Genomic DNA, 243,278 nt, shown 5'->3' with positions numbered 1-243,278 from the left:
CTAATTAGCTGTGGCAGACCCCTGTGCTAACACAGTGATGCTCCAGCCAGCTCAGTTCTCCCCATCAGTGCTGCTCCATGCTGAGCAGAGACACCAGGAGATGGGAGAGGGAAAGCTGCTCTGAGCTGCCAGTTCTGGATCTGTTCCGTGGCTAAAGAGAGAATTTCATTTTGGGTGCTGTCAGCCTCCCAACGTACATAAGCTCTGAACTAACTTGGAGAGAAGGGAGGGGTAAAAAGTATCAATCCAGCCTGGCATGGCATGCAGCAAGTTCAGTTCCCTTCTGAAGCAGAAGCTTGGCTGGGGGAGTGTGTAATTAAGATGAACATTTCACAGCAAAGCATGTTACTCAAATTGCAGCTACTAAGAACCACGTGGGCTGTAATTAATCAGCAACATCAAAGCAAAGGGATGACTTCAGAATCCTTGCAGAGGTACTGTAAACAATTTCTTAGGGAAGAAAGTGTCCAATTAGAAATGCATTCTCATTTAAGAGAAATTAATTTTGTTGTCAGGAGAGACAATTAATGGCCACTATTGAGTTTCAAGGCAAGTGCAGATAATCTCTCACAAAACGTCCGAACAGGGCTCAATATTTGAAATAACTTAGAACATAAGAAATTATCTTTATCCTCCTCTGACAGAGATAAATGCTGATATTTATTCCATGGCAAGCTGGACAGATATTCATCACCAGAACCTCTTCATTTCTTTATACTTCATTGCTACATTCTTGACAGCACTTCAGATAAATATAATAAACTGATTTTGTTGTTGTTGTTGTTGTTGAAATAATTGTGATGCTCAATAATGCAATTGGCAAGATTGTTCTTGCTATTTTTACATTCCTATTAATTTCTTTCAGGTTTTCAGTCTTCAGTTAGCCACAGAGTTTACTACACAATGCATTATTGAAACAGAAGAGGAGCTGGGGGGTTATTGACTCAGGTTTGAGGCTTCTGCCAAGAGAAGGGAATGAGTCCTGCCTCTCTTTAGAGAAGACTGGAATGGCAAGATATTTTCAGATGTGGAGGAGATTTGCTCTTCAGTGCTATTTCTTTCCTATTGTTCTCTGAATCAGAATCCCCCACTATACCCAACAATAGTGAGCAAAAAATCTTATCTGAACACTCCTGCCAGAAGAAACAGTGAAATAATGAACTGAGCTGACAATGATGCAGTTATCATCAGATTTCCTGTGGGATGAATAGAGTTAGCTTCCTATTGTTTCATGATCTCAGGCGACCAAGCTCACATTCAAAAGGGTCTTCTCCCACATCATGGTGGATGGAAAACAGACCTGGAGGCCTCCCTGTCCCCTTAGGGGGTCTCTGTAACTGTAGGAACTACAATTTTTGGGTGGCTGTTCAGTATTCCAGAGTGTTTTCTTTCAGTTTATGGCTATAAAGTGTTCCCATGACACACAGAGAAACCAGATTTGTCTGCAGAACCACCAAGGGCTGGCTGGATTATGACTCTTCCATTCCCTCTTGCCTGATGAAACTGGCACTCTTGATATCAGTTTTAAGAAAATTGAGAGAGATCTGCTGTTGTGTTGTGCTGCTTCTGGAACTTGATTCCTTGGAGACATCAGCCTAACACCTTATCCCAGCACCGAATTTACATGAGAAGTGTAAAGCAAAATACAAAAAGTAAACCATATCCAGCAAAACTCCTGGTGTTATTTTATGCATGAGGAGTTCTGTCCCAAAATATGTCAAATTTTACTTGCAAAAATAAAAGGCTGCTGTTTTATTCTGTATGTGTACAATCTGCAGAGAACTCAGTTATTTCTTTTCTTTAAACATTCAGTGATCAAATGGGGAATCTGCTGTAAAATCGAATGGGAAGAAAGTACCATTATTTAAAGGCTACAGAACTGCTTAAAATTAGAGCTGTGAAGGCACCAAAAAATACCAGAAATCACAGATGGTTTGCAGATAAATTCACATTGCATTTAGTCCACTCAACATCTAAAAAAAACCCCCTATGCTTTTGCCTTGCTTTTCAGTCTATCTGTTGATGCCTGCTCAAAACACAGTTTCTTTAAATTGGGCTTTGACTCATGTTCTGTTGCCCTACACATTCAGATTCCAGTCATTTTGAAAAATCTGCACAAATATGTATTTTTTAATTATGTCAATAAACTTCAATATATTCTGCATATTTGCAAAACCACAACTATCCTGAGCAGGTTAAATAAGACATTAGCAGGGATGACTTGGTAGCAAGAACAGACAAGTAGTTCTGCAATATGCAAGTGGCTGAGACAGAATGACCCAGTTGTTTCTTCTTGTCTATAGTGATGATTCTGCAGTATTAGAATCAGTTAAACACTGTTTTCCCCACCCAAAAACTGCAGGATCAGGCTCTTACATAATTCTGGGATATTTGTTTATTCTGTAATTTAACTAGTTAAAGCCTATTTGTTTGGTTTTATTTTAATGCCTGGGCTGTATTTTCAAATGCCTTCTCTTGTCCCCTGGGTTTTCTCTCTGATACTGGCTTGCTTTGGGGAAAATTCCACTTCCATTATCAGGAAAGATCAGAATTTGGCACAATCATTCCAGCCTCACTGCCTAGCAGCAGTCAGCAGAATTTGTTGAATACATAATGCTCCATTCTCCTCCTTACCAAGTTCTTGCGGAGGGAATTTGCAGCAGGCAAGGGGAAGCTCAGAGAGTGATGGTTGTTCAAAACCTGCTTGAGACATCCAGGAGCTCTTGCTCTTCATTGCACAGGCACAGGGAAGTTTTAGGTGGCACTGTACCCACTGTTAAAAGAGTAAACATGATGAAGTTCATGGTGCAGTATATGGCATTTCTTCTTGCCAGGAGCAAACTCTCACCTGCAGCCTGGAATAGCCGAGGCTGCTTTTCCCCCGGCTCGTTAAAAAACCTGACACAGTAAAAATCCCTGGGACAAGTTCAGAGAGATCTCAAGTCCATCATTAATAAATATTATTTGTGCAAAGTGTAATGTCAGGACAATAAGGCCTGACATGAGCCAGATTCAGGCATTTGTTTGTCAATCCTCAGCTTTATTCCTTCTAAATACAAATGCAGCATGCCAAGCTGCAATCCTCTAACTCCTGAGCTTAGCTTTCCCCATTCCACCAGCCACTTGCCAAGAGTCATTTGCTCCAGTACTTCTCACAAAAGCCAAGCTACTTCCTATAACTCTCCATCCTAATTAAGCTACTTGCTGGCTTTTATAATCACCTCTCCATACACCAATCAATCTCAGCAGGATTTTTAACAGATGAAACTTGGCTGATTTCCCCTTAAAGCACCAACCATCCTGAAACAATATGTTTCACTCTTTTTTACTCTTTACTGCTGTTCTTGCAGACCCTTTTTCTTCTCCACCTGTCAAAAGGGGAGGCCAACAACAAAATAAATATAGTCAAGTATGCTTGAGGCTGAATGAGGGCATGGAAACCTGTTGTTTTCCAGTCAAGTCAAGCAGTTCTAGCAACTGCACAGACCAGTATTTTCTCCAAGCTATTCCACACTCACTATTGTTCAACAACCCATCGAAGAGGACAGACTGCCAAACTTTTAAACAGATATCCAGACAAAACAGGAAGAATAAAGCCAAGTTCTAGAATATTCAGAACTTTAGCTTTTCAAAAATTCAGTACTTCATCTTGATCTTTACTCAGGAAAGCAGCTTGAACTAAACTTGGAGTACATACAAAGGGAGTTTTCAATCAATAAGCCCTTCCACAGCACTGCTGCCTGCTTCACGACCCTACTCTGGAATCTGCAGGGCATCTAAACAGAGCTCAGTTCACAGAGTCTACAACCAAGAGGGAATTGCCTCTGGAAGGGGTTTTGTATGGAACACACAGAACCAAAAAGTGCACAGAGCATCCCCGAGCCACTGCAGCACTTGACATGTCACCAGGACCCAACTGACACTGCTCAAATTGCCACTGGGCTGGATTTACCCAGAATTTTCTAACCCCTCAGACACCCTTATGGAAATCATCCTACATGAAGGGAAAATAAAACTCAACCAGTTTGATGTCAAAGGCAGCAGAGTGTTCCTTGCTGTCTCTTAATGAAAGGGACATCAACACTTGGAGATAGTGGATGCACCAGATGATGTAGAAACAAATTGGCTTCAAATAAAAACCCAGCTTTATTTTGTCAGGACAGAACCAGAACAGATACCCTCACCGTGGGGCCACAGAGCTTCCAGCACCCGCAGCCAAGGTCAGCCCCTTTGGGTCTTGCCCCACTGAGAGCAGCAAGCCCAAAAGCCACACACAGGACTGTGCCCTGTCAGTGTGTGCCCACTGCCACACCTCTGTGCCAGCTGACAGTGTCCACAGGGTTGGGATGTGTGGTGTGGGCAGCAGACACAGAATGGGTTGGATTGTTTCCAAAGGCTATTATCTGAAAAAGACTTTGCTTTATGCTTGGGCCAATATGGTAAACTGCATCCAGTTAGCTCAGGGAAAGGTCAGACATATTTTAAAGCAAAGAAAGGCCATCTCTGGCAGGTGTATCCAATTCAGAGAGATATATTATCCCCAAAGGAACATGAGAAAAAATATCCTTATTTATTTTATTTCTGCATATTCCACTTAGAGTTACTCTGGTGCATTCATGATATGGAATTGAGCAATGTTTTCAAGCAGAATCCAGCCAGTCTTTCCTGAAATGAGACATAGTTTATCTAAACAGACAATCACTTCCTGGAATTTGCAGATCTAATTCTGTACTTCAGTATTTAAGGCCTCCAAAAAAAGTGACATCCATCTTCCTTTTTATAAATAAAAAAAAAGAAAAAAAGAAAAAAGAAAGATTTTCCTTCTATCTAGAGATTATTTAGTGCTCTGTTATTGACACTGCTTATATTGAAAGATTTAAAGATAAAAATGCAGTGTATTCAAGTAGTGATCATTTTTCATCGTCACTTAGTGACAGAACAGCCTGTAGTCAATTCCAACAGATTTATCTTTTCTGCTATTGATCCTGTGTGGGGCTGAGCTGTGCACAGGGACTTGGCTGTGGCACTTCAGAACTGCAGCAATAAATGCAAAAGGAGTGGACAAGAGAGGTGCCAAGCAGTCTTGTTTTCATTCTCAAGATGTTTAATTATTTCCCTCTAAGTGGGAAGACAGGTTGCTAGAAGATAACTTGTGTGTGTAGACACATGGCACTTCCTGGTGGACAAAGAGAACAGCCCATAAATGATATTTCCCCTTGTAGCTCAGTCTACAAGGTGTTCCAGAGCTGGGTTCAAGTCACTGGATGCAAATCAAAACTTCAGGTACCGGAGGGACAGATGTTTTGTGAAAAGTAAGAACTTCCAGTCAGGTCCCTAAAGCAAAGCTCCCATGACCTTCTGTGGTGAAGATGCTCTCTTGTGCTCTCATGAGGATTCCCATCACATCATGGAGAGAATCTTTCTGCTTTTTGAAGCCCAAAGAGAATGGAAAGTATTATCCTGAGACCCTGGACTGCTCCAGCCTCCAAAGTTCCATGACCAATTTTTAAACTTAAGACACAGAGATTAATTCTGGTCACCTTCTGAGTCTAGAGTGAAGCTGAATGGGTAAAAAAACAACAAAACATTTAGATGCAAGGTAGAACCTGCATCTTCCCAAACAGTTCAATACTGGATCCCTGACTATCTACTATTTTAAACAGAGCCAGACTTCTAGATATGCTATTCTTCACTTAAGCCAAATACCTCTATAAATGCTGATACAGAGGCTGTGAATTTGATGGCTGAATAATGTTTGAATCCTTCAGAGACCAAGAAAGCTTTCTCCAGAAGCTGTCATGCACCTCCTGATGGATCACTGCTCACAAACAATAAAGGCACTTAATGTTGGGAGCAGGCAGGACCAGATCTCCAGCTTCCCACAGCAGCTGCTCTGTTATGGAGCTAAAAGATGCTTTTGGGCTTGTTTCCCTTACCAGGTACTGGCTGAAATGTGACCCAGACACCTTTAAAGATCCTATACAACAGGTATAAGTTTTAAATATAAGCTAGAAAAGAGACACACAAAGAATTTAAGTGAATGAACAGACAATGCTGCCTCTGTGCTATTTGCAGCTTTCTCATCCTGCTGATACAATTTATCCACAGCTCCCACCATGGCTTTGAGTCTGTTTTTTAGATATTTCCCACATGGGTTAGGAAACAGAGACACAAGCACTGGCTTGAACAAGGAGAGCTGTTCTCGTCCTTAAGGCTGGGGACATCCAGCAGATTAATTCTGACAACAGCAAAAGCCCCAAACATTAAACTGCAAGAACACATCAATATGAAAATCACTGACTGTATTCTGCAGGCAGTGACTTAACCAAAGCCAAGAAAACTATACAAATAAAACACATATATAGCTTCACCTCATGTATGAGCTTGACAGTGTTCTAACCTCCTCCCTTGTTAATCATGTGCTTCTGAGGTTTGTTTTCTAATCACTTCTGTAAAAGACCTTCTTCTACAGAGACCTAATCTTGCACTCCCCTGCAGCTCTGGCTGCCTTGTCATTTCCTGATCCAAACCCTTTTGATTAATCATCTCTGAACAGGTTTATCAGTCTGTTCTGAATCCTGCATGCAGGAACATACATGTTCAGTAGCTATTTCCTCCATCACTTTCTCTGCTACACTATTTTGGAGAACTGTTCCAAACTGTGCCAGCTGACTCTTGCTATTTGCAGACATGGGAGATGGGATTCTAAGCCATGAGCATTTGCCAAGGTAGCTATATGGGTATACTAGCAACAGGATATTTCTCCTACTGTACAGCAAATTCCTGCTCTTCAAATAAACTGTACAAGTAGAAAGACTTCCACTGCCTCAGCAGAAGGGTTTTGTTGATAATTTCACTACAAACCAATGTAGCAGTGATGATGCAGCTTTTGACCAGAGTGAGTTGCTTTCTCCTCAGAGTTCACAGCTGCCAGAGAAGGCATATGATCACAGTCTTAAAGAATAACAAGTGGCTTCATTTTGTCCCCCAAAATAGCCTTAGATCCATTCTGAATTCTTTCTCTTGCAAGGCTTTCCTGCGCAGAGAACAACGTTAAACAAATTAGCAAATTACTCTCTCTGCAAGAGCGAGGTCATATTTCATCATTAGAGAAGGAGTCTGATTTTGGCTGGGTGAAAATAAATCCACAGTAACACCATTTGCTATCATTCATGTCTCAACATTTCCCCTCAAAATAGTTTCATTTTGTTATATTTAATGCTTCAGCATTACATCTTAAAATAATGCCAATAATTACAAATCTCACTGTTTTATTTTAGGCACTGTTCTCCTGAAGTGACAGAAGCACACAGATTGAAAATGTTGCTGAAAGATTGCTGGAAGAGAGGAAAAACACATCCAAGCTTTGCCTAAGTGGTAAAAAGGAAAGAGATGCTCTTTGGACACAGTAAAAGGAGATTAAAAAGTTTGTAATATTTGTCATTTGCTTAGAGGCTGAAGAGGATTTTGGGACAGCAAACGGAAGCACTGCAGTATCGTGGGTCGTGGTGCAATATTTTGGTCCTTGTGGGATGTTACACTGCAATATTGAAATGAAGGATCATCCTCTGAAGTCTGCAATCTGGTGCCCCTCTCTGGCTGTCATACCCAACTCTAGGCAGAAGAAACCCAATAAGGGATATCGATCAAACTGTCTGATGTGTCAGTTAAAAAATAGCCCTTCATGTGTAAACAAAAAACTATGCAGAGCAAAAAAGAAATAAATTCAAAAACCTCCTCTTCTTCAAGTTATTAAAGCTCTTTCTGTTGCTATACAATGAGAATCTTTGTATAAGTTTTATGAGCTCTATCGCTGATCTATTCATTTTCTAATGCCTGAAAAATTACAGATCTTCTGCCTATTGAATGAGAAAGCAAAGCCCTTTACAAGCCTATTAGGAAAACAATATTTACAACAAAGCACCAAGGCAAACTCTCCCGTTAAATTTTACAGCAATTTCCTTGGAAGAGTCCTTTCCACTGAGAACAGCTGGACTTAATTGCAGATGAGCTGACTGAAGGAAGTACATCTGATTGCAGATGTAATAAAATTCATGCTTGACACCTTAATTTTTTTTTAATATATATTGGCCACCATCAAATTACTGCATTTGCTGGTTTGCAGGCTGAATCTATCAAAGTTTTGGCAGGAGAATAGACAGGGAACGGAAAAGCTTGTAGAGGCCTTCAAAGCTTGGTGCTTAAGACACAGCTTTTTAATGTTATTGATTCCTAACAATCAATATTTTTTTCAATAAGAAGGTCTCATATTACCCCTTTTCCCAACCACCCTTCACAATGAAGTTAGGATGAAAAAGCACTTAATGGCTTTCTTTTGAGATTTTTTTCCCCTATTTTAATTGCAGTTCCCTCTCCCTTACAAAGTTCACCTTGCTCAGCCCTTCTGATTGGTGCTACCTGGTTGTAGAGTGGTTGACCAGATGTTTTCCAGCATAACAATGTGCCATGAGGTTAAGCTTTAATCCAGAAGAGCTAATTTCTTTCAAATAAAATACATTGCAACAACATCAGCCTTTAAGGTTATTTGCTTAGAATCTACCATTAAATCAAAGATCTTGTTCTCCTTCCTCATCCCTGTTGAAATTCTGTGGATAATTTAATTCTCGATGAGTATCACAAACAAGGTTTTTAAAGTACCTTTTTACCATTAAATTTGAACCAAAACAGTTATTTCTGTTAGGAGTTTTTTACAGTGGCTTTTCAAACAGTAGGGTTGGTCATCTTTTGTTGTGCATCATGACTGTGTGGAAATTGTTTAGAGAGAGAACAAGGGGAGTAGAAGCTGTGCTTGCTGCCACCTGAGATTGCCCAGGAACTGAGTTGCATTGCTGTCTAATTGCAGGCAAATTGCTTCTGTAGGAATATATTGAGTGAACAGCAGCAGCAGTGCTTGCCTGGAGAGCAGCAACTTGAACAGGGATGGAATAAACACTAAATGCTGCCTGAATCCTCCTGCACTGGGAGTATATAACCTGTTCCCTCTTCAGTCTGTGATGTGGGAGTGTGGGATCCCCTTCCCATTTGCCCAGCTATTCCATTTTCTGCTGAAGAAAATATTGGGATACTCCTCCAATTCTTTCCTGTCTCCTGACCTAACAGGATTGTTCCTGGATAGAAACATACATTCCTGTGAAAGGAAAATAGTTCTATTTCATCCCTGTGTTGCGAGCTGAAGCTGATAATCAGGACTCATTACAGAGGCTGCTTCTCATGCCTGGGGTTTCTTTTGTTTGCAGAGTAACACTGCATGGGCATCCCAACACTTCAAAACCAACCTGCTGCTCCTCAGCTACATAGCATGCCACTAATAAGAGCTTCATGAATGTTGCAGAATTTATAATAAGAAACTTATTTTTTTTTTAAAAAAAGGAGTAGCATTCACTGCTTGTTTCTGTAAGTGGCTGTTTAACCAGGCCTGCCAAACATTGCAGATGTGCACATAACTGCATTTTAATCAATCACAAAAACACTCTGCAGCATAAATAGTTAGGCAGCTATGCCCACAAGAGCACAGGTAAGTGGCCTAGTAAATATTTAATCAACTATTGTTACATGGGATAGTAAACATGAATATTTAGTATAATATTTACTTACATTTATATCCTATGTTTAGAATAATATTATGTTTAAGGACAAGTATACATTCAGATGTTTGGTCTGGTAATACTACTTGTAGACACCTGCTTAGGTAAGTTATTTAGACACTGTCATGATGCAGGCAAGAAAAGGAAAGGATTAGTTTATATGATATACAGGCACACAGTTATACACATATTTATTTTCTTTGCGGAGTAATTTCTCTGTGAGAAACAAATGCAATGTACACATCAGAACCTCTTTGCAAGGTGGTAGATGTTGGGCTTTTAACATCAGACTTGTCACCTGGCAGGGAATGACCTTGGGGGTTGCATTACAAAACGCTGGAGTGGCACGAGCAGTTTTCCAATGAACACAGCATGAAGTGCAAATATCACTGCCCCAAGGCACAGCCCCAAGCACAGACAGAGCTCGTGCCTTTCTTAGAGAGTGAAACAGAGGGGTTGGTGATGAGAAATGCAGGATCCAGTTACTCCAAAGAAAAGAATTCCTTGCCAAAATCCCTGGGAATGCACCAGCTCCCTGGCAGGACTACAACTCATCCTCCATCAGGCTGGCTTTTGCCTCCATCCTGAAATAGAGGTGGCATCCAGCTTCACACATTAATATTTACTGCAGCTTGCAGTGCAGCAATAGTCCTATGTCAGAGCTATTTTCTCTATTATAGAAAAGACCTGCATTATAGCAAGAGGTGGCCCTTTACAGGGATTTGGGTTTTCTGCCTGACAACACATTTTGGACTACAGAGTCTCTATATACATTGACAATTTCCTGTTACAGCCACCTTGCATTCATGATGACAGTCAGCCTTTCTCTTCAGCTGGGGGCTTTCTGAAAGACTTCCTTAAGGTCTTTTTTTATTTATGAACTAAATGAGACTTCTGGTAAAATATATATCTGCATGTGGATGTACAGGCTTGGGTACTGGTTAGTGCCATTTATACTGGACCCCTGACCAAAGCCACATCATCAGCTTGACCAGAATATTTTGTGCCAAAGTAGAGAAGTCATTTGAGGACCTACTGAGTAAAGCAGTAAAAAGCATTTAATCACTATTTCATGGGCTTACAGATGGTCCACGTTATTCAGGACTGGTTTCACAACCATGACCTCAGCGAGATGTGGCATGGCAGTGGGTCTGCTCTTAGGGGATACAAGTTGTCTGTTGTACAAACAACATTGTCACTGCTGATATCTCTGCCAGAAGGACCTGTGTGCAGCACTGGGGGTTGTTGCTTTTTTCCCTAGCATGCACTGCCTTTTTAGCAATATGCCTGCTGAATATTAACCACCCTAACGATCCCAGCGCAGCTCCACAGCACTGCTGCTGCCTTTAGTTCTGGCTGAAGTGATTTTCTGCTTTTGTAGCAGTTTCAGTAGAGGGGCCAAGGACTGGCAGAACTACAGCAGCTGAGCAACCTTCCTCCTCTTCACAGGCAGCTCACAGCCAGGCACCAGTGCTGACGCACAGGGCAAAGAGATGCTCTGTCCTCTCAGGCTGTTTTGACAAGGGCACGTGGTGGTCGGACAAAGGGGAATGGCTTTAAACTGGAAGAGAATAGGTTTAGATTAGATATTAGGAGGAAATTCTTCCCTGTCATGGGGCTTAGGCCCTGGCACAGAGTGCCCAGAGAAGCTGTGGCTGCCCCAACCCTGGAAGTGTTCAAGACCAGGTTGGAGCAGCCTGGTTGAGTGGAAGGTGTCCTTGCCCATGGCAGGGGGTTGGCATGAGATTATCTTTAATGTCTCTTCCAACCCAAAGCACCCTGTGACTGTGATTCTGTGACTCACACAGCCTGCTCTGGTTGCAGCTGGACTGGCTGATGTGGTGGCTGTGCTGGATGCCCATCACTGCTCTCTCCTCTCTCTACCAGCCTGGCTGGGTTACTGGGGCTGAGGGCATCCAGGGGAACTGACCCAGCCAAGACCCTCCCAAAACAGGAGCTGCTTTCTCTCTGACCTACCCCCAGCCTCTCTGCAGGCACGCTTCATTTTTCATTGACTGCCTGGTAACATTGTGCCTGACTTCATTGAGAGGCTTTTAAAATCCTCAGCTTTGCTATTAGTATTGATTAGCTTTGTCCCCTTAGCAGGCTGGGGGTTTTTTTTGTTGTTTTGTTTTTTTTGTTTTTTTTTTTTTTCCTGTGTCTCCTGGCTTGTTGCATCATCAGGTTCTGCATTGCTCTTTAGGGTGTGTTCCATGGATTTTTAAGTGTGAATACAGCTGGGGGCAGTTATGGGAAGAGATCATAATCCTCTGAACAAACCTTCCAGGCCATCTTTCAGTGTTTAGGAGACAATTCCCAATGAGAAAGAGGACAAACAATCTGGTCGTTGCATCTGGGCTAAAAGTAGAAAAAAAGAAGAAAAAGAGAAAGAAGGGACAGCGAGTTGCTCTTCCAAAGGGAGAGAATGAGTATTCAGTAACTTAGTGAGCCAATGCACCAGCTTCATTCCTGCAGCTACACGTTCTGAGCTTAAAAATACAGGAGTAGTAGTTAATAGTTTGCACTTACATAGCATTTTTCAGATTAACCTCTCCACCAAAATTTCACCTAAATCTAAATGCAGCCATTTCTGGAGTGGAAAGAAGTGGGAGTTAAATAATGCATAGAAACACCATGCAAGAAATCAAGTCAGGAATACTACACAGACACAGAAATGCAGGGGCAACGTTCATAGTGAGAGAATCCAGCTACTCAGGCTGAAATTGCTTTGTTCTGTCCAGCTAATAACCTGCCTTACAAAGTTGTTGCTGAATTGTTAAAATATTACAAGTAGGTGTTACAAGTACCCTTCAGTTCCATATCTCATTTTACAGCCAGCATCTCCCAGGGTGTGGTGCCTCCAATCAAATCCCGCTGCATTAATCTGATATTTATTCTGAGGAAACAGAGCTTCTGAGCCACCCAAACAACATTTTGCAGCACAGAAGGTTTCCACTGACACCTGTCCTCCAGCCACTGACCCAGCACTCCTGTAAGTTGTGAGAACAGCAAATATCACTTTGCAAGGTGATGTGGGTGCAGCCCATCGTTTCGCTGGTCTCATCCTCCTCCACAGGGAATGCACCCATTGCACAATTCAGCTTGGATGTTGGAGAGGTACTGCAGGCAAGAGAGCTGCCTCAGAAACCGATGGTAGTTATTCTGCTCTGCCTATTGCTAGAAAGTCTTCTTTGCCATCTCTATTCTTCATTCAGTGTCCCCAGCCCTCAGCATTGCTTGGCACTGGTTGCTTGTCCAATGGAATGGGGATCAGGAGTAATTTTAGCCTCTTCCTTGGGTTTGATGTTGAGCTGCCTCCTCCCCACCAGCTGAGCTCATCCCCTGTTACTGCAGACCATGAGTTCTCCAGCAGCACCCACCTCATCCTCCTGCTGCATGGAGAAGTCCTGTGACATCTGGATCTGCAGATGTTGCTGATGTACAGCGAGTTCAGCTCATGGAAGAGGGAGAAAATACTCCTTAGGGGGGTGTTCACTTGTTAGCTGACCCCAGGTATTCCTTAATTGGACTCTGCTTCCCTCAAAATTCTCTCTTGAGGGTTGAGCTCTAATCAAATTAATTTGTCTCTTGGCCAGTGAGGAATAACAGTAAATCTGAAGTCCCTGAAGGCATATGGAAATTGGCCCACATGAACCATATAATTTTTAAATATGAAGGAGAAAATGGATTTGCAAAGGAAGTTTCTTAACTGGCAAAATCAGCTATAACAGAGAGCACAGCGAAAGGAAGAAAGTAGTCAGAGAATACTGCAACACAGCTGGAACACAAGGTTTTGTTTGAGAAAAAACTCTTTCTTGTATTTTACCAGAAAGGCATTTCACTCTGAAAATGAAATCCAGACAGGATGTTACTGAAGGTCCACATCTTATTTTCAATAAATGATGAACCTTCATGTCCCATGAAATATGAAAGTATAAAGCTGCATTTCTATTATATTCACCAAAGGTAGGGGGTTTTTGTTCCCTTTTGTTTAAATATATTCATTATCAAAGGTGTAGTGCCCTTGAGAAGCTGAGACAGTTACTTGTATTGCTGTGCAAGGAATTTGAGAGACTTGGTAAAGTTTTTATGAACAGTGATGCAGAGATGTGTAGTGTGTCTTTCAAGACCCCTGATCCATCCATCCAGAGCTGACACTTGAGCTGTAAAGAGACATACTTGTCAAACCACTTACACATTGCATATACAATGAGCTAGCCCTTCATTTCTAGCACACCAGTTGCAGCAGGTAGAATTTAAAGCAGAAAGGCTCCAGACCTCTTGTATTTCAGATTCTTTTGGCTCCAAATGTGGAAATCACATTGGCAATAATGAAAGGTCGGTATCTGAATGCACAGTTCATGAAGAGGGCATGAAAATATTTTGATGAAAAAGAACCTGTGCTTCAGAAATTGTCAGTGTGCTACAAATCTGAGGGGTATGGAGGAACAATGCTTGTTTGGGATGCAAGTTATCCCTGTACATCCTTTGTTTTGTCCTGCAGTTAGGGATGACACTATGGAAAACAAACCCACCTGCATGTACCTTATAGACCTACAGTACAAAAGAGAGGGAAAACTATCTCAAATGGCTGGTTTCTGAAAGTCAGTGAGAAAAATAAGCTCCAGTTCAGCCCTTAGATACACATCAGTGGCCTTATCTTATGATTCCTCTGTACCTCTTACTTTCACTATTACTTTATTTTAATAACAATTTTCTACCTTCTCCCTGTCCTTTAGACATACTGGTTATTTCATATAATACTTCCATTTTTAATCGGTGTGACACCCTCACACACAGTTCAGAATCAGGGAGAATTACCTATCTTCTCAAAAATTAACAATAGTTGCTATTTAACAGATTTTGGTCTCTGCAGTGCCATGGGGAAAAGGTGCCTTGAGTAGTTGCAACCCAGGATCTGAAGCAACCAGAAGTGAATGCCTAAGATGCCAGGAAGGTTCCTCCTCTGGCTGTGTGCTCCCAAGGACAGTGCAGGCACTGTCATGCTGGGTGTTAAAGGAGATCCATTTTATGCCAGTTTTTGTCCATGACAATCTCATCAGCAGCCACAGAAAATGATATGAAAACTCTGAAGATGGATGTTAACAATTCATTTCCTAAATTTCCATAGTTAATGTAAACTTAATAACTTCCACATCCTAACAGCTTGATTGTGCCTGCTGGAGTTCACTGCCTTAATAGTTCTCCCTGTAAGGAAAATGTACCAGGGGCATCATCTGGACCAGCTCATTCACTGCCAGGAACTCAGATGATTTCTTAGAAAAATTATCTAGGCAACTTTTTTACAAATCACTGCAAGTTCAGCTCCTGTGAAAAGCGTTTTCCAAGGAAGAACTTGTGAGCACAGCATGTTTGGAGGCAAGGAGGAGTTGAAGATTCCCCTCTGCCTCCATGGGAGTGGTGCCTTTCCCAAGGCACCTCTGAGAGCAGCAGAAATCCTGCACAACATCAGCTCAGTCTTACCCAGGGAGGCTCCAAAGGCTGCTCCAGCAGCTGGAAATCCTTGGAGGTGCTCTATAAATATGCCCAGTCTTACAGCAGGTGCCACATCCTGGTCCACCAAGGAATTTTCCTGCATCTGCTCCATGGAGAGATCTATCCAAGGCTGAAGGTCACAGCTCTGAGAAGTCCTCAGGTTAAGTGACCTCAGCTGGCTGGGATGTGGTCCTGGGTAATGTCTAATGGATTTCATATGACTCAGGTTTTTCTCCTTTGTCCTTCCTTCTCCTTGCCCAGCATTTTGCTAGTTAGTGGTTATGCAGCAACAGCTGCAAAGTACCCTTTCAAGGCAAATTATTATTAACATCGCTTTGCCAAATTGGCACAAGCTATTGAACAAGGAGTCACAGAGTGGTTTGGGCTGGGGAGGACCTTAATGATCATTGAGTTCCAAACCCCCTGCCATGGGCAGGAACATATTCTTCCAAGCATCATTCTTCCAAGCAGCCTGCAACCCTCTAAGCAGAGCACGCATTTTTAACTCCTCACTTTTTTTTTTTTTTTTTTTATTAATGCTAGGAAAGGCTCAAAGGCAGGACTTTGGCTGGCTGCAGCCCCGCTCCGCTCTCCCAGCGCTGCGGCTCCGCTGCGAAAGGAGAACGGCGCTAAGAGAGCGATGCTCTGCGATGTGGCAGCTCCGGAGGTGCCAGGCAAAGCTAATGCTCCAGAGCGATACTAGAGGGCACTGTAAACCTGGCAGTTTTGGCTTTCGGATGGGACGGAGCAAAAATTGAAGTGTTTGCTATTTGCGGTCGTTAAAGCTCTCCTGGTATTTAGTGCAAAATTAGCGCTAACCCCCGGGTCCTGAGCAAATTAATTAGTGGAATTACATTCTGCTGTCGTAGATCCCCCTTTACAGACCGGGATCCTTATCCATTGCCCGGCTCTGAACTGTTGCATCCACTGCTGGAGGGGCTCCTCTCCCAGTGGATGGGCAGGCTTGGAGGAAAGGGGAGCAAGAACCATTATGAGAACTCAGCAACTTTTTTTTTTTTTTTTGAAGCTATCACTTAGCAGTAATGTGTTCATTAATTGGCAGCCAGACCACTGCCTGGCTTAATTTAAAACCTGATGGTTTCCTTTCATAGTGGCAGCAAAGGTTTCATCCTGCGTCTTCCCTAAATGCCAACTTCATTTTTTTTCACGTGCCTGATTAAGGATACACTCCTATCAGAGAGAAGAAGAGTTCCTGCACTGCGATCAAACAAAATTGTTTTTAAAGGAGTCTTTTAAAACATATTTAAAACTAGGAACATGTTATTCTAAATTAAAAACTCCAATCAATACCATCGATAGATTAATAGATTTCAGTATCTGTCTCCTCAGACAGTCCTCATACACCCATCACTGTAATTTATAATTCATTGTTCAACTTAAATTAGTAAAATTTAAACTGGAACAACAACGGACTAACGAGTAAACAAGACTTAGCAATTTAAATGTAAAATGTTCACCCAATATGCAGAATCAAGCTCTCCGCCCTCGCAATATCACTGCCACTCAAAATAAACACAGAGCCACAGGGAATAAGAGGAAAAGGCATCTTGAGAGGTCACCTAGTCCATCTCCTTCCCCCAGGGTAGGATCAACCCTGCCTAAATTGGTCTTGACCAGAGAGTTTCTCTAACCTGTTCCTCCCTGGAGGTTTTAGAGGAAACTCCACAGGTTCCTCAAATGGTCTATTCTGGGTGCCAGCTATTCTTATAGATGCAACATTTTCCCCAAAGTCTGACCCAAATTACTTTCACTGCAGTCTAATCCCACTAATTCTGTCTGTGAGCAACAGTTCATTACTTTTGTAGCATCTTTTATATTTGGGGAGATGATTCTTCTATCTTCATCAGCCTTAGGCAATGGAGCACAGTTTTTTCACTCTTGGGAGGTTTATTTTCTAGACTGTTATTTTAATTTTCTGTATTTCTCTGGAAGTCTGATGACAAAACTGCTCTTCCCCAGCACTCAGCAGAGATGGGTGCAATGTACCAATGTACCACACCAAACTCTTTATGTACAGCGGTGTCAGCTTTGCTTTGCTCACACCAGGGCACCACAGTTGGCTCAGGGTTCATTTCTAGCCCATGGTATTATCCCTTTCTCTTAGAAATACTGCCTATGCAGCCATTTCTGGATACACATTTCAATCATTTTCATACACTCATGCACATCAATCTCTTCTTTCCAGCCTGTTTCTACAGTTTGTTAAGATTTTTGAATCTTTCTCTTGCTATCTGAGAGCACTTACAGCCCCTCTCAGCTTGGTATTGTCCACAGCTGCAATATGCCTCCTCCATATTCCACTACCCAAGTCACTAATGAAAACATTGAGTAATGCCAGAGCTACACAGACCCCTCCAGCACTGTATTCAAGCCATCCTTCCACTTGGACAGCAAACAGTTTTTCAGTGTGTTTCCCAGCTGGTTTGGTACCTTACAGCATTTCTCCCCATCCATATTCCCCCACCTCACTCCTGGAACACCCCATGAGTGAGAGTCAAAAGCCTGACTGCAGCCAAGCTGCAGCTCCTCCCCTCTCAGAGACCTGCTGCCCTGCCACAGGAAAATTAGATGGGTTTGACATGATTTGTCCTTGGCAAAGGATAACTATAGCTTGTGGGGCTACTGCATCCCTCATGCCAGTGCCATGCCTTTGGATCTAGAGAGCAAAATTCTGTCCCCTTTGAAGTAAGGGACAAAACTCCCACAGTATAAGAACTTTACCATATCCAGACTGCACCCTGCCCCAGAAGCAGTGGAAATACCATCACATCACTGCTCATTTTGGTAAGCAAGGGTTTATTACCACTGAGAGGTGCAGAGGCAGAACATAATCAGGGATATCACAGCTGGCTTTGAGCCCTTGAACCCCCTGGGTACCACCACGTTGTGGACGCACAGCCCCTCCCCAAAACTGGGGCTACCTCATTTCCTTGGGACAGTTCAATAGAGATGGGAGCAGGTATATTTTATACTCTAAAGGGAGCTGCAAGGAGGTATAAATTACTCAAGCACAAGCTACCTAAGATTCACTTAAAATTCACTCTGAATTTGGCACCAGAAATGTAGGAGATAATCAAGTTTTCCTTTTTGAGATCTTGTGTATTTAAAACCTGCTGTGTTTAATTTTTGCAGTCAAAACAATGCTCATTCATAAATATTTTCTAATGTTTGATCCTATTAGTATGTACAGCGCAGTGTTTGATTAATGGACTAGAACAATGCGATCAAATATATTTTGGGCTCCAGAATACCACTTTGCAATGCCTAATATTTGATGAGATATTACAGATAGGCTTGTCTTCTGACTAGAAGCGATTGCACTTGAATTCTGAGAAACCCAGATACAGATCTTGGATAAGATCTGAATTTCAAGCGAGTCCTAATTACACAGCACACCGGACCAAAGCTCAAGGTCTGCAAGCGTTGGATTCTTCACAGCTCAGATGCAAATGTTGTTTCTTAGCCTTCTCTCTCAGGAATTCATAACATATTCATCAACTTGTAGTACCTAAGAGCCCTGCCTGACTGTATTTGGAAGACCTTAATTTGACTCCGGTAGGAGTTTAACAATATTAATAACTAATATTAAACTGGATTCCTAACGGAGATGCTGGGACAATACTCTTTGATCACTGCATTAATCTGGTGCAATTGTGTTTATATCAGCCTCGTTCATCCCATGTGAGCTCGGTACCATCTTGGCATGAATATGAAATATGCAAATCTGGGGGATACACGTTAATAGTGGGTCCATCTGCTTGGATCTTTTATTAAAGGGAAGTGTGAAAGCAGTTGCCATGCAATACACTCTTACACACAAAGACCACGAGTTACGAAAACAAGAGAAAACATCTCGTGCTTTGGCCTTATTGGTATTTCACATTTGTCGTTTTGGCGTCCGGTTTTCATTTTAATTTAGGAATTTTCCCCAAAACGAAATTTGAGTGAAAAAGCTCAGCAGTTAGCAGTGACTGTGCGTATACATGCACGCACATCTCTTCCTCTCTAGTGACAGACAGGATATTACTTTTCCACTGCATATGAAATTAATACCAGAAGCACAAGAAAAAACATGTAAATGCCATCCCTTAAAGCCTGATCTGGATCTCACTGCTCAAGACATATATAACATCGAGAAAAACTATTTATTGGAGTGAAAAAGAAGGTAATCCAGAGCTGGTTTGGGAGAGCCAAGCCCAAACATGAGCCCAGCCTTGTCTATGGAGTCATAGCCCAGTGCCTCCACAGGATATGGATGAGCTGCTGTGTTCTGCTATCCCACTTTCTCTGTAATAAACAGCTCTCTCAGCTCCATCCAAAAGGAAAAAGCTTCTATGGCTCATTGTTCCCGGGCACTGCTGTGTCCTTAGCTCGTCTCCCTGGGGTGTGTGCTGTTCCATGCTAATGGTTTGGGGGCAGAGTGCTGGGATTTATTTAACAGCTGGCAGGTCAAACCTCCCTGCCCCAGATATGCAAGTGCTGATTCGCATGTGGAGGGGAGAAGGTGCCCTGATGACATAAAGGCAAAGTATTCACCTTGCTGAGCATTCTTAATGCAGGAAGGGTCCTTCATGCACCACCCTGCAGAAATGGAGAGCTCCTGGCACCACAGTTGGTTCTGAGCCTCACACTCATCCCAGAAGGCTGGATTGAGCAATCATTTTATTCAAGGACACTGGGAATCTGATGTACAAAAGGGCCCATATTCTCCTCCTTGATTCACAGATATTTGAGTAGGCAGCAGAGTAAGCAAGAGGAGCTTTTTCCATATCTTCAATATGCAAATAGATGAGTGAGCTCAGCTCTCTATTCATTGCTTCCAACATACATGACACAGATGATGCTGTTCCCATTGTCACGCTAAAACTGGGGGCTTGATGACAAGAAATTCACTGAGCTTCCATCTGCATAGAGCTGAGATGGTTGGGTAGGGAAAGTCACTGCATTGGATTATGTCAGCTCAACTGTCTGCATGCACAATTTATTAGTGTGCTTGGGATCTGAAAAACCAGTTGCAATCACAGTTATTCCTGCATGATCAGCTCTTGATGCCACCTGGGGTGGGCCTCATTTGTCACTACTCAGGACTAGCACCTTTCTCTCTAGCAGGGGCACAGGGACCATGATCTGGGAGCCAGCAAAACAACTGGAGGGAGTGTTCAACCAGCACGTGACCCAAGAAAAAAGTTAAGTGCTGAGATATATTACACATGTATTTCTTAATAGCATCTTAGCAGAACTGGGTCAATTATCTGGGAATCAGCACGTGTGCCCGGGAGGGGGACATGTGCATGGGTCTGCTGGTTCTGTGCTGCTGAACACATCACCTGCCTGGGAGAGAATGAATGTGTGTTTATCCCAGTGCTAAGGAAAGAGGGAAAAAAAAAACACAAGTCAACCTTCCACAGTGAGCTGATTATGCATTTTCCACACCAAATTGTCAGCATTTATTCAATTACTTCACTTATTACAAGTGTGTTCTTCAGCCACTAACCTAAAACCCCTCCCCGCTGCTGTCAGCTCCATTAGAAGTGACATGCTCCTTCCTCAGGTTTAAAAGGTTTTGTGGAAGGCATCTCCTCCCAGGATAGGGCTCAAGGCTGCTGGGGGAACACAGCCCTGCCCTGGGAAGGGAGCTCCTCTCCCTCTGCTGCCCTCCTCGAGCACAGGAATCCACCAAGGATTGAGGTGAGTCCTCCCTGGGGTAGCAGGAGTCGCTTTTAAAGCCAGACACTCTCTGAGACAGGAATTAGAGGAATTCACAGGGCTCAGCCAAGGATACAGAGGAGATCCCCGGAGCCAAAACTGTATATTCTCTAAACAGTTTCACTTTAATAGTAAGTTAAAAGGAAAGTTCCCCTTCTGATGGGTTGTTAATTATAGATCCCTCCTTTAAACAGTCCTCCTGTTTTTATCCATGCTTACACCCCCACAGCTGGTAGAGATGAGGAAAGCTCTACCTTCCCCAAAAAATCAAATACATCCGAAATACTTCCTGAGCTGATTCACTTGGCTGGGCTCCTGTTTGATATATGAAACAAAAGACAAGGCAGCAGAAAGCAACATATTTTCCCTGAGTCAAGGTGAAACACTTCCCATCACCCAGCCCATCTCTGCTGGGGTTAATGCGCATCAATAATATTTAAATGATCAAAGTTTTTCAGCAGAGACAGTGATGGGTTGTTTTTTTTCTGACTTGTCATGCTTGTTTTCCTTAAAGAGGCAATGACCTGCTGTAGTCAAGGCTTGCAGTTTGGCACGCAGGAGCATTTTGAGAGGCGTTATCTCCCGAACAGAACAGCAGCCTCATGTTTCCCTGCACAACAACCTTTCTTAGCCTAAAATGCTTTGCATCCCATTTCCTTGATCTGGCTAAGTGCTTGCATGCTGAAAATCCCACCCTCCCTCCAGCTGTCCTTCTGGCAGGAAAGAGACAGCATCTTCTCTCTGGAGAGTACAGTCACTGCTCCTTTGGTTATCTAATCAGGGAGGGCAAAATTCACTCAGGGCCCTGTGAAACCGGCTGAGCTGCAGAAAATGCATCCCGAGGTCTTGTGCGGGAGGGTGGGAGGAGGCAGCAGGGGAAGCCTCCCCTCCCAGAGCAGATGCTCTCTGCCATTTCCCCAGTAGCTTTCACAAAGGAAGAAAAATGTGGAGTACTCCAGGGACTGAAGCTTTCGGCTCTTCCCTCTCCTGCTCCCCGGGTGTGTGTGTGCCCCGGAGCAGGGCAGGGTCGGCCAGAGCAGCCTGGGCAGGAGGGCAAGGAAATAAAGAAATGTCCCCCACCCACCCACTCTCCCGGCCTGCGTGTGCCAGAGCTGGTGGTGCTCGGTTTCTCAGGCTTTGTGTGGGTTTTTCAGCATTTCTCCTAACTACAAATCATGATGCCTCTCCGCTTTCCAAAACTCCGTGATCTTGTCTTTGCACCAAGGGCTGTAAGGAACTGAGAAGCACAAACCTTCCCATCCTGATCAAGTTGGGAGCTTTCTTCACATACAGCTTGCTGAGAACAAAAGGGCAGTACAAGGGTGGTGAGAGGAGACAAATCCCCCCTGGAAGTGCGAGGTTCAAACAGCCTTTGCCTCCAATCATCTGTAACATCCCAAACAAAAACACCTTTAAGTCACTTCCTCCCTTTTCCTGGCAAACTTCTCCCCAGAGGTCCTGGTGGGCTGAAGAAATCCACTACTGGAACAAGGGTTAGGTAGAGCTGCTTGGCAGATATCACCTCTAACAAAAGGGTCTCTCGCCTGCTCCTGGGCTCGGAGCACATTTTCCAAGCCATGTGCTCCCACCTAATAAAATACTTACTCACTTGCAGGAGGCACTTTGACATCCTTGGCCGCACACTGCTAGATAAGGAGCATAAAAAGAATGTATTGCTGTTATAGGGGATACAGCAATGTGTATCCTCAAATGAAATATCCTTTATAAGCCTGGATATTATTCTGGCAGTGATCTCGGACCGCTCTCAGCAGGCTCAGCCCAGCTGAGGTGTTAGCGAGCGGGGACTGCGAGGTGTCACGTTTACCTTCTGTTCTTTCAGTACAGCCTCTATCATCCCAAAGCGGGAAAACACTTCCCTCTTCCTCCACGCATGACAAAAGCACCATTTGCCATTTAGATTTAGGGAGCCAGATACAGCGTGGGTATAAACAGGTGCGAGCCCGCACATGTCAATAGAATTACACCTGATTTTAATGGGCTTGCATTTGGCCCTTGAGCCCTGGGGATCCCTCTGGGAGCAGAGGCTGTATTAAATATTAAGGGCCTTATTCTCCACCCCTGCCTGCGCTGGAGTAATTAAATCTCCATGCAGACCCATTGATTTTCAACGGCGTTCTCTTCGTGTGAGGAGGCAGCGCTCGGCACGAGGGAGGGAGCAGAGATGTCCCCTCGAGGAAAAACACATCCATTTTCCCTCCCCGCAGAAATTTCATCCAGAAGAAAACTATACCCAACATTAAGTATTTGCAAAAACATTTTGCTCGGGCAAAAGAATGCAAGTGGTCTAAAATGAGATAATGACTCCAACTCTTGCCCATCTCCTCCAGGCTGTGACAGCAGCGCTGCCTCTGCTTGGTCTGTGAGTGCCACGGACAATCCCTCTCCTTCCCAGCAGCAGGACCTTCAGCCAGACCTGCGAGGAGCTGGGTGATTTCCCATCCTCCAAGCCTGCTCCTGGATCTCCGTGCAGCCTTGGACAAGCCCCAGAGCTGTTGCCAGCCTCTCCAGGGAGGGTAATTCCTGTGCTTTGCCTGGAGCCAGCGCCTTTCACCTGTGTCTATACAAGTATTATTGCCAGCTTGTGATCTTTTGAGCTTGCGGGGCTGTGAAAAACGACTTTGGTTTTTCCTTAAATGCCACGGAGTTTAGAAGTGTGACGACTCACACTGTGCTGTTATTCTTTCCAATTGAAACCTAATGATGCATGCATATCGCTTAACTCTGATGTCAATAATCAGCACACCACTTGGTCTTTGCCGTGGCTATTAGAGGGAATGAAAATGAAATACCAACTCCTTTTTATCCTGTTACTGTACCATAATAACTAATAAAGAAGTAATAAGTGAGATGTGGGGAATTTCCAGGGGAGTCATTACTACAGAGCAGACCTAAAGGCACAAAGTGAAATCCAGGAATATTAGCCAGCCCTGGATTCCCAGCCAGTGCTTCTCACTTAAGCTACACCGTTGCTGTAAAATAAGTGTTTACAGAGGAAATTATCATGTGGAAAGTGATCAGACCGTGTCCTGGAGTGGAAACTGAGCCAGAATCAAAGACATCCTTGCAGGTGAAGACCACCCAGTGCATCAGCGTCGTGTTTAGGCTGGGCCACAGTCAAGACACAATGCCAGCATTTCATAAATCTCACTTATGCTCCAGAATATGGGAAACATTTCCCAGAAGAGCTCTAAATCACCTCTGTCTGGTTGCAGGATGAATTGTGTGTTTTCCCAGTACTCTTATATGGGAGATGGCACCCAGAGACCTCAGGGCAATGGGTCAAAGGAAACCATATAACAAAACACTGAGTGCATGAGGTTCAAACCACGTGTAAGATGGACAACGTGTTTTCTGGCTTAGAAATTACTGAATTCTTGGTCAGAAAGGAGCAGTCATTTTTTGGTGGTTGTATACATAGGAGGCAGTGGTGACTCTGGTTTTCCTCCCCATAAACGAACTGTCGTTTATCCCTGAACTGTCATTTATCCACGTGTCAAAAACCTGTCGCTGCTCAGGAGTTCTGTCTCCAGCAGCTGCCTGGTGCAGGGAAAACTTGGACCTTCACCTACCACAATTTTATCCACCTTGCCCACAGCTGGAGCCTCCTCTGCCCCTCAGCATGGACACAACGGAGCAGACCTAAGCAACCCCAGCTGCTTCTCCAGCCCCGTGCTGGAAGGTGCTGTTCACACCTTACAGTCCAGCATGTTCATCCCCCACCTTTCCAAAGCAAAACCTGGTTCGGTTGAATCTCACAGCACATTCCCACCAGTATCAAGCATTTCCCAGCCATCTGATTTCCCCATCCCCGAGTTCCTGCTTTGTTTATCCTATTAATTCCAACCACCCCCTCTTCCCCCAACACACACGCACGCAGCCTCATTTACAGCATCTCCGCCAGCAGAAGCCTCCCCAAAATATTCAGGGCACACCAAGCGAGGACTTACACGTGTGGGGAAACCCTCGTGACTGGAGATTTTTTTTTTTTTCCTCTCTCGAGCAAACATGAGCTCATTATTTTAATTTTTTTTTTTAAGCTCTTAAAGGAAAAAAAAATTAAAAGAGAAGCCTCGAGGAGCGGCATTCCCGGCTGCCGTTATCCAGCCGGGGGTACCGGGACGGCGCGGATGCTGCACCGGGAGCAGCGGGGCCGCCGGGGCTGAAGGCTCCCGCTCGCAGCCTCCTCTTCCTCGGGTGGTTTTCCCTCCCTCCTCCTCCTCCCCCCCTGCATTTCCTCCTGCACCTTTAAGAAGCCCATTGCCGCCGGTGGGATGGTGTGTGCTAAAGCTGCACAGAGGAAGTTACGCAGCCGGGATCAGGCACGGAGATAAAAGCTCCGATTGTGATTGAAAGTGAGAGCAAAAGGGATTTCATCCTCGGCATTAACTTGCGAGGGGAGCCGGGATTGCACAAAGCTTCCCCCGGCCATCTGCCCTTGGGGGCCGGCGGCGCAGCGCCTGCCCGGCTGGGCTGGGCAGGGCAGGGCAGGGCTGGGCTGGGCTGGGCTGGGCTGGAGGGTGTGTTTTGGGGGTTCCCCCGGCCCCGAAGTTCGCTGTTCCGCCGGGAGCCCCGCGCCGCAGAGCTCCCTCCCGGTAAGGACCCGCAGCGCCGGGGATGGGGAAAAGCGGGGGTGGTGGATGGGGGGTGGGGGGGGGCAGCGCCGGCATCTGCCCCAGCCCCGAACGCTGCGGGTCCCCCCGAGCCTCCCAAGTTGTTCCCACGCTTTCCTGGGGTGTCCCGCTCTCTGTCCCCCTCCCCGCTACATCCCCGTTTCCCCGCCGCCGGGATGGGGTTTTATTTTCCCACTTGGGAGTTTGGGAAACCGGGGGGCTCCCCCAGCCCCGCCGATCCCTCCCCCAGCGAGTGCAGCCCCCCGAAAGTCCTTTAGTGGGAAAGAAACCGGGGAGGATGGGGCGGAGCGGGAGCGGCATCGGGTTTTGCCGGGAACCGCGAATCCATCAGGGAGAGCGGCGGGATGCGAGTGGGATTTTCGGGTTTGCACCGGGAGCCGCGCAGCGTTATCGCGGGGTTCGGGCTCCCGTCCCCCCGCGGGTGTCCCCAACTTCGTTGTCCAGAGCCCGGGCAAGGGATGGGCGGCGTGGGAAGGAGGAGAACAACTCCGGCTCCGTGAGCGCGGGGGGAGAGCGGAGAGTTCATGGGGAGAGCAACACTTCTGAGAGAAAATTAAAAACTCCTTCATTGAGTTTACTTTCTGCTCTTAATCCGAGAGCAGCTCAGTTGTTGCTCAGCGTTGTCCCTTTATTTCAATAAGGTGTTAATCCAATAATAATAAAAAAAATAACCGGAGCCAGCTAAGTCAAGACAAAATCTAATTTTGTGTTTTTTAATACTCTGGCTATCAGTCCCCAGCGAGTGCTGAGTACTCTTCAAAGAGAACAAAGAGCATTGATTCTATTTGTTCCCATGAACTGCAGTTTCTTAATAATACCAGGTGAAGATATATTTTCTAACAACCAAACCAAATCAAGCAGGGTGAAACCTTTAATTTGGGGAGCCTCTCTGCCCCGTTTGCAGTATGTTGTCTCATTCCAGAGCAGCACTTAAACTATTTCTGCAAAAGGACTGGACTGGCTATGTGAGTGTTGAGCCTCAGGCTTCACCCCAAACCCGCTTGCCTGCCTGATGGACTGACAGTAAATGCATTCTTTTCCAGCAAATTTTCATTTCCCTGGGAATCTGTGACATTTAGCCAGCGTAACAAGACACTAATAGATATTATAGATCCTTTCTACCTGGGTTTTTCCCTGACAGCCATTCAAGTGCAAAATGTAATTGTTGAGGCTGTGAAAATAGATCCATAAACTTAACAGCACTGGAGTCCTCATTAAAACTACTCTGTTTCCTACCCGGTACCGGAGTCTCTCACTCTCTGCTGTTATCAGGCACTTGGCAGTGACCAGTTTGATGTAATAATTAGGAACTGACTTGTTAGAACTGAAAAGACAGCTCTGATGTAAGTAGGACTTATAAACACTGTGTCACACTGGCTTATTATTTTTACTACATTTACTCATAATATAAAAATAGCAGCCAGTCTATTCTTTTTCTGGGAGTTTATTCAGGTCCAACGTAGCTATAACAGGCTCTTCGTTGAGAGCTGGCAATGGAGCATGAGAGACAGCTTCTCTTTTCTGAGCTCATTCATCTCAATCAGCAATCTTCCAAGCAAAAAGGGGGGAAAGGGAGATGGTAGCAGAGCAGTGTGAAGCCCCTGAACACCGATCAATGCATGTGTTAACCTGGAGTTTCTGAGCTTTAGGAACTGAGCTTCATGAGAAAGCAAATGCTAAGCGTGCTGTTGAAGCTGATATGCCTCAATTGTGAAAGAAAAGTTGGGGAAAGAAATAGAAAGGGAATTATCCAAAGGTGAATTTTTGTTCTGGATATGTGCCTCCCACCTTCTTGGATGAGATCGCCCTCCTGAATCTAATACTGAGAGAGGGTTTGACTTTTTCCCCCTCCCCGCTTTGGTTCTTTGTAATTTTGTTTTGTAATTACTTACAATTTTTATAGCTCTACTGGAAAGACAACAAAATTGCAGAAATGTTGTTCTAACCTGAAATGAATACTGGGAAGGTCATTGCTCTTTGTAGTAGGTGAACCTAAATGTTATTAGGACTTCAAATTGTTTTTTATTAAATGTTATTGTTCAGATAAATCATGTGTGGGGATGCTGGACAATGTATCTGTCTCCCCAGCTGTCTTATTTATTTGCTTATCTTTTTTAGGACTATCAATTTGTCTGTCTATCCTTACCCTGTCTGCATATTCTTCATCTTCTAATGACCCATAGCTGCTTCTTGATATTATTTGGAGACCCATTAGGGCTCCTGTTGTCCAGCTGCTATTGCAAAGCAGATACCTTCAATTGGGCATCACTCCTTCCCTTCTCCCAGACAGCAGAAAAGCCATAAGCATCTTACTATGGATTGCTTTTTATTAAAGTTGTATATCTCCCTGTTACAAAAACCTGTCTGGTGGCTTGGCCAGCCCAGCTGAGGGCTCTGCCTCCTGAGGGACTCCTGTTCTTCCTCTTGCTCCAACTGTCTCCCCTTGCTCCCACCTAATTTGTCTTCCAATTTCTTGCAGGTCCCTCCTGCTGATGAGCTCTGCCTTTGCCCTGACCATGAAAGAGAGAGGAGATCTCAGGTAGCCCCATGGCTTGCAGCTGAAGGCTTTGGGAACTTGGTGCTCCGTTGCCAAAAGGCAGAATTGGACAGGAATCCTTGCCACCACCACAGGACACAGCAGGAGAAGCCAAGGCCAGCCCTGTCCCAGTCACCCCAGTGACCACCCAGCACCTGCTGCGACCACCACGGATCTGGGCACCCGACCTGTTCACACTGACACAGCCCTCCTGTGGGAAAAAGGAATTTTAGCCCCAAGCAGTCACTCCTGTCAGAGTTGTACTGATGCCCAGACGCTCTGTTTATTTTATGTGATAATGTCCAAACACCCTAATAATTAAGGCAGACACAGTTTAAGGCACTTTCCACAGTGACGCATGTGGAGCAGACCAGAAGGTTGAGGAAAACCTGATCCAGCACCATCTCACGGCCTCTCCAATTTACTCCTATCAAATTTCATCAGCAGCTCAGAACTTGAGCTTTGTATTGATTGACTGGAGTCACCTCTAGATATTTTCATGCTGATTTGGAAGACCTTTCGTACAATAAAAGGGGGAAAAATGAGGTTAAGGAAGACTTTTGACCACTGATCAGCAAATCTGGCCAAAACTTTCCCAATCAAGTGAATTGCAAAGTTGGCTTCTGTGCCGAGAGAGGAACTTTCCACGTCCAGATACAGCGTGCAGAGTGGGATCACCCCTGATACTGTCTGGATCTCCTTCGACTGGAGCATTTTTTTTAGATGAGGAGTTTCCATGCTGATCCTGAGAGCCACCCCTAGCCCAGTAGCCGCCTTCCTCGGGACTCTCGGCACTGCCCTCGCCCAGGGACCCCGCGCCTGGCCGCAGCTGCCATGCTCTACCTGGCTGCTCTCCTCGTGCACTGCGTCCCCCTGGCCATGGGACAGTATGACATTTGCAAGTCCTGGGTGACCACGGACGATGGCCCATCATGGGAGTTTTATGCTTGCCAGCCCAAGGCCATGAGGATGAAGGATTACGTGACCGTGCGGGTGGACCCGGCAGGAATCACCTGTGGGGACCCTCCGGAGAGGTTCTGCACCCATGTAAGTGTTTCCCTCCTTGTTTGCTGGCTTAGAACAGACTCTGCTGGTGGCTGCAGGCAGTGTCCAGCCCAGGTGCCACTGTAAGGACGTTCTAGGTCAGGGTGGCCATGGTGGCCACTGCCTGGAGCTGTCAGTCTGCAGAGCGGGGAGAAGGCACCCTGCCCATCCCGGTGCTGTGCCAGTCCTGCAGCAGGGATGGGGCTGGCATGCCAAGGGGAGGGTGAGAAGGAGCCAGGAGGGGCTGAGCAAGCCCGGGGTGAGGTCTGGATTTTGGAAAAGCTCTTCCCCTCCAAGCACATAACTTGAGCTGCTCCTCTACTTGCCAAAGTAAGTGGGGTGTGCTCACCAGTCCCATCCCAAAGGGCTGCTCCAGCACTGGTGGGATTTTATAGGATGTGGGCAGATGGTCTGAGTTTGAGGCAGAGTGAAGGGCAGGGCAGTGGGGTGGTTTGGCCCCTGCACACCCACAGCTCTGGCAGTTGGTCTGACAGCCACAAATTTCACTAAAGCCCCTGAAAATGTGGTTCTCCCTCTCTTCTAGCCTCCACATGAAAGGGCTCTGTGGAAAGACATTTGCCCTTGTAGTTAAAATCTTTAACTTATTTTCTCTTAAATATTAATCATCGCATTTCATTCCGTGCACCACAAAGCTCAGCAGGAACATTTGATTTATAATTCACAAGGCTTTACATTGTTAAAGAGTTCAGAGGTCAAAGCAAAGAGCAAAACAGTAATGCCCCCTCCCAAAGGTCCCCCAGGAGTGGTCCAGGCACACATTTAAGGGACAGACTCCAACCCAGCCCATGCTGGCAGGGTTTCCACTGGGCTGAGCCCTGGACAAGGAGTGTCTTCTAAAAGAGTATATTATTCTTTTATTATAGTAAGAAAGGGAATTCTGCCTCTAAATCAGTGCAGGGAGTCCCATTTTCTATTGCCAGTGCTACCCTGTGCCTCAGTTTGCCACCAAGGAAATGCCCTGGGCCCAGCCAGTCAGGGCACCTCTTGAAAATCCAAGAGACAAATGCTCCTTCAACGCCAAGGAATGCCAAACATTTATGATCATCAGAACATGCTGCCAGTAGTTACCCAGTTTCCTTTAGCCTAAGGGCTGTCATTAGTACCAGGGAAGACATTTCCACTAATTCCAGATAAGTAGCAGCTTTTCCTTTTAAAAGATCATTTGAAAAGAAAGATTAAGTCCAAGGCTGCAAATAAAACCGTTAACTATTGATGGGCCAGTCTGTATTTCCATTTATCTGACTGACTGCAGAGGGATTAAAAGGAGAACATCGGACTGCTTCCCACTACACTCACTGCAGCTCTTTGCAAACCCTCTCTGCTTAAGGCTGCTCCAGACTTCAGCTCCACTGACCTCCAAGGAAGCAGAAGGCACAAACTGCAATCAGCTCTGTGCATCTCTTGATTCAGTCAATACTGAGCTGAAATCTCTCTATTCTGGGCACCAGCAGTATTTCCTTGTAGCGTACGCCTGCCATGTGCTGTAACACTTGCAGACACCGTGTACAGCCGTGAATGAGAGCTACACAAATGCAAAACATGGATTTGCCTTCCTGTCCCTGCCTCACCCCAGCCTGGCCCAGCTCTCGCCTCCCAAAACAGAAACCAGCATTCACAGCAATGTCCCTGAGCAATTCCCTGGTGAAGAATCAAGCTAAGAACAGGAATAGTATATTGCAAGGTGTTTTTCAGATTTTTTGGGATGGGTTTGTGAAATAACAATGGATTCATGGCCCTTTTCCCCCATCTTACACCAGTGCTGTTCTCTCCAGAGGACAAAAGAGTTGTAAAAACAAAGCAGGGGAAGGCCAGCCCTGCTGAGGTGAGCAAGGAGCCCACCCAGCACTCAGTGCACAGAGCGGGAGGTGGCCGCAGGAGAGATCCAGGCTCCAATCCAGCCTTAGGAATGGAGTGCTGTGGGCTGGGAGGCCATCAAGGTAAATTTTCACGGCCTCTGTCACCGAGAATGACATGTGGCCATTTACTGCTGAGCATCCCCTTAAGGTCAGCGGGAAGCGGGATCAGCAAGAAATGGTCCTTCCATCGCCGGAGCTGGGTGGTGACTTGACACCTATCGATGGGCAGGGAGAGGGAGCCGAGCCCGCAGAGGATGTGAGCGGAGTTTGCTCCCCCTGCACTAAGGATGTGCTGGACAAAAATCGATGTTTCTGCCCACGGATCGTTACAGCCTCCGAGGAGAGCGAGCAGCTCGCACAAAGCCGGGGCAGCTCCTCGCTGCCAACCCGCTCAGGTGCCTTTTGGTGTCCTGCTATCCTTTCTCTTCAGGTTTTAATTATTTCCTTGTAACAGGTGGGTTCTCATAGGAGCCTGGCTTTCCAGCAGAGAAGTTCTTACGGTGACTGTATTGCTTTCTTAGGTGTCTTTCAAACCAGCAGGGGACTGTCCGTGCAGTTAAACTCGCCTTACTCAGAATTAAGCGCAGCCCAGCGGGGCTCCTGCCCTGCTCAGACAGCTGCAATCAAAACTAAAGACACACAAACAGCCGTCCATGCTCAAAGCAGCCGGACAGGAATGAGCTGCCCCGTGTCCCCGTGCAGGGCAGGTGAGGAGCAGAGTCCTGGTGGCAGTCAGGACCTTGTCAGACTGCCAGTGTGTCCTGCCAGGCTGCACAGCCCAGGCATCACACACTGCCCTGCCACAGCTCCAGCAGTGCTCGCAAGACTTCTGCATGAGGAGGCTTCAAGAGATGGCAGGAATTATTTGGAGGACGGTCCTTTGTGTTTTATAGCAATTCTGGTCACATCTGGCTGCTTCCTTCTGATTGGGAAGCATTTTGCTGCTTATTAAAGTCAAGGGTTTTGCTTTTTCCACAGTTTCTGAACCCGTTCCTATTCATGTCAATGCTTTCCTGGCAGGGTCACCTGAAAAATGAATTGTACTTTGCCTCCTGACAGGGCAGGGGGAGTGGTGGGAGCAGGAAGACAGATGGATAAGTAAATAAAAGCCTGAATGAAACGGAAAGTGTGACTGAAGACTAATAGGGAACAGATCTTTTAAACGAAGGATGTCGAGGGAGGGTTGAGACTTCAAAGATGACAGGCAGGGCATGGCACGGAGCAGCTAAATGTGGGTTTCAAAGGAGAGGGGTCTGCAGGACAGGCACAGCTGGGAAATGGCCAAGCTGCACATCCCATGGGGCAGAGGGGAGATGTGGTGTTCCTTCACCTTCCCACCCTCCTGGGCAGGAGGAGGAGGAGGAGGAGGGTGGCACAGCTGGCAGGCTGCTCCCAGGTGTTGAGATGCTCTGAGAGGCTGAAGCACTTCTTTGATACCGAGCAGGGACCTTTGGGAGTTTCACTTTCAAGCGTCAGCATTTTGCACACAGGATAAAAATTCCTCAGGTTTTGTGGGGAATTCACACAGGGGGCTTGCAGTGGGGAGCAAGCAAACACCAAAGCTCAGCCTCAGCTCCTTGCAGCTCAGGGGGTTTCCAAATCGTTCCAGCAGAAACAAGGAGAGGTGTCCATACCAGACAGTCATTATGGGATGGTTTTGCTGCTCCTTGACATCCCAGTGAGAGCACAGGAAACCCACCTTGCTGCAGGAATGGGAGCCTTTTTCTCCCCCCCCAGAGGTGTTGAGACAGTGTTTCTTGTTCTGACAACACTCTTTGATGCAGGGCCGAGCTCTCAGCCCATATTGATGGGTCAGGGGTATTTTTATTTGGCGTCAGCATTGTTTCATCAGCTAATAGAGCTTGTTGACTTTGGCACAAGTACATGAAAGGGAAAGGCTTTATTTATTCATTACACATGCAGCCAAATTGGATGTTTAGTTTAATTCTTAGCTAAACTTTTCTGAATGATATGTGGTTATAAGGCTTGTACTAAAGGACTGTTTCTCCTGTGGACTGGGTGCTAAAATTGGTAAAAGCAGAGAAACATTTGGGCTAAGAAATCCTTTTCCCTGCATTTTTAGCTCATCTCATACAACGCTACCAATCTATATCTTTGTACACCTGTTCAGATGCAAACAAGCGATTGTGGGTTTAGGGATGATTAAAAGCCAAAAGTTTTTAAAATAAGAAAGGAAAAGCCAAAGTTTTTAGAGTAAGAATGGAAAAATAATTGGTTCAGCAATGCTCTTCCAAAAGCACTTATAAGATGCAGCATGCTCTGGTGGTTGAAGGATGGATTCATCCCTTCTGGTATCCTGAGCAGAGACCCACAGCCCTTTCCCAGCCCACTAGAGTTCTGCCTTGTTTTGAGTAGAACCAGTGGGCAAAGCACAAGTTATTTGCAGCTTTTTGACTGCCCTAGGGTTCAAGGACATCCTCTGGGCTAAGCAGAGCCTGTATACAAGTCCAGTGGAAAATCCTTTCCAAGAAAAGCGGATATTCTCCCTCCTCCTTGAATAAATCAGCACTACTACTGCTGGTTGCAAACCCATCCTTGGCTGTAGCAGAGGGAGTTGGAAATCCCCTTTGCCCTTCACTGTGGAACCGTGTGGCCCTGGGGACGACCACTTTATGCCAAAATCCAGCAGCACAGGAAATTCACTCTCTGCTGCCAGATCACCTGTGACACCCCTGGCAGGACAGAAAGACCCGACTTTCTTTTCACAGCTGCAAAGTGCTAGCAGCCCCTCTTCCCCCTTGAAGCCTCCAGCCCATTAAATTAACACCTGGAAAATGCTCCCCTTTCCGTTGAGAAGAGCCTGGAAAAGACAACATGCTGCCATTTCCACCCAGAGGAAGGTTTCCCAATCCACCCCTTGCACCCATAGTGGCACTGCTTTTGAGTGTGGGAGAAAGGGCTGGAGCCTTTTGGTTCTGTTCCCACCCTTAATCACTCCTCAGCATCAGGGTTGCTGCAGAGGACACTGTTTGAAGTCAGCTTCAGTGGCTCCTTGCCCTTGGGGCCAGACCCTTGGGTTGTGCATTATTAGCTGCTCAGCAAATTACACACTGCTCTTCTCCTGCCACTGAGGCTTCCTCAGAGTGCAGCAGGATCTTGGAGTTTTAAAAGGAAAGACCTCGCAGAAAAATGAAAGAATACGATTCAGCTTCAAATTAAGAGAGTGCTGAGCAAACGGGATTTTCCCTCAACGGCCTGTAACAATTTCCTTAAATGCCCAGTTCGGGATTCATCTTGTTGTAAAGTGGGATGCTACTCCCCTAACAAGGATCATTTCCACTTGCTGATGGAAAAGACACAGGGATAAAAATGAAGCTGTCAAGTACATTTAATTGGTAGGGTGAGCAGAAAGTTTTCACCTACCTTGAAGGTGTTCAGGAAGAGTAAACTACTTTTAAGAAAAGCTTTGCTCTTCAAAGGGAACAGTGTCCAGATGGGAAAAACAGAAGAGAATGGACTGAAGCCTTGCTGGGAAGTGTGGCCAGAGCTGGGAGAGCAGTTCTTACAGCAGCCCTTACACTCGTACAGCAGCTCCAGGCACCACAGCTTTCCATAGCCAACTTTTGAAGCCAAAGGTATTCAGGGAAATCCTTCCTATTTATTTCTTTTAAAAGCTGCATATCCACATATAAATGATTTTCCAATAAACTTTAAAAGGATTTCTCCCTACAGAAAATCCTGCCTGAGTGGGAAGGAGTGCTCTCCTACCTGCTCTGCTTTCCCTGAGTGAAAATCCAGTTTTGAGCTCAGTTTCAGATCCAAACCACTCTTTTACCATCAGCCTTTTGAGGTGTGAAGCTTTGGCTGACACAGTTAGGCAGTTCAACACAGAGCGCAGGTTTCTGTGTTGGAAAACACCAAAGAGTTTTTTTCATCCCCAAACCACAGAGCACTGCTGGGTGCCCATTCTGGAGATGTCTTTGGGCAGAAGCTGCTGCCTGCAAAGCCCTGGAGAACAACAACTTGGGCTTCCAGCCTTCACCCCAGGTAGATGAGCCATGCCCTGCAGACTCAGACATGTCCCATGAGGTTCCCACTTGTCCCCCCTGTTCCAGGCAGGGCCAGCAGCACACCCAGAGGGGACAATTGCAGCACTGACCCTGCTCCTGCCCTGCTCCACTGCCCTGCCCTGCCCTTGCTCCAGTGTTTGGCACCCGTGCCTCTGCACATCTGCTCAGTCTGCCCATGGCCAGGCTTAGGGGAACCTCTCCTCTTGGCTCTGGGGTGGATTTCTGCATTGCTCAGCTGTCCCCAGGCAGGCTCCAGCCACAGGAGGAGCCTGTCCAGGGCTGCTGACCCAGGAGCTCAGCGCTGCAGAGTCACGGGGCTGGGTCTCATCTCTGCTGGCTCCCACCTCTCCTGCTGGCTCCCACCCATGCAGGAGCCTCTCAGGAGCAGCCTTCCCTCAGCTCCACACACAGTGACACCACTCCAGCCTCTGCCAGGATGCTGCACACCCCAGAGCAGTGGGTCTGTGCTGCCCTGGTGCTCAGCTCCAGGGGGATGCTGCCACCACCGTGTCCAGTCCTGCCTTGACATTTCCATGTCCCAAAGGGAGAATTAGCACAGATTCAACTGGTTTCTACTCCAGCCAAAGGGTTTGTAACTCCCCATCTGCTGGCTGAGTCAGCTGCTTCAGCTCTGTAGTGCTGCCAGTCAGGAGGTTTGGGGAGCCCTGGATCACTGTCACGGTCTCAGGGACAGCCAGGACATGTTTTAGGCTGACACAACTCAATCCAAACCTTTGACAGGCACCTGCTGAATTGTTCCCCTGAAACAGAGCATAAAGCAGACAAATGCTTTACACACACCAGCAAAGGCAGAGCCCTTGATGCAGCAGACAGACCCAGGGGCCCTGATCAGAGGCTGGCGTGGGTGCAGGGGTATCCATCACCCAGCTGTGCCCCCTCCACAGAGCCTCTGGGGAACATCTGCACCTCCATTCGAGGAGCACAGCAGAGCCACCATTCCCTCCCCTTTCCCACCCCCAGGCTCTGCATCCTGCCCTCCCCCATTCAAACTATCAGGGCCTCTCTTACAGAATAAATTATTAATAGCGGCGTAGCGAGCCTCTCTGCAAAGGCTGCATGTATTGAGCTTACAAGGCACACAGGCTTTTAGAGAGCAGGACACTTTTCCTACTTCCTAAGCATTTTCTTAGTCCTGAATCAATAATGCACTCGCAGCCCTGCACACAGGTCGCTGCTGCTGTGCTCCTGCTGCTAGGGGCTGCGGACACGAATACATCTCTGTAGCAAGATGCAAGGGTTTAATAATCTGGCAGGGAAGGGACGGGGCGGAATCCAAGCAGCTTAATTTGTAAACAAGCTTCAGGGAAGTGCCCTGGGAAGAGCAAAGCTTGCAAGTCCCCAGTACAGAACACCCATGTTTGGAGGCAAGCTAAAAAGCAGTCAATGGGCTTAATCTGCTGTGTTTTTGAACGTGTGCCCAAGGCTGTCAGCTGAGGGGTGTCTGGTTTATCTGATCCCAGGCTTTAGGTCACCCCACAGCCCCCAGTGCCAAAGGGGGAGGTTGAGGGGTGCAGCCCTGTCAGGGAGGTGGGGGTGGAGGTGAGCCCAGGGCGGCAGGAGGGATGGGGTTAGAGCGGCTCACCGGGGGATTAGCAGTTCACAAAGAAAGAGCTGCTCAAAAATGATTCCATGGGAGGCCGGGCTGCTGCGGGTGATGTGTGTGTATCCCCAGCACAGATGAGATTATCTGCTTAGGAGTGGAATTTTCCGGGCGGCGTTAACCCCTGTGCTGTCCCCAAATCAGCTGCAGACGCCTCTAGGGACAGGGGATCCAGAGCTGCTGTCAGGACATCCTGGGGCTTTGGAAATGGCAGTGCTGCTTCCAGGCCACTCTGCAAACACCATGCTTGGAGCCCTTCTTGGAGAGGTCACCCACGGACTGGGCTGGTCTGAGGCTAGAGGCTGAAATTCCTCGTGTAACCAGATTTTCTGTTCCTGGCTTAGCCAGAGTGGGCGTGAGGGGATTTGTGTCGGTGCAGGAGCGGGGCAGGCTGCACTGCGAGGGTGGACAGGTGACTTGGGTCAGCCCTTGTGCGTGACAAGCTGCATCTCCCTCTGGGTCCTCCCTCTGTGGAGAGGATGCTTCTCCCGCCTCTGTCACCCTTTGGCCGAGGTTGTGTCATTTACGGTGCAAAGACCAGTTCAGACCCACAGGGAGAGTTTCAGAGGCAGCGTGGGATGAGAGCAGAGATTTCCTTGAGCCTCACATCAAGGTTGGGCGAGGGAGCCACTACCTTTGCCCTGCTGCAGGTGCCTGGGGGATTTCAGTGCTCAGAAAGGTGGAGCCCTCAATGCCCAGAGAAGCCCAGACCTGCTCCTGAAATCCCTTCCTGCCTCCATTTCCCCATCTGGAGACAAGACACTGCCCTGCCACCAGCCCACCCTGTCTAGCACGGTGATGTCTCCCCAGGGCTGGTGGAGAGAAGGGCACAGTGCTGAGCCTGGATGAAATACGAACGAGATGCTTCTCGAATTCAGAGCAGGCTGGAGGGGGAAGGGGAAGAGCAGCCACGAGTAGGGCTTGAATCTCTTCTCTGGCGGAGAGACGGGCCCAAGGGAGCCCGAGAGCCTTGAACGAGCGGCGCTGCTCGGTGAATGAGTATCTGCTTCAGGCCAAAGGGAAGAGGCAAAACAGCAAAAAATGTCTCGCTGAGCGCGTCCTGGTGTCTCGCCCCGAGCCAGCAGGGTCGGTTCTGCTGACTCACGCTCTCCCAAAGCCTGCACGCAGGCAAAGCCTGTCCTAACACCCCGGCCAGGGGTGACCTTGTGCTCGGACAGCCTCGGATCTGGCAGGAAGGGGAAGGAAGCCGAGGAGCAATCAATCCCCCAAACCACGGCCAGGGAGGAGATGGAGGGTGTGACATTCGGCTGAGCCAGAATTAGCAGCAGATCTGTGGAGGGACCCCATTTCCACCCTATTAATAATTCATTCCAGCTCTGCCTTTACCTGCTCATAAACAGCAAACAGCTTGTTAGCGAGGACAGTTTTCTCCCCTTTTGCTGTCTCTGCCTTAATAAGAGCCCCTTGCAGATGGCTAGGGGAGGGAGGGGGCAGGTGAAGGACACATGAGTGAGCACAGCGCCCCAGCATCCCTCCCTAAGCTTCAAATCCCATCCCATCCCATCCCATCCCATCCCATCCCATCCCATCCCATCCCATCCCATCCCATCCCATCCCATCCCATCCCATCCCATCCCATCCCATCCCATCCCAAGCTGCCCTTCCCCTGCAGAGGTGAAGCTGTGAAATAACTCCTCACTGACACCCGGGTGCCTTGCCAGAACCTTCCTGTCCACATGGTCCACTTCAAAATGTCCCTTTGGAGGGGCATCAGGACGAGGAGAGTGATACCTGGAGGATGTGCAGATGAAGGCTTTGCTGGAGCATTCCTAAGTGGCTCTCAGGCTGCAGCCGCTCAGGCAGCCCAGGGGAAAACTGCATTTTCCATCTTCTACCTTATGAGACAGCTTCTGTCTTATCTAAAATATAGAGAGCTTGACCAAAGAGGTAAATTTTCAAAACGACAACAACAAAAGTAGAAAATATAGCATCTTGAAGGAAGACTCCCCAGAGTCTCCACAGTCCAATTAGGGACCTCTCCCTGCACACTGACAGGCATCCCAAAGCTGTTCCTGAGATGTTTTCCAGGTTCAAGTCACAGCTGTACAGTGGGGAAAGCCCATGGCCCACTTGGGGGACAGGGAAATCAGTGCAAGAAGGGTGGACCTGGCCAGGCAGATCCCAGTATCCACCCATGTCCCTCAGAGGAGGGCACAGACCTTCACCTGGGCACACAGGGAAGGGATTTTTAGGGCTCTTTGGCATAAGAGAAGCCTTGTATTTCTCCTGATCCCTCTCTGCAGTGAGTTATGCCACTTGCCAGCTGTTGGAAATAATCGCTGTAAATTAATTACGGTTGTTTCACCCCTCTGATCCCTCCCAGCCCATGAATAGAGTGAAAATTAATTGTCAGAGAGTATTTCCAGCTCTCTTAGAGTCCCACCTTGGCCACTGGCAGGTTATGGTTTATGCCCTAAAGCCTGAGATTTAATTACTCACAAATGTTATTTTTGATCATAAAAACACCTTGTCTTGTCATAAATCCAAATAGAGCAGTTGAACCCTCAGATCAGGAGCAGCAAGAGTGAAAACACCCTGAAATATCGTTAGGATGAGCCTGTGTTTTCTCCTGGGAAAATTCAATTCTGTTTGGGAAGCAGCATCACGTCCTGGAGTGATTATTGGAAGAAAAGCCAAGGAAGTCTCCCAAAGCACACATCACTCAGGGTGGCCCTTGTGAGGAATTTGTGCTGCAGAAAATAGGTTGAACTCAGTGTCACTGGGGAGGTTAAGGGTGCTTGGCACTGGAGCTGGGTCAGGCACTTTCCCTGCCCACTGGGTGATTTCCCTGTGCTGACCAACACCAGAGCAAACCCCCAGCCCAGCCTGCAGGGGAACTGAGATCCCTGGGAAGCCCTGGCAGAGTCAGGAAAGCCAAGGGAGGGGATGGAAGGGAAGTGAAGCCCCACAGCTCAATCTCAGCGTGAGCTGGGGGCACTCAGCCGAGTGTAAATCAGGAAAGAAAATTGCTGGGAAGGTCATTTCAGCTTCATCCCACAGCCTGAGCAGCCAATGGATCCAGCGTGGTGCTGGACAGGGGAAGGGAGAGGGGAAAATAAAACTTTGGGAGGAAATGTGCTCCAGAACATCCATGTGCTCCAGGCAGGGATGGAGTGGGGGTGGCGGAGTGGGGGTGGTCCTGCTCCCCTCTGCAGGTTGGGGACCCCCATATCCCGTGGCCACCAGCCCTCCCCGTGGGCTGTTCAGGGAAGGGGAGGCTGCAGGACACCTGCAGTGGCTGTGCTCCACAGCGGGGACATTATCAGGGCAGGAGGGATCAGGTGCACGTGGAAATTCTGCTGATCACTTTTTTTTTGCAGGATTTGGAGGAAATTTGATTCCAGTTTCAGGACTCGGTTGCGGCACGAGGAAACGCAGGGACTTTGTGAACCTCATCTGCTGCCCTTTGAGCAGAAACTCAAAGGCAGCATCATAGGTGTCCTGAGGGAGGCAGAAGGACTTTGGGTGTCCCAAGGAAAGCAGAAGGGCTTTGGGATGCTCCTGAGAGCTCCTCAAGCATCAGTAGGATGGGGTGGGGGCTAAGGAGGAAATTATCCCCTCCTGGGTGCAGGTGGAGGTTCAGAGCAAGGTTTCCTTGGACATGAGCAGTCCCAAGAAGAAGGGAAGGAGGTTCCTGGTCTTCCTGGCTCTGCAGGCTCTTTGGGGGTTTATCAAACAGCCTCCAGTCCCAACCAGTGCCAGATCTTGCAGGAGAGCTTGAAGACGCCCCAGGTCTGAGAGGTCTCTGGTTGGGTTTGAGAGCCAGTTCTTAGAGGAAAAAGCCATTCCAGAAGAAAGTACCCAAGAGAAACCCACACAGCAGCAATGATCTTTGTGCTTTAACCTTTTCCCTTTTAATAAAAAACTTCCTATAAAACACCAAGGATTTCCACCCCCCACTCCCAACTAAAAAAATACAAAGTTTTGTTTTCTAAAACTCATCCAAGTTGATGAGACCTTGTCATTACTCTTGACTTGGAGACTGTAATTAAAAACAAGTATTCCCGGGGTGCTCTAGGTTTTGGCAGAGGCCTTGGCTAAAAACCAAGTCCGTCAAGAGACCTCCCAAAATCAAAGGAAGTCCAGGGGGGTTCCCCAGACACCACTAAACAAATCACACCAGGTATGAGAGCTGTGATTGAGCATCCTTGGCTGAGCAGCGCAAACTCTCACATCATCTACTCATTTTTCCTTGCTCAAATCTTGTTGGTTTTTTCCCCCTTTTAATATTGTTATTATTATTTTTCTTATTTTTCTTCACTGTGCAGCTAGTGGTTGCAATTGCTTTCCAGCTTCCCTTTGGCATGGGGATCTAAAAGCTGCAGTCTTATTTCTGTAAGCTTTCACCATTCACAACAGATGTCTAGTTTGTTTAAAATATTCAATAGCCTAATGATTAATCAAGCAATTGCACCTACAAAAATATATAATTTTATGCTATGAGGCTTAAAAATGGTATTCTCTGCTAGGAGAAAAAAAAAAAAAAAGAAACTTTTGCACTCATTAAGAGCCCTAAAATCCATCTGGGCTTTGTAAAACTGAGGCCTTTTGTTGTGGCTGGTTTCCCCCATTCCCCCCCTTCCCAGCAAGGTGGGGAGCAGCTTCTCTGCAGCATCCTGGGTTCCTGTCATCCTGCTTTGTCAGACCAATATCTTGTTTCTTAAGAAATCCTCCTTCTCAAGGAGCAAGTCTCTGCTGTCACCTTCAGAAAGTTCCTTTTGCAGCATTTCTGTCCAGAACCGACTCCAGGCACAAAGAGGAGGCAAAACCAAGGGCTGGGTCAGCAGTCACCTGGGCTGGGACACATTGCAAGGTCAAGGACTGAGCCCACGGGGACCTCCTGGGTGCACCTGGACCAGGACAACCCCCAGGATCACTCCAGGCTCAGGATGAAGGATGGAGGGCAGCCCTACCAAGGAGGATTCAGAGTCCCAGGAACCGAAGAGGGTCTAGAGGAAAGACAGGGAGAGCTCTTTATTGTGAACTGTAGTGTTAGGAAAAGGGATAATGGTTTTAAATGAAAAGAGAGCAGATTCAGATTAGCTGTAGGGAAAAAAAACTTATTATAATGAGTGTGATAAAATACTGGCATGGTAAAACCTCAAAGGTGAAGGGTGTCTCATCTGTGGAAGCATTCAAGGTCAGCTGGATGGGGCTTTGAGCAGCCTGACTTAGCTGAAGGTGCTCTTGCCCATGGCAGGGGGGTTGGACTAGATGACCTTTAAAGGTCCCTTCCAACCCAAACCATTCCATAATTTGGCTCACAGAGGCACAACCTTACCAGGATGTCATTTTTTAGGACACTGTATCCTCAGCAAGGCTCTCACACTTTGTCCCCTGGAGATTTGCCCTTTTGGGCTGAGCTGGGGCTAAGCAAGGCTGCAACAATCTTTGGTACAACCCCAAAAAGTGCACAACCAGAAGAGCTGGAGAGCTTGAAATCTGCAATGTTTAGTTGCTGTGAGGACACTCACGACTGATTTAATAGCGTGAGACTCAAAGTGAACTGGTTTATTTTAAGCTCCCTGAGACCAAGTTTGCCTGGCTAATGCATCCTGACTTTTAGATTGAAGACTTAAATATCTCAAGACTTTGGACAGATTCTTTGGAGGACACATGCTTGGAGGAGGAAACCAGATTCAAAAATAATACCTGGAATTGTTTCAATAGCACTATATCTGATCTTACCAGGACCAACGGAGCAGCCAAAATGTGGCCATCTGTTTCCTCTCCCCCCTGCCCTCCTGGCTGACTCCAAACCACCCCTCCAGCACAAAAGGCATCGAGCATCCCGCAGAGGAAGGACAGTTCAATAAAGCTAACCCCAAAAAGGAACACTTCATTTTAGCAGAGGAAGCCGTAGTGATGTGACTCACTCGTGGCTTTTGAGGCTCTCCCCCACCTTGCTGCCACTTGGAGGTTATTTTTGAGTTTTCCCTGTTACAACCATGCAGCTCTTGAGCCATTTGCTTCCCCAGAGCATCAGGGTGGTTAAAAGAGATCTTTGGGGGTGCTGCCTGCTGAGCTGAACACGCTCCCAGGTTGGGGTACACCAGAGGTTGTGCACCTCTACTCCCTGGGATGAGCATATGGCACACAGGCAGGGTTTTCTCTCTGCTTCTCCCTGCTCCTGACCCTGCCAGGGACGTGCCTGGCCAGCCCTGCTCCTCCAGACGGGACATGGTGAGGGGGATCATGCTTGATCAGACTCAGCTGCTTCCCTCACTGCTCCAGGGAAATCTGTCCCGCCTCCCATCCTGGCCAGCCTTTTCTGGTCTGGGTAATGTTTCCAGAGTCCTTCATTTGTTTGATTTGGCCACTCCAAAGAAAACACTGTTAGGAGCATCATCCACAGCCCTGGAGGTGGCCACTGTGGCCATACTGGGGACAGCTCAAGTGGCAAACACTTGAGAATTATCTCACACCAGCTCAAGGGCTGTGGCTGCTGCAAACAAGGAAAGGAGGGCTCATGGCAGGAGCTGTCTTGCCAGGACAAGTCTGAGACACAGACTCTGCTCAGACAGAGCCACTGAGCAGCAAGGCAAGTTTGTCAGGGGCTTTTCTGCTGCCATCCCAAGATAATTCTCCACCTGCTGCTTCCTCCTTCAGGCAAGTGGCAAAAATGGACCTCTGGGATGGTCTTTTCAGGACTGTCCTATTAAGCCATCTGTATGGCCACATTGACAGGAGGACCATACTGCAACACAATATGTTGCCTCAGCACAGGAAACACACTCCGAACCCCCAGCACTTCAGCTGAGGGGGATTTTTCTGCCTTTTCCCTCAGCCACCACTGAAAAGCTGTGCTGAGAGTCAGCTCCATCCCCCAGCAGGAAGCTGTGTCTCATTAGCAGAGGTAAACAATTCCTCCGAACGTGAGGAGTCAGGAGAGCATATTAAATATGTCAATATCTCAGGGTTTTTTAATCCCTACTCCAGAACAGCTTGTTGTGGCAGGAGAGGACCCAGCATGGCTCAGAGCCCCACCACAGCCCAGCAGGCATCTCCCCTTCTTTGAGGGGGTTGTGGGGTGCCCTCACCCCTTGACATCACCCACCCAAGGAAGCCTGAGCACTCCACTGATTTCCCTTGCTCTGTTATCACAGCTGCAAACAAAATAAATAAAAAACCACAGCTCTTTGCTTTTAAAACATCAACCCAAGCATCCATTTGTGAGTAACCTCTCTGCTGCAGTGTGGGCACCAGCAGCTCTGCTCCCAGCCCTTCCTTCCAGCACACACAGAAGTGGCAAAAGCCACACATGGTCCAAGCTGAGGCTGTGACAGGAGGAACAAACCCCAGCACGGATTTTCAGCTTCACTGCCAGACAAGGGTGTGCCAGAGCAAGACTGGGTTGAAAACAGTTTGAGTTCTGACCTGCTTTACCATGTGCTGCTTTGCCTGGCAGCCTCGTGCACACAAACACAACCACAACGTGTGCTGTGTTTCCAGGAGTCCCCTCGTGCCCCCAAGGCTGCCTGCCCTGCACAGGAGCCTGGTTCTCACGTACAGATCAGACACTCTGCTTTGTTTCCCCCCTGTGCTGACAGAGCAGCCTCCTGCCTTATTTACACTGTGCTACTCACATGCTGCTCCAGACACAGAATTCTTCATGTCCTCAGGAGTTTTTCAGGGCTCCTGGGTGCCGTGGTCTCCACTGACTTTGTAAACAGTTGCTCCCCTTCAGTGCACGTCTGAGCTCTGAGGAGGCACCAAAGGTCCATTTTACAAACATGCAGTAGAGAAACTCTTAAGTAGTTCCCAAGATTTTTGGTTGCCTGGCTGGAGGTGGCAAAGCCCAGATTAACCAAACACGTTGTGTTACTCTGAGGTTTCCACGTTCAAAGCACAGCCCCACTTTGCACCACTTGTACAAGGCAGATCCCCTCCTCTGCTGTGCCTGGGTATGCACAGGGCACCCTAAAAGCAGCTCACAGGCACTCAGACTCCAACAGCTCCCTAGGTCAAAGCAAGCTATGGACACAGGAGCAGCCCCTTCCCACACCTGCCACAGCCAGAGACACAACCAATCTGCTCAGATCCAGCTCTACACCTCATTTTTTGGAGCTTCCAGATACCAGTATCATCTCCCCACACCCTGGCGCAGCCCTGGTGCTGCAGGAAGTCCCCAGGACCAGGCAGGAGCATGCTGATCCTCACAGCACCTCCCCATGGCTCCCAACCACGCACAAAGCACCCACGAACCAAAGCACCGCACCCAGCCCCGTCTTACCTTGAAAGCTGCTGTGCTCATGAGAGCCAGACCTCACACCCCAGCAGGCTCCTCACCTCCAGCCAGCAGCTCTGAGCAGCTCCAGCTGCTTTATCACCTCCTCCTCCTCCTCCTCTGCCTTCCTGAGAAGGGTCCCACAGCAGCAGAGCCCACTGTCATAACTATCCCTCTCCGTCCTCAATCTTTTGGATTTTGATTCTGAGAGGGAGGCACAGTGACAGCAGATAGCTGCTTCAAATGAAAAAAAATTTTAAAAAAGGATTTGCAGTGTGTTGCAGAGGTTTTTGTGGTCTGAACCCACTAGAACACAGCCCTACACAATCCTCAAGGCAGGTGTGACCCACATGCTCACTCCTGGGGGCAAAGGCTGCAGGGCAGTGATGCAGGGCTTTAACAAACATATGGGTGAGCAATAAATGCATTGGCACAGCTGCCCACCCCCAAAAATTCAACACATGGTGTGTGCCCTTGACACTGTCCCAGTGCAGCTCAGCACGTGTGGATGTGGAGGTGTGTCCCTGCAAAACACACCAGCCTGGCTATGCACCAGCACTTGTGGGCAAAATGGGATGGCTGGAGGTTCTCTGCCACTGCTCAGGCCTGGAGGCAGTGGACATTGTCACCTGAGTGGGATAAGCCATCCTTCCCACCCTGTTTCCTGTGGGTAGCTGAGGACCAAGGCACCACGAGCACAAATCTCTGCTCTCTCTGCTACTGCTCAGTTCTATCCCAGCTTAGAGCTGGAGAAATTGGGTTTCCCTCCTCTATTTGTGCTCAGAAGCACTGGGGGGATGGTGTGTCCCCAGCCTTTTCAGCAACAGGAGCTGTGGGAGGCAGGGGTGTGCCTGGGGGATTTTAGCCATTCAGTTCCTCCGAGGCAGCAGGGATGAGCACAGCTTTCCACAGGCTTGTAAATCGGCCAAGCTTAACCCAAGTTTCTCAGAGACCATCTCAGGGAAGGAGCTTTCTATGAAAATTGCCCCCGTGCCAAATTGAAAAGCCCTTTCCCGCAGGGCCTTTCAAAGGAAGCAGCTCAGCCGTTCTTACAGCTGAGGCAAAGCCGCATCTTTCTGCCTTAAAGTCATTCTCAGAAACAGCATCCTCCAGAGCCAGACCCCTTCCAGCTCAGCCCAACTCTTGACACAAGCAGCCCAACCCAGGCCCCACGTGTGCCCACGCCACGCCCAGGCTTTGCTTTCCTCTCTGGTGACCGCTGTTGTTGTTCCAGGAGAACCCGTACCTGTGCAGCGACGAGTGCGACGCCTCCAACCCCGACCTGGCCCACCCACCCAAGCTGATGTTCGACAGCGAGGACGAGGGGCTGGCCACGTACTGGCAGAGCGTGACGTGGCGCCGGTACCCGGAGCCGCTGCTGGCCAACATCACCCTGTCCTGGAACAAGAGCATCGAGCTGACCGACGACATCGTGATCACCTTCGAGTACGGGCGCCCCACCATCATGATGCTGGAGAAGTCGCTGGACAACGGGAGGACTTGGCACCCGTACCAGTATTATGCAGATGACTGTATGGAGGCCTTCAGCATGCCAGCACGGAGGGTCCGGGACCTCTCCACCACCAGTGCCAACAGGGTCCTCTGCACGGAGGAGTATTCCCGCTGGGCGGGCTCCAAAAAGGAGAAGACGGTCCGGTTTGAGGTGCGGGACCGCTTTGCCATCTTCGCCGGCCCCGACCTCAAGAACATGGACAACTTGTACACCCGGCTGGAGAGCGCCAAAGGGCTCAAGGACTTCTTCACCGTGACCGACCTGCGCATGAGGCTGCTGAGACCCGCCCTGGGGGGCACCTACGTGCAGAGGGAGAACTTGTACAAGTACTTCTACGCCGTCTCCAACATCGAAGTCACCGGCAGGTAACGGCTGCTGCGTTTCTTTGGGCGTCTCTCCTCAGAGGGATGAGAAGAGGGTTCTTGCTAGAAAACTGAGCCATCAGCGTTCCTGCCGACCGAGAGAGAACCGTTTCTCCCTCTAACACCCCTTCTCCCCAGGCAGGGCAGCAGATGTGTCCTTGCAGAGGAAGGCTAGGGCACCTCCAAGGCTGTGTCCTCCTGCAGCTGGTGCTGGGGCAGCTGGGACACGGCTTGGATGGATGCTCAGGGTCTGAGTTCCCTGCAATGCCCTGTCCCAGCTGTACAAACACAGCCAGCCTTTGCCCAGATGTCTCAGGGGTGATGCTGGTGAACATGGGGAGTGGAATGAGGCTCACCCCACTAAACTCCAGCTCACTGCCAGTACAAGCAGGGTTGGTCATTCCCAGTCAGTCCTGCATACCCTGAGCAGCCCCAGCCCTGGCAGATGAAGTTTGGGGTGAGGGTAAACCCCCCGACAGATCTGGGGCAGAGGAAGCAGGAGGGGGTTTGTTTCTCCTGGGCTTTGTTTTTCATTTCTCTGTACGATGCCATATGTTACATTATGACATCAACCGAAAAAGCAAAGTAAGGTGGAAAAGTGCCGAGATGGCTGATTTCCCATCCAGCTTGTGCGAGACTTACAGGCTAGAGGGGAAAAATCTCCCCATCACCCACCCCATGCTAACAAGCATCACCACAGCGACAGAGGAGCCATTTGTATCGGTTCCAAACTGTTTGCTTCTGAGACTGCAAGTGGAAATGTTTGCAGGTGCCACCGAGGCTGGCTTTGAACAGGCTCCAAGGGGAAGGAAGCTGCAGTGAGTGATGGGAGAACCCTTTCCACCCGCCAGGGCAGGCAGGAGGCCGCAGTGAGGATCTTTCTCAGGGCGTGGTGCCTGTCTGGGACAAGCAGCTGTGGCTCTCAGCTGGGGTTGGGAGCATTTTGGGGTGCCCACGGTGGGGATTGCTCAGGGAGGAGCCCTGGGGGGCTCAGGTATGTTGGCAGAGGAGAGGGAGAGCACCTCCACATGTGTCTGGTGAATTAGGACTAAATGTTTGATGTCAGTGCTTGTGCAATGAGCTTTGGCTTCCGAGTGTGGAGACCAGCACAGATAACCCAGGACTTGTCACTGCTCCTGCAGCAGCCTGGGGATAGTTGATGCTTCAAAGAGTTAAAATACTCTTGGTGTCCAGTGGACCCCTTCCTCCTCTGAGCCATTTACCTTTCCTGGCTGCCTTGGGCAGGATTTGTTGCTTCAGTACTTTGGACTTCAGGCCATGCTGGTGGGATTCTCCCCAAACCAGCAGCTTGCTCTCAGTTGTGCTCCTCCCCCAGCCCCCCATCAACTTTAGAATTCGCTGGCCAAACTGAATACCATTAAACAGCAGCTGAGATTGGTTCAAGACAAAAAAAAAAAAAATCCCTAAAAATTCTATGAAAACCGGCAGCTAGTGAAGGGGAGGAAAAACATTTACAAACACACCCAGGGCTGGAGTAGTCACAACCTCTATGAGACATCCAAAATGCCCCAATCACCCCGAGGGCAGCTGCAGGTGGGGATGGACACCCTGTGGAAGCTGCAGTGCTGCTTTTTAGCCGGGGCCAACCCGAGACAGGTCGGGGTTTGTTGCTGATCCCGATCCCGATCCCGGTGCTGGCGTGGCCGCCTGCCCGCGGCTGCTGCAGCGCAGCGGCTCCGGCTCCATCCCAAAAACCTTTCTCTTCCAGGGCTGCGGGGCCGCTGGCAGGAGAGGGCTTTTCCTTGGCTTTGTCAGGAAAATTAAACCACAAACACCAGAGGTTTGCGTCCAAAAAGGAGACAGAGGGGTTCTTTTTGCTTTATTCAAATAAAGGGAGAGCCCATGGGGCATTCCCCCGGGGTCTCTCGATTTTTTGGAGGATGCAGCCTCCTTTATATCCCAATTTCCCGGCCGCATTTCCCTCTCTCTTTCCTCATTGGCTGAGGTACCTGAGAGGCACAGACTTCCCAGAACGCCTGATGCCTGAGATTCCCCTCTAATGTACAATCCTTACTTTTAATTTTTAGTTCTTAGGGAATTTATGTTTTCCCCCATTGTTTCTTTCGTCTTTCAATATCCAATTTAATTTATCAGCAAACCCTACAGTTTGTTCATAAAGGCAAATATATTTTTTTTCCATTCATCAATCCGTGGAATCCTTCTCATTGTTTCTTTTTTCTCTCAGTGCTAGTTTTATCTACCAGCAGACCCACAGCTTGCTTGTAAAGACAAACCCATCATTCCACTCAGCTGGGAGCAGGGGAAACTGAAATCTGCTTTTATCAGCCCAAACTCCAAGTTCTGAGCTACAGTGAGATGTAGATTTGAACAGCTCCATCTTGCTGGGCTGGTTCCCAGGAGAGAGGGACACTCATCCTGGGCAGGGAAGAGGTCAGTGCCTGTCCTGTGCTGACTCTTCCAGCCCCCATGGGCACAGGGCAGGGAAGGTGAGCAGCTGAGGAGCTGTGGATAAGTGGTGGATAAGATGGAGAAGCTCCCTGTGAATTAACTCTGCTTCTGTGATTATTCCAGTCCCAGCAAGCAGGTTTTTGCACTGAAGAGCAATCTAATTCCAGCTGTAAGCAAAGCCAGTTACAGTGCAGGGACTAAAACCAAATTAAATCTAGTGTATGTCTCAACAAGGGATGGGTTATTGAGAGGAAGAGAGGAGAAATCAATGTGTGAGCCTGACAGGAACACGGTGCAGGGAAGGGGGAGGAAGGTGGGCAGGAATGGGCATGGACACACACTGCCTCTTCCAGGACGTGTTGGAGGGACAGCAAGAAAGTGCCTAGATAAAAGTGGGGTGGTGTTAGGGATCCACTCCAAGGGGCACGGAAACGAGGGGAGATGACTGCAAAGATATGAGGGGTCAAGGGAAGAATTCCACCTGGAGAGCAGAGTGAGAGAAAATTCCAGCTGGAGAAAAGAGTGAGCAGCCCTGAGAGGCTGAAGGAGCTGTGCCTGGCCACAGTGTGTGGCAGTGCAGGAGCAGTGCGTGCCCTCACTCTGTGCCATTGCCTGTGTCCCTGTGCCACACCATTTTTGGTGGTGATTGGTGAATTGGCAGCTCATTTCCAGTTGACTTTCATGGTCAAGGGAAGAGCAAAACACTTTTCCCTCAGAGCAGACCATGAGCCCAGGGGGTTTCTTGTGCTGCAGCCTTAGCTGGTGGGTTCAGAGAGTTTTCTGTGATCCCCTCCTGGCCCCCATCCAAGCACACCCCATCCCTCACCACAAACTCACAGAGCTTTTGGGAAAAGCAGAAAGAGACAGAATCAAGGACACGGGGAAAGAGTTTTCTGCCTTCTCTTGTCCTGTAGACCAGAGGATCTGGGGAATCCTGGGGGGTCACTGCTTCATTCCTGGGTGTTGGTACAGTGGGCTGGTCCCTCAGGGTCTCCTCTGCATCCTCTCCTCCCACAGATGTTCTCCGTTCATGCCTGACAATTTATTTTTACTCTCTTTCTTGTTGGTATCTTTTAATTTTCTTTCCTTCTTTTTCTTCCCTCTTACTTCTTCCATCCTGTCCCTATTGATCTGCAGCATAACCGGAGATGCAGAAGAGTCAGGACAGGAATAGACACAAGCAAGCCCTTGGGCTGGGTGTTGTGTGTGTGCCAGGCAGGGTGTGGAAGGGAAGTGGAAGGACTTTTCCCCACAGATCTCTGTATTCACTGCTTAATTTTCTCCTCAGTGCAGCAGTGAGCTCAGGCATGGGTGAATGAGCTTTCCCTGGCTGCCAGGGCTGTGGTGAGAGCCACTGGCTCTGCTTCCATTCCACACTGGGTCTCTCTGGAGTAATTTCTTCCCCTTCATAACGTCAGTCACTGCCGCGCTCAGCAGGGCACGCTCCATCACAGAGACATTAATAAGCTGTAATTGAAGTTAATGTGCCATGGCCAGGACATGTGGATCCAGTTAGGAGAAATCAGATTGAGCAGAAGTGAATCAATTTTAGGCTGGTTATTAGGATTTCTCCCCCTCTGTCCTGCCCTGCCCCAGTGCATGTGCATGAACTGTCTGTCTGTCTGTCCATCCTGCTGGCGATGAGCAGTCCCTGGAGGAAGGCAGGAGGAGGGAGCACCCCTCACCATCCCTGAGCAGCTCCATGGAACAGACCCTCCTCTCAGGCTGTGCTCAGGCCAAAAAGGCACCAAGAAGATGAGGTTTCTAGTTCTGAAGTGACATTTCCTTTCCTCACTTCACCAATTGTTTTTCTTAGGCTTTCCTTGGCTGCTGCTTTGCTTACACCAAAAAGTTGAAGGTAAAGGCCCTCTGTGCTCCCCTGCCTCTTTCCCTGGTGTGTTCTTGGTGCCATGCGTGGATGCTGTCCAGGAGGATTTTCTCTCCACATGACTTGGAGAGTTTGTGCTAGTGGAGCAGAACAACTTTGGCCAGCCTGTTATCCTGGTGCCAGCAGCCAGGCACTCCAGACCTGGAGGACCGAGGCCACCCCCAAAAACACCTCCTACAATAAATGGAGCTTGAAATGGTCAGTGGTACCCACATGCAGGGGGCATATTTTTCTGCATTTGTGGTGAGTTTTGAGATGTGGAAATGATTGATGCTGCATTGCTGTTAAAGAGGAATGAATTCCTGGTCACTGCCTCCTTCTCTCAGTGAAGGCAGCTCAGTGCACTTCCCCTGTGGCTGTAGCTCAGCTCGAACCAGGGGTCCCAGCACAAAGCACATCCTGGCTGCCCCTGAACTACTTTGCCCTGGTTGGACATTCCTTCTTCTGGCTCTGGTGTGGGAGACCTTCCAGCTGATCTTGACTTCTCCAGCAAAGCTGTCTTTAAATCGGAGAAAAGGTTTGGTCCGTGGAAGAGTCTATTGTTGAGGGTCTTAGATTTTGTGTGGTGGCTGGTGAACATCTCTCCCTGAGGAGCAAGGTGGGGCCTACACCAAAGGGCAACAGGCAGGACCTGGGGTGAATGATCTGTGAGAGCAGGAGCTTCCTCAATCCCAGTGCTGGGGCATCACTCCCAAAACAGCCACAGGCTCACCCAAACATCCCCCAAGAGCAAGCCCAACACCCCTACAGCACTCAGCCCACACTTGGCAGCTTGAGATGACCACAAAAACCAGGACAAGCATTGCCTGTGCCCGTCCCTGCTCCTTCCCCTGCAGCTCCTGGCAGACAGAACTCGGGTCCCAGGAGGCAGCAGCATCCTCGTGTCAAGGACAGCCAAGTCTGTGCCAGCCACGCTCCTCGGCCCGTCCTCGCCTCCATGCTGGGCAGCCCCCAAGAGCTGGATGCCTGAGCTTCCCTGGCATTCCTCCAGGCTGGAATTAGCTCGAGTTCAAGCAAAATCTTACTCTTGGTCATATAGTTAAGTTAATGTGCAGCAACTGTTTGTGGAAGTCCTGCAAAGGTTTCTGCTCCCACTGCAGCAAGGTGGGGAGGAAATTCTGAGAGGGAGGAAGGGAGGGCAGGAGGGAGAAACCCAGAGAGCTCCTCCCTCCCCCAGACACTGCTGACACTTTGTCGATAGCAAGAGACAGATGCCCAAGGTCCTATTACCTGCTCCTGGCTTTGGTTTGTGAAGGGTTTTATTCCCCCTCCGATTTTGTTGCAGAGTTGTGTCCGGCCCTGAGCGGATAATAGAATTTCATCAATAGACTGAGAAGGTGATGTATGTTAAAGCACTTAATATAAAGAGACTTCTACAGGAGCCCAAATTCAATTTGGCCAATGAACTCAATTGCAGGCATTATTGCATTCCAGGAGAAAGACCAAGAGCATTTATACACATTACTCTGCAAATATTTATGTTCACATATTCCATGTGATGTCCTCTTCACCCTTCCTCCCCTTCTGCTGGCCGACCCCCTAATGAGGAAGTTTGGTTTTGTGTTTGCTTTTTAAGACAGCTTTGAATATAAATAATGTTCCACCAGTCAGCAGGATCTTGACAGCTGGTGAGTGTCAACTTATTTAAAATAAATAGCCTTTCTGATGGGAACAGCCAGCTAGCGTGCTCTCCACTTTGGCATCTTTTAAATCGTCTCATCTTTGTAACCCAAACCTCAAAACATTTTGGAGGGCTGCGAGGAGGGTTCCTTCCTGCTGGGAGGACTCACCCATCCCTACCATACAAACAAAAGTAAAAACCCACAAGAAAAACAACCCGATCACAACCCTCTGACCTAACTCAGGGTTTCTTCAGTTCTCTGGCTCTGCACAAAGCAATGAAAGCCAGAAGCCTCTCACCCTGGTTCAAGCTGAAAGCAACATGTTAAAATGGCTTTTCCTCTCCATCAGTCCCTGGACCACGGGCTCAGGGAAGTTCCCAGCCCTGCTCCTGGGATGAGCCACTGTTGCCTTCTTCATCCTCTTGAGCCCTGCTCCAGGACTGGCAACAGCAAACCCTTGCCAGAGCCATCTCCCAGCCAGGCAAATCCTGATATAAATGCTCTCCACAAAGGGTCTGTGCTTCTTCCATGGCCCAGCCATTAGAAGTTATTTTTACCTGCTTCCACATGCACAGATGGGCCAGAAACAATCCAAGCTCAGCACCCGTTATGCTTTGCCCAAAAGATTTGCTCCCTGCTTTTGCTGAGCTGCCAAAACAGTTGCGAAAGAGCAGGTAGAAGTGGGTAAGTGATGGCCAGGCAGCTGCCGGAGCGTGCTGCTGCTGCGAGCAGGGATGGGGATGACAATAGAGAGATGGAGAAGAGTTATTCATGTTTCCCCGAGAGCCCAGATCAGTTGAAACATCGTTTTCCTTGGGGACAGAGAGGAAAGAGCTCCCTTCAAACACATCGTCCCGTGAGACTCATTAAAGGCTCATCAATTACAGTGAGAGCAAACAATTCAGGGGAAAGCTCCGATAAGCTTTCCTCCGGCCAGCAGTCATTAGTGGCTCTCTGAGCTGCCTCGCCCCAGCACCAGCAGAAAGGGAACAGGGGGGCAAAGCCAAGCCCGTGGGGGAAAAGGCAGGAGTGGGATGGCTTGGATCCCAGCAGGATGGGACCAGCAGTCTCCAGAGGATCCTTCTGGCCGTGCAGAACATCCTCGTGGAGAGGAGTGTGCAGGCTGGGCTGGGAAGAGGCTTGCAGGGGAGTTTTTAAGGAGTTCAGGGCAGTCAATGTTATTTCCTGGGAGCTGGGCAAAAGGCACAAGGGGATGGAGCAGCTCTCTAGGTCCCCACCCAGCATCTCCTCCAGCAGAGTCACTGCATCAGCCCCGAGGGCGTGCCAGCACTGCCAAGGCTGCCCCATTCCTGCAGGAAGGGAGAGGAAGGATGAGGAGATGCTCTTTGCCTTTCTCTGCCTCACTTCCCTGCTCTGCAAGTGGGGCTGAGGACAGAAAAGGGGTTGTAAAACAAGTAAGAATCCTTGGAAAGAAAACAAAGGGCTGGGATGGTTTTGGAAAATTACTTCAAAAGTCATTATTAATGAAAGCTCAGGGAAAGGGGCTGTTTTCTCACTCCCAGCACAGAGGGAGGTTTGCTGCACTCACCCCCTTCCTGTGTGTGGGCATCTCCTTCCCTCACACGTGGGCTTGGCACCAGACACTCTCCAGCAGCTCGCTGCTGTGACCTCCAGGATGCTGACATGGAGAGTTGCAGAAAAGTGTTCTTTATGGCTGAAAAAAAAAATAAAAGAAAGAAGAAGAAAGGGGGAGGGAAACAAAAGGACACTTTCCTGTAAACTTTCCTTGGCGCTCCAAGCTCTGTGATGTTCCCTGGTGGAGGAATTGGCAGCATCAGAACCACACTGCACCACTGAATGACCTGCACTGAAATAAACTCATAAATACCCCTTTGTGCAAACTGTAACATCTTGGGGCACGCACTGCTCTAACCACTCCTGCTGGGAGCAGTGAGAGCCGGTTTTTGTTGAATGCCAAGTGCAGTGGTGTGACCTCCTGCCAGCCTGGGGCAGGATGGGTGTCCCCAGTGCCCAAGGGTCCTGCTGGGGCTGCTCCCCACCACTGCTGACCCTCCACAGGCTCTGAATGCCCACTGAGAAACACCACTGTCATCACAGCCTCGACCCACGGGCCAGAGAGGAGAAATACTCCCAGCTCCCCAGATCTCTTCCAGAGCCAGATAGACCATATTGCAACCAGCACTTTGCTGGAGCAGCCCCGGGGCTGGAGCAGGGCCATGGCTGCCTTCTGCAGGACACAGCACAGGTGTCTGCCCCGCTGCTGATTTTTAAGCCTCATTGCTAAGTAGCTCCTAACCTTTCCCTTCATCCTCTCCTTCCTGCCATGGCTGGGTGCCGAGGAGGATGAGCAGGAGGAGCAGTTCCCACCCAGGGGACTGGGCTAATGCCATTTACTCCAGTCTCCACCAGCTGAGTCTTGGCTGGGGAAAGGCAGGCACAGACCATCGACGTGTCCTTGGGCTGTGGGCCCAGAGAAGGAGGCACAGAAGCCTGAGGAAGGGGTTGAAGCTGATCCGCAGAGCCTGAGCTGCAGGAAGGCCAGGATGCTCTGCCCAAAACGTGGCTGGCTGAGGGTGCTCGGCTGTTCCCCATTAAACAATGCAGCCTGGTTGATTGGGCTGGAAAGTGCTGTGCTGCGGGGTCAGCCTGCTGGGGTTACAGTTCCCTGCTTAGATTGATGATCCTCAAAGGTCGAATTCAGAAAGCAATACCCTGGTAAAATTGATCCTTGGGATAACAAAACTTTTGCACAGTAGCAAAGTGCCTAGCAGTGAGAAAAATCAGTGACCTGGGCGCAGGCAGGCAAGGTGAACACCTGCCTCTGCTTCCTCTTGACTTAATTTTCCTTGTTTACACCGATTAAGAAGTGAGGGTCTCCCCCGGGAAGAGCAGTGCTCTATCACACCTGGCTGGGGGACATCCATGAGCTCCCTCCCTGTCCCCATCCCACTGGGCAGGAGGCAGCTGGGGCTGTCCCAGGAGCTGGTGCTGGGCTCCCAGCCCTTCCCAGCAGCAAGTGAGCAGTGTGTGTGTAGAGCAGGCACTCCTGGCTGCCTCCTGCACACACCCGTGCCTTGCCAAGGCTGGGTCCCACTGTGTGGAGGAGGATTTGTAGCTCGAGCCAAATTAATGGTGAACGGGTCTCACCCTCCTGTCCTGGGTGCCAGAAGCACCCCAAAAGTCTGCCTGGCTCCTGCCAAGGATGTACCACATGTGGAAGGGGTTGGTCAAGGCTGCCTCAGCCATCACGGGGACCAGGTGGTGGCCACCCAGGGTTGATGTCCCCACTGTGACTGGTCCGTGACTCACAGGGTCAAACACTGGAGCCAAGCACCACGCTCCACCTCATCCCAAACTTCAGGGAAAACAAGGGGTGTGACAGTGCCTTCCTTCCTTGTCCCCACTTTCCTGGAGCTCCTAACCCCCACACCCCTAGGCTGGATGCTGGAGCTGTGCCCCATCCCCTCACCCCATCAGAGGAGGAGGGATGAGAGCTGCAGCTCCCAAAGCTGTTGCTCTGCTCAGGCAGGGCCCAGAGCAGCAGTGGTGAGGCTTTGACCTGCTTTAACCTGCTTTAACCCACTATCCTGCCTGCTTTGCTCTCGTCTGCTCGTTTTGAAGCGAGAGAAGGAGGCCACGCTGTGTGGACGCTGAATAATTCAGAGCCAGGCTCTGCAGCACCCTGGGGCTGGGCAGCACCTCTGCCAAAGGCTGGGACAGCTCACCCCAAACCTTTCCTCACCAGACCTGCAGCATCTGAAATTCAGCACCCCTGCTGGCTGTAGGTACCAGCCAAAGCCACTTCCTTCCCCTGGATGCTGGGACTCATGGCTCACTCCCAGAGCAGCAGTGCTTGGAGGCTGCTCGTGCTTTCAGCCGTGACGCTGCATCTCCAGCCCTCACTCACACACAGTTTCAAGTGGAGCATGCTGAGTGCGTCTGCCTCTGCTCCCTGGGCCATGTTTTCTTCTTTCCTCTCTTTTAGAGGCTGCAAAATTCCCTCCTCTGCTTGGTCAGGAACAAGGCAGGGTTGTAAAATGGGGAGAGATTGTTCATCCAGCTTATGCTTAGCCTCTGAGTAGGGTTTGGTAGAATTAAGGGCAGGGAGGGGAGGGAGGGGAAAATAAAGAAATCATACATGAGGTCAATTTATCCAGCCATGCGTGAGGAGAGCACAGCAAAGGCGGCCTCAGAGGGTCAGGCAGGCAGCTGAGGAGCTTCTTTGGGGCTCCAAGGCAGAGGGGGAGAGGCACCAGGAGCTGGGGGCACGCGAAGCATGCAGGCACCCAGACTCCCAGCTCCCAGCCTAATCCAGGCTGTTTATCCCAGTGCAGACAGGGCACAAGGAGCAGCAGGCCATGTTTCCTCTGTCTTCTCTGCAGGCAGTTCATTCCCTCAGCTCTGCATCTCCTGAGCCCTGTAAAAGGAAGTGCTGCCCCATCAGATTTCTCCACCCTGCACAGAAGGCACAGCATTACTGTTTTCTAATGCTTCTGCTTCTGAGAGTGTAAATTATTGCACAAAGCAGGGAAAGCCATCGGGCTGTGCTAGGGATCGGCTGTCTGGAATGAAATGAGATGTTTTGGTCCCCAAAGTCTCTTGTCTGATGGCCTCAGCTCTGGCCCAGGAGTCACCAGAGCCACGTGTGAGTTATGGGCTCAGCCTCTGCACTCTGCGCAAGTCACCTCCGGAGTCTGAGCAACAGGAATTACTGTGCACAGAGATAATTATTCCCTGCACACTGCACTACAGCTCATTAAAAGTTTCTTAATGTTTGCAAATTGCTGAATAGCGTTTTTAGTTGTTGCCTTCTCTGATAAGGCAGGGACTGACTGGTGGATTCTGGTGGTGGCTTGTTGTCTGTGTTATTTTGGTCACAGCAGGCTGGGGCTGTGCTGCACGTAGGGAAAAGGGTTTGTGCTGGGCAGCCTCCCACCACGGGAGAAAATGCTGTTGGCTTTGGCACAGTGCACAGGGGGCAAAGGCTAAGTGCCACCAGGGTTAGCCCAGTTCCTCCAGCCAAAGCCAGAGATTGCCTCCAAGTAAAAGGAGGTTACTCCATCTGAGGTAATCACCCAGATTCCTGTAACAGCCTGACATGTGAGTGACTCCTTCCCGGTGTCTCAGCTGCAGATGTTGACCTGCCATTAAACAATCTGTGCTCCTCAGTCAGTGGGAGTGAAGTGTTTAATCTTGGACAAGAGGCTGCACATCTGCCCTGGGTGAGGAGGTGGACATTGAATCCCAGCACCAGATACTTGGGGAACACTGCAGAGTTCAGTGAGAATAACCTGCAGGAGGAGCAGGGAAGGGGTGACCAGCCTGGCCTCAGCACATTTACAACACTTCCCTGGGGACAAGGAGGAGCAGCAGTAACACCTGACAGGTCTTCCCTGTCTTCTTCCTCCAGGTGTAAATGCAACCTCCACGCCAACCTGTGCACCTTCAAAGAGGGCAGCCTCCAGTGTGAGTGTGAGCACAACACCACGGGCCAGGACTGTGGCAAGTGCAAGAAGAGCTTTCGCTCCAGGTCCTGGCGAGCAGGGTCCTACCTGCCCCTCCCCAATGGGTCCCCCAATGCATGTAAGTAACCTGCAGGGAGCCAGCCCTGCCCTGGGCTGCACCACATCCATGGATGGGAGCGGGTGCTCATCTTGTCCTTCTCCAGCTCCAATCAGCGCAGGATGCTCAGCTTTCCAAAGGGAAATTGGTCCTTACCCCTGTCTTGGTGCACAGAGAAATGAAAGAGGATCTGGTGGATGAAGAGGTGAGGTGTTGGCCGCTGGCAGAGGAGTGACGAATCTAAATGATGGTCAAGAAAAGGGATGATGACCTTAGGCCAAGATATAACCACAGCTCCAGGGTAATGCCAATTGTTGTTCTTTGACAAAGGTGTCATTCAGAACAGCAGAGCTCTGGCTGCAGAGCAGCCCACGGGCTCAGGGCTGGCTCTGCTCAGCTGCAGGAGTGCTGGCTGCTCTCTGGATCCTGCCCGTGCTTGCCGGTGTTCCCGGGAAGAGCTGCGAGCTGCGGTCCCCGTGCACAGCCCCAGCCTCCTCCAACTGCTGCTGGCACACGGCTCTGACAGCAGTGAAGGATGCATTCCCACCATCCTCCAGGCAGGGAATTGGGGCAGGAGACATCACAGATGGGCCAGTTCCTCCTGGCTTCATGTCCACTCCACGTTAGCAAACTTGTTTAAATGTCACAAAGCCACAGTAGCCACTCCAGCCTTTCAAGCAGCAGCTTTGAGCATTACCAAAGAGAATCTTTTCTCTCCCTCCCTCCAAATTTTTTGAAAGATTTATGTGCTTTAAGATGATCAAAGCTGAAATCCAGGCTCCGAAGGCCGTGATGGGAATGTTTTGTGTGTGCCAGGGCTGGTAGATGAGCAGATTCTTTGAAAGGGAGCGAGCTTGTCAGCTCCCACCAAGCGGCTGCATTGCTTCAAAGGAGCCTGGGAGAGTTTCTGGTGTTGACAGGCACAGACATGCTGTTCTCTCTCTTTCCCTCCCCTCCATTCCTTGTGTCTCTTCCTATTTCTCTTTCTCCTCTGCTCTTCTCCTATTTGTCTCTCTTCCCATCATTCAGTCTTCTTCCCCCTCCCCACCCCAGCTCTCTCAGCTGGTTCCTCCTCCCCACATCATCCTCTTCCTCTGCCCCAGAGGCAGCTCTCTGAAGCCCTCTGCTCTTGGTAGTCTTACCTCTTTTGTGCTTTATATTCATGCAGAGCTGAGACTTTCCATGATTCACCCATGTGTTACAGCAGGGAGGCCCATGAACATGTTGAAAAAAAGACTGGACATGGCACTCAGTGCCACGGTTTCATTGATGAGGTGTTAGGTCATAGGTTGGACTACATGATCTTAAACATCTTTTTCAACCGAGTTCATTCTGTGATTCAGTGATTCTTTAGTCCCCTGTTCAGACCCTACAGCTTGTCCTTAGCCCAGTGCTCCTTTGCTGGGCTTCCACAGCAGCCCAAGGAAATGGTTAACAGAAAAACCCATCAGCAAGGACCTCACTGGTTTTCCTTCCCCAGGTGAAAGGAGATGCCAGGAGCCCAGACAGCGTTGTCTGACTGTTTCTGTGCTTTGACAAAATCAGCTTTTAATCTGTAGCAGCAAACTGATGTGGCTGTGAGCAAGCCCCCACTAATTAGCTGCTGTTCAATCCCATGTTGTGTGTCTGTGTGATCTTCTGATGGTGTCCTGCTTCCAGTGACTGGGCTTCCTCTTGTTTTTTCCAGGTGCAGCTGCTGGCTCAGCCTCTGGCAGTAAGTAAAACCCTGACTGAAATGCTGGCATTTAACACCTCCATGCATGATCCTTGTGGATGTCACTAGGAAAAAAAAATATGGTTATTTTCTATCCATTATCATTTTCCAGGCAATAAGTCTTCCCTAATTGTGTCTCATTTGCTGTCCTGTCAAAGAGTCTTATATTTTCTTCCTCTGACTTCAGCAGCCTCATTTTGCCTCTTCCTCTGGCATGGTTTCCCCCCATGAGGTTCATTAGTATGGCAGCTGGAAAGGAAATAATAAAAGACTCTTCAAAATCACCAGTGCTGGCTTTGAACTCCCCCCTTAGCCCCCCAGTACTGCAGAATTCTGCTCTGAGAAGGAGCTGGGTGTGAATTATTTGGCGTAGAACCCAGTCTGGGTCACCTTGGGCTATCAATAAAAAAAGCATATAGAGTGTGTGTACATCTGTATGTACACGTGTATGAATATGAACAAATCTGTGAGGTGTCAGCAGCAAAGAGAGAGCTCAGCGGGGATTTCTGCTGCAAGATTGATGGCAGGAGAGGGCTCCTAATTTAACAAAGCTGGAGGTATTTTGATATCAAAGAGCCTGGTATTTTGGTTAAGCAGAAGTCTGGGTTTGAATGTTGTGGCACAGAGTGCCCCTTCAGAAGAAACAAATCAGGGAGCTGAATGAATAATGAATTCTTTGGTTTGCAGGCAAGTGGGAAGACTTGGAGGAGTAATCATTTCAGGGAAATGCAAATGCAATTAGGAAAAACACACCTAATAGAAAAGTGGAGGACAGGTTTTCTGGGTAAATGAACCATACCTAGATTTTTATCAGTTGAGTGCTTGAAATTCTCAAATAAAAATTAAAAGTTTCCCTTAAGTAATTTAGGATTTCAAAAAAATAAATGTTTCAACAGTTCAAAATATTCACCTTTCTCTTCAAAACCATTTTGATAACTTTTTTTCCTCCCATTTACAAAGCTTGGCATCATCAGCACTACTTTTGTTTCCCTGGAAAACATTCCCCATCAAGATTTCCTGCGGGGCAGAAGCCGGGAGGGTGCTGAGAGTGATGTGCAGGAGGTGGACAGGAGGGATTTATGTGCAAGGCCAGTTAAGGAGAGATTATTTAGCCCACATAGGAGACTAGAAGTGACCTAAATTAAGTATTTAAACTAGCTCAGGGCTATTATGAAATTAAGCACGATAATCTGCATGAAGCAGCGGGACAAACAAGGACAGGAGGGCAGCAGGTGTGAGTTAAGCAGGAATTTGTGTCCTGGTGTTATTTTAGTTGGGGGCAGTGGGGTAGGATCACTCCTGCCCGGCTCCATGGGGGAGGCTGACCCATGCTGACCCCCAGCCATCCCAAAATTTGGAGGGCGTCACTGGAAACGAACACGTGCCAATGGTCCTGGTTGGCTTTGATGGTGCCAGGGAGCTGGGTGAGGGGTGGCAGCAGGGAATGTGCACAGCTGGGCACATGGGAGCACAGCTTGGCTTGGGGGCTCCTTGGCACCTCCTGGCCGCTCCTCACCCCGTCCCTGCCCAGACGTGCCTTCATCTCCCTTTTTCAGCTTAATTGGCAATTAGTTTATGATCGAGCTGTAAGTATTTAAGCCAATATCTGCACCAACACAGTAAGCTGATACAGCCCCAGGCTGCAGCCCCTGCTCACACACACACATGCAGCGTCATGGAGCCGCCGTAGCCTTAATCCTGCCGGTGCCCCAGTTGTGACCATGCTGAGAAATCAGTCACCAGTTCAGCCCAGCAGCAGCAGTCTCATGGGTGTGCGGGCTGGAATGGAAACCCAGCACTCCCCCCAGTAAGTGCATCCCAACTCTTCTCTTTGCTTGTCAGCGTACGAGCGACCGCAGCGAGTAAACACCGCAAAAACCACCACCGCAAAAACCACCACCACCACCTCAACCACCACCTCAACCACCACCACAACCACCACAACCACCAGCAGCACCCCATTACCAGCCACCACCACCCAGCCAGGTGGGTGCCACGCTCCCTGCCCTGCTCAGAAGCCAGGACTCCGCTCCCAGGCTCCTCTTTCAGTGGCTGTGTTGGTAGTTGTGGATCCCTGCTCTGTAGGATGATAAAGGGACATGGATAAAAATCACCCTGACCTGGTACACTTCCCCCAGCCTCCAGGCAGCCCTGGTTTGCTGCTGTCTCTGGCACAGAGATGTTCTCACAGCTCCATGGCAAGGCAGGGCAGGAAAGCAATGAAGACTTTTCTGATCCATAATAAATTCAAACCACATTTTTCATTCAAAGGAGAGGGGAACTGTACCCTATCCTGCCCTATCCCTGACCTCCTGCCACTTGCCACCAGACTCAGAGCAGCCCACAGGCTTTGCTCTGTCCTTGCTGGTTGCACCAAATCCCTGTGGCCAAACCCATGGATGTACTGCAGGTGCAGTTTTCCTAGGGCAGAATTCCAGCATTCCCCAGGTGGCTGCTGTCCAAGCAGCCCAGGAGCGTGCAGGGCTGGAGCTCACACACGTGCCAGAAACATCCTTCTCTAATTTCTGAAATCACCCAGTGGAGGAAAACTTTTGTCCTTTTCTGGGGGTTCCTCATTCCCTCCCCTGGTGAACAAGGAGACAGTGTTTTTCCTTGTCTTTTGGAAATGAGAAGATAAAACTTAACAGCAGGACATTTTTTTGAGCTGCTCATGGGGGAATTAGACACGCATTCCTCCCTTTGCCATGCTTTCAGGGTCTGATATTTCCCAGGAGGACGTTTTACACCCACAGCATGTTAGTAACAGTCTGTCTGGGGGAGCTGCCAGAAGCCAGTCAAAGGGATGAGGAAACTTGATTGCATGTTTATGCAAATATAGATATATTCATGGAAGTACCCTGCTTGAGGAATTAATCAGGGAGCTGAGGGTTTAAGTCCAACTTCCATGGAGTTGGAGTGACCCTGGAAAAAGAGTTCAAGGCTCAGCTCTGTTAGGAGGAGCTCCTTATCCAGATCCATGCTGTACCTGTGCAGGAGGAGGTCCATCTACCCCCACCCTGGAGCCCCAGCAGGGCCAGGTGATCACATCTACATCCACACAATGCACTTGGGGTCATCTGATTTCTATCCATGCTCACCTGTAGTGACATTTTAGGGCTGTATTTTTGCTGTATCCATGTGAGTAGCTGCTTGGTGTATCTCTCATATGACTTGCAGTGCTCTGCCTTTGTGGCAGGACAGTGTTTCTGAGGGATTGGGGTGCTGGGGGTAACCTCTCCTGCCAGGCTGCTCTGAGGGACCTGAGAGACATCACAGGGTTTATGCCTTCTCCAAAACCTGCTTCCTGGGCAGAGAAAATGTTTTCCTAATGCTTTCATTAACTGATGGCAAGGGACAAAAATTTATAAATCGCAGCTCAGCTGCCAGGTCCTTGGCTTGATACAGCCAGACCTGAGCTCCTCACTCCTCACTCCTCACCCCCATCCAGATCCCCATCTGTGCTTCTGCAGGGCCAGGTCCCACCCCAGGATGGTGTGCCTGGGAGTGGTGACAGTCCCTAGAGGGGCTGCTCCACAGAAGAGGGCAGCCAGGGCCACCCAGCAGCTCAGGGACCTGCTCTTACCTGGGCAGCATGAAGGGTTTGATGCCAAAGGTCCACTGTGTGTCCTTGACTAGCAAGAGTGAATCAAGGCACTGCTTAATTCTGATCTGGTTTTGGCCAGAGATGTTCCTCCTCCATGCAAAACATGAAGTATTTCATTTAAAGCCATGACATTCCCAAGGGCCTGAAGAGGTAATTCACCTGGGCCCCAAGGGAAACACTTTGTGAAAGAGGTGACCCTTGAACTCATGGTAGGACATTTTTGCAAGAGAGACAATAACCTCAATCAGAGTCAGAATCCCAAAGTGAGATACTCTGTTCTCAATTTTAGAAGCATTAAAATCTCTCCCTGCTTTAAAGCCAGCCATTTAAACCAATCCTGCCAGAGCCCTGCTCTGTTTCACCCTCTAACTGACACACTCTTCTGCCCTCTCAATTTCTGCTTCCCACCATAAGCAAGCATCATCAGACCAGCCTCTGAGTTTGCTGCCTCTGTGCCCGTGACAGAAACACAGAAAAAATCAGGTATTTAAAGCCAGCCCGATGTGTTTTTCCCTTCTCCTCAGTGCCTCCGCACACCAGTGGGTAGCAGCTCGGCAGAAGCAGCGTGGCACGTAGGCTAGAGGAGTAGATTAGATTTGGGTTGTCTCTGGATTGCAAGGAGCTGCTAGACATCTGCTTCCTTTGGCTGCTCGTGGTGTTTTCGTGGTCAAGGTGGAGCTGTGGTCGTGCTCGTAGGATGCTTTCTGTGCCTGGTTGTGTGGTGAGAGGGGAGATGGGGTGAGTTCACGGGCAAGGGCTGTGGTCTGAAGGCAGTGGAAGCTGCCAAAGTGGGTAGAAGGAAGAGAAATCACAGAGTTACCCTTAGGAGGATGACTGAAGTGCTGTTCTCCTTTGCCTTCTGCAGTTCTGTTGTTTCAAAGCCTTCCTTGAAGCCTGTCAGTTCCTTCCTTGCCATTTGTTACATTTTTCCCCATGTTCAAAATTAGCAAAAAAAAAACAAAAAAAACCCCACCAAAAACCCCAAACTTTTTCTTTTTATTTTTTTTTCCTGCTTCAATTTTCCTCTTTCTGGCTCATGGCAGTCTCAGCAGTGCCAGTTCACCTCTGGGAAAAACAGGACCAGCCTGAGCCCTGCTGGGTGGTCACAAACTCCAGCAGAAAATGAGCAAGGACAGCCTGGCTTTGGGGAGCGCCTGCAGTAAAGGGATCCCGTGTTTACGTTTTGAGAAAGACTTTTCCAGGCTTCTCCCCCACTCCTCCAGTCCTGTTTGCCCCAATGGTTTTTTCTAAGAAATGTGACTTCTTGGTTCAATTTATTTCACTTCCTCAGAAGCCCACCAAGAACAGCAATTTCCATCAGAGCCACCCATCGTCTCCCATTTTTATAAAGTGGCTCTGGGGCAAAATGTGTCTCTCCCCATCTCAAAATGTAAAACTGTCCATTATGGCCCAGAGCTACAAAAGGAAAGGTTCTCAGGATAATGAGCATTAATAATTTTCTTGGCTCTGTAAATGCGATTGAGTGGAGGTGTATGTGAATGACTAAAAAGCAAAATGCCTCCAGGGCTGTTTTTTATTGTGACTCTAATTAAACCCTTGCCAATTTGCACAGGGATTTTTTCATATTCTCTTTAACACCATATTAATATCAATTGGTTTCCACTTTCCAGCTGAAAAGGACAATGTCTATCACCTTCTCTTACAGCTTGTCATTAAAAAAATGATCTTTTTTTTTCTTTTTTTATTCTGTATTGTTTATCATCCCCTTGACGAAGCTGGGAAATCACATTTCTCTCCTACTCGGGTTTGTCCTTTGAAACTTGGCAAGGATCAAGAGATTTTTTTTTTTTTTCCTCCTCCTCCTTATGTTACCCAACTGGAGCTTGAAATTAATAATATGGCTTTTCAAATTTTTAGTCCCTGGTTTGTTTTCTAGCAAACCTGAAGATTGTTACCAATATTGAGAAGCAGGGGAGGGGGATGGAGCCAGTGGGGGTGAGGGTTTGCAGGGAAACCAAACAAGTGAGCTATAACATTTCTCGCTGGTTCAACTTCTCTGCGGTGCTTGGAAATTCTTTGATTTGTATTTCTGAGGGAACAGAAGAGCCTGAAGGAGGGCGTGGAGGTTGGGATTGGAAACAGGGCTTGGTGCTTCCATCCCAGGTGTGTGTGCTGTTCCTCAGCTGTTATTTCAAAGCAGAGAGTGCAGGGCAGTGGCTCAGCTCAGCACACACCACCCCTCACAATTCAAGGGCTCTGGTACCTGAAGACCCCCGTGGCACAGGGTTGGGTGTTGCATTTGAGCCTCTGATTCCCTGTGGAAATGCTGCAGGGCTCCCGGTGGGATACCAGCTGCCCCAGTAACACAACTTTCCCTTTGATCACCCCAAGACTACCCCGACTTGTCAGCTGCTGCCCCGCTGCAGGTGGGCTCTCCTCCGGCCAAGGCTGGCCCAGGAGCACGAGGTAGGAGCCACGGGGCTGAGCTGGGTCCAGCCAGCAAGGACCAGCTCAGAGAACGCTTTAGTTTGTAGCTCTGGATCTGTGTTTTCCATGCCTCTCTTCTCCTCCTGCCCAGGAAAGAACTCGGGGCTTGTGTGTGCCCTGCACGCAGCTGGGAATGAGGCTGGGCTGAGCCTGGGGGCTCTGTCGTGTAGTGGAAGATGAGGATGGTGAGGGGCAGAAGGGATTTTTCACAGCTCGCTGCTGGGGTGAAGGGAGAGGATCATGGAAATCCTGTCATCTGAGGCTGGAGCCTGTCTGTAGAGCAGAATCTCCCTGGCAGTGGGTAGGCCTGTGTTGTTTAGAGCACAGATCCTTCTAAGGCATCTCCTCGCTCAGGTCTCCTACGTGGCTGCTTGGGGGGAGCCTTGGGAGGTTTCTCCTCTGCTGAAACTGCTCCTCCTCAGGGTTCCCACCACACACAGCTTTGGTGGCTGCCCTTGGTGCCCAGCTCCCATTTCCCACCCCAGATTCCTGTAGCTCGCTCCAGCTGTAGATTTTAGCATCCCTCCTGTGCAGATCACGGCATCCTGGGCCTGGCTGGCCTCACACAGAGACAAAGCTGCTTTTGATGCAGTAACAAGAGACAGAGCTACACACAGGGGCCAGGAGTGCTGGCAGCCCTGATGGTGCTCTGCAGACCTGGCTTCTCTCCGTGCCTGGGCAGTGTCAGGACCACATGCCAACACTCAGCCATCCAGCAGCTCCCACACCTTCCCCTTAGGAGTATTTTTCCTGCCTCTCTTCACACTTATAGATGCTAACTTTGAGGAGACTTTGTCTCTCCTTCCTGCTTCAGCACATCCTCAACCAGATACAGCTCCACCGACCTGGCCTAGACACCTGCCTAGAGCTTCCAGGGTCCCTTTGCCACCCTGTTAAGCAAAGCAGGGGGGATCTGTTTTAAATCTGATGTTCTCTCTGATGCCACCAAACACAGCAGCACTTGGACAGAAGCCTAAGCCACCAGACCCTCCTGAGAGCATTCGAGGTAAGGTCGGACCTGTCCCCAAGGCTGGGACAGGGCAGGTTTCTCCCTCAGTGCCACAGGCCAGGACATGTTGTCCTCAGCCCAACCCCTCATTGTACAGTCTCCTACTCAGAGGGTCCAGCTCTGCTCATCCAGCCCCAGGGAGGTGTTTTTGGGGATGTTTGGGGCCAAAGAAAGCCACGGAGACCAGCAGGGCTATGCTACCGCAGGGATGGTGTTGGAAGCAGGAGCGGGTGCACTGTGACCATGGCTGAGCCCATGGGGAGCAGGGCCACCTCCTGCCACCACTGTCACTTGTGACAGTGTCACTTGTGACTCTTGTGTCACATCTGGGAGGATGTGACTGACACAGCTGGCTGGAGCTGGCAATGCCCACCCAGGGCCTCCCTGAGCACCACAGCACTTGCAAATGGAGGCCCAAGCTCCACAAAATAAAAAAAAAAACAATGGAACCAGGACCTATTTCCAAACACCCTGTGGGACCTCAGTGCTGCCCAACCTTGCTCTTTGCTGGGCTTACAGAAACACAAAACCTCCCAAGGCTTGGTGGCCTTTACCCCCAGTGCTGGGTCATTCTGTGTGGGACAGGGGTCTGGCTGGCAGGTCTGGCTCCCCAGGGAGCCCCAGTGCAGCTGGGACAGCCCTTTACCTTGAGGAAACACGGGAAACATGGCCCTGGGAGCCCCCTCCCCAGCGCAGCTCTCAGACCTATTCTATCCTCTGGTGTAGCGGCTCCGAAGAGCAAACCAGGGCGCACAGCACACTCTGCAGGCAAGAAGCACGGGAAAAAAACAGGTACGTGCTGCTGGGGACAGGCCAGGCTGGAGCAGCACCTGCTCTGCAGAACCCTGTAGCAACCCCTGCCAGATGCCACCTCCGTGGCCCTCGCCCTCCTCGCAGATTTTTGGGTGCCAGCTGGCGTGACCTCCATCAGCCCGAGTGAGTGGCCAGTAGATCTGGTTTGTAAGATGCAGATCCTTATCCCAAAATCCCAAACTACGCCACCAAACACCCGTGAAGGGGGCACGTGTGAGCAGCTCCTCCCAGCTCTGCAGTAGTGCTGTGCATTGAGTTATTCATGCATTGAGTTTTTCATGCATCCAACTTTGAGGAGGGGAGGGGAGGGGAAGAGGAGCAATGTAGCAGCTCCCAGCTGTCTGGTGCAGAAATAGATTCCAGTGCTGCCAGCACGGTGCTCTTGGCATTGTTCTTGGGGCAGGGGAGGACATGGGGTGGTGCTAAGAAGTGAGAAAAAGCCTTTTTCTGATTTTTCTCAAGCAACCTCAAAGAGCTCAAAACTCATCCGGCTCAGACCAAACTCTGGCCCAGTGGCTCCCATTGAAACATATAAAGGTAAGCAGAGGGAGGGTGGCTCTCCAGGGCTCCTTGACCTTGCTCAGATGATGTGATCCTGCAGACTCAGGCATGGAGAAGGTGGAGAGGGCCTGTCCGAGCTGTGGTTAGCTGTTGGCTGTGTGTAGCAGTGCTTCCTTAGTTTGAAACTACCCGGGATTCGCAGCAGGCAGTATTTGAGCTGAAATTCTTTGGGTATCAGTTGATGAGGCAGAAGTTCTTTCACAGGGAGTCAAGATTACAAGAGACTCTCAGCTCCTCCTCAGGCAGCTGTGAACTATGGGGAAACCTCTGCCCTGCTCTTTCTTCCCTGGTCATCACATCATTGATCTCATCTCCTCCTCCAATCACATGTGCATGCCAACCCACACCATTCCCTGCCATCCCTCTGCCATCCTCGAATGTTTAATGCTCTGCTGGGAACAAAGCTCCAGTTCCAAACCTCTCTCTGAAGGCTCTGAAAGCTCAGACCTGTCTGAGACTGTTTCTGCTCACATTATCAGCTGCCCTTGCTGGCTGGGAACCTCCTGACTGGGCCAGCTGGGCCACAAATCACCTCCTTTTTTCCTGAGTTGCACATCTCACTATATAAACACACACACACACACATATATATATATACATATATATATATATATACACAAACTCCCAGTAAGATCCAGCACCTGGATCTGACACTGCAAGGCTGTCACCATCCCAAGTCATGATTAAAAAAAAGCAAACACAAGAAGCACAAAATCCAATCCCCCTGACTACAGATTCACCCACAGATGGTTGTTTTCTAACACGTGCCCACAGCTGAGAGAGGTCAGCCCTGGGGACAGGAGCACTTGGCCAAGTGATGGTGGCATCTCCCACCCCACCAGCAGCCTGTGCCAGGCAAGCCCTGGTTCAAACCTTCACACACCTGTCCACCAGCTGTTGAAGGCTCTCACGCTGCCTTGCATAAGCTTACTTTAAACACTTCACCTGAGAGCCACCAGCCTTCAGAACAGAAAGGTACAACAGGAAGGTACAACTCTCCCTGCTGAGAAGGAATACAGTGGGGAAAAGGAAAGGCTGTGAGGTTTTATCTGGACATGCAGCAGCTCCATCTCTGCTTGAGCACCCTCTGCCAGCCCCATCCCACGGGCCAGTCCCCTCTGTCCCCAGTAAGGCAGAGCCTTTGCCAGGGCTCTGCCCCCCAGCCTAGCTCCTCACAGGTCCTGCAGCCTCCCCAGAGCCAAACCCAGGCACAGAGCTCTGCTCATTAACAAGGCTGCTCCGAAACATCTGACTCCCCTCCACTGTCTGCTCCCCTATTACACACATTCTGAAAGAAATCATGTCCTGGGATTGCAAGGGGCTGGCTCCTGCCCATCCCCATCTCAAGATTACAGAGACCCTGACCTGACTCTGATGATTTCCAGCTCGATTCCCCCCCGGTGGTGAACTCTGTGCTCTCCTCCTGCCCAGCACACCCCAGCCCTGCTCTGGCAGGGGCCATGGCATTCCCTCCAGCAGGACCTTCCTCCGCAGTGGCTCCTCTCCTCCTCCCAGCACGAGGAAAGGTGCTCCAGGCCCAATGTCCCCAGCTGTCCCCTTCTCTCCTCCCCAGACTGCGAGTGCTACGGCCACTCCAACCGCTGCAGCTACATCGACTTCCTGAACGTGGTGACCTGTGTGAGCTGCAAGCACAACACGCGGGGCCAGCACTGCCAGCACTGCCGCCTGGGCTTCTACCGCAACAGCTCTGCTGAGCTGGACGACGAGAATGTCTGCATAGGTGAGCACAGAATGTCTGCATAGGTGAGCACAGAGAATGTCTGCATAGGTGAGCACAGAATGTCTGCATAGGTGAGCACAGAGAATGTCTGCATAGGTGAGCACAGAAGGTCTGCATAGGTGAGCACAGAGAATGTCTGCATAGGTGAGCACAGAGAATGTCTGCATAGGTGAGAACAGAGAATGTCTGCATAGGTGAGCACAGAATGTCTGCATAGGTGAGAACAGAGAATGTCTGCATAGGTGAGCACAGAGAATGTCTGCATAGGTGAGAACAGAATGCAGAGGTGAGCAGAGAATGTTTGCATAGGTGAGCACGGAATACATAGGTGAACAGAGAAAATGCATAGGTGAGCACAGAATACAGAAGTGAGCAGAGAATGTTTGCATAGGTGAGCACAGAGAATGTCTGCATAGGTGAACATGGCCCTGGGAAGTGCCTCACTCTGTGAGTGGGCTTTATTCAGCCCCTCTCTGGAGGGTGTGGGGCCCACCTGCATGCTCTGCAAGGATGGCAGCTGGTACCGTCTCTGCAGCTTGCCAAGGCATCTCTTCCCTGAAAACAAAGCCTAAAAATTATCATAGAATCACAGAACTGTTTGGGTTGAAAACTGTCTAGTTCCACTCCTTGGCATGGGCAGGAACACCTTCTACTAGATGAGGTTGCCCCAAGCCCTAGCCAGTCTGGCTTTGGACACTTCCAGGGATCCAGGGGCAGCCACAGCTTCTCTGGGCAACCTGTGTCACGGCCTCCCCACCATCACAGTAAGTTTTTCTGACTGAATTCAGGTGCTTTGCTTGGCCAGGAAGGGCTGAGGTCCAAAGAGGGTTGGCCTTTACACCCATGGCTTTTTTCACTGTTGGGGCCTCTTAGGCCAACGAGTCCTCCCAGCCCCTTGGTCTCTAAGCTCTCTTCCACAGCACATCTCAGACTTTTCTAAATCCCCCAGCCCCTCCCTCAGGGAGCTGCATGCACAGAACCCCAGGCAGGACCTCCCAGGCTCTGACCTCCCTGTCTTTGGCCAGAATGTAACTGCAACCAGATCGGCTCCATGCACGACCGCTGCAACGAGACCGGCTACTGTGAGTGCAGGGAAGGTGCCACGGGGCCCAAGTGTGACGACTGCCTGCCCAACTACTACTGGAGACAGGGCTGCTTCCGTGAGTACCCGGCTGCAGGGCCACGGGGAGCTGTGAGATGGCTCCAAACAGGAGCTGGATCTCCAGCACTCTTGGCTTGGGTGCCCCATGATGCTCGGGGTGCAGGGTGAGCAGATTCCAGCCATTCCTCCCAAGCCCAAAAATTACTTTATGGCTTTGGCTACAGAGTTTGCACTCCTCCACTGTGTTCTGCTGGCCTTGGAACTGCTCTAGTGCTGGGGGAGGGGGCTGGATAATTTAACCCCTAAGAGCTAAAATCTAGTTCTTGCTGCAGCAAGGGTAACACAGTGCAGGGTAACTCCCAGAGCTCTCCCTCTCACCCTGCAGCCAACGTCTGCGATGACGAGCTCCTGCTCTGCCAGAACGGCGGCACCTGCTACCAGAACCAGCGCTGCATCTGCCCCGTGGGCTTCAAGGGCGTCCTGTGCCAGCAGTCCAGGTGTGAAGTGGACAAAAAGGACTGTGACGGTGCTCCAGGTGCCGGTGGCAGCCTGGCCACCGTGGCCCTGGGCGTGCTGGCCCTGCAGCTGCGAGGCTGGGTGGATCTCTGAGGCTGCACAGGGAGCCCAGCCCGGGCTGGGAGCTGGGGACACCGAGGTGACGGGTGGCCATCCCCACCGCCTCCTCCGCCTTCCTTCACGCTAGGACTTGCGCAATGTCTTTCGGTCCACTTTCCAAGCAGAGAGGTACGCAGGGAGCCCGGCGCTGGTGCTGCCCGCGGGGCCAGCCCGCTGTCCCGTCGTGGTGACACCGCGGCGGCCGCTGTGGGGTCCGCTCTCCCTGCACTCAGTGACTCTGTCCTGCTCCACACAGGGCAGCCCAGGGCCACCAGGGCTCTGGGCAAACAGTGCCGCCACCCAAGGGATGTTTTTTTTATTATTACTTGATTTACTTTGGTATAGGCTGGGGTGTTGTTTTTATTTTCCCTCCTCTTAGCGTCCTGTTTTGGAAGAGCCCCAGCACACAACAGGCAGGGACAGGAGGGAGGGGAGAGGGGACTCTGGTCCATCCCTGCTGCATTAGTCCCACATCCCACCACGGGCCTGGCCTGGCCACGCACATACCGTTGCCTACGACTGTAGTTGCTGCATTGATTTTGTATTTTCATGGCTGGGTTTTGTTTTCTTGCACTTATGGAGAACACGGGGGCCGTGAGGCATTTGGAACATGAGGAGTGCAGTGTCTTATCCACACATGTCCGTATGGTGTACGGGTCAAATACTTCTTTTGGTAGAGACTTATTTTTGTTTGGATTAAATGTTAAAACAGAACCACACCCTAAAGGGACATTTTATCATGAGCATCTGATTCTGGTGTATCCTCCTCCAGTAAAGCAACTATTAATGGCTGCTTGATCACCACGTTTTCCTTTTTGTGTGCACAGTTAATTACAGGTAAAGACTTATTTTTTAATTCATAATGTCCTCTTGTGTTTTCTGAGTCACTACCAAGGTGCACCACATGGTGAGGGAGAGGGGAGGGAGAGAGAGGTTGCCTCATCACTGAGAGCTGTTAATTATTTCTCCTAATTACTTTGCTGAGCCTAGATTAGACTACTAACTGTAGACAATGAGCAAAGTCTGAGTGATATATTAAGCACTGGTCTTGTGTGAAAAGGCCATTTCCAAATGAGCCTGCAGCAGGAAAAGGCTGGCTAGTGCAGGGATGCTTTTCCACAGGGACCTTAGACGTCCCAACCCCACTGCAGCCCCCTCCAGCTGGTGCCATGATGCACCTTTGCAGAAAATGCTTTTTAAGCAACCACAGCCAGTATTTTTAAGCAGCAATATAGAGCTCACAAGAATTATATAAACTCATTAAGGCTCGTGCTCCTGTCTGAGGAGGCATTTACAGTCAAGCACATAAATGAAGGCAGAAGAAACCAGAGACAAAAGAGGTAACTCAGATCAACCAGAATGTCATAAACACAAGAGCTCTAGTGCTGTCAAACCCATAAATACTTACCAAACCAGGAGATGACCGAGTGCAGATTTAGAAGATGGGGACACCCCCAACTCCAGCTTGTTCAGTTCTAGGCTGGTTTCTTTGACAGGTGAGCAGCCTTGGTCCCAGTCCCAATTCTGTGACACTCCCAGAGCCAGCCCAGGAGCCCCACATAATCCAGGCTTCAGCTCCACTGGCATTTCCAGGTCTGGTGTCCTTGCCTGAGTGGGGCTTTTCTCTGAGAGCTTCTCTGTCAACATCTGTTCTGTTCCAACACCTTCTCTCCATGGCACTGTCCCTGAAGCCCATCCTGCTCAGGATGGGCATGTTTCAGCCCATGTTTCAAAAGTGCAAGAACCTGCAGCATCTTCCAGCTTAACTCTGGACACTGAGCACTCAGTGCCACCAAAACCCAGCCACCTCCAGGGAGAGGGGACAGCAAGTCCATGCTTTGGAAAAGCAGAGGAAACCACGAGTGAAGGTACAGGATGGATACTGTCACTTCAAAGAGCAACATACATTCTGAGCAGGATTTAACAGGACAAGAGACAGAGCACAGGGCATAGTTAATCTGCCAGAAAGTAAAAGAGGGTCCAACTCACCCTGATTTGATCCTTGAGGCAGCAGGCTGGCCCCAGCATTGCCTCCCTGCCTTCAGCACAGTTGGTTGCTCTTTGTTGCTATTGACACTCACTCTGTGCTTTCTGACTGCAGCAGACTTTAAATCCTCATATGTTACTGCTCCTACAAGTAATAGCAAAGACTGCAACAAGATCAGGGTCTCTTACGGCACTTCTGGAGGGTGAAGCAACATTCTCCTTTCCCTGCACTACTGTTTTTCTTTAGAATATTAGATTAAGCAACAGAAAATTTATTACTTCATAAAGCCAGATAAACTCTGCAGCCAGCAGATTCCCTGCAAATACAGACTTTTATTGCAGGAACGTGCCAAGTAGCAGCACCAAATTTCTGTAGAAAGTAACCTCAGAAGGGCACAGCAAAACTCAGACCAATCCAGGAATGAAGGCTACTGAAAACTACACTCGACTTTTCTAGGTCTGGGGCTTTGCTTCGGTTGGTTGGGTGTTGGCTGTTTGGCTTCGGGGTTTTAAAGTCGCAGAATAGTCACAGCGCTGTAGAACTTGGAATCATACAGTGTAAACCACTGCAAGGTAGAAAAGAAAGCCTCTCACACAAAACTTACGCTTAGTATTCAACAAAACAATTTAAAGCTTCTGAAAGCTTCAGCACTGAAGACCCGTTAAGTGCAGGCATTTGCTAGCACGGGTGTCTGCACAAAGAGAACAAAGCATTATTGAAATAACACAGAGAAACCATCACTGCAAGTACCCACAGATCCCAAAGTTCATCTTCTTTAAGGCAGAAGTTTCGTACATCAGTTAATGCCAAATGGGAGACGTTGTCCAATGAGCTTGATACTTCACTTGTGAAAAGGTTACCCAAAAGGTACTTGTCTTTCTGAGAAAAGCTACTTATGCTCTTTCAAGAGGTTCCACGTGCATCCTGTCAACCATTCGATTCGTTTGGAAAAGTTTTTAAATTACAGTTCTGTCTGCAAAATGTGACCTCTCCAAACAGCACAAGTAGAGCTTTTGATTTTTCTTGTTTACCTCAAATTCTATTCTGATTTTAACTATTTAGAGTTCTGAGAAATCTAAACAACCAAAATCCCCAAGGCAACAAAAACCTTCCTGATGCACACTTGTTCACTTGCCAGGTAAAATGTTAAAACTGCAGTTCCTGGAAGCTGGAGACAGGAGGGGGGGAAAGAATTCCATTGGCAGTTCCCAGATATGTTATTTTTTAAAGAGGAGATAGCAGACATCTCATCTGCAAGAGATGCATGAGGAGCCCTGCAGAGGCTGGAGGAGTGAGAGAACCAACACTTTTTAATGGGAATAAAATGGTCTCACTGCCCTGTTATTGGCTTTCACGAGAAGCCTCAACTGTAAATAAAACAAAGAATAAAGCTGAGTGTTCTTGCTCAGAAATAAGAGCAGAGCTGGGTTTTGAAGAGCTTTATATCCACATCGTCTCAGCCCTTCTGGCTGGGAGCTGGAGAGTTTGGCCTTGATCACACAGAAAATGGCTAAAAACCACAGCCTAATTTGAGATGCAGAGAAAAGCTTCAGACGCTCCAGAAGACTCCTTTGGCATTTTGATACTTATACCAAGTTTCACCGCAGGGTGAAATGTGTGAGGAAAGCCTAAACCCACCCATTTTCACCACCTAACTGCTAGCAACAATACCAGGCTCCAAAAGCTCCATCCTGCCCCTATTCTGTGTCACTCCAGGGGCTAAAACAGAGAAACTGATGGGGTTTCGCCTTAGCAAAGGGAGTTCTTGCTTCATGCAACAGTAAAATCACTGGCAGCATTGCACAGCTCCACCAGACTATAAAATCAGGTTTTCTGTGTTTCCCCAATAGCAGCTGTAATGTGCTCTCAGACCACCTTCATTTCTATCAGGCTTTTCCTGGGAGTTGGTGGCAAATTAGCCAAGGGCTGAGCAGCAGACAGGTACATATGGCCAGGAGGTCTCATGTCAGAGATATTCGATGCACAAGGCTGCTTAGCTTACATTTATTTGCACTAAAGAATAAGGCACTGGGCTCCTTTCCAAGCAGCTTAAAAAGACAAGAAAGGAGACCCAGTTGTGGCAAGAGCTTGTATTATATCATTAACATTATAAATTCCATTTACAATCCAGCAGTCATTTCATCCATCATTTATTCATGCACAATGGAGAGAGCTCTTGCATTTTTAGGACCGTGGTTCTGCTCATCCACTGGACTGCTGTGAATGAAGAGCCCAGCTCGAGTTTTGGCTACTTCAGAGACTGCCAAAAAGTAAGTCAGCTCTGGAATTACTGGGGGTCCATGTTATTTTTCAGGTGCTCACTTGGGAGTGTTGTTTAGCCCCAGTTGATGCATTTAGTCAGAAGTTCTGTGTGCTCTGGCAGCCCAGGTTGCTCTGTGCTCCAGGTGAGTGTAGCAGGCATGGGGGGCTATTCCCATTCCATGGATTAGCAAGGGGAAGAGAAGTGCCTTGCCAGCCTGCACCGCTGGTGGTGCCACCACTCATTAGGCCCAGCTGCTAATTACTTGCTGCCCCAGGAGACAGCACTGAAAGAACTCACGGTCCCACCAGCACTAGGAGTGAGTGGAAGAGAGCTGCAGGAAGGAGAGGATGATGTCCCTCAAGTCCCCACAGCAGCCTGGCACAGCTCTTGAGAAAGCCAAGCACAATCCAGTGGCAGCTCCAGCTTTCAGCACCCCTTGGTCCACCCACCAAGGAGCCAAAACCTCCCTCCTGCACTTCCCAGAGTGGATAATAGTGCTGGAAAACTGCTGGTTTCCCTCTGGTGCCCCACAGACAGCCCAGGATAGCTGGGAAGGCAGCACAGCACAGGGCACAGTGACCCAGAGCTAAGGAACATAGACTAGACAAGCACCTGCCCTGCTCTCACATCACCATGACTGGGAGTAAGGAAGGACGTGGAAAACAACTACAGCAGACCTTAAAAAAGGATTAGGCACAGTTATACACCACCTTTACTGCAAAGCTGATTTTGCAGACACAGAATAAATTTAAAACCCTCCACACTCTGAAAACCCCTGAACAAAACAGTTCAACACTTAGAAGAAGCAGCACTTTTCCCTCCTTCCCAAGAACACACAAACTGACTTTGCACTGAGAATTAAGCTCCAAGCTTGGAAGCAGCATGGAAGCCTCTCTATAAAAACCTGGATACTGCTTCTTCCAAAGGGTTGAGTATGTTTCTTTACTGACTCTTCCAACTTTAACACTCAGTAACCACTGAAAAGCCTTCTCCAAGGGCCACCAGCTCTGAGGAGTTACAAATGACTACAGAGTCTACTCACAGCTTACACACTGACTGCCCCTCACAACTCAGCACTTTGTACCACACAGTGGGAACAGCAAATTTATGGAAATCGTATGTGATCTGTTCGTTCCTCATTGCAGATTTGAGAAGTATGCTTTGGCTTGGATTTTGCTTGGTATAAACAACAGGAGAAAAAGCTAAAGCTACAAACCTACTCTGAGTGGCTTGTGAAGAGGGGAAGTGTTTTAAGTGCAATAACCCAAACATTTTATTGACAAATACAGGACTAATGATACAGACTGACACAGCAGCAATAATCTGCTGCTGAAGACTGACAACTTAAGTCAGATAAATCTAGTATTAAACCAGCAAAAAGGTCTGAGCTACTGTACACACCTCAAAGATGATTTATGGAAAAACACAGGTTTATAGAGTACAACAAAAACAAAATGTTAAACCAAAATTCCTTCTAGTACATGGTAAGTACTGCTCTCAGAACATGTTCTGAAATGCAGACGAAGGATAAAGAAAAATTAGAAGTTTCACAGAAACATTCTTGTGACCAAATTGCATTTAAGAACCAGAAAAGCATTCCCTCATTCATTTTGTTGCCAGCTTCACTTTATTTACACCAAGACAGTCCAAACGGCTTCCACAGCCGTGGGGTTTGCAGAGCAGCAGCCTCTTGATGTGCTAAGTACAAACAGCAGGCAGGGCAGCACAGCCCTGCCAACAAGAGCCAAGGGGCTTGGAAGATGACAGTTTTTAAATATTTCCCTGTATGTGAATAGGAATAACACACAGTTTATGGAGCCTGTGATGAGGAGTGACTGAAATGTCCAGTTTGTTAAGGTCAGAGTCACTCAGCAGCCTCACGAGAGTCACAGCAGCTGGAGAAGAGCACACAGGGCTGCCAGGAGGAGACAGGGGTCATTGAAGGATTCAGAATGCAACATAGCAAATAACTAAAGCTGAACAATGCACAGATGCTGATCTCAACTCACAGGGATCTCCCACATTCTCCACGTGACATTAAAACACTCAGTCCTGCACAGCACAATGACCTGGACAGGCCCAGCCTGCAATAAAAGCCTCCCCACACACCTCCAAGGCAGCTCCTACCAGTAAAGCTCCCACGTTTGTTCTGGGCGTGGATGCATTAGGGATGAGAGTTTTCCTGGCACTTACAGGCTGAACTAGCACCTGGTGCTTGGCAGAGTAAGGCACTGGTGCCTCCCTGAGCTGGACCACTCTGCCCTGCCTGGCAGCAGGTTCAAAGGACAGAGCTGGAATTGTCCCTGCAATAATGAACACGGAACTGAAGATTATGGCTAAACTGGGACTCCAGCAAAGCCACAGGGCTGTGACAAGGGACAGCAGGACACTCCCTGCTTCAGGCTGTCCCTGAGCACACACCTGGAGATGGCACAGCCTGGCCCACTCCGTGCACCCAACTGGTACCAACCCTGCAGCTCCTCGAGTCACCGAGCCCTGCACTCTCAGGTAATCCCCAGACAAAACTCACTGCCTGTGAAATGCTGCTCTTCACCTCCTGAGACACACACAAGCTCCACAAAACAAAAAGTGATACTTCACAGTGACTCAAAGGAATTCTTAGTAGAAATAATTCGACTTTTACTGTGAAATGTTATAATGTGAGGAAGGTTTTCTTAAAAATAATTTGTTCGCCATCCTCTTTTAGTGGCTGCAGTCTTCATCAGCACAAAGGAAAAAAAACAGCAGTAACACCTAGAAAGAAAAGGTAGAAAGATCTACCTGCCCTTTTTATCCCTGTAGATCTCCAAAAGCTCCATACAAAGTCAAGTGATATTACCAATAACTGTTACCTGGATCTCAGATCAAGATTCCACAGTGCTGTTGATTCCTCCTCACAAGGATACAGTGGGACCAAACAAACCTCACTGGTTTTAATCTGCAGATTGTGTTGCCACTGCAACACGAAAGTATTCCAACTGATAGAGCAGCAGCAAGAGCAAAACTCAAGGCATGTTTGTATAAACAAAAACTCTTGTCTTCCTATAAAAACAGGCAATAAAATATAGAAAAAAAGTAGAATTGTCTCCATTCAACCAATGTACATCTGCCTCACTCTTCCCCCCTGAGGCAGTAGTGGAGCATGAGCAAGAACCACTGCTACCATATTTTCAACATTCAGTTCTGCTATGAAATAAATTAGACATATTAGTGCAAAGGGAAGTCTGTCTTTTAGATTCTGGGGTTGGGTTCTTGGGTTTTGTTTTTGCTTTACTCTGGTTCTTCATAAAAATTTTCACCTCTAAGAAATTAGCATTTACACAAGGAAACAAGAAGCTATGTATTTGCCAAATATCTTAAAATAATTCTGTATACTGTACAAATATACACCATTAAACATTTACAACCTCAGCTTCCCAGATGACTAAACCCACTGCTCTTCCCAAGCAATGCAGCTACCCAAGTTCTCTTTTCAAACCCTCAAAGGTACCATCTGTCAGGTATTGAATCCCTTCACAATTAGGGACAAGATGGGAAAGACATCTACTGATAGCAGTGGTACCAATATAAAGGAGTTCCAGCTGCGCTAAATAATTTAAAATACAGTCCTTGCTAGACAGAAATCTGGGAACAGATTTTCAGTAATGAACCGATAGTAAAGTCAGGAAAAGATCTTTCTTCTCTTGGCAGAGCCTGTTGCTGTGTCCTCTGGTGCTTCTTGGGATGGTCTCCTTGATAAACCACGAGAGTCTTTGTTCCACCCACTGCTACTGCTCTGACCTCCTTCACCAGGGGCTTTGGAACTGCTTTTGGACACAGCTGCTCTCCGGTCGCCCTCGTGTTGAGCTGTGTGAGGGGCTGTGGGAAGCACATTGTACTGTCCTGCTGTCTGCTGGGCCTTCCTGGCATTTTCTGTTCTGTAAATCTGATCCCTGGCAGCTGAGGACACATCCAGGCCGTGCTGTGGTGTCAATCCTGGGATGCTCTGGGCTGACTGATGGCCGTCCTTCAAGGGCTGCTCCTTGCCTTTGGCTTCAGTTCGACTGGCCAGGCTTGCCAGCCTTGGGTCCCGTGGTTTCTCTGGAATGGCAGCAAGGGCTGCAGCCCCCATGGATGCAGGAGCACTGCCCCTTCTGGAATCTGCAGCTGGAGTTCCCAAGGGTGCAGGAACATTGCTCCTCCTGGAATCTGCAGCTGGAGTTCCCAAGGGTGCAGGAGCACTGCCCCTCCTGGAATCTGCAGCTGGAGTTCCCAAGGGTGCAGGAGCACTGCCCCTCCTGGAATCTGCAGGTGAAGCCCCCATGGATGCAGGAGCACTGCCCCTGTTGCAATCTGCAGCTGGAGTCCCTGCAGGCTGTGTGGGCCCTTGGCTTCCTTGGGGCACTGCATGGCCAGGGCCAACAGCAAGTTCCCGTGGGCTGTTCCCAGAATTTCCAGGCTCACTTCTCTTTCCACTGGAAGAACCAGCCTGCACCACAGGAGATGTCATCATCCCTCCTTTGGCTGGGGCCTGTCCTGGTGGCCTCAGCTTCAAAATCCTCAGAGCCTCTTTCTTGTAACTTTTTTCTGTTGTCCTGATAATGGCGCCTCTTTTCTGAGCATCCTGAATCAAGTGATTCCAGTTTTCATCTTCCTTTTAAAAAAAAAAAAAAAAAAGAAAGACAAAGAAACAAAAAAAATCCTGTTATCAGCAAGAAATCAACACAAATGGACAGAGGTGTCAGAGGATGCACAACCTCTTTAATCAAGGTACCTGACACAACTGTCATGGAAACCACTGTTATGTCCCTTCTGGAATGGAATAATTTTATGTTTCAGGTGTGAAACAGCAACAGACACTCTGGCTGCTGTAACACAGGGAACGAGGCGCTTTGAACCATCAGAACTTCCAAAAATGACAAATTCCTCAATTTCCGGGAGCTTCACTCACAGCCGCGAGGCTTCAGCGCTCCCTAACGGCAGACTAACACAACCACCACACCCCCCCTCCCCGCCCTTGGAAAAGCACAAAAAAAAAAATAAAAATAAAAATAATAATAATAAAAAAAAATCAAATAACTCCCCAAAACACAAAGTTGTTCCACTGTCACTGCACCTACCATGAGTGTCTGCAGCCGGCCCAGGATGAAGAGGCTGAAGCGGGCTCGGGTGATGGTGACGTTCAATCGCTGCAGGCTCGCCAGAAACCTGAGCAACGAGACAAAAACTGAGCTCCTAAACTACTTCTTCCCCACGAGAAGGTTTAAAGGGTTAGGAGAAAAAGACATCAAACTAAATGTTACTGAAATTAACGGCAGCAGTTCCCCCCCCTCTCATTCCCTGAGGCCACCATGAAAGGCTGAGCATGAATTTTGTTTTCTTTCTTTCACCACTGATTCCTTGCAGGGAATTCCAGCTCTTTCCAGCTCTTGCCGTTGATGTTTCCTTTCTTAGAGAAAATCCCCTCTTAATGCCAACCACTGCTTCCTTAAGTGTTCCTCAAAGTACTGAGGACATCAACCTCGCTTCACCTATCAAGACTTTAAGCTTCTTTTTGACTTGAACTGAAACCGATTAATATTTGGCATGATTAATGGGAAAACACCCTACTGAAATACTGAACACTGCACATTAATATTTTATTTTAAAGGTGACCTGCACTAGAAGCACTTTTGCTTTGTCATGCTTCAAGAGGGGAGAGTAGATCCTTGCAAAAGTCTGGTTTCCCAGTGCAATTTTTCACACTAGGAAAATTGCCTAGTTTTGTTTTCAGGGATCACAAACCACAGTACTGAAACCTAAAGAAATGCTTAGTGTATTCTTAAAGGGTGATTTCTGTTAGTACTCATTTACCAGAAGTCAAGAAAAGGTTTGTGATACTAATATCAACTATTTCTACTTCCAAAATACACAGCTTATTCGTTACTAACAAAATCCACAATTCAAAAGTCCAACCTAATTTGAGCAGGTTCACTATCAATGCCTCCCTCTGTGGCCACTGCACTGAGAGCTCATGTGCAGCAAATTCACAACCCTGCACTTGCTGCCCGATCCCAAAGAGGAAAACACAAATCAACAAAGTTGTTTTGTGCGGTGCTTTATTCAGGGCCCGGGGACCTGAGGACTCGCGTCCAAAGTCAGAGTCCCAACCCGTTAGTGAATCTTACACAGTTTTATACCCTTTTACAAGTCTTGCTTCACTAGGCCTACATGCTATGGTCCACATACTTTACATCAAAGGCAGCATTCATCTTCGAGATAACATTTCTAAAGGTTATAACTCTTGCATGCCTGCCTAAGTTAAGACAATGAGATACCTTTCTAATGGTTGTAAATCCTACATGCTTGTCTAAACTAAACCTATAGATTAATCCCACACCTGTTTATTACACTTCATCAGTAAATTCCCTACTGTTTCTACAAACAATCAGTTGGTCCTTCTTTGCTCCACTGGCCCTTAACTCATTATTTTGTAGTTCAGCACATTCCCAGGCTTAGTTCCCAGGGCCTACCTTGTACTAGCTACAAACTGCAGCCTTAGCATTACTACCACTAGCTATTAAATCTATACGTATATGCTAACACACTGAAGACTGCAAAAACCAGAGAGTCACCCTAAAAAAATTTGGGACAGTGCAGGAAATAAGAGAAGCAGGAAGCAGACAGGGGAGTGGATCCAGCAGCACAGATAGAGTTCTCTAGGTCTTGAGAAATGAACAACGATGGACCTTGAAAGATTACTAAATATTCCTGACAACTTTTACAACTGAAAGACAAGAAGGTTATTTTCTCAGGAAGAAGGACAAAAAAAAATCCATTGCCATCCCTTGGAGTTTTCTTCTCCCAGTTACTTTCTCTGAGTAAATTTAATGCTAAACCAGCAACCCTGGAGGGCAAAATACTTTACTTGGGCTACAAGATCATAAGTAAGGGTGTGGCAAGTATCCCATCACACCTTGCCAAGGACACCTGACCCTGAAACAGATGTCCAAGCCATCAGCACTGTACACTTGCTAAGGCACTGCACTGGCACAGCTTGAATATATAAGCCTTTATATATTAATGTATGAACACAGTGAGCTGGAAAGTTCCTGCTGAAAGAGGAGACAGAGGTTGTCTCGTGTCAGCCAAAAGAATTGGCAGGTTCCAGCTGCCTTCCATTCCCAAACTCAATAAATCTGATTAAGAAATCTTCAAAAGGTGTTATTGTTGTTCACCATCAGATTTGGATTCTTTCTCTTCCCAAAGTGGTTCAGCACAATTAAAAGCCATTTTCTCTTGCAGAGAATGAGTATCAAAGAAACATAAGCAGCTTATGGAAACTTGTGTGCAGAAAGAAATATTTTTGTTTATGTGACCAGATTTTTTCTAGTTTAACTTACAAGGCAGTGAACTCCAAGAAGGCATATTTCATATTTTCACTACCATTTTTTAAACTAAATGATCCCCAAGTTACAGAAATCAACAGCTCTGGAGGTAAAGCTGCACCCTCAGTTTAGTTCCTTCTGTTTCAGACAGAAAAAAGATACAGAGGTTTACATATAATAAAATTAAGAAATCTGCAATCCTGAGTTAAGACTTCTGCTAATCTGCCCCAAGCTTAGAAGTCAAGCACATTCATCTACAAATCCCAGATCCAAATCTCCTACACATTCCAAGTGACATACGCAACTAATTAACAAGACTTTTACAGACATTAACAGGACAGCAACAGCCACAGAAAATGGGTTTCACTTTGAGAACAGCATGCAGGAAGTTACAAAGTGTACCAAAAGCCACAAGAACAGTAACTGCTGCAGTAATAACACCAAGAGCCAAGATCCCAAGGCCAATCCTGCCAAATCCAAGCAGTGGCAGGATAAGGGAGCTGCGCTAAGGGATCAGCACATAATACAGAGCACACCACCAGCATTTCCCTGTCCCTCTTGCTCAGACATCTCAGACCAGGAACACCAATTCCTGCACTGAGACACCCTTTAATTCACTGACTGGTAGAAGCCACTCGTTCTCTGTAACTTTCTAACCACTCCTATTAAAAACATGACTTTCTCTGCAGAGTCCCTGGAAGTGAGACTGCAAATCCCTGCAGGACACATACCCAATGGATCCTTTGCTGCTGCTTGCCTGCACATGTGGCAGAGTGGAGCCCTCGGAGCTGTTTGCCCGCACACAGGACACGATGATGCAATCCTTCTCTCGGCCCTGGAACGCATCCACCGTGTCCACTTCTGGGCTGCTGAAGAAATGTCATTGAGCAGCTTGCTAATTCTGACTTGTTGGGTTTTTTGCTGATTCTGAGTTGGGGTTTTTGCTAATTCTGAGTTGTTGGGTTTTTAAGCAACGCACTGCAGCGAACAGCATAAACGCTATCCTTAATGCTCACGTGTCAAACCACCCAGGGCAAGTTTCTCCTTCAGTACATGAGCCTAAAGCTGAATTTACTTTTCTGAGATCAGCACCATTACTGAAAATCTGTTTGGGTCCACATAGCATGGAATTTTAGGTTCTTTTAAATCTGCTTCATTCAGAACAGCACGATAATCAAACACATGGGTATTAACTAAGAATGGCTAAGAAGACCATGCCTCTTTTCAGCAAAAGGGTTACATGTCTCCTTTAAAGGCACAACCAAGTAGAAATTTTAGCAGAACAGAAAGAAGTTGGAGACTTTTTGCCATTATTTAAGAGTATAAACAAAGGATTAATATCCAAGAGCCAAGGCCCATTTGAAAGCTCATGATTTCTTTACCTGTTATTCTTAAACACACTGTCCAATTGTTCCTGAATTTTCTTTTTCTGGGCACTGTAAGGGGTAATTATTCCAATGCGACGAAGGCCCAGATCCTTCCTTTTTTCTTTAATTGTTCTAATTAACTCCATCACCAGCTTGACTTCCCGAGGATTGCTGTAAGAGCTGCACAGGACAAAATGGAAACATCACAGGAACACCTCTGAGAGATCTTTCCCATTCGATGTTCTGACCAAGTTTGTTGGGGGATTTTGAGTCACAACCCCTGTTTTGAACTTCTACAGCTTTTTTCACACAGAGGCTCAAAGAACTTGGCATGCAGACCCTGAGGAGGGGCCACCAAGCCTGGGAAGAGCAGGCAGGGAAAGGCTGCACTTCCACATTCTCTCAGCACCTCCCAGCTGTGCTCTCCTTACAGAACAGGCAAAGGGGAGGACTGAGCCTGCCACCTCCTGGCATGTCCTCAGTGTGCACCTGAAAGGGAAGTCACTGATAAAATCAGGAATTCAAACTCTTATTGAAGCTAAAAGAGACTGCAGGCACACACTGAGTCCAACCAGGATTAAAACCAGTTTCAGATTTAAGAAAACCTCTGTTTTTTGTGGAATTAAATCTCATCAGATGGAAAAATGCAGTTCTAGCTGCTTGATGTATATTGGAACAACAAAGGAAAGAGCACAACTCTTTTGTAGGCAATTATTTCTCAAAAAAGCTAGACTTTGGCTGAGTTAGAATGCAGGACTTACTCATTGTCTCGCTCCTCACGACCATCGGCTACATCAAAAATCAGGTAGGGCTGGAATGGCCACTCTGAAGAACATCTGTTCTCCTCTATTGCCCTGGAAATAACATTTTTATCACTAGGCAACCATACAGGGAAGAAATTCTAAGAACTTATACTTCATTAATTTACATCATGGTTATCACACACAAGGAACTCTCCAGGAAGAGAGGAACCGGCCTCAGGTTTCACCAAAGGAGGGTTGGATTAGATATAAGGAATTTTTTTTCACAGAAAGGGTTGTAAAGCATTGGAACAGACTGCCCAGGGAAGTGAGAACCACCATTCCTGGAAGTGGTGAAAAATCATGTGGATGTGGCATGTGAGGACATGATTTAATGGTAAAAATGGTTGACACTTGAGGCTGATAGCACTAAAGGTCTTTTCCAACCTTAACCACTTCATGATTTTAACTTCCAGCTCTTTTCCTCCCCAGAATCCTTAATTTTCCCTGCTACCCAAACAGATCAAGGTAATCCTGAAAATGAACTCTCAGCACTCTGTACGGATAATTGTAAGGGATCTTACCTCATCTATCACACCCAGCACTAACAGAGATGGAATGCACATCTTCTCCCATTAACCATCTTTCCCACAGCCTCAGGCATTTTTAGACTCTGAAATACCCTCTGCTCAGAAAGGAGAATAGAGAGCTACTCACTTGGCAGTTTTTAGAGTCCTGCCATAAACATAGTTGGATGGGAAGAGGCAGATGTCTGGGTGCATCCTGTACTGCACGGTCAGCTGCACCACAGGCAGGCTGTGCAGCATGTTCCTCTGCACTTGCTTCTCCAGGTGCCTCTGCAGACGGGCCATCAAAGACTGGTCATAGCCATACTGCTGAGCTTTCTGCCACAGGGAGAACAGGAGATTTCATATGGGATCTCATTCCCCACCAGTTAAACTATTTGGTGTTTTAAACTTTAAATCGCTGACAAAATGACAACTACTCGCACTTCAGTGTTCTATGTGTGTTGGTCTTATTTCAGTAAAGGCCACCTGCACAAATGACAATTGTTATGTGTAGTCTTTGGTAAGACAACTTCTCTTTGAGACTCACAATACAGTAAAATTTTAAGAACATCAACCATAATGAAAAGCAAGACTTTCCAGGTGGGATCTTGTTAAATACACTACCTCTAAAGAAGCCAGCCTAGCTTTCCTCCTTTCTTTTCCAGGTGTTTAAAAAAACCCTTACTGTTGGACACAAGGATATGCTCCTATATATTTACCCTTAAACACCTGTAGGGTCAGGAAGCCCCATATACAAACAGGAAGTCTTCATCCTCCTTAAGGAGTGGGGTAGTGACTGAAGGTCCACTGCCACAACACAACATCTCTCAGAAACCAAGTGCCCATCTTAAAGCTTGGATTCCCCACTGAAGCGTGTCTTTTCCCCCCCTCTTTAAATATTTTCTATAACTATTGTTCTTTAACCATACACATTCCATGGCAAGAAAAAAGCAAAGAGCTGGAACACTTACTACTGATTTGACAGTAGGAGGGAGCTGTTTGGGATCTCCAACAAGGACAAGTTTATTACAGCGATGGATCAGTGGAATTAGAGTTTCCACCTCACAGGACTGTCCTGCCTTTTGGATATGCAAACAGGACAAAAGTAGAAGTTGTAAGCAAAGTAGGAAAGTACATTAAATTTCTTGCAACACAGTCAGAATAACTCAAATGCTTTAAGTCTTCTAAAAAATAAGATCAAAAAAAAAAAAAGAGGAAAAAGAAGGATTTTGCTCTAGTAAAAAACTACAAACAGATTTATTTTATTATTATATATGCAAAGTTCTCCAAACAGATATAAATATAACCAAACCATCTGGAAATCTCTAAAGCAAACAACCATGGCTGAAGCGTGGCTCTAAATAAAGGCTGTCTGCCATTACAGCACCAAACAAGTCAGGAAAATAATCCATTAAAACTTATTCTTTCTCCTCGTGGTTCTACCGGGGACAGGGCAGACAACCCACAAAATATTTCAGCAGCAGCCAGAGAGCCCCAAGCTGCCCAACCAGAGCACTGGGCAGGTGTGGAGCTGGCAGAGGCTGCAGTTCCCCCAGCTGCACTGACCTCATCCACGATGACACAGCTGAAGGGATCGAGCCCCTGCCGGGAGAAAGCCGATTCCAGCAGGCTCCCCCCGCTGGTGCTCAGCGTGCAGCAGATGATGTCAGACTCCAGGATGATGTCTGCCTGCACCTTCTGGGAGTGCCCCCGAGCCTGCAAGCACAACAGGACACCCTGGTTAAAATTCAGCCTGAACTGCTACAGTGAGTGCTCCTGTTTGGGTTTTTTCCTAATATGCAGCCAGAGCTCACCCAGATTTCACAGCTGCCTGCTCATAACTTATTCAGCTTATGGCCTTGATCCATTTACCCACTACTTTATAAATGCTCCCAGCTACATCAAAAACAAATTTCATCACAATTAAAGGACACCAAGTACAAAAATGCATCAGCTGAAGTTTTTTAGAGACAAATTCTCTTACCTCCTTTAGCTGAGAAGCAAGTTGCTGTCTCTCCTTTGCAAGTCTGCCAATTTCATCATTTAACATTTGACTCTAGATGGGGAAAAAATTAAAGAGGAACCACCTTCAGCACCACCCATTTCCCATATAACTTTTTTCTTCTCGTGCTCTAATTAGTTTCCTAAACATGTAGACTTGCTCAGACTGTCTTTTAGTATCAAATGTGTCTGAAGAAGCCAATCAGTTTCTTGGAAAGTTGTCACCATATTTTAGGCGCTGCAACACATGATACCAAATCTTACATATTTGTGCAACTGAGAAATGTTTTACCACCAGAAATCTCTCATTTGGCATAAATGCTAAATCCTTAGACAAAAAAATGGAAAATTTCAAGTGCAACACACATTCCAAGATCTCAGATCATGAGGTATCTAGCTGTATTGTCAATGAAGCAAAAACAGAGGTTTGAAAAATATAATTAATTTAAACCATGAAAATTTATAAACATAGTTACATTAAGATGTAACTAGTGACAGCACCAGGTGAAGACTACTCAATGATAAAGCAACATGTGGCAAGATCAACCAGTTATAAATACTGGCATAAATAAATACAAAAAATCTTGATGTAAAGTTCTCCATTCCCTTTCACGGTGCTATCAACTTTTCCAATAGTTGAAAAAGTAGGTGAAGAGACAGTGACATCAAAAATCAGAGTTATGAATAAAAAAAACCACAAAAAGGATTGAAAATTGTCTTGCTACCTCTCTCTTCTCACATCTGTGCATGGCACGCTCTCGAGAGAGCATGTCCAGCTTCTGATCCAGAGCTTGCTTCTTCTTCTGAATGTCCTGGTCACAGTCACCTGGTTTTCGTTCTGTAATAAACCAAAGGAGGAATAGAAAAACTGTTACAGTAACTCCAAATTAGAAAAAAATCAGCTTTTTGCTGCATCTTCCCATTTTCTATTGAAGTTTTCTCTTGTACAATGAAGACAATGAGAACTGTTTCCAACTGCAGCTTTCAAATGCTGCATTGCTTTAAAAATTGTGGCTTCAACATGTATGCAATGTAATTTCTTAAAGAAAAGTCACCTTGCTTATTTCTTTCCTTTCCCTTAGATTCTGGCCCATATATAAACTGCCACTACCCCACTAGGACTGAGAAAAACAACGTTTTAGAAAATACTATTGTAGAAAAATCTTCTTTCTTACAAGACACATAATCCCATGTGGAAAACATCACAAACTCTTACAGAAGACTGAAGAAAAGTCTAATTTCCATGTTACTCACTCATTCTGTGTTCAACCTGCTTATCCAGGCTGAATCCCCGGACTTCACTGTTGATTGATTTTTCAGCGCCAAGTCGTACTAATTTGATATCACCACAATTTCCTGTTTACAAAATCAGAGTCAAAATTCTCTTAAATTACTCCACCTGTCTCTATGCTTTGCTATGACAGTTTAAAAAAATGTAAACATCATGGATATCAAACAAGATTTTTCTACTTAGCTGGAGTTTTCAACACTTGACTTGTACTTAAATGCAGTCAGAAAAAATTCAGTAATTCCAAACTCTAAAAAATAAAGATGTTGCCCATGTTTTAGTGTTGGCTAACATTAAGAATGTGATCTGAATTAATGAAACAACCTCTTATTCTCAGGTTTAGCTGAAACTTCCAGAACTCCTAACCTGGACAATGCTGAGTCCCACCAATTAATGCAATTGGTAAATCAATACCAAAATAACATTTGGTTACAATGCAGGTATTTTCCCCCTTGCCACAAACTAGACGTCTTATACAGAATTCATCTACTTTGTATTAGCAACAAACTGGGAGGAGGAAAAACAAGAGGCTTTGACACATCAAAATTTTCACCAGTTTGTTTCCCATAGCCTACAAAGTCCAATTTTATTCAAAATAAAGGCAAGGGACTTGTGTTCAAATCCCTAAGGAGTACTTAAAAACTGATGAACTTAAACTAACAGCATGAGGAAAGGGTCAATGTCTGTATTTTAAAAAGTGTTATTTATTAAAAAAAATGCCACAATACACTTTTCAGACAAGCACATTAAAGTTAGCAATAGGATGTACCAGTCATGCTCTGCAAGAGGAAGAAGCTGCTCAGAGGAGAGTGCAGGTACACTACATGATCAACTGCATCAGTTCTTCCTGCAGGTTTTGCCCATTTAACCTTAAAACAGAATTTAAAAACAAACCATACCCAAAGGTTCCTGTTTGTTTTGGCATTTTTCCTTAAATGCAATGATGATCTTTTTCATGAGCTCATCAACAGCAGCATTTGATGGTGCACAAACTAGAAAACGGTTTGGCTTAATCTTGGAATTTTTTTTCCGAGCTGTTTTCTCATTCCTAGTGTTCTGTAGATTAATTAACAACAAACCAAAACAAGCTCTTTAGACCGTTTTCACTTGAGATTGAAAAGCCAGACTCTACTTTCATCTAAACAAAACCCCAGCTCATGACGTGTTCACTTACTTCTCTCAAAACACGGGACAGGAGTCCTACAATAGTTTTTGATTTCCCTGTCCCAGGTGGTCCATGGATAAGGCAGATCTTGGGAAGTCCCGGGTGCTGCTTTACCATAGCATAAGCTGTCTCAATGGCTCTCTTTTGATCTTCATTGTATTCATTCATATATGAAGCCTGAAAGAATAGACAGGGCAAAAAATAATGAGTCTATGTTGATCACACCTTCCACATCAATTTTCTGTACTTTCAGACTGTCTTCACTTCTTCAGCTAGAACTCAAAAGCTGGAAGGGCAGGGAAGCTTTTGATTCTAGGTTAGCTCTAGATGCACACCCAATTCTCACTCGAAGTTGTAACAAAGGTTTTGTTCACTCCCAATAACTACCTTTATTTTACACTATCTTTTCCATCTTATGTTTTATTTCCTGAACACTTCCCCAGTAAAGGGAAAGAAAACTGAAAGCAGTTTGATGTTCACTATAACAACAGAGCACAAACACCTGAGCAAGTTCAGACTCCTCTCCCCACCCCAGCAGCCAACTCTGAAGAGGGCAATGTCTCACAGTGCTTTTGAAACTTGGCTATTTTCTCTTGGTCATCTCAAAAGCCAGCATGAAAAACCAAATCTGCAGAACTCATGAGGCCCAAATGCTTGTTCTGTTAACCCTGGCACCCCAAGCTGCAGGACTTACAGCACTTCCTGAGGCAACAGGCAGATCTCTGGGACAGAAGTCATTGTAACTTGGATTTATGATGGGTTTAGCCAGGGGACTCCTGCTCAGCAGCAGCAGACCTTTGAACTTTCTGTGTGTGGTCACCAGGGAGCCAACCACCACACACTGCACTTGCTTATGGATGAAGAATGACAAATTGCCACGGGTTTGCACAGTAAGATAACAGGCACTTCGCTGCTCTTTTTGTCCTGTTAAAGAATAATAAAACCCCAAGTTGTTAATTCAAAAACTATCCAAATCATTAACTGAAAGATACTGCAGCAAGTTACTCAATGAATTCACCAGAAAAAAGATGCTGTCTTTTTCTAGGGAATCAGCAATGAATTGTTGCAAAATCCCAACATTTCCCCACCCCTACCAAAAAACAAAGACCAAACAAAACCCCAGTGCTCTGGGTATAACTACTCAGATCACTGCTTTAATAAGGAAGGTTCTGGGTACATGGTAATCCTGGTAATTCACAGTTTCAATTCCCAAAGACAGGGATAATTTTAGGCAGTGAGATCACAGAAGTTCAGGGCACTTCATATCTCCTGGTAATAACATCCTAAAGATGCCTGCAGAGCATTTGCTCATCACTAGTTTCTGTTTTTACATGAAGTCCTAGAAAAATGATGGACAGCAGGGCTGCAGCTTCAGTTCCTGATTTTTACAAAGCTTCTAGCATGGAACAGACCTGTTATAGAGGAAAAACAATCCATTCCCTCTGAGGCTAGTGGTACATTACAACTACTAACAGCCAGCTATGAAGAAGCACTTTTTTTTTTCCAGTCCTGTTACTCACTATTTGCATAGCCAGATGGACGAGAAAATCGTGTCACAAGGCCAACATGATTCACTATGTGGCTCTCCATCCCACTTTCTACCCCAAAAGTTTCCTTCTCCTTGTGGACCACCAAAAGGATTAAGTCATCCTCCTTCGGATGAAGCTGTCTCGCCAAATCACTCTCTCGTAGATGAGCTACCCAAAAGATAAATTAAAATCACAACACTGAAATGAAAGTGGTTACAATTATTTTCTGACTGTAGAAGTACTGTTAACTTTTAAAGCTGTTAAAGGCTATAGCAAAAGATTATTGTACAAATTTTAATTCCACCCTAGACTCTTAAGCCTGAGCACAGCATTGTATAAAAACAGAGCAAGTCAACGACAACTCTATCAAAACAAGCTGAAAAAAGATTCCAGATGAGAGAGATGGAAGGCCCAAATTCCCTCCAAAATACCTATTTCTCTTACATGCATTCTGTAGAAGATAAAGTTGAAATCCTTTCTATATTTACATCAATCACAAAAAACTCCACCTCTAAATGCCAGCTCATTATAATGCATCAGCTACTTGAAAATCAGATTTTATTTTTAAAAAACCCTCACCTGTAAAATGTGCTGTATTCATGTCAGCAGAAAAGTTCTCTAAGTAGAAGTAATAACTTTTCTCTCTTACTTTCTGGTTTTCTACCCATTCTTGTGCCAGCTACATGTTGAAAAGGAAACAATAATACTTTGAAGGGTTTAGTGTATCAGAAGAAAAGCTTATCATGACTCAAAGGGCAAATAAGACATTAAATAAAATCACCAGACTGTCAAGTAAATATATCAAGAGTCTTATCCACTTCTTTTCTTTCACATAAGCATACCCATTACGTATAAACACACAGGGCAAACAAAAGTTCTTCCTAGCCACTCACCCATCTCTTCTAAAAGAACTTTCTTAAAACTACTTTATTAAAGCTTTTCACAACTACTCTGAGTTTTCCCTGACTGCATTTTTACCTTAAAATATCAGTATTAACCTGGCATTGGCTTAATTTTCTGTCTTACCTCTATAGAAGAAGTGATAAAATGACTGAACTTGAAAGCATTCAGACATTAACTGAAGGAACACTGGAGTTTTGTCACTATTCAACTATAAGCCAACAACGACTGGGAAAAAATACTTTCTGGATTAACCCACTCTCTCATTTAAATTCTCAACAGAAACCAAAACATTAAGTTGTTATCCTGTGTCACTGAAAGACCTCAGCTTCTTAAAAAATTCTGTTTTGAACTTTATATGCTAGAGAGGGAAGAACCACATCCTTGACTACTCCTTTTACTGTGGATGTGCACGCAGGAAAAAGGAAACACTTCACTGAGGTAACTCTGGTAGTCCCCAGTCTTAAACACAGCTGGTTGGATTACCTACCCCAAATCATTCCTCTATTCTGATCTGTATCTGAATGTTTTCAAAGGTAAATATAAACCAGGTTTTAATCTCTTAGTAAAAATTATCAGTGTTGACAAAACCAAACCAGAAAGAAGAAGGCTACTTACTGTTTCAAAGGCGTTGAGCATCATCAAGGGAAAAAACGTATTAAAATATTCGTTGTAGCCCTGAAAATTAACAGGAACAGAGGCTACTATGGAATGCAGAAGATCATCCGGAGTCCCAAAGAGGCTGAAGTTTGCAAACATTTCATAAGTCCACTTTAGGACATGGTTAACAAAAATGCTGTAATCGCGCTGCTGAGCGCCAAGAAAAGAGGAGTAGGTTTCTTGGCCAGGCCCTCTGGAAATATTTGAAGTGTTCTCATAGTGTCTATTTTGTAACTGGAGAACATTTTTGGAACTAAGGGGTTGAGGTACATTACTGGAACTTGAAGATCTGCACGTTGGATTTCCTGCTGGTGCAGGTTTTGGATATGGTGGTGGCCTGACCACCACCGCTTTGGCCGCGTTCAGTTTGCTTTTTGAAGGTGGGGGCAACTTTCTGCCATCTTCGAGATCTTTGCTGAAGGCTGCGTTCCGTGAAGAACTTTTTGAGCTGAAAATTTTGGTAGTGGAAGGTTTTCTTATTTTAGGTGGTGGTAGAGAAGGCTTGGCAAACACGTGATCAGCCCCTGGGCTGGTGGTTGGGTGTTTACTGCAGTATTCTCCAGGTTTTTCCACCTGTTCCGTACAGTCTTTGTCCTTACACTTCACAACAGCTGAGGGTTCATTCTGCTGAAGGCTTTCATCAACATCCATTTCCTCTGGGGTCTTACTACCTGTCGCAGCATCTTGAACACATTCTTCCTGAGAACATAACTCCATATCCACAGGATCTAACTGGGTTAAAAACAGATTATCATCACCTTCGTCACTGCTCTCATCTGATTTACACCCGTTTTGCTTTGAGGTTTTCATCTCACACTCAGGCAGGACAGTGCAACCTTTTCCTGAAGACTCATCTTTATCATCTCCAAGTGCAGTGAGACTTGAATCCATAGGGACAGGAGGAACCACCACACTGTTACCTTCCCATTTTCTGTTCCAGTCTGAGCAATAAGGCATTTTAGAGGCACTTGCCACCTCCTCCACAGAGAGGTTCTCAAATTTTCTCTCACTGGTGGAAGGACAAGCAATCTCTTCTCTTTTTATCTCCCTCTGGTTTTCAACAGATTCTTTAATAGCTGTCAGTTCAAAATGTTGAGGCTTTTGTTCCACAGGTTTTGCACACACTTTGGTAACCTTGTTTCTGCTCTCCCAACTTCCCGCAGAATTTTTCACACTTCTTTTGGGCCTTATCTGCCTTAGATACTGTCGGTCCTGGCAGACGAGCAGCTTTTTATTACGTTTTACAGACAAACATTGAGCCTCAATCTGTTTGGTTCTCCTTTTCTGTGCAACTCCAATTCTGCCTGCAGCTTTGCCGTGGCTGCGCAGCTGAGCCAGGCTCTCCAGGGAGGGCTGGGACAAGTCAAATGCCTTGCGGGGGCCTTTCTTCAGGCCAAGCTTTTCCACAGTTGAAGCTGGAGCAGGACTCTGCCGAACCTTCCTTGGAGGAACCACAGCAGGCATCGACCTGCCAGGCTGAGAACGTTCTGCCGTGCTTTGGAGAGTTGTTTTATTTTTGGCTGTTTTAACAAGGGGAGGTTTTTTAGGACTTCTCTGAACAGACAGTGCTGATTTACATTTTGCCGTGGTCTTCCGTGGGATTGTGCTGTTTTTCTTAAGGGCCAACTTTGAAGCTAATGAGATGGGAGATGTAGATGCTCTGGGTTCAGGCAATTTTGAATCCGGGGTGAAGCCTTTAGCACCACCTTTGTCTGCACATTTCTCCAGCTGACCTTTTGCATCTTCCTTGCCAACTGATTCTTCCAAGGTTGAATTAGTCGCTTCCTTTGTACCATCAGCTTCTTTCTGATAAGAAGTATCTTCTGCCTGCTTTTCTATTGAGCTTGCTGCTTCTTCTACGGAGTCATCACTAAAGTAATGCAGGTCATAGCCCCAGTCATTTAAGTCATCATTCAGGCAGTCATCTGAATTACTCATCTCAGCTGCTGGTGAAACACGATCTTGTTTACACTCCTGAGTTGTTTCCACAGCATATGCTTGAGTATCCTGCCAAGCTGAAAAAACATCAGCTTCTGTTTCAAACTCAAAGTACTGAGAATCACATTCATCCACTAATAGGGGAGAGCCTGGAGGATTTGATTCTCTTTTAGTGTCACTATCAGAAATACTGCTGGAAGTTGAAGATTCCTCTGCACACACATTTTCATTCTTGGTTTTTGTTTCCTCCTTGTCGGCCACACCTTTTTCTTCATCAGAAGAGTCTGAAATTATAATGACTTGATTGCTAGGGCCATCTGCACCACTGGGACACTTGGTACTTTGGCCCTCATTGGAAGATCTTACAGAACCTTTCACTTTCCTTTTAATATCAGACACATTGTGGCATACTGAGCTTTCCTGGAGGGATTCAACAGGAAAATTGACGCTTCTGGCATAAGCAGCTAAAGATAATTTACTGAGTTCTCTATCAATCTGGGAGTCCAACAAAGCATCATCTTTAGAAACCGTCTCCACAAAATCCTCCTCTTTCTTCCCCACTGAACTGTTTTCCCTCTTGAAATATTCTGAAAACTCAAACAACCTGTCACTTGACTCACGCTTCACTGACAGTGGCCTGATCATATCCCTCTTGTTTTCTGAGCTAAATGGAAAATAACCACAGGCCGAAATGTTATCCCTCCTACAAAATGTCTCCGAAAATTGATTTTTGCAGTCACGTTTACCCAGATCATTTAAATTAGGCTGCTCCTGATTTGAAGTTTGCACATTGGTCTTTTTCTTAAAGAAAGACATCAACGATGAACCTGATTTTTCTTCTGTTGATACTTTTTTCAGTGAGGTGTCATTATACCCTAAAAGCGAGGTACTGTCATCTTCCTTCCCCTGCATACCAGATTCATTTCTAGAGGAGTTAGAGGAATCTTCCTTGAAGACCTGTTTAGTGGGCATCAGTCTGGACTGGAACACACTGTTTGTACTCATCTCTTGCGTACTTTTGCAATTCCTTGAAGATAGAGAATCAACATGCGTTTGAGCAGACAGACATGGTGGCGTTTTGTGTTCTGCCTTCTGTTTCATGTCTAATTCTCTGCCTCTCCTGAAATCTGAATGCTGGGTGTTTGAATTGAAGCACTCATCATCTGTATTGTATTTCCCTGCCGCAAGATCAGAGTTGTTATTTTCATGAAGTTTCCCACATACTTTTGTTGCCAAAGCGTTCTGTGGGAAGATAAACTCCTGAGCTGCCAAGTCATCAGGTTCCTTTTTAATATTCATCAAGAGGCTTTCTGTGGATGTGCAAGATGTTGAACTCCTACATGCATCCCTACATTCCTCTTCCCAGGCATTCTTTCTCCTGTGGAAAGGGCTCTCTTGACAATCTCTGCCTTCCTTTGATGTGACAAATGGTGAATAAAGATCCCTCCTCTCGTGTCCGCTCATCTTGTATCCATCATCACAAGCATTCCTTTCATGCTTTATAAAGACAGTTGGCAAAGCTGTTGAGTTGGAACTGTTTCCTCCAGCCAAAGAGGTGCTCAGCGCTTTGCCCTTTATATTTCTTATAACCTGCTTTAAACACATTTGCAGCTCCTGGGTTTCCTGGCTGCTCAGCTGCCAGCCCACAGCTCGATTTCCCCGCAGGAGGAGGTTCAGTTTGTCCAGGTACTGCTTGCACAGGGCATGCTGGCCTATCTGGTAGCCCTCCTTGAGCAGGCTGCGGATGAGCTGCACGCAGGCGTGCTGCACCGAGCTGGGGGTCTGGAAAGAGCCCACAGCCGAGCCCTTGGCACACAGCCCTGGGGCCTTCTCGCTGCACCGAGTGAAGGCTCTGCTTGGCAGCGTGGCACACTTCACCACTGCCTCCACCCACTCCTGGGAGCTGATCCACAGCAAATGCAAGCACTTCTTACTTCTGTGTAGCTCAACAATGCACACCAAGATGAGGAGGAAGAACTCGGAGATTTTGTCGCACTGCTGGATTCTTTCGATGAGGATATCTTTGATTTCTGAGCAGAGGTAGTGGATGACCTCCACTATGTAGGCTACACCCAAGTCCTTGAGATCCATAAGGGACTGAACAAAAGGGATGAACCAGAGGAATGTGCTGTGATGGACACGCAGGTCTCTGCCAATGTCAGACTGCAGCATGTTAGCCAGGGTCTGCATATCTTCATACATGTTGGGGCAGTACTCTGGGCAAATGGCAGCTTTCCAGCCAGTGTCCTGAAAAATACATTCACCACACAACAGCCTCACTGATATGCACAGTTTAATATAGCAGCTCTTTTTAACTTTCTTTCATATATTTCTTCATTAAACAGTAATGTCTCTTATATCCCAATGTAAGTCACGAGGAAAGGCAAAAAATTAAGAGCACACGGATGTATAAGGAACTAATTTCCTAAAATGTTATCTATGAAACTGGTGTGAAGTAGGAGTTCATTCAAAAATCATTGTGAACTATTCACTTAACCTCAGATAATCAAAAACACAAGGAAAGCCTTTAAAAGACATCTCATAAATGTAACACACTGACATCAAGAGATGACCACACTTGGAAACGTCTATTCTTGACTATGTCATTCAGTGACTCCAGTTCAAAGAAAAGGAATATAAAATACTGGTTTAATACCTTTTGAGGCTTTTCTGTGTTATAATTATACACAATCTGGCTGCAAGAAATCATGTCATCACTGTAGTCTGACTCTGGCTCAGATTTTGTCCTGAAAAGAAATACAAATCACTACAAACTCACATAATTAAAACCCTAAGAAAGTCAGGACAGATGTCGCTTTCCAGATACCACATGACCATTAGAACTTGTCAGTGATAAAACACACCAATGAAAAGGTACCATATTTCAAAGTCTGGAGTTTGTTTTATCCAGCCTGTAAGAGGGGGGGGGGGGGGGAAGTGACTGTCTCAATTGAGTCATGGATTTGCCTACATAGAACAAATGCCCAGAATGCCATCTACTAAAAATTCAGGAATTCCCATAATTTACCAAACCTTGAACATGGCCATTTCCCAAGTTGGCTGTAGCACTAAATAACCACAGCACAGTTAACAGTCTTCCCAGTTCAGGGAAAAAAAATCCTAACAAGTTTCACACAGACACCAGAGTTGCCAAAAAGAAGTGAGCATGTATCTTTTTGAAGGAACCTCACAATTTTAGGGGACCTACTTCAACTTTTCCTTGCTTGAAGTTGGAAACATGAATAGATTTTAATTGCCATCTCCCTCCCCCAGCACAAATTACATCAGCACTGACAAGAACTGACCTCCTAAAGCTACTGCGAATATTTTTGATTTCATTGTTGTAGCTCACACTGTTGATTATGGTTTGAAAGGCTTGGACAGGATCAATCAGCTGACCCCAAACTTTAGATCCAAGCTGATCCAAAATAACCATGAAACAGTGCAGGGCAGGCCAGAAGGGGTCAGTGGAATCATCTGAAACACAACAGCAACAGTGGAGAGGGTTGAAATGCAAATACTGGACATTTTTAGGCTAAGCAGAAATTGAAAGAGCTGGCTCTCATGGGCTTTTTAAAACTCAATAGAAAAGTATTCTAGTAAGTTGCAACTGTACTTTTTAACATGGGAAAAAAATGAAAAAAGTCAAGCCCCCCTCATTTGTACATGCTGCTCCTAATACAGTCTTAAATCAACAGCAGCCAGAATGCCCATTACTAGTATTAAATAATACTGGTATTTCCCAACTCAAACTGATTCTTTCACACTGATTTGTGCAGGGGTGTGCCAACAGTGACACAATTTACACAGTTATTTATACTAGAAGCAATTGGCTCTTTCAAGTGTGTTCTTACTCCTTCATGTAAGAGAATATCATACCCTCAATAAACACAAAGTTTATGAAGATCTGCTCATTTAAGAGGCAATCCTGGTCTCGAGTTCACAGGCCATTCCCAGATTACGCCATGGTAACCCATGGGGTTACAAAACCTAAATTCTAAAGTCTAAATTTGCAGGTGCAAAAGGGGGTCCCCTCAAATGGACAGATGGAAGAGTCAAATTTTAAGGCAAGATGCAGCAATTCAGGAGTTTCTTTGCTTTAGGACTCAAAATTCAAACTTCATGCCACCATGAAACAAGCACTCTGCATGCACATGCAGCCAGTACGTTAAATGAAAACAGTGACAGAAATTGCAGATTTGTCCTCTCAAAACCTCTAAGCCAGATTTAGCAAAAACACTGCCATCCCTTCTCCACTCCAAACTCTGGATGCCATCTTTCACTATTTGTCAGCATTGCCCAAATATTGCACCTTTCAGATGATAACAGGCCTCAGGTAAAACCATCTCTCATTACACTACTAAGAGCTTAACAAGGAATTTGATAAAGATGAAAAACGGGTTATAAACTGTCTTAATCTCAGTATCAAAACTAGTTACCAGCTGCTTCTTTCTCCATAGTGTGAAGTATAGACTGCATGAAATCATTCTGTTTGTCTGGGCCCAGTAATAAAGAGTCCATAGCTTGTTCTTCCAGCACTGACAGCAACATGCAAATTCCTACAGTAGGGGGAAAAAAAAAAAAAAAAAAAAAGCAACCTGTCTATGTATTTGAAAAAATACACAGCACCTATGAACTGTAGAGCTCTAAATTGAAAAAAATAAGTGCTTACAAATGGGAGATTACACAAATTAATTTCTGATCATAAATACGCACCCAGCCAATAGTTCTTGTAGTTGGCTGTATCATACAAATGAGCTGGCAGAAGGATGAGTTTACCCTTTTCAAACATTGAAGAGCTGTAAATATCTGGATTCTCAAAAAGTCCCAATTCAATAACTTTGAACAAACAAGTCAGTACTTCCTCTAAGTCGTAATAATCATCCCTGTCAACCTTCCCTAAATTCCTTGCTGTTAGGATGGCCCATCGACGAATCTAAGGATTGAAACAAAAAGTTATATATTGATAAAAAGAACAAAAAAAAAAAAATCACAATTCTGTAAGAGGAAGCACTGCTGTTACAAATGGGGCAAAAGGTATATTTTTACTAATAGAATAATTAAAAATAAGTCTTCAAAATAACCTTAGAAACAGGCCTGCTGTACCTACAAGATGATGTTGGTGATAAGGAAGCTAAAATTCAGGGTAATACCTATAAAGAAAATTCCTCGGGAGTTACAAACCAACAGTAGCAGTTGGTTTGTACTAATTTTATGTTATTTACATGCTACTGACCAAGATATTTTAATGAGAGAACTGCATACTGTAAGAGATGCCTGGTTTTATTTACAGATAAATGCACCACACAGATTTTCTAAAATCATGCAAAGACAGCACTCAACCCCTTCAGTATTAACATGATGCACAAAACCAGGATTCAGCAGAACACAAATATGGAACTTACCATCTCATTTGGGTGTACCAAAAAGAGATAAATTCCTGGGTATTTCTCAAAGACCTGAAAGGAGTCTTGACTCAGTTCCATTCTACAGAGCACTTCTACACACAGCTCACCTAAAAGGGTAACACACAGTTACAGCAAGGACTAATCTACAGGCTCACAAAAAAGCACATTTAGTATCAAAACCAATATATACATTGAACCTCTGGTTTAACTACTGTTTATTTGCACCTCCTGCACTAGAACAACACCCTTTCCCTTCCTCAGGGATACAATGAGATACCTACTGATTTTCTTATGCAGCAGCAGATATGGGTATTTCAGTATTTCCAGCAGGGGCACTCGCACATTGTTCTCAAAATTTGGGCCCACATAACCAGACAGAGGTGTCTCCCCATGCTCATCAATCAGAAACAACTCATCCTCTCCTGTTTCTTCATTCATGGACTTCTCCATGTGGGCAATGAGGCGGGAGGTTTCCAAGTCCCACAGGTCCTGTTTGGCGGGGGGGGAACAATCAAAGTTGTGAAGAAAGTGATTAAGGACATTTATTACTACATACAGGAATCTTAATTACACTTGCAAAAACTGAAATCTCATTCTGAAAAGTTTCTTTCTACGCATGGTCCAAAACACTAAAGCTTTGAAATGGAATTCAATTATGCAAAGCACAGATCTCTCACTTTAAAGTTAAGACTACAAAGTCATTTTTAAAAGAACAGCCTTCAAACCAGATGCAACTTTGTAATTCTGTTAAATATTCATATTCATTTCAGTACTTACTTTAGGTTAGTCACAAAACTTTGTTCCACTGGCAAATACACAGAAATACAGGAAAATATCATATTTAGGAAGATAGGAAAAGCAATTACAAAATCTTGCCTTCCTACAGATTTTGCAATTAGTGGAAGGAAAAGAATATAAATAATGCAGAGTTTGACTGACTTGCTGGATATCTGTAGGGATTTCACTCACTTAACTTACTCATCTTAAGTAACTGCTCCAAACCTCAAACAGACACCAAGTTTATTTCACTGTAATAAATGGATACAAAAAGGAACTTGCAGTAGGTCCAGACACTTCTCTTATTTCCAGTCTATAGGACTTCCAGTCACACAGAATTGCATTCCAGAGCAATCTAGCTGACTTTTAGACACCTGTGTTACGATCAATTAGCTAAAAACACATACTTTACATACACAGAAGGGCAAACAAGCTTTCCAAAAATATTAAGCTGCATACTAGTAAGGGAGGACTACAAAAAGGTTTAAATTTTTGTGCTTAATTGCACAGTCCTGCAAAGTCTGATCTCCAAAATTCAAACACAGGAGAAAACTACATATGAGAAGTGAAAGCAAACAAAAACAGGAACGAACCAATACCGGAAGAGAAACCAGGGGAAAAGAGAAAATGCATTAAAGAAATGAGCTGTTAGTCTGGCAGATGGTCCTTGTTTCAATGACAAACCACCAACAGCATGAAAGAAATCCAAGCTATGGTGTCTGGTCAGCAACTTACAAGTACTGGTTTAGTTCTTGCCAGTTTCAGTATATGCAAAACAAGAGGATGTCTGTTTTACAATCAGCAATTTGCAACTCCATGTGAAAGAAACCCGACAGTTAAAAAGCAATACAACTTACTCCCAAAATCACAACCCCTCTCCCTACACTGAGGCTGGACCACAGATGACTCTTAATTAATCAAGAGATTAATTACCTCATGCAATCTTGGACATTCTTCCCTTGCTTTGTGATATTCAACCACACACTCCAGGCAGTAACAGAGGTCGTCATTGGATCCTTCAAAATCTTCCTGGGACAGCCTTTGAGCAGCATAGTGCTTCAGGAACTCAGTGGTGTCAGCACCACTCTGTGTGCACCATCGGCATGTGCTCATTCTGGGGGGGATCAAAGGAGCAGGAATTAAAAGTCAAAGCCTTCAAGTGGCAAAATATTCCCTTTCAGCCACAACAGGACCAAATTTTCAAGTGTGGTGAGCATCAGGATTTCAGTTACTCATTAGCAGCCCCATGCAGGTGTTCTTACAACATCCAGGTGTATGCAGTTAAACAGATTAAAGCATTAAAGGGACATCACACAAAAAAATGCCTGCGGAATAGCAGAAAGTGAAAGTAAAGCACTGTAGTCAATGAGGAAAAAATTCAATGTCAAAACGTCAGTGAGGGTGAAAACTCCTTTTACATTAAAAAAAAAAAAAAACTCCTTACCCACACAGCTCACAATTTCCAGAACCACAATGCAACGCTCTATATATTATTTTACTGGTGTCTCTGGAATCTAGGTCTACTAGCACAAAGTTCATTTAGCTTTTTTCCTTAATCTCCTGCTAAAATTTATAGGTCGACAAATCCCTGTTGTCACAAGCAAAGGATATTTATGCAGAACTTTCCTGCCTTCGTTATTTTTATAGAAAGAGAGCTAAAATTCTCAGCACAGATTGCTTTCCTCTAAAAACAAAAATCCTTCACTAAGCAGCAATGGAGTCATCTCAGATCCTGCTAGTCTGAAAAATTCTACAGAACACTGAAATCACAGAATGGTTTGGGTTGGAAGAGACCTTAAGGCATCATTTCATTCCATCCCCTGCCATGGGCTGGGACACCTTCCACTATCCCAGGTTGCTCCAAGCACCATCAAGGCCTGGCCTTGGACACTTCCAGGGATCCAGGGGCTGCCACAGCTTCTCTGGGCACCCTGTGCCAGGGCCTCCCCACCCTCATAGGGAAAAACTTTCTCCTAATCTCAATCTAACCCTGTCCTCTCACAGTTTGAATCCCTTCTCCCTTGTCCTATCACTACAGCTCCTGATGAAGTGTCCCTCTCCAGCTTCCTTGAAGGCCCCTTCACATAATGGAAGTATGAACTCTTGAACTAACTATACAAAAAGAAAGATGGCAACTAGTTCTTTTATTGAACATAACAAAAGTAGATAATGCCAAGCCGTTAAGTTCCTCCTACACGCACATATACTGGGAAAACCCAACATTTGTGGCATTTACCTTTGAAAAAAGGAGCTATTTGCTGTGCAGGTGTACCAGGTCACATGGTGGGAAGGAGAACAGCGCTGCCCTGCAGCCAGGGAAGGGGCTGAGCCCTTCAGCCATACATGTCCTGAGTGCAGAGGGCAGAGCAGTACCCTCAGCAATCCACCCCCTGGTGACCAAGTCTCGGTGGTATTTCAAAGATCTGGAGCAAAAGAGAAATCAAACCACTGAATCACGGAATCAGTCCGGCTGGAAAAGACCTCTGAGATCACCGAATCCAACCTGTGACCAAACACCACCTTGTCACCCAGGCCACAGCACTGAGTGCCACATCCAGCTGAACACCTCCAGGGATGGTGACCCCACATCTGCCTTGGGCAGCCCATTCCAACACTCAAATATTTAACAACTCCTCCAGTGAAGGAATTTCTCCTGATGCCCAGCCTGAACATTCCCTGGCACTGCTTGAGGCTCTGCCCTCTCCTGCCACTCACTCCGGGAAAAGAGGCAAATTCTCACCAACTATAATCTTCCTCCAGGTAGTAGAACAGCAGAAATCTGTTCAGCTCACACTCAAGAACTACTTTGGTGTTTAGGCTAACAGCTGCATTAACGCATTTCACCAAGCACGTATGGTTTGCAAGAGAATCCCTTCTGTCATTCAAACGCGGACGAGACAATGTTTGTTTCGCTTTTCACTCAGAAAAGGCGTAAATATTGACCTATGCCCCTTAAGCGAGAAAATCGCTTAAAGGAGCGTGGGCGGGCTCACGAACGAACCCCAGCGGCGAGCAGCACCGTGCCCTGTAATGCTGCTACCGACACCCCGCACCGGCTGCGGAGCCTCGGCACCCGCGCACGGAACGCCCGAGCACCCAAAACTTTCGATTTCGCGGTTGGAGCCACGGTAGCCGCGCCGGTGCCGGCCCCACCGCAACCCCAACACGAACCCCAAGCCCTGGAGCACCCCGACAGCTCCACCCGAGCGCCCCGCTCGCCTCAGCCGCCCTGCCCGGTGCCCTCCGTCCCTTCCCGCCAAGCGGGACCGGGCCTGGCGGGGCAGCACCTGCCCTGAGGCGGCGTGAGGAACCGACACAAAGGGAGCCCGCGGTAGGAGCGCGGGCTCCGCAGGGTGCAGCACAAGCTCCAGCGCGGTGCCGGGCGAACGGGCGGTCCCTCCGCTCGTCGCTCACCTCACGCCGCTCCCGCAGGTCCCTCGGTCCGCCCGGTCCGGTCCGGTCCGGCCCTCCCGGCGCTGCCGCCCTGAGGCCGCGGCGCTGCCCGCGCTTCCGGACGCGGCCGGAAGTGGGCGCTCGCTGCCTCCCGCGGGAGGAGCCTTAAAGGGCCAGCACAGCCCCCGGGTAGGGGAAACTGAGGCACGGGGCTGGGCCTGCAGCTTGGGCGGCGACGCTCGAAAAGATTGGCTGGAAATAAAACCCCATGGACCGGTGTCTGTGGAGCAGGTATTTGTTTATTGCAGTGCTGGAGGTAGGGGGGATTTCTCCACATCACTTACCCACCTTTGTCAAGTGCTGTGGGGTTTTTTTTTATGCAGTAAGTATTCCTTGATGTTGCTGTGTCATTAGAGCATCATCATATATGTGCTGGAGATATTTTGCATAATGTTATCTCATGGTTATAAATAGTTCTGTATTGTTCTTGTGCCTCCCCAATTTAGGTGGTCTTGGGGGTCTTCTTCGCATCTGAACTTTTCAACTTTGTTCTCAGAGTATGCACAGTTATTGTGTTCCTCAGTCTTTCTGGATCTAACCAGTCTAAATTCTTCATTTTGTGGCTAATTTGCTTTACATTTGCTAATTTCTCATTAGTACATCCTGCTGCTTCCCAGTGAAAATATTTTCACTATAATAAGTGTAAATGCTTTCACTTGATACAGTCCTTTTGGCTTCTGAGTTTGTACTTGATATTTATCTTCAAATCCATAGTTGTTACAACCATTGTCGTGGATGCTGTCACAAACCAAGGAACCTGAAGATGATGGGTGTGGATTTCTGTCCCGTGTCTGTGCCTTCATTACCTTTTGGTTCCAGGACGTCCTTTTCCGTATTTCTCTTTTCAGGATGCTGTAGACTAACCAAATCACTAAGAACATAATTAGTAAGATTATCAAACTCTCATGATAGATTTAATCCATGAACTCACATTCCATCCTAACCCTTTGAAGATTTTGTCTAACCAGCTCATAGTCAAGTCCTTTTGTTCTTCTTGTGCCTCATACTCTATTTGTTTCAACTGATTGATATAATATTCTACATCTGCAGTTACATTTGGGATGTGGGTGCAGCAATGATCAATTTGTCCTTTTAAAAATCTTCACACCCCGTGCTCTTTCAGGAGTAACATATCTAAGGCCAATCAATTTTGTGAAGTCATTTTTGTGGTGGCTTGTAATTGCATGTTTAGTTCTTTAAATCCTTCCTGGCTGACTCTTGCTAAGTCTATCTACTTGACCTGTCTAGTTTATACATCATTTCTCTTTTTCACTAGTTTGCTACAGGACCCACCCAAATTTCACTCCAGTAGAGGGCTCTTGCCAAGGTTCATCTTGATTTAGAACTTCTTGTCTCGTTCTTATCTGCAGAAGTTCGTGTTTTCCATTAAATGGGAATTTTTTTCCAAATTGGACATAAAGTAGGAAGGCTCAGGGTAATTTCTTTTGCTTTTCTGTCTACAGGCAGATGTATTGTCCAGGTACCATCACTTGTTGCCCATAAAAATTGTCCTGGACTTCCTTGGGTAGTTTCTGGGAGGCAGTAACAGGAGGAGGTCATGGCCTGAGGTGACCCTTCAAGCTGGAATGCTCCTGGCTCACAGACAAGGGAGTGAAAGTGCCTTGGACAATCATTTTTGAAAGGTGATTTTGAAACCCAAACATGCCAGATAATGAGAGCAGAGAACAAGATAGCAGAGCTAAAACAAAGGCACCTATCTTGTCTGTACTGCTGATTAAAGGCACCAATTTCACCCTAATAACTCTGAATTGCAGCTGGACTGCAGGCCATGTAAACAGGGAGCCTCTCAAGGTTTGGGATCCCCTACCTGAGCCCCACCCTGCCCCAGGGCAAGAGATCCCTTGCTCACACCCGACCCTTGCTCAGTGACTGAGAGCAGCTGAATTAGTAATGAAATAATGAAATACCTCTGATTCATGGGGCTACTCATTCTTAATGATGAACTTCACATACATAAAGCACTGATCAGGTCTGGCACTAAGCCTGGATCCTGGAGGAAGGGGGGCCATATTCTGAACTTCAGAAGCCAACTGGAGGGCCTTTCTCACCCTTTGGGTCTCCAAAACTCTTTGTGAATCACTAACTTGATTTTAACTCAGTTTTCCTTTGTATGTTTCTTCCATGCAGTCATTAATAAGGTGAACTTCACCATCAAACTTACTGAACCTTAGTAAACTACTGTTCAAACTTTATTAAATTCCATCAAGTTTATTGAACTCTGTCAAATTATTCTTTTTGCTCAATAAAACAGTGCTGTTTCTCTCTTTAGAGCAAGGTGCATTCTACTGAGCCACAAGAGTTTTCTTTTAAAGCAAAAAATAATATAAGTTTCATCATGGAGGTAGAAGTTTATTTCTGCAAGATCTACTCTACAAATTCTACAACCAGGCATCATTTCAGAATCTCCATTTTCCAGGGAAAAAAATACCCTTGAAAAACACAAACTTCTTAGGTTCAGCAATTCAAGTTTTTCAGCTTTTAACCTTCAAACCCAGGAAACAAACACAAAGATCTAAATAGAAGTGGTGTTTCCATCTCTTGGCTGGAAAACTTTACACTCAAAGCAGTGGCTGATTGCAGGGGAGGTCCTGCCTGTCTCACAAAAATCCCAGTCACTAAAGCCAGACAGTTAAACATGGAAAGTTCTCCTTTAAAATCCCTTGCTATGAGTCAACTTCCAGACCCTCCAACAAAGCCTTTAGTTCAAGCTATTGAAATTTCTGAATTTTCAGTGATGATTACTAAAACTGAAAAGGGAAATTGTCACTTATCATAATGACCCTCAAAGATCAGGGACTGAGTCTTCTTCCATTACTGTCTAGTACAGAATATGGGAAATATATAAAAGCCATACAAAGACTTAACACTGTAAGATATTTTACATTCATTCAGTTAATTTACAAATAATCACTTCAGGCAGAGAGTCAAAAGTATAATACAAAACATGAGTACAACCTCCATCTTATTGCTTTATTTTCTTACTAAAATGTAGAAATTCTCCTTGGCAAAATAAAAATATAAATGTATGCATATGTATATATATACACTTTTTTGTCTCTGTATTCCAAATATTAATTATAACATTTAAAATTATTTGTTTTAGCTTGCATGAAATGATGAATAGTAATGGAGAAAAGTCGTTTTTCTCTAGAAGGATTGACAAAGTGTAAGTCTACATCAAAAATAAAATCAGTTGCTTTTAAGAATAAGCTACCTGTTTAAAAAAAAAAAACCAACTCAAACGTTGTGCTGTTTTCATCAACACAGTCTCAAGATTGGCCTATTACAGAGATTTAAAAGCAAACTGAAAACCTTTTCCCAATACCAGGAATTTAAAAAAATAAAGTTCTGAAAACCAAGTTCACTCATAGAGGGAAAAGAGAAGCTTTCAGCTCCACAGGAAAAAATGGTAATTTGAGACATTTAGAGAGCAACTTGGATGCTTACATGAGAACTTTTAAAACCAGAGCTAAATTAAATAAAAGGTGGCATAAAAGCTGAGTATAACTCAATCTTCAAGATGAAACAAGACAATCAGAGGTGCCTATCCCGACTTTTCCCATTATCAACACCCTGGGTACTTGCAGGTGGTGAGGTACACCTACTTTGAACCAGACCCATTTCCAGTTAAATATGCAAATTAGGCATTGCTTTTAGGACAATCAATTAATCACTCTCCTCACAAATGCCTTTTGACTCGTCACTGGAGTCAAAAATGTCACTGAATCTGAAAACCTGCTGCTGCTGACTGGCTGCTGACTTGCCAAAACTGTGGCGTTTCCCCTCTTCTTTTCTTAACTTTTCTTCAAGTTCTGGGAGCTTCTTTTCATACAGATACTCAATAATTTCTATGAGAAAAAAAAAAAAAGAAGTAGTTTTAACTGGATCTGTAAAGGAACAGCATCTCACAGACAGAAATTATGCTGTCAGTGTTGAAGGCACCAAATTTCTGTGTTGTTCTGATCACAGGGGCTGCAGGGAGATCAAACATAACGCAAGCACGCAAAGAAAAATTTAAGTCCACAGTCTTAAATCTTCTCAAGCCAAGGTATTAAAAAGAACAGGTTCATAAGCACTTGCACAAAGAGGACATTGAAAGTTATTAAAAAAAAAAAAAGTTTAGTAAAGTAAGTATAAAGCCTAAGATTTTAGCCAGTTAGGAAAAAACTGAACCAGAATATGTATCCTCTGAGATTCAAGCCAAAGCCTTAAGGAGTACATACAAACAGCTGGAATACTGACCAGAAAAAGTCTTTCTTTTCCATAAAGGGACAGAGGACACTTTTAGCCTATAAAACTTTGATTGAACATAGGCTCTAGGAACATCTCTGCAAAGAGAAGAGTTCAAAGAATTAGTGGTGCAAGGAACTACCATAAAGCTTCATTGTTATTGACCTATCCATTCCTGACAGTGATGCCAGTCAAACCCTAGATTAGATTTAGGCAAAAAGAGGGAATTCAAATAATAATTAACCCACAATATCAAGTCATATTTTTTCCCAGTAGCTGATTAACATCTGAAAGCACAAATACACAACACTCCAGTATTTGGAATGCTAAGGGTTTCAGATCTTGGCTTCCTGCTCAGTGCTATGCCAGGGTATGCAACTGTAATGTTTCCAAACTGAACATTTCCTACAGTTCTAAAGGTATCAGAACTTTGATTCATCTGCTTTAACTATCCTTTGTATCCCAGAAAAGAGGGAAAGGTTTACCCAATAGCACTACTGAGTTCATCCCAGTTTACTTCAGTGGCATCCTCTGCTTTTGTTTCATACAACCTGTGAATGTAAGACAGAAACAGTTTGCAGGCAGAACTTAAGATATAATTCAGTGCTCCCAGCTACCCCAGTCAGAAATTACAGGACATCTTGTCCAGAGAAAGAATGATTACAAAACATTTATCAAGCTGCAAGCAGGCTGTTGTCACCCTGCAAACTTTTATAAACACAGCTCAAACAATGGGAGATACAAAAACATCCCAGTGCTCAGAACTGTACCTTTTAATCAGATTGATCTTGGCCCGTAATCCATTGGTCCCTCTGTACAACTGCTGCCCTCTGGTCAACTTGCTTGTTAAAATTGAATTCCTTTGAAAACACACAAAAAGAGGCTTCTGTAATTTCAAGAAATTCCAAGCATCGAGATGCTGCTGCTGTCCCAGAGAGGCAGTGTTCTGCCAAGTGACAGGGGGGGTTGAAAGGACAGAATCATCAATGGAAAGAATTGTCCTATTTTACTATGAATATCAAGGCAACAAAAAAGTAAAATGATACATTCAATAAAACTACACACATGGCTTTAGCAACAAGCAAAAATAAGCAAGGGAATGCACTAAGCATTACTACATGAGAGAAAGGATAGTGATTGAGAAAGCTGCATCACCAATTGCCTCAGTATTTTACCATCATCCAGATCCTGTTGCTGGGGAGCCCCATTTCACAGCCAGGACTGGAGAACCCTTCCCAGCAACTGGGAAATGCTACACAGTGTGTCCACCCCTAGGTGAGCTCTCCAAATTCTCCCCAGAAGTGGGTCCAGCTTTTAAAGGCCCCAGATCAGCAAATCAAAGTGACTTGATTATATTTTTAGCACAGAAACACCTGGATCTGATGCCACACTTCCCAACCAGCAGGGGCCAGGGCTTGGCCAGGGCCCAGGCCTTGCCTGGGAGGGTTTCCCCTAAAATACCTACAAACAAGCTGCTATTCCTGTTGGATGGGAAAGTTCCTTAAAATCATACATTTCTTCCAGATAACTACACAAGGTTATGTGAAAGTTTCTGAAGCGGCTGGTTTGGTGTTAAACAGCATTAAGAGTCTCAATCATCTATTTTAGCTAAATAATACTGCTGGGGTTAGTCACAAGGCCCAGAGTTCATCATGTAAATCAACTCAGATGCTCAGCACACCAGGCAGAAATCAGGCTTTGCTATCACAGCAAACAGAAAACCTGCCACAGCTAGCAAAGAGTTACTTGTCTCAGACATGTCTGCAATGCCTTTCCTGTGCTCTCCAATCTCTTACCTATCCTATCAAAGCATCACCACGGCACAAAACACAGGTTTTGCAGAATAAATTCACCCCAGAACACATGTTACTATCTCAGTTTAGTCCAAGCCCTCACCATTTCTGTTTGCACTGTCTCCAGTATCGACTTCCCACTTTGCTTTCAATCTCAGTCCATGGCAGCGCCTGGTACAGCTTCTCACGGTCAATCCACAGATCTGTATCTGACTGTTCCAGTGACAAAGGAGAATCTGCATTTTCTGTTTTCAGTTTTCTCCTCAGCACCTCCTTCACCGCATTCATTAACTTCTGGGTCTCTTCCTTTGTCCAAGGACCATAGTTAATAGCTAAAAGTCAAAATCCACCAGGTTAAGGTATAATTAATCATAAATGATTAGGGGGGAAAGGAAAAAAGAGCAAATGTTTCACTTTGCATGATTTTTATTTGTAGTACTATCTTCTCACCACATGTCCTACAAACTCTTCTGCATACCAGACTTGAGAGCTCAGCCTAAACACTAAAGAACAGTCTGATCCCCAGATTTTATCTTTTTAAACCTGGCTGCCAAACTCCTTCTGCCCTCCCCATGAAATCATCTTTTTTAGATGTCAGTTTATAGTTATATTTGTTCCACTTTTTTTCCATTTTCTTTCAGAGATCTTTCTCATCCTTTCCACATGCAAATGCAATCAGTGGTGTGAAGAAGAGGACCACCACTACAAATTAATTAATTAATTAAAACCCCCATACTTGAAGGACTTTTTCCTTATGTTTAGGGTACCTACATCAAACTGTCCAAATAGCATTGCACAAAATAAACTGTTTTTCTTAGAATTACATACCTGACTTAATTTCAGAGAATTTCATAGCAACTGAGAGGTTAGACCGGGACATCAACTCAGAAATCTTCTTCCAATCATTGCCATGCAGAGCTTGATACTTCTTTAATTTTTCTTTTTCTTCCTTAGAATACCTGGTTGAGGAAATGGGCACAGCTTCAACTCTGAATTCAAACCATTTCAATCTCTTAAAGAGCTATAACATCTGCAGGTGATCAATGTTAATCATCACTATCACTTCAAGTCACATTTTAGAACAGAGGAAGCAATAAGGGAAAATGAACTAACAATTAAGTCATAGCAACTGGCACAAATGGGAGAGATGATCTTCATTTGAATCCATTTTTAATATACAAATAATCAACACAGACTGATATTAGCATTCAGCAATACTTTTAAAGTATTCCCTCACCTTCCTTTATAATTATTTGGGTCAAACATCTTCCTTGCTCGATAATATATCAGCCTCCAGGGCCGGGGTATGCCCTCAGCTGGAAGGTAAAGGATCACATTTAACAAACATTTCTAACAGTGCTGAGGCCAAAATGAAACAAACCCCAAAACCCAAGCCCACACATTTTCATGACTGTGCTGTCAACAATGGATTCTTTTCGCTCACCAGCTACAAACTGCATGGACTGGCTGTGCATTTGATCCAGGTGTGATTAAAATTTAACTGGCATGCTGAACACTCCCATTAAAAGGGAGACATGAGACAGCCACCAGGAGGCTGAGGAGACACTGGGTGCTTACAGACTGTTCCAACTGGGAAAAGGAGGCACTGGGGGCATCCAGCAAAAACCAAGTGGAGATCTCTGCTGAAGGGAAGATCCAAAGAGACCAATCCCTGGGAAGACACAACCACCACGGTCAACAGTGCCCTGGAGAGGGGACTGCAAGGCACACAACACTGATGAGACTTTCTGCCAAATCTTCCCAGCCCAGGAGCAAACTCCAGACTGGAATGAAAGTCAACATCAGGCAAATGTGCCAATGCAGAGGGAAGGATGGTGTGTGTGAAATAATCACACAGGAACAAATCTGTATTTGATCCCAGTATCCTGATCTGTGACAGGCTGCCCTTGCTCTGCCTTGCCCGAGATGATGTCACCAAACACAGAATAAAGCTCCTGGTGCACTGAGGAGATCCCCATGTCCTGGAAAACTGACATGGCTCAGTTTCTGCCACCCCCCTCAGTCCTGCCCCTGCTACCTATTTATGTGATCTAAGAGCAGGTGACAATTTCAGACAGGACTTAATCAATCACTCACAGCTGCCATTAGTAACTTCAACTATAGTTTAGCAAATAATGCACTTAAAGCCATAAAGCCCAAATGCAAGTCTGGAAGTCTTTACTGCTCTTGACCATGATTGATCTCTAAACTCTTCCTATTTGACACCAGGTCACAAGAACAGTGGACTGTGCAATTATCAACTATACCATGTCAGCAACTTCTTTTTTTACCAAATTTACCAACATCAGTGCTTTACAATAAAAATTATTTTACAATCACACGCCATGATATCACCAGGTTGCAGAATGTAACATTCAGCTGTCTGAGGATGAACTTAAATACTCACAGATTTTTTCACAAAAATGATGTTCTGTTTTTAGGCGATGGATGGTGTCTTTATCATCTGGATACCTCGAGGTAAACAAAAGTTTTTCAGCACTGTCTATTCCAGTAAGTGATAAAAACTCTTCAACATTTTTCTGGATTTGTTTATTTTCCTTCTGGGTAAATCTGCCAAACTTGACAGCAATACCTAAAACACAGAAAGGTTAAAAAAAAAACAAATCAACCCTCAAGTACTACCTCTTGTACATCTCAGGTTTTAGCTCAGGTATCAACAAATTCAGAGGGGAAAAGAGAAAACTGAGACAAAACCAGCTGGGAATCAGCAATTAACACACAAGTCTGGACTGAGATTTGCCAATGTGGAAGCAGATGCTACAAAACAGAGAAACAGCAAATATGTCAATGGAATGAAGTGAACCAGACTCTGTGGGTGCAACAGAAAAGACACAAGAAACTTTTCCCTCTGTCCAAACATTAGCACAGCTGCACAGTCCTTTCTCACTGTAAGAGGATTTCAGAGAGCTCACCCTGTTTTTTAAACTCCTTAAACCTTGTTAGGTCTCTTCCAGCCATTTTCTTGATTGAACCATCTGATATATTCTTGACATGAGGAATAAACTCTTCCAGTTCTTGTCTTGCAGTATCTAAATCCATGACTGAAGTCATAGCAATGTCCAGGCTTTCTTCACCATCCACACTCATCTCGTCAGAGGCTGCCAATTCAGCAAAGGAATTGTTCTGCTTCTTCTTCTTTTTATGTGATGCCGAGGCTTCTGGTGTCCTGTTATTAAAAAGAACAAAAAAACCAAAAAAGACCTGAAATAAAATACACCACTAGAGCTTCTAAACAGAGATTTTGTTAACACCTCTACCATTAAAAGAATGAACAGAACAAAAAATACTTCACACATCCACTGCCTTGCATTTCTAACCTTTTAACATAATTTAATAATAGTAGTTTATTACCAAATTTCTATACTTCAAATAATCAAGGAGCTTTCTGAAGTTCTGAAAATCCAAAAAACTCTCACACATGGGCATATTGAAGAAATAATGTTCTCTTGCTACCACTGGCACACAGATGATTTCTGTCTGTCTCTTAGTAGTGCTCCTGTTCTATGTTTTAGACACTGTAAAATCATCAAGAACTACTTACACAAGCATTTATTTGCACAGAATGTTCAATTGTTCAGCTGACCTTACTAGTTGCTTGGTTAAAATGCACATGTTCACTATAAATATCAAGTTTCACAAACAAAATCCTTTTCTTTTCCCCCCAAGTTTTCTTTTTTTACATGCAAATTGTTTGCACATAAATTATTTCCCTACCTATGTTTTTAAAGAGGAGAAAAGAGGCCACACTGAAGTATTCTTAAAAACTATTACTGGATCTCCACATGAAAACTGAGCTTTTAAAGTAGGTCTCTAATATCACAAATGCCATGTAAGTTCAAAGTTTTTCTTTAAAACACGCACAAAACAGAATGAACAAAAACCTGGAACCCAAGTAACATGAAGGAATGTATTTGGGGAGTGGAGGAAGGGGAAAAAAAAGCCACAAACAAAACCTGAACTTACATCACGTCAGACTCTGAAGGACTTTCTTCCATGACATAAGCACTGCTTTTATTTGCCTTTTTGGCATGTGCTGGAGTCTTTTTAGCTCGATCAGCTGCTTTACTGGGTGTAGAAAAATCAGCAGGAAGCTCCATGGAGACCTCAGTGACAGCAGAAGCAGCATCACAGCCTCCATCCTCACCTGCAGGTGAAGGCCACCCCCTGTGTCCCTTGCCCTGCTCCGAGGATGGCAGCAGTGGCTGCTCAGCTGCTCCCTCTGTGTCCTCCTGCACATCCTGGGCACTGCCCTCTCTCCTCTTCTTCTTCTTCTTTTTGGATTTCTCTTTGTGACCCTTGCTGTGTTCCTCAGAGGGAGACAGCTCACACGTCTCATCAGCTTCAGGCTGCTTTTCTTTCTTTTTCTTCTTGGGTTTTTTAAAATAAACGTAATCAGCAGCATGCTCCTGGCAGTCCTGACTGTTGTACTGGTTCACAAGGGCACAACTGACACTGCTGAGCTTGTCAGTGCTGTCCTGATCCTTCCTCTTGCTCTTCTTCCTCGGGACAGCAGCCGCTTCAGTCCCATTGCTGATTTCAGGTTTCACCCTCACAATGTAATTATCTATCAAAGCCTGCTGCTTCTCATCCTTTTTTTTCAGTTTTTTCTTCTTTTTCCTGTCCTTGCTGCCCTGTGCTGCTGCATCTTCAAACAGCACCAGGGAAGCATGGCTGAGCTCTGGATCTTCCACAATTTCAGCATTTTCATGTGTATTGCTGGACTCGCTGTGTTTCCTCTTCTTTTTCTTCTTCTTTTTCTTCTTCTTGACAAAATCCTGGACTTGAAAATCATCTGCATGTGCTTCGCCTTTCATTTTTTTTCTCTTAAGTAAAAGAGAGGAGTTTTATTGAAGTGTTGTTATTTATACATCATTTTTGTTTAAAACATACACCCCCCCAAAAAAAAACCAACAACAAAAAGCATAATACCCACCCAAAACTTTAACCGTTAAAAAGTCAATTTTATCTTGACTCTTCAATCCAGTGAGTTTTGTAACGTACCTAGGAAAAGCTGATGCCTTTTTTGTCAAACAGATGTGCATCACAGCTGTCCCCAGCCTCCAAAGTGCCTTCCTACAACAACAAAATACGCTCCAGTAAGTTTAATAACTATCAGCTTTGATTTTAAATAACTAAGCAACATCTATTATGTTCAACTCAGCTTTCAGCACTGAAAAAACAGCAAGCTAAAAGCAACAAAGAGATAGGAAACTCACCAGCAAAAACCCCAAAATTTCTAATTAGAAGTTTCTTGACAGGCCGAGCTCAGCCCTGCCGGCTCTGTCCCAGGACAGGACAATTCCTACAGAATTCAGCAACACAGAGGACGCAGGAAGCATTTTTAAGCACATTTTCTACATCCAGCACATACAAAAGACTCACTACGCAGCAGCCTCGAATTTCGCATGCCCAGGGTAATTCGCACCGCCAGCCGGTCCCGGGTATGCCCTCCGCACCACCGCGTGGAACGAGCGGCCCCGAAGGCTCTGTGGAGCTCAAACCACAGCTCGCCTCTAGGCCCAGATACCGATAAACCCCGGCTGAGCACGGGCGTGCGGCCGGGCCAGACCCCGCCGCTCAGGGACTACCGAAGGGGACTCCCAGCGAACCCACAGAGCTCTCGGCAGCCCCGAGCGGTGAGGAACCCGCAGCCCTCTCAAACCCTTGACGTTCCCGTTCCCGTTCCCGTTCCCGCCGGGCTTCCACTGCCTCCACGCGGTGTCCACCCGCACCGCAAACCGCCGCGCCCCACCCCCGGCCCATCCGTTCCCCTTGTTCATCCGTTCCCCCGGCGGAAGCGGCCCCAGCCGGACCCATGAGAACGGCGCACCGCCTGTTGCCTGGAGACGGACGCCACCGCGCGCGCCGCGAGTTGGGTGGGAGAACCCCGGGACCGGCACCGGGGCCGTGCAGAGACCCCCGGGATCGGGACCGGGACCGGCACCGGGGCCGTGCAGAGACCCCCGGGATCGGGACCGGGACCGGGCACCGGGGCCGTGCAGAGACCCCTCGGGATCGGAATCGGGATCGGGACCAGCACCGCCGAGAGCGTCCCGGCACCGGGACAGCCGAGATTCTCCCCCCGTCCCCGGTACCAGGACCAGGGCTGGGAGTGCCGAGAGACCCCCGGCCCTGGACCGAACCCCCCGTGCCATGGCAGGCGGCAGAGCGGGGCCCCGGCGGCGGCCGATGACCTTGGCCGAGGCAGGCCCGGGCACGGAGAACGAGAGGGTGGGTTTGGTCCGGCTCAGCATGCTGCGCAACCCGCTCATCCTCAAGGTGAGCCCCGCGACCCCAGTGACCCCCTCTCCCTCCGACCCCGAGCCCTGCCCGGGCACGGCCAGCTCCCATCCCATCACCATGGCCAGCTCCCGTCCCAAGGCCATGTCCAACCCCCTCCCACGGCCATCGCCAGCTCCCGTCCCATCACCATGGCCACCCCAACATCCCATGGCCATGGCCACCTCCCATCCCACGACCAATGGGACCCCAAGGGTGGCGGGGGGGTCACAGTCTCCGTGGGCAGCTCCACAGCAGAAAGGTTTCCCCTTAAAATGGTTAAAACCAGTTCCCCCTCCCAGCTGATTTATATGACAAGGAATTTGTGTTTCCCTGCTGCTCCTTCACAAGCGTGGTCGTGTTTTAAACACCCGGCGGTCCCCAGCTGGTGATGGGCACAGAGCAGGATGGATTCTCCCTGCGAGGGTTTTCCCAAGTCGTAAATCCTGAGATTTGGGAAGCACTCGGGGGCAGGGACCGACAGGCCATTGCGGCTGCTCTCCATCCCCAGATCCAGCAGAGGGGTCCGGGGGAGAGGTTCACACAAAATGTATCCACCTAAATTGTCACCAGACTTGGAAAGGGTCGCCCCGGAAGGTTTGGAGTCACCGTTCCCGGAGGAGTCCAAGGAATTCCTGGACCTGGCACTCGGCGCTCTGCGCTGGGTGACAAGGTGGTGATCGGTCACAGGTCGGACTCGATGATTTTGGAGATCTTTTCCACCCTAAGTGATTCTGTGGCTCTGTAATTAAGATTTTTAGACCTGCTGTGGGTGTTCTGGTCCCTTTCCTAAACTCCTGGCACTTCTCCGATTGTTAATCCCACTCCTACCCCTGCCCTGCGCACCGGCTGAGCTCGGGGCGCGGCTCGGGAAGTTGGAAACGTCTCGCTTGGGTTGATCCCTTCTCCTCCACACCCACACCCGCAGCCAGCCTCGCTTCAACCCCCGCCTCTCCCGGAGCAGCGGCTGAAATGCAACTCCCTTCCCCTGGATGGCACTCGCAGAACGGCTTCGTGCCCGAACCGGCGCTCCCAGCCGGGCACCGAGCCCCGAGCCCTCCTCCGGGGCATCTCCCGCAGCCGGCACCGAGCGCTTGGAGCGGCTGCTCTTTGCCCTTCTCCTGCCAGGACAGCCTCTCCTGCTCCCATGCCTTCTTTCCCCGCTTAAACCCCGGTTTTCCAGCCAGAGTTCGGATCTTCGGCTCCCTCAGTAATCGCACCTTGCACAGGCAGGCTTGGAAGTCGTCAGTGAAATTTGGGAGTTTGGAGTGTCACGGGGAATTTGAGACTTTGCAGTGTTGAATTCTTTTGGTTTCTTATGAAACTTTAAAAAATCTATTGGGAAATTTTGTCAGGCATAAAAAAAAAAAAAGCAGGCTCTGAGTCAGAGCTCAAAAGCGGCTTCACTTATTCAAATCCACAACTTCTACTTTCTTTCTTTCTTTCTTTCTTTTCTCTGGAACCCCTAAGTTTGAAGGGAAGGAAAACGCTTGCAGAGCATCCTGGTACTGGGAATTCTGAGCAATTTTAAATCGTGGGGTGTTTTAATAAATTAAGACAATCTGGATTTCGGCAATCTGGCCTGGTGAAGTTAAACTTTGAGTAAGTTTTGGAAGAGAAAGGCAGTGTTCAGTTTTAGTCTTCTGGACAATTTCTGTTTTCTCAAGGCTTCCTCACAGGAGGGTGTCTGCTGGTAGGGATGTGAGGAGATTTGCATCCACCTGATGCAATCCTTGAGCATGGAGTAAGCAGGGTGTGTAACAGAGATGCTTTTACTCTTGGAACCAGCAGTAACTGCACTTCCATAGTAGGTTCTGCTGTGGAGTTTGTGCAGCAAGCAACTGCCCCCCTGCCAGCTGCCTTCCCACACTGCCCCAGGGAGTGCTGAATTCACCAGCGTGTCCCTCTCTGCTGGGAGGTGACAGGCTGGCGTGGCAGTTTGCTGGATAAACGCTGGCACTTGGCACTGCACGCACCAGTGGTGACACAGGGACAGCATCAGCCCTCTGCTCTTCCTCCTCCTCCTGCTTCCAGCCCTGGGGACCAAGCACTCTGGAGAGGACAGCCAGCAGGTCCCAGCTCTCATGCTGAAACTGAAGGTCACAAAGATGGTTTAGTAGGAAAGGACAAAAGGTTTGGAGGCAACTGCAGTTTGGATGAGTGCTGCTGGCAGCCGAGGGAGGGCATGAGGAACACACAGCTCCAGCAGCTGCCAGGGAGGTTCTCTGAGCAGCAAATACACAAGAACCTGAGGCCAGTGGAGATGGATGGGGCACTTAGTCCCTGATCCTCCTCCAAATAGCACTTAGACCCCAAAACCCTGGTGAAAGTGTGACAAATCTCTTACTTTGCAGCAGCCAGAGGACATCCTTCTTTCTCTTTCAGTTTTTTTTTTATATATATTCTAAATATGGTATCACATATCCAAACAAAATCCCAGCTCAGACTGTTTCTGGTTGAGCCTCCTGCCTCAGCTCTGCCCAGCCCCAGCCTCCCCACACACTCTGGCTATGACAGATTAAAACCATCATCCTCTCACTTAAAGATTTCTAGGGATGAATTCTCTGTTTCTCTGGTAGAATGTATGGTGTGTTTTAATTAATCAAGGAGTTCATTTGGTTATCAATATATATTTGCTTGCAGCATAAAACTGAGGAAAGCATTTCATCTACAGCTGCCAGTAAAAATCTGAGCAAAGCATTTTTGGTCTGTTTTCACAGTAAAAGCCTTAGCCAAGCACTTTTCTAGTACAAACTTACTGAAAACTCCTGTGTCACAAAAATAAACCAGTTCTGGGCAGGAAATAAGAGTTTACCACACTTAACCCATGGCAAGCTCAACACATACTTCAGAAATAGTGACCCACAACAGTTTGGTTACATTTAGATTAACATCTTCTGCATAATATGATATAATTAAGTTCAGCATATCGCTGACAAAGTCATTGTCACCATCGAGGAGCTGGATTTACCTTCCTTGATGTGTGAAGGTAAATGGGAAATTTACCCCACGTGCCAAAGCATCCACTTACCTGTCCAGGTGGAGGCAGGAGCCAGGCAGAGAGCAGCGAACTGCTCTCCAGGAAAAGTCCTGAGAATCCTCGGGCTCACCTTCAGAGCCCCTGCTGCTGCTCCCAGTATGGAAAAGTTGTTTCCAAACTGGGCAGTTCGGAGGAGGAAGAGGAGGAGGATGGTGCTGGTGCTCTGCTGGCCAGGAAAGGTTGGCACCAGGTCCCAGTCCAGACTGTAGGAGAGGCAGATTTAACAAACAAAACCGCTGGAATGTGCAGTGTTTGTTTTACAAACTTGTTATTTACATGACAACCGATGCCAGGCTGTCTTTATTGGTCTGAATGCCAGGGCATTTAGGGTTCATTTTCCTAAGCTTTCCTCTACAGCCTCGAGGGCTGGAAGTTCTTTTTTTTCCAAATGAGATTGAACAGAAGCTACAGGATTCAAGCAATAAAATTTCAGCAGCTACCATCTCCAGAAGAAGAATATACGATCAAAAAAGCTCCCAAAACCATAGGAACTGGCAGACTGATAGCTTTGGTTTTGGAATTCCCAGCAAAGGTAGGATTAGCCAGGCCAGGGAGAGTGAAATGCCATTTTTGGTGGGTGAAGGGGACACACAGAATAGCTTTCCCTCCACTCACCCAGGAGCCTGCAGCCAGGTGACCAAGGGACTCCACTCCCTACGTGGATACCAAGTAAAGACAGAAATCACGTATCACGTTTTTTTCCTTTCCTTTCCCTTTCCTTTCCTTTCCTTTCCTTTCCTTTCCTTTCCTTTCCTTTCCTTTCCTTTCCTTTCCTTTCCTTTCCTTTCCTTTCCTTTCCTTTCCTTTCCTTTCCTTTCCTTTCCTTTCCTTTCCCACTGAAGCTCATCATGAAGTATCTCTGAGCTGATTGTCACAGAGCAAGGTACTGCTGACAATTGTTGCAAAATAATTTTGATTTCTGAAATGGTCCATAGGATTGACACTACAACAGCAAGTGGGGCCATTTGGTCAAACTAAAATTGCGTCACATGGTGAAAAAGGGAAAGGAAAAGCTGTAATTAAGCAAGAGATGAAGATGGACAAGTACATGGTGTGAAAAAGAATATTACAACTTCGAGCTGTAAATTGCATCATCACAAACATGTCTTGGAATAGAAATTACTGACAGGGCAGGTTTTCCATCACTCTGAAGCTTTTATTATTGACCTGGACTGTGGCTGCAACAGGGCTTTTACATCTGAATGTTGTGCTTCATCTTTGAGCCTTAAACCCTCAGCTTCCTGGGGAGATGTGGGTTTTTGTTGGTTTTTTGGGTTTTTTTTTTTTAACATGTTCTCCAAATTCACTCATCATCTTTATCTCTTCTGGCACCAGCCTGTCGAGGAGTCAAGGTGAACTTGGCATGGGTGAGGGATGGGATTGACAGGAGGAAAACCATTCCCTTTCCACAGAGCACCCACACAGCCCAGGAAGGGCTGTCAGGTCCCATTGTCTCTACTCCCCTCAAGGGATCTGGGGCTTCAGCCACAGCCAGGACCTCACAGCTGTTTCTTTTCCACATGGACCAAGAGCCCCCCGTGTGGCAAACTGCTGATCACAGCCCTAGGGGGCAGCTTCCAGAGGATTTGGATAACTTCTCTCAGGTGTTAGCTTTGATGATTTAAATAACTCTGTTCCCTCCTCTAACCTAAACCTGCTCACAGCTGTTTGGGATCAATACCTTTATTGGAAACTTGATCAGAGAGAAGATTTCAGTTTCTCTGTCTCTCCCTTAGAACAGAACAGAGCAGCCCCAAGTACCATGAGCTGTATTTGGAACAAGGTTGTTTTATTTAGTGTTGATTGTACTATTTATCTCAAATCACAACATGTGCTGAGCATCCTGCCTTCTGTGCTTGCTGCTTGGGGACACTGAGGTTTAATTAGTGTTTATGCAGCACTTTGTGTGCTTATTGCTATTATTATTATTATTATTATTATTATTATTATTATTATTATTATTATTATTATATCACAAGTACTGTTATATTTTTGCAATCTAAGACCAGTGTTGTGCTTTTAAAAATGTATTCCGAGATATCTATGCAGTGCCTCAATAATTCATTAGAGAAATAAACTAATGAAAGGCTGATTAGTCAAATAATCATTAGGTTTGGTTCTGAGCTTTCCTTCCAATGCTCCAACTTCTAAGGGTTTTCTTCTCAGCATGAACTCATTTAAGATTTTAACTGAATTATTTGGTACACTAAAAATTAAACTCCTTATGAGCTTTAGTGCCCTCCCATATTTTGCACAGGCACTGCTGAAATAAATAAGGTATTTTCAAGAGGCAAGTAAACATTCTGCATGAAAGAAAGTAGTGGGTTTTTCCTCCTGGCGTTTGAACACAGGCTCCAAAGTGCCAGCTGTGACTCAGCAGGCAGAGGGACAGCCCCAGCAGTGCTGGGCCTTGGGAGCTGTTCACTCCCAGATCCACAGGCAGGATGTAAAATCAAGCAAAAGGGCATTTTGATCCTTTATGTGAACAAAACAATGCAAATTGGTGAGACTAATAAGCCCAGAAACATTACAAGGTGAATGCCTTTTATGTTTGTGAAAATCTTCTATGTTTATTTGTCTAATACAATGGAAATAAAGCTTCAAAGGCTCTTTGATTTAGAAGTGCATTATTGAAGTCAGCCAGCGCAATAATAATGGTTAGACCAAATTGTTGCATCATGACCCTAACAGCAGTGCTGCCAGAGCAGAGAACATTTGTACAGCCTCTTGCCCAAGTTGGTGGGGATGTAAAAACAATAATTAAGTTAAAGGATGAGGGATGTAGGCAGGATAGGGAAAGAACTAAAATGAAATGGGTCACAAATGGATCCATACATTCACAGTGCATCCAGAGCTGCTGCAGGGTATAAATTTTTCTGATGAACCTAAAACTCAGGCTTTATTCTTGGAAATATTTAAGAAACTTTGGGGGAGAGCCACCGCCCTTTTTTAGTGCTGCCCCCAAACCACACTAAGCCAAGAGATTATTTTTAGACTAATTAAAATTGAAGACACCACACAGAAAGTCAGAAATATCCCAAATCCCACTGAAGTGCTCTTAACCCACCAACCCTTCTCCAGGGACACTGAGCCCAGCAGGCTGAGAGCAGCACCAGAGACCAAGCTAAAACCTGTAAGAGCACAGAAATATCTCTGCCCTTTCCTCTCCAACCTCAGCTTCACACTCCAGCACCAATAAAAATTCTCCTTCTCTGCAAGAGACACTAGAAAGTGCCCTGAGCATAGAAGAAAAGCTGGAGGGAGCTCAGTGAGGACAGGGCTGGACAGGAGGGCATTGGGCAGGCAACCAGTTGGTGGCTGCCCAAGGAAAAGGTGAAAAGCTCTTTATTTTTAAACCTTTCCCACAATCATTCCCCTCTTTTTGAGTGCTGCCTAGCAGAATGTAGAGCAAAGAGAGCATGTTGTCAGCAGTCGTAGAGACCAGCATTTTCAGTTCCTGATTTCTGGGAGTTTTTAGCCACACTTTCCCCAAGGGCAGATTGCTTTCCATGCAAATTCTTGGAGATGCTCTTATGCCTAATTATTGGATTTCAGAAGCTTTTGTCATCTTGCAGGGGTTGTTTTGTTCTTGCTTGGCTGCTCGCATTGTACAGATTAGGCAGAACCTGCATTTCTAGAATATTTTCTTTCTTAACCATTTGTACTTTATGAAATAAATTACGCTGACTTTCCCACTCAGATTTATTTGAAGTAGCAAAGATAAATGCAAGTGGGACCTACTACTAGATTTCCAGCAATAGCCTTTAAGAAAACTTCAATATCAAGGGAAATATCTCTAGTCTGATTTGTTTAAGCAAACCAACACGAGGTTTGTGCCTAAAAATCTTACAAATGAAACCTGATTAAAAATAATAGTGTAACTCCCAGGCTGGGGGGGATAAAAACCAGCAAAGCAAACACAGTGAACCTTGCATTGCTCTGTAAAGAGCAAACCAGCCTGAAAAATAACACTGGTTTTAATCAGGAGCTTTGGGCTGCTCTCCCAGGTAGAAGAGCCCCTTTGTTTGCAGCTTTTCAACTTCCTGACATCCCTTTACATTTGCTCTCTCCATCACCCTCCTGGCTGCCCAGCCCCTCTGGTGGCTCCCAGGGGATTCCAGTGAGCTGGTCAGGATTGTAACTCCATTAATTACCACGTATTACAGTGTGATAAAGCCTTAAGAGAAGCAGAAATGCAACTTTCCCTGCACGGGGGCGGCTGCATCCATCATCCCTGCTCCGCTGCCGGTGCTGGCACTGCTGTCCCACCTCTGCCACCATAATCAGGGAGCTAAAATTGTTCTCAGCTTAGCCCCAGCCCTGAAAAGCACAGTCCCAGATCACACCCGCAGTTAGTTAGCATTTAGATAGGCTGGGACAGGGCGCTGTACAATAGGCATCAAAGCTGAACTCTTGGTGCAGAGAGAGGGATTAATTTCTTTAACCAACATGCCTGATCTGGCCTATCTCATTACCCTGCCTTGTCAGTGTCGATGTTAGATTTGATTGAAGATTATACCATTTAGGCCTTTCCCCTGCTTTCCACAGAAATCAGGCCTATTGAATTGCACATTCTTCCATGGGCCCCTGTCAATACTCAGTGGCCTGAGCCTCTAATTCTGCTTCATTTAAACTTCATCAACTTTTCCAATCAAGTGGAAGGATCTGAAATAGGCTCCGTAAGCAGAAAGGGCCTTTTTCCTTTTGTCAGATAATTTATTCTGTTTTCTCTTTCTCTCCCCCTCGCTTCCCCACCTCTTTCTCTTTTTCTTCTTTTCGCTCCCTTTCCCTGATGCTGAAAATGAGATTACAGTATTTAAATGACTATGATAATCAATCGGGGGACCTTGAGCCGAGATTGAGGTTAATTTTTCTTAGCAGAACAAAGAAGCGTGATGCCATCAGGGATTTGAAGGTGCAATCTGTGTTTCATGCTTGTATTCCTGTTCCCCCACCCCAAAACTGCAGTTTTAGGAGTCTTTTCTTGTTACTAACTATGCAGTTGTTATGATTTTTAACAGGAGAGAAGAAATGTAATTTTGGGGCTGATAAACAGCTAACAACCTTCAATCAACAATTTTAATAGGAAAAAAAACCAATTCACTTACATGGTGAGACTGCAGATCTAATGAAAGTGTTATCATTACCTTATTTATTTTTAAATATACTTGGAATAATTTTCTGCAGTGCTAGGAATAGTCCTTCCAGCCTGTGCAGCAAAGTCGTGAACTTTTAAATTAATATCCCTTCCACCCAGCCACTCTTCCTACTTAGCAGCTTTTTTGGCTGCTTGGAAAAAAGTTGATGCTTTTGTCATGATTTTACTAATCAGAAATGGAATCGCTTATGCTCACCTCAGAAGCTGCCTTGAAATGGCTTGTTAAGTCTTTAGATGATGTATTTTTGGTTGTAACATGCCAGCATTCACTCACCTGGATCTTTCCCATTCCCTGCTCTGGAAGAGAGAAAGACAAAAATATGCATTTCTTTGCTTCCATCCCAGCTGTCTTGTCAGTGCTGTTTTACATGCTGCCACCCAATGTTATCTTTTATTTGTGTCAGGAGAGAGGATTTGACAAGTTCAGTATACAATGTTCATTTGGCAAGGCAAATTTTTCATACCAATTTTGAGTAGAAAATGAAACCATCTTTCAACACAACGAGCTACATCATTTTTGGACAGTCTTATTATGAGAAGAAGAATTGCAAAACTTTATTTCCCTGCATGATGCAGAAGAAAAACAAACCAGGAAATGAGACATTTAAACAAACAAACAACAACAAAAAAAAAAAAAAACCCCTCCAAACATATATGAATGTTTGAGGCCATCAGTTTGTTTTAGAAATAAAAAATAACCACCGGCTGCTGTCAGGTAGCTGTGGCCTCCTTTTTTGTTAATCAGATGCTGCTGAATTTGGTTGCATCATAATGTAGCTTTGTTTTAAACCTTTTAAGCTGTCAGATAACTGGGGAAGGCAGACCAGACTGACTTTAGAAGTTTGTCAGCTTTTGCCAAGCAAAACAGCATTGGAGGTTTGGGAAGGGGCTCAGGGCCTGAGAGAGGGAGGGTCCAGGGGCATTTCAAAGGGCTCTGGGTGTTTTGCCTCCACCCAGAATCCCAAATGTAACTTCTGGCAGCACTAAATACTCTGAACAAGCCAATTAATGGAAAAATCTCATTGTAAATTCTGCTGTCCCATGTGTCTCCCAGCAGGTTCCTTGGGGATAAGGTTTTGTGTCTGACAGCCCCCACCACAAAGGGCTTCTGCTCCATGACCAGGACTTGCTGCTGCCACTGCAAAGTGAGGGCCCGGGACACTTAAATGAGCATTGCCTGAGGAACACCATGCATTAAAAAGGGCTGTCAAAGCTTCACTGGGTGACAAATTCATTTTAGCCCCCAGGACCCTGCAGGGTTGGGAGGTGCAGCCTGAGAGCTGTGTAGCATTGGGCTGAGTGTCTTCCATGCCCTGCAAGTCCCCAGGAAACCTCAGCCCCTGGTGGGAATTGATGCTCTCTGGTGCCCCTCTGTGAATTCTACCCCAACAAAACCAGCAGCAGCCCCAAAATGTTCAGCTCCACAGACATGGAAGAAGCTCTGTGTTTTTCAGGCAGTGTTTTGCTCTAAGAGTTTTCTCTCTTTAAGCAAATGTTGACTCACCACGGGGAAATTAAAACTCCATTAGACATTGCCACACTGCAGAACAGACCCCATTACAGCGGTCGAGTTGCAATTAATTGGTTTCCTCAGATATTACTTAATTCTGGGAAGGCACAGAGAGATGGGAAGGACAAGGCTGATCTAAACAATAATTTCCTAAAATAACATAAACTAATGAAGTGATTACATAGTTATTAATCTAATATGAAGAAGAGTCAAGAAAATATTGGGTATATAACAATTTAAAAAGAACAGTAGAGTTAATACCATTTTGGTTAGACTCATAATGAGGCAATCAGCATTTGTGCTGAGGGATGGATGTTGGTTTTGCAGATTAATTTTATTTTGTGCTACAAACTGCCATTTCAAAGTGTCCCATCTTCTGCTTTTTTTGGTCTGTTGTTCATACTCAACTTTTCAACACCTAGATGGAAGAGACCACTGCCTGTGAGGCACAGCAGATTTGGGGGTTGTTTTGTGTTTGTAAGTAAAGTTAATTTTGGATTAAGAAATGTAAAACAAAACAAGCATAAAAACAGACTCCCTTGTGTGCAGATAGAATAATCTGGTCCAGGGAGGGCTCTCCACAGGCAGTCCCTGTGCAGGGAGGCAGTGGGGAGCTGCATGCTTGGGGTGCAGCAGTGCCTCGGGTGCTCTGGGGGTCCCCAGGGCTGGGCAGGGTCCCCCCAGCCTGGGGCCAGTGCAGGGAGCAGATCCAGCCCTTCCCACAGAGCTCCTCTGTGCAAAGCTCACTCCCTTGCATCATGAGGGTAGAGAAAGTATTTGGCTTCAGGAGAATAAATAACTAGGCCTTATAAGTCATTAAAAATGTATTACAAGAAAAACACAGTGCAGCTATAAATAGAAAACAAAGCAACTCCTATATAAACTTTTACAATTGCTGCTACTCTGACTATTTTTTTGCTGTCTGGCTTTAAGTGAGTTTAGGATCTGTGATCTCAGGAGACTGAGATCCCTTGAAGCTGCAGTTCTGTCAGTGCTCTGGCCCCTGGAAGGTTCCCCCAGGTTGGATGATGAGCCTTTGGAGACAGGAGCTCAGGAGTGTGACCTGCTCAGCCTGGCTGAGCAGAGATGGGGGCTGAGGTTCTGGTCAGTCCCAAACTGGAACTTTGGTGCTCCCCCCTTCTCTGTTTATTAAGTGGAAAAAATTTAATGTATATTTGTGCCAGTCTGACATGTAGCAGTTACTTCCATAAAAGATATCATCCCTCCCTGCAAGCCTCCACAGATACAGATCTTGATATGAAATAAACTCCATATAACAAGGCATTAATCTTTCAGTGATACATCATTACTGTCTCTCTTTTTGTTATTACTTAAAATAGTTCACATAGGTAACATCAAGCATCAGAATAATTTTTAAACCTTTGTGAAGGAATAGACATGGTTTTTGAAGAAGCCAGTATTAGCTCCACGTTGTGCTCAGTGCTCAGCTGAAGCCAGGGCGAGTTTGTTTTCAGGGGAGATGAACTGCACTTTGTGCTTTCACACTTCAGTGCTAAAGAGTTTTTGTCATCTGGTTTGATTCTTTTTTTGTCATGTCAAGCAATAAAGTGGAAGAACTCGGTGGTTGATACACCTTAATGCAAAGGTGTATTAACCTTACTTTGCTGGTATCCGCAGCAAAGAAGGTACCTCAAACTTTCAGCTAAATTCGGCTGTGCGATGCTCTGACTTTCAAAAATCAAATCCTGACTGCAACCCCACCGTCAATACTCCTCCACAGAGAACTCACAGCACAGAAACTCCCACGTGTAGCTAATAGGGTGTTTCAAGGGAAAGACTGAACTGCCTCGGCTGGACAGTGATGAACAATTAGAGGTTGCAGGACCCAGGTGTACTGAAGAATCCACAGTTAAATATTCAGGTCAGGGAAAGTAGGCCACAGATCTAAATTGTGAATCCTAATAATCCTAATGGAATCCTAATAACCCTAACAGAGTTGTGGAGGAGGACATTTTGTGCAGCTTACATCTTAAGAAATGTGTTGTTTTCTCATGTGAGAGATCTTGGGCTCCGTCAAATCCCTGATTGCAATGTAGTGACTCCAACTTGTTTGAAAATAAACCCAGGCACTGCAGTGGGGTCACTCACACTTTCATGGGTGGGGGAGAGAGCAAATGAGCTCTTCTGGACATGTACTCTGGACTGCACTCCCAGCTGTGGAAACTGCTGGCTGGAAATGCTGGCTGAGGGTTTCTTAAAATAACAGACCCATTTGGTTAATTTTTACAAAAACATGAAATTCAGCAAGTGGTAACTGGAAAAACCAATTTCCTTTCCATGAAATGTGGGCTCTTGCTTTGTTTCCCTCCTAACTCTCAAAATCCTCTTTTCTAAAATTCTCCCCCAGCCTCCCCCAGCTGGGGTCTCCTTGCTCACCTCCCTCCTGCAAGGCTGTCAGCATCCCACAGTCCCTTTAATTTAGGAATTTAACAAGTAATTCTAAATTGGGATGCTGGAAAACCTGCGATCGTATCTACCATGTCTATCCTATCAGATGTGGTTCTGTGCTTTCCCTGCCCTGAAAACAAAGGAGAAGAGAGTTGAACACATGGTATCCTGAACTTGAAAGGACTTTGCTGTAAGAGGATATTGAGTTGTTTTGTAAAGCCCAATATTACGCTTGAATTATGCCTGAATAAGGAGAAAGGACATTGTTAAAGAGCCCTAAACATTGACCATAGTGGGTCTTCTTTCTTCCAACTCCTTCAGTGGTGTTGTTTTTGGCTGGTAATGATTTGGTATTGTATTTATAAGCCGCCAGGGTAATCCAGAGAGCAGCAGGAGGGGCAGTTGCCTTAAATAAAGCTTTACAATGCTGCTAATTAAAATGATCCTTCCTCTCCCTGTGATGACTAATGAGACAGAAAGAAGAACCAGGGAGGGTTAATGAAAATTTTGCTGTGAGATTCCCTATTTTTAATTGGTCATTGTAATGTTTTAATCTTCTTTATAGTGTGGGGGTGGAAACGGAGAAATTTTCGTTCAACCTTTCTTGCATTGTGTCGCACGTGGCATTTGAAACGTCCAGTTGCAGCTTTGTATTAGGAGTCTGTAACCACAGGTCTGAGGCAGAGTGTAGCCTTGAGATGGAAGAAGCAATTTCAGACTTAACTGAGACCAGAAACAAGAACTGTGAAAGCTGGTTTTAAGCTCAAGCTTCCAAAGCTCCAAGGGAGCGTTGGTACCCTGAGGACTGGGGCTAAGATCTATTATGAAGGACTGGCACTGATGCTCAATAGTATTTACAGCTTTAGGTCACGATGCTCTGTTAAATGCAATATTTATCCCATGAGCATGTCATAGTTCACCTCAGATGTCAAGAATTCAATTAATATTCTATTTAATAGAACACACCATGACCTAACCTTTTAATACTCTTAGTGCGTCTGAGCCCTCCTTATTAGTGTCACTTTCCAACTTTCCTTCTCAGCTGATGCATCTCAAAACAACTGGGATGGGGAAATTGAGAGCAGGGGGAGAGGGGAAGAGATTTAAATTACTTTTGGACCTCACTGTGAGGATTCAGCAGTTTTATCCCTTGTAAAACCTGGCTCCCAGGGGTTTAGCACACCCTGCTTTTCCCATTTTTAAGGGTTGACGTTCTGCAAGTTTCAACTTTCTGTTGATTCAAACCCACAAAAGGCCAAAATTTTTTGTGTCTTGAGCTGATCCCGTTTCAAACAGCATTGCCCCTGCCTCACATTATTGAGCTCAGGGTCAGGGGAAACCATTCATGTGAGCAACACCTGCAGGATTCAATCTTTGGCTTCAAGTGCTGTCTGTGTGCTGTGAGGATGGGTTATAAATACTCTGGGATTGGGAGATCAGCACTGCAGAGATTTCCCTGCATTGCATCTGGAAACTGTCTCAGGAAGTGAGATCCCCTGGATGCACCACGATTTTACAGATCAGAATACAAAATTGGAGGGCTCCTTCAATGAGCAAACAGGGCAGCCCAGTTCCAATGTCTGGGGTGGAAATCAGAGCCTCGGAACCAGGTTTTGCCATCCTTGTGCCACTTCTAATGAGCTACCAGCAGAAAGCCATAAAAACTAACAAATTGTGTGTTTCAGATCATGAGAATTAGAGGACAGGTTTAGTAATCTGGTGGGATTTATAGCAAGCTTTTTTAAAGAATAGAATTAATTTTAAAAACTCCTAATTGGGATCTGCTTCAGGCTGATATTTTTCTGTGAAAGACCTGCGTGACACATTAGAAATACAAAAAGCTTGAAAGCAAATAAGTGTTGTAAATTACTCTGTATCATTGTAGCCTCCACATCTTAGAAGAATTAAACAGCAAAATGTTTTTGAAGGCAGCACTTGTCTGTCTTGAGGCAGGCAGGCAGGCAGGATGGGGTTAGCACAGAGAACACCTGGGAGGGGGCCACACTATTACCACCCCTGTGATTTCAGCAAGATTTATTGGGAAGATCAACCAATAAATACAGAGCCTGTACTGCAGCTCCTTAGAGTGGGAGGAAGAACAGACATTGTGCCAGATATTTTCATGCAACTATATTCATTATTTATGCAGAAGAAGAGATATTTCAGGAAAACAGAGCTGAACCATGAGTGACAAGGTATCTTTCCAGAGTGTAGGGTGCAGGAAAATTGCACTGGGGTTGACAGCTTCTTAACGTAGAGTCTCTATTTCACTGAATTACTGCATGTTGGCATTTCAAAAGTACAAGATGACCTATTTATTAGCTGTGAATCAAACAGAAATTACATGCTAGAAAATAAAAAAAGTTGTATGTTTCTTCCAGCTGGTAAGATGCTTATCCTACAGAAATAATATATACAGAGAGGAAAACCTGGAAACAAAGGATCATCAATCACAAAGCACTACATTTAATGTTGTAGGACCTATATTTTTCATATAATATTGCAATCATATGTGCTTGTTCCCTTACATGTGATGTAATATTAAATGTATGTGTGTCATAATACTTTAAAATTTCACTATCCCTGCTCTGCTTGGGCTCCTATCACCCTCTTCCCTTTTGGAGAGGGAACAGTGGCTTGGAAACTTGGCTTTGACAGTGACATGCTTGTAAATGGGCAGTGCCAGAACCTCAGGAGGAAGGCACCAGCTACTAAACAAAATACTAGAGACTACCAGGGCATGCAGGTGGAACATTTCCCTGTGGAAAAGGCAAAAGTGGGAGGACAAACTGACAAAAGAGCCCAGGTAGTAGCCCTGCACTTTGCTAGAGGCAGATGCCACATCTGAAGGAAATACCAACACCATGCTCTTTGAAGAGTGGAAATCCAGTTTTCCCTGGCAAGTTTGATACCTTGGATCTGAACAAAGGGCCAGAAAGCAAAATCTGCAATTGTTGGATTTTCCAACTGACATTCAAATGAAGGTGGAACAAATTCTTGCCTTCTCTGCCCTCATGATCTTACATAAACAATTAGATAAGTTGCAGGAGCAGAAATGTCCAAGCACAAACTTGGAGCAGTGTCAAATGTAGCTTTATGAGTATATTTCATGTATGTTTTAGCTCAGAAAGGAAATAATTTATATACTTCCATTTTTCACACTAAGTATCACCATCAATATGAAAAGTAAACACTACTTAGGGAAGTCCAGATGAACTTGTATCACATATGTGGTAGTTTAATTTTTTAAAAAAATTAAAGTGAAAACCACAAATTGGCTGCGTAGAAAGAAGTTTGCTGCCAAGTTCCTTCTCAAACCTGGCAGTTTTGTACCCAAACCCTTTCTGGATTAGCTTCCAAAATCAGAGCTCTATTATACCCCAGTGACTATGGCCAAGACCACCAAACTCATCCTGACTTTGCAATAACCATGTCCCGGAGAGGGCAATTGAGCAACAACCTCCCAAAACTATTATAATTTCTGCTAATTCATCCATGTGGCAGGAAAGGGGAAGACAGCATTAAAACTGCTGCTCCAGCTGCCTGCTCCAGAAAGAAATGAAGAGAAGGAAAAATAGTACAAAAATTCCTGTTGACATATCTGAGACCCATTAGCAGAGGCACGCGGTGAACTCGATAAAGGCACCTTTGGTTCTGCCATTCTGCCTTTCTGGGAATCTAAAACAATCTTTCACCAACCTTAAATTCAAATCAGCTTTATAACTGATCAGCATCACTTGGATATATCTATTTTTACATATACATTCTATCAGTGTAATTTTCAGGCTTAGCAATACAGCATCTGCTTCCTCACAATAGCTGGATAAAGCATATTTTAAAATACACGCTGATCCAGGTGTATTTGCAATAGAAGCAGGGCAGTTATTTCAGCTTTTCAAATTCATTCCAAGTGAACACATAGGATCTTGGGGGGAAACAAAAAAATCTATACATTAGAAACATTTAATTGACCACTTGATGTTATCCCAGTCCCTCTGTGTTGAATCCTGAATGGTAAAACTTAACATGACTCTTTTTTGCTTGAATTATCCTCCTGCTCTTACATTTATACAAGCTACATGCTCAAGTGCAAGACCCATACATTTATCTTAGTAATTTATCTCATTTCCTTTGGAATGGTGTCCCTCAGTGGCTCAGAGAAAGTGGAGCGGTTGTTTTAATAGATTTGAGTTTTATCTGCCTCTCTATTTGCAGCAGGGCATAATAATAATAAATTATGATACTAATAAGTAGGTTGTGCAGAATGGACTACAGTGGTACCACTTCCCTCCCCCTCCAAAAAAGTAATTTATGGGTACATTCTTGTGACTTTAGGGGTGTAATAAATTATCAGGGTTCGTTTTTCCATCCAATTTGAGGCAGTGCAGCTGTGTTTTGCAAGCAATAAACTCTCTTGTTGTATTTCTTAGCTAAGCACTGAAAAACACAGTGTGATTTTTTTTTTTCCCTCCCCAATTATTGTTGAAACGCCTGGTAGCTTCTCTGTAGTTAAGGGTTTGTCAGTGCTTCTATTATAAACCTCAATTTTCAGGGGCCTATAACTTTGCTCTTTTAAATCATAGAGGGCTAGAACTTGGTGTACATCTCTGTCAATCTGGATTCTTTTTTTTTTTTCACTGAGAAAAAGGCAAATTTTTTAAGGAGTCCAGACCTCAAAATCTGAGCCATGTGTGGAATTCAGACACACATGGATGTGAGTAGCTGGTAATGCTTGGACACCTTTTCAGCTCCTGAAAAGCCTAGGATCCCTCTTATTTTGGGCATATCCTGGGGCAATATTTAGATCTTGATTACATTTCTGACAATGTACAAGAAGGGTAGCACCGTGTGCCACTTTCCTGCTGGAGGTTTGGGATCAAGGATGAATCAGCCACTTGCAGGAGCTGCCTCCTTAAAGGAGGCTGTTGAGTGCTGGCCCAGGGTTCAGGATGCTGAAAATGCAGAGGGAGTAAAGGAAACTGCAGCAATTCACCCTTCCCAAGCAGCTTCGTACAGCCTGTGCCAACCGTATCGGCCAAAATATTGTCAGAGGGTCTCTGGATTCAAGGAGAGGTTAAGAGTCTGTGTGGGCATGGTTCCCATTCCTATTCCTGCCCTCTTTGCATTCAGCCTGACAAAACCAAGGGTCAAAGATGGAAGGAAGAAAATGAGAATATACAACACTAACACCAGAACTGCACAATCTCTGCAGCAACCTCGGCAACCCAGGGCTGGGAATAGCAGTGTGTGTGTCCAGCTCTGCCAGGGAGTGGTGCACTCCTTCCCCCTCTGCAAAACCTGACTGGATGGGGGAAAAAACCCACCTGATTTTTTAGCACCGCATTGTCCAAGTGCAATTATGCCCTGCACAGCTTCTGCTCTGCATTAGGGAGCCAAACACCTTTTAACACAAGGGATTAAAAATTATTTTGGGTTTCCAGGGTGCCCTTAGTGGGGGTGTCGTGGCGGGGAAGGAGCAGCTCTGAGCCCCTTTGTGCAGGCTGCTCTTCCAGCTGCTCATCTCGGGCTGCACAGCTCTGCCAGACTAATGCTGCTGCTAAAGCTGCCTTCTACGTGATCAGCAATTAAGCTGTGAAGTCAGCCCCTTAATATTATGTTAACATAGTTCAGTATATTAAATGTAAAACAAGTCATAATTTTTAAAGGTACCTTGGCTTACTGAGTTTAAATGAAGGCAGCAGTAGGACTATCACAGCCATATGCAAATCACCTGCATTTTAAAGCTAACAATAGATTTTGCTTTATTGTTTTGGCATTTAACGAGTGGGAAAATAATAAATTAAGCCACATGGGGAATCCCTGGTGCTTTTACAAACTGAAGCAGTGCCCATTTGGAGAGAGAACATTCCCCATTTTTCTCCCTAGCTGCATTTCTCTTAACCCACCACCTTATTAAAGCTTATAGGGCAAAATTCTCTTCTCATATTCCTCTGGCAGCTCTTAGTCCACATTCAGCTCTCCCTACCTTCCCAGCTGTCATTCATCCTGCCAGCTCTCTCTGCAGACAGGAAACAGAAGAGGAAAGACTGGCTGGGCCATAGGGAGTCAGAAGAAAGATTTTGTCATAGTTTTAGGAGGGTTACAGTAGATGTTAGAGCACAGATGCTTTTTCTACCTGTTGTAGTAGGGGACGCAACTACCAGAGCAAGGTCCATGGGAGAGGCAGCTGCATCAGGCTCTGGTCAGCAGAGTAATGGATCCCTGCAGGATCCCAAACAGGACCTCTGCAGCTGCCTGGTGTGACACCACCGTGGCTCTCTGGAGTTGTGGTGCTCCTTGGGGCTGCACAGCCAAAGGAAGGAAGGGGTCGAATGTTTTAGCAAGATGACCTCTCTTGTTTTTAAACCTCTCTCATTTTTAAACATGTTTTTAGACTGCGTCACACAGTGCAGGAGCAAAAAAAAAAAAAAAAACAAACAATTAATTGTATTTTCATTTTAACTCACCCAGCTCTTACTGATCAAAAACCTGAGCCAAAAGTCAGGCTCAGACATGTGGGTCACAGAATTACAGAATATCTCAGGGTGGAAGAAATCCACAAGATTACTAGAATGGGCAGGTGTTGATCTTGCCAGTGGCAATTTTGGCTCTCTTATTAACAGTCAGACATGCAGATGGAAGCAGATCATATCATGGATACTTGCTCCTGAATGCCATCCTGGATGTGTCTTCTCCAGGCCATGTTTTCACAAAGTCACCAAAAGCAAAATATAGCACTTGATTGCCCCCACAGCTCCTCTGTATGAACAAGCACAGCCCTTCCTCGTGCAGAGCAGTTCAACACGTGCTTGTTTCCTGTGTTATCTGTGAGAAGTATCAATTATGCACATCCATGAACATCCCCTGCACCTGCATTCCCCCAGGAACCCTTCTACCAACACCAAAGGATGGAGCAGAAATCAGGAACCAAGGCAAACCAGGCAGCCTAAAGTGAACATGGCTCTGCAGCATTAACTGGCAACAGAAAATTGTCAGGCAGAGTGACAATTTACACAACACGAACATAGAAAAATATTTTGAATGGAAACCTAAAAAACCTCAGAGAAGTTTGGGATGTGCTTGGGGATAATTCCTCAGCTTTCCTCTCATGGCTCCATACAATCTCTCAGAAAAGCCCCTGTGGTCTTGCCACACATGTCTGTTTTCTGTCAAATCTGCTGTTTGTCCTACTCAGTGCATTTCATCAGAGGTGTATAACATTTGCTCTCACATCCACTCAACACGGGCAGTTCAGAGGTAGAAGGTTTGTGCAGCCCTGTGAATATGAAGCACTCCACAAGGATTATGGTTATTTTCATCACAATTCTCCACCCCTGCCTACGTTTGAAGTCAGGGATGTCTGGTGCTGAACCAGACAAGCAGAACACACACAAAAGCCCAATTAGCTCTGTATCACCAAAGCTCTTACAAACACTAATGCATTAATCATTGTAGAACTAAGAGATAAGCATTGGTCTGTGCTCCTGGCTCAGTTCAGTCGGATTTTAACTTGGCTGATGCTGAGAGTTACGTGATGAATCTCATCCATTCATCTCCACTGTGCAGGAGAGGAAACAGAGACAAAGGCAAAGCACCTCACTGGCCACCCTGACCTCAGTCCATGAAGTCCCTTTGTATAAACTGACCGAGTCTTAGCTCAAGAACAAGCACATCCTAGGCTCAGGTCCAGAGGAGCATCAATCCTCCATGCAATGCTTTCTGTTATTCCGTTAGAAAATCTAGATGTCACTTAAAAACATGTAAAGTCTAAATATGACACGAGAATAGACAGGGAAAGGCTAAACAGCAAAATAAGTGTTTGGTTCTGTAAGAGATGCACAAACACACAAAAGCAAGCTGGCTCTAGGAAGAGCTTTTCAGATTACTAGAACATCTCTTAAAAAAATGGATTAAAATACAGCTTCCCCCTATTATTTTTCAATAACAGAAGTGCAGCACAGAACAACTCACTAGTGCCACAAACTACTTTTTCATTCCTGTTTTTGTTTCATGCTTCAATATCTTCTTCCAGCTGCTCACGTCTCCTTTTCCTTCTCCTCACTTTGATCTATTAGTTTTCCCCAGAAATGGGGTTTATAAATCATTGTAATGCAGCCCTGGGAAAGACGGTGCTTAGTGCAGGGAGAAATACATTGCAGCTAACAGCCACGGCAGGGAGGAAAACTCTCACATCGGAGAGGGGCTTTGGCGACAGGTTACGGATGGTGCTGGGTTATTTTATGGCTGCATTCCTGCCATCAGGGGCAGGGCCACAGGGAGCACTGCCTGCACCCCTCCACAATATTTCAAGCTTCCTTCTGCAAGCAAAAACAAACCGCCCAGGGGCTCGCGAGGGAAAGGAGAGGGGAAAAAATTGCTACAAGAAAGGGAGGGGAGGTAGGACAGGTGGGGATGGATCGCTGGGTTCCTGATTTTACACCATCGCAGATTTTTTTTTTTTTTTTTAAGAGATCTTTGTGTCTCTTGCACTCTGAAAAGATGCTAATTTAATGCAGGTCCCATCCACTGGCAGCAGTGGCAGGATCCAGCTCGCCCAGGAACATTTCCACCCCTTTCTGCCAAGGCTTTTGTGTTCTCATTTTGTACTTGGGAAACTTTGTTGTTAGAGGACCTTAGGACAAGGCTGAGCCCAGTGTTGCTACTTGCTGAAACTTAGGGATCCCACAGGAGCCACCCCTCCAATGCTGCCCCACTTTGATCCCCGTGAGAGCAAATTTTTGTTCAAAAGTCTTTTTTTGTGTTTGAAACCTAAGGATTGAGGTTCTTTCCCCAGTCAGGATTTTGAAAGTTGGCTATTGTTATTAAAAATATCATCCAGAATATGAAGCTGGGAGCAGTGCAAGGCTGGGCACCAGATCACAGGGTGATCTCAAAACAGCCTTTCCAGGCCAAACTGGTGGAAGGGCTGTTTTAATGTTCATGGCACAACACTGTGGCCAACCTGGGTGAAGGTCTGAGTGTCTTCCCAGCAAGGGGACATCCACTGAGTCCCCTCCAGGGAGTAAGGGTTAGTTCTAAATGCAGAAAACCCAACATCACCACACAGCCAGAGAGACAAACCTTTGTCAGCAGAGGTTTACATACTTGTCTCCTGCCTTGGAGCGGATTAGGAGAACCCATTGCCAGCCCTATTTAATTAGGGAGAAAATCATCATAACTTCCCAAGAGCAGCACAGTCACATGCAAGCTACAGGCAGCACTGTGAAGCACTTGCTGTGTTTTTAGGATCACCAGCTCCTAGTAAGACCACCCTGGGCAGACACACCATCCTTTAGTTCCTAAAGCACACAAAAGAGACACCATGCTGGAATCTTACCTCTGTCTTTAACAAAGCATTACCCCCTCCTCACCCTCTTCCCCATAATTGCCTTGTTATTGTCATTGGTGCCATTGTTCATTGGCTCGGCCCTAGAGAGGCCCGAGGGAGCAGTTCTGCCTTAGCTAAACCAATATCTCCTGCAATAACCCCCTGCAGTTTCCCCTTTGCTATCCCATGTTGAATAAATCTTCCATCTCTGTTTGCTGAATGATCATAAAGACATGATTGAAGTTTCAGATTTATGGTTTCCTTCGAATCCAGGAGCAGCTCCAATAATGCCAGAGCCTGTTTGCTGACTGTTTTCTGACAGGATATACAGAAAGGGAGATTTGTAAGAGCAAAACCAGGAATGCAGAGATTAGAGGCAGGTGTTTCCTAGACATGCAGTGCACACATATGCAGTCATGCAGAGGTGTTGGACTCACACACACACACACTGTGAGAGCATCCTCTGCCCAAGGATCTCACTGTGGTTCCCAAGCACCCTGCCAGGCAGGGTGTGCACACAATATTTCACTCTAACAGCAAATCTGTCTCAAGCAGCCACACAAGGGAGCCACAAGAATTGGTTGCTGGGTAAAGGAGGATCCTAACGAAAGATCTCGCTTAGCTGTACTGAAAACTGAAGTGGTTGCTGAAGGCTGGCACAGGGCTCGGTGTTAAGGTGGTCCTTACTGTCAGCCTAAGGCTCCACGTGCCATGAGTTCCCTCAGAACTGTGTTCATGCAATCCCCTGGATGCCCAGGATGCTCTTTGGGGAGTGCAGAGAAACTCTCTGGCTCCTATGGGACAACATCCCAGAGGTTTCCTCTGATCAAAGCACCAACACCCAAAAAAAAAAACCCACCAAAGGGGCAGTGCACTTACAGAGGAAAGGAGCTGCCTCCTGAGGACACCCAGCCTTGCACCTCCCTGCTGAGGCACCAGCTTCCCAGGGAACCTGGTGCAGGATTGCGACCTTCAAGTTGGGATAATTATCACCTTCCCCAAAGCTGTTGTCTTGGCCTGGGTGTCCTCCTTTCCCTTCAGCCCAGCCCAGCAGCATTTACTGAGCCATCTCCATTATACAGCTGGATCCTGGGAACTGCACAGCATGAGGCACATTGCTATTCAGATTCAGGTCAATATTAGTTTTTTAATGAATAAACCACGGCAAAGCTGAAGTGAAAACAAAGTTTGTGACTTTGGTGTCAAAAATCTAAACGGAGCATCCAAAACGCCTTCCCTCAGCCTTGTGGCCACAGCACATTTGCTTTTCCCTGACTCACAGCCATTTATGCTCATTCCCACTTCAACAAAAACCTATAAAACTCTTACAGCATGATGCAGTCCTAAATTAAATGCACTTTAACATTGCTATATAACAAGGGAGTCTTTGCTCTTTTAAATTAATGCATGCAGCTGAGAAGGGGACCTTTCCTGGAAAATTTATTCTGCTTTATTTGGAGAAAACCCCACCTCGTTCCACCTTCTCTGAGAGCAAAGATGATTTTGTGTGTTATAATGAGGAATTTGTAATAACGAGAGCATTGTGTGTTCGAGTAACTACGAAGCCAACAACAGAAGACTTCAGTGAGCAGCAGTGTTTGTATGATGGATGGTAATATTTTTCCTTAGTGCATTACAAAAGAAAAAAGCAAGACAAAAATATCTTCCATTTTCTCCCTAATTTGTAGTTTTCTGGTGTTAGCAAGGCTTATAAGACACATGCTCCCAATTAGCTGCTCCTCTTAATTTAAATGCTTCATAAATTATCTCCTGCGCTTGTGGATTATCACTTCATAATGCGAGTTAGCATTTAAATAAATAGCTGCGATGTAGGAAATTAGAGAGGTTTACAGTCTGAGGCAGCAGCATAATGAAGGAAAATACCACAGCAGCTGAATAGGGGTTGGGAGAGATGTGATGAGGCAGAGATTTTTTTTTTTCCCCTTTTACCTTTTAGCAACCAAATTTGGACTGCAGCAGGGAAAATATGGGTCAGAACTCCAGCAGAGCAGGAGCCTTTTGTAATGGCTGAACATGAAGGGAACGTGGAGAATTCTCATGCATGTAAAATGTCTGATTTAGCAAATATGATGCAACTAGGAAGTGACTTTATCGAGCCAACTCTTGGTTGCCTCAGAAGGTTGCCCCTTTGAAAGCAATTGGGCTGCTCTTGTATGTCATACCTGAGCAGTACCCAACCCCTTGTGTTCTATCTTTAAAAAAAAAAAAAAATGGGACTGGAGAGAAAAACAGCAGAACAAAGGAGACATGGAATTGTATTGAGAACGTTTGGTGAGGAAAGCAATGAGGGAGTCAGCTGTAGAATTATGGGGAATTTTAGATATATATATATATAGAGAGAGAGAATGAAGAAAGCAAGCATTCATGTGCCACATAACTTCTGCCATGTTTTTAGCACCATTAATAAGATCAACCTATGAGCAATGAGAGCTTTTTGGCAGCAACTCCCCAGTGCTATTCCAGCCCAGTTTCACAATTATTATCCTAAATGTAGAGAATTACAAAGACAGGGCAGGGTAAAACCTCATGACAGCTCCTTGTAGGATTAAAGCTCTCTCCAGTGCTTGCTGGTCTTGCCTTTGGTATCACTGCTGCTTTTTCTGCCACAGGACAAAACTGTGGGAAGGGGTCAACCCTGTTTGACTGCCACTGAGCTCCTCAGGAGCTGAAAACAGGCACCAGTGAGCTCAGGACCTTTGGTGTTTGTCTTGCAGAGCACCCAAAGGTTGAGCACTGGGAATTTCAGCTATCACAGGTCCCTGCTTGCTCACACATGCACAAAATGTCAAAATCATGGATATTTTTTTCAAAAACATTGGAAAATCATAGAAGCCCTGACAGCCTCGACCAAAGTCCAGCCTTAGGCAGGAGTAAAGTTATTAGTTACCTTATTTCCTGGAGAAAGCCTGACACATTAGGATTTCACTGCAGCTGGCTGTAAGTGTAATGGGCAGGGTGTGATTTTGCTAGCTGAGTTTTGCAGTTACATTTCAGCAGGTTGAATACATTTTGCTGTAGGACACAGCAAATGATTCAGGCAGGTTCTTGCATCAGCACATGGTGCTTAATGGGAATTGTGCCCAATCCATGGCACAATTTGGGTGTCTGCTGTATTTAGTATTCTTCAAGAGTGGGGGTCAAATTGTCTCCTCCTTTCCATCCCTACAACCCTGCTGATCCCAGGGGAACTGCACTTCCTCTGAACTCCACAGGAATGAACGTGGGCAACTGGACTGAGATGTGCTGGAAGAACATTTCTGCCTGGACCCTTCAGGATTCAGGTGGAGTCTGCAGCTGCTGCTTCAAGACACAGTTCACCCTGCAGAGAGTTCAAGTCAGCACAGCAGGAGCCTTGTTTCATCCTATAATTTTCTATTCCAGCACGTAGTGTTTAGAAAGTGAAAAAGGGACTGATCCCACTCCAACCAACATCTGAAAGTTTACAGCTCTTCATCTCTCCAAGTTTCCAGGTGCTAAAAGAAAGGCTCTGGGGGCCAAACTGTACCTGTGCTCAGCCCTGAAGTGGCTCTGTCCTCTGGGGCATATTTGCATCTCTGTTATCACTTTGTCTTCTGAACCAGGCAGGAATGGCCACAGGTGCTCCTGGTTTATTCTGTGCCTGAGCCTGATAAGCCTCAATTTCTCTGGACTATGAGCACACAGAAACCAGCTCTTCTATCCCAGCTGCAAGGGCTCTTCAGGTCTAAGAAAAATCTGGCAGAAGTCTTGAATTCCAAATGCAGGAGACAGAACTGGGAGCCTCAGGACTGGATTCCTTCAGGGAGATGGTGCCACTGTTTTTACAGAATCACCTTTTCTTCCTAAAGGGCATTTTAAATAATAAAATTGGAAGCTGCCGCATATCTTTCCAACTGATCTACTAATCATATTTCTTCAAATTTTATATCCCTGACCCTTGTAAAGGGATTGCAAGGAAGACATTTTTTAAGCTGCATTTTAATAAGTCAATATGAAAGCTCAAAATTATTTAAAGCTTCTTAAATAGGATTATATTTGATTTCTTGTGGGAATAGTGAGGGATAGTCTAGTAAAGACGTTCTGTCCTGCTGAGGTTTTATTACATTAAAGAAACAGCATCCTTTTTTAACAGCAAAAACTTTATCTATTCTCTAATGAAAATGGAGATTATTTCTGCACATGAGGTGACTGAAGTTAGTAAGTTCCTGCATCTTTGATCAGAGATTAGAGTTTCTCCTTGAGCGAAAGCTGAGAGATTCCTGAACCAGAGGTTCACCTGAATTTAACAAGTTGTCTCCTCATCTGAAATATTTGAATTTTCTTCTAGGAGGTACCACAAGTGTATTGACTTCAGACAAATTCTGCTGTGAAATAACAAGTAGCTCTCAAGGCAGCCAGTATCTCATTTGCAGCCAGGGATTTAATTTGGCCTAAGAATCAGAGGTCTGTGCTGCTGGGGAACTATTTTACTATATAGGAAATGTCATATTCAGTCTGCTCTGAAAGGCCCACAGTCAAATTCTCACTTGAATTCAGCTCCTTTAATGTCAGTGTGACTTATATGAAGGCTATACTGGCAGCACTTAGCTTAGTATGTTCTACTGCAGCCAAATAAAAGCAGGGGAGTTAAATAAAAACTACCTGGGTAAAGTTGGAGCAGCAGCAGGGAGTTACATGGTGTAAACAGCAGCTTCACTGAGCTGAGCTGCTCTGGACATAATCTGGGCCAACATCTGGCCTTGAGAACATAAAGGGATTTTTCCTGAAGTAGCAGATGGGGAGGTTCAAAGAACAGATATTATTAAGGATGAAACACAAAGAAAAGGTCATAACTACTGAAAGGGGACAGAACCTTTAAAAAAAAAGAAAGAAAGAAAAAAACAAACCAAAAAACGAAGCCATTGTCCACTCTCTTTAAAAAGGAGAGACTATTCTCTCATTCTCAAGTAGCCCACACCCCTCTCTCAGCTACACCTCAGTGTCCTCGCTGAAGCCAGTCACTGAGCAACAGCATTCCCTGGTAGAATTTGACTTCAGGGTTTGCAGCACAGCAGGTATCCCCGGGGCTGTGGCTCTCTGGGAAATGACAACCCCACTAGACCCTTTCCAACTCCTCTCTGGCCCCAGTTTTCTCTGGGAAGTCAACAGCAAAGATGGTAAAAATGATTTTTTTTTTTTTTTTGCCAAGGTGCTGCATGCCAGTCTGCCCACATTATACCCTGAGCTTCCAAAACTGCTGCCACATTAAAGACAGAATTATTTTCCTGATTTTCCCACACTGATCTGTTCATCCATGCTTCTATTTTCCCACTGATATATCTTGTAGGGACAGCAAGGACTCAGAGAGGTCCTTCTCCAACCAGCTGCTCCAGGACCACCCCATGCTATCCCAGATCTCCCTGCCATTGTCCCTACACATCCTCAAATCTATCCCAGGCTCATTCTGTCTCTTAGAGGTGAACGGTGGTTGTAGCTCAAGAAAAATCAGGCACAGGTAAGACCTCACTCAGCAGTAGCTGTAACCTGCACATTCATTTAGCCTGAATAACCTGTCCCTCCTGCCAAGGGCTTTGTCTTCTGACTACAGCCCACGTTTCTTTCTCAGAACTGAGATCAGGCAAGGGCTCATGTGAACTTCACAAGCTGTGACACCCTCTACAGAAACACATGTGCTTCTTTGACCTTCAGCGCTGGCACAAAAACCTTACACAGACACAAATTTATCTTAAAGTCGGGAGCAGATTTAATAGAGCGGGAGAAGATCGTTTTCAATATTTCCATCTCAATTATAGTCAAACACCTCGGTGAGTCTCAGCCTTTGGGGCTGTACCTGGGCTGGCTGCTCCCAGCGTGGAGACTGTCGGCAGAATCAGCAGAAATAGCACAACTGGGCAAGGTGTTGGTGATTTATCAATGCTGAAGTAATTCATCCTGACACGGAGGCACCGAGGAGGAGCTCAGGGTCCAGCAGGTGCCCCTGAAGACCTGAGAGTTATACAGTGCCACACATCGACAGTGGCAGACCTGGGATCTGAGTCCTTAGCAAAAAACAAGCTTTTTTTTTTTTTTTTTTTTTTTTTTTTTTAAAGCCATTTTCAAACAGCAGAAAGAAACAGCCTTGTTACAGAGAAAGGCAGTTTTAACAATTGCAGTGCCCTGCTACTAAAATTGTCCGTCCAACAGCAGATTATCTACTAAGTCCATAAAGAGTGACTAATATTTAGAGGCCCGGAATTTTGGGGAAAATAGGATTTTTCAATGGAAAACTAGAAGGTGAATACACCCATTAAGACAAATGCAAGTATTGTGCACGCAAATACTTTCATATCTGCCTGGCCCTTTAAAACCAAAATGATAGAGTTCATTTGCATTTAGATCTCTTTGGCTCCCTCTTTTCATCTAAAGACAAATCCTCACAAAGGCTGCTTAATTAGACCAAATTAGATTTCCACCTAGTGGCTTGTCATTCATTAGAAAATGCTGTTCTTTTTTTCAGTTTTGGTAATTATAAGCTAGTCTCGCAGTGTTCACTTCAGGTTCAAAGTCTGACTTGCATTCATGATTTTGTGCAGATGAGAGGAAAATTATTCAGTCGCATCAAGTCTGCCCATTTTACAAGTTGGATAAAGATCATCACTGGAGTCTTTTATGTAGTGGGGTATACTCTTTCTTAAGTCTTTAATGATTAATTGTAATAGCATAACTCATGGCAATTTTCAAGACTAAAAGCTAAGTGCAAACAGTTGAAATGCACAGTGACTGTATCAGACAGCGGGTGCTTCCCTGGACTGGGGTTTCTGTGCTGGGCTCTCTGTGTGTGGCCCTTGCTTGTTGATGTTCCAGCCCTGTTGGGAGTAAAAAAATGGCAAGGGGCTGATGCCAGGGGTTGTGCAGGGAGAGCCTGGGCTGGAAGTGCTGTCTGCCTTCTCTTGTTGCCCTCTCAAACCCAGCCAGGGGGACACCTCTGCTGCCAGCTTTACACAAAACACAGCTTCTAGAGGGGAAAACCGTTCAAATCCACACCTGACACTCGAAGGTTGGTGTCTAATAAGGCTGCAGCTCCCAGGGCAGGTCAGTCAGGAGCACAGGTTAGTGGAGATTGCACTTGCAGGTGTACTCTGGGTTAGCAGGGTGGCTGACGTCTGGAGTATTTGCAATGAAAGGAGCTAAACTCACAACAAGATCCTTGAGCTTTGCCATCTCTGACTCCAAGGGCAGCAGTTTGCCCAACCAGCACCCTTTTCTCTGGAAAGATTCTTACACTGCTATAGAAAACTAGGATGATTTGGTCTCACTGTCTTGTCTCCCCAGTCCAAACTCTGTTCCCTCTGCTGTCCTGCATGGGCACACTGATTCCCTGCCTCAGTTTCCCCTTTATTACAGAGTTAATGCTCAGAGGCATGCTTTGAAGGTTAATAAATCAGGGACAGATCTTGTGGTGGTCCATCAAGCAAAACTTTCTTTGGCTTTGACCTTTAATGCTTATGAAAAGCTTCGAAGACAACTGCCAACTTATTATTAATAATCTTCTTGGGAGTGGAAGTTACAAGCAGTTGGTGCCAGGCAGCCCAGCAGCCACCAGCCCCTGCTAGGATTTCTTCTGCACTAACAAGCCCAGATTTTTCAGGTGTATTTTTAAAACTACATTCTTGTTTTCCATTTGGTTGGGTTGTTTTGTTTTGTTTTGGTTTTTTTTGTGAGAAAGTTTTTCCTTCCACCTTTAAAAAGAAAAAAAAAACTCATCAAATTTGCTTTTCTCAAAACACCGAACATTCCCTTTCTCATCTACCTAAACCTGATGTTGAGTTACTGTCCCCCAGAGGCTTTCAGTAGCTCAGTTCTGATGTATCCCTGCACTTTGTAGCTCACTGCTTTCTTAGAGTGTAATCAAACATCAAGCTAAGTAGCAAATAAATCTCCCGATCTCATAAGCTGCACAGCAAGATCATGTAAATGCAAATGAAGGGCTTGATTTCAAGCTGTCGCGGGGGGAAGGAGGGAAAAATGCTGGGCCTTGTCACTGCAATCACTTCACTCTGCAAGTGCAGTAAATCTGCAATAATAATAGTAATGGCAGCGTGACGGGAGGCTTTACTGTACAAGGGGGTGTAATGAAAAGGGGAACAGAAGGTAGGAAGAAGGCAGGGCCTGGTAGGCTGAAAATGCACCAGCACAGAGTTTGCAGGGGTCCACAGGGCAGAGCCAGAGAGGAGGGGATGGGGCAGCCCCAGCTGAGTCAGAGCGCAGAGGATTCGTGGATTTGCCCAACATCCCCTCCCAGGGAAAGGCTGCAGAGGCAGGGATTAAAAAATCCACATCTCAGTCTCTTTCTGTGCCTCTCTGTCTGGACATCTCTTCCACCTCTCTCTGTCATCTTTAGAAAATTGATGCAATGTGTGTTGCTGGGCCATGAACACTGGGGGATGGAACACAACTAAGTCTTCAACAAAACCTGGAATCCTTAAAAATTTTGCACTTCCTTAAACCTTTTCAACGCCTCCACCTCTGGAAAGAGACCCCTTTCAAAGCCTTCCTCTTCCTTCACAGCAAACATTTTCCAACGCTCAAATACAAATCCAGGGCTCAATTCCAGGGCTGCGCAGATAAGAAACTACCTGGCAAAGGCTGGGGGTAATTCAGTACACCCAAGAACACTCACTTTTCAGCCAACCAAGGTATCCCCACTGATCAAACACCCCCAGCACTGCACCATAACCAGTGGGAGCATGGCACCCTCCAAAACCAGCCCAGACACACCTGGCTCAACCAGGGAAATTATCATGTCCAAGGAGAAAGGATGCATCAGCCAAGCCCTCAAAGACAGTTTGAGAGAGCAAACAAAGCCTCAGCGCACTTCTCTCATAGCCCTGAGAGGTGTTGATCTCTGCTGGGTGCTCTGGGAATGCTTCAGGAGAAGGTCTAGAGTTGTCTTTTCCAAACTGGCTGGATAAACAGCATTTAGGATGCTGGATTTTCCTCACTGAGGTCGTAAAGGGAGAAACCTTGCAGAAGGTACCCAGAGAAAATTAGGACCGCCTGGGATGCAGAGAGAGACGGTTTTAATTAGAGCCAAGAGGTGGGAAATAAGGCAGAGAAATGACATCTTAATGAGGTTTAATGAAGTTGTCTGCTGATGGGCACAGCTGTCAGACAGATCTGTATTCCAGCCAAGCAGCTTTGTGACAGGCTAAACCTGAACATGGGGAATGGTGCTGGAACTGGGGGAGAAAGGGGGAAAAAAAAGACCTTCTGCATCAGCTTTGGCTCAGTTTTCTCACTGCTTTATGACAGAACACACCTACAATGCCCCAGGATAAATGAAACCAGTCCATGAGCTGGAAGCAGCATTTTGCTAATTTATGAACAAGGAAGGCTGTAATTGTGTATTACACTGAGCAAGATTCATTCCTGCTGCATCCTTCCCCTTCTTTGCTTTTGTAGGTAAAAGATGTTGGCAGGCAACCAGAGTCCTCTGAGTTTGTTGATTTTTCTTCAGGCACAGATTCTCTCCATGTTCAACATATTGGACCAGATTTTTTTTTTTTAATTAATTATCCAGCACCTTCAGCTTTATTTATTCAGCGCAAAGTGACTGTAAAATGCCACCTGATCATAAAAGGAAACAGCACACACTCACTTTGTGATGGAGTAAACACCCAACTGTGTTAACTTCAGGTGCTCTGCAGAAGGGACTCCTTAAATCCTGTAATTTCTTCCATTCTACAGAGTTCTGCACTCAAGGGTCTGGAAGCAGCTTTGCCACAGGTTACAAACCTCTCTCCTTCCCTGCAGTTTCTCAGTGATTTTTTTGTCCCATGTGACAGTTTTCCACCATAGCAGATTTCTGACCTCACTTCCCCGATGAGTTTTCAGAACATGATCCCAGGAAAACGCCTTTTCTCCTGCACCTGAGGAACATCACACACACCATTTCCCTTGTACACCAGTGACAGCCAATCTAAAACCAGCTGTAAATACAGGAGGACTCGATCAATGAGAGCTCCTTCATCATTGCTTTGTGTGAGCTCCCGGCATGCACAGAGTGCACGCGTGGTTTGTGATTAGAACCCCACTTAAACCCCACTAAAACCCCACTAAACCCTGGTGCTCAGTGCTGGACAGGGGACAGTCCCTCCCTGTGCTCGAGGCTTACAGGTGGGGAAATGCAGCCATGGTTGCATCAAGTCACTGGGTCAGTGGATTTTACAAAGGGCTGTTTGCAACAAAGGATCTGTAGTTTCGCACAGGGCAGGTCTCTAAAACTCATTTTCTGATGAACTCGTGCTCCTGAGCACCGTGGAAATGCCACACCTCCTTTGGAGTGTCACTAGTGTAAAAGTTTGAGGAATTACAAGCACATTTTAGAGACCTCAAGGCAGAGCCCTCTGGAAAGGTGCCTGTTCTGGACAGGGGTTATTAACCCTCACTATCCAGGCAAAACTGGCTCAGTGAGAGTTTTGCCTGAGCCAAAGATGATGTAGAAGAGCACGTTGGAAAGCAGCCACCATGCTGGCAGTGTACAGGGGAGCCAAGGCTTCTCTGAGACCCTGGCCAAGGTTTGCGTGGTGCTGACTACGAGTAAAAGGAAAATTTTGGTGTGGAGGATGCTCCTACACAAGCAGCTCCAGTGAGCTGGGTCCCTTATCAACCTGCACAGCCTCAGCCTGCCATGGTGGCAAGCTGGAGTTGGTTCAATGCAGCTTCCTTTTGTGCAAAACTGTGTCTCTGCAGAAAGGGCTGTATTTAATTCAGCAGCTGCTGACCCAGAGCATTCACTGTGCAGTGTGACAGTGGCCATCTGAATGTCAGTGCTCAGTGGTTCACCCAGGAGAAGCACCAAGTGCTATTTCAGTGCTTTCATTCCCCTAGCAAGACCTGCCAACACCTACAATAGCCCAGCTCTCCTAACACCCTTCCCATGGAAAATAACCCGTCCCAAAGCACCCACATTCTGCCCTCAGGGCTCCTGGGGACTCTGCTCCAGCTTTCCCTGTGCCAGGCTCTCTCCCCTTCCCTCTTCTAAGCAGCAATGAGGTTTCAAGACACACATCCTGCAGAGACTTCACCATGGAGATGGGAGGGTGGAGACAGAAGGGTGAGGGGAGGTCAGTTAATCCCACAGACACCACCAGGCTGGGACACACAGGAGCTGGGGAAGAGTTCATTTGGAAACTAAATAGAAATGTTGTTATTGAGCTGAAGTTCTTTTCTGTGCTATAAACCCCAGGCTCTGCTCTCCTTTCTTCATTCCCCCCTTACACTCTTTCTGCAGCAAGCCTTCTGTCTTGATTATTCCCAGGCAGGTGCAGCCATGTGATTGTGCCTGGGGAAGTTTACGTCAGTTTTCCAGGAGGATGCACAACTTGGAAATTAAATAATTCAACGTAAAGTTAAGACCAGCTGCTGTCTCCCCAGCAGACACCACAGCTGGGCATCCCCACCAATGGAGAGATTAACCAAACAAGAAGACTTCAAGTCCATTTCTATTGAGTCAGGATCCCTATTTCCTGCAAGGCTAGGTCTCTTTATAGCTCAAAACCAAAGTTGTGTGAAATTCAGCATCCTTTAGGCTTCAGCTCCTTTCTGCACTGTGGCACTCACTTGTGCAGTGGGATTCAAGCCCTTGCCATGGTACCTGTGGCCATGTTCTGTTACAAACTTCTGTTTTTAGGAGCTTTATCTGATCAGAAAAGGTCTTTATGTGTCTCTATGAATGCTCTCTATGCTCCTCTATTCCCTTTTCTGCAGCCAGAACTGGGGAAGCCCATGAGAAACTGCTACTCCCTGCCAGGACCTGATTTTACCTATGGCATGTACATGCACAAGAGAGATGGAGGAGTCCCTGAAGGTAGGTCACTGCCCCTAAAACACAGACCTGCAACAAAGTCCTAATGCTAGTAGGAAGTCTCTTCTCCTTCCCACAGATCTTCAGTACTTCTCATCAAATTGGAAGTGCAGACATCCAACATTTACTCAGTTTCATTAATATCACCCCAATTGCTTGGTGACAGTGAAGTTTCTGTATCACATTGGAAACTTCCAGAGGCTCACACAGAGCCCAAGCAGGGAGGGTGCACCTGCAAAGGGTGATGCACCTGGCCACTGTCAGGGCTCCTGCTTTGTGCTTTCAGGGACGATTTCCCTGTAAAATCAGACATCCTGAGCAAGCCAGGGTGGAGGGTGAGAAGACATCCAATTCAGAGAGGATATGGGATGCAGTGGGACAGGGTGTGAAGTTCACAAAAGGAACCTTAGCCACACAAGACCCCCACGCACTGTGCACACACATCAATCTGCTGTCCCAAACAGGAGCTCAGATGCCTCATCTTTTTCTCTATTTCCTTCCATTTCCAGCCATAGGCCACTGGGATTCAGTGAAGGCCAAGCCTCACAAAAGGGTCATGCCCCGAGATTTCGTAACCATGGGCTGTAGGGCTGTGGATGAAGGCTGCACCAAAGCCCGCGAGTTTGCTCTATACTACAAGTACATGGACATCCGCTGCAAAGATAAGAATATTCTCAGATATGGCTGCAAGATCCCTCCAGGCATGACATTTGGCAGGCCATCACGGTAAGGGGGAAGATTTGGGCCCTTCTCAGAATGAAATTATCCCTTCCTATCCTCACACCTACATGTCTCCCCAATCTCAGCTACCACAGTCCCCAAAACAGAAGTGTCCTGAACCTGGATATGCTGAGTCACAGCATCACATCTGTGTCTGATGACATTTCTGCCAGATAATCAACTACCTGAATCTAACATACGTGCCACAACACAGCCTCATTTCACCTGTGGTATTAAGGGCTTGAAGCCTCTTAAAAATATCTTCAGTGCCAACCCTTTAATCTAAAAGAATATGAAAAGCTGTCAGCCAGAAAATTGGCATCCCAGGGTCAGAAATTCAGAGCAAGAGCATTGCTACCTGTCTGCACTGGTTGAAATACTCTGGTGGAGTTAAAGATCAGTTCAAGTTCTTTATCCTGCTCTCTTCCACTTAATTCATTGCCCTGCACTGGACAGAAATTGGAAGTAGAGCAGGACAGAGGCAAAGAAGCTTCTCCCTGCCAGTACAACTCCAGCACAAACCAGTGCTCAAAGCCTCTGGAAGTCCTGCTACTGCTGGAGCCCAGGGGGTTTCTTGCTCTGTGCAGCTCTGGATCAGACATTAGGTTTTATTTTAAGAGCTAGATAATAATCACTACCAGAAAAATAACAGCTACAAATTCTAGAGAAAAGACATGATGAACGGCACCATGTATTTCACATGATAGTAAATGGGCTTTGCATATGCAAATTGAATGGATTTTAAAATGGTATTTAATGACAATTTTCGTAGCAGACATTAACATTAATTGCATCAAAATGAAAATGTAGCATTAGCTTGCTGTTAGCTGCAAATGCCCCAGCTATAAAGCTTTATCTTTATCAGTATCAGCCCTCACCGATGTGACAGGGCTGCTCTGCAAATTGCAGGCAAAAGGGCTTTTATGTTGCAAAAGTATCCCCCAATGCAGGCCAAAATCAACATCAATTTTGCTTTATTTCTTCATAAACGGAGGTTAAATGGCTGCCTGTAAGAAGCCCAGGCATGCTTCAAAACTTTTAAAGAAAATCTGCAGACCCCACAACGGCAGAAGTAGTGAGAAAGGGCTTTTAATTGAAAGTTATTATTTTACAACTTGCCTGCTCCATAATAGCTACCTTTTATGCAGACTGATTGTATTTATCCCTTTACTTTAAAAGCACATTATAGATAAAACCGAATTACTGGGATTATCAAGGAGTTGTTACAGCCATTTCTGTAAAAGTGGGAGGTTAACACACTTTTCCATGACTGGCAAGTTAAAGAGACCAGCTTTGGTGAGCATTCCTGGTCACAGCTCAGCAGGTTCAGCAAGACCCATTTTCCTAAAAATGACATGGTTATCAATGGATTTCAGTTGGGTTTGGACTCTAAGCCCTGTTTGACTGTGATCTCAGTGCTGCTACCTGGGAAGGTGCTCCCAAGTAAGGCACATGCTTGTCTGGGGGGCAGAAGAAAACGGTGGCAAAAGTTTTTTGTTGTTTGTTTTTCTTTTTTTCCCCCCATAACTCGGAGCACTCCTCATCTTTAAGAAAAAACAGTGAAATTTTTCAGCAAGAACACTGCCTGCCTGTCATCCCCCAGCACAGAGCGTGGCTGAGGAGGTCAGAGAGCAAAGGTGTTTTCCCATGGCACTGGAGGCAGCTGGAGACACCGTGCCCGATGATGGGATGCTCTGGAACAGCCCAGAACCCCAGTGCAGACCCTGCCCAGGCTGCACCCACAGCTCTGCTGCAGCTCTCTGCACACTGGGAATTGCAGCTGGTGCCAGCCCACAGCTCGGGGCTGGGCTGCTTCCCTGGGACCCCCAATATCTCAGCAGCTGGCACAGGAACGTGGCTGGGGTCAGTGGGTAATGGGCAAGGGGCTTCTCGAGCCCTGGCAACTCATCTCCAGCCCCTCCTCAGACCCTGGGCTGTGCTGCTAAAGGCTCGCAGGTTGGAGCTCTCCTGGATCATCCCGAATAGAAACAAGCACAAAAGTTGTGGTTGCTATTAGTGCCTTGTTAATCACTGCCTGGCCCTGCTGCTGCTCTAACTGAGATCTCTCGTGCCTCTGCTTTCTGCTCACAGTGTGTGCAGCGTTTCACCAGGCAGCCTCAGACACTGCAGCAAGCTTTCTAAAGCTTTGAGGCCTCTTTGCTTTCTTTTTCTGGGATATTTACCTTCAAAGGTCACCCATACCCCTTTTAATTCCCCCTGGGCACCTTCCAGGGGAGAGAAGCAGCGCTGCTTTTTTGCTGATTCCACCCCCATTCTCTCCCTCCCTTTTCCCAGAGTAATGTTTGCTACGAATCATGTGGCCAGCTTTGTTGTGAGAGTCATAAAAAAGACATTTTTCATCTCTCCTTTTTCCTGCTTTTGCTCCCTTCTCTCTCTCAGTAGCAGACAGAGATTTATTCCTTCCCCAATGCCTGTGGCATTCGGAGCTGGGAGGGGTCAGGGGAGGCACTGATGGGACATAACAGATAATGCAGTGGTTCCCCAGGGGCTTGTCCAGCTCCAGAGCCGATCCATCAGCAGGCAGTGCTCGTGCCAAGGTCAGCAGTAACGAGGATGTGCTGGGGTCTCAGCCTCCCCCATGGGGCATCCTCCAGCCAGGCTCCCCCAGTTCATGCTCCAGCTTCTGAGCTCTACAAGAGCTGCCTTGTGCAACCACACTTTGCAGGAGGGGACATCCATTGAGTGCAGCACAAATGACACGGGCTCAGCTTCAACTCTCCCAGCCCTCCTCCCCACCACTCACAGCTCCACAGGCTCATCTTCCAAGGAAAATTCCCATCTTCGACAATCCCCTCCAGGAGCTAAACCCCATCCACATGCTCTGTGCATGACACATTACAGAACCGCTGAAGGTTGTTGTCCTCCCAGGTCTTTTAATTCAAAATAACCCCACAGGTGTATCCAGCCCTCATACTCTGCAATAATGACCTGGTTTTACAAGGAGGAGGCTGGAGGGCACTGAGTGGGCTGGGGTTTGGTGATACTGGAGACCTAAAGACACAGAGGGTCTGTGAAGACCTCCAGGATCTTCACTGGTGTCACTCCAGCCTGCTAGTCAAGGTGCATTTGGAAACATTAATAGATGTCCAGGCCTGCATTTGTCCTCCTGAGCACCTTTTCAGACTGAGCTTCACTGTGCACTGAAATCAGCCGACATTAAAGGATCATTTTTGGAACAAGAACACAAAAACATGGATGCTGTCTACAGCTAGATTTTAGATGCTATTGATCTGTGCAAGGTCACACAAGGAGTTTGAAGCCAGAACGCTCCAGCACACAGCTGGTACCCCAAGCACCAGTTCTGTCCCCAGGAGTGAGCAGGGCAGAGTGCACCCTCAGCATGGACACACTGCCCAGCACTGCCAGGGCTGCTTGGAGAGAAAAGCTTCCAGTCACCTCTTGGTGAGCATCCCAAATCTGCCTGCTACGCCCCAGAACCTATTCCTGGACACAAGGACTGCACAGACGTGCCATCCTCTGCCATTCTGCACCTGTACCTGCTCCAAACCCTGCATGGCCATAACCCTGCCTCCCACGGGCTGCCATGCACTTGGCAGTTGGCCTGGAGGTTGGGCTGACCTTGGGTGTGCTGGCAGGATTTCCCTGGCACTCTGTCATCCCCAGGGCTCCTGCCGGGTCCCCCCCACTGTCTGCCTTCACTTCAACTGTCCCTTTCCTGAATTTTACAGCCCATTTTCCTTCCGTCTTCATCTCCTGACTTCATTCCACCTCCGATTCTCTAAAGCTGCTCCTAATCCTTTGGCAGCTGTTTTCATCATGTTCCTGCAACAAACTCACCTCTCTAAAGTGTTTGGTCACTGCAATCTCTCTTCTTCAAATTGTTACACTTGGCCAAGGGCATCAGTTACCCAGTACCTCCTCTTTAACTGGAATCATTTGCAATCATCCCAATCTTTCACCTTCCCTGAGGAGGGAGACTTCTATGCTCATGCTCTGCTTAGCAAGTGTCCTTTCCACCCAGACTTTCTCTGCTGTTTGGACACAGCCAGAACAAAGTTTAGAAAGCTGCCCAAGAGGTGCTGAAATATCTCCACTGATAGGTTTATTTTTGAGATACTTAAAGAACATTCCAGGTCGTTAATATGGCTGTGGAAATAAAGCTAATATAGATGTAGACCAGCTGCAAAGATGTCAAAGAAATAATGTTGAAGAGCAGAGGGTGTTACTGGAAAGAACACACTAGGAAAAGCTGGACAGGCAACAAAATTTAATACTATGGCAAATCTGCATCTGATCTATGATCACTAGAAGCCAAAGAGTATAAAGCCACCAAAATCCTAAAGATAGGAGGGGAAATAGTTCTACAGAAAAAGAAAACAAAAAACACTGAGGACTGACAAAACAGATTGTAAAAATTTAACAGTGACTGGAATCACTGTCAGGCTCATGGCAACAGAGAAAAGCAACCAAGTTAAAAAATCCAGGACTCCCATCAGCTCAGATAATTACATATCCACAGTGAAAGGCACTTTGTGCCTCTGCCACCATTCTCACACTGCTAAGATAAGAATTTCTATTTCAAGAGCAGTTTTCTTCTCCTGGAAATGTTCCAGGCTGGGTATGTGGTTGCATTGCTACCACATTGCTCCCAGTCACACCTGCCTGTGCTGTGCCCCAGCAGCTGCAGCAGCTGCTTGGGTTTTTAGGCCCTTCCAAAAATCCTGAGTGCACCACGAAGATACTGATTCCCCTTCAGAACAGTTATTTGCTTGCTCTAAGAGTTTCTGACTGGTTCAGGGTGATGGTTTAAGAGAAAATAATCAGCCAAGTCATGGTTCGGCATGAGGTTCAGGTCCTGCACATCAGCCACAGAGCTGGGAAAAAAGAGATCTGAAGGACAGATTTAGATCCCTTATTACCATTTGGTTTACACTGAATAGGAAAGTAATTTACTCTCACACAGACTGGCTGTTGTCTGTGGGTTTATCTCCATTGATTACAGCCGGCTGAGAAATTTCTTCCAAAATTTTACCATCCAGAGCTACTTCTAGCCACAAGTGGACCTTTTTCTTTGCCAACTTTTGCTTTCTCAGCCTGTGCAATGTAAACCTGGGTCAGGGGGGAATAATCACAGAATCCCTTCTGTGAAAACAAAGCTTTTCAGCCCTCATTTCTTCCTTTCAAACAAAGTCATGTTCCCACCCAGCCAGAGAGATTCAAGCATGGGATGGAGGTCAAGGGGAAGACCTCGTGCTTTGATTTCTTTTGCTCAGCTTTGAAGGGGTTTTTTCCTTGATTTTTCACTTGTTGGGATGTTTTGCATTTGTTGATGGCTGCAGACTGAGCACTGTTCACTCTCAGCCATAGATCTGGACCTCCAGGCAGGATAGCTCTGTCCCACAATCACATCCCACCTGAGTTTGTCAGAGGATAACAGCAGATAACAGCAGACAAATGTGTTGAAGACAAACCTAAATAACCTTCAATTAAGTCAGCCAAAGGGCATCTCCAACCCTAAAATCAATGCTAGCACACAAATTCCAGCTTGTCAAGCCAGTTATTTAATGGATAAGAGATGGCTTGGTATCTTCACTGCAAGACACATGTTTCCATATGTGCTTTTAGGACCAGTGCAAACAAACATCTCAGTCGGCCTGGGAGGGAATAGTAAAGCAAATTGGTGCTCTTGTAACCATGTGTACTCCTAAGTACAGCTGTGAGCATCTGATAAATCTTTTAAAGTGCATGTTTACAATGGATTTTATTCTTTTTACTGTTCTATACATATGAGCCCTCTGAGCAAAATAACAGATCCTCTGACACTTAGAAGAAGCCACTGCCTCATTGGCTGCACGCAGTGAAATAATTTATATTGTTATTTCCTCACCCACATTGCAAGGATTGTAAAGAAGCTTCAGAAATTCGGAGTAATCAGTGCTTTGGAGGCACAGATCCCACAGCTGCCACACGGGTGGAAGACCCACTATTGCAACTGAGAGCTTTGCCAGCCCAAAGACTGCAAAAAAAAAATTGGTCCCTGAGTGTTTTCTACCATTTTTTCTCTTGTTATTTTATTCAATAGTTAATGGAAAGTGAGGACAAGTGGAGATCATTTAAAAATGATCTTTTTGGGCCTCTCCATGGGTTTATTGCCAGGACCTATTTAGAGAAGCATAAAGCTGTAAGGGGGCTGTAACTTCAGCGTCTATTCCACAAGCTGTTTAGGAAAACGAGGAGCCTTTGGGCTCACACCCAGCTCATGTTGCCACATCCCCTTCTCCTCACAAACACACCCACACACGTGTGTGTAGGGACTTCGATCCACTAATTGAATTCACCCTTGTGAAAGCCTTAACAAATTGTAAGTGACCTTTTATCCAAATTTCAAAGTCAAGGATTCACCACTAACTGCGCATCCCTCTTCTGCCATTCACTGTTATGTAAAACCCACAAACAATTAAAAGAAATAATGAAGAGCCCAGCGGTCCTGTTTCCTAATTAGCTGCAGGAGGCAGTGCTGGGGAGTGTGGTTAAGTGCTTCAATTACCTCGGCCCTCCTCGCAGCCCTCGTTAGAAGAGACAGGTCCAGGGGCCAAAGGGGAACAATTAAGGCGAGGCAGAGCCCGGCAGTTTGCAGGGGATGCTGTGGCCGTGCCGACTCTGGAACAAGGGCCAGAGCTGTAATCATACCCCAGCTTCCTGCTGGGCTGCACACAGACAAATTAATGGGAGATAGATTGCTACCTGCAACCCATCAGTAACCAGGGAGGCAACACAGCGCTGCAAGGGAGCCATAACCAGGATTTTCCTGTGCTCTCAGCCCCCTTTCAGGGCAGAGGGACCTGAGCGCTAATGCCTATATTGGGGGTACCCCACGGTCCCAAACAGAATCACAGAGCTCGGCTTGTGCTTTATTTGCTGAAGTTGATACCTGTGGTTAGCTGCCCCAAGGAGCCCAACACTCCAGAGGTGCTGGAGACCAAACTGTTCCCCAATAACAAACAGGTTGGACTCGATCTTGAAGGTCTTTTCCAACCCTAAGGGCTCTATAAGAAACCAATCTGAGCTGGTGGGAACTGGTTCTGCTGGCCTGACCACGAGCCACGGGGAGATTTTGCATGGACCCTTCTATCACAGGACAAATCCTACCCAGCATGAAGACACAAGAATATAAAAGTGGTGCCCTGTAGCCCCAATAGCCTCCCCTGGGGACTGAAGGCCCCAAAGACAGATCCTGACTGTGCAGCAAAAAGCACAACTCAGGTGGAAGGACAGCACCAAGGAATAAACCCCTCTGAAACCTCATTAACCTTTCAAGGAAGGGTTAAAGTTTCAACGTAGGCAGCGTTGCAGTAACTGCCTTGTGGTGCAGGAACACAATTTTAATGTCACAGGCAGGGACGAATTCCATTCTGTGATGGATCTGTTGCATAAGCAGCTGTGCAGGGCCAGATCCAGCTGCCTGGAAGCTGCCACTGGGATCAGAGCAGTGCTCTGGGCAGAGCCCCAAGATCCACTGCCTGGACCCATCCTCCCCCTCCTCCTCAGCAGGAAAAGCACTGCCCTGGCTGCAGAGCCACGCACAACCCCCACGGGCTGAGGTCTGCACTAAAATATTTACGTGCTGTTTGAATTATACAGGATAAAAAAATATACAGGATAAAAAAAAGCAACTCTCAAGTCAAGTTTTTACTCTTTCGCGGCAGAACTTAGCAATCAAATTGATTGCACCTTTCAAGCTGGTGTAAAACCCCTTCCCGAGCAAAGCCCTTTGTATCCACTTTTGCCAAGTACCTTTTTTTGCAGCTGATATATAAACCTTTGAAAAGAAGTTTGAGGGGAGACTGACAACCTTGAAACCTCAAGAGCAGCATGGCATTGACGGGCGCGGCTCCCTGAGCTGAGTATTATAGATAGATTTTAATTTCATTTTAACAAAATAGCTGTCTCCAGTGGAAGAAGCATCAAGAGCTAAATGAGGACTCATCTCGAGCTGAATCACGTTGAACAGACCTCGGCACTGTCATTGATTTTCTGGGAAGAAAAAAAATGCCTCTGGCTACTAAACCAAATTAGTAGTCACTGATGACCAATTATTTTGCCCCACTGTGAACGGGGAGGCGTACTAAAATTCCAGTTTGTCAGACCCAAGGCTCTCTTCTCAAACGCCTTTCAACGAGCGTGTACCAAAAATCTCTCAGATGGTTCTGATGCCTTCCTGTTTTCGGCAACTTCTCTTTCTCCAAAGTTTTAATGAGCTGCTGCTCTGAGGACAGCCTGCCACAAAGTGAGCTCTTCCCTGCACGCTGGAGCACTATTTGGCATTGGCACAAATCACAGCTGTCAGGATTTATACACACATACACAAAAAAGTGTCAGCCTAATGTTTGCAAATTATAATTACCATTTCTCTTGCATGTCCCTGGTGCCTTCATTTTAGATAAATCCCAGCTCTGAGGTATCAGCTGCAAAGCACCGAAGGCTCATATTGAATGGAATAGATTTAACTAGTTTGTAGCTCATTTAAGGCCTACACTGTTTTATTTTAATATTGTTAATACTTTATTATACTTTTTAACACTGTTTTCACATTAAAATAGCCTATTAGGAGGCTGCAGCTTCTTTTCCAGGAGATGTCTAGCAGACTAGAACTCCACATTGTATAACCAAGTTAGCAGATGCTTGTCATTTCAGTTGAAAATAGGTCTGTAGCCTGACTCTTGAAAGTAAATTAGAAAGATTCTATTAAAGAGACAGAAACTGTTTCAGGGATAATAGTTTTGAAAATGTGCACAGATACATTTTAAAATATTTAGGAAATGTCAGCATTAGAAGTGGCTCTAACTATTTGACTATAAAAGGAAGCAGATGAGTATTTTTTTCCCCGACAATTATAAATAATTTGTTACATCCTATCAGAACTTCTTTGCCTTTCCTTTCTCTGGCAGGGTGCTTGTGCCAAAACAAGGAGATCTGAGTTACTCTGAATGAGTTTTAATGTGCAAGAAGCATTTCCAGAGGATGCTTCCCCTGCTCTCTCTGCAGCATCCGCAGACAGCAGCGACAAAATCCTCCCTGTTCAGGAACAGGGTGACAAAAGGAAAGGGAACACACAAGCCATTGATCCCTGTCCTTAAGTAGCACTAAGGCAAAAGGACATTTTCCCAAAGGCCAGCTGCAAGTAAGAGCTGTCATGTTGCCAAGCAGTGCTGATATTGGGGCCAAATTCCCCGTCCGCTCTGCTGAGGTCAGGCTTTGACCTACAAAGGAAAAGCTGCCTCACTGAGATCTCTCCAGTCACCTTAAAGAGGTGTTCCTGATAACCCCTGCTCTTCTCTACTCTCTCAGTATTTCTTTCAAAGGAGGAAAAGCCAGATGAAGCCTCACATCCTACAGCCCCACCAGGGCTTACGTGGTAATGGAGCACACGAGTCATTCCCACTGATCTGAGAGAGGCAGTTCATGCCTGCATCGTTCCAGGCATGATTCTATATTTTGCTGGATCAGGACTTAAATGCGATTAATCACACGGCAGGGAAGGATCTCTGAAGAGCATCAACCCAAATGTGTCCTTTCAAGCATTTTCTTACAGGCCAGCTGTGGACTAATCAGTCACCAACTGGCTGGTCCACTGGAGATGCTAAAAGTCACCTCCATAGAGATGTGAAAACATTCAACTTCCAAAAAGAAAAAAAAAAAGAAATCAATAATCAAAGACTACACACAAAGGCTCAGTGTTTTCCTGCATCCCCCCCAGGAAAGCTCCTGCCACGGAGAGCAAAGGGACAGGAGCAAACAAGCAATGCTCACCATGCACTTGTGTCAGGAATACCAACGCTTACACCACACTACAAGACTAGAGATCCAAACATATAAATAACACACTTGACCACTGGTCTGCCACATCTTTTAACCTTTAAAATATTTTGCCCAGCCCTGATCATCATGAAATGCCAAACTGGAAGGGAAGGAGGGGAAAGAAGAGGGGACAAAGGGTAAATGTCAGCATCGCCTTTGGCACTGGGTGGCTCAGGAGCAGCAGAGCTGATTTGCAAGCAAAGGCTTGAAAAGCCCTGCAGCATGTGATCTATGAAACAGGAGGCCTGCAGAAGGATGTCTCCTCTGATATGAATGTCCCCTTGGGATGGATATTGCTGGATTGCGCATCCAGCATCATTAGAAAACACGACCATAGATTAGGCTGTTTTGAAGCATGTGGTGTGCAATAATTAAGTAATAAAAGTCACCACGGGGGTGAAGGAACAAGAAACAGAGTTACTATTTGCATACAGGCTGCTGTGATCATCAAGGATTCTCCAGGCTGCTAAAAGCTGGCAGCTGTCAATTCTGGACCCACTCCTGCCGTACACCATGAAGAACCAGCTCACTCCGTGGCACACAGGCTCTTTGCAGAAACAGGTGGAGCTGGCGGCCCAGAAGCAGCTACCCCAAGTCCCCCGTGCCCTGCAGTTGTTCTGGACAGGCAGGGAAAGCCCTGGCTCTGCTATGGGAGCTGCAGCTGAGGGCACTGCAGGCTACAGGTGGGAGCTGAGCTAGAGGTGAGAGCTCCACAGCCATCAGCTCCTGCCAAGATGGGGAAAGTCTCTCCTCAGCAAGGTGTTCAAGGACAAGGACCAATAAAACTTGAGCTTGAGGTCCTTCATCACCTTCAAGTATTTGCTTCTGGGGGGGAAAGGAATAGCAGCAGGACCACAGGAATTACAGATTCACTGTCCCTGCTGCTGCCAGGTCTGCCTCACATGGTGGCTGATGAAGTGTCCTCACCTGCAAGGAGCAAGGCTCAACAATTTCAGGCTGCAGCTTTGCCACAAGCTGGTCAGGTTAATGCCAGCTCAGAGCAGCTGAATGGGACACTGGCCAACAGGCAACTGCCTTTTTATTCTTTTTCTAGAACCCGGGTCAGGTGCAGTTCCTCCCCTCTGCTGTCTCCTCCTGGCTCCCTGGAATCCTCTTTCAAGGGGCAAATACACCTGCTCTGTGCAGCTGAGACACCAGACCAGGGCTCAGCATTTCAGCTCCCCTCTCTGCTGCAGACACCTGACCATCTGCATTGGGTCCACTTCTAGCCCTATTCAGACTGCTTAGGACAGCACTTACTCCTCTCACCCCATCCATCATTGCACATTTGCAGCCTTTGGTGCACCACTTCAGAGAGATGTCAATAGCAAGAGCAGTGTTATTTTAGCAGAACACACTTGGCACCCAGGGGTTTTTCCCTTGGAGAGAATCCAGCCAGAGCTGCTCCACTGGGTACCAGCCAGGAAATGCTTTCCTGAAGCTCTAGGAGGCCCCGAAGCTGAGCTGCAGCCTGTGGTGCCCTGTGGTCCTTCCAACTCACCAGGGCTCAGACAAAGCTGCTGAAACCTGCCCTTGTGCAAAGAGAGGAATTGTTCCAGTTCTGGGGAGTGCCTGGCACAGGTTACCACAGGTGTGTGCAGGCTGTGGTGTGTTCACTGCAAATGATTGTGGGTTGGAGGTTTCTTGAGGAGGAGAAAGCCTTTCCCAGTGCGAGGCTTTACTCATCTTCTCACCAGTCACTTTTCAGGAGAAGAGACATGAACCGGAATGGAGAGGCAAAGATGACATTGGTGTCTTTTCCATGTCTTCCAGGCCTCCCACTCCCCTTTTTGACATCATGCAACACAGATACAAGGAGCTGTGGATGGAGCGCCAGAGAGCCCGGACTGTATTCCAGCACAGTCCAGTGAAGAAAAAGGTGAGACTAGTGCAGCAATGCTTTCCCCTGATGTTCACAGCACTACTGGGCACAGCCCCTCACTGTCCTACCCCATGAGGGACAGAAAGGCTGCTCCCAGCCCTGGGAAGGACTCTCAGCTGGCTACTCACCTGACTACTAAAAGGCTGATGAAGCCTAACTAAGATGAGCATCCCCCTGCCAGGAGCCTCACAGGCTGCCCTTCGGACATCAGCCCTGCTCAGGTTACCTGTGACAGGGGCCACAACAAAGGAACAACCACCAAATGCTGGAAGGACAGCCCCAGCCCGAGCCTGGCACGCTGTGGCTGATGCAGCACCCGCAGCAGCTGTTGGAGTGTAAGGCTGTGCTGTTAAACACACCAACATTATAATATCATTTAAAAGCAGCCAATGACTGTTTTACGAGTTAATGGCTCAAAGAAGAGTCGGGCTAATATGGTAATGACCAATTTCAATGGGCTTACTGCCATCACAAACGATGCTTTATAGTTGAAGAGCAGGAATACAGTGTCCTTAATTAGCAGCTATTTTATGAATACACCAGCCTGGGATGTTAGAAAGTGCATCCCTACTTTATCTATTAATGACTGATGTTTTTAATCACTAAGTTGCCTCCATCAAGCTCCCAAAGCCTGCAGCCACCAATTACTGAGTTAAGCAACACAAACCTGTATCCTAGACCACAGAACAGACTGATTCCCAGGGTTTCATGCAGTGGCCAAAATATTCACCTGGTACCTGCACTGGCTTATGCTGGGATTATCAAGCACTGTGACCTGCAATTAATCAGAGGAGCCAGGAAATCCCACCATGGTGGGAGTGCTGAAAGTGGCTTTCCCAGTTAGGGATGAGCCATTGCTGCAGCTCAGCGCACAGGGTTCCCAGTAGACAGCAGCCACCTCCCTGGGAAGGGCTGCTATATAACAGACTGAGAGCTGACAGCTGCTGATGTGTTTTAACTATCAGCATTGGCTGCATGGACGTGAAAAACTCCCCAGATCATGCATTTGTAATCATCAGCCCAAAGCAACTTCTGGCCTCATCCATCCCAATGTCACTGCATTGCATGACAAAGAGCTGATGTGCATGGCTGTGCAGCTGCTGGAGCCCACTCTTGTTCACTTTTGGTTGCAGACAAGGGAAGGGCATTGCTGGAGCCCACTCTTGTTCACCTTTAGCTTCAGACAAGGGAAGGGCACTGCTGGAGCCCACTCTTGTTCACTTTTGGCTGCAGACAAGGGAAGGGCACTGCTGGAGCCCACTCTTGTTCACCTTTGGCTGCAGACAAGGGAAGGGCACTGCTGGAGCCCACTCTTGTTCACTTTAGGCTGCAGACAAGGGAAGGGCACTGCTGGAGCCCACTCTTGTTCACTTTAGGCTGCAGACAAGGGAAGGGCACTGCTGGAGCCCACTCTTGCCTCTCTTTAGTTGCAGATTGGCGAGGTGCGTGAGAACCGCACCGCGTTCCTGCGCACGCACCCGCCGCCGGTGAAGGAGGAGTCCTTCTGGCACCCACAGCGCTTTGAGAAGGTAGGGGTCCCCCACAACCCCCCCTGTGACCAAAGTCAGCTTTTCTGGGCCTCTACGAGCCCAGGTTGAAGTCAGGGACACTCTCTAACCCTACCTACGTGCCTCAAGAACACCCTTAGCACACAGGCAATGAGGCTCTTTACTCAGAGCTCCCCATGACTCAGACCTTAAAATGGTTCCAAATGTGTTCATCCATCAGCCCCTTTTGAACATCAGGGTGGGATATTTTTTGCCAGCCATAAGCTCTGGAAGAGAGGCAGCATTTGCCCAGATAGTAAATTTTTTTAACTTATGTGCACTTTCATTGGCTTCCTGAGTGGAGAAGCATCTTTTTATATCTCACTGTTAGTTACAGGGGTGCCCTTTGTTCTACAAGTGCCTTACACAAGCAAGACAGCCACACCTGCATTTTGGGACCCTGCCATTTCACTAGCTCTCACCATAACTAATTCAAACCACACCAGATGTTTCAAGAAGCTTTTCCACCCCAGGAGTAGAGCTTTCCAGAAAGCCTGCACTCTTGCTACCTCTCTAAACTGCCTGATAGACAATATTCCCCCTGAGACAAAGCAAAGGGTCTGGCCAGGTTGTAGATATGTGTGACACTTCCTTTAATTGATCCCAATAAGAGCCAAGGTAGAGATTTCTTGTTCTAGTGATGGGATCTAAACACCTCCCTGAATTCATCTTTGCAACCTGCTGTGGACTGAGGTACTTGTTAGAACTCCATTAGCTTTGTTTGTGGTGTAAATTATATGGAAATTTCCAGTGAAGAGCTGGGGGGGATTTTAGGAGAGAAGAAGAAAGAGCTTTCCAGTGGAATGGAAAGGAGACACCAGAAAGTGAAAGCACTGAAAGTCTGCAGGGAATTTACATGGCCAAAATCCTATTTGGCATTAATAGATACCACTGTAAAAAGCTCTCAACTCTGTCCTGCCCTTTCTTCTGATAGGTTTTTTTTTTTTTTTTTGCCATGCTGTTGATTTCTAACCACAGTTTAAAACAGCAAAGCCGCCCTGTGATTTCCTGAAGGTAATTTGCTTGTACAAGTTGGAGAGTTTTGCCCAAGAAATGTGCTTTGCACCACCCTGATGTATTCCTCCACTGTCCTGTCTGAGAGTACCCAATTAGCATATGTCAGTAATCATTTATCCCCACTGCCTGTCAGCTCGGAGCTGCTGCTGCGGCGATGGCAGCAAGAGAACATGACCGATCGCTGTTAAACAGATTGTGAGAGTCACACGAGATACTGGGGCAAGCCTCCTCTTTAGAGCTCCTCTCACCCCAGACCTTTCCATCACTGTTCATTTTTCAGCCTGGCTTTTGCTTCGTGCTTTCCTTTTTGTTTCATCCATGGCTGTGGTTGGGTTCCTGTCCCAGCCACAGCTCTCGAGTCTCCAAATCCTTCCTTCTGTTTCCCCTTTCTCTTCTTCTCCCTCTCCCTTCCTTCCCAGAGGCAGCATCCATGGAGGAGAGACAGCTCATTTTACACAGCCTGTGCAGATTTTCCATATTCCTCCTTTCTTACTGCGTTACCCTGGAAAGTTTGCCCTTCCCCAGCTGCACATCTAGCAGGCACAGCCCACGTTAGAACTTGGATCAAGGAATTTCTTACTCATTTGACCCGCAGTGCATGGTTTCCTCCATGGAAAAATAACTCCTCTTGAACATCCATAAATTCTTACCCAGTTAAAAGCAGTAACAACCTGGAGGAAGTTAAGGGTTCCAAAGACATTTGGTGGTCTCCAAACTGTTCTTTAACTACTCCTCTAAAGGTGGGTTCTGTAAATGTGATGGAATGGTTTTTGAAAGCCAGACTGACCTAACCCAGGGACTCCAGGAGTCAATGTCAGTCCCTACTTTACTGAGTTGACAATCAACCAAAACACTGCCTTTAATCCATGTAACACTCTCATCCTATTGTGCAAGAAGAATATGAAAAGCAACCACAAAAATGTCACTTCACAAAGAGCTTGTTAGCAGACTCAATCTCCATATTCTTATCAGCCTTTGGTGACTATGTCCTGCTCTGACCAGTGCAGAAGATATTCATGACTTGGGAAATGCTCCAGACCCTGGACAAGAATATTCAGAGACTCCATTGCCCTGACCACAGCCTCACTTTAAACTTTATTTCCATGTGATCCAAGGTTGGTTTGGGGTGCAGAGGTGTGATATTCCCATGCAACTCATCCTTCTGGTCACTCACTCACCTCATCATCTGTCATAACACCTTTCAGTCTGGCCTGCTCTGGGTCTGAGGGGACAGGGGCAGCAGGAAGGTGAGATTTTCCTTTAGACCCATGAAAATCATCAAGAAGGATTTTTTTTATTCTGACTGTGACCCCTTACAGACAGCTGCAGAAACTGGGCATGGATATCTCTGCTGGCTCTTAAACTGGGCTTTCCATTCAGTCCCTGGCACCATGAAAGCTTGCCTAAGAAGTGGAAAGAAGAAAACAAAGGAGCTTTTCCCTCACCACTAATTGCATCCGTTTGCTCCCTGCATTGTCAGAGCTGCATGACATTACATAGTCATTCAGTCAGTAAAGTATAGACAAATTGACTGTATTTTCATTTGGATTTAGGTTTCAGCCCCACTGCTTTAGAATAATGGCCCACACTGTTAAGCTAACAGGGTGATTTACAGGCTCTCCCACACCGGGTGCTCCTGCTCTCCTGTCGTCTCGCTCTGCAGGACTGACCTGGCCTGGGGTCTCCTGGGCCCCCCAGCTCACCAACAGAAGCAGGTCACAGGGAGCCAGTCCTGTCCTCATGGGCAGTTCATTAGGGAAAGTTGCTACATTGAAGTGGTTTTTATTTCTTTTATTTTAACTAAACCAAGCAGACATTAACTCCTTACTCACACCAACAAGATGTTTCTACTGCCCTCCTCTTCCTCAGCCACCCCACAAAGCAAACTGCCTTTGCCTTGCTTTGCCTGCAGTGACAATTCCAGGGCTCAGGTTTTGCCATCATGGCTGGGATTGTGCGTCAAAACTTAATTTATTTGTAGATGTGGGATTGCATTCCCTGGAAACTGTGCTCTCAAGCACCCAGCATGGATATAAATCACAGAGTCATAGAATAGTTTGGTTGGAAATAGACCTTCAAAATTATCTCATTCCAACCACCCTGCTGTGAACAGGGACATCTTCCACTGGACCAGCCTGGTCTGGAACACTTCCAGGGATGGGGCAGCCACAGCTTCTCTGGACAACCTGTTTCAATGCCTCACCATCCTCAAAGGGAAAATATTTTTCTAAACCTAGTCTCCTTCAGTTTGAACCCATTCTTCCTTGTCCTGTCACTCTAGGCTCTTGTAGATAGCCTTGCTCCATCTTTCCTGAAAGTTCCCTTCAGGTTACCCCAAAGCCTCCTCTGTTCCAGACTGAACAATCCCAACTCTCTCAACCTCCTGTCCCTGTGTCGCTCCTCACCAGCTGGCTCAGGCAGAATTGTGTCAGCCAAACTCTGGAAAGGACATTGCTGTCCAAATGCAGCATCGCCACCTGTGCCAGGACAGGGTGAGTCTCCAGCCACCTCCATGTGAATATCTGATAGTCACTATCCAAACCCGTAAGCCAATGTCGGCCAGCCCCAATATATTTCCAGGCCTCTATCAAGTCAAGAAGGATTCAGGACTCAAAGCAGCAACACAAGGACAAGAATTCACCAATGTGTCAAAACAACTCCGTGCACCTCCTGTCACTGACACACACCAAGGTTCTTCCTTTGCTCATTAGAGAATCCCAGCTCTCAGAGACACTCAGGTGGCTTGTTTACTTGACCAAGCAAGGGGAAGGAAAGAAAATGCAGCAACTTTGGACAAGACTTTTGTCACGGCGCGCTGCCTCCCCGAGCAGATGAAACGCGCGATATGAATAAGCGATAAGCAATTGACGAGCAAGTGTTCGGGTACCTTGGCAAAAGACTTAATTTGCAACCTGGCACAAAATCAAAGGCTCTGTCAACGGCTGAGCGGCTCTCCCGCGTATGCCTTGCATTACCTGGGAAAGCTCTGTCAGGTAAATTTCCACTGAAAGTAATTAGAGGAATCCCCACTGTATAAACTTTGCAGCAAAAATTCTGGGCTCCGGAATTTGATTCTCACCAGGGATCCGATTTCTGCTCACAGCCTGATCCTTCGTCAGAATTAACAGTTGAGGTTTAACACGTACACGCAAAAATGTTCCACATTTTTTTTTAATGCCTTACCTCTATTTTTGTCTATAGAGCTGAACTGACAAGCACAGCTCATGTAATCTTGCAGCTGTTGTCTTGTCAGAAAAGCCACAAATTCTGCTTAGATAACCTGGGCTTGATAGACACAGCACACAGGGCTGGCTGTTCAGGTGCAGCATTGGTCCTCCTGGCTTTGAGGACAGAAAAACTTCTGCAACTTGGAGCGTTATAAAACTCCTCTCCTGGGGCCTAAATAGTGCTTAAATAATAAAGCAATGAGTTCAAGAGCTTCCTGTCACCACACTACCACATCAACCCTCCCTTCCGCTGGGATTTTGGCTGACCAGAAAGAATTAAAATCAGTGCCAGCTGATGGTTGTTCAATGGCTCAAGTGACATGAGCTGGTGGCTCCCAGGCCTGCAGTAACAATCCAAAGCAGCACCACTGGCCTATGGCAGGCACAATGCAAACAGAGACCACAGCACCCTGCAGGGTTCCAAACAGGCAGCACAGACCCAGCTGCCCTGGGCGTGATCCCTGCACGTCTCCTCCTGGGCCACAGCTGAGTTTTCACCTCCCACAGCCCTTCCATGGCTGACTGCAGACTCTGGGCCCATCACTATCACTACATTTCCTTGCAGATTCTGGAGGTTTTCTTGTTTTGCCTCCACAGCCAAAGATTCCAGCAGTGCAATTGCTCAAATCACAGCAAAGCATTTTCATGATCCAGGTTTTCCCACTATTCCTTGTTGTGAACACTCAACCTCTCATCCCACCCAGTGCTGCCCTCTGTCTCAATATTTTGGTTGGAAGGAACCTTTAAGTGCAATCTAGTCCAGTTCCCCTGCAGTGAGCAGGGTCATCCTCAACCAGATTGTGTTTCTCAGAGCCCCATCCAACCTGACCTTGAATGGTTCCAGAGATGGGGCATCCACCACCTCTCTGGGCAATATGCTCAAGTATTTCAACACCCTCATTGTAAAAAAACTGCTTCTATTTTACCTCAGTTGAGCCTCTCTTAGTAAAAATCATTACCTGCCATGCTCAGCACTTCTTGTGCCTCCCTCAGAGACAGAGGGACCATCACTCCTCTGCCACTTCCATTGGTCTGGACATCTCCTGTCCACACAGGAAAACAATTCCCTCTTGTGCAGCCAGCTTTACAGCCTAAATCATCTCCAGGACAGGCTCCACCTACAACCAAACCCCAGTATCCAAAGACAGCACAAGGAACAATTGGCGACCAATTTCCACTGCTCTTCTGGAGATCCTCATCTGTGAAAGGACAGATTTTGGGTGCTCACAGCTTGTGGCAGAGTGAAACCACACCGCCTGTGTTGGGTTATGGGTGAGAACCTGCCATTGCTTCCAGTGCACAATTCCATAGAAATGCTTTTTAAATGGGGTTTCATTCATGGCCCTGTTCTGACTTCTGCAGAAATGCTATTTATCAAAACAACTTTAAGTAAAACTCTTGCCTGGCATGAAAAGGGTCAGGATTCAGATGTCAAGCACATGAGGTCAGTGTGAAAGCTGCCAGCTCTGGTCTGACCCTGAAACATCTGCCAGGGAGGTGGGGGGCACACACCAGAAAAGCTCCAGTGAGTTAATTCTTCTTTTGTGCTGTTGTCCAGACCAAATAACCAGTGAACCCCAGCAAATATCTGTAGCCATTATTTTTCAGAGAAAAAAAAAAAAAAAAAAAAAAACACAACCAAACCCAAATTTCCATGGGACATTAAATACAGCCAAAAATTGCCAAATACTATTTGAAACCTTCCTGGGCTTGAAGCAAATAAAGTTCACTTAGCCCAGGCTCCCTTGTCCTGCATTTCCCTCTATTCTTAGAAAAGTGGGGAGAGAAAAATCAACCCCATTCGTTAAGCCGGTTAAGCACGCTCCTGGCAGGAGAAACCACATTATTTGTAACCCTAATAATCCAACACTCACCTCTGAGCACAGCTCATCTTGGACAGAATAACGTCTGTTTTAAAAGTACCTGCCTCTCTCTAACTTGTCATGGCATTTGTTGACAACCCTATTGAAAGCCGCTCTCGATGCTGCTGTGAAGGATCTTTCAGCACCTCTTTCTCTTTCCTAGACAGTTTTTGAAAGGGAAGGGAAAAAAAAAAAAAAAAAAAAAAAAAAAGAAAAGAAAAAAAGAAAAAAAGCCATCAATACAGGGGGAAAAAGGCATCAGCAGCCAACATCGGCTGATGAAGCGCCTCACCTGGGCCCCCAGCACACCGCCTCCAATTAAATCAAAATGGTTTGTTTTTAATGGTCTTTTACACTGACAAGTGGGCTATCATTCCAGGCCTAGAGAGCTGTCAGGGAGCCGAGGCAAATCCTCCGTTGATAATGCCCAATGCTTCCAATTAGGAGCCGGGGCCGCTCCTGGCGCACTAACGATTCCCCAGCCTCCCCCAAGGCCCCTTCGGCGTTGGTTGTTTCGTCTTCCCTCTTCTTCCACCGCAAATTACTGACACAAAACGGAGGCGCCCCGGTGCCTCCTCACCACGCCGGGCCCCGGCCCTGTTGGATTTAATGAGGCGATGGAAGTTTTTGCGGATCTTTCGCTAAATTCTTTTCTTGTTTGACAGCTGCTTGAGTGTTGACCTTATAAAAGATTTAGTGTTTCTCATTATTTTCTGTCAAGCTTTACAAGCGGTGGCTTCGCTGGGAAAAAAAATCATTTGCATCTCGATGTGCGCGCACGGTTGTTTTTTGTTTTTTTTTTTATTTTGTCTGTATAAGGATGCTCAGCGCACTGAGCATCAGTGTGTGCACCCTACCCTTCTCTATATTGTTTATTTTACTCCCTCCTCCCTCTCTTTCCTGAAAAAAAATCCACTGTTTTATGTCGTTTAGGAGAGGAAAAATGAAAAAGAAAGGAAAAGGAAAAAAAAAAAAGAAAAGAAAAAAAAGACGAAATAATAGAGATTGGTTTCCTGTAAAGCTAGCACAGGAAAGTGTTTTGTCACCCGCTAAAAGGATTCGATCAAATGGATGATGGAGGAACGAGGCTGAGTCCCGGTGCAGCTCTGTTGTTAAAGTGAAAAATGGTGCAAGGCTGGGGAGATGCCTGGGAGCAGATGGGCAAAGCCAGGCAGGTGCTGGGAGAGGAACAGGGACAGCCACATCTCCATGGATCCTTCCAGGCCAGGAGGAGAGCCTGCTGCTGTTCATTCCCTGCTTCAGGCCTTTCAGTGAGTTCTTTCTCAAGTCACCACAAACCATTCAATGCAGCTCTAGTAATTAAAACTCCCCCCCCATAAGCTGAGCTTATTTTGCACCCACAGTGCCCAGCAGCTATGGCACCCACAAAACCCTGCTCAGTCTCTGGGATTTGCCACCATCAGGGGTGGTCCCACTTCCCTGCACCAGTTTAGCTTTTCTACATCTCACATGCAATTTATCAGCCCTCAATTAACACACCTGCCTCAATGTAGCCTCCAATTTAACACATTATTATAACTGTGGAGCCCTAAAGATAATACCCCCAAATACATATTTAAGTTAATGGCGTGGTAATTATTTTTCATCTAATTCTGTGAAGCAAACACTGACATCACAGTGTCCCAGCTGCAAAGGTCCTGCAGGTTTTCATTTGTCAGTAACAAATGCAATGAACGGCAGCAAAACATTGCTCCTCAGCAGCAGGAGCCCATGGCAGCTCCATCATCCTGCAAGGAAGACCTTTCAGCTTTTTCCTACAAACCATATCCCTGTCCTGCTGCAGCCAGTGCTCCAAACAAAACTCTGGCATAACAGTCCTTAACTGCAGCAGAGTTAATGGCAGAGATCATCAGCTGTCTCGAGGGGAGGTACCTTTGGGTTCATCATTTAAAATATGAATTAGAAGAACTGGAGATGAGGATTCATCACTGGCATTGACTGCTCAACACCAGTCTCTGTCATAAGACCTTTGACCCACCGACACCCTTGTCTGGACTCTAATGACTGGGAGGGTTTCTCATTTTTAAAGCAGCACTTGCCCCTGTCCTACACCTGGTGCTTCCCACTCACTCATGCTGAGGGCAGGAGCTGGCATCCTTCACAACTTCCTCAAGGCTCTGCTCACTTTCATTACTGCCAGTTGTGGCTCAGTGGGACATTTCTCACCCAGGAGCTTTGTACCAAGGTTGGAGTGAATAAACTGCGACTTCCTCTCCTATGGAATCAACCCCATGCCACGCAGAAATGTCCCTGTGCCCAGTTCCCAGCACTGGTGGATGAGGGAGCATGAGAGGGAGGCAGAGACACATTCAAGAGAAGCAGCTCAGCTGCCCTTACCTGCAAGCACTGGATTTTTCTAGCAATCCCAGCTGCAAGGGAAAAACTGCCACATCTTTAATAGCAGGTTGGAGTTGGAACAACCAGGGATTGTCCCTGCCAGCTCCCTGGGGTTACCCACCTACTTCAGCAGCCCCTGGTTCTGCCTTCACCACCCCTCCCTCCCCATGATTAGTTATGTCACTGCTGCTATTTGTGAGAAAGCAAAAACATCCAGAAACAGCTGTCTGAAGTTAGGCACTCAAATGCATATTTAAGTACCTGAACACCTTCCTCCAGAGAGGGGGAATAGCTAAATACGCTTTGTTTGTCTTGATTAATGAGATCACTACCAAGCTTTTCAGGGCAAAGACTGCTCTGTATTTTTACATATGCAAAACCTGACATCCAGCCAGCCTGAGCAGGGTGGGGAAAGCAGGAGGCAGCTCAGCACAGCCACACAAGGCAGATGTATGTATGTATGGCACAGGGAATTGTGCTGGGGCAGGCAGAGCCTGTGACCCCCCATGGAAAACACTGCAGTCTCAGTCACTGCATCTCCCGTGCAGGTTTGCTGCACACAGCCGTGTGTGAGTCCCTCTGCTCACCCCAAAGGGCCTGGGACCTTTCTATCCCCAGATTACTTCCCTTTTGTGTATTGCCATGGGCATTTTTTCATCCTGTCACCTCTCGAAGGTGATTCCCGGGGAGCTGCTGCTTTTCTGTTTAAGAGAGATTGTGTAAGAGCCCCTGACCTCGCCAGGGGCTTCTCTGGGAGCTGTGATCCCATCCTGGCCCCTCAATGAAGCACCCAAGTCCTGTGTTGCAGAAAACAAGTCATATTCATTTCAGGGCCCCCCTTAGGGCATGGCAGCCTTTGAAAATGTCACACAACAAACACACCATAATAAAATTGCAGGGTTTTGTTGCTAGAGCAGGATAAGAATCTCCTGAAGTCAATCAGAAAACTACTCCTCATTTTAAGCAGGTTAAGTGTTTAATGTCAGCTGGAGAAACGTCTCTCAGTCAGGCAAAAGCCCTTGTGCAATCCGCAGTCTCCTCCCTGTCTGTGCTTCAGCTGTTTTCTGTGGCTGGCTCTTGGCTGGAACCAATCCTCTCTCTGCTCCTTTCCTTATAGGCTGAGCCTCATCTCAGGACTTTTCCAGACCCTGACTCCCGTAAAAAGGCTCTCAGTGCCTCCCATTGAGGAGTGCCTGCTAGTGGTCCCCTTCCCCAGAGGGCCCCCACAGCGAGGACCATGCTGGGCACAGCCCTTGAACCCGGGGATTCCACAGGAAAAATACTTTCTCTCAGGCTTTACACAGTTATGCTAATGCACATAAAGCCAAATAAATCATAGACATAAGAGGAACAATTCTGTCTCAGCCTGTTCATTGCTTCATGTCAGTGGCACAACAGCAGCACAGTTCTCAGGATGCTCAGGAACAGGGCAGTGCCCACACCAGCACAGCCCCGCAGGGAAGGCAGGACAGGCTCCTTCCCTGCAGGTAATGGACAAATAGATTGGTGCAACCATATCCTAGCTGATATCAAATCCGTAATAGCTCATCAGTCCTCGTTTCTTTGCCAAAAAAAAAAAAAAAAAAATAAAAGTTTCTCATCAGTGCCTGATTCAGCAAAGCCATTGGCTGCAGGAAGGAATTCAAACACCTGCTTTGAGTGCTCTGCCAAACTGGGGCCTCACCACAGGCAATGCCTCTAAGGTGGCTCCAGCCAGCTCCACACTCATCCTCTAATAGCTGCTGGTGCCTGGAGTCCCTCAGGGCTGAGCCTCTTCAAGTACTCACTGAACAAACTCAAACTCTTCCAACACCAACTCAACATCACAGCACCCAAACCCACAGGTTCAATCAGGAATCAACATGTTTGGAATCCCATCTTCTCCCAGAGGAACATTTCACTTCAAATACCACTTGGCTAAAAGCACCATTGTTTAAACTGTGGATCTCTATTATTACAAATGGAATAATTAATAACTCCTATATAGTCTGCATCTCACATCTACCATCACAGCTCAGAGCTCACCAATTTTCTCAGCCAAATTCACCCTTCAACTGGAACTTGGAGAGCTCAGGTGTGTTCACCCCAGAGCTCTGGGGGGTGACATCTGCTGTGCTGGGTAGCCCCAGCTGCATCCTGAGCTTAGGTAGATGTCCAAGCATAACTTTGCCCCCACACCTCGGTGCTGGGATTAACCCAGCCCTCCATAAAGCCACCAGCAGCCAAAGGACTTGAAGAACCCATGCTGAGTTCAGGGCTCATTACCCCTCAGATGTCCAACCAAACCTCTATCCCCAAACAGAAGAATTCTTTATAGTGTTAGACTGCCATGCTCAAGATGAAACAACAAAGTAAACTTCAAGGACAGCTTTTCTTACCCCTCAGGACAACGAAGGCTCCCTAGTGGCTGCTCCAGCATTTCCCACATCCCCTCCTAAGGGTAGCTTGTACATCAACCTGCTCTTTTATAAGGAAGGAGCTGTAATAAACTCTACCCTGCCCACACCTGAGCTGAGGGAGGAACAAAATCACCTGCTCCACGCTGGGAAAACCCGGGTATGTGGTTGCCTCTTTTTAGTACAGGCCTCTAAATAAAACCCATCTAAAATAACGAGGGGGATAACAGCAGGGCTTGCCAAGCTGGCAGAGGTGGATTATAACCGAAGACCTTTCCCACCTCCCCAGGGAGGGAGGAAGCTGGGCCTTAAATGACTTGTCTTGCTAAAAATGACACTGTTTATGAGAGTGTGAGAAACCCAGGCACGAGGTTTGTCCTTCTGCCTGCTGGGAGCCACAGGCAGCTCTCAGCCCAGCCACAGCGTCTGTGTCCTCCTGCAACAGCCACTGAGGTCCCTGGGGAGTGCTCAGGGATGGAAACACCTCCAGAGTCCTGCCTGGCTGGGAAGGGCTGGCAAAGAACAGTGTGAACCAAGCCCCTGCAGAGCTGCTGGTTGGGACAGCAAACCACCAAAGAGACCAGAAACCCGAAAATCATCAGACAAATAAACAAAGTGCTTTCAGGAGACAACTCTCAGTGAAGCTCAGAGCCGACAGATCTGCCCCACTGCCCCCGAAATGCCGGGCAGGGCCGTGCCCCGAATGTCCCCGGTGTCGCAGCTCGGAGGGGCAGCGCGGGGCATCCCTGCACCCACCGCAGCCCTGCCCGACCCCGACCCGTCCGAGCCGTGAGTCAGCGTGTCCCCGCTGCCCGTGCGGGGTCCCGGCCCCCCCGCCGCCCCCGCTCCTTGTCCTGCAGTGACACCCACCGGTAAGGACCGGGCTTCTACCGCTGCTGCCGCAGCTTCCCTGCCGCCGGGCCCGCCTCCTCCCCGGCTGGCTGTCCCCCCTCTTTCTGCCGCTCGCCCCAGCCCCGAGCCCTCCTCTCTCTCCTGGCGATGCGTTCGTTCGGTTACCGGAGCATCCCAGCGGAGCCCGAGCATCCCTCGCTGTGCCGGCTGGGCACGGCCCTCCCGAGCACCCAGCCGGCCTTCAGGAGGAGATTCAGTGCAGCGGAGCCTCCGGGGATTCCTCCCTCGGCCAGACCCTTCCAGGACACCGGGCTGTGTGCATCGCCGGCAGATGTTTCTGGATTAACTCTTGCTCAGTCGCCGGCACAGCTCAGCAGCCTCTGGCCCAGCTGTGGAAGGGGTCCCGTGGCCAAAGCCTCTGGGAACAGCTGGGTCAGCCCTGTCCCTTGGCCCCAAGGCCAAACCTGCGCTGGTGACGGGAACCAGGAGAGCCCAGCCCTGCCCATCAGCAGATGAACAGCAACTCCCAAAGCTGTCACAGTCCTAAATCCACCCCTGGATCGTGACTGAGGCTTGTGAGGTGACTGCGAATCCAGGTGGCATCAGGGATCTCCTCCTGACTGATGTATTTGAGAGCAGGAACAGTCTGGAAATCGGGGTTTAAGGGCAGGCACGCAGAGGGAAGGAGCGTGCACTGCTCAGTGGTTTGTGCATAGGATTTCCTGTCTGTGCTGGGAGCCACAGACAAATCACTGCAACCCCACTGGTCCAGGGTCTGGTGATGTAGGAGGGACACCACATATGGGCAGAATAGGGCACATTTCTGCCTTGGAGAGTCTAGTTCTGCAACAATTTAGTAAAAAAATAGCATTAATAGTAGAAATAGTAATAATAACATTAATGTCAGCCACACTGACATTAGAATATGAGTAGCAGTGCATCTGTAGCTGCTGAGAGCCCCAGGTATGGCCTAGGAGTGACATATCTGTCCCCAGGGCCTTGGCTGGCCATGGCACAACACAGAGCCTGCTCTGGGATGAGGATTGTGCCCCCTACACAAATACCCCCCAAAATCTTGCACATCATCAGAAAGTTGGTCTAATATGGGGACTTCCACGTGGTTATTTGAAGGCAGGTACTTTATTCAAGAGCAAGACTCACCAGCTCAAACCCGTCCCTGCATGGCTGATCCAAATCCTGATTCTGATACCACTCCCAGCCCTGCTGCCTCTTCCAGTCCCGTTCCTGGTCCCAAATACAACCTCAGCGCTGGTCCTGATCCCAGTGTAAATTTCCAACCCAAATGTGGTCTCCTGGTTGAACAGGAGGCTGCCAGATCCCAAAAACCAACACAAACACTGCAAGGAGCTGGCAAATGCCATCGGCATCTTGGCACCATTTCTCAGCAGGACCAGTTCCTGCACATTCATTGCTCTGCTCCAGTCCAAAGGGACACTTGGCCCAGCTCTGTGGATGGAGGACACTGCAAAACTGACCTGGTCCCCCAGACCCGGGTCTCTGTGCTGGGAGGGAGATCGGGCAGAGCAGCAGCAGGAGCCCCTGACCCAGGGACAGGGAGGATGAGCAGCCCCCAGCACGGGCATGTTGCATCCCCGGGGCGGGGGCGGGCTGAGACCGGGACTGATGCTGATTTTGTTCCTGGGTTCGTCCTGCTCTAAAGTTCTTTTGTTCCGCTGCCCCGATCGCAGCCGGCCCCGAGCCTGCAGGGCCGAGGGCAGGAGGTGCTGGGGGCCCTGCCTGAGCCGCTGCCCGACAGCTGGCAGCCGGGCTGCCCCAGGGGGGCTCTCCCCTCCTTGGTCGCCTCCAAGCTGCCGGCCAAGGACGGCTTTGGAAGAGGGACAAGATGCAGCTGACTGGTCGGGAAGGTGGGGAACAGAAGAAACCTAGTATTTGAGAAATAACCAGCGACATCGCAGCTTCACGCACCCGGGTGTGGACATTTTCCTATCTCCGCGGCGAAGGGTCTATCCACGGGGGGGGGTGAAAAAAAAACCAAACAAACTAAATAAACCCTCGAGGAGACAGCGGCCAGTGTGACCAGGAGGAAGGTGGGAATCCTGCGAGATCCTCTCTCCAGCCCGGGAGACCAACAAGAGCAAACCCCCGACGGGGCGGGAGGGAGGAAAGTTGGCTTCTCCGGCAGGAACGGGCAGGACGGGGTAGCCCTGCCTGAGGCCATCGGTGTTTTATTTAATATGCGATTGACGGCAGAAAAAAAAAATCAGCTCTGAGCGCGGTCCCTTCCCAGTCGCACCAGTAGGTACCGCCGCTGGGCGCTGGCAGAGCGGGCAGAGCGATGCCCGGTCCTCGCCGCTCCGGCAGCGCTGGGCGAGGGACGCGGCTGCCCGGCGGCCCCGTGGACCTCTCTGCTCGGCCACAAACGATTTCCAGGGATGCAACGAAATTCGCAGCTTCGAGGCTCATCTCGAGCTCGGAGCAGCCGCCTCAGTGCTGGGGGTTTGGGGAGGGTTTCGGTGCTTTTTCTTTCCGTTTTTTTTTTCCTATTTTTTTTTTTCTTTCCTATATTTTTTGGTTTTAATTTTGACGCCCGGCAAAACTTTTCCCTGCTCGGGAGGGAGCGGCAGATCAGCTAATTGCGGGGGGAGGCGCGCAGAAAGCAGTAACCCCTCGACAACCCACCCAACACACACCCCCCCCCGCCCTCCACGGCTAATCATCCCATTAAGAGCCCCATCAGCGGGATAATGACAGCAAAAGAGGGCGGAAACCGCCCGGAAAGCGCGGGGATCCGGGCGACAATTAATTCCCGTTAATCAAGCTCCAAGGTGTCGCCTGTTGGGGAGCGACATCCCCCAGAACGCCTGGCGGCCAATGGGCGCGTTCACACGGGGCGGGTGCGGGGTGCCTGGGTCCCCCATCCGGAGCGGCCCAAATTCAGCTTTTCTCCCCATTTCCCCCGTTCCCCCCTCGGGGAGGGCGCGGCGCTCCCGCCGCTGGCCGAGGTGCTGAAGGCACCGCCGGCTCCGGAGCGACTCCGGCGCTGTCCCAGGTGCTGCGGGCTCCGGAGTGACTCCGGTTTCCCCTCCCCGGCGCTGTCCGAGGTGCTGGCGGGGAAGGGGGGCGCCACGGCGGCCCGGCGACTGGCCACCCCCTCCGCCCTCCCCTCGCCCTTCCCCATTGATTTCTGGATCATTAAGTGGTTAAGGCGCTGCGAAGCCTTCACTATCGATCGCTGCCTCCCCACCTCCGGCTGGGAGCCCCCGGGCTGCCCCCCAGCCCCGCGCCGCCGCGGCTCCGGGCACGGGTGGGGTGGCCGGGACCCCGGGTGAGGTTGGGGTCCGTCCCCCCTCACCCCACCCCTTTCGCGGCCAAAGTTTGACTCTGCCTCCTCTCCCCCCTCTCCTGTCTGTCTGTGAGTGCAGCTGGGAGCGATGCTGAAGACGGAGCAGCCCTGGATCTAACGCGCGGCGCCTCGGAGAGCCTTGCAGCAATTGTTGCCCGGATCCCAGACTGAACTTTGCTCCTTTTTTTTTTTTTTTTTTCCTTCTTACTTTTTTTTATTCCTTTTTCTTTCGTCGTTTTGTCTTTCCCTCCTGTTATTGTTAATTATCATTATCAACCCGCTTCCGCCGCGCCCTCCCCGCCAATGCCCGTGTGAGCGCCGGCACCTCGCGGGGGCCATGGAGGGCTCCACCGGGTTTGGGATCGACTCCATCCTCTCCCACCGAGCCGGCAGCCCGGCCGTGCCCAAGGGGGACCCGCTGGTGGGGGACGGCCGGTCCCCGCTGGAGCTGAGCCCCCGCTCGGAGGGCAGCAGCGGGTGCCCCTCGCCCCGCTCGCCGGGCCGCGAGTGCCTGGAGGCGGCGGTGCCGCGGCCGGGCCTGGATGCGCATCTCCAGCCGGGGCAGGTCTCGGCTCCCTCGCAGTCCCGGACCGTCACCTCCTCCTTCCTCATCAGAGACATCCTGGCCGACTGTAAGCCCCTGGCCGCCTGCGCGCCTTACTCCAGCACCAATGGACCTCACGGCGGGCAGGAGCCGGCGGGCAGGATCCCCACCAAACCCGGCGAGGATTTTAGGGAGAAAATGGAAAAAAACACCAGCGGCTCCTCGTCGGACTCGGAATACAAAGGTAAGAGCGGCTCACCGCGCTGGGCTGTGCAGGGCAGCCCGGACCCACAGCCTGCGCCGGCCCGGAGTCCCCGCAGCTCTGGGATCTCGCTGCGGACCCGGGTCCAGCGCGCCCCGCTCACGGGAGGTCACGGGTTCGGTCACTCCCGAAATGACCGAGGGGTCGGCACCGGCTTGGGGTAACTTGGGGGTTCGGGACTCGGCGGGGCTCGGCCGGGTGGAAGGAGTTGGGGCAATCGGCGCTTCATTAAACGCGCCCGGGGGATGCTCCGGGGCCGCCTTCTGCCGCAAAGATCCGGCTGTGCCGTTCTACCCGCGGGGAAAGGAGAAGCGGAGATGGATTTCTGCCTGAGGGGAAAAAAACAAAAACAAATAAACAAGCAAAAAAAAAAAATCAAACTAACAAACTAACCTAAAATAAACAAGCAAAACCAAAACCGTAATGTAATAAAATAAAATAAAATAATCACGGATTTGCCAGGTATTTCCCTGCTCCGGTGAGAAACGAACAAGCCCGTCGGCGGGGTTTGATTCGATTTTTGTTGTTTGTATTATTATTTTGGTAATCATTCAAAACCGAGCAGTGCGGACAGGGAGCCGCGGGCCGCATCCACAACGCTGGTGGGGCTGGATGCGGCGGCTGCTCGCCCCGGGCCGGGGGCTTCGGCCTCCCGGGTCCCCGCAGCCCCTTCCCGGCCTCCCCCTGCGGCCGTCGGGGCAGGGAGAGGCGCAGGAGCAGCGCGGGGAGATTTGGGGTCAGACCTCGCCCCTCGGAGCAGTTTATCCTGGGTGCCTTCCCCATCCCACCCTCATCATCTCTGCAAAAACTTTTCCCCGGGAAAACTGTTCGCCGGCTGTTTGTGAGGGAAAGGAGAGGAGATCCATCGAGCTGGGCGGAGAAAAGGGAGGCGATGGCACCTTGCGGGGCCGCTGAATTTGGGAAAATTGGCAGGAAAAAATGGGGGAAAGGCTGAGCCCCGTCCTGGCTACAGCTGCACCCTGGGCCCGCCCGGGAGCCGCTGGGCTGAAATCTGGTTCATGGAGGAAGAAATATTCTCCCAGTTAAGCCTCCAAAGGCGTCGGCAGGCTGTGGACATCACGGGGCGATTTTCACTCCAAACGAAGGATGGAGCCCGGGGTGGAGCTGGAAGTGCCCCGGGTGGAATCCTCGGCCCCACCGCTTTGCAGGGCCGGCACTGGGAACAGCCGCGATTCCACCTTGGCGTTTGTTCTCACTTCCTACAACCTGCCCGAATTCCTTCAGCTCTTCTCCCCTTGCCCCAAATCGCTGAGACGAGAAAGAAGAGAGGGGAGAGAAGAAAAGCGGGTTCACCGCATCCCCCTGAGCCGGCCGAGCCCGGGGCTTCGGCTCCTTTCCCGGAGCCCCTCGGCTCCTCTGCTGTCCTTGCGGCGGGACAGCCACGGGCACGCTGCAAATGCCGTTAAAATGAGGGAAAACATCCATTAAATTGCGAGGGAAACACCGCTTAAATTTGGGGCAAAAACCCCCCACTGCTTAAATGGAAAGAGAAAAAGACTATTTAAGCGGAGGAAAAAAAAAAACCAAAACCAGTTTAAATGGAGAGGAAAGCACTGTTTAAATGAGGTAAAACCCCCGCATCAGTGGAGGAGCGGGTGAAGAACCCCGCTCCCAGAGTGATCCTTTTTGTGCCGCTGTGGATATAGCCTTTCCTGGGGTAAAACGCCCCAGATTTACTCTGCAAAAGGGGTTGTGAAACTGGGCCTAACCCCCAGCGGCCAAAGTGCCGGAAAAACCCATCATATAATTTTTTATATGTATATATATATGTGAATATATATATATATAATTTTTTTTTTTAAGCTAGGAACAGCCAGGGGCCGATCCGGACCGAGCAGGGAAGCCGCCACCGCCGTTCCTGCGGCCCTTTGGCGAACAGAAACTTTTTAGGAGCCGAGGATCAGCCCAGGGGCGGGGGGTGGATTTTCCTCCTCGGGATGCGAGAGGTCAGACCCGCTTTACTTCGGGAAAAAGTCCACACAAACTTTCGGGCCGTTCCCGGGAGAGAGCGGGGCCGATCCCCCTGCCCGGTTCCGGCGGGTCGGGGCTGCCGCTTTCCCGGGAACCGGGACTGGATCTCCCCACCCCAAGCATCGTCCCCGCCTCGTTCTGCCTGCTCGGCCAGAGCCGGGATTTCTGGTTGAAGGGTTTCACTCCCCGGTGGCTCAATTAACCGGATTATTGTCTTCCTACAGAGAGAAATCAGCTCGCGTTCGGCTCCAGCCTTGTCCCTACTCATCCCCGCCACCAGTAAATTTAACATAAACCTCTAAGAAAAAAAAAAAAATAAAAACAAACCCAAACGCCGCCGATTTGTAGAAATCGAGCCTATTTGATCCATAATCTCCTCTAGGAGGGTGGAGAAGGCGAGCACAAGCAGGAATTTATTTTTCCCCTTTTATTTTTGTTTCTGCTCCATAATTTTTCCATCACCCTCCAACATCTTGCGGTGTAAATTCCCGCATCGCTCCGCAGGCGCGTATGCACGGACCGCGCTAACAAACCGCCACGAACCCCTCTCATTCGGCCTTTTAAAAAATAAATTACAGCCCGGGCTGTTTGCGAAGTGCTTTCCCCAGTGTTTCGTTGTGCGCCCTGGTGAAGGAAGGTTTGTTGCGTGCCCCGGCAGCATCCCCGGGAGGACGGAGGCTTCTCCGCTGAAGGGAAAGGCAGGACCAGCACGGCAACATCCTCCTCCAAAAAACGTGGGCTCGCAATTTTCATTCTTTTGGTTGGTTTGGTTTGGTTAAAAAAAAAAAAAAAACAAAACAAAACAAAAAACAACAAAAAAGAAAGAGAGAGAGAGAAAGATATATAGAAAAAAAAGGAAAGATAAAATAGCCAAGCATCAAGAAAGGTTTTGAGTTCGGGGGAATAAGCCCAGAGGAAGGTCCTGCCCCGTGAGAAAGGAGGGAGATCAGGGGAGGTCTGGGCAGGAGGGCACCGAGGGTTCTCTCGGCACAGTCCAAAGCTCCTGCTCCGATCCCAGGCCCTCGGGACGGGGAAAAGCCGGGCCTGGCTCGGGGAGCCCCCGAGTTCCCTCAGGCAGCCGGGGTTAAAATTTAACGGGGGTGCAGAGCAAACGTGCTGTGAACCCCACTCGGACCCGAGCCCCTGCACCGGGTCACCCCCTTTTCTGAGAGTAATTCCTTTGCTGCTCTGACCTGGCCTCTCTTCCTCCCTCTCGGCTCAGTGAAAGAAGAAGGGGACCGAGAGATCTCCAGCTCCCGGGACAGTCCCCCGGTGCGGCTGAAAAAGCCGCGCAAAGCCCGCACCGCCTTCACCGACCATCAACTGGCCCAGCTGGAGCGCAGCTTCGAGAGACAAAAATACCTGAGCGTGCAGGACAGGATGGAACTGGCCGCCTCCCTCAACCTCACCGACACGCAGGTGAAAACGTGGTACCAGAACAGAAGGTAAAAAATGCACCGTTCCCTCCTGCCCACAGCGCCGGGATCCCGCCCTGCTCCCCTCCCCGGTCGCGCACCCCCAAACCAGGCAGAGTTTTTGCACCCCACAACCACCCCGTCCCTCCACAGGGGTGATGTCCGTCCCCTCCCCGCCTCTCCCGAGGCTTTTTACCCCAAAGTCAAGGGGAGAAAAGCGACGCCGAGGCCGGGCGGGTGTGGGGAGGGGGGGAACAATCGGTGCCCCCAGCCCCGGCAAGGCGGGGAGGCAGGACCGGGCTTCCAGCTAAACACAACGGCATAACACATCGGTCCATTAATAATGGATACCAATTACTGCTTTGGGCATCAATAATTAACACCCTTTACAGTAATTACACAATTATTATTATGATGAATAATTTACTGGTGGAAATAGGTTTTAGCGCTTCAGCGACAAATCTGTAAAAGGGCTGGCGACGCGGTGGCTTCAGTGGGTTTGTCGGGACATCGCCAGCCCCGACCATTGCCACGGCCACCAAACGAGGGACCCACGGCTGCAGCCCCCGCCCTGTCCCCTCGCTCGCTCCAGGGTTTTACCCTCCCTCCTCATCGTTTCCAGTCCCACTTCTCCGTCTGCAAAGATCCCCCCACGTCGGGGATTTGGGGAAGTTTAGGGGCGGCGGGGTACGCTGTGATCACCCCTTCTCTCCCCAAATCTCTCCTGCAAGGACACGCCAGAGCCGAAACTGCGCTCCCAGCCCCTTCTCCAGCCCGGCCCGCCGGCGGCGAGATCCTCGGGCTGGGGCTTCTTCACGAGATCGGCACACACACGTATATATATAATATATATATAATTACATATATATACTTATATATATATACATGCCTATACCGATATATACGCACATAAATATACAAACACATATATATATATTTAGACACAGAGGTGTGTCTAATATATATGTGTATATATATATATATATATATATGTGTGTGTGTGTGTGTGTGTGTGTGTGTGTGTGTGTGTGTGTGTGTATATAAATCGCAAACGAATTCCCCAGGACCCTGGGAGCCTGCCCCACGCCTGTCCCCCCATGGGACTCCCGAGCAGCCTCCCGAGCGGCCCGGCCCGGTCCCAGCAGTCCCGGCCGGGGAGGGGGTCCCGGAACCCCGGGCGGTGGAGCGGGGTCTGCCGCTGCCTCGGGTCGGAGCATCGCGGTGGTCGCAACATCCGCGCTCGGATTCCCCCGTGTCATCCTCGGCTCGTGTGGCAATCTGGGATTTACACCCCCAGGAAGGGACTGAAATGTTCGTGGCGGTTTTTGTGGCCGGGATTCACATCCCGCCGTTGGATCCCAGGCGGGCTGTGGCTCCGGTGCCCCCGGGAAAGCTCCGTGGGCGCTCACGCCGGGCTGCCGCGGCGGGAACGCCAGGGAGATAAGCTCCCTCCCCCCATTAATGGGGTCTGCATCCCATCCCATTAAATCCCATCACATCCCGTCCCATCCCTGCCTTACAGGGGAGGCCGGCCCTGGGAGCCAGCGGTGGGAGCGGGGATGCAGAACCGGGGGAAGAGGGGTACGCAAAGGGTAAAAAGAGCCCGGCAGCGGCTTTGGGAGCATCCCTCCCCTCCTTGACCCCTTCTCTCCACTTGCCCCCACAGGACCAAGTGGAAAAGGCAGACGGCCGTGGGCCTGGAGCTGCTGGCTGAGGCCGGCAACTATTCAGCCCTCCAGAGGATGTTCCCCTCGCCCTACTTCTACCCGCAGAGTTTGGTCTCCAACCTGGACCCCGGCGCCGCCCTCTACCTGTACCGCGGACCCAGCGCGCCGCCCCCCGCCCTACAGAGACCCTTGGTGCCCCGCATCCTCATCCACGGACTGCAGGGCGGCAGCGAGCCCCCGCCGCCCCTGCCCCCGCTGCCCGGTGTCCTGCCCCGGGCTGCGCAGCCCCGGTGAGCCCCGGCCGCCCGGGCAGCCCCGCCGGCACCCACAGACCCGGAGGGGCTGGAGGGGACCACCCCACACCTCTGGGGCCGCGCGAGCAAGAGACAGACTCCCGCTCATCCCCAAATATATATATATATATATAAATATATATATATAATTATAAATGAGACCACCCCCTCCTTTTTTAAAATAATATATAAAGAATGCAAGAATCAAGGACAGGCTTGGCAGGACGGAGCCGGCAGAGCTGCCCCTCACCCCGCGGGGCACTCGCCACCTTTACCCCCTTGTGCCCCCGACGGGCAGCGGGGCCGCTGCGTGTCCCCCACCTCGGCATGGGACGGCGCCGGGAGCACGGGCGGGGGGCGGATGCTCCGGGGGGGCTTCTCTTCTCCGCCCCCTCCCCAGGAACAGGCAGGGGAGCCGAGCCACGCCTGCCCCGGGCGGCTCCGGGGAGACCCCTCCCCGCTTTCCCCGGCTTCCCGACCGGGTCCCACCGCCGGGAAGGACCGTGGGGTGGGCCGGGCCGACGGTCCCAGCGAGACTTTGGGACGTCCGTAACTAAAACTAAAAAAAAAAAAAAAAAAAAAACCAAAAAAAAACCAAAAAAACAAAAAACAAAAAAAAAACCCCAAAAAAACAACAACAAAAAAACCACAAAAAACCCTACCAAAAAAAAAAACAAACAAAACAAGACCCCCACCTCCCCCCCAAAAAAAAACCCTAAAAAGCTTTTAAAAAAAAGCGGTGGAATGTAAATACGGTGCAAAATGTATATGAATTATTTATTTGTGAACCCTGAGGGCGTATTTGTGTAAGTGATTCTTGTCAGTCTGTATCCCGGGGCCGGCCCGGCCGGGCGAGGGGCGCGGGGGGGGCTCGGGGCGCCGCGGCCGCTCCCGCTCCCCGCTTTTTTAAATGTGGAAATAAAACTTCTTTACAAACAAACGGGTCTCGCCTCCGCCGGCCTCTTCTTCCCTTCCCGTTTGTTTGCTCTGGCGGAACGGCCACCACCAAGGGAAAGGGAAAAGCGAAGAGAGTTTTCCCCACCTCCCATCCCAGGGAGCACCCCATTCCCCGGGGCTCGGTGTCCCCTCCGGGGGGCTCGGTGTCCCCATCCCGAGGCTCGGTGTCCCCCCCCCCCCGAGGCTCGGTGTCCCCCCCGGGGCTCGGTGTCCCCCCCGGGGCTCGGTGTCCCCTCCGGGGCTCGGTGTCCCCCCCGGGGCTCGGTGTCCCCATCCCGAGGCTCGGTGTCCCCCCCGGGGCTCGGTGTCCCCCCCGAGGCTCGGTGTCCCCCCCGGGGCTCGGTGTCCCCCCCGGGGCTCGGTGTCCCCATCCCGAGGCTCGGTGTCCCCCCCGAGGCTCGGTGTCCCCTCCGGGGCTCGGTGTCCCCCCCGGGGCTCGGCTGCAGTGCCGGCATGCGGGGTGAGAGCGGGGGGTGAAGCGGGCCGGTGATATCACCCGCGGTGATAACCGCGACTCCGGTGAATTAATAACGCTAATCTTAAGTGTATAATTGCCTAAGTGCTTTAAATGATCGCTTTGGAAAATGGATTGTTTCCACCCTTTAAAAGTGTCGCTCATCTGGCCGCGGCCAGCGGGCCCGGCAGCTGGTGGCCGGGACAGCCGGGCAGCGGCTCTCCGGCTCCGGGAGCCGACAGATGGGCTGCGGGTGCCCCCGGCCCCGGCCGCTCCCCCCCGGCGGGCCCGGCTGTCTGCGGAGCCCCCCCGGCACCCACCGGTCCCCAGGTCGCCCTCCCCGGTTCCCCGGGTCGGGTCCCAGCCCGGTGCCCCCGGGCCGGCTCCGTCCCCGGAGCTCTGCCCCGGCACCCCCGAGCCCCGCGGGGAGGGCGATTGTCGGCTCGGCCAAATGCACAGCCACGCCTGGGGGCGAGAACCCCCGGCCTTTGTGGATGGGGCTGGTCCTTTGCATGTGAATGGGGGAGTTTGGTAAATCCCCGGGCCTCGGCTGGGCGAGGAGGAGGAGGAGGAGGAGGAAGAGGGGGGGATCTCTCCCAGCTCGGGGTTAATGAAGTGGGAAAGGAGTCTTTCAGAGAGGCCTGCAAACAACCCCCTCCCTGGGCAACAACCCCCGTCCCAAATCCTACATGGATTGACTTAAACCCAGGGGATAAGTGCTTTAAATTAATCTCATTGAATAAGAATGAGGCCAAACAAAACTCTTTAAAATCATATTAAAAATCTATCAAAGGACAACTTGCAGTGGGTGTGCTTTTCATTTTGTGAGCCCAAAGGCAAGGAGCATACAGCAACCTTCCTCCCATTTACACAGCAGGAATGCGAATCAAAGACATTCTCTAATATTTAATTGTCCTTGTACCCGCAGCATATTCCTCCTCTTACATTAATGAAGTACAAAGCTTCGTTACACGTTTGTAATTGCAATATTTAAATTTGTCATTTCACATCTGGAAGGAGCTGGAAACTCCCCTGTACCAGTGGGTACCATAACACAGAGTCTGGGTGCAGTTTGTCCTACAAGGATGGTAGGAGAGAGCAGGACAGAATCCTCTGGAAACCTCTGCCCTGGGAAGGGGGAATGGCTGCGCTGGGAAAGACAGAAGAGGGGATGTGAGATGTTGCTGCCAGGGAGATCTCACAGCAGAGTCAAGCCTCAAGGTAAAACTGTTTAGGGACGACACCACAGGCTCTAAGCAGAGAGCACCACACTTGCCACAGCACAGTGTGTGGGAGGATCTCAGCAGCCTCAAAATCTGCTGAAGGACCAAGCTCACCTCCAGCTGTGTGCAGGGACTGAGATGGGAGCCCGTGTCCCACAGGAGAACCCACCAGCTCTGGCCCTGCACCTACAGCAGCCCCTGAGCAGGCTGGAAAAGTTTCCAGAGGATGGTGCCAGGGGTAGGACAGACAGTGCTGGGTTGAATTTACACCAAGCAAAAAAATGGAACAGTTCAGAAGCACCAGTCCCAGCAGGGAAACCCTTGGAGTATTGCACCAGTTCTGCTCCCTGGATTTCTCCAGGGTACAAAGTCCAACAGACAAGCTGCTGCTGCTGGTTGGGTTCTGTCAGCTCCAGGCTCCGGATCCAGAGAGTGCAGTGGGTTTGCCAGGACCAAACACAGGCCTGGCTCCCAAGACCCATCCAAGCTTTTATGCAGCTCGAGGGTCACCTTCCTCCCCTTCTGGCACAGCTTTAACCAGGACCAGCACCCTTGGAACAGACACAGCAAGAGCTGCTCTGCTGGACATGCCAGCACACACAAAAAGTCATTGCAACCAGCAGAATTATTTCTAGCCAAAATATTCCGTGGCTTCATCCAAGCACCAAACAAAGCTATGTCAGAATGGAAAGCCCAGAATACTGTTGCTTTTCCTGCCCTCTCCCCAGGTTTATGAAGAAAAAAAGGTGGTGTAAACAGGCAGGTTCTGTTGCTTTCTACCCTGCTTAGTTATGGTGTTCTCAGCAGCCAGGGACCAGCGCTGCGTCCTGTGTCTGACCCTTGCCCCTAGTGACCTCCTTGCTTTTTCCTAATCCAAAGCCTTGCAGTATGAACTCAACATGCTTCAGTTGCAGAGGAGAGGAGGATGTGAGCTCCTACTACAGGTAAAGGACACAGAGCCAGAAGAGAGCTGAGAAAACACAAGAGCATCTCCTGCAATCTCAGGGTGTGAGAGCAGGGAAGGCAAATCCAGCTAAGCCCTGGTCTGACTCACAAGCAGCTTTGCAGGAAAGTTTTACAGTGCTACTATTTCCACACCAAATCCGGGGACTTGAGGCTGCAGGGCAGTGAGGCCCTTGCCTTCCACCACGATCCAGACAAGCAAACGTGACCAAAGCCAAAACCAAAGCTGCAATTCCACCGACACTGCCAAACCCAGCTCCCCTTCCCTACCAGGCAGCTCCCATCCAGCCAAGACCCCCTCATTACACACCACATACCTCAGAGCAAGAGGGGACAAACTCAGGAGCAGTTCAGGACAACATCCACCTGGTTCATGCCACAGGAATCCACCGCCACCCCCAGCTGCTCCTCCTGCACTTGGGTGCTCGGAGGATTTGGAAATCTCTGCACACACCACACCCGGTCCTGCTGCAGGTGGTGGAGATTTGCAGGTGGTGGAAATGATGGAACTCTACAGGAGCTCTCAGCTCCAAGCACCACACTCTGCCCTGCCTGAATGAAGGGATGATTTGAGTGAAATCAACCCCAAACCTACCAGGTTCTTCCTGAATCGAGTGGTGCACAAGGGTGAGGCCAGCTCAGAGCAAATCTGGAGCTGCCCAAGTGTAAATAAGGGGAGAATTTGACTCCTGCCAACCCAGCTACAATTCAAACACATTTTGGTCATCAGGCTTCAAGTTTACTAGGAGAACACATGGCTTAACTTCAGATGCATGTGCATTTCTTTTAACACTTTGTTAAACAATCTCTTCCTCCCTTTTTCCATAACCACAAAAGCAATCCAGCCCTATGTGCTAAAGATGGTGAAGCTGAAAGAAAAAGGCAGTCTTATATTTTTTTTAAAAAATCACTTTATTCATAATAACCATTTGTACTGTTTCATGCCCAGTTAATAAAGGCAGCAATGAGGTCTCCTGATGTCTCTCACCTATGTGCTGTTGGCCTTTTTTCCTACTACCATGAATTTGCCAATAGTCCCTATTAATTCCTACATGACAGTCAGCCAGGAGAAGGTCATGTATTTTCCCTTCATGCACAAGATCATTCCCAAACTTGCACTCTCTGCATCATTCTGAGTCATTTTCATCCTCAGGTGTTTCTTTTCTGTTTGACATTTGCCTTAAACCTGATTGCTCTTCCGAATAGTACTCATAACAAAATCAGGTGGGTTTTATTGTTATTTTATTTTAATCTAATAAATGTTTGTAACTTCATTCTCTCTGCAAAATCATGGTTAATTTCATACTGGAGCCTTTTAATCATCTTTCAGCAGTGTTCAAAAGTATTGCAGTGAAATCTGAGTATTTGATAATTGCCTGGGAGGAAATAAAAATTCTGGTTTCACAAGTTACCTTCACTTCAGGAATTAAATACTCTGGGGCTGATTGCTGCTCTCCTACAATCCTTTGTATGACTCACTACAGCCCAAAGTAGGTGCCCTCAATTCTACATTTACAAGGCATCATTTTCATCTGTTTATACTCCATTTTCAGTACTTTTCTTCCTTCTGACGTCTGAAATTGCCACGATTTGAGCACTTTCTGGTCCTGCATTAAACATGTCTGGCTCAGGTCATGGGTGGGCTGCTCTTCCTCATCCCTTTCCTTGAGGAAGACACGTGCAGGGAGCAGAAAGTTGTGTTTTGGCTGGGTTTGTGCTGTTCTCACCTGTGCCTTGCTTGGTGCTTGTGTTCTAGCAGGGGCTGGAAGAAGCAGAGGGAGGAACATGGAGAGGGACAGGTGGGTGCTCACCTGCAGGAGCTGGGGGAGTTGGGAAATCTCCTGCAGGCTTTGGGGTTACTTCCCCACTCACAGGGCAGTTTGGGTTTCATTTCACACACTGTAGTGAACAAGTGCCAGTCTCAGCACGCTGGGGGCCATCCTGCATCCCTTTTCCCAGTGTCCCAATTCCCTGATGGCAACAAGATGGATGGCAAATAGGGAAAAGCAAGAAGTGAAATCCATTAGCTCAAAACAGGCCCTGGCAAGACAGAGAACTCCAAAAGGCTGGGTCACTGCTGGCAAGGGCTTGCAAGAGCCTGCAAAGGCTTTCATGCTCAGAGAGGTGAGACACCTCATCCTCCTCTGTGTTACATAATCAGGAATGACAACATGCTGCAGGCAAGGAGAAGTTTGGAGACTGCTGGATTCCACTCTGCCTCCTTCCCACAGTGACAGTGTTTGTTCCCAAGCTCAGGAGCTCTGACAGAAGTTCTGTGTCCATGAGCTCTGCCCCAGAGGGACCCTGTGTCATCACACTGAAGAGTTCTCCACAATCCTGCCACTGGCATCATTGCAGGTGACAATTCTGACTAACAGTGACCAGGGACAGACCTTGCCCAGCACAAGGAAGACAGGAGAGGATGTGGCAGCAATGTGGCTTCATTACCTGAGAGAGGAGCAGAAGTGCTCCTGTTACAGTGACAGGGGACAGGGCACATTCCCCTCTCCATGGTGCTCCTGGGACACCTCCCCTGCCATGTTTACCTGGCTGGAAACAGCAAGTGAAGGGATTGTGGAATGTTCCTTAAAAAGAAAAGCACCTCCTACCTCCCCAAACTTGTCTCGCTTTCATGTTGCACACTCATCACATTTCTCTGAAAATGTATTTAACCTTTTTTAATTTTTCTTGCTAAAATACACTTTAGGAACAGAGTACATCTTCAGGAAGCCACATTCAATTGCAGCAGTACATGAGGACACGCCTAGATTCCATTCCACTTGGACCTATGGAATGAAGGGGAGGAGGCCAAGATCCCCAGGATCCCTCCCACATTTGCCTGATAAATTGAAACACTCCTCAGTTGATTTGGCAGGTCACCCTGACCCCCGGCTGAGGCACTCAAGCAGCTTTTACAGCCAATGACTGGAAGGACCTGGCTTATGTTGGAATCTGCTGGTTGCCAGCTTTTCTCTGCTTTCTCTTCTTCTTCTTGACCTTGGCTCCAGCAGTGTCCATCCCACTGGAATATTCAGAGCGCAGGATCTCAGCAAGGCGGTGTTTGCCATGGGTCTTCTTCAGCAGGTCAGACCTGGGCAGGGGGAAGAGCAGAGCAGTTAAGGAATTAAAGAATGAAGAACTCCTTCTCCTGCTGGGTGGGTTCCTGCAATGCCACTGACAGTTGTTAAGTTAGAGAAGGAGCAGCTCCCTTTCCTTGAGGCTTGATTTGAAATTCTGCCTCATGCAAAATTAGGTATTGTCGTGACAGGTTTTCACAAAGGTGGCAAAATATCACGGCGTTTTTCAAAGCAAGCCTTTGTTCTGTACAAATGCTCTTGCAGGGGTGGCGGGGAGAAGGAAGGAAGCTTGTGTGCCTGAAGGCTGATGAATGAGGTGACACAGCAGTTTTGAAATAATAATATTATTATTATTATTAATAATAAACAACCTAACAGCCAATGACACTGAACAATGGAAACATTTTATAAACAGAGCTAAAATCCAGAGCTTGGAAACACAACCTCCTCCCAAACAAACCAGGGAAAAAATTAGAATGTCATGACTCTAAACCCAACAAATCCAGCAGATTTTCTTTTCTTGCAGTGTCCTGCAGCCATCACATGAACCTCACGGCCTCCCTCTCCAGAGACTGGCTTTTGCAAGGGTAGCTGCATTTTGCCTGGCCACCAAACTCCAACATGGATGTCCCTGCAGCCCTAAACTGCCAGCTATAAATATAAAAACCCACTCAGCATTTTCTCACCATGAGTTCTGCCACTGTCCAGCTCTATAACCTTGGGCAAATCTCACCCTTTTATTTCAAATACAATCTCTTGGGTGCAGGACCAGGCATCCCCTACCTCATTCCCATAGTTCTGGGCACATCGGAGTGTCCACAGCTCCTGGTGTTGGCATGTCCCACTCTCCTCCTCATCACCACAGAGCCACAGACTGGGTTTGAAGGGACCCTAAACATAATCTCATTTCTTTCACTAGACCAGGTCCAACCTGAACCCCTTCCAGCCTGGCCCTGAACACCTCCAGGGTGCACCTCTCTGAGCAAGTTCTAGCAAGGACCTGTAACAGATCTCAAGTTTTTCCAGGAACCTGTCTGTCCTTCTGAACACAAGGGAACCAAACAGCAGCCCCACAGCCATGCCAGCGAGCTTTGGTGACAACACAGGGTCTCAGCAGTCCCAGAGGTGACACCTTATAGCACTGCCTCAAAGTCCCTTCAGGCGTCCAAACCCATGCTGGGCACTGCAGAAAAGGAAGAATTTCTGTCTGCACCAATGGATCAATGCATTCAATAGGCCAAGCACACAGGGAACACAAGGGAAGTGAACTCTTGGCTGCCTGGGGCATTTGCTTGCTTCCTTCCCACAGCCTGTGCAGGTGTGTCCTCTGCTCAACCCCCTCCACCACTGGGAAAAGTTCCTATTTGACACTTTGATTGTTGTCTCCAAGCATTTCCTACAGTAATTCCCGGGTTTCCAAGCAACAGACCAGTTTACTTAACAACAGGGAACTCTCTGCTGCAAAAGAACAAGGAATTCACCAGTAGCTGCCGGGCTGAGCTGCAGCTCAGCAGGGAGGTTGTCCAACACTTTATTATCAATCAGGTGAAATTGCTGCCCAATTAGTAAATCAATACTCCCTGCTGAGGTGATCAGCTGTACATAGAAAAGCAGGGATGCAGGGAAAAGGGAGCTTTCTCCCTCTAACCCGGGGCCACAAAAATCAATGGAGTTGTGCTGTGGAACCTGTGCTCATCATGGACAGAAGAAAAGCAGCTGTCAAGACCCCATTTAACCAGGAGATGGAAGAGCTACAGGAACAGCACCAGCCTGCAGTGACAGCACACCAGGAAACTGCAGTGGGTCAGGAGCACTGATCTCTGCTGTAAAGCTGCGAATTCCTCTCTCTGCCCAACTGGTGACAGTCTCTGGGGCTCTGCCAGAGCAGCAAGAAAACCCAGGCACCTTCCCTCACCTGTGTTGTGAGACAAAGCCCAGGAGAACTGAGCAAGACCTTAACACTCACCTCCTGAGCATCCTTGGGCAAGATATTTAATCTCTGTGGCCTCCATGTCCATTCTGCCACCTCCTTGTGTTTTCCCTGTTGCTGAGGGCTGGTGGGATGTTAATTTAAGGGAGCTGTGTGGTGATACTGTGGCAAAAAGCTTCACAGAAAGGCTGTAAATGTAAAGATGCATTTGCAACACAGACAGAACCCATGTTCCCATCACTGGAAAAACACACGGATTATGAGCATCTCTTGCTGTGATATCATATCTAGGTATCACAGTATACTGAGACAGAAGAAGGAAGGAAAGACTCAGGTTTAGAGCTGCCTGTGCACATCTGTAATTAAGCTGCAACCTCAGAAAAGATGATACCAAGACCCTCAGCAGAGAGACAATAATGAAAAAGAGGAACTGTCCCTAGATGACTTTATCTCCTGAAAGGCTGGAAAAGACCAGGCCAAAGTTTGAAAGATTAAAAAAAGAAAAAAAAAAAAAATCTGTTCTCCTCCAGAGAACTGGACGGTTTAATTCACTGTTTAAACATGAGAAACTTGTGAATTCATTGCAGTGAAATACATCACTGAATGATGAAAAGGTAGGAGAGGAACATCTGGAAGAAAAAGTGTCCAGTGAAGGAAAGAATGAAATCTTTCTTTCTACTGTTTCAGTTCCCTTCTACACCCACTTACAGAGCTATTCCCAGCATGCTGCTCCCCTTCCCCGCTCAGGAGCCACAGTCATCTTAGGGATGCTGGTGCCACCCAACCCTCCACCCCTGAGGAAATCTGAATGGTTTGGACTGATCTCCTTTTCCTGGGTCTTGTTTGCTGGCTCAGAAGATGCCTCTGCTCATCTTTTCACCTCAGTGGTGAGTGAGCTTGTTCTTGGAGGTGTCTCTCAACCTGGCTGGCACCACTGCCTGTTCCTTTGTCTTGCTGTGTGAGATGCTGCTGCAATGCAGTGCACAGATGTAGTGACCTTTAACCAACTCCCAGCATCTGCAGCAGCCAAAGGCTCCCAAATTGCTGCAGCTGAGGGAGGAGGAGGATGAAGTTCTGACGCACAGTCCCAGAACTCATGGTGTGTCTTTGGAGGAGACCCGAGGAGGCCGTTCCATTTATCAGAAAACATTTCAATGTGGATTGCACTATCAATCTGCCTGACAGCATCTCCAACAGCTCCTTGACAGTGTGCCAGCAGCAGAGCTGGGTTACCTCTGGGCCAAGGCTGCTGCAACACCTGCTTTTCCTACTTATAGCATTGGATGAACCATCTGCAGCCGATGCAACCCTGTTTGGGTTGGTTTTGCTGCTGTTGTTTTTGCAGAATGGGGGCAAGAAATCCATCAGCAATCCTACACTGCTCTCGACAGGTCAACAGATGGCCCAGGTCCTCTGTTCCCAGCTGATGCAGACGCTTGAGAAGATCAAGGAAAATTATTACCCAGGCAGAATGAGCACCAAGCCTGTTCCAGAACACTCAGGGCAGGGTGGTCTCCACACTGGGATGTGCTGAACAGCAAAGTCCACCTTGCCCTACTGAAGTCAAATGCATTTCAGCCACACAGAAATCCCAGTTTCACTTTCACTGCCAGCCCTTGGTCTTTACCCTATGGAAGAAGGACAAAAGCAGCACTGGGAGGCTGGGAACCTCCCAGGATTCTTGCTTCTGTCAGGCCCTTTCTCAGTCTACAGGACAGAATATATTTCAGTTAGAGAGAGATGATAGTTTTTGGTGCACAGCCCCCAGCACAGAGGTTTTCCAGCTCTGTGTGCAAGCACTGTTAACTTGATCAGAGATGGAGGAAAGGCTCTGTGCAGCAGCCACAGTGGAACAGGACAGTAATAAAGGGCACTGCTGTATGCAGGAAACAATCAGATGGATTTTACAACTATAAAACTTTAATTTCATAGGAGGATTTCTTTTATAACATCATGATGTGGTAGCCAGGACTCACCTGTGTCCCCGAACTGCCTTAACGAAGAGTGATGGTGATGTTTCCTTTCACAGCAGCCATGTCTCTTACTCTCATTTTTGGCTCCATTTTCCCATGGATACATGTTCTTACCTGAACTCCAGTTTGGCTTTCTAGAACAGACTGCCCAAACCAAGCGAAATTCCCAGTGGGCAGAATTCTGAAGCTGCATTTTGACTAATTAAGTGGTATCAGGAAAGCTCTAAATGTGCACATCAAAACTAGCAAGCAAAGTGCTTCTAATGATGAGACAATTGCTGTACAGGGAGGCCCAGCTGCAGCCTTGAGCCACAAGCCCTGTATTAGTCTTTCCACAATTGTCAATGCCAAGATGTTCAAAAGTGGAACCAAGGATGTGAGGTGGGAGAGAAGGTAAAAGGCTACAAGTTTGCACCCAAAGGAAACTGCTGCCCTGGCCATGTGGAGGACACAGGGCTACAAGGTCTGTTTCCCAGGAGTTGTCTGATTCTATCCGACCATGCTGAAGAATGAATTAACACAGTGAACTTACAGCCAAAGCCTTCAGGCCATGCCCATCTCTACATCAGAGCAATGGCACTGTGATAATAATGTACAGCAGTGTTCAGACACCTCTTCCTGATCCCAGGGTTGGACTTAAAAACTCTGAAGCACAGTGGGGTTTTCACCTTTGTTTTTATATCACTTTTTGCATATGCTGTAGCAATTATTGACAATCATAAGTAAATTCAATCTTTCTGAGCATTTCTTGCATCAGAGATTCCTGTAGCAGGGAGTTCCACAGAATCAGCTGAACTAAAGAGTCACCTTTCTTTGTAATGGCTTGAACTTACAAAAAAAGCCCAATTAAGTTGCGGCTCCTCACTGCAGTGAAAGCCTTGGGGGGCACACACAGGCCTTCCTGATTTCAAAGGGAAAGCAGACCCTCAGTTGCCACAGATTCCCATGGAAGCCCACTGATCCAGAATGCAAAAGCCTGAGCAGCACAGGGATGCATGGTGGAATTGCAGTGGGTCTTTGGCATTTGCATTGTGAAGGAGTCAAAAGACAAGTCTATCTGGCCTGTCAGCCACTTCCTTGGCATGCTGCGACTCCACAGTGAACCAAGGACAGCTAATCCCTCAATGGAAGTGGGATCAGCTTCCTTGCCTCTACCCTGCAGTCAAAGCATGAGCCCAGACACTGACTAAGCTGATGTACTGTAATTCAATATGCAGTATCTGGTTCGAGTGCTCATCTCTCACCTAAACACAGCACTGCAACTTTCACAAAACATCGCGAGCAATTATTTCTCTGTCTTCAGATTGAGTTTTGCAAGATCCACTACAGCTGAGGGGACAGCTGGTTTGTACAAAGACCTCTGAAAAATACATGGAAGTTAACATGGGCATTGAGGAGAGGGCTGCTCCCATGTTTCAGCACTGAAACATCACACACCTGGCTGCTCCCTCTCACTGTCTCACCTTCCCTGAGCAGGCTCTCCAAGGAGGCGCCAAACATAAAAGGAGACTTCAAAAGAAAGGAGAAGTTTTCTTTGTCCTCTTAAGGAAACATTTAATGATTGCCTTTACCCCACTTTCAACCTGGAGTGCCTGCTCTTTATTCTCTAGGCAGGTGCTGAGAGATGAGGCTTTAGTGAGCAGCCTGATTAAAAACCAGTATCGGATGTTGGGAGACAATGTGTAATACGACAACCAACACTCACAGCATCATGTGAGAAATATAATTAAAAAGATTGCTCTGTGACTGAGCTGTTATAATTTCAAGCCTTGCATTTTACAATTAAAAATCATTTGTCTTCTAAAAGGCAGGCTAAGTTTTGCTTTCTGCTTTGTCAGTGTGAAATCAAAAGCAATTCTCTAAGTTAATAGCATTATCTTGGATTTATGCAAGTGCAGGCTGAATTTGAATTGATATTCACTTTCTCTAAACGATCCTATAAATACTAATATACCCTCTCTCTTTATTTATTTATTTTTCTAAGCACACACAGAGAAAGCTGATCAGAACCAAGTTTCACAGGCAGGAAGAATTGTTGCACAGCACAACTTTGGCTATTTTTTTGCAGGGTCTTAACTTTTTGTACAGCTCTGTCACAGCTCAAGCTCCAGATTTCAAATCTGGGAGCATGTGCAGTCTGCCCACTTTCCTTGAGCTGCAATTCTGTGATCCACGTGCAAATGAGCTCTCAAATCACTCTCAGACCATTTGTTCCAACACCTCCACATCCCCCAAACCCACAAGGTCTGCGTGTAAATACCTACTGTATCTTGAGCTTGTCTGTGCTATAATGGGATGAAGACTTGGGGAGGAGGAACCCCCGTCTAAAAGAGGTTTGTAACAAGGGAAAAAGTAGCTCTAACAGAGTAGCAACATCACAGGAACAGAGAGAGGCATTGTTGCAGGCCAAGTAATCCTATGACATGCTACTGTCAGTCATAGCTTGACACCCTGCTGGGCCAGCAAGACATCAAAGCCCACCCCATACCATCTTACATGCTCTTTATCAGCTAATCAGGCTATTCTTCCCGAAATAAAGCTCCCTTAAATCCCCTGCTCACAGGGGCATTTCCATCCTGTTGCCCATCTGCTGAGGAGGGTCAGCTGGAGCAGGAGGCAGAGCAGTGGCCTGTCCCTGGTGGCTGCTGAAAGCAGGACAATGCAGGCTCCAACTTTTTATTTTAAAATCCCTTCTCCTTGCATTTTTTTCTTTTCACAGGATAGGTGCATGTGCAAGAGAAGTGGCCAGCCCTGGAACAATTATGAGAATTAATGCTTTAATTGCATGGCTAAGGTTTGCTAACTGAGTTTGTAGCAACATGGAAAGAGTCACAATGCAAAGAAAAAAGATTTTCCTCCTTTGAATTACTGCAGTGATTTTACTGGCAAGGCAGAGGTCTGGATCCTGTCATTGCACTAGGGAAGAGAGCATGTCCTTAGCATTGTGATCCCAAAAGAGAGGATTATCTGTCCTGTGGAACCAACTTAGAGCAGCCAGGATCAGCTGCACTGAGCACCTTCAGCTCCCCTGCAAGCACAGAAGAGGGTTCAGGGCTCCTGCAGCAGCATCAGGGAGTCTCCAACTCCTTACACAGAACAGGAGTACCCAAAACAGCCTTGAGCACACACTACAGGGGATAGAGCTGCAACTCTGTGCTTGCTGCACACTATTCTCAGGAGAGATCCCACAGGATTTTGCAGAAATTCTTTTGCCAGAACTACTCACACCTCCAGGTTTGCAGAAGAATCACTTCTACCAACAGATCTGCTTTCTGAATTACACTCAATTCCTGGAGCAAGCCCAACCACCTTGAGGAGCACAGCACAGCATGTCACACAACGTTTCTTGGCTCAGGAACATCAGACTGACCTACCTTTTTGGTGTTGGTTTGGTTTTCCTCTTTGAGCCTGCAGTTGGAAAAGCAGTCAGGTTCTGGGGGGCATCTCTCAGCCCAAAGCTCTTGGCCACGTGACCCAGGTGGAGAGATTTGATGTGGAAGATGTGCTTGAGTTCCCTGGGATAGGTGGTATAGGCACAAAGGAAAGACTGCAGTGCTGAGGAGAAGGAAAAACACCAGTGAATTCTGTTTATCTGTATCTATACACTCTTAAAGATTCAGCTGTTCCAGCTGAAAGGACATCAGTCTGGTTCTTTGGGACCCCCTTCTGGTCAGCAGCTGGCAGAAAAGTTTGGCATGTTAAAAACCTGTGAAGGTTGCACAGTACTGGTACAATCCCAAAAGGGGAAGGCAGGTGCTGGGGAGGTGCTAGGAACTGAAACCAAGCTCCATTCAATTGCACCGGGTTTGCCTCCTGCAAGGCTGCTCCTTTGGTCACAAAAGGTGAATTTGTAGCACATCTCTCAGGAGTTACTCACACTGAGTGGCAGATATGAGGAGAGTGGGAACAGAGATGCAGGGATGAAGAAGGAGAAGCATGGAGATGGCATAGGAAGACCCCTCTGATATTAGAGTCCCAGTAGTCCATGCATTTTTCACCAGTTACCAGCTAGTCCCTTATAAATATCTGAGAGCCGGATGGATTTCCTGACTCATCAGCACATTGAGAACAGAGCTCACCTTCTCAAAAGGGAAAAATAATAGAACTGTGTGCAAATTTCCTTTCCCTTCTTTATATTCCTATAATGCCCTTCCCTCAGGGCTCATTGCTCTAAAGACAATCATCCACTAATATGAGCACTACCTCTGCTCCTCCCCACCCCCAGAACATTAACTACACCCGGGCTGGCCCCCGCTCTGGGAATAGAGGGACTTCCAGGAAAGAAAGTCTGCAGCTCAGAAAATGCCTCCCCTCAATCCCCTGCTGCTCCTCTGCTTGCTAAACCTCCTGTGTCTCCCCAGCCCTCACTCCAAACCACCACCTGCATCTTCCTCTCCCTCTCACTCCTGACAGCAGCGAGCTCTAAACTCTCACCTCTCCTGCCCTTGCCTGTTGAGCCACCGGACCAGCAAGTTTGCCCACAGCTTATGTCTAATCTCTTGGCAGCAGCCAGAGATTGGAGTTTATGAACAGTAATAAAAATGTCATTTTAGCAGATCAGCTCCTGGAAGGACCCAGGGAATCCATCAAAGCTCTGTTTACTGAGCAAAGCGAACTCCTTTTCCCAATCGATGAGAAGAAAAGATTGAGTTTTTTTGTACCTTCTTCCCAATTTCACAATGCTGCTCTTTTAGAGGCTTCTGAGCACCCAGAGACCTGTGTTTTCCCAAAAAAGAGAATGCTAAATTCCAAATACTGTCTCAGTGTCTCGTCTGAAGGCCATCCTTCTGAGGGCTTATAAACCAGCTCAAATGCTCTCAAAAACCCTGTTCTGCTGCCTTTTTTTTTTTCAAAAAGTTACTGGTCAAATTCACCTATGAGAAGGTGTAACTCTTCAAAGGGAACAACAGGAACTTGCTCCTGCTTTGAATTCAGTCCCATTGGAGCTAATACAGCTGTCTGCCTCACAGCATTTGAAATGGCTGATACTAAAGATCCTGTTATTATGAAGGCTGAGCTCACCTCCCACAGTTGTGCATAGAGGAAAAGCTGCTGCTGCCAACTCCCCAGATCAGAGTTAGAAAATCAAAGTGTCAAAGGCTCCCATCTTCCCAAAGTCCTGACAGACATCTGCCAGATCCAGCTGTGAGTCAGAGCACACAAAACCAGGGAGGCACTAACCCAAGAGCTGAACTGAGAGCCTGGCTGGACCTGCAGGTCACAATCCAAGCCCAGAAAACTGCCTCACCTCCAAGCAGCTCAGAGCTGAGATGTTCATTACAGCACCCATGAGACTGAAATGAAGATCTTTGTGGACGAGATTCTTTTAAAAATCTTTACTATCAGGTCTTTAGACCTCTCAGTGTTGCCAGAGCTATGTTTTCTGGCTTTTATGTGCAATTAGAGTGGCCAGATGCTGAAAGTTTTATTGTTGTTTTTTTTTTTAAAGTTGAAATTCTTTTATGATTTTGGGATCAAAGAGACAGAGCTTTAGGAAAACAACTCACAAAGACTGGTAACAGTGCTGGTCAAGCTATAATTCATGTACAGAGTTCCTTATCTTGATGCCACAGGAACAAACTGCCTGAGCAGTTCTGCCCCACCAATACAAGTCTGAGGCAACATGTACTGGCTTGGAGTGGGATTTGGACTTTTGCTCATGTAAGACAGAGGATTTAGGTTGGTCCTTTGCACCTCTGCATCCCCATTTTTCTCTAGGAAATGCAAGTGTGGAAAATCAAAGGAAGAAAATTAAAAACCCAGTATGCTCTATGTATGATGGGGTTAGAAGGGCTGGTTTGTTGTTATTTTAAACAGGGGATGAGAGGGTAATGAGAATGAAAGGAAGACAGGTGACATAACCTGTTCACCAGGCTCTGAGCTGGCAGCCAGCTCCCAGCACTGGCCCCAGGGCATGGCCTGATAAACTGGGAGGCACTTTGCCAGAACAGGTAGCAGTAGGAGGGAAGGATGCACCAAAACCACCACTGATCTGAGCTTTGTGCCGCTGCCCTGGGCTCCTGGGATTCTGCTGTTCCTCTCCACATACGGGTGCTGAGGCCAGAAAGGAGGAAACAAAATGCTCAACTGCTGGCTGTAAAACTGGGAAACGAGGAGGAGGAAAGCAGGGTTTGCTTTCCTTCCTTCCTCTCTGTAACTCAGGGGCACACAGGATCAGCCTCCTGAGCCTTTTCTGGCCCCACAGCCCTGAAATGAAGCACCTATCACCATGCAAAGCCTTGGGATGAGCATCCAGCCCTTCCCAAAAGGGGCTCCACTCTTGATAAGGTTAATCCTTCAGGTAGCAGGGCCCAGCCAGAACCCTTCTCCCACCCATCTCACTGCTGATCAGTCAATCAACTTTGAAGGGCAGCACCTTCCCTGAACCATTTGATTTGAGTGTGAAAACCACGGGACCCAGAGCCAGAAGGGGAGAGCGGGCAGGGAGCCACTCACCTTTTGAAAGCAGACTGCAGTGCAAACACTGCTTATTAACATTGACTAGGTCAGAAAATGGGAAAAACAGAAAAAGAGAGAGAAACAAATGCATCTCTGGCACAGTTTCCAATTGATTGTCTGCCATGAAAGCAAAAGCCAGCTGCCATGTTAATTATTCATGATGCCTGGCTCAGAGGGGAGGAAGAGGGGCTTATGGAAGCCACTCAGCAGTGGAAAATTTGCATATGTAGATAGCAGAGTTGGAAAAAGAGGTGGAGTGCTCCTCTACAAACTAAATGGGATGCACAACATTTCAGCATTTCCTGGTGTTATTTTCTGTGCTTCTTTTCTGTTCTTTTCTGCTAAAGAAGTTATTAATGCTGAGGTCAGCAACAAGTGTGTGGGGGTGGGTGTGTGCACAGTGATACTGAGTAGAGAAGAACCACAGAGGTTTTTTAGGTGTGACCAGAGTTATTCACCGGTTGTTCCTGTCACAGGCATTTCAGGTTAGAAGTTTGCAGGGGGTACAAGAAGTCCCAAGGGAGCAGCAAGAAGCTCATCCATGCAGAATGAAGGATTATGATGATGTTAGTCACATGCTTTGAGATTGTGGATTTAAAAGAGCAGCTACAAAATTACACCACACACCTGAAAATGGGTGAAAGCTGCTTGTGTAGCAAGTCAAACACTTTTAACTGCAGGAGGAAGGTGTTTGAAAACTCCAAGGAACTGAAATCAGCTCTGCATCTGCTGGAGGTGGGGTGAGATTTCAGCCCAGGGATGTGCAGTGGTAAGGGGAGAGCAAAGAGTGAAACAGCAGAATTTCAAATACTTTGCTCCTCAATACAGCCACACATAATCAAAAGCATGCAGAATAATTGGGGTAAGCAGGTAGTCACAGGAGATACTCTGGTTGCTCTGCTTTGTCATCACCTAAGAAGGGAGTACAACATCCAGAAAAAAACAGCACCTCTGACCTCCTGAACAATCACTTCTCAAGATTCCAAACAATTTTCATGCTGCACTTAACTTTTATCTTGAGAACAGCCTCCCCATTCTCCAGTTATTGTATAACTCCAAGAGCAATTTCCCCATATGGTTCTGGACCCCTTGGAAGGTGATTTCAGAAGGTGAGCACACAAGGCACACACCTGCATGCAGGTGCACACAGCAGGTACACAGAATGGTAAACAGGAATGATGCAGACCATTAAAATTCATCTCACCAGGACCCCCTCCACTGGAAATGCAGAACTGAAATAACTTCTACACAGGCTTAGACAGCAGGACTTGACTCAGAGCAATGAGGTAAAAAAAGAAAACGATCAGGAAGGAAGATGTAGGAAGAGGAGACTAAAAAAAAGGGTAAAGGCTCCAGTCCTAAATACTGTGAGCAAGAAGGGCTTAGTCTTTTTCATTAAGGGTTTGCATTTTGTGGACTTGTCTCAGTAACTCATAGTCAAATTCCAAGTAATTGCCCAAGAGCTCTGGGGCCTGACTTCCCACAGTGCCTATCCTGCACCACCTTTTTGGCTCCTCTCAGGAGACAGTTTGATGTTTCTTTTCCTACCACATCCCCAGCAAGAGTTTAATCTTTCTCCCAAATCTGTCTCCCTCTCAATTTTCTAAACTGAGAGGAAGAAGGGCAGAGAGCCTCTTACACTGCTCAGTGACAACTACTGTGCATCCTGCTTGGGAAAGGTGGCAGATGAAACCCCAGCCTTGTACACAGCTACAATCATCAAGTCCATCCCAGCTTTTATTCTTCCTGCCTTTTTGAGTTGTTGCCCCTCTCTCTTCAATCTCCCATCCCACACAACCAACTCCAGCCCAAGATCCTTTCCTGGTCAGGGTTGCATCCTGTCTTTCAGGCTTCAAATTCCCTCTTGGTGTGAACTGGAGGCCTCTGATGGGAATTGCAGCAGGATGTGGTGGAAGAAGTCACCCATCTCCTTCCCAGCATAACACACACAACCCACTCACTCCTGTGATTGGGTCAAAGCCCTTGGATGTGAGTCCCACTGAAAGCCAAGACAAATCTCATTTGCATGTAATATGGGAACACCAGAAATTAACATTTAATATCACCACAAAGCCTTCTGGGCCTGCCTCAACCCCCTGCAGAGCCCAATGGCCCCAAAATGTTTCTTCCAGGCCTTTTACCTGATGCTGTGCCCCAGAAGGAAACCTTGGCAGCTCATCTGAACCCTTGTGGGATAAGTGGAAGGAAACTCACTGACCTTTCTTTGCCCACTGGACAGTCCCCTCGCTGGAGTGGACGTGATTTTCAAATTTTGTCTGCAGGACCGTGGCCCTCTCCCGGACTTCCTGAGGGTTCTTGCCACAGGATTTCTACCAGGGAGGCAGGAGGATTAGAGGAAAGACAGAATTTGAGTCAGGAATAATGAAGCAGTTTACAATAGATTTAATAACAGTAAAATCACACAGCAACTACCCAGGGGCCAACAAAGGTAATCCTCTCAATATTACTAGAGGAAAAAAAAAAAAGATCCAGATAAAGATGTTAAAGTCAGAGCAGCCAGTGAGTGCCGTGTGGTGGGGAGAACAAATCAGTTTTAATTTTGTGTTTTCTAACATCTATCACGTATCTTTTTCCCTTTTTTCCCTTGCTTTTCTTTTTCCTTCACCCGCCCCCTTTTTTGTTGTTTTTGTTTTGTTTTGTTTTTACTTCTAGGTACAACAGGTCAGGCTTGTTTCCATTGGAATTATTTGGAATAACTCCCCCCAGATCCTACACTAACAGTTTCAGAGTGACACTGCAAGTTCCCCTGTGCATTTCCCCAGAACACCCAGGGCAGGAGACCACGAGATCCACAACCACCCCCAAGCTCCAGAGAAAAGACCAAATTCAGCACCTGTGAACAAAGGCAACCAAATGAACTCGTCATGAATTCCAGCATGGATTTCTACATGAAATTGTCCTCACTGTCAACACATCATTTGACTGGAACTGCCATCACTTGGCTCCTCTAGAGCAGGACAAGCCCCTTGCACCAAAGGTAAGACAGAATAAACTTCATCAGGCCAAAAGAACAATTCTGCACGTGTTCCAGCTTTGCTGGGATCAGACTGTAGGATGCAGTTCAGGAAATGGAAAAGAAACATTCCTGGGAGCAAGCTGTTACTGGGAGGAGAGGAGAGAGAGGAGAGAGAGGAGAGAGAGGAGAGAGAGGAGAGAGAGGAGAGAGAGGAGAGAGAGGAGAGAGAGGAGAGAGAGGAGAGAGAGGAGAGAGAGGAGAGAGAGGAGAGAGAGGAGAGAGAGGAGAGAGAGGAGAGAGAGGAGAGAGAGGAGAGAGAGGAGAGAGAGGAGAGAGAGGAGAGAGAGGAGAGAGAGGAGAGAGAGGAGAGAGAGGAGAGAGGCTCTCTCCCTCTCTGAGGGATGCAGGCAGAGAAAGGAAATGTGGACCAGTAAACAAGTGAAATATTTGATGGAAAGCTGACAGCAAAGTACACAGCCAAGGATGGATGTGCACCTCTCCCAGGAAAGGGCCACAGTTCTCCAGTGTAACTCAGACAGGAGCCAGCATCCAAGTGTGAGAGTGCCAGATCCAAGGCAACAACTTGATACTGGTCAGACCCCTCACCCGAGCAGGGCTGACTGAATACAAACATCCAGCTCCTGGCATTCTGGAGGAGCCCTGTGCCAAGGCAGCAGTCCTGTTGTTCTTTCTCTGGCAGATCTGCATGCTAATGCTGCAAACCTCTCTTTCCTCTGCGCTGCTGCCAGTCCAGAGGAGCCACATCCCACTGACACCACAAACAAACCCCAGGGACCGTGGGGGCTGCCAGCACCTGACACAAAATGCTCTCCTGTGCCAGATGTGCCACTCTGTACCAACAGCAAATGTGCCCAAAGTCAGACCTCAAATGTAGTTTAAATGCCCTGCACTGTGCCCTGTCTGAAATTCAGGATCCCACAGCTTCCAGCCACTGGGTAATTCCTCAACAGAGCAAACACACTTGGGGCTGGAGCTCCTGCTCACTCACTGCCTGGACTGACTGTCCACCTGCATCTCCAAAGACAGCCTGGCTATTTTAACACATGAACTCTCCCAGATTTCTGGTCTCTACTCTCTCCCTCAAGAACAGCTCATGACCCATCTCACAGAATCACAATGTCATTTAGGTTGGAAAAAACCTCCAAAATCATCGAGTCCAAACTTTGGCTGATCACCACTTCATCAACCAAACCATGGCACCGAGTGCCACATCCAGTTTTTCCTGAACACTCCAGGATGAGCACTCCACCACCTTCCTGGGCAGCCCATTCCAATGCTTAACCACCCTTGCAGTGAAGAAATCCTTCCTGATGTTCCACCTAAACCTTTCCTGGCACAGCTTGAGGCTGTGTCCTCTCCTCCTGTCCTTGTTCCTGACCCCCACCTGGCTGCACCCTCCTGTCTGTGAGTTGTCTTCCCTGAAACTCTTTTTCTCCAGGCTCAGCCACCCCCAGTTCCCTCATATAATACATGCTCCTCATCTAATTTACTCTCTGGACCCTTCCTCAGCTTTTCTGCCCTTCTCTGGACACTCCTATCACAGATGCCTTTGACTTCAGGTGTGCCCTGAAGCGGAGACTGTCCCTAGCCCAGGGGACTCTGCAGAGGTTTAGTGACCCCCAGGTGGAGCTGCCTGCCCCACGTGGCCACTCCTTGTTGTCACTCCCAAGTTTCCACCGATGTGAAACACAAAACTTTCTGGCCCCCGCCTGCTCCTCCCGGCCCCCAGCACTTTCCTTTTGTTAAGCCTGGCAGCACCAAGTGTCACCTTCCCAGCGCTTTTTAATATGAATGTGAAATTAGTGAGGTTTGCCCTTTCCCCTGGCGGACAGAATCCTCTGTTATTAAAAAGTAAAGCACTTTAATAATGAAAACTTTTTCTCTTTTTCCTGTGTTTTAACTGTTTAAAATTAATGAGAAGGGCATAACGGTTGTCAAAGCGATATTGAAAGCTGGGTAGCCAGGACCGAATAAGCACGAAAATCCCTCCAGAGTGTTAAATAAACAGTGCTTCAGCCCCCTCTGAATCCCTGTGTTGGTTATTGTATACATTCTGTAACAGCACTCAGAATAGATCTGAGCACCGGGGAGGCAGAAAGGTTTCAGAATTCCAATAAAGGCCTCAAATTAAAGACAGCCTGGTGCGAATTCCAGGAGAAAATTAAAGAGACCTCAAGCTTAAGTGACAGGTGACTTGCTTCTGTGTCACAACTGTCAGGGGATTTAGTGATAATATGGCAATATATTACAAAGGACTTTTCTTATTCCCCCCTTTAGGTTTCAAAATGAGGCATCTCTTCTTCCTGGTGCTGGGGGAAAATAACAAAAAAAAAAGTAAGACAAAAATGAGGGATAAAAAACTAGGTGCATAATTTCCAAAGTGTGAGGTCAGTGCAAGAGATATAAATAAATAAATAAATAAATAAATAAAACAAATGGCAGGAAACATAATGTCCTCAGAAAACAGCTTCTCCCCTCCTCCCATCTCCACCTTGTCTTTTATCCCCTTCAGACCCTTGAGACAGATCTCATTTTAAAACTGCACCCTAATGGGCATGAAAAAACCTGTGTTTGATTCCTGTCTTCCAGGGCGGTTCATCTCAAAAGCAACAACAACAAAAAAAAAAACCAACAAAAAACCCCACCCCAATAAAAAAAAAAATTCTAAATTTAAAACTGACTCAGAGGCAAACTGTGAAAATAAAACCAGCCCATGATTGAGTGTCTGGACTGATCAAATAAATCAGTGCTACTGGAAGGGCATGGAAGGCATTCCTTGTGCTTTACTCACACAGGCAAGCTTTAATCCAGGTTTGCATGAGCAGGACAATTAATTTGAGACCTCACACATTTTTCCAAGACCCCAAAGATAAAAGCCTACCCCGGAGGTTTGCTTGATCTGCTCCCCATCTAAATTTGTTCCCTCTGTTAAATAAGCAGCACTGTAGCCATCATGGACAACCAGTGGGATAGGAGAACCTTTTCTGCCTTGTGATTCCTTCAAAGCCTGTTCTGGCTGATCCCAAACCACTGTCATTAATGAGTGTGGACATTAACGACATTTATAAGCTAAAAGAAGCCATGCAAGAGAAAAATGTCAAGATGCAACATTATTATTAAGCAGTTTGAGACATCAGGGGAACTCTCAAAAATGGCAACTCCACCAGGAAAAGATACATGGATTTCTGTCAGAAGGAAACTTCCAGTGATAAAGACGGCAGGTTTTAGGTTTGAGAGGTTGGGATAAGTACTGAAAACTTCTGATTTCATTAAGAGAACATGATAATGAAAAAAAAAAAATTGAAACACAGTACGACTAGACTGAGGTAGTAAAGTTCATTCTTAAAACAGAAAAAAAAAAAAAAAAAAAAGCAAAATGGGGAAAACCCACCAAAAAGCCTGGTTGTAACATCTCCTGCTTCCATTATACTTCAAAACAAAATGAAGGATTTTGTTTTAATAACAACTTTTTACTAACCTCCACACACCTTCTCTAGAACTCACCAAGTCCCCCTTGCTCCCCCTCCATAAAAGTTGAAAGATCAAATTTATTCTCTTTGTAGGCAGGTGAACATTCACACGCCCAGACATAGCCACATATATATTTCATATACCTAAATATAAAATATACATTTTACAGGCACTTCAGCTTGCTCCCTGGCTGCACACAGAAGCCCAAAAAAATACATGTTCCAATGTGGTACTTGTAATGGACTTGAGTTGAGGCAATGAGAACTGAAGAGCATCATAATGAGGTTCCTGTGTGCAGGACTATAATATATACATGACTCAGAGCATGGAGAACTGAGAGCAGAGCTGAACCTCCCTCCAATGGAAATGACACTGTTGGATCAGGTTCAGCTCCTCCTGACACCTCCTCAATCCCTCCCTGTCCCCACTGCACTCCCATCTTATTGTACTGCCCATGTGGCAAATTTAGGGAATTTAATAAAGATTAACCCTCCTGAAAATTTGGGAAATGCCCCTGCAGCTTCTGAGCTGACCACTCCATGGCAATATAAAACAATAGAGCTAACAAACACAACAATTGATTGCATGAATGTATTTTTCAAGTAATTCTTGAAGGAGCCTGTTTCATACTGACAGAACTGCTGTAATTCCATCCCCATTAAATGATACAGAATTTTTCCCATGAAAAGAAACTTTGTTCTTAAGTCCCAATTCTTTCAGACTGAGTCACATAAAAACTGGTTATTTTGTATTTCTAAGCTCCTGCAAGAGATTAAAACCATCCTACAACCACAGCGGATGGATCTCAGCTCCAGTGAAGTCAACAGCAAAATCCCACTTGCTTTGATGTCAAAGGGAAAAGAGGAATTTAATCCCACCTTTGAAAGCAAAAGGAACCAAGTCCTTCTGTGCAAGTTCCTGCATGCAGCACCTGGCATGGCAGGGCCTGCACAGCAGCACTGTCCAAACCAACAACTCCTCCTTTCAAAGAGGGGATGGCTTTAGAGCTTTTTGGAAGGAAACAAAGGAAGCCAAAACAAGTGCAGTTAAAAAAATGCTTAAAAGTGTAGAGCATTTGACAATTTGGAAGCTAGAAATACCAAGCTGATCAGTTTTTGGTTAGGTTTTTGTAGCTAAAAAGGCATTTTCTCCTGCCACTTTTCAAAACTTAAATTGTAATTTCCTGGAATAAAAGATGTTCTCTTTTGTGCCCACTTCCCATGAAATAACATTTGTCCCCACATCTAGAACAGCAAATATTCTGTCCCATGTCAGTAACAAATTTATAATACAATTTCTGCAAAAATGGAATACTTGAAAAAGTCTTCAAAGGAAATCCCACTATAAGCACATCTGAATCAAAAGGAAAGTATTTATACATGGAACTATTTAAAATAATTTCTGTAATAACGAAGCACGACTGAACTTTGTTACGAGGTGATATCCTAAGCACGATCTAGACATTTAAAACACAAGCATTACAGGCTGATTTCAGCCAAAAACAGTGGTGGGAGAGAGCTTTAAACAGAGCTGTATCTCAGCTGAGCTCAGATCTGGCTGTCTGTGAGGTGCAGGAACAGTGAACATCTTTCACAGGCCGTGTTTACCAGGAACACCACGGCTCCCACCAGCCAGAGCAGGGAACAAGGAGCCTCAGACACAGGCTAACAAAAGCACAGGCAGGCAAAACAGCAACAAGAGGGAAAAAAAGAGTGTGTGCTGCATCATGCTTGACACATTCTTGACTTCCATTCAAAATGTGGGTTCTTGCAGGATTTAATTTGCCAGAGCGCAGCAACACCCGAGCCATCAATTGCAAATGAGTGAATTCTGTGAATTAGCAACTTGAAGGCAGACCCAAAGCTTGCCCAAGTCAATAAAAAGGTGCCTGTCAACCCAGGGAGCTTTGTTTTAGGCTCCAAGTAAATACAGATGATAAAAACCCTGATGTAACACATCACCAAATGCATTTTCCTTGTTTCTTCAGAGAAGTTTAGAGCCATTTGTCATTTCCAACAGTATTTTAGTGCAGAAAACACAGGAAAACCAGAAACACTCTGCAGGAAGAAACAGAGAGCTTTTGCATCCAGAAACCTTCCCTGTTTGTTACAAAGATATTTGCTGAAGAGTTAGCAAGCAACTGCTTTCTGGGAACAACAAAAGACTGAAAACTTGTGATATGAGGTAGTTCTACAATTATTTACACTGTCTGACATCATGGATGTAAAGACAGACACTGGGGCAGGAACATTTGTGATGTTGAACTGGCAAGTGAAAACTGGAGCAATTCCAAAGCAGCAGAATAACTCACCTTCCTTCCTGGTCTGTACAGTTTGAAGCGATCATCTTTCATCAGGCTGGCTAACACCTTCTCCATCTTCAGCTCTGAAACACTGAACCAACAAAGACAAAAAATTACTGTTTCTCCTCCTTTGAAACACAGCATGGAATGAGCCACAGACTGGTAATGGAGAGCAAAACAATTGAGATTCACACTTCAACTTGAGAATTTATTCCTGAAATACATGAGATCTTAGCCCAGACACTCACTCATCACCCTTGAAAGAGGAACTACTATAAAATCCAAACCCCTGCTTTCAGTGGCACAGAGACACAGTTCCACCCACAATTTTGTCACTGTTCTAAGTCATCAACACACATACTCCAAATCTAGCAGAGCATCAAAATAACTGAGGGTGGACTTTCCATTCAGGAGACTGAAAGTCTCCTTGGCTCTCAACCAAGATGAACTGATTAAAGAAATTAATTGGATTACACTTCCATTTTCTTTCCTTGCACTGAGAAGCATCAGGACAATTGGGAGCCACCCGGTTTTCTTTTCACCAAAAGGAACTCAAGACGGAGCTGAAGCAGCTTGTAGCATTAATGCTTCTTGTAAATTTGTTTTGTTATAAAGAATAAGATCTGCAACCTCCACCTTGAACCCAAGGGTTGTCCAACATTTCTTTTTTTGCTCAATGCCACAGACAGGAGCAGAAGTTCAGTTGCGCAGCTGTGAGAAACAGACTAAGGAACCCACAGGATGGAGAAACCTGCTCCACTTATTTTGCTACTCCTGCTACATCTTGCCTCCTCCAGTTCAGCTTCCAGAGTCTCTGGAATGAGACACAGAGCTCAACCCTAATTCAAAGGTGACACTTTCATATTTACACACATTTGTTTCTACCGTTTTAGTAGAAAACTAACAAAACCAAAGTGCTGAAACTAGAGGTGTGCGAAGACACAGCTCCTTCCTCTCAGAGTAACTCAAGCTCAGAGGGTAACAACAAAACCCTGAGGAACTTTTCCTATCAGCCAATTCTCCTACACCTTCCTTCCCTGTGGTCACATCATCACTCTTCCTTTCCCACAGGATCCTATGTGATTCCAGCTCCCTGCTACCTCGCTCAGGTCAAAGCTCAGAGGCACTTCCCAATGGACAAACTCACCCTCCAATGTGTTTATAGCCTCAAAAGTCACCTCTGACACCAGACACACAGCTTGATTTCCTTCCCTGCTCTGAGAAGTCACCTCCCCTCTCACGTGAAGTGCAAAGCCAAAGCCCAGCCCATTAGGGATTCCACAGCATTTTTTTTTAAGTACAGAAGACTCAGTCAGCTGTCCTAGCCAGGCTTCACACTGGGCATTTATTTTCATTCTGTCGACTCACATTCTTCCTGTAGGCTCAACCAGATGATTTATTCTCCAGTCCTGCTTGCAAGACACTGCTGGGTCCTGCTATGGCCCAGATATGGAAATGCTTACAAACCTGCTTCATTTCCACGTGAGCAGTCCTGCTTAAAGGTGCATTTACAGGAGACCAGAAATTCTTTGTCCTCTTAAACACTGTCTTAAGGGGCACACACACCCCAGGTGACAGCACAGGAACAGCTGTGCAGCTCCAGGCCATTAATATTACAGCTGCATCCAAACTGGGTCCCATTTCCAAGGGAATTACTCAGATCATAAAAACTGATGTCTGTGGGCCCAAATTTTCAGTAATGGGCAAAGGTCATGTCTAGAAAAGAAGCCAAGGAGTTCACCTGGGATTAAACCAATCTAAGAAAGAGAGAAATCTTTGGGGTCCAACATTTCTCAGATTCCTGAATCTCATATGGTCAGAAAGCTGCCTGTGGTTTCTGAAAGGAAGCATTGCTGGTATTTTTCAATTTGTGGAGTACAGAAAGAAATTAAAATGACAAGGATATCTTCTTTTCACTCCAAGCTCTTCAACACCTGGCTAGCAGGAATGGATGAATCTCTGCCACACTGTGTGACAGGATAGTGTGATCCTCACCTGCTCCCCATCCTTCCCAGCTAAAGCAACAAATACCTCTACTTTTTCAACCTCAGCCAACTCGGCATCACTCAGCATAAGGAGAGGAGAAGGTGCAGAGGAACAGCCATCCAGCCTGGAAGGGATGGGCCAGAGTGGTCATAAGACACCCTACAAGGGAGAGCAGCCCCTCCACGTGCAGCTGGGCTACCCCATGCACAGATTCCTTCACAGAGGATGCAGAGAAAGGCGAGGGAGCAATGAGGGAGAAAGGGAAATGGAGCATAAAACGACAACCGAGGCTTTCTCTGTTTGGTTTCGAGAAGTAAAACAGCAAATTAAAACATAAATGGCAACCACTTAAGCAAGAGGAAAGCAGACCTCCCCCTTCCCCTGCAAAGGCTGCTTTGACACGGCTATGAATGAAAATGTCAAACCTTTGACATTGATTTGTTGGAGTTGTCCCCCCCTCTCGGGTCCTCCCCTCGCCTGGCGCGTCGCCAGCAGCAGATCCCTGAACTGGGTTCACAGTGGGGAGCTGGGAGGGGGGAGCAGCACAACCCCAGCAGCACAGCAGAGCAGGGAGGGAAACAACTCCTGCCTTCACGGTGATGCCTCTTCCTTTATAAATTAGTTAGGCCGCCGTTAGCAGATAAAGAAATTATCTGATAGCTGTCGAGGCAGGTGCTGTGAGATTGCAGCTGAAAGGACCAGAAGAGACATAAAGGAAAAGAAAAAAAGTGAACCTCACATTTCTTCTGCTTGTTTCCTCCTCCCTTTGAAGGGAGATCTGTTAGTTGTGCTTGGAGTTGAGACAGAACATTTTGGAGTCTAACCTTTTTTTATTAAAAAAAGGAAAAAAAAGGAAAGAATGTAGAGAAAACATGAGTGTGCACGTGCCTGCACATCCACATTTACAGCTGGGCAGAGCAGCTACAACTTCCAGCCACACAAAGCCCAAACAGAAAGTTGCAGAGAGAGGAGGCAGCTTTGCTGAGCCCCAACAGGAATTACTGATCTCAGCAGAGCCAAAGTGAGATCGTTTTGGCAAAGGCTAACGCTGCTTTTCCACACTGGAAGCCAAGGAGAGGCTTCAGGTACCGGTGAAAATTAATTGCGAGCGATTTCCAATTTCAAAGGCAGTCATCTCTAATTCCGAAGTGGATTTTCATCCAGGAACAAAGCCACGTCTGCTCTCATTACTTCTGACTCTCAACATTCCTGGACCTACTCCCATGCATGCTGGGATGGGTGGAGGGGTTTAGGAAAAAACTCTGGGTCAGATCCTCATCCCCTATAAACCAGCAGAGCACTGCTCATTTACACCAGCTGAAGGCTGCGGGGACACATCTCATGCTTTGTCTTCTTCAAAATACATATTTTATGAAGTATTTACATTTCAATAAACCCAGCGGGAATTTCATTTAAAAAAGGAAAAAAAAAACAAACCCAACAAATTAAAAAAAAAGATTCACAACACACACTCATCCTCGACAAAAACCTGAGAGATTTAAAAATTAAGCTAAGAATGGGGGGGAAAAAAAGGAAAAAAGCAAACTCCAGTAACTTGTGCAGACCAAGTCAAAAGCTACAAAGACTTAGGGTAAAGGAACAGAAATGAGCAGTGCTTAAGAGGCTCAGTGACAGTCCAACACACGCTGTCTTTCGCCCTCGCAGTGAATTAAATTGTCAGGATTATCACCATAATGCTCTGTTTATGAAGGGTAACAGCAATTTGTGCTGATGGCACTTGCTGCCTTGAGCTTCAAGCTGCCTTCCTGCATCTTCTCAGTAATTCATCAGCTCCCTGCTCTATCCCAGTGCCCTTTCTCCTCATCTGTGTGGGAAGAGCAGAGAGGCCGGATCGCCCCCCGTGCCCGTCAGGTGCTCTCTGCCTTTCCTCTGAGGATGGGGGTCAAGGAAGGCAAATTACTCTCATTTCTGGTAAGTCCTTCATCTGCAGAACATAAAACAAACAAACAAACAAAACAAGAAAAGGTAATCCCCAGAGTTGCCTGGCTCTGAAAAGTGAAGGAAAAATAAATTCACAAATCTTCTCTTGCTTATTCAGAGTCTTCAAGATTCCTGAAGACCACGGACAGCTCAACAACAGGTCTCCTTAGCAGATGTAATTACCAGCCTGAGTGACACTTCCCTAAACTTGTTTAAAAACAACAACAACATTGCACAGAAGCATTACCATTTAAAATAAAAAGGAAGGAAATTTCCCTCTCCTTCTTCCAACACTACCAAAATATTATAAAATAGAAAAATAGAACTTTCTGCTTGGAGTTAAAAATTCACAATTATGTGGGATTTCACCTTTAAATGTCAGTGCTGTTTGTTACATGAAAAAAAACCCTGTCAGCTTAGCCTTCCATGTCTTGCTGGTGTCTGCTTAATAGATAGTTACCTGGGATGATGGATGGCTCTTTGTTAGACCACTAAATGGCTCACAGCCTAGAATAAGCCTGTATTTACTGCCAACATTTGTTTGTTTCAAGGATGCAAAACCAAATTTGATTCCAAGCAGCTCCACCCGACAGAAACACAAGAAATAAAAGGGAACTAATTTGTGCATGAGTTTACAGGGCTCCATCAACACTGCTACAACACTGAAGGGACTCTGCTGATGTTCTCAAAAGCTGAGAGACAGCAGAGCAGGGAGCGAGGGGAGGCACAAACACCCAGCTGGCTGCTGAGGAGGCTGGAGATCCTGCCTAGAGATGCTGAGCAGCCAGTTGTGGGTTTTCTCCACCAAACAACCACTGTGTAAGCAGAGCTGACTAAAATCTCATCATGTGTCAGCCATCAGGTACCTGACTGCACACTGTGCTGGTCCTTACTGAGCCTGGCTTGCTCTCCTTGCTGCTGCTCCCAAGTCTAAGCCAGAGCCAGGTAAGAGGAGCCTTCCCACGCTTGGAAGCACACCCCACTTTGGGTCTGCAGAGTCCAACATCCCTTTTTGCCTTCCAGGACCACAGTGGGCTCTCATCACTTGCCAAAGCCTCTCCTATTCCTGTCACAAGCCACTTAAACAACACATCTTGGTCAACTAACTGCAGATATGACCCACAGCTCCCCAGCAATTTCTCCCCTGGATCTCTCCCGAGGGGTGAACACACTCTCTGACAATATGGTGCCATGCAGGCAGAGGGCCAGGCAGCATCTGACAGGCTCGTTTGACTTGTGGTCTCCACAAAATCACGATTTGACCCCAGGGCCAGAGAGAAAACAATGGAGTGCAAAGCATTTCTATCTCCTCCCTGCCCCTCACCACACACACTCACTCACGCACAACCTGTCAGGCTGATGATTTTCACACACTTCCCTCTTCTCCTTTTGCTAGTCTGGGGCCAGGCCCGGATCACGAGAATTAATAAATTCTTATTAAAACCTGCACGAGACAAAGTCCCGCTGAAAGTGCCACGGAAGGTTAATTAGCAAGGATGAGCTGAAACTTTTGTTCACGTTTCTGACTCACTTAATCTTGTGAGAAGCCAGCAAGCTGACATATTCTGCCTCCGAAGGCGCCAGCACGAGCAGGCTGCTCCCGCGGCAGCCGATGCGCGCCGTCCTCCCGATCCGGTGGATGTATTCCGCAGGTGAAGCCGGAGCGTTGTACTTCAGCAAGGGGAAATGAGGAATTAACAGGATGCTAATTATTAAACGAGACACCCAGCCCGCTCACCTGGAACAAAAGGCACACCCCACACCCTGCACCTCCCGAGGAACTGGGCTGTTTGTAACACGCCTCATCCCCGGAACCATCGCTCAGCCCCTGAGTTGTGGCAGTTTTTTGACATGTGGATGTGACACGTTGGCCAACTTTCAGATAATAGGCCAGTTTCCTTATCTCAGTGTCTCTCTCTGCCTTTTACATTTTATTTCTATACCGAAACCTGTTAGCTTCCCCTAAAAAAAAAAAAAAAATCTAATCTAATCAAATCTCACACCAGAGTGCCCAGGACTGCCCACACGAAGCAGGGAGCTGCCTGCTCTGCATTCGGGAGAAAAACCACAAAATAAAAAACAACTGATGCCAATTTGGAGTTGGGCTAAATTGCTTTGTTTGGATTAAAGCAAATCATAGCTGGTTACAGGGTAGAATAAATCTGAGAGAGAGGAGGGAGTGCTTTCAGCAGTCTATGATACAGATAGCAACTGTCTTCCCCTGTCCAACTACCATGGCACCATGAAAATGTTCCTTAAAGACCCCCAAAACACAGCAGTGCCTCTCATTTACTTCACTGGGAATCAAAACTGCCCAGCCATTTGCAAGATCTGATAAAGGGTGACACATTTCCCTGCCTTTAACCTCCCCCTATTCTTTTCCCCCCTTCCTCCCTTTCCTGGAAAAAATGAACAAGCACAGAGATAGCGCTCAGAAATGAGCCCTCAGCAGTTTAACTGGAAAAAACCCAAAAACCAAAGCCCACTCTAGTGTTTATACCTGTGCCCTCTGGCAAAGTTTCTACTGGCTAGAGGTGTGAGTAAGATGCTGTGAGCAATCTAATTGCTCCCTGCAGGTCCTTGCTCTTGGACACAGCTCTCAGGACAGCTGAGATTTCGCCTTCTGGACACACAGAAGTCTCCCAGGGCTTTAGGTAATTTGCACTGCGTTCTAACACTGGCAACTATATCTTTGGTTAAATTATATTAATATACAGATCTGGGAATTAAAGACTTCACTTCCACAGCCTTCTCCAACTAGCTGGCTGCTACAAAATCATTCTTTTTTTAAAAAAAAAACACAAAAATCAAATCAAATTTGTTACCTGAAGGGATGAGGTAGAAATTAAAAAGCTTTGTTGAGGCTCTGTACCCTCTTCCTTTTACCCAGGTGTCACTTGATACATGTGAATCTCTGGATCCGTTTTTCCTCTATTCAACTAACCTTTTTTTAATTATAAATCTTTTATAGAAATGAGATCTGTCTCATGCTCTCAGCCTCCTCTTTGAAACGACAGGCTGCTGTTTTTAAGGTTCAATCCATCTTCCTTTGTTTCTGGTTTTTTTTTTTTTTTTCCTAGGACTGTATTTCTGTCAACAGCAATACAGCAGTGTGGGGTTTTGCTGGGCTTGTTTTTTTCAGGGAAAATCTGAACCATGCAGTTCTACTGGAAGCTGGATGCCTGCAGCTACTCAGCCCCAACCCAGCTAAGCCTCACTCAAAACACTCAGGTCACTGCACTGACACTACTGGGCTACTCAATGTTTAACAATAGGAATTCACTTAAACTCCTCATGGAACTGCCACCCCAGCAAGCTCAGGAAAACAGGAGCAGAACTGCAAGAGATGGCCAGGATTTCACAAAGTTTGGCTTCCTGGGTGGGGAAATGGAGGGTGTTTCATCTCCAGCCAGAAGAAATTCTGGTAACAACAGAGTTTGAAAGAGTTATGAAAGAGAAAAGACCAAGGCTATCGTAACAATGTTTATCCTGGCAAAACCCAGAGTCCCAGTCCTGTAGTCATGAACTTGTAGGTCTCCTACACCTGCAGGCATCAGCACCAAGACCAGCAAACTGCAGGAAGGTTCTGGACTGAGAAGGGATTTCATCTGAACAAGGCTGCACTTAACACACACAGAGCAAACCCACCTGTACGATCCAGGTCACTTGAGGCAGGTCCAGCCCTCGTGCTGCTACATCCTTTAAAATTAATAAGGAAATCACTTTAGTAAAAATCCTTTGGAGGTATCAGCACAGTGAGGAGTCTTCTGGGATGGCAACTATGTCTGAAAGCAACTGGTTATGTAAGTAGGAATTTTATCTGTGTAATTTGGAGAAAGATGGACTGAAGGTCAGAAATAACATTGAGGGTTTAAAATGCAAGGATTGTTAGCAGACTAATGCAATAAAAAATGATCCACTACTATGGCCCAAAGTCTGGAGCATACAAACACCTATTTCAGGATAGTGGTGTTGAATGACAGCATTTTGCTACAGCCCTCTTTGCACTGTATCTGAGAGAATCCATGGTGTAAATGGTAGTGATACCTTTGGTTCTCCAGCTTGTTTCACTGATGGAAGGAGATCTGCTCATGGGCACCTACTACCCAAACACGGAGAGGTAGAATTTAATCTCTGAAAGGCAGCACTAGTTCTGAGCACACCTTTCTCCACAGCAAATCTAATTATTAAAACCAGGCTGCTTATGATGAAAAGGGGAAAAAACATAGAGGCCAGTGCTCAGGAATCCCTGGCCTTGGGTGGAATGTCCAAAGATACACTGATCTCTACCTACAAATAATCAGTTGTTTCCTAGGTGATGGTCTGAAGTTGAGGAGCAGATGACTTGCAGGTCATCTGGCCCTAAAATAAAAGGCCAATAAACAATTTAGCAAAATCTGCAGGAAGCTGGAGCATACCTGGAGGAGAGAGGACTTTAGCTATGCCTTAGATTTGCACTAGTCTGGCTTTGATTTGGAGAAAAAAACAAGCAGCCATGAAGAAAAGAGTCTGAAGCTGCTGTCAAGGTGTTATTTGATGTGCCAGCTGGTGAGAAAACCCATCAACTTGGAGAAGGATTTGAATGAGACCCTTTAGTTATCCACAGCCAGCATAGCTCCAAAAACATACCCCTTCCAAGAGAAAAGAGAGTTTAAATACTATCCAAAACAGAGAGTGCAAACACATTTCAATCTCCCTTCTTGATCTTCTGTTCATTAGTAATGTCCTCACATACTCCTTGGATTTTACATTCACCAGGTGCAATAGCAGAGCAGGTGTGCAGATTTAACTCTGTTAGGAAATGTTTTGCAACACATGTATCTTTTAGCTAGTTGCAAAATAGAATATATTAAGGACGTAAGCAGGAGCTTAATGTACTAAAAATGTGTCAGCCACCCACTGAAGTGTTTTCATGCAACTCCCACACACGTTAAAAGAATGGGAAGCTGATGTTTTGGCAGCAAAGGCCTTCCCATAAGCACTAACCAGTCTGTTTTGTGGCTCCAACTGTAGTAAAAGAGGAGACACTTTCCACAGCGCCCACTCCGAAATAATGCACACTCGTGCTCCAACACGCTCATTAAGGAGTGACTTGTTCCCAGGGTCAGAATGAACAGATGTACAAACAGCCATTTAAAGGAGGTTGGAGAAAATAAATCAAGGGAAGTCGGGAAGCGTGTACAGCAGTTACCAGGATAACAAGACTATAAACTCTACAGCACGATCAGACAGGAGCGCTGACGGCTGATTCCGAGCTGGCTGGCTCTGTTCTTCCATGCTGACAAGGCTTTGGTCTTTTTCCTTACTGTGCTCTTCCTCACACCAGGAGCTGAGGAAAGGCTGTCTCAGGAGAGGGCTCTGACCTTAAGACAGGGCAGTTTCCCAGAATAAACCAACAACCAAGACACCCCTGTGGTCTGGAGCACCTCTAATATGAGAAAGAGTGGACAGCATGGACAGGAGCCATCCCTCTCATCCATCCAGATCTTTTCTTACTCTTCCAATATAAATTTTCTCAGCTTGGAAAGTCACTGTAACAGTCAGTGTTTTCATGTGCATTTGCCCAAGCTGAAAAGGTTCACAAAAAGCCTCATAAATGCCAGGGAGAACATTTAAGGAGAAGGCTTTGTCCCATCACCAGCCTTGCATTCACAATTGCTTTCACAGTGCCACCAACTCCACTCAGTTGTTACTGACACACAGCAGCAGCTACTCCCTGGGGTTTCCCTTGGCTCTCTCTCACAAGTCTCTTGGGATTCACTGGTAATTGGAGTGTTTTGCAAACTCTCAAAAATTCCTCAGTATCAGTCCGCCTGTGTTGCCTTGAGCTCCTTTTCCTCAAAGACCTTGGTAGAGAGCAGCAAGGCAGGACTAGGGTAAAAAGTATGAGTTGATTTGCTTTCCTCTCCTGGTGGAGCTCATGAGTTTCAGCTTCTCAGAATTTTAGAAACATATTTGTGGGTCATCTTTCCAGGACAGAGAACACAGCTCAAAAAACAACCACCCAGTTTTACATTTATTCCACACAGAAGCACTAACCTGGTACCAGTACTCTTTCAAGAAGCCTGAGAGATTTTCAATGTACCATTCTCTCCTCTTTTCCACTGCCTCAGATGGCAGTGTGTGACCTCACACCACCATTCCTTAATCATCAGGAAATCAAGGATATGACACCTCAGCAGGTAACTGCTGCCTCCTTTCCATGGGCAATGGAAGGGCCAATTCTTCAGTGATCATCTCATGGGAGCAAAAAAACCCCAAGAAACCTAAACCAGTGCAATTTTAAAGAAAGCCCAGATGCCAAACAAACACGATAGCCTGAAGCCTTAACCACATTCCTGCCCTGATACCAACTGCAAGGCACACAAGGGCACAGGATCAAGGAGCAATCACCTGAGAGATGCTAGAAAGGCTGAAATTTCTGCTTTGAATAATTAACGTTACCAGCCTGTGCTTGTGGTTTGGGGGTACAGGGGTGGGTCCAAGAGAATGGGTACAGAGAATAGAGTACAGGGGCTGGGTGCCAGGGAATGGAGGGCAAAAAGGCCACACCGAAAGCGAGTCCTGTCACTGCAGAAGATCACAACCAACGGGGCCACAAAAGTTTTTGCAAGGGCCTTGGTTTGCTCAGTCCCTCTCACACAATCTAATTAGGGCAAAGGAAATTGCTAAAGTTGCTTTTGAAAGACACTCAATGGTGAGGTCTTGAAGGCCCTGAGCTTGACAATTGGCTGCCTACATGAGGCCTAGAAGTACAGATGGAAGGCAGCTTGCTCAGGTGCCAGGCTGTCAGTTGGATTAAAATGACTCATTTATTTACCAAAGAACCTCACAAAGTGCTTTAGCTAACAGGCAGAGAGGGCCTAACGGCTCTCCAAGCTGGGGAAGAAGCTCTCGCGCCTTCCCGGCCTGCCAAAAGTCATTACTGCCGAGTGTGGAAAGCCATCAGCAGGGTAGAGACCCCCGTCGGCAGGGTGACAGATTGGGCTGCGTAATCAGAGGAGGAAGGGGAGAGCACAGAAGCTGTCAGAGGCGAAAGCTCTTGGCTGGGGCCGCCAGAAAACTGGCAAGATGAGTTAGCGTGACTGAGTAAACAGCAAACAATCTCCAAATGATCTTTCCTCCCTCCCTGGAAGAGATGAACTTGTTTAAAAGGCGCATCCCAAAGGAAGCTGCAAAGAACTTTCAGTGAAGGAGAGAGAGATAAATCTGGATGAGACCCTCTGAGATACATGGCCCTTCTTTATTTTCTTGTCTGCCAGCTTATATTGTCTGGCAAAAATATTTTATGGACTATATTAATATACATATGACATAGAGCAAATTAATAAAAGGAACAGCAGGTCCCATTGCTTACTAGAGCGGAAAGATGGGTGGAGAACATGGCATAAGGGACAAGGGAAGGACAGCAACATTATCTGTGTTGCTCTTTTGTGAGCCAGGTTTCAAAATTTTGCGGGCACAAAACGTGATTTTGCAGTGAAAAGAACAGGACCACCTTTCTGCAGAATATTTTTTTTTTTTTTTTGCTGATACGGAGAAGAGTGTCAGAAAAAGCAATGCCCTTAGAGGCAGGAGGTGGTCACGGAGCCTGGCTGCCCTTTGGACATCTGCGTTGGGGAGGCACCTGTAATGTGGGACTGGTGCAAAGTGTATCTCTATATTAAGGTGTCCATATGGTCCCCATTACTGTGGTAACAGGCCACCTCCTGCTTTCAATGCATTTGTCCTCCCAACATCTCTGTAAGATGGAACTGTGCTACTTTCCCCATTTTACAGATGGGGAGTTGAAGCACAGGGAGATTTTGGACACAGACAGGCACCTCACTGTGCTTAACGTGCTGACCATGTGCCAGCTGAGCCAGAGTCACCGGCACCGGCGGGAGCTGCAGCCCTGCCTTGCAGGAAATGCAAAGTGGCTTCGATTGAGGAGGAGGAGGAGGGTTACAATAAGTGTGTTACCTTACACCACCCTCGTCATGGCAATCCAGGTTATTCCACATTATCTCCCATTTATGACCACTACCTCCCATTTGTGACAGGTCAGGAGCAAACCCATAACTATGGCTGCTCAACTGACATGTGGCTACCTTCCCTGTCACCCCAATTTCACATTCACCTGCACAGAGTTTAGTCGGTGGCAGGACAGGAAACCAAACCACATCTCCAGTGTCTCAAGAGGGGAATCCCATCCACCAAGACTTCTTTATCCAAATTCTTCTTCCTACACAGTTGCACATTTCCTGACAGATTTTTCCTGTCACAGGCTGCATTTTCCCTTCAAACCTTCTCACCCAGGAACTGATAGCCTAGTGATTGCAATGGTTTTGCTTTCTCTTTGTCTAAAACTGAGCATTTACCTTCCTTCCAAACCCATTAAATTGGAATTTCAAAAACAAGATACATACCTGACATTTCCCAGTTATAGGCAGCCCGTGCATCAAGATAACAAAGTTTAGCTATTTATTTTTATGAATTTACCAAACAGTTTTTATCTCCAAAACAATCTACACCACTGAATGATTTAAGCTCTACTCTCCTCCCTAGTTCTGACACTCAAGTATAACCTCTGTATACAAGGAAAACAAGTTACAGGTCCACTTACGCACTGCAAAGATTCATTTTGACCTTGATCAAATCACTGAAAAGTTGTACACACAAAGGAGGACCAGAAGGTAACAAGTAGAATTTTGCAAGTGACATTACATATAAATTGGCAATGCTAAATCAAACACTCCTATATACATGGCACTCATAATTTGAGCTGTGGAAAAAAAAAAAGAAAATTCAGCCTCCCACACTTAAAAATTGCAACTGGTTTCCTTTAAGAATAACATGCAGCAAGAACAGGAGTCATTTCAGAGCTGGAGAGGGTTTCTCAGCTCTAATTACTCCCGATCGCTGTAATTTACAGGTTTGCAGTGGGTAGAAATCGCCAAGATTCACACGTTTTCAGATCAACAGCTGCCACTATTAGAGAGCAAATCGTGCAGCCTTCTGCACCACTGCAGCAGCCTGTGGCCCCTGCAGGTTAGGAGCGAGAGGCAAAGGTGCCACCACAACCCAAGGGTGCCAGCAAACTTCAGCAGAGGACAAGAATTTCACCCTCAGCACCCTTGGAAGGAACTTGAAGGGCACAAGGTGAGGAGAGCAGCAGAGCATGTGCTTTTCCTTCTCTGGTTGGGCTCCCCTTTCCACCTCTGCAGATGGTTGTTTTTAACCCTGGGGTACTTATTAAGATGGGAAATACTACATTCCATTCAATTTTCCTGGCAGTTCCCTGACACACTACAAATCAGGATTGCATTCTACTGGCTGTATGTAGGGGGCAAGGTTCCAGCTTCAAAGGAACAGATTTTTCCAGACATAAGACCATGTGAAATACTTGGTGGTCTCTAATATTAAAGGCATACATTTTTCCTGTATATGGTAACTCAGCAGAAGGTCATATTAATAGTTTGCAAAGAAGACCCCAGTCCTTGCTGAACATATGAGATGCAGAAAAAAAAGAGATGACTTTCCTCAAGGTCAGACAGTGAGTTGGAAATAGAGCTCAGTGCCAATTCCTCTGGTTACCCTTAGAGATCAGACAGGCCCATTAGTGTGGAGCTGCAAAGGGACTCCAAGTTACTCACAGTGCAAAGCAAGATGCCAGTCTTGGATTTTAGGAACTCCTGGAAGACCTCTGTCCTTTCCTGGAAGATTGAAAAGAAAGAATTAAAAGACTGCTTATGCACATTACAATAGAGCACAAAGCAAATTAGCTAAAGCAACAATTTAACTGTCTCTTGTTCACTAGATCATGTACAGATTCAAAAGCAAAGGAATTTGCCTTATGAGTGCCAGTCAAACTCTTCCTGCAAATGGAAAAATCTGTGGCACACAGGTGTGGTCCCAGGTAGGAAGGCAGTGTCTGGAGAAGCCTGGATGCATTTGGGCAAATCAGAGCAGCCAAAACCTCCATGGTTTGCACAGAAGCACAGCCTGTGTGTGCCAGAAAACAGGAACTGTTTTACATGGAGAGAGGATCCACAAAGGATTAGGCAGCACCAACAGAAGCACTGGCACACTTTATGGGCAGGACAGGCTTTTGTGGAAACAAGCAAAGCTGGAAGTGTTCACTGCTGTCTGTCCAGTCACACGATGGGCAGGATAAGCCCATTTTGTTGACACAGTGATATAATCACATCACAGGAGATCAGCCTCATCATGTGCCCAAGGGGGCATGCACACAGGCACTGCACTGACTCTGGACTGACTGAGTGTCAGGGATGCTCAGCTGCCCAGGGAACTGCTGTGGGACAAGACTTCAAAGTAACAGGGCAGGAGAGATGGCCAGAAATCCCTGCCCAAGGGGAGAGGAGGCACCTTCCCATGCCTTTCTCTTGTACTGGCAAAGGCCATCAGTGGGGCTGATGACACTGGGACTGAGGCTGTTCCTTCCCACCAGGGTCAGAGGCAGGTGCTCCCCAGCCTTGTCCCCATCTCTGCTCTGCACCACCACAACTTCTGCAGCCCCCACTCCTCACATGAGCTCAGGCCCACAGGCAGGGCCATCCACAGCACACAGATCCCAAATTACTCCCCCAGCAGTCTTTGAACCACTGAAGGGAACTGCAGGAACCCAGGACAGCCCCTCAGCTCCCTTCAAAAGCCTCCTGCTTTGTCGGTCCCAAAACCTCCCCAGCACATTCCAGTTATTTTAACTAACAACTTTGGAGTGTGGTTTTTCCTTGATGAAAGCCACGAAAACTGACTCCACAACTCACACTACATCACAATGGTATTTGCTATCTCCGAGCACCAATAACCAAAGTTCTCAGCAGAACTTGGTCTTCACTTGCCAATACCACCTCTGCACCTACACTCCTTTTTCTGCTCGCCTTCCAAAATATCCCTGTTTCCATGTTTCAAGCCTTTCCCTGGAGTTCTGGCTAGGAGCTAAGTGAATGTCCTGGTACACTGATGATAGAGAAGAAACCTCACACACTTGACTCCCAGCTAGAGGTGCTGTTCTAGAAAAGAAGGGAAACTTGGGCCTTGCTGACACACTGAACCCTCTGCTGACAAAAATTAAAGAAGAGAGCACGCTGTATCTTGTTGACAATGACAGCAGCCGTGCTCAGCAGTACCATATGGGATCCACAATTTAGCTCCATTAATGCTCTTAATTTGAAGACATCAAGCACTAATTACACACTGGGTACTAAAAAGGCAAAACCCTTCCCCTGGTGCCAGCTACTTAGTGGTGTTCTGTTGGCTTAACAGCTGGTCAGGGTAGAGTTGGGCCAGACCAGGCCTGCTCACTTGCTCAGGCAGGCAGGTTGAGGAAAGGCCAGACTGCAGGGACAGCAAAGCACATGTTTCTGGCCTCCACAGGATGGGAATGAGTGAGAAAAACAATGGCTCTTCACCCCTTGCTTCATCAGAAAAGCTCTATTCATTTACCATCTCTGTTGTGCAGCTCAGAGTAGAGCAGCAGCTCTCTCCATCACAGAACAAGGGCAGGATCTGGGCCTGAACTTCCAAGGGAGGTCTCTCAGCTACTGAGAGAACCTCTGCAGTGACAGTTCATCTGACACTCTTCTCCTGGCCTCTCAGCCCTCTGTAGCAAGGTCCAACCTCTCCTCTCAAGCCTATCTGGCTAAAACCTAAACCTATTTTGGGGTAATCACTGTTACAATGCTAATATTCCATCCCAGGGAAAACAGCAGTGTGTCAAGACACTGCTCTTCAAAACCAAACCCAAACTGCTCCAGCCTCATTTAATGGGGGAAACTTATTAGGTAATAATGTTTTCGGGCTTGGATAAGGTTTTCTTTTGGCATTACAAGTCTGTCTTGACTGCATGAGGGGAAAGCACAGAGACATAAATGGTTTAGTGCACCCACTGGGAATAGAGAATGACTGCTCTGCCTGCTGAAATAACACATTTGCCTCTTCAGGTGTGTTTTTCAGATATAGCTACCAAGGTACTTTCCAGAAATGGGACAACATCCTTATTCTCATTAGCAGATGGAAGACTGAGGCCCCTAGAGGTAAAATGACTCTCTGTCCTCTCTTCTGCCCTCCTCCCCAAAATAGCCACATAATAAATCATAAGGAATAAGGAATAAAAGTGTGGATCCTGACATTTTGAGAGTGCTTACTTCCTGTTCCATGTCACCGTGCAGACGTAGAAACTGTAAGCTCACAGAGGAGAGGGATGAACGTCCAGGTTGTTCTGACTCTGACCCTCCTGAAAGAACCTTTACAAGGAGCTCGTGGTAGAATTCCACTTGTTCACAGCTGGAGAAAAAGATGATCATCTTGTGGCGTTTTTCAAACTGCAAGAAGAACAAGAGAATTGCACATGACCACTTCCAAAGGACTCTCCCAATTCTCCAGTCATGAAAAGATCCAGGTGGTTTACACTTCTGGAGATGTAATTATATGGGAAAGGATTACAGAGTCTGACACACAACAGTGAGCCCACAACAGAAGAATGAGTACATGCTGCACAGGGATCTCTGGCAGCATGAAAGACACAACAGCACCTCAGCTCTCTTGTGGTTCAAGATGCACTTCAAAGCCCTGGATCTAATCCATGCTATCCTTGACAGAGGAACAGATAAAGGAGTTGGAAAGGGCAAAGGGCTACTTAGTAATATAAATGCAAACAGAGTCTCACCTTGCATTTCTGCAGGATAAAGGCTGCTAACGTGACAAGCCTCAGTTTGCTGGGGACCATCATGACATACTGCTGGAGTGTCTCCGGAACAGCAAAGTTTTCCTGCTCCATGCAGCTTGATGAACTGCTGGCTTCCCTATCTGTTTGTGATGCTGGTTCAGGCAGCTTCTGGATTTCATCTGCTATGGAAATGCTGACGGGGTCATTCAAGCTGATATCGGCCAGGCGTGTCACTCCTAAAGCACAGAAAATGAGATCCCTGAGGCCCAGTCTGGCCTGGGATGATGCACTCACAGAAAAAAAACAACTAACACAATTCCAGTGGAAAGCAGTGGATGGCAAGAACCCAGTGAGCCACCCTCAGACACCGACAGAACCCTCTCACAAACCTCAGCCTTTTCAGGGCTTACCAGGCTTAGCTGCTGTGGACTCCACCAGAACCAAGACAGTATTTCAGCTGACTGTGCTATTTTACAGTATATAAATGTCTTTATGAACAAACAGCATTTACAGGCCTACTTTTAAATGTGTGAGGAAAAATCCCAGCAGATCTTCATTCTGTCAAGAGTGCAGGAGTCGGGAGGCTTGGTTCAGCTTCTGCCTCAGCAGCTGACTGCTTGTATGGTACAGAGCAAAGCACACAACAGCTCTCTTGCCATTAGCTTTTTGCCTTAATTCTGCATTTGTAAAGCAAAGAAATGAACTTTCAGGTTCACGATGACTTTGCTATGGAATTTGGGAGACATATGTGGAGACCATGGACACTGACAGAAATTCCAATAATGAAGGAAGTGCCATAAGTCAAAGAAATTAACAGGAAATTAATTCCACTCCTGCAAAGGGCTTCAGACTGGGCTGTAATAGAGGCAGACTCAACCAACTATTCTGCAGTTGCCTGTGCATTGTTCAGCTACAAGAGCCCCCATCTGTCCATAACCCACCTTCGGTGAGGGTGGCTGAGAGCAGCACATTCTGACGTGTCTCTCTCTCAGCATTTAAAGCATTGAGTATCACAGCCACATCCTTCTCAAAGCCCAGGTCCAGGATCCTACAGAAACAGCAGAGATAGTTAAAGGTGCTGTAGGAAGGAGAAAGTCTTAATACTGCGTGACATCTTTGCAATGAATAATTGTCCAACAATCTGTCCAAAGCGGGTATTTTGTCCTAATCCCAGACATCTGGTGCTTGGCTGAGGCCACTGAGCATGAATGGATTAGGATCACACTCTCTCCAATACCTTTTTTCCTAACATCTAGTGAATTTTGATGCAGAGGGTATTATAATAATTTTCCATATCTGAACACTAGGAAGTTTACCTGTCTGCTTCATCGATGATCAGCCACTGAGTGCGACGGAAATGAATACATTCTGTGGACTTGATGTGATCAACCAGGCGGCCAGGAGTGGAAATGAGGATATTAATCCCTTTCCGTAATCTGGGCAGATTTAAAAACAAACAAAAAAAAATAATAAAACCCAGGTAAGAGGAAGAAAAGAAACAAAAAAACAACCTCATGCAGGTTAGCATGGAATAGGTCCCAGAGTGAGGAACTGGAACCTACAGAGGGAAAAAGTGCCACAGTAAAATCAGGGACATGATAAAAACTGATTTTTTTTGCCCGGCTAAAATTTATCCTTGATCATCACTGATACTCTGATACTCAGAGGCACACTCAGTGCTAAGGACAGGGTGGAAAGAAAAAATAATAATATGTTTAAAAAATCTAACACACCCCAGCTAGGTTTTCTTTTTTAAGTGAGTGCTTGTTTTACTGTCAAGAGTAAACTTCTTTTTGTGTATGCTTATACAGAGAGAAAGGAAAATTCCATTTTGGATTACTAGCTTACAATTCAATTCTTGAAAAGGGGGAAAGAAAGGGATTTTTAACACCAGGAAATCTCATCTCCAGAAAGCAATTTCCCCCATAACAAATACAGTTGGTGGTAAGCAGATACAGGTGTTTGTCAGGAGAGGGGAAAAAAAACCCACTGACACAAGAGATCATAGTCTCAGAAGGCTCATCAACATTTTAGAAATAGATTCATCTGGGGGAAGTGAAATGGCTCCTGCTGACCCAGCCACTGTGCATGTGTAAGATCCAGGGGATCACAGCTTGATCCAAGCTCACCAAGCTCCCTCCCAGTAAGAAAAACACTCTGAAGAAGAGTAGCAGATAAAGAGTCTGTAGAGCAGAAGGTTCCAAAATACAGTTTAAGAAGTTGGCTTCTTACCTGGCTTTTTCTGATTTTCTCTTTTCTCCCCCCATTAGCACTCCAGGCACAATCCAGGTAAATGGCTACAGAAAAGAAAACCAAGACCAGCAATGATTCTTCTTAATAACAAGACAAAAGCCTAATCAAAAAATGATCTTTCTTGGCAAAAAGAGAGAGAGGATGGGGCTGACAGCAGCGTGCATGTGATGTGATCACAGCTCCAGCACTAAAAAAAGACTTGTCTCTTTTTAAGACTTATAAGACTTATAAATAATGAGAAAGTGCCCTAGTATTCCAAGGAAAAATGAAGAGGGGGTGGAAATATGGATGAGATAAATAAATGATTTAAACACCTTCTAGCCCAATGGTAAGATACTCAATAACAAGGAAAGCACTATCATTTAATGATTTTAAAAGCCTTCTCATTTCTCCAGTCATTCAGCTGGCAAAGCAGTTCCCCAAGTCCTACTCCCCATCTGAAACCCATCTGTCCAATATTAGTTTCAGTAAAACGTTCCTTGTCACCACGAGAGTTTCCATTCATAACTCAGCCTGAGACAATGAAAGGTATTTCTACAAACAAATGGCTGTGAAAATCAACTGTGCTTGTTTATCAGCACATGTGCAACTAGGGTGCCATAATTAATCACTTAATTGCTCATGTAATAATTTAAAACATGCCACAGGGAAATCACATACTTAAACACATTTATCTTTAAGGACAATGCATCTTGCCAGGTCCTGGATTTCCTTAAAGCTCCAGCTGAATTCACAGGAACTACAGTTGTTTAGCTCCTTACAGGAATAAAAAGAACACAGAGCACTGAATTCTTACCTTAAGTAGTTTCTGGATTGTATCAAAACTTTGGAGTGCAAGCTATGAAAATCAATAAAAGGAAATGAGCTTGTGCAAAGTCCCTCTGGACTAAAAAGCTGGATTACAAATCCCTATGGCTCATAAACTTGTCAATTAATCTAACTATGTATATCAGAATTCTAAATGCATCCTTAATTTTTCTTTTAGAAATTGCTTATAATTTTTTTTCCCCTTGAACAATTTCTCTTTTACTATATTTTGATCTGTTCAAAAATATTTAGTGGCTCAACTCTCAGCTCAGCTCCATGAGTCAGCTCTCAGGACATGAGACACTTCTGATGGCTTCTGTGAATGCCCCACGGAGAAAACAAGCTACAGGCACAGAAGATTTTGCTCCAGAGGAAGAATAAAAGAGAAAATTATAGAAATTCTGGAAAAAAAAAAAACACCATGAAAAGGAAACACATAGATCAATTCTCTTCTGGCAGCCCTCACTGCTCCTCACATGACCCATGGAGTGATTGTGCCACTGGATTTATCTCTGCATTTCTTTCCTCAAGGAAGGTTACTGCTTCCATTACAAAGTAATACCAACTGTAATCACAAATTATCTTCCTCAGTACTCTCAATGGCACCCTTTAAATGAGCTTACACACTTTCCTCCATGCTTAGTATTCACATGGCATCCTAAAGAGGCATTAAGTTGTTGCTCTTAAAATTTAAATAGCTTCAGAGCCTTCTCCTTTCAGGTAACAGAACAGAGATATTGTACTACAGGCTGCATAATATACTGGACCCCAAATGAGATACCTGCCATCAGTTCTCCACATGGAAGTTATTATCATTTGACATAGCAAACAAAAATAAGAAAGGTTGATAATCTCTTCTGACACTGCCTTTGCAATTGCAAGTAATATAAATTATATGGAAGAGTTCAATGGAGAAACCAACTCTTGGAGGCCTCAGCTTCAGCATTCACTTACGGATTTGAAAAAACAGCTTTAAAATGAAACACTTGCATAAACCTACACTTTTGCAAAACTGAATTCATTGGTTTCACTCATCCCCCCTGCATGAGGCCTGCAATGAGCCACAGAGGTTCTGCAGCCTCCACAAACATTTCCAGCTGCAGGAACTGAGAAACTCCTGGTTGGCACTGAACAAAAATGACAACAACACTATCTATGAGGGCAAGACCTAAAGAAAAGTACTGACAGTGTTTTCTAAGGTGGGGAACTCTGGTGGACCCACATCCCTATGCCCAAAAATCAGTGTTCAAACAGACAGAGAAAGGAAAAGCCACCTACCTCCCTGGTTGGGACGAGCACGAGCGCGTAGGGGCCATCACTGCGCTGCAAACACACAAGGGCAGGGATCTGAGAGGAGGAGCACTGAACAGAGCCCTTCCACACCTCCCTGCTCTCAGCCAGCACAGAGGGCTCTGAGGGCTTTACTGCAAGCTTCTACATGGCATTGTAGGGTATTTCTGCACCATAGCTTTTAAAAATCTGTTTTTTCTCGTACCAATCCTGCACTGCCTTCTCCTCCCTGCTTTGCTCACAGTTAAACCCAACTTTTTATTGCACACACTCGTTGTTTCACTCCTGTGCTCCTGAGCTGCAGGGATGCTCTCCTGTTTGATGCACAGCAACAATCTGTAGGTAGCAGCTGCAGGGATTGACAATCCAGGATGGGCTGGAAATGCTTCAGCTACTGAGTCAGGATGATCTCTTTCCATAAAATGCTCAAGATCTGCAGCAGCATTTTCTGGTGTATGATCCAAATTGAAAGCAATTACCCAATCTCACCCTGTGCCAAAGATTAAAAACTTACTCCCCCTAAAGACACAGCAGTAACCTTTGTTTTCAGTTTTCCCAGCTTCCAGACCATCTCTTCTGCTCTCCACCTTCTCCACACCTGATAATTTAGCCCATTTCCAATTTATCCTGCTGCATGGAGCAATGGGGAATGGCTAACATTGATCTTGCACCATCCACACCTCAACGTAACTGGAAAATCTCATCTGTCACACGTACAAATAAAGGGGAATGTGGACTGCTTTTATGAAAAAGACAGTAATGACTACAGGAGCTGGATTGTATTTTTATTAATCTTAGAAACAAAAGCAAATATATTTAGTGCTGTTGGACCTACCTGTACTTTGCATTGCATCCCTTGCAAAGACTGCACAAGTGGAATTCCATAGGCAAGAGTTTTACCTTTTTGAAAGGAAGAAAATAAGAAAAATTTCCATTAAAAAAAAATGTGGCAATTACAACAGTCCAGCAAACCAAAGCACCATTTGTCCCACCATTCTTAAACTACAGTCAGAGTCTGGAAAGTTTCTATCAAGTAGGAAGTTTTCAGAGTGGAAGATTGACAAGCAATTCAATAATGGGTTAATTAGAAAAGAAAGGTAGTGGTATCCCACTAAGATCTACCTAAATAAATGCAGTTAACACACCCTAAGAAAGGAGAGTGACAGTTCAACACTGACCTGAACCAGTCTGAGATCTCACCAGGGCATCTCTGCCTTGTAGGAGCACAGGAATTGTTTGCTTCTGAACACTGGATGACAAAGCAGGGCAGGAAACACAGACGCAACACAGGACAGAATTCCAAGATCTTAACACATTTTTTTAAATTTGTCTCAAAATTCTTTATCCCAAATTCCTCACACTCATCTCTCTGCTGTGCAGCCACATCAGCTGAGGTGATTTCTAAGCAAAACCACTAGATAGGCATCAGATGTGATAAATTCAAACCAGATGGGTTTATGATTCAAGTACCAAACTAGAAGGCAGGACTCCCTACAAACCCAATAGTAAAAAGGACAGTGGCACTGTGGTCTTCACAAGCCAATTACATATAATGAAATAATCACAGTTGATTGGCTTTAAGGGGTAAACTGCAACATTTTGATGCTGATTTGCTTACCTGGTCATGCTACATATGTTTAGGACAGTATTTATCGTGGAAATCTAGAGAGATAATAAAGAGAAATAAAGATTTTATTGTCAAACAGTTCCTTTTGTTACTTCTTGTACCAAGACGGGATGAAACCCAGGAGACTGACATTTATTCTCTGAATAACTGGTCCATGAAGTTCCCATGTCCTCAAAATACTTCTTAGTTAATCAGAATTACACCATTGGTGGTTTTCTGGGTTTTTTTTTTGGTATTACAGCTGCAAACCGTGAAGAGGGCTGGGACTGTGTCTGGGGACAGGTCAGGACATGGGCCAGTACCTTGAGTGACAAAATCAGGTCAAATCAGGTCACCATGAATAAAGGCTCTCTGACCTGCCCCCCACCCAAAAATCCATGTTTTTGTGGCATGTAGCCTTCCTGTCACTCACCAAATGTGGGTGAAGATCCAGCTGGCTGAAGGAATCTGTAGTGAAAACATTTTCTTGCACCTGCTGCACTTCTTTCCTGAGTTAGAGGAAACAAAAAAAAAAAACAAAACATGCAGTAAGGTTAAAAATTATACAACAGCATTCTGCATGATCAGCAATGAAACTTCATCTACCAAGCAACTGCTCTGCCAAGCAAGGGTGAGAATTCAAGACACTGAATTTCAAGGCATTGCAAGAGGTTTTTTTCCCCCTCCCACTTGTCTAAAATACCTGTGAATTTCTGGGATGTCTGGGTTGTTTTTAAACAAGCTGGACGTCTTAATGAAAGGTCTGCTCTTCTGGCCTTCATTTTGTTTGTCCTGCTTCTTAGGAACAGGTTTTTGTGATGAGCTTCCCTCCTCCCTCGTGTCAGCCTCCGTGGCACCCTTCCTGAAGGTGTTTATGGACAATTTACGTTTGCGTTTCACGGGTGGGTTTCCATGTGGTGACTGGAACTTCCTTTTCAGAGCACCAGACTTTAAAGTGAACAAACAAACCGGATCAGCAGAGACTGGGAGTTTACACACAAACATCAGCCCAAAGCAGAGTCTTATTTTTGGAATCCCCCACTCTATGACTAAAGAAATCAAATTTGGTTTCTGCAGCTACACAACTCCAACAGATCCACCACAGCGCCCGAGACTTCTGACACTGCTAAAATGCGAAGAGCAACCTGAAGCCCTATCTAGTGCTCATCCCGAAAGGAATTTCATTCAAATTCTCCAGAGACTGGGCAGAACATGTTTCAAAAGTGTCTCTCAAACGCATTTTAAAGCCTCTGCAGACGAAGCGAAAGGCCGGGAGAGCATCGCCCACAGCCCGTCAAAGGCAACGCGGTCAGAGTCAGGGCAGCGCCGTGTGCTCCTCCTGCGGCTCGGAGGAGCCGGCTCTGCCCGAGCCCACACGGGGAGCTACCTGCGAGCCCCGGTGCCGGATCAGCCCCGGCTCGGGCGGGGGGGAAGCAAAAAGCTCCATTTAATTTGCCGGACAGTGCCTCCCCGCCCTGTCACGGTCCCGTATCCCGCACACCCCACACCTCTCCCTTCCCCTCCGCTCGTACCCGGCCGAGGCCGCGCATCCCCACGCCCGCCGCCATGTCCCGCCCGCTCCTCCGCAGGGCCCCGGGGCCGCCTCTCGCTCGGCCCGGCCCGTGAGGGCGGCGCGGCGGCGGCTGCGGAGCCTCTCCCCGAGCCCGGAGTCCACGCGGCTGCCCCGCGCACCCCGCGGGGCTGCGGGGGGCTCCGTGCGGGCTCTCCCCACCCCGCAACCCGCGCTCCCGGCCCCGCGGGGCGCGCAGGCGGCGGCGGGGCAGCCCCGGCAGAGCCCGCCGGGGGCTTCGGCGGCGGCGCGTGCGTGCGGCCCGTGAGGCGGCGGTAACATGGCGGCGGCGGGGCGGGAGGAGCCGCCGCTGGGGCTCGAGGCGGTCGCGGAGGAGGCGGCGGCGGCGGCGGCCAGTGCCGGGTTCCGGCTCACGGCGGTGCGGCGAGAGCCGGCGGTGCGGCTGCAGCACGGCGCCAGCGGGCTGGAGCCGCTGGCCTGGTCCGAGGACCACCGGGTGTCGGTGAGCACGGCCCGCAGCATCGCCGTGCTGGAGCAGCTCAGCGACGTGCACAGCGGCGGGCAGGACATGGTCATCCACCGCACCGCCGTGCCCGCGCCCGGCGCCGCCTGCATGCTCAAGGTGAGCACCCGACACGGCCTCGTTCACGTGTGTAAATGTCTAAAGGGGGAGGCAGCAAGAAGAGGGAGCCAGGGGAGATTCAGGTGAGGAAATCGGGAGGAATTTCCTCACAGGAAGGGTGATTAGACGTCGGAATGGGCTGTCCAGGGAGGTGGTGGAGCCACCGTCCTTGGAGGTGTTCAAGGAACGACTGGTCGTGGCACTCGGGGCTCTGGGCTGGGTGACAAGGTGAGGATCGGTCACAGGCTGGACTCGATGGTCTCAGAGGCTTTTCCAGGTTTAATGATTCCGTAGTTTTTGCACGATGGTGCCAAGCTGTAAGACAAGAGAAACGGGTGTAAACTGATAGACGCGAAGCTGCACCTGAACGTGAGAAGAATTTTTTTGCCGTGCAGAATCCAGGGAGGGTCTGGAGTCTCCCCCGCTGTGGTCCCTTCCAGCCTGACCCATCCTGGGATTCTGATCCCCCTCCTGGGGAGCTGCCCCTGCTCTGTCCAGAACTTGCAGGGTCTCTCCTTTTAAAAGTACAAGGGAGAGAAAATCATAGCCCAGTGATGTCCAGGGATTCTGAAGTTCTGCAGTTTTTCTGAGAATCACTTGAGCTCCAGTACAGTTATTTCAATACAGTTTTAAGTAGGAATCTTCATTTGTTTTGCTACTTAAGCCGAAGGATTTTCGCAGCAGGATTTTCTCTGGCCTCAGGGGGACATTTGACTTTTTATGAATATGGCAAATGTGGGTGAATATCTTATTAAATACTTTTGCTGTTGTGAATCTGAATTTATTTTCCAAAACAGCGCTGAGGATATGGAGTTGAAATACTGAGTATTTACATATTATGCCAGGTATCTTTAGAAGAACAGAAGTATGAAAACAGGCTCTTTGATTCATCAGACAAAAATTCAGTAGCTGAGAGTCAAAACTATGCAAATCCAGGACATTAATGAAGCTGAAGTCTTTAGGAGTGACATCAATTAACCAGGGTACTGTTGGTTGTGACTGGGGATGCTCTGTTTCAAGAATGAATTAATTCCAGGAAAGTCTTCCTAAGAAAACCATCTGTACAATTGTTTTAAATCTTCTTTTTGTTCTCTTTTAGGTTGGCCCAAAGAAGGAGGTGGCTGAGTGTAAGGAGAAATTCGCCAGCTCAGTGGATCCCACCGTCAGCCAGACATTCATGCTGGACCGAGTGTTCAATCCCGAGGGGAAGTCCCTGACACCCATGCGGGGCTTCAAATATTCCAGCTGGTCCCCTCTGGGCTGTGATGCCAACGGGAGGTGCCTGCTGGCAGCCCTGACCATGGACAACCGCCTGACCATCCACGCCAACCTCAACCGGCTGCAGTGGGTGCAGCTGGTGGACCTGACCGAGCTCTACGGCGAGCGCCTGTTGGAGAACAGTTACAGACTGTGTAAGGCTGACACTCCCTGCGGGGAGCTGGGAGACTTCCCCGAGTTCCAGCGGCGGCACAGCATGCAGGCCCCGGTGCGCATGGAGTGGTCGGGCATCTGCACCACCCAGCAGGTCAAACACAACAACGAGTGCCGGGATGTGGGCAGCGTGCTGCTGGCCGTGCTCTTCGAGAACGGGAACATCGCCGTGTGGCAGTTCCAGCTGCCCTTTCTGGGGAAGGAATCCATCACTTCCTGCAATACCATCGAGTCGGGAATAAGCTCCCCCAGTGTGTTGTCCTGGTGGGAGTACGAGCACAACAACCGCAAGATGAGCGGGCTGATCGTGGGGAGCGCGTACGGCCCGGTGAAGATCATCCCTGTCAACCTCAAGGCGGTCAAAGGCTACTTCACGCTGAGACAGCCCGTGGTCTTGTGGCAGGAGATGGACCAGCTGCCCGTGCACAGCATCAAATGCATCCCTCTCTACCACCCCTACCAGAAATGCAGCTGCAGCCTGGTGGTGGCTGCGAGAGGCCCTTACGTGTTCTGGTGCCTCCTGCTGATATCCAAAGCGGGGCTGAACGTCCACAATTCCCACGTGACGGGGCTCCACTCCTTGCCCATCGTCTCCATGACTGCGGACAAGCAGAACGGCACGGTGTACACCTGCTCCAGCGATGGCAAGGTCAGGCAGCTCATCCCCATATTCACAGACGTTGCTTTAAAGTTTGAACACCAGCTGATCAAGCTCTCGGAGGTGTTTGGCTGCGTCAGGACTCACGGAATCGCCGTCAGCCCCTGCGGGGCATACCTGGCAGTCATCACCACCGAGGGCATGGCCAACGGGCTGCACCCAGTCAACAAAAACTACCAAGTTCAGTTTGTCACCCTCAAGACTTTTGAGGAGGCAGCTGCACAGCTCTTGGAATCTTCTGTTCAGAACCTTTTCCGGCAAGTGGACTTGACGGATCTTGTACGCTGGAAAATCTTGAAGGATAAGCACGTTCCTCAGTTCTTACAGGAAGCACTGGATAAAAAGATAGAAAGCTGTGGTTCCACTTACTTCTGGAGGTTTAAGTTGTTTCTCTTGAGGATTTTGTACCAGTCGATGCAGAAAACCCCCTCAGAGGTCACATGGAGACCTTCACACGAGGATGCCAAAATCTTGATATCAGATTCCCCTGGGATGGGCAGCACTGAAGATGATCAAGAGGAAGGAACTTCGAAACAAGCCAGCAAGCAAAGCCTGGGGGACACAGGCAAAGGTGTGGACATTGATGACGCTGCAGAGGATTCTCTCCATCAGTCAAGTGACACTGGAGGCCGTGAACCAATGGTAGAAAAACTTCTTGAAATACAGGCACAGATTGAGGCGGTAGAAATGCATTTGACACGAGAACACATGAAAAGGGTGCTGGGAGAAGTTTACCTGCACACGTGGATTACAGAGAACACCAGCATTCCCACCAGAGGAGTCTGTGACTTCTTAATGTCTGATGATGGCTACGATGACAGAACAGCACGAGTAAGTGGCACCACTGCTTGGGGATTCTATGTCACTGTCACTTCCTTCTCCCCCCTCCTGAAAATACAGCTGGGCTGGGAAAGAGAGCTGTGGTCATGTCATCCTTGCCAGTCAGATTCTGTAGAGCATTCAGCTTAAATTTTTCTTCCTTGGTATCGTGAAATAGGAGGGAATGTAAACACAGATGTTGAAATTTGGATCAGGTACAATAAAAAATCATGATGCCCAAGTTTTTGAAGAACAGGGGAGAGGATGGGGTTATTGTGCTGCTGTCAGTGGGTTTAGAACATGAACTGATTGAGGATTGTTTTTTCTCATTACTAAGCTTATTTAATCCATCATACTTACACAACTCAAATTCAGGTGTATTTCCTCTAGTCAATCACACTGTGATTCTCATGTTAAGAGCTACAGAAGTCTCTCTTCTGAAATTATTCTTCAGGTGGTTCATCAGGTGTTGTCACTGCTCCCTGAGCCTTCAGTGCAGAGATCAGTTTCAGAGGGTCAGGAATTGGTTGTGTTTTAGGAGTTAAACCCAGGGACTCAGAACTTCATGCAGCATATTCACTTAACCAAGCTGACCGAATGCCTTTGTTACAACACACATGGCAAGCACTTTCAGGCACACTGGCACTTACTGCATTACAATTAATGAGCATAACTGAATGCTTGGCCATGATAGGAACACTTCCCAAACTTGAAATGTCCCTGCAGATGTCGAAGCCTGCAACGACAGTATCCTGACTGCTGTAATGTGCAAAGGAAGCATTTGTGGCAGGAAGTTTAGTGGCCAGTGAAGTCTGCACAGGGCACTGAAGTTCTCTGAATGCAGAGGGGAGACAAAGGCAGCTGTGGCTGCATCAGCCTCCCAGCTCTTAAAACTCAACGACAGGAATAGTTCAGGTGTCTCTGCACCTTTTTGTATGAGCAGAGAACAGCTGTTTTCATATCCAAGTCCTTAAATCACCTGAACTCTAAAAATCCACCTTTATATTGCATCTAGAGAGACAGAGGAAGGAAGCACATGTCCATCACTGGTGTTCTCACTGGTGGCATCACAGCCAAGTGTGACCATCAGTAACTCACTGGGAAAGTGCTCTGGCACAACTGCTGGGTTGTTCTGGCATCCAATTACTATGAATTGAAGGTTTGAGAGCCTGGTTTTCTTATCTTAGAAGAATCTTGTTTCTTTTTTCTAGTGATGGAAAGCAACTTCTAAATTTTATTTTATCTATTCTGTTTGCTGTCACACTTAAAAGGTCCCTGGGATGTGGTTTATATCTATTGAAATGTCAGATAAATTTGATCACATAAATGCTCTGCTATAAATGTTGTACTCCCAGATATCTCTGAAGGCATCCAGGGAATTTCTGAACAGGAATTTTTTTATGCACATCCACTGTGATAGGAATGAGGGAAAGCACTGCTGTTATGGTCAGTGTTGTGATATCAGTTCTTTCAGTACTTTTAAAATTTGTGAGGAATTACTGTTTTTAAGGTCTGTATCCCTTTAGTGTGGGACAGAAATCTTTAGGAGAACAAAAGGAGAATAAATGAATGCTTACTGATACGCTGCCTTTCTTACACTTTGATTTTTTGGAATTCAGCTTATTGTGTGTCACTCTGAAGTCACAGTGAGGGGCTGCCAGCCTGGGCTGTCTCACTGAGTGCCTCCTGTGTGTTCCAGGTGCTGATTGGGCACATCCTGAAGAAGATGAACAAACAGACCTTCCCTGAGCACTGCAGTTTGTGCAAAGAGATCCTGCCCTTCACAGACCGCAAACAGGCTGTCTGCTCCAACGGCCACATCTGGCTCAGGTAGAGGGCTCAATCACCCAGAGCTTGTCCCCTCCTCTGGAGAGTTCAAACATCCTTCAGGAGCTCACTGAACCACTGGTTAGGAGTGAAAAGGCATGAAGCATCTTAGCCATGCTGCAGTTTTTTCTGTCCTCTTCCATAAGAGCCAGAGCGCTGGAGGTTGGATTTGGTTCTCTTAGCAGGACAGTGTTTTTGAAATAAAAAGCTTTTGAGCATCTTTTTTTGGGGGGAATATGGGGTCAGGGAGAAAGCAGGCAAGGAAAAATTGAGGACAGTCCATCCTTTGGAACATCATTTGAAGGAGGGTTTGTTCAGGCTCCTTCAGCATTTGAAAACAAAAGCAGTTTTAGCAAGAAATGATTGAGAATAGGCACACTGAGAAGTCAGACAAATTCTGGAAGATTTAGAAAATGAAATCTTCCTCTACCAGTGTGGGAGGTACGTGGAGATTGTCCCTGGAGCTGTGGCAAGTCACTAGTTTGTCACAGAGAAGAGCTGTGCCACACAGGTTTTGTGTGCTAGTTTGGGTCAATAGTCATGGCCTTAAGGACACCCTTCTTCCCTGTGCAGTAGGGCCTCAAGCTTTTCAACTCCTCTACTATATGCTTGAATTTTTTTGTCAATGATACATTGGTTTTTGACCTTTCATGTTTGTGTCCATATGCAATCTGGTACACTTGGGAAGTTTCATTTACCTGAATTAATAAATTATTAATTTTCACATTTAACGTGGTTCATTACTGCCTTTACTCTCAGAAAGCAAATTGTGAACAGAACCAAGCCTCCAGTCAGGGCACAGGAGAAGGTCATAAAACAATAAACCCCAAACCTCTTGATAAAACTGCTTGTCCTTTCACAGGTGCTTTCTGACCTACCAGTCCTGCCAGAGTTTGGTGTACAGGAGGTGTTTGCTTCATGACAGCATTGCACGGCACCCAACCCCAGAAGGTAAAATGTTCCTGGGGCCAAAGAGGGGCAGAACTGGGGCTTTTAATCTACAAAATGGCTTGAATTAGTTTCACTGACTATACTCTTTTAGGCAGTTCCCATGTGAATCTCTGCATTTCACAGTGTCCTGGTGTTGTCCAGGCATTAGTGATGTGTTAATTGCAAATTAATAACTGCAGAAATTGAAGTATCAATCCCACATTTTAAAGAAATCCAGGTAAACACATAGTCTGTGCTGGAATGCTCCAGCAGTTAGTTTGATATTCAGGTTAAATAGATCAGCATCCAGTTCTGCAAGAGGGATAAATAAACAGGAACCACGGACTGTCCTATGTGAAGGATCTAATTTCAGTTTAGAAAATGAGAACACTGCAGGTGTGCCATGGTGATCCTTTACATTTTTTTCCTATATAGCTATGAGCATTTAAGGACAAAGCTTGGAGTGTTTCACCTTAATTTTGTCCCCTGCTTGAGGTGGAATTTAAACTGGCATTACCTGAAATCTCAGGGCAGAAACAGAGTTGGATTTAACTGAATTCTCAGTCCCTCCTGTTTGTGAATACATACAAACTGCCCAGGATTCCTGTTGAGTTTGTGCATCTTAGGTGTCATTCCTCTGTTCATCTCTACCTCCAGCTTTAAACAACTTGTTTTCTTGTTTGCAGATCCTGAATGGATCAAGAGGTTATTGCAGGGACCTTGCACCTTCTGTGATTCTCCTGTGTTCTAGAGAAAAGCTGTGTCAAGACTGAAAATATTTTCTCTACTGCATAAGCTCCCTTCAGCCTGGGAGGATACAGACACAGGAACACACACTCTGCTGGAGGGGGAACACCTTGTCCACAGCCCTGTACATAGAACATCACAGGTTCTACAGACTCCTGAAATCCAGAGCCCATTCCATGCTCCAGAAACAGGAATACACCTGGAAGAGCCAGTTTAAAGCTGCTTGGAAATGCACCCATGGAAGCCTCAGCAGCTGGACAAGGAACTGGAGGGTTGAGCACAGTGGGAATTGTCCTTGCTGCCTGACACTGGTGTCAGTTCCCAAA

The 243,278-nt window shown here is 47.0% G+C and overlaps 7 protein-coding genes across 9 annotated transcripts; 4 read left to right on the top strand and 3 right to left on the bottom strand.

Annotated features, from left to right (window-relative positions):
• The first annotated feature begins 28,850 nt into the window (after positions 1–28,850).
• Positions 28,851–71,797, top strand: NTNG2 (netrin G2). Of its 2 annotated transcripts, XM_062505685.1 has the most exons (13): positions 28,851–29,063; positions 46,072–46,715; positions 58,045–58,217; positions 59,884–59,910; positions 61,753–61,896; positions 63,929–63,997; positions 65,867–65,941; positions 66,918–66,968; positions 67,698–67,763; positions 68,247–68,321; positions 69,919–70,086; positions 71,112–71,246; positions 71,574–71,797. In XM_062505685.1, exons 1-13 carry the CDS (start codon positions 28,851–28,853, stop codon positions 71,795–71,797), a joined length of 2,064 nt encoding a protein of 687 aa, XP_062361669.1. The 2 variants fall into 2 exon arrangements, with proteins under 2 accessions (XP_062361669.1, XP_062361670.1); XM_062505686.1 differs by lacking the exons at positions 61,753–61,896; positions 63,929–63,997; positions 65,867–65,941; ... (1 more) ...; positions 67,698–67,763; positions 68,247–68,321.
• Positions 71,798–79,144: 7,347 nt separating this feature from the next.
• SETX (senataxin) lies at positions 79,145–103,724 on the bottom strand. The gene is made up of 24 exons (XM_062505407.1): positions 102,675–103,724; positions 101,246–101,453; positions 100,962–101,071; positions 100,273–100,492; positions 99,996–100,115; positions 98,862–99,033; positions 98,213–98,303; positions 93,577–97,803; positions 92,638–92,737; positions 92,050–92,226; positions 91,224–91,453; positions 90,539–90,706; positions 90,264–90,420; positions 89,331–89,432; positions 88,802–88,914; positions 88,060–88,131; positions 87,642–87,791; positions 87,047–87,154; positions 86,224–86,411; positions 85,528–85,620; positions 84,782–84,946; positions 84,131–84,268; positions 81,153–81,240; positions 79,145–80,686 (listed from the first exon to the last, which is right to left on the bottom strand). The coding sequence occupies exons 1-24, from the start codon at positions 102,852–102,854 to the stop codon at positions 79,715–79,717; spliced, it is 8,349 nt and encodes a 2,782-aa protein (XP_062361391.1). The 5' UTR covers positions 102,855–103,724; the 3' UTR covers positions 79,145–79,714.
• A 3,717-nt stretch (positions 103,725–107,441) lies between these two features.
• Positions 107,442–116,957, bottom strand: TTF1 (transcription termination factor 1). The gene is made up of 12 exons (XM_062505646.1): positions 116,642–116,957; positions 116,261–116,332; positions 115,223–116,082; positions 114,172–114,425; positions 113,646–113,831; positions 112,476–112,554; positions 112,067–112,197; positions 111,342–111,570; positions 110,216–110,305; positions 109,931–109,996; positions 109,458–109,543; positions 107,442–109,063 (listed from the first exon to the last, which is right to left on the bottom strand). Exons 3-12 carry the CDS (start codon positions 116,071–116,073, stop codon positions 108,882–108,884), a joined length of 2,154 nt encoding a protein of 717 aa, XP_062361630.1. The 5' UTR covers positions 116,074–116,082; positions 116,261–116,332; positions 116,642–116,957; the 3' UTR covers positions 107,442–108,881.
• Positions 116,958–117,412: 455 nt separating this feature from the next.
• Positions 117,413–175,290, top strand: CFAP77 (cilia and flagella associated protein 77). Its single transcript, XM_062505647.1, has 6 exons — positions 117,413–117,538; positions 150,732–150,831; positions 151,338–151,554; positions 163,162–163,267; positions 164,704–164,799; positions 174,399–175,290. The coding sequence occupies exons 1-6, from the start codon at positions 117,413–117,415 to the stop codon at positions 174,465–174,467; spliced, it is 714 nt and encodes a 237-aa protein (XP_062361631.1). The 3' UTR covers positions 174,468–175,290.
• Positions 175,291–179,698: 4,408 nt separating this feature from the next.
• On the top strand, positions 179,699–186,028 carry BARHL1 (BarH like homeobox 1). Its single transcript, XM_062505744.1, has 3 exons — positions 179,699–180,642; positions 183,875–184,097; positions 185,734–186,028. Exons 1-3 carry the CDS (start codon positions 180,192–180,194, stop codon positions 186,026–186,028), a joined length of 969 nt encoding a protein of 322 aa, XP_062361728.1. The 5' UTR covers positions 179,699–180,191.
• A 6,266-nt stretch (positions 186,029–192,294) lies between these two features.
• On the bottom strand, positions 192,295–235,955 carry DDX31 (DEAD-box helicase 31). 2 transcript variants are annotated; one of them, XM_062505379.1, is made up of 20 exons: positions 235,920–235,955; positions 235,091–235,335; positions 234,821–234,896; positions 234,400–234,443; positions 233,960–234,030; positions 233,617–233,681; positions 232,770–232,814; positions 231,481–231,522; positions 230,664–230,728; positions 229,748–229,867; positions 229,373–229,479; positions 228,432–228,667; positions 227,911–228,087; positions 225,397–225,456; positions 219,410–219,460; positions 217,293–217,432; positions 211,844–211,925; positions 205,282–205,393; positions 199,979–200,159; positions 192,295–192,715 (listed from the first exon to the last, which is right to left on the bottom strand). In XM_062505379.1, exons 1-20 carry the CDS (start codon positions 235,953–235,955, stop codon positions 192,565–192,567), a joined length of 2,106 nt encoding a protein of 701 aa, XP_062361363.1. In that variant the 3' UTR covers positions 192,295–192,564. The 2 variants fall into 2 exon arrangements, 1 of the variants encoding a protein (XP_062361363.1); XR_009933794.1 differs by lacking the exon at positions 205,282–205,393 and having other exon boundaries at positions 192,579–192,715; positions 235,920–235,949.
• Positions 235,956–236,237: 282 nt separating this feature from the next.
• GTF3C4 (general transcription factor IIIC subunit 4) lies at positions 236,238–242,960 on the top strand. Its single transcript, XM_062505378.1, has 5 exons — positions 236,238–236,540; positions 237,640–239,460; positions 241,148–241,278; positions 242,138–242,226; positions 242,892–242,960. The coding sequence occupies exons 1-5, from the start codon at positions 236,238–236,240 to the stop codon at positions 242,954–242,956; spliced, it is 2,409 nt and encodes an 802-aa protein (XP_062361362.1). The 3' UTR covers positions 242,957–242,960.
• Positions 242,961–243,278: the final 318 nt, after the last annotated feature.

The sequence above is a fragment of the Cinclus cinclus genome, chromosome 19 (genome assembly GCF_963662255.1).
Source record: "Cinclus cinclus chromosome 19, bCinCin1.1, whole genome shotgun sequence".
NCBI classification, from domain to species: domain Eukaryota; kingdom Metazoa; phylum Chordata; class Aves; order Passeriformes; family Cinclidae; genus Cinclus; species Cinclus cinclus.
Note: the sequence above shows the minus strand (reverse complement) of the source record. Positions and strands in the feature narration are given on the sequence as shown.

Excerpts from the sequence above, each read along its gene's own strand:
- NTNG2 (XM_062505685.1), top strand. The coding sequence starts at position 28,851 with ATGCTCTACCTGGCTGCTCTCCTCGTGCACTGCGTCCCCCTGGCCATG. Across the intron at positions 61,897-63,928 it reads AGCCACCACCACCCAGCCAG|CAAGCATCATCAGACCAGCC; the intron begins GTGGGTGCCACG and ends TCCCACCATAAG. Across the intron at positions 65,942-66,917 it reads GGCTGGCCCAGGAGCACGAG|CAGCACTTGGACAGAAGCCT; the intron begins GTAGGAGCCACG and ends CACCAAACACAG.
- SETX (XM_062505407.1), bottom strand. The coding sequence starts at position 102,854 with ATGAGCACATGCCGATGGTGCACACAGAGTGGTGCTGACACCACTGAG. Across the intron at positions 100,493-100,961 it reads TGGTACACCCAAATGAGATG|ATTCGTCGATGGGCCATCCT; the intron begins GTAAGTTCCATA and ends TTCAATCCTTAG. Across the intron at positions 90,421-90,538 it reads TGTCCCGTGTTTTGAGAGAA|AACACTAGGAATGAGAAAAC; the intron begins GTAAGTGAACAC and ends ATTAATCTACAG.
- TTF1 (XM_062505646.1), bottom strand. The coding sequence starts at position 116,073 with ATGAAAGGCGAAGCACATGCAGATGATTTTCAAGTCCAGGATTTTGTC. Across the intron at positions 114,426-115,222 it reads CCTTCAGAGTCTGACGTGAT|GACACCAGAAGCCTCGGCAT; the intron begins GTAAGTTCAGGT and ends TTTTAATAACAG. Across the intron at positions 110,306-111,341 it reads AGACAGTGCAAACAGAAATG|GAATTCAATTTTAACAAGCA; the intron begins GTGAGGGCTTGG and ends GTGTTTTCAAAG.
- CFAP77 (XM_062505647.1), top strand. The coding sequence starts at position 117,413 with ATGGCAGGCGGCAGAGCGGGGCCCCGGCGGCGGCCGATGACCTTGGCC. Across the intron at positions 150,832-151,337 it reads AGATGGAGGAGTCCCTGAAG|CCATAGGCCACTGGGATTCA; the intron begins GTAGGTCACTGC and ends TTCCATTTCCAG. Across the intron at positions 164,800-174,398 it reads ACCCACAGCGCTTTGAGAAG|GCTGAGCCTCATCTCAGGAC; the intron begins GTAGGGGTCCCC and ends CTTTCCTTATAG.
- BARHL1 (XM_062505744.1), top strand. The coding sequence starts at position 180,192 with ATGGAGGGCTCCACCGGGTTTGGGATCGACTCCATCCTCTCCCACCGA. Across the intron at positions 180,643-183,874 it reads GTCGGACTCGGAATACAAAG|TGAAAGAAGAAGGGGACCGA; the intron begins GTAAGAGCGGCT and ends CTCTCGGCTCAG. Across the intron at positions 184,098-185,733 it reads ACGTGGTACCAGAACAGAAG|GACCAAGTGGAAAAGGCAGA; the intron begins GTAAAAAATGCA and ends TTGCCCCCACAG.
- DDX31 (XM_062505379.1), bottom strand. The coding sequence starts at position 235,955 with ATGGCGGCGGGCGTGGGGATGCGCGGCCTCGGCCGG. Across the intron at positions 229,868-230,663 it reads AGAAAATCAGAAAAAGCCAG|ATTACGGAAAGGGATTAATA; the intron begins GTAAGAAGCCAA and ends AAATCTGCCCAG. Across the intron at positions 229,480-229,747 it reads ATCATCGATGAAGCAGACAG|GATCCTGGACCTGGGCTTTG; the intron begins GTAAACTTCCTA and ends CTGTTTCTGTAG.
- GTF3C4 (XM_062505378.1), top strand. The coding sequence starts at position 236,238 with ATGGCGGCGGCGGGGCGGGAGGAGCCGCCGCTGGGGCTCGAGGCGGTC. Across the intron at positions 239,461-241,147 it reads ACGATGACAGAACAGCACGA|GTGCTGATTGGGCACATCCT; the intron begins GTAAGTGGCACC and ends TGTGTGTTCCAG. Across the intron at positions 241,279-242,137 it reads AACGGCCACATCTGGCTCAG|GTGCTTTCTGACCTACCAGT; the intron begins GTAGAGGGCTCA and ends GTCCTTTCACAG.